The sequence below is a fragment of the Prionailurus viverrinus genome, chromosome E1 (assembly GCF_022837055.1).
Source record: "Prionailurus viverrinus isolate Anna chromosome E1, UM_Priviv_1.0, whole genome shotgun sequence".
Taxonomy (NCBI): Eukaryota; Metazoa; Chordata; class Mammalia; order Carnivora; family Felidae; genus Prionailurus; species Prionailurus viverrinus.
Genome location: NC_062574.1, coordinates 2884846 through 3123825, shown reverse-complemented (window position 1 = coordinate 3123825; position 238980 = coordinate 2884846). Strand labels below are relative to the sequence as shown.

General features: G+C 55.1%; 14 protein-coding genes, 1 long non-coding RNA gene, 19 other non-coding genes and 1 pseudogene across 77 annotated transcripts; 22 read left to right on the top strand and 13 right to left on the bottom strand.

The window, feature by feature from the left end:
• Positions 1–14242: 14242 nt before the first annotated feature.
• Positions 14243–19857, bottom strand: ODF4 (outer dense fiber of sperm tails 4). 2 transcript variants are annotated; one of them, XM_047832891.1, is made up of 4 exons: positions 19225–19857; positions 16121–16294; positions 15747–15881; positions 14243–14800 (listed from the first exon to the last, which is right to left on the bottom strand). In XM_047832891.1, the coding sequence occupies exons 1-4, from the start codon at positions 19634–19636 to the stop codon at positions 14667–14669; spliced, it is 855 nt and encodes a 284-aa protein (XP_047688847.1). In that variant the 5' UTR covers positions 19637–19857; the 3' UTR covers positions 14243–14666. The 2 variants fall into 2 exon arrangements, with proteins under 2 accessions (XP_047688847.1, XP_047688846.1); XM_047832890.1 differs by lacking the exon at positions 14243–14800 and adding an exon at positions 15339–15547.
• A 7640-nt stretch (positions 19858–27497) lies between these two features.
• On the bottom strand, positions 27498–39514 carry ARHGEF15 (Rho guanine nucleotide exchange factor 15). Of its 10 annotated transcripts, none has more exons than XM_047833739.1 (19): positions 39410–39510; positions 38870–38903; positions 38489–38692; positions 36960–37615; positions 36091–36426; positions 35773–35827; positions 34492–34550; positions 34164–34375; positions 33892–34052; positions 33559–33711; positions 33329–33458; positions 31971–32045; positions 31766–31858; positions 31524–31684; positions 31265–31417; positions 31027–31109; positions 30812–30916; positions 29225–29406; positions 27498–28540 (listed from the first exon to the last, which is right to left on the bottom strand). In XM_047833739.1, the coding sequence occupies exons 4-18, from the start codon at positions 37564–37566 to the stop codon at positions 29255–29257; spliced, it is 2535 nt and encodes an 844-aa protein (XP_047689695.1). In that variant the 5' UTR covers positions 37567–37615; positions 38489–38692; positions 38870–38903; positions 39410–39510; the 3' UTR covers positions 27498–28540; positions 29225–29254. The 10 variants fall into 10 exon arrangements, with proteins under 10 accessions (XP_047689695.1, XP_047689694.1, XP_047689697.1 ...); XM_047833738.1 differs by having other exon boundaries at positions 27498–28537; XM_047833741.1 differs by having other exon boundaries at positions 29254–29406.
• A 116-nt stretch (positions 39515–39630) lies between these two features.
• On the top strand, positions 39631–44355 carry LOC125151719 (uncharacterized). The gene is made up of 5 exons (XR_007146933.1): positions 39631–39689; positions 40102–40205; positions 43088–43231; positions 43466–43637; positions 44074–44355. It is a non-coding gene; the product is annotated as an uncharacterized LOC125151719 (long non-coding RNA).
• A 5467-nt stretch (positions 44356–49822) lies between these two features.
• On the top strand, positions 49823–54950 carry SLC25A35 (solute carrier family 25 member 35). Of its 2 annotated transcripts, none has more exons than XM_047833901.1 (5): positions 49823–51049; positions 51941–52006; positions 52446–52598; positions 52983–53117; positions 54740–54950. In XM_047833901.1, exons 1-5 carry the CDS (start codon positions 50675–50677, stop codon positions 54746–54748), a joined length of 738 nt encoding a protein of 245 aa, XP_047689857.1. In that variant the 5' UTR covers positions 49823–50674; the 3' UTR covers positions 54749–54950. The 2 variants fall into 2 exon arrangements, with proteins under 2 accessions (XP_047689857.1, XP_047689856.1); XM_047833900.1 differs by lacking the exon at positions 54740–54950 and adding an exon at positions 53291–53885 and having other exon boundaries at positions 49830–51049.
• Positions 53875–55300, bottom strand: RANGRF (RAN guanine nucleotide release factor). Of its 3 annotated transcripts, none has more exons than XM_047833902.1 (5): positions 55100–55300; positions 54895–55011; positions 54521–54677; positions 54328–54413; positions 53875–54154 (listed from the first exon to the last, which is right to left on the bottom strand). In XM_047833902.1, exons 1-5 carry the CDS (start codon positions 55174–55176, stop codon positions 54031–54033), a joined length of 561 nt encoding a protein of 186 aa, XP_047689858.1. In that variant the 5' UTR covers positions 55177–55300; the 3' UTR covers positions 53875–54030. The 3 variants fall into 3 exon arrangements, with proteins under 3 accessions (XP_047689858.1, XP_047689859.1, XP_047689860.1); XM_047833903.1 differs by having other exon boundaries at positions 53875–54130; XM_047833904.1 differs by having other exon boundaries at positions 53875–54454; positions 54489–54677.
• An 11575-nt stretch (positions 55301–66875) lies between these two features.
• On the bottom strand, positions 66876–85772 carry PFAS (phosphoribosylformylglycinamidine synthase). Of its 4 annotated transcripts, none has more exons than XM_047833386.1 (28): positions 85702–85772; positions 82823–83003; positions 82601–82736; positions 82265–82370; positions 81745–81934; positions 81527–81632; positions 81019–81159; positions 80776–80900; positions 80478–80606; positions 79372–79503; positions 79106–79234; positions 73586–73659; positions 73319–73475; positions 72943–73004; positions 72655–72816; positions 72286–72405; positions 72021–72152; positions 71582–71812; positions 71230–71410; positions 71061–71144; positions 70760–70915; positions 70444–70563; positions 69954–70099; positions 69640–69847; positions 69397–69488; positions 69197–69311; positions 67860–68183; positions 66876–67750 (listed from the first exon to the last, which is right to left on the bottom strand). In XM_047833386.1, exons 2-28 carry the CDS (start codon positions 82962–82964, stop codon positions 67440–67442), a joined length of 4011 nt encoding a protein of 1336 aa, XP_047689342.1. In that variant the 5' UTR covers positions 82965–83003; positions 85702–85772; the 3' UTR covers positions 66876–67439. The 4 variants fall into 4 exon arrangements, with proteins under 4 accessions (XP_047689342.1, XP_047689343.1, XP_047689344.1 ...); XM_047833387.1 differs by having other exon boundaries at positions 85635–85759; XM_047833388.1 differs by having other exon boundaries at positions 82823–82982; positions 85635–85756.
• A 3755-nt stretch (positions 85773–89527) lies between these two features.
• On the top strand, positions 89528–109543 carry CTC1 (CST telomere replication complex component 1). 9 transcript variants are annotated; one of them, XM_047832770.1, is made up of 23 exons: positions 89528–89621; positions 93960–94123; positions 98430–98667; positions 98817–99028; positions 99359–99503; positions 102133–102417; positions 102518–102646; positions 103167–103399; positions 103521–103698; positions 103787–103987; positions 104492–104618; positions 105208–105322; positions 105463–105790; positions 105888–105977; positions 106222–106415; positions 106791–106879; positions 106972–107146; positions 107416–107493; positions 107915–108059; positions 108150–108214; positions 108470–108635; positions 108782–108908; positions 109064–109543. In XM_047832770.1, the coding sequence occupies exons 1-23, from the start codon at positions 89589–89591 to the stop codon at positions 109201–109203; spliced, it is 3657 nt and encodes a 1218-aa protein (XP_047688726.1). In that variant the 5' UTR covers positions 89528–89588; the 3' UTR covers positions 109204–109543. The 9 variants fall into 9 exon arrangements, with proteins under 9 accessions (XP_047688726.1, XP_047688727.1, XP_047688728.1 ...); XM_047832771.1 differs by lacking the exon at positions 107416–107493; XM_047832772.1 differs by lacking the exons at positions 108782–108908; positions 109064–109543 and having other exon boundaries at positions 108150–108227; positions 108470–108608.
• Positions 109544–110267: 724 nt separating this feature from the next.
• Positions 110268–110341, top strand: TRNAI-AAU (transfer RNA isoleucine (anticodon AAU)). The gene has a single exon. It is a non-coding gene; the product is annotated as a tRNA-Ile (tRNA).
• Positions 110342–110740: 399 nt separating this feature from the next.
• TRNAS-AGA (transfer RNA serine (anticodon AGA)) lies at positions 110741–110822 on the top strand. The gene has a single exon. It is a non-coding gene; the product is annotated as a tRNA-Ser (tRNA).
• Positions 110823–111126: 304 nt separating this feature from the next.
• Positions 111127–111200, top strand: TRNAT-AGU (transfer RNA threonine (anticodon AGU)). Its single transcript has one exon. It is a non-coding gene; the product is annotated as a tRNA-Thr (tRNA).
• Positions 111201–114402: 3202 nt separating this feature from the next.
• Positions 114403–114474, top strand: TRNAP-CGG (transfer RNA proline (anticodon CGG)). Its single transcript has one exon. It is a non-coding gene; the product is annotated as a tRNA-Pro (tRNA).
• A 462-nt stretch (positions 114475–114936) lies between these two features.
• On the top strand, positions 114937–115008 carry TRNAD-GUC (transfer RNA aspartic acid (anticodon GUC)). Its single transcript has one exon. It is a non-coding gene; the product is annotated as a tRNA-Asp (tRNA).
• Positions 115009–115267: 259 nt separating this feature from the next.
• TRNAG-UCC (transfer RNA glycine (anticodon UCC)) lies at positions 115268–115339 on the bottom strand. The gene has a single exon. It is a non-coding gene; the product is annotated as a tRNA-Gly (tRNA).
• A 527-nt stretch (positions 115340–115866) lies between these two features.
• On the top strand, positions 115867–115938 carry TRNAW-CCA (transfer RNA tryptophan (anticodon CCA)). The gene has a single exon. It is a non-coding gene; the product is annotated as a tRNA-Trp (tRNA).
• Positions 115939–123742: 7804 nt separating this feature from the next.
• AURKB (aurora kinase B) lies at positions 123743–129029 on the top strand. Of its 6 annotated transcripts, none has more exons than XM_047833541.1 (9): positions 123743–123826; positions 124151–124224; positions 126340–126442; positions 126551–126605; positions 126801–126995; positions 127231–127369; positions 127489–127637; positions 128397–128571; positions 128714–129029. In XM_047833541.1, the coding sequence occupies exons 2-9, from the start codon at positions 124177–124179 to the stop codon at positions 128885–128887; spliced, it is 1038 nt and encodes a 345-aa protein (XP_047689497.1). In that variant the 5' UTR covers positions 123743–123826; positions 124151–124176; the 3' UTR covers positions 128888–129029. The 6 variants fall into 6 exon arrangements, with proteins under 6 accessions (XP_047689497.1, XP_047689500.1, XP_047689499.1 ...); XM_047833544.1 differs by having other exon boundaries at positions 123745–123826; positions 126804–126995; XM_047833543.1 differs by having other exon boundaries at positions 123766–123826; positions 124176–124224.
• A 3631-nt stretch (positions 129030–132660) lies between these two features.
• Positions 132661–132838, top strand: LOC125151961 (DNA-directed RNA polymerases I, II, and III subunit RPABC4-like; annotated as a pseudogene).
• Positions 132839–136439: 3601 nt separating this feature from the next.
• On the top strand, positions 136440–138270 carry BORCS6 (BLOC-1 related complex subunit 6). The gene has a single exon (XM_047833540.1). It carries the CDS (start codon positions 136526–136528, stop codon positions 137588–137590), a length of 1065 nt encoding a protein of 354 aa, XP_047689496.1. The 5' UTR covers positions 136440–136525; the 3' UTR covers positions 137591–138270.
• Positions 138271–138998: 728 nt separating this feature from the next.
• On the bottom strand, positions 138999–139072 carry TRNAI-AAU (transfer RNA isoleucine (anticodon AAU)). Its single transcript has one exon. It is a non-coding gene; the product is annotated as a tRNA-Ile (tRNA).
• Positions 139073–139491: 419 nt separating this feature from the next.
• On the bottom strand, positions 139492–139565 carry TRNAT-AGU (transfer RNA threonine (anticodon AGU)). Its single transcript has one exon. It is a non-coding gene; the product is annotated as a tRNA-Thr (tRNA).
• Positions 139566–139829: 264 nt separating this feature from the next.
• Positions 139830–139911, bottom strand: TRNAS-GCU (transfer RNA serine (anticodon GCU)). Its single transcript has one exon. It is a non-coding gene; the product is annotated as a tRNA-Ser (tRNA).
• A 423-nt stretch (positions 139912–140334) lies between these two features.
• On the bottom strand, positions 140335–140406 carry TRNAW-CCA (transfer RNA tryptophan (anticodon CCA)). Its single transcript has one exon. It is a non-coding gene; the product is annotated as a tRNA-Trp (tRNA).
• A 7338-nt stretch (positions 140407–147744) lies between these two features.
• TMEM107 (transmembrane protein 107) lies at positions 147745–158566 on the top strand. Of its 6 annotated transcripts, none has more exons than XR_007147044.1 (8): positions 147745–147991; positions 148174–148241; positions 148344–148444; positions 149626–149722; positions 149954–150146; positions 156742–157017; positions 157390–157519; positions 157720–158566. XR_007147044.1 is itself a non-coding variant. In XM_047833883.1 (5 exons), the coding sequence occupies exons 1-5, from the start codon at positions 147905–147907 to the stop codon at positions 150021–150023; spliced, it is 423 nt and encodes a 140-aa protein (XP_047689839.1). In that variant the 5' UTR covers positions 147745–147904; the 3' UTR covers positions 150024–150787. The 6 variants fall into 6 exon arrangements, 1 of the variants encoding a protein (XP_047689839.1); XR_007147045.1 differs by having other exon boundaries at positions 157368–157519; XR_007147046.1 differs by having other exon boundaries at positions 156844–157017; positions 157720–158565.
• Positions 150626–150761, top strand: LOC125152230 (U8 small nucleolar RNA). The gene has a single exon (XR_007147088.1). It is a non-coding gene; the product is annotated as a U8 small nucleolar RNA (small nucleolar RNA).
• A 4165-nt stretch (positions 158567–162731) lies between the features above and the next one.
• Positions 162732–166798, top strand: VAMP2 (vesicle associated membrane protein 2; the record flags this gene model as incomplete). The annotated part of the gene is made up of 5 exons (XM_047833301.1): positions 162732–163119; positions 163630–163750; positions 164070–164370; positions 164470–164521; positions 165104–166798. Coding segments are annotated over 5 exons (879 nt in total), but the record flags the coding sequence as incomplete, so codon positions are not given.
• A 1798-nt stretch (positions 166799–168596) lies between these two features.
• Positions 168597–183509, top strand: PER1 (period circadian regulator 1). 4 transcript variants are annotated; one of them, XM_047833316.1, is made up of 23 exons: positions 168597–168671; positions 173997–174418; positions 174541–174639; positions 174735–174889; positions 175016–175137; positions 175230–175431; positions 175545–175596; positions 175736–175878; positions 176265–176343; positions 176422–176528; positions 176706–176859; positions 176943–177051; positions 177146–177277; positions 177449–177554; positions 177658–177829; positions 177923–178050; positions 178266–178442; positions 179048–179290; positions 180182–180789; positions 181212–181395; positions 181567–181756; positions 182092–182242; positions 182642–183509. In XM_047833316.1, the coding sequence occupies exons 2-23, from the start codon at positions 174144–174146 to the stop codon at positions 182921–182923; spliced, it is 3870 nt and encodes a 1289-aa protein (XP_047689272.1). In that variant the 5' UTR covers positions 168597–168671; positions 173997–174143; the 3' UTR covers positions 182924–183509. The 4 variants fall into 4 exon arrangements, with proteins under 4 accessions (XP_047689272.1, XP_047689273.1, XP_047689270.1 ...); XM_047833317.1 differs by lacking the exon at positions 168597–168671 and adding an exon at positions 168788–168896; XM_047833314.1 differs by lacking the exon at positions 168597–168671 and adding an exon at positions 172315–172445.
• A 496-nt stretch (positions 183510–184005) lies between these two features.
• TRNAT-AGU (transfer RNA threonine (anticodon AGU)) lies at positions 184006–184079 on the top strand. The gene has a single exon. It is a non-coding gene; the product is annotated as a tRNA-Thr (tRNA).
• A 466-nt stretch (positions 184080–184545) lies between these two features.
• TRNAS-CGA (transfer RNA serine (anticodon CGA)) lies at positions 184546–184627 on the top strand. The gene has a single exon. It is a non-coding gene; the product is annotated as a tRNA-Ser (tRNA).
• Positions 184628–191803: 7176 nt separating this feature from the next.
• On the top strand, positions 191804–196269 carry HES7 (hes family bHLH transcription factor 7). 2 transcript variants are annotated; one of them, XM_047833161.1, is made up of 5 exons: positions 191804–192264; positions 192682–192748; positions 194719–194814; positions 195408–195495; positions 195812–196269. In XM_047833161.1, the coding sequence occupies exons 3-5, from the start codon at positions 194719–194721 to the stop codon at positions 196267–196269; spliced, it is 642 nt and encodes a 213-aa protein (XP_047689117.1). In that variant the 5' UTR covers positions 191804–192264; positions 192682–192748. The 2 variants fall into 2 exon arrangements, with proteins under 2 accessions (XP_047689117.1, XP_047689116.1); XM_047833160.1 differs by lacking the exons at positions 191804–192264; positions 192682–192748 and adding an exon at positions 193691–193788.
• On the bottom strand, positions 191948–192018 carry TRNAG-GCC (transfer RNA glycine (anticodon GCC)). Its single transcript has one exon. It is a non-coding gene; the product is annotated as a tRNA-Gly (tRNA).
• Positions 196270–196851: 582 nt separating the features above from the next.
• TRNAR-UCU (transfer RNA arginine (anticodon UCU)) lies at positions 196852–196938 on the bottom strand. The gene is given in 2 exon segments: positions 196852–196887; positions 196902–196938. It is a non-coding gene; the product is annotated as a tRNA-Arg (tRNA).
• Positions 196939–197448: 510 nt separating this feature from the next.
• On the top strand, positions 197449–197530 carry TRNAL-UAG (transfer RNA leucine (anticodon UAG)). The gene has a single exon. It is a non-coding gene; the product is annotated as a tRNA-Leu (tRNA).
• A 448-nt stretch (positions 197531–197978) lies between these two features.
• TRNAQ-CUG (transfer RNA glutamine (anticodon CUG)) lies at positions 197979–198050 on the bottom strand. The gene has a single exon. It is a non-coding gene; the product is annotated as a tRNA-Gln (tRNA).
• A 579-nt stretch (positions 198051–198629) lies between these two features.
• Positions 198630–198702, bottom strand: TRNAK-UUU (transfer RNA lysine (anticodon UUU)). The gene has a single exon. It is a non-coding gene; the product is annotated as a tRNA-Lys (tRNA).
• A 348-nt stretch (positions 198703–199050) lies between these two features.
• On the top strand, positions 199051–226468 carry ALOXE3 (arachidonate lipoxygenase 3). 6 transcript variants are annotated; one of them, XM_047833961.1, is made up of 16 exons: positions 199051–199343; positions 199722–200013; positions 200635–200839; positions 202074–202155; positions 202668–202787; positions 203076–203201; positions 206834–206937; positions 207493–207665; positions 208395–208538; positions 208626–208829; positions 208922–209008; positions 209626–209795; positions 210347–210468; positions 214469–214569; positions 215110–215280; positions 226401–226468. In XM_047833961.1, exons 1-16 carry the CDS (start codon positions 199333–199335, stop codon positions 226437–226439), a joined length of 2151 nt encoding a protein of 716 aa, XP_047689917.1. In that variant the 5' UTR covers positions 199051–199332; the 3' UTR covers positions 226440–226468. The 6 variants fall into 6 exon arrangements, with proteins under 6 accessions (XP_047689917.1, XP_047689915.1, XP_047689914.1 ...); XM_047833959.1 differs by lacking the exon at positions 226401–226468 and adding an exon at positions 219636–220606 and having other exon boundaries at positions 200725–200839; XM_047833958.1 differs by lacking the exon at positions 226401–226468 and adding an exon at positions 219636–220606 and having other exon boundaries at positions 203079–203201.
• Positions 226469–227921: 1453 nt separating this feature from the next.
• ALOX12B (arachidonate 12-lipoxygenase, 12R type) lies at positions 227922–238168 on the top strand. Its single transcript, XM_047833230.1, has 15 exons — positions 227922–228068; positions 229122–229326; positions 231745–231826; positions 231966–232052; positions 232170–232292; positions 232558–232661; positions 232969–233141; positions 233364–233507; positions 234623–234826; positions 235041–235127; positions 235394–235563; positions 235788–235909; positions 237366–237466; positions 237639–237809; positions 237967–238168. Exons 1-15 carry the CDS (start codon positions 227922–227924, stop codon positions 238144–238146), a joined length of 2100 nt encoding a protein of 699 aa, XP_047689186.1. The 3' UTR covers positions 238147–238168.
• Positions 238169–238980: the final 812 nt, after the last annotated feature.

The following is a 238980-nucleotide window of genomic DNA, read 5'->3' as shown; positions in this document are numbered from 1 at the left end:
TTGTATGTGTCTGTCTCCCTCCGAGTCCAAGAGCCCCCGTCTTACGAGGACCCTGTTGTGTAGGATGAGGGCCCACCCTAGTGATGTCCTTTTAACTCCATCTTCTGCCTCCTTATTTGGAAATAAGGTCACATTCAAAAGTACTGGGAGGTATGACTGCAGCCTTTTTGGGAGGGGTGAGGGGGACAGAGTTCAGCCCGTAGCAGCAACCAATCAGAAGGACTGTCGATTTCAGAGGTAATTTTTAGGAGATGTAGCAACAATTTCTTAAGTCTCGGAAGGCTTACAAAGTCCCTGTGTTCAAATAACACTTGCAAGAGCAGATTATTTTAGCAGAAGACAGAAAAAAGTTGACAACCAGTTACCAACATTCACGCAAGTCTTGGTTTTGCACAGGAGAAGCCGATGGAGACTCTTAGGGAAGATACCTTGTCCAACTGGATTATTTGGCTCAGTTTTACGATGCAACACGGCACCTACCTCCACACCTAGCGGAGGGAGGGAATGTTGCCGTATCTTTCGGAGACTCTTCGTTACGTTACTTACGAAGACTTGCATTTTTCAGCCTCATCTCTAGAATTCTGTTAAGAGGCCTGTGAAATTCCATTTTACTAGAAAATACAATGGACAGTGGGCTAAAAAAAAAATTCACTTAACCGCCTCTTGAACTCCAAGCTTAACTGTGAAACGGAGCAGGTAATAATCCCAACCTCAGGTGCTCACTGCCCCTGGTACCACCATGGCGAGCACTGAGTCCCATACAGAATTGCTGAATCCGTATGTCATACCCCTGAAACGAGTGTCACATTGTCAGTTGATGATGCTTCAATTAAAAAAGTATTTGTGGGGGTGCCTGGGTGGCTTAGTTAAGCGTCCGACTTCAGCTCAGGTCATGATCTCACAGTCCGTGAGTTCGAGCCCCACATCGAGCTCTGTGCTGACAGTTCAGAGCCCGGACCCTACCGTCTCCCTCTGTCTCTGCCCCTCCCCCGCTCACTTTCTGTGTCTCAAAAATAAACATTGGAAAAAAATTTTTTAAGTATTTGTTGAACGATAATCCGCACCTCACAGAGCTGTGATGAGGTTTATGAGGGCATTATGGGTATTTGTCGGCACAGGGCTCAGTGCCCAGCCCTTGGCCACTGTCCCTCTGCCTGTTAGCATGTGTGGCCACATTCTCAAGCCACAGTTGGCCCTGGAACACTGGCTCGGGATCTCCTTCACCCTTCGAGGTCGAGTGCACCCCCGCAGCTCGCCTACCCTCGCGTTCAGAAGTGCAGTGGCAAAAGCTATTCTGCTCAAGTACACTTCTGCCTTTTTGTGGGTTTTTAGGGTTTTTTTTTTTTTGGCAAGCTTTTTTGGTTTGTTTTTGGCAGCAAGAACATTTAACGAGATCTACCCTCTTGACAAAATTTGTAAGTGCGCAATATGCTATTGTTAACTAGAGGCAAGATATACAGATCTCTAGAATGTAATCATCTTGCATAACTGAAACTTTATCCCCCCCACTGAATAGCAGCCCCCACCCCCCCTCCCCCCAACCCCTGGCGACCACCGTGCTGCCCTCTGCATCTCTGTGCGTGACCATTTCGGGTACCTCACGTGAGCAGAATCATGCAGTATTTGCCTTTGTGCGACTGGCTTATTTAAACCTAATGCCCTCAAGGTTCATCCGCATTGTCAACTATGGCAGGATCCTTCTTTTTGAGGCAGAATAAACCACCGCGGGTATATAGTACGTTTCTCTTTATCATTCATCCATCGGTGGACATTTGAGTTGTCTCCACATCTTGGCTGTTGTGAATAATACTGCAGTGAACTTGGGCGTGCAGATCTCTTTTCCAGATCGTGATTTCAACTCTTGGATAAATTTGTAGGAGTGGGGGCGCCTGGGTGGACCAGCCTGTGCTGACAGCTCAGAGCCTGGAGCCTGCTTCAGATCCTGTGTCCTCTCTCTCCGCCCCTCCCCTGCTTCTCTGTTATGCTATATCTGTATTTAATTTTTTTAGGAACCTGCATGCTGTCTTCCACGGTGGCTACACCGTCCTACATTTCTGCCAGCAGCGTGCCAGAGTTCCAGCTTCTCTGCAGGCTCACCAACACTTGTTACCTTTTGGGCTTTATCGATAATAACATTCCTGACAGGGGTGTGGTGATACCTGCTTGTGGCCTTCAGTTGCGTTTCCCTGGTGACCAGTGATGTTGGGCATCGTCTCATATACCTGTTGACCATTTGTATGTCTTTCTGGAGAAATGCCTATTCAAGTCCTTGGCCTGTTTTTTCAATTGGGCTATTAGGGAGGTTTTTTTTGCTTCGAGTTGAAGGCGCTGCTTACATTGTTTGGATATTAACCCTTTATCAGATATTTTCTTCCATTCCGTAGTTTGCCTTTTTTCTCCGTCCTCCGCTCTGCAGACACTTACGAGTTTGATGTAGTCTCCCTTGTCTATTTTTTGCTTTCGTTATCTGTGCTTTTGGTGTCATACCCAAGAAATCACTGCCAAGTCCAATGTCATGAAGCGCTCCTTCTGTGTGTTCTTCTGGGAGCTTTCTAGTCCCGGGTCTGAACATTTACGTATTTAATCCATTCGTTTCTGCTATATATGTATTTTTTTGAGAGAGAGAGAGAGTAAGCAGGAGAGAGGGGCAGAGGGAGAGAAAGAATTATTAAGCAGGCTCCACACTCAGCACAGAGCCCAACCCTGGGATCATGACTTGGACCCAAATCAGGAGTCAGACACTCAAATGACTGAGCCACCGAGGGGCCCCGCTCACTTCTGCTCTTAACAGAGAAAACAAACAAACAAACAAACAAAAGCTTATTTTCCAGCAAGGCATTCCTCCCACGTGTGGAAATGCTTTAAACATTAGAAAGGGTTTCTAGAAAGCATCACAGCTGCTAAATGGTATGTGCTATATTTTACCCTCCCAAAGGTCACCGGGGTACCCCCATTTCCTAGCCTGTGTCTCCTTCGCAGTCCAAACCATCTTGACTTCTTTGGGACGTTAAATACCCCTCAGCTCTCATCCCACCTTCTTTTTGGTTTCCATGAAGTGGAACTCTAGCGGGTTTTGTCCTACTTGGGGTCACTCATTCATTCCTCCCTCGCTGCTACGCTCCTGTCCCCACTGAGATCCTGTGCTCCAAAATGCTGTTAAAGATACACTGGGAAGAGCTTGTTGGCACAAACGTGGATTTCAGTGGAGCAGTGCCAACGCCAAAGTGCTCACCTGACAGGAGCTGGGGCAAGGTTTTTACAGGGAAGTCACCAAAGCAAAGGGAAACAGTTATTTCATTGGTCAGGGCTTAAGCAGTTGCCTTATTTGGGCTCCGTGTGATGGGTTGCTCTTAAGTTTCACTTTCCTGGATTTGAGCGCTTTGGCTCTGGCTTAAGTTTGGTTTGCTTATGTGGGCTACCAAGGTGTTAGAGCCATCCCCAGTCTAATGGCCTCCTTGTTTGGACACTTTTAGCAATACCCTCTGCGTTCCTGAATTCTATTAATGGCGCCATGGGGTCACCTAAGGTAGAAACTTCAGTCTCCCCAGGAACTCCTTATTCCTCCCACTGCCCATCGTCAATCGTTGGCAGGTCATGTTTTCCAGACATGGATGCAACCTAGATCTATAATGCTTGCCCTTCTAGACCCCCGTCAAGAGATAGATTTTGTCGGGGCGCCTGGGTGGCCCAGTTGGTTGAGTCTTCGGCTCAGGTCATGATCTCACGGTTCGTGAACTCGAGCCCCACGTCGGGTCCTGTGCTGACAGCTTGGAGCCCGGAGCCTGCTTGGGATTCTGTGTCTCCCTCTCTCTCTGCTGCTCCCCTGCTTGCTCGCGCTCGCTCTCTCTCGCTCTCTCTCTCTCTCTCTCTCAAAACTGTATAAACATGTAAAAGAGAGAGAGAGCCTAGATAGACTTGCCTTCCTGCCTTGACCAAGAGAATAGAGAAGGAGTAGTGATATTTGTCTTCTGAGATGAAGTCACAAAAATACCACCTCATTGTTTTGGAATGCTCATTCTTGGAACCCACTCACTATGCCGTAAGGAAGCCCAAGCTCTTCCTGTGGAAAGGCTCACTTGGAAAGGAACCAACGTCCCCAGCCTTCAGCCCCGGCTAAGCTTAGTCAATAGCCAGAACGAACTTTCCAACCGTGTGAGTAAGCCATCTTGGAAAGAGGACCCTCCAGCCCCTCACTGATCTTCCTCCAGATGACGCCGTAGGGAACAGAGACAAGCCCTGGCCAAATTGCGGATTCATACGAAAAATATGAATTTTAAAGCTACCAAATTTGCAGGTGGCTTGTTACGTACTAGTGGATAGCTGATGTACTAACCCTGAAATGTCTCTTAATTCCGTTACCGCCTCTCCATTCCCACAGGTCAGGCCCCCATCACCTCCTTAATTAAGAGACAATCTGCCTAACGAATCTGTGGAAGTAAAGGCCTGCTCACAATAATAGTAAGCACGACTGAATGCCAATTTAGCAGCAATGCTAAGCGCTTTGAATATATTATGTTATTTAATCCTTACAATTCTACCAAGTGCTTTGAAGCTGAAGGAATAAGTTTAAGTAGCAAAGTAACTTAAGGACCTAATCCCTTTCTTTTTCAGAGGAGGAAATGATGCTCAGAAAGGTTAAGAACTAGCCCCAAATTCAAGCCCAAGTCTTTCCAAGTCCAAGGTCAGGTCTTAAATCCACCTTCCTTGCTCACAACTGGCTAGCGGCACCCGTGGCTTCTGGGAAAATGACTTAAACCTGACTCTAAACTTGGTGTGCAAGTTGGGAAAGGGTGTGGTCCTAACTTGTACACAACGTGTAGCTTTGGTGCTGTGGCCTGTGAATTTTCCCGTTGCACTTGTCGTATGCGGGGTGGTGGGAAGAAAGGCTGGCGGCCAGTCTAGGCACTGGCCCTAGTCACTTACACTTGCCAGGACTTGGCTTCCTCAACCAGAGAGAGACCAGGGGCACCTGGGTGGCTCAGTTGGTTAAGTGTCCGACTCTTGATTTCACCTCGGGTTACGATCTGACGGTTCGTGAGTTCGAGCCGCGTGTCTGTCTCTGTGCTGACGGCGTGGAGCCTACTTGGGATTCTCTCTCTCTTCCCCTCCCCTGCACACACACACACACACACACACACACACACACTCGCGCTCGCTCTCTCAAATAAATAAACATTAAAAAAACATAAAACAGACAATTGAACTAGCTCATGTTAGAGTTCTCTTCCAGCTCTGACTCTGTGTAATGTGGAAACTGGCCTCTTGTACATTTGTGCTTCCTGCCTCTCCGAGAAGCGCAACCCCTGAGCTCCCCGTCGGGGCTCATGTCCCCACTTCTGGGAAGATGCCAGACTCAGAGACATGCTTTAGCGAATGTTCTCCATGTACCACTTTACCGGAACTAGCTTTAGGTCGGAGAATAAAATCTTTTCTGCAGCTCTCAGAGAAGGCACTGTTCCCAGTGGTTTTGTGAAGCTAAGCTTTGGAGGAGGAAGGGAAGGAGCCTGAGAACCTGACTCACACACTTGCTTCCCAGCTCTTCTGCATGGTTTTTGGACATCAGTGCAACAAACCCTGAAAGCAGGGTTTGCCAAAGCCAAGTTCGGTCACTGTGTCGGCTATTACCTCTGCACGGTTACCTTAACCTTTTCCTGTTCCGTGGCTTCGGGTTGCAGAATTTTAAGGGGGAGGTTTCGAAGGGTTTGTTTTTAAATGTTATTTACACACCTTTCCGCTCGATTTGTGAACATTTTACAGAAGTCCGTTTAAAACCTGAGATGCTTTTAGATATGAAGGGGCAAGAATCCTGAGAAGAGTCTTGTTCAGAACGTTAACCGATGGCAGAATCCCGGGAATCGTCTTCTGAATTTTGTCCGGAATTCTGCCCCTTTGAATTTATTGAAATGTGGTTTCTCTTTTAGTTCCTGGTTCCTTTTATTGTTTTTATCTTGGCGCTAATCTTTGTTTACCCAGGTTCTGACATTTTTACTCCAGAATTAATTACCCCAGATGGTCCACTCTCCCGTGTTTTCCAAGCAAACAAAGTGGGCAGGAAGTATGAGTTTCCTGAGCAAATTGGCTTTCTGTTTTAGTCGGAGGCTTGGTCTTTTAGAAACTTGTTTGTTTTGTGTCTACTTTTGTTATTTCTAGTTGATAAAAAAAAAATTTTTTTTAATTTGGATCTAGTTAGATTTTACCTTTTTCCATTTAAAATTTAGTCTTAATATTTTGCCCTTTGCTTCCCTGAGTCTCCTTCGTAGAATCCACCGTTGTGTTGAATTTGAACCGCGACACCGGCTCTGTTGACGAGCTCCTTGCTCAAAATAGCTTCTCCACACCTAGAACTTTGGCCTCAGATTTCTGGTCACTTTGAGCCACTTCCCTTGACGTGACAACATAAGCGATCAGCAGGTGAGCTCCTGTGAGCCTTGCCTCTTGGGGTTTCGCACAGATGGGTCACCCCTAGCTTTGGTGAGTCATTCAGTGGCCCCCTCTCCCCTCCCCTCCCCTCCCCTCCCTTCCACCTCAGCACTGAGTACAGCAGTACCCAATTCTCTGAAGGACATCACCTCTCTTTCCGCCTTCCTCCTGATGCGACGGCAGGAACCCCGGAAATGGCTGCCTTAAATGTAGGGACCCTAGGATCTGGCCTCCACGCGCAACCCAGATCACCAGGAATAACCCAGTCCTGAAACACTGCCCCTCTGCCCCAACCGGGATTGGGCCGGGCCGGACGCCGGGAAGCTTCTCCAGATGCAGCCACTTTCTATGGCAGGAAGAGGGCCTCCCCGAAATCTGTCGTCAGGCTCGGCTTGTCCTCTTCCATCCCTCCTCACACCCTCTACTTCCCTGGCCTGTCGCTTTCATCCATCCCTCCAGTGTCTAGAGACACAACTGTGTGCCGGGCTCATGCTCCTCTTCGGAGGCACCGTCCCGTAAGCCGTCGTGGTAATGCGCCCGGTGCCGAAATGGAGACCCGGCCAAGAAATCTGGGTCTGTGAAGGGTTGCGCAGTGCACGCCCCGCACAGAGGCCATGTAAGCGGAGTGTGGAAAAGATGGTTTGCAGCTCGCTCACCAATGTTCTCCGTTCCGCCCACTTTGGATCAGAGGACTTCTTACAGGAGAAATACGATTGGCCGGACGCCACCTTCACCCAGTGATCAAGTTAACTCCCCCGCCCCCGTATTCGTACAGCACCACACCATTTCCATGCTGTTTCTACCCAAAATACAGTACCTGAATCTCATTATGAAGAAACAAGAGAGAAGCCCAGATTGAGGGCTTACAAAACAGCTGGTCTGTACTCTTCAAAAATTCAAAAAGGCCAAAGTTACAAAAGACAAAGACTAAAGGGGGGAAAAGAAAGAAAGGGAGGGAGGAAGGAAGGAAGGAAGGAAGACCAAGGAACTGTCCCAGTTCCAGGACTTTCTTTTGTTATCATGGACATCACTGGGACAACTGGCCAGATCTGGCCATTGTCTGAAGGTTATAGTGTTTTATCAGGGTTAATCTCCTGATCTTGAGAATTGTACTATGGTTACGTAAGAGTCTCTAGGAAATACACACTAGAGTATCTGAGGGTAAAGGGGCATCGTGTCTGTAATTTATTCTCAAATGGTAGAGAAAAAGTTGTGTGTGTGTGGAGAGGAGGCTGGGGGAGATAAAGACAATGTAATAATGTTAACGTGCAGGGAAATCTAGTTGAAGAGTATATAGGAATTCCTTGTACTGTTCTTGCAACTTTCCTGTAAGTCTGAAATGATGTCTAAAAAAGAATTTCCAGGGTGGTCCCTGGGGGGTTCACTTGGTGAAACATCCAGCTCTCGGTTTCGGCTCAGGTCATAATCTCACGGTTTCGTGAGTTCGAGCCCCGTGCCGGGCCCTTGTGCTGACAGCTCGGAGCCTGGAGCCTGCTTCAGATTCTGTGTGTGTGTCTCTCTCTGCCCCTCTCTTGCTCCCACTCTGTCTGTCTGTCTGTCTCTCTCTCAAAAATAAACACTAAAAAAATTTTTAATGAAATAAAATTGTGAAAATAAAGTTTCTCTAGTGATTCTGACATCAGACATTTATTGTTATCTCTTGTGCAAAACCAGCAGCTTCTCCAAGCCTTGCCATCTGGTCGTCATTGGAGCCAAGGTCCGCAAATCCCAGCTCTATGGGAAATGCAGTTGTCTTTGTGGGATGGAGTGACTTTAGCTTCGCCGCAGCTCTCTCTCTTTCCCTTTTAGCCAAGAGGGTTGTGTCAGCCAGAAGAGCCTCAGTTATGCTGAGGGAATAAAGAACCCTAAAATCTTTTTTTTTTAACTTTTTAAATATTTGTTTTTGGGAGAGAGCACGAGCTGGGAGGGGCAGAGAGAGAGGGAGGCACAGAATCGGAAGCAGGCTCCAGGCTCTGAGCCGTCAGCACAGAGCCGGACGTGGGGCTCGAACCCACGGACCGGCGAGATCGTGACCTGAGCCGAAGCCGGACGCTTCACCGACGGAGCCCCGCAGGCGCCCCAGAGAACCCCAAAATCTTCAAGTCGCACAATCTCGTAGCAACCAAGCTGCACCCCCATTCACTCTGCATATCTTTGGCCTCACGGGCCGCCATAAGGAATTTCCACAGACCGGGCGGCTTAAACAACAGAAACTCATTTTCTCACAGTGCTGGAGGCCGGAAGTCTAAGACCAAGGTGCCGGCCAATCGGGTCTGTGGCGAGAGCTGTCTTCCTGGCCTGCGGGCAGCTGCCATCTGGCCATGTCCTCACGTGGCCCTTCCTTACTGCACGTGCACGGACATGAAGAGAGCCAGTGGCTCTCTGGCGTCTGTTCTTGTAAAACCACTCACCCTATCCGATCAGGGCCCCCACTCTTATGACCGCGTGTAAACTGATTGCCTCCCCAAAGCCCATCTCTAGATACAGCCACACTGGGGTCAGGGCTTCAACGTGAATTGGGGGGAGGGTGGCAGGGGGACACAATTCAGTCGGATGAGGTTTTTGGGGTGATAGTGGGGCTCAGGGGGTCCAGAGACGACGGCCAAGAACGAATTCTTAAAGCTGTCTCTGGTGCAAAAAGGTGATTGTATTAAAGCACGGGGACGCGACCCGTGGGCAGAAAGAGCTGCCCGGACCACGAGGAGAGACTAGTTATATACTATGGAAGTAAAATCAGGAGGAAGTTTCCAGTGAGATCTTCATATGCTAAAGAACACTCCCAAGATGGTGGAGGCCTGGCTATTGCCGAGCTAAGGGTTTTTTTCCCCCCGCTCTAGCAAAATATTAACATTAAGACGTAGGGAGTTCCTAGAGAAGTGTTTGGCTCTTGCCGGCCTCAAGTATTCATCAATGGGCTGCAGGTTAAACGGAAATTGAGTTCTATCTGCCATTTCCTTCTGCCTCTGTTTCCCACATCACTATGGAGGGGAGGCTGATGTTGGGGCTCCAGGAAACTGAGTCTACAAACTTCTGGAGATGAGGCTATTGATAAGACTGCCTTTTTCTTGTGATTGACTAAGATCTTTGTAAATAGATGGAGACTCGGGTCCTGCACGACTGTGAGCTCTATCGGTTAACCCTTCGTCTCCCCCCTTTCCTTTGTTCTTGGGCAGCCGGGAGTGCCCGAGGAATAGCACACACATCCCACCTGGGGCCTGTCAGCTTGCCTTCTCCTCCCTCAAGGGAGGGAGAAGCCCTTGGTGAGGTCCCTCAAGGGCTGGCTATGGACTCTCCGCCAGGCGTCCTCATTCCAGCACTCAGGGTGACAGATCAGCCACCATCTTGAATGCGCAGAGGCAATGCGATCTCCAGGGGGGCTCACGCTGGTAAGTAAATGCTCTGGTCCAGAGGTAGGAGCCTGTTGCACAATTTGTTGGCCAGAACTAGTCACGTGACTCCGTCCGGAGCCAGAAGGTGCAATCTTAGCATATCCCCAGAAGGCGAAACCTAGAAATACTTGGTGAACAGCACGAATGACCACCACAGGAAGATCAACGGCTCCTACTGAATCCAGCAGACTCTTTGGTTTGAAATTACACCTACGAGGGACGCCTGGGTGGCTCAGTCGGTGGAATGTCCAACTTCGGCTCAGGTCACCATCTTGCAGTTCATGAATTCAAGCCCCGCGTCGGGCTCTGTGCCTACAGCTCAGAGCCTGAAGCCTGCTTCGGATTCTGCGTCTCCCTCTCTCTCCGCCCCTCCCCTGCTCACTCTCTGTCTCTCTCTCTCAAAATAAATAAACATTAAAAGAACAAATACAAGAAAATTGTGAAAGGTGGAGTCAAGAAGTTCTGGCTAGACATCTTGGATGCTTAGAACAACACCACGGTGAGTGGTGCAATACTGTTTGCCTCACAGTATCGCAGACTGGGTGCTGGACAAGCCAGTAACTTGGAAATGCCAGTGGAAGCAGACCAAAAGCACACACACACACACACACACAGAAAAGATCTGCTCTCTCTAGCCAAAAGACCAGGAGAGAGGCAACCTGACAAGACCGAAAACTTATAGAAAATACTTCATTAATCCAGCCAACACCGTGGAGAACACCGTGGCCCTTCTGCCATGTTGGTCAGCAGAGGCTGAGTGGGGGAGCCTGGGCCTCCACCCTCAGCAGACTATAACAAGACACCTCTCCTAGCACCCCCGCCACCCCCACCTCCTGCCAGGGTGGTAGCAGACAAGACCCGGGGGGCAACCAAGACTTATATTCCAACCAAGAGGTAACACCCCCCCCACACACACACATACACACAGGAAGAACGGGGACCACACGGGAATCCTGGACTTCACCAGCCGCCCGCCTCTGTCAGAGGAGGCTGAGTGGGAAGCTGGAACTTTCACTATCATCCAGTGAGCAAAAAAGGCCTCCAGCCCACATCACAGAGAGGCCACATGGGTAGGAGTATCAGGGCGCCCTTCCCCCTCCCACCTAGGAAGCCTAGTGGGGAACCTGAAATCCTGCCTTGGACCAGCAGTAATGATGAATGCCTTCCCCTGCCCAGGGTGTCCAAGGACGCTGAGTGGGGAGCCAGGACCTTTACCCCCACCTGGCTGTAGCAAGGAAACACTCCCTTCCTCCATGGCACGATGTCAGAGAGGGCCTGCTGGAACGGGAGATTTCAGTAATACCCACAGTCTTATGATGTAATACCAGAATGTCCAGGATACAATACAAAATCATGCATCATACCAAGAACCCAGAGAAGCTCAACTTGAATGAGTTAAAGATACCCAGCAGATGCCAACCCTGGGATGACCTAGACATTGGGATTTTCCAACAAGGATTTTAAGGAGCGGCGTAAAAATGCTTCGACGAGCAATTACAAATGGGCTTAAAACAAATGAAACCATAGAAAGTCTCCACGAAGAAATAGAAGATACATAGAATGACTAAATGGGAACTCTAGCACTGAAAAAAAACACAATGAAATTTTAAAACTCAGAGGATGGGCTGAATAGCAGGCCCAGATGGCGTTACTGGCCTATCGGTCAAGGTTCAACCAAAGAAACAGAACCACTAAGGGATTTATTTTTTGCAGGTGGGGAACCAGTTAAATAGTCTATGTAAGGCTGTCGCTTCCATGCCTAATTCTGGAACCTGAAGTTAATCAGTGTAGGCAGTCAGGAAGGGAAGACGTGAAAACAAGAGAGCAAAAAATACAGTAGAACCTACAAGGCTGAGCCAGAACTCAATACCGATAGACCGATACCCATGTTGGTCTCTTACTGCCTCCAAGCCTCCACCTTTAACAGCTGGGAGGGCTCTGCCTCTCATCACGGAGTTGAACAACATGAACGACCCTTGCAAACATTATGCTAAGCAAAGGAAACTGGACACAAGAGGCTGGGTATTGTATGATTCCATTTATATGAAATGTCCAGAATAAGCAAATGCAGAGAAACAGAACGTAGACTAGTTCCAAGGGATGGAGGGAAGGGGGAGTAATTAGAGCAGTAGAGTGTTCTGGAATGGGATAGTGGTGATGGTTGCACATTGTGAATATACTAAAACCACTGAATTGCGTACTTTAAAATGGTAAATTTTATGGCATGTGTGTTACATCTAAAAAAAAAAAAAACCCATGGAGACTTGCAGCTGGGGAGAAATAGGACTGAATCTTTTTTTTTTTTTCAGATGTTTATTTATTTTTGAGAGAGAGACAGAGCGAAAGCAGGGAGAGGCAGAGAGGGAGTGAGTCACAGGATCTCTGTTCTGTGAGCACAGAGCCCGACGTGGGGCTCGAACCCATGAACCATGAGACCATGACCTGAACCAAAGTCAGCCGCTCAACCGACTGAGCCACCTGGACGCTCCAGGACTGAGTCTCAATCAAGGACATTTCAACATTTTCCCAGCTGGATTTCAGAAGTGCTATGAACCAATGACTCCCCGTTGTGTCTCTCATTCATATTCCCCTCCCCGCTTTTTTTTTTTTTTGGAGTATGATGAACATACAGTGTTACATCAGTTTCAAGTGTACAACATAACGATTCAATAATTCTATACATTACTCAGTGTTCATTATATGTCATTATCCCCCTTTTTAAACAGTAGCGTCTGTCAGGGTTACCCCTTGACCGCCCTGCCATGGTTTCTGGCTGTGTGGGGGTGGTCACATGTCTCTCTAGTTCACAGGTATTCAGATTGAGAGGAACTGCCCTTGACTCCCTGTATTTAAGGCATTGCATCTAAAGAGCCTCACCTCCACCTGGACCTAATTTAGGCGGCGCATTTGTTTGCTAGGGCAGCCGTAACAAAGCGCCACAGACTATGTCCTTTAAACAACAGAAACTTATTTTCTCCCAATTCTAGAGGCTGGAAGTCCAAGGTCAAGTGTAATAGGTTCGGTCTCTTTCTGAGACCTCTCTCACGCGGCTTGCAGATGCGCACCTTCCCGCCTGGTCTTTCCTGTGCACCTCGTAAGACCCTATCTCCAGCTAGTTACATTCTGAGGTACTGGGGGTTAGGGCTCCAACGTATGAATTCTGGGGGAGACACAACTCAGCCCATAACAGACGGCCAGTGTGTCACGAATGCTTAAAACTTCATCTCTGCCGGATGCCTCAACAGCTCCACGATGAGACTGTGAGCACCTTACCAGGTGACAGGTGCACCAAGTGTGACAAGGCTGGCTCCTGCCACAAGTTCCTCTTCTGGCCCTCCCCTGACTATAACCTAGTGACATCCAAATGCACCAATGAAAATCCCTCAGACGTTTGCTTGACCCCAGTAAAGGCACTTGGCCACGGGTCCTCACTCTCTCAGCTCCCCATCTGCGTGGTTGAGCCTGCTCTCTGGGTTTTCCTTCCATGTGGCCTCCATGTGGAATGTGGACCTCTTCTAGGACCTGTGGATATAATGAATCCTCCAATTTCAAATGCCTCTCTGAGTGCAATTTCCACAGCTTTGTTGGAATAATCCTTAAAGGCCCCATGAGGAGGACTTAGTTCCTCCCTTGCAACACAGTGCAATTCTGAAATTTCAGCTGATTTATGTGGTGAAAGTAACAGTGTATTTCTTCCAAGACTAAGTCATAAAGGGCACGGACACTTCCTCCTCTTCCTCCTTCCTCGTTCTCTCTTAGATCACTCACTCTGGGGGACACGAGCTCTCGACAACCTAGCAGCCCATGAAAGAGGCCCCTGTGGCAAGGAACCGTCGACAGTCATACGAGTGAACCACACTGGAAGTAGATCCTCCAGCCCCAGTCAAGCCTTCAGATGACTGCAGCCCCAGCTGACATCTTGACTATGACCCCGTGAGAGACCCTGAGCAAGAACCATTCAGCTAAGCTGCTCCCAGATTCCTGATCCCGGAAACTACGTGAGATAATGTTTATTATTTTAAGCCACCAAGTTTGGGGTAATTTGTTATCCAGCAAAAGATTATATTAGGTCTTTATCAAAAGAGGAAAATTATAGACTGGAAGCATAGCCCCCTTTATTTATGTAGGAGGCAGATAGCCTCATCCCTGTAGGCATTTGAGTTTATGACTTCTTTCAAATTACCAAATCCCTTTCTCCGATCATGACCTACATTTGCTTGTTGTTTCTTCCCCAAGGATGACCAAATCAATAAATCCTGGCTACCGGGGGAAGAAGCACAAGAGAGACGATGAGTCTGGATTTGTGGGGTGCTGCTCGGCCCAGATTTCAAGCCCACATACTCTTTGCTCAGACTGTTTGCCTGGAGCCAAGAAGCTGCACACCGCTCGTCAGGTATGGTTAGGGACAAGAATCTCAAAAGAGCCAAAAAAAATCAAATAGAAACCAGTCAGACGTATTAGGTTGAACCTTATGAAATTGGCAGCATTTAACTGCGGAAACAGCAGTATCGGACGGCTTGGCCCGCTAAGACATACAGCTTTCATCTACCTACCCCACTCGGATTTTGTGCCTTCTCTCCTCTAGCTGGCTGGCGTGGCGGCTCCATCTGGAAGGATTCGACAGATCGGCCACAGCGGCTCTCCTGGGAGACCAGCCTCTCCGTGCGGGATGTCTGAATCCCAGCGGTCATTGCCGGTGCTGCCCCAGGCAGGTGCCGCACGTGTTCGTGAGGCTCGACGAAGTTCGTAATCCAAAAGGGCAATCTGTGTCTCGGTCGTAGGGCCTGACTCTCACGGTTTTATTCCTGCCGTTACACAGAAAGCTTGGTCGGAGAGCAGGAGCAGCCCAGAGGGGTGTCAGAACTGGTGGAGTTGAGAGCGGTGGTGATGGAGTGGCAGAGGAGAAGGTGTGGACGGAGGTCGGGGTGGAATTGGAGTTGGAGTTGGTGCCGGTGGTACCCTGGCCCAGGGCGCTGGGACCTCTTGGTCACCTGAGGACACAGGAGGTGGGATGGCTGCCCAGCACACAGGGTACAGCCACAGCCCAGGTAACCTGCCTCTCACCTTGTGGCCAGTTTGCTCTTGAGTCGTTCACTCCCTATAAACCAACTGGTCATAAGTGATCTCTCCTCCTCACGCCCCCCGCCTCCTAGCAAATGTTGGGATGCGGGTGACGAAGTGTAGAAAGGCGTGGCTCTCGAGACGCCTTTCACCGGGGCACAAGTGTGCTGTGGGAGAAACGGGACGAGCCCAAAGGCTCCTAGGCAGGAAGAGTCGGGAAACGAAGTTGTTCTCTCTCCCTTCCTCGCCTTCTTCAAGCTGTTGTCTTGTCTCAACCACTCCCAGACACGGTAAGCAAGAGACAATTTATTCCCCATCGGCCCCGCTGTCAGCCGGCAGGAACAAGGGGGGCGAGTGCGAGGCTGACCTAAAATCCTCCCTCTCTAAGTCCTCGAGGTGAGGAGAGCCAACCTACCCAGGGCTTCGAGAAAGGATGAGGAGAGGGATTCGGACGAGAGGCGGCCGAAGTTGGCGCCAGGATTTCGGAAAAGGTTACGGAGATGCCTTCTTTCCCTCCGGACCCAGGGCTTCCTCCTGCTTGACCGAGGCGTGTGAGACCCCCGGCTCACTCGGAAAGTTCTGTACTGAGCTGGAACCATTGCTGCAGGACGCGGCCCGGCTGGGACAGTTCATAATCACGCTCCAGAAGTGTTTGTGGTTGAAGTGGCAGAGGGCCGCTGGCAAAGGACAAAGGGATGGGGGACAGGAAATGTGGAGAACGGAGGAAAGCAAGCGGCAGGCCAGGCGAGGTGAGGCCCAAGGGGACGTGAATCCTAAGAACCTACCTCCCTACCTCCGGGCCTTACCAGCCCCTCCCTCCCTCCACACTCCCTCGGCCCTGAGCCACCTCCTTCCCAGGGCCCCCAGGCCACTCACCGCAGGTGACATACAGGACAAACACCAGCCAGCCTATGAAATAGCTCCAGCCGATGGGGACAGATAAATTCCTCTTCAACTCAAAGATCCAGAGGTTAATAGGGAACAGCAGGAGGGTGGAGAAGATAAAGGTAACTGGGAGACAGGAAGCCAAGAGATCTTCTCACCTAAGAATCCCCCAAGGATGCTCCCTTCTGTGCTGAGTTAGCGCAGCCCCACCCAACTCCACCTCTCCAGGGAAGGGGGAAATGGGGGGACTCCATTCTCAGCGCCCACCCCCCCGCCCCACCCCCACCAAAGGAAGGAAGAGGGAGGAGTGCCCGGGAAGATGTGGCTTGTGAGAAACTGAGCTCCATTCCCAGAGCTAGGGGTACCTTCAAAGAAGCTCAGGATGGTCCCGATCCAGCTAAAGAAGGGCGGTCTCTTCAGACCAGGTAGATACGGCAGGTGCAACCAGACGGTGAAGACAAAGCCCAGCCCCAGGGTCAGGCAGAAGGTTATCCGGGCCACCCCGAAGACCGGGTGATTTTCCCACAGCTTAAAACTATCTGGAGAAAATGAGAATACAGGACGAACTCAGGATTCACAAGAGAAAAAAATATATAATCAAATGAGTAATTACGAGAAAAAGTTAATAATCGAAGAAATGCACATTTGAGGTAACAATGAAATGTGACTTTCACTTATTAAATAGGCAAGGGTTCTTTTTTTTTTTAATGTTTATTTATTTTTTTTTTTTTAAGATGATTTTTTATTTTATTTTTTTTTAATTTTTTTTTTTCAACGTTTATTTACTTTTGGGACAGAGAGAGACAGAGCATGAACGGGGGAGGGGCAGAGAGAGAGGGAGACACAGAATCGGAAACAGGCTCCAGGCTCTGAGCCATCAGCCCAGAGCCTGACGCGGGGCTCGAACTCATGGACCGCGAGATCGTGACCTGGCTGAAGTCGGACGCTCAACCGACTGCGCCACCCAGGCGCCCCTTAATGTTTATTTATTTTTGAGAGAGAGAGAGACAGACAGTATGAGCGGGGGAGGGGCGGAGAGAGAGAGGGAGACACAGAATCCGAAGCAGGCTCCGGGCTCCGAGCTGTCAGCACAGAGCCCGATGCGGGGCTCGAACCCACGAACCGTGAGATCATGACCTGAGCCGAAGTCGGACGCTCAACCGACTGAGCCACCCAGGCGCCCCGGCAAGGAGTCTTAACATGGAGATTGTTTGAAAATCCCAACCATACGAAAATGAATAACTCAATAGAAAAGTGGGTTGGGGAGGAGGGCCTGGGTGGCTCAGTCGGTTAGGTGTCCAACTTCGGCTCAGGTCATGATCTCCCAGTACGTGAGTTCAAGCCCCACAGGAGGCTCCACACTGACAGCACGGAACGTGCTTGGGACTCCCTGTCTCCCCCCTCTCTCTACCCCTTCCCCACAAGCTCTCTCTCTCTCCCTCTCACTCAAAATAAATAAGCAAATAAATAAATAAACCCCCCCTCCAAAACTTAAAATATTTCATTCTTTCATCCAGCCAAGCCACTTTGGGAAATCTATACCAAAGAATTCATACTAAACACAGGGGGGAAAAAAAACTTTATGATTAACAAATTTGTTGCTTCTTTTTTCACAAATATGACATTGGAAATAAACTTTGCCAAGAATGGAAGAATAAAAGTCAAGTAAAAAGGTGACAATCCATTTACTTGATATATATCTATTAATTCATATATATTTTTTTAATGTTTACTTGTGAGGGAGAGAGCACGGGTGGGAGAGGGGCAGAGAAAGGGAGACAGAGAATCCGAAGCAGGCTCCAAGCCGTCAGCACAGAGCCTTATGTGAGGCCTGAACCCATGAACCGTGAGATCATGACCAGACCCGAAGTCGGACACTCAACTGACTGACCCAATGTCCCATCTATTACAATATGGAAACGTTTACTGTATCTTTATAGACATATTTAAAACACTATAAATTAAATTAAATTAATCTAGAAGATATAAAATTGTTTATGAAGACTGAGTACAGCTGCGTAAAAACTATTCAAAATTTGTTCAGTTGTTTTTTTTTTTTTTAACGGCTGGCTCAGTCGGTGGAGTGTGCAACTCTTGATCCCGGGGTTGTGAGTTCGGGCCCCACACTGGACATGGAGATTACTTAAAAATAAACTCTTTAACACATAATAATAAATAGGGGCGCCTGGGTGGCTCAGTGGGTTAGGCAGCGGACTGTTGATTTCAGGTCAGGTCATGACCTCACGGTGCGCGAGATCGAGCCCCGGGTCCGGCTCTGTGCTGACGTTGCAGAGCCTGCTTGGGATTCTCTCTGCCCCTCCCCTCCGTTCACGCTCTTTCTCTCTCACTCTCTCTCTCTCTCTCTCTCTCTAAATAAATAAATAAATAAATAATTTAACGGGTGCCTGGTGGCTCAGTAGGTCGAGCATCTGACTCTTGACTTTAGCTCAGGTCATGATCGTAGTTTGCGGGATCAGGCCCCACGTCAGGCTCTGCGCTAACAGGGTAGAGCCTGCTTGGGATTCTGCGTCTCCCTCTCTCTCTGCCCCTCCCCTGCATGTTCACGCTCTCTCAAAAGTAAATAAATGAACATTAAAAAAAAACAAAACAGGGGCGCCTGGGTGGCTCGGTCGGTTAAGCGTCCGACTTCAGCCAGGTCACGATCTCGCGGTCGGTGAGTTCACGATCTCGCGAGATCTCGAGTGATCTCGCGTGAGTTCGAGCCCCGTGTCAGGCTCTGGGCTGCCGGCTCAGAGCCTGGAGCCTGTTTCGGATTCTGTGTCTCCCTCTCTCTCTGCCCCTCCCCTGTTCGTGCTCTGTCTCTCTCTGTCTCAAAAATAAATAAACGTTAAAACAAAACAAAACGCTCTGGTTTTGCGCGAGAGCTGAGAAAGGAGGCCCAGCGCCGGGAGAGGAGGTCAGACGAACAAGAACTAGAAGAGAAAGGCTGCAAGGACACCGGGAAGGAAGGAGCAGGGAAACCAGACACGGAAACCCAGAGCTGGCCCAGAAAAGCAGGGCCTGAGGGAGAAGGGAAGAAAAGAGGCTGGGGCCCGGGCCTGGGAGAGAGCATTCTGGGGACTCCCCTGAAGCTCGGGGTTTGCAAGCCTAGAGGAAGGAAATCCCCACCTCCAAGGAGGCTCTTCTCCCAATACAACGGGTGTGTTGTGTGATTGAATGATTGACATTCCCTGAGAGTCGTGCCCCCGGCAACATTGTCACAGGCGCAGACTGGGCTCTGAGCTCCTCCAGAGCAATGGTACCTTCCCTTGGGTCAGGCAGAGGCCTCCGGCCGGGACGGACGGGAGAATGAAAACCGATCCTCGGCGGTCTCTGCCGGTGAGGCCATCTTGCAGGGAAACAGCACTGGGGACGACCAGAAGGAGGGGACGAGGCCACAGGGCGCAGACGGCGCGACCGAGGCGGGCCGGTTCCCCCGGGGCGGCGACAGGGGCGCGGAGGGTCTCACCTTTCCCGTTTTCGGAGCTGGAGCAGCTCTTGGATTTGCAGATGTACAGGAGCCCCATGGACATGAGACGAGCCGACGTGTAGATTCTCGCGCTGACGTTGGTGGGCCAGCGCTGGTAGACGCGGCTCCCGGAGAGGCACAGCCACTTCTTGGAGAACACCATGGCCAGCAGCAGGATGAAGGCGACGAGGCTGAGCTCCGAGGCCAGCACCCGCGCTACCCAGCGGGAGCTGTGCGTCATCCTCCACCACAGGGGCAGCACGGAGAGTCTCCGGGGCTCTGAGGGGTGCTCCCCGGGCACCTGCCTGTCACCGCTGGGGTCAGCCGGCCAGCTCTCTTCTTGCGCCAGGCTCCCCTCCGCCCCGTCCTGCTTCCCAGCCCCCCCTTCCCTCGCCGGGGTTTGGATGCTCATCCTTTTTTCCTACCGGCCCGGGAAATCCAGCCCTAAAGGCCCCTGCCCCCATCTTGAGCACTCCCTGTCTCTCCTCCTAACCTCCACCCCATCTCCACCTTCCCTTGCTGGGCTCAGTGGCCCCTCATCCTTTAAATATTTGTAGCAGGCAGAGTCCTTGCCACCACAGGGCCTGGGGTCTGGGAAAGAAACAACCTATTCAGTAGGACCGGGCCCCTAACTGCCATGGAACTTTCCAATATTCCGGGGGCGGGACAGTCAAGTGGGGGAGGGGCCCAAGGTCACGGGCCCCACCCCCCCAAGAGCTGCGGTTTCTGAGGGTCCCCTCTTCTCTTCCCACGTCCTCGGCCCTGACCCCACCCCAAAATGCTGACAGAGGGAGCAGGGAGAAGGCGAGGGAGTCGGTCCTCAGAAAAGCAGCCTCCCTAAGTTCTTTGGAAATGTCTTCCAAACGTGTGACCGGCCATCTCACTACTCCCCCCAACCCCTCACCTCCCTCCCGCCTCCACTCTGCATCTTCTTCCCTTCCTTATTTCCCCCCAGCACCAGAAGGGGAGGACATAGGATAAGGAGGGGGTAAAGGAGTGTCACACGAGCTGAAATTTTTCTTTTCTTTTCTTTTTTTATGGTTTTATTTTTATTTTTTTAAAAAGAATCTCTACACCCCACGTGGGGCTCGAACCCACAACACCAAGATCAAGAGCCTCACGCCCCACCCACCCACTGAGCCAGTCAGGAGCCCCACAGTCTGAGATTTTTCTCAGCTAGGAGAAAATAAATCTGAATCACCTGGGGCAGCCTGATCATAGCAGCTTCTAGACCTCAGACCCCCAGGAGCTCTGGCAAGGAAAAAGCCTTTCAGATTTGGGATGCGAGTTTGAATCCCATCAGAGTTGGTTCACTCTGAGGAGGCAGTAGTGATCCACGTGGTTAAGAACACAGGCTTTAAGGCAGAGAGAGGAACGTGGGCCAGCGAACCTGCATGCATCCAACAGCTTCTTTGTGCCTCAGTTTACTCACCTGTAACACAGGAACAGTAACCCTCCTCGCAGACTCCGTTTCAGTATCAAATGGGATAATAAACAATGAGCACTAATTGCTGCATAGTCAGTTTCCAGAAAGTGATAGTTGTTACAGTTACATTATCATTTTCATCCTTCGTGCTCTCTCGCTAGGATACGGAGAAGGAAAAAAAAAACACACAGGTTTTTGGAAGGCATCCTTGCGCCTGTGAGTGGCTACAAATGATGGAAGGAACCCAAAGAGGCCTAAGCAAAAGGGGAGTTCATGGTGAATCCCAAGGTCACGTGCTCAGCAGGACCGGAAGTACAGCCAGAATCAGGAACTCAGATCCCGTGAGGGCTCTTCCTCCGTTTCTTAGTTTGTCCGGCTGCCGTAACAAAATGCCACAGACAGGGGAGCTTATAAACAACAGAAATGTGTCCCTCGCGTTTTCAGAGGCTGGAAGTCCAAGTTCGTGGCAGTCCAGCATGGTCCGGTGAGGGCCCGCTTCGAGGTCTCGGGCTTTTTGCTGTATCTTCAGGCGGGGCCAGGGAGCCCTGTGGGGTCTCTTGCCTAAGACTCCAATCCCACTGGCGAGGACAGAGCTCGGGCCCTGGTGGGGACAAGCGCCATGCTCAGAACCGTCGGCCGCGGTCGGGAGGCACCCGGGTCCAGGAGGCTGAGCAGAACTAGTGATTTCAGGATTCTGTTTCCTTCCTTGGGTCTCATTTAGTTCTCCTGGAGTTTCTAAGAGCTTCTCATCCTAATGGCCACACAAAACAACATGGAAGAATCTTGGAAATATGTTTCCTGAAAAACGTAACTCCCAGAAGTCTATGCTATAAATACGATCCCAGTTCTAGAGAGTTCCTAAACAAGCCCAACTAAACTCAACGTTGTTTAAGTATACACACTACTATGATGGCATGGTACGTTGTAAAAATCAGGGGCGCCTGGGTGGCTCAGTCAGTTGAGCGTCAGACTCTTGATTTCGGCTCAGGTCATGATCTCATGGTTCACGGGATCGAGCCCGGCCTGTCAGCGTGGAGCCTGCTTGGGATCCTGTCTCCATCTCTCTCTGGCCCTCCTCTGCTTGTGCTCTTTCTCAAAAATAAATAAATATAAATAAATATCAGCAGAGGGATGCCTGGCTGACTCAATCAGAGGAGCGTGCCACGCTTGATCTCAGGGTCGTGAGTTCAAGCCCCACGTTGGGTACAGAGGTTACTTAAAATAAATAAATAAAATTTGGAAAAAAAATGAAAATCAGTAGAATGATAAACACAATTTCCCAGGAAAGGCAGGAAAATGGGGCAGAGAGGATTACACCAGGCACACAGGTTATTAGTAATAGGTTATTCATTCCAGTGCTCGGTGCACAGGCATTTATTATATTATAATAATTTATAACCAACAGATATGTCATATAATCCTGTGAATGTATCAGATGCTGTTTTTCAAAAGGTAATTAAAAATAGCTGGGGCGCCTGGGTGGCTCAGTCGGTTAAGCGGCCGACTTCAGCTCAGGTCACGATCTCGAGGTCCATGAGTTCAAGCCCCGCATCGGGCTCTGGGCTGATGGCTCAGAGCCTGGAGCCTGCTTCCGATTCTGTGTCTCCCTCTCTCTCTGCCCCTCCCCCGTTCATGCTCTGTCTCTGTCTCAAAAATAAATAAAACGTTAAAAAAAAATTAAAAAAAAAATAGCTTAACAGTGGGGAGCCTGGATGGCTCAGTCAGTTAGGCTTGATTAGACTCGTGATTTCGGCTCAGGTCATGGACTGGGGGTTCATGGGATCGAGCCCCGGATCCGGCTCAGCACTGATAGCTTGGAGCCTGCTTGGGATTCTGTCTCTCTGCCCCTCTACCACTCATGCTCTCTCTCTCTCTCTCTCTCTCAAAATAAATACATAAACTTAAAAAATAGTTTAAGAAAGGAAATTCAATCCTAGTGATTATAGGCCTGCAGGGAAATCTATGTATAAAGTCACAATATATAAGGTAAACACTATTAGTTAGAGTTTCAACTTTCAGACTCAACAGACAGACAAAGCACGGAAGACTTAACTATGGCTACAGAAGTAAACATAGCCGTTATCAGCCTCGATGTGGTCCAAGTAAAAACTCAGAAGAGGTAAACTGGAAGGGGGCGAGGAGAAGAGAGCTGAAGGGAAGAGTGGGGGACCTGACAGCAGGGTCTCCGCAGAAAGTTGGGGAGGGTGAGCACTGCACAAGAGCGCACAGCGGAAGGGGTGGGTGAGAACTGAGGTCCAGTCTGCATTCTGCTCAATGAGCGATGCCCCTCCAAGGGGGCTGCATTGAGCAGGAGGAAGAGGTACTTTGTTCTCTGTCTCCTAAAGGGGCTCCTCCCCCCAAGACAACCGCCCCAGCATCTGTTCAGAGGGGCTGCCTTTTGACCACAAGGTTCGAGGCACAAAGGTGCCTGGCAGAATCGCAGTCCTGGCCAACCAGCTGCTGGTGTATCAGCGAGAGCTCTCCGGTTGCGAGCACGAACCCAGACTGGCTGAGCTGGGCAAGAAGGAATGCCTCGGGGCAATACTGGGTGAACACAGACGCAGAGAGGAAGCTGAACGTCCAGGCGAGTCTCAACGGGAGCCAGGGAACGTGGCCCCTCTGCTCACTGCTTCCCCTCAGGTGACCCCACTCACCCCCACCCTTGCCCGTTCCTGATCGGGATTCCGAATCTCAGAGTCTGACTGGCCTCGACTGGGGCACGTCTCCACCTCTGGAGGTGGGAAGGCGGATGCCCGGACCGACAGCCCACCAGAGCCACACGGACTTGGGGAGCGACAGCCCCCCAAAAGAAAGGAAGCCGAGCAGTCAAAAAAATAATGGTAACATGGTGCTGCCCGGCACCCCCAGTTTGCCAGCTGTTTCTTTGTTTGTTTTAATGCTTGTTTATTTTTGAGAGCGAGAATCCGAAGCAGGCTCCAAGATAATCAGCGCAGAGCCCAATGCGGGGCTCGAACATGAGATCATGACCTGAGCCAAAGTCAGACACTTAAGCGACTGAGCCACCCCGGCGCCCCCAGTTCTATTTTGTTTTGTTTTGTTTGTTTTCAGTAGGGTCAGCACCCAACGTGGGGCTTGAACTCATGACCCCAAGCCAAGACCCAAGAGTTGCATTGTCTACCGACTGGGCCAGCCAGGCGCCCCTGCCAGTTTTTAAAACAGTTAAAACGTGCACTTACCGTGTGACCCGGCACGGCCAATCCTACATGTACACCCAAGTAGAATGATAGTTATCACACAAAACCCCGTACAAGAATATTTATAATGGCTTTATCTGTAATCACTTAAAACTAGAAACAAGCCAAACGTCCCTTCACTAGGGAATGGACAAAGTCTGATGTATCTGTGCACTGAAATATTAGTCCACAACGAAAAGTAGTGAAGTACATAGATGAAGCTCAAATACACTAAGTTTAGCATAAGAAGCCAGACTTGAAGGCTACATACTGTATGGTCCCATTATATGACGTTATAGAAAAGGCAACATTCCAGGGGACAGAAAACAGATCCGGGGTTGCCAGAGGCTGGAATTGGGAAGGGGTTCACCACAAAGGGGCACAGAGAATCTGAGGAAGGAGGGGCGATGCAAGTCCTTTGTTTCTCAATCATGGTGGTAGTCACGTGACTATAGATGTTTGCCAAAAACCTCAGAACGTTACACTAAAAAGGGTAAATTTTCCTGTATGTAAATTGTGCCTTTAAAATACACCCTCATGGGGCACCTGGGTGGCTCAGTCCGTGAAGCCTTTGACTTCTGCTCAGGTCATGATCTCAGGGTTCCTGAGTTCAAGCCCTGCATCGGGCTCTGTGCTGACAGCTTAGAGCCTGGAACCTGCTCCCGATTCTGTGTCTCCCTGTCTCTCTGCCCCTCCCCTGCTCACGCTCTGTCTCTGTCTCTGTCTCTCTCTCAAAAATAAGCATTAAAAAAAATTTAATAACAAAATAAAACATTGTTGAATCAGTATATTGTACACGTGAAATTAATATAACACTGTATGTTAACTATAATGGAATCAAAATTGAAATAAATAAAATTTAAAAATGGGAAATATATATATATATATATATATATATATATATATATATATATACCTTAAAAATTATACCTAAAAAAGAGGGGGGGGGAGACCATATTTTACAAATAGCAAAAAAGTGACTTCTGTGTTCTCGGGAGGGAGGGTGGCATAATTCCCACCAACAAGATTTATGTTAGGGGCACCTGGCTGGCTCAGTCAGTGGAGCAGACCACCCTTGATCTTGGGGTTGTGGGTTCGAGCCCCACCTTGGATGCAGAGATTACTTAAAAATCTTAGAAGAAAAACAAGATTGAAGAGTGGGGGCAGACATTCATGCCCAAGAACTCAATCGTGATGAAGGAAGAGCTGAAATGCCAAGCTTCTGCCAGGGCCCAGAACCACCGCGGGAGACGGAGAGACGGTAGGGGCGCGAGCGTGGGGAGGGCCCGGGGGCCCGGGGAGCGGGTGCCCCGCACGTGCCCTCTGCCTGCTCCTCAACTCCTCAGGGGCTCCTCGGCGGGAGGGGGGTGTGTGAGAGCGCCACCCCCATCCTGTCTCCCGCAACAGGCGAGCACAGCGAACCCGGAGCCGGAGCACCAGCCGCAGGACGCGTCACGGACCGAAGGCAGGAAGCCCTCCTCGCGCGGCAGGTGTCGGTGCCGGCACGGAGGGGCGGAGCGTGGAGCCGAGAGGGGGCGGGGCCCGGCGCGGAGGGGCGGGGCCAGGACTGGGGACGGGGCCAATCCCTGAGCGCAGAGCCCAGGGAGAACCCGGCCACGCCCCCGAGGGTGCCAGCCGTCCCGGCGCGGGCGCAGGGCGAGTTCTGCCCCTCTGCACCCCTCTACCCCTGGCCCGTGGCTCTCTGGGGCCGCTGGGTGGCGAGTCCGCAGTTCGGACTGGGCGTGCTGCGGAGCAAGGTCTGGGGTTCGCCAGGCAGGCGGAGGAGCGGATACCCTACTCCTGCACCGGATGGGGTGCCCGTCTGGTGAACTGGCCAACCCAGAGAGCAGGAACCAGCACTTATCCCTGTCCCTGAAGAGAGGAGGCGAGCCCAGCGAGCAAGGAAGGAGGGGAAAGAGACTAGCTCTCAAGGATGGACAGAGAGCCCGGCTGAAGGGCTCTGGAAAGGATCTCAGGTAGAAGTGGGCTGGAGGGCTCAGTGGGGCCAGGAGAGGGGAGAGAGCCAGTGAGCAGCATGTGAGGAGAAGGGGCCAGCTCCTCTCGTCCACCTCTTGCTTGTGGTCACGATTGCATCCCCCTCCACCACGACGATGTTGACCCAGAGGCCATAAAAGGGCCAGCCCAAAGAGAGGCAGGTGCCCTGTCCTATCTTCATTGGCATCGACTCCCCAAACGTGGAGACCACGAACACGAGGAGCAAGGTTGGTGGTGGAGAAAGGACTTACTGACTCAGAGAGATTCCCGGGGCGGCCCAGCTCCCCCACCTGCACCTTTCCGGAGCCTCTGACAACATCTGTTTCCTAAATCCCCCCAGCATGACAGAATGCGAAGGAATGGGGGTAATGGCAGCCCCAGGACTCCCCACGTGGGTCGGCGAGCCTATCATCACCTGGGACATTCGTACCTGCTACCCACACCACCATGACTGGAATGGCAACCCTGGCAGCCCTGAGAGCCTCCTTCTCCCCTGGAGCCTCCTATTGCACCTACAAGGAAGTTGCAGGACGCAACCAGAGAGAGAGACACGGAGTGTGCACGGGGGAGGGGCAGAGAGAGGGAGACACAGAATCCAAAGCAGGCTCAAGGCTCCCAGCTGTCAGCACAGAGCCCGACACGGGGCTGGAACCCACAAACCGTGAGATCATGACCTGAGCCAAAGTTGGACACTCAACCGACTGAGCCCCCCAGGCGCCCCTCCCATCCATTTTCTCCAAGTTTACCGCGGTCCTCACTCCCCGCATCCACCAACCGCTCCCATTACGGCCGGGCGTCGTGGCCCTCTGCCCTCTCCCACAGGCCCGCAGAGGGCAGACCCCTCAGGACTGCACAGACACACTGGGGTCACCCCAGAATGGAAAGGGGCCCCTAAGGTAACAGAAGGGTAACAGCCCTCTTGCCTGTCTTTTCAGTCTCCTTTGGAACGTGTGGTTGCATTTTGTGTGTCTGCATGTCTCCAGAACAACACTTGTCTGCTCTCCGTTTCCCCGTTATCCCAGCATCAGAACTTCTGAACTGGTGAAGGGAGGCTTCCTTAGAGCAGGAATGGGGCGGGGGGCGGTGAGGAGCCTGGAGGGAATGTACACAGAGTGCGTGTGTGGCTGTTTGCCTCTGCGTGTCTATCTCAGTATCTCAGAGGAAGAGGGGAGCGTAGTGGGGAGGGGCTCCCCCACCAGGAAACTTCAAGGAGCGTGTGCACCGGCCCCCTCCCATGACCACTAACCTCCTCTTCCTGGAACCTCAGTCCCCCTATCGCAACCCCAGAATGCTCTTTGCCCAGATCTTACCAGAGTTGCTTTCTTCTTGTCATTTGGACCTCAGCTCAAACATCACCTCCTCTAGGCTCTTCCCCAAAGCCACACACACATACACACACACACACACACACACACACAATCATTCTGAACTCCAGCCCCTTCCTGTATTTTCTTCACAGCACTCACTGCTCCCTTACTTATTAATTTGTTTACTTGGCATTCGTTCTCCCTCAACCCAGAATGTAGGCTCCTTGAGGAGCCTTAGTCTTTTTCCTCTCTGTACCCCTGTGTCCTAGAACAGTGCCTGATGCAGAGAAGGCGCTCCACAAATAGGTACTGTATTGAACGGAATTGAATTGAATTGAACAGAGATGCTTGGCTGGTCAGTAAAGGACATTTATTGCTGACTGGCTGCCCTTTTGGCCTTTCTCCCTATGTCTTCATCCCCTGCTGGAGTCCCAGCCATACCTGGCCCGCCCTGTCCTCTTCCCCAACCCGCAACAGCGCTCTGCTCCAGCTGTAGACCCTTCCCCGCCACTGCCTAGATCCCCCGGGGAACTACGAGTGGGGGCCAACACCCTCAGGCCATGCTCCTGGTCTCCAAGCCCCGGGCCCAGCAGAACCGACCCCGGCTCTCAAAGGATCTCTTTCCAAGCAGCCCTACCCCCTTACAAAGCCACGTTTGGGAAACTTTAGGCACACGGTCCCCTCCATGCAGGTCCACCAACGTTTACTGAGGGTTTCTCATTCGCCGGGCACTGTGCAAACCCAGACGGCCAAATGCAGTCCCTTTCTCCCTCCGAGTCTCCCAGAGTCCTTCCACCTCCTGTGGCTGGCGTGGCGGTTGCTGTCCTGGGCCGGTTGCCACGCATGAGCAGAAGGGACAGAGTGATGGTCTAGTTCAGGGGAGGCCTGATGCCAGGCCTGGGAACCCCACCCCCACCCCCCACCCTCACCAGCAACTGTCTGCTCTGCCCTGGCCCCATCCCTCACGTCCTTGTGGCATCCTGCAGGGCCGTTTCTCCTCTGGAAGGAGATGCTCCGGAGGGGGTTACACTGGCTCTTTGTCCTCTCCCCACTGGTTGGCCCAGTGTTTCTGTGACAGGGCCAGGACGACGGCGGGAAAGGCCAGGAGGCCCACGGGAGGGCCCGCGATCCACAGCTCCAGTCTCTTCACCCAAACCCAGAGCCGGTCTGAAGCCCGAAGCCGGGGCTGCGTGACTGGATACGGTTGGGTTGGAGGCCAAGTTTGGGGCAAGGAAGCTTCAGGGGGCTTCAGGCCGCAGCCACTGGCCATCTTCGTCTGCTACCAGGCTGCCATGGACCCTGGCCCAGCGCCCAGGCCTCTCACCCCCAACTCTGGCTTCTGGCTGCCAAGCCACACCCAGCACATCTCATCTGGAGCTCAGACCTCCTGTCTTCTTGGAGAGAATAATAGGAAAAACAGGGGGTGAGGGAAGGCATGGGGCACTTGGTCGGGGGGGGGGGGGGGGGGCAAGACCGCACACACACACACACACCATGATGTTCAGCAGAATCACCTTCCCTGATACATCCAGAGACATGCACGGACGCGCACACACACACATTTTCTGAGTCACACACTCTGGATTCTTCTAGAAGAGAGGAAGTGGCTTGAGAGGGCACAGGAGGCACCCCAGGAGTGGAATCCAAAGCTTCCCAGACTCAAAGGGCAGGACAGTCGTGGCTGGAGAACGAGGCAGGGTCACTACCGGTCTCTTGGGCCCAGACCGCCATCTTGCGTGACCGGATGGCTCCCTGCTTATCGCCACTGGCTATTTTATTCTAAGACTTTATCTCCAGCGCAGCCCTTTTTAAAGCTTTATTGACCTAGCTTAGTCTTCCTGGGCTGTGAGCGTAGCAGGGATACTCATTGGCCAGGGGCTCAGCCAGCTCAGCACCCATTGGCTGCTCTGCACTAAGCCTTTTTCTCCATTGGCCGCTCACTCGAGCGTGTTCGTTGGCTGCTCTCTCCTGAAGCTCGGTCCCTACTGGTTGCCAATAGAGGTAGCGTTCCCACTGACAGCGAATCCAATGGATGGGTGGGCTTTGCCCTCCCCGTGCCAAGCGCCAGCTGTCCCAACCTGTGCACCACCGCTGCCGCCCTGCCTGCCTTAGGGTGGGGGAGCGCTGGGGGGGCCTGAAGAGGGCCCAACGGCCTCGAGGAGTCTCTGGTGCTGGCGAAGGTGCTTCCTCCTTTCGTGTTCCCCTGTGACTTCACACACCAGCTGGGCAGGGAAGGCCCCAGGAAAGCCCTTTAGCCAGCCTGGGAAAAGAGAGACAGGGGCCCAAGTGGAGCCAGGGCAGTGGACGGGACAGGAAGGAAAAGGAGGTCCGACGGGGTCTGATGCCTGAGGGTCACGGTGAATGTGGGGATGAGTGGAGAAGCCTGGAGCGACAGTAGAAAGGCCATTTCATTAGAGGTGGAGACAGCAGCAGCAACAGAAGATGTGTGTCATTCCTGTCCAGCCCTGCTCATCTCTCATCAGTGCTGCTCATCTCAAGCAAGGGAGAGCTGGAGTTCTTACCGGACCCGTGCGGTCTGGTCCCCCTTACTTCCGTGACCTCATCTGTTTCTCTGGCCTTTTTTCACTCCGTCTACCACGCTGGCTGGCCTCCTTACGATTCTTCAAACACTCTGGCCACAGGGCCTTTGCACCGACTCCTGCCTTGGTCTGGGACACTCTTTTCCCAGACACCATGCGCCCAACTAAGTTCTTCACCTCTGTCAAGTCACTGCTCACACGGTGCCTCCTTGTGGAGGGGCACCTCGACCTCCTATTTATTTTTAAATTTTTTAAATGTTCATTTATTTTTGAGAGAGACAGAGAGGCAGAGCACGAGCAGGGGAGGGGCAGAGACAGAGGGAGACATAGAATCCCAAGCAAGCTCCAGGCTCCGAGCTATCAGCACAGAGCCAGACCCGGGGCTTGAACTCATGAACTGTGAGATCGTGACCTGAGCCAAAGTCGGACGCTCAACCGACTGAGCCACCCAGGCTCTCCTATTTTTATTTTTTTAAGCTTATTTATTTATTTTGAGAGAGAGAGAGAGAGAGAGAGAGAGAGCGCCAGCACCCCGTTGACCTATGTTAAATTGTAATCCTGGGGCACCTGGGTGTCTCAGTTGGTTAAGCATCCAACTTTGGCTCAGGTCACGATCTCACACATGGTTCATGAGTTCGAGCCCCGCATTGGGCTCTGTGTGGTCAGCTCAGAGCCTGGAGCCTGCTTCAGATTCTGTGTCTCCCTCTCTTTTTGCCCCTCCCCCACTCGCTATTTTTCTCTTTTTCTCTCTCACTCTCTCTCTCAAAAATAAACATAATAAATAAATAAACATTAAAAAAAATTGTAATCCTATCCAACCCTGGGACCGCCTGACCCTGACTCTGTTCTACATGTGTTTTCCCACAACACTTATAACCCTCAGACACTGTATCATCTACTTTATTTTTTTAAAGTAATTCCTACAGGGGGCGCCTGGGTGGCTCAGTGGGTTAAGTGTCCAACTCTTGACCTCAGCTGGAGTCATGATCTATCAGTTTGTGGGTTTGAGCCCCACATCAGGATTCTCTCTCTTTCTGCCCTTCCTTCTCCCCTTTCTCTCTAAATAAATCAATAAACTTTTTTTTTTTTTAATTCACCGAATGAATAAATAAAAGAATCTCTCACCTTCAGGGCTCTTGTGCAGGTGCCTGGGCAGAGCCCTGGACTCCAGACTCCGTGCCTCAGTCCTGGCCGGTGCAGAAGACTCTGAACACAGTTCCTGGGAACAGTCTGCTTGGGGGTGGGTGACACACAGTGGGATCAAGGCCCTTTGTAGCTTTTCCCCCATCCTCCCCTCTTAGCCTCACTTTTGCTTCCCTCGTCTCCCAGAGGACACTCACCACAGTCCTCATAGACGGTGTCCGGGGAACAGGGAAGGGGGCCGGGGGTAGGAAAGGCTCCCAGCCAGCGCTGCATGTCTGATCTGGTGGGGACATAGGGAGGGGTCACGTTTGAACCAGGAGGTCCTTCTGAGGGACAGACAAGGGCCGTGGAGGAGAGAGACTGAGGAAGAGGGTGGCGGGGCCTGAGAATCCAAGTGAGGGTCCCAGGGTGTTTTCTGAAGGCGACACGACTCACAGGGAGGAGGCTTGGAGTAGCCGGTGGGTGGGGCGGCCCTGGTGGTTGCTGAGAAGGGAGAGGCGGAACGTAGGGGGTCCAGATGGGTCCGGAACCTGCTGGGCCTGGACCAGGGAGCGGTGGGCATAGTCCAGAACCTGCAGCCGCTGCCCACTGCCCAGGGAAGAGGCAGTTCAGAGGGAGAATGGGGGATCTGGCTGGACCCCCAGCTCCCCGCCTCCCTACCCCAGCCTGGGCTCCCTCCCTCCCTGGGACCCACCTCTTGGGCTGAGTGATGAGCAGCAGGTCGCTGAAGAGTAGCAGGCAGAGGGGGGTGAAGCGGGGGCGCGAGGTAAAGAGCACACCCCCCCTCCGGCACCCTAACTCGGTCAGCTCCCCTTGCAACTCCAGGCGCCTGGACCAGGACACCAGGGGCAGGGCCTGTGGGGGAGCAGGGGGAGGTTCTGGCTTGTTGCCGCACTGCAGGGGGGCGGGGGTGGGGGGGCCTGGGCAGGGGCTCACCTTGACTTTGTGAAAGCGCAGCCTCTGGGTGAGCCGGATCAGCTCCTCTGTCTGCTTCATGCGCCCCACCTCTGCACTGCACCGCTCAATGATCTGGGGTCGGGGGAGCCATGTCACCCACCCCTCCTTCCTTCCGCCCCAACCACCTGGTCGCCTGCCTCCCGACCCCCTATTCCCACCCCCCCACAGCATCCCTCCTGCCCACCTTGCTGACGGCACCCAGGGCTTTCTGGGCATTCTCCTGGCGGCTGGACCCCTCCTCTGTCTGGCGCAGGATATTCTGGGGACAAGGAGGTAAGAGGGACTGGGCGCCCCGCTCTGCCGCCCTGGGATTCAGAGGGGCTGCTGTTCAGAGGACCCTACGTAGCTTGACAAACTGTTCTGGGTTCACCGGGCTGGGGAACCAACCTCAGGGAGGCAGACAGACCTCACCACTCCCCATCTGCATTACCCTGAGCCCGTCATGTTACCTCTCTGGGCCTCAGTCTCCCCATCTGTCAAATGGGGACAACAATACCCACCCAGCAGACCAGAAGCACTGCTGTAATGATTCAACAAAGTAAATCTACGAAAAGTACTCCTTGGCCCGCAGTAAACACAAAAGAAGACAGCTACTATTTTCATCGTTAGCTCTTAGCGCAAACAATGCAGCCAAGTGGTTAAGAGCGCCCGGGCGTCCATTTTGCCGCTCTCAGTTATTCTCTGTATGACCTGGGGCAAGTTATGTCACCTCGCGGTGCCTCAGTTTCCTCGTCCATAAAGTGGGGTCAGTAACACTTCCCACCTACAGTGGCCGGTAATGTGAAATAGGTGGACAACACTTAAAACCATGCCTAGGACAGAGCGCTCGACAGCCGTCTAGCTATTGCGATTAGTATTATGATTATGGCACTGTCTACACCGGGGATATAGAAAGCTGAATACGATAGGAAGAGGCTGATACCCTAGATGGGGCCTCTCACCGGGTCACCCACAGCAGGTGACCTGGTTTAGGGAGAAGTTTCTGCTTTGCAACAGAAGAGCGTTTCTGTGTCTCAACCTAACCCCCATCCCCGGTATCGCTCCTCCAAGGCGCCTTTTTAGACACGTTTTCCCCGCAGCGTCCTGCCCGCGTGGAATGTTAATGCCACAGATACGCTGCGCGTCTACCGATGTGCCCGCGCAAACATCGGACCAGCTAAGGTTGTTTTCACCCCCAAAGAGCTCATCCTCGCTGGGAGTGCTATCACCCCCACTGGGGAGGCACGCGGCGGGAGTCCTCAAAGGCCACTCCTCACGTTCCCCCCAGACCCCGGGACAGGAGGGGACCTGCCCAAGACCACTGGGCCAGCTAGTGGCCGAGCTAAGTGGCGAACCCGCGCGTCCAGCCAGGGGCTCCTTCGCGGCACCCAGACTGCTCCCGGGACGGCTGGTGGGCCCCAGCCAGGCTGGGTGGGTCCTGAGTTGAGAAGCCGGGCAGGAGGCAGGAGGGCACCCCCCCACCGCTGGGGGGGGGGAGGGGGAGAGTGCTCCCGCGAGGGCCCCCCCCCCCGCCCCCACCCCCGGGGGGGGGGGCACAGGTACCTGCAGCAGCATGCGGAGCCTGGTGATTCGCTGAAAGGGCAGCAGCAGGAAGGACGGCAGCGGCAGCCGCTCGCACTTGGGGAGGCTTTGCAGGCGCCGCAGCTCGGCCGAGAAGCGCACGTTCGTGTCCCTGCGAAAGCGGTCCCCGCGGATGGCGGGCGTCCACCTGGAGGCCCCGCCCCCGCCCCTGCTCCCCTGCCGTCCTCCCCTCCCCCGCCACGTGCACTCACATAAGGCGGCTGTAGGTCTCCTCCTGGTATTGCTGGTTCCGCACGTAATCCACGTACACCGAGAAGGGGCCCACGGCGTGGTCGTGCACCACGTCACACAGGTCGCTGATGTGGGGGGAAGAGCGCACACGGGACAGCAGCGTCCCTAGAAACCTGAGGGAGTCAGGGGAACACGCAATGGAGGTGGGGCACACAGCCAGGTCTCCCAGGAGTCCGAGCAAGAGCTGGGCGCTATCTGGGCCCCTGGAAGGGAGGACCTGGGACAAGCAGAAAGCTAAGGGAGTGCTCAGCGGCCAGAGGCCCCGCTTGCTGTTCCGACAGGACCCCACTGACCGCTCGCTGACTCCCTGGACTCGCTGCACGTTGGAGAAGAGGGTGTGGTGGTCCCGGGGGGTGAGCGTGTCCCGGAGAGCCTGGCTCAGCACGAAGGTGTCCGTTAGCAGCCGCAGGGAGCGCAGGTAGGAGGCCTCGGAGGTCACCACCTCGAACAGGCTCTGAGGAGGAAGGGCAGGGCAGTGGGCGGAAAGCCCGGCTCCCCGCCAGTCCCGGACCCAGGTTCCACCCTCCCCCCCCCGCCAGCCCTGCCGGACCCCAGGCGTGCCCACCTCCTGCATGCGCCTCTCCTGGGGGCTGAGGGTGTCCAGGAGGCCGCTGGCCCGCACAGCCGGCAGCTCCTGCCACAGCGTGTTGCGAGGTCCAGGGGGCCGTGCGAAGGTGGGAGCTTCGCCGGGGTTTGTTGGAGAGGGACACCCGTCCTCGCCGACCCCCCAGAGCTCCTCTGACAGAACAGCCGCTCGATAGTTCTGGTACAGGGGCTCTGGAGTACAGACCCAGCACATCAGGGAAGCCCAGTGCCCCAGAACCCTTCCCCACTGCTTGATGGGGGGGGTGATGGGGGGGGACAGAGGGGACCCCGGGCCCAGAGGCCCTCACCGTCCTGCAGGGGCAGCTCCCAGTTCTGTTCCTTCAGCAATTCCAGCCCCTCCTTGTCCCTATGGAGAGAAACGGAGGGACTGCCCCAGAGCCACCACGATCACACCCCCCCCAGGGGGCGCTATTCACATGCTAGTGTAAGGGAGTGTGCGATCTGCACACAGGTAGTGTGCAGGGACCCCGATGGAACCACAGACACAAAATTATTTATGCGGGGCTCCTGGGTGGCCCATTCGGGGGACCATCTGACTTTGGCTCAGGTCCTGATCTCCCGGTTTGTGGGTTCAAGCCCCGCATCGGGCTCTGCGCTGACAGCTCAGGGCCTGCTTGGGATCCTCTCTCTCTGCCCCTCCCCTGCTCTCTCTCTCTCTCGAAAAATAAACAAACATTTTGTAAAAATTATTTATGTGCCTGTTGTATACGAGGCCCTGTACTGGGCAGGCCCCATCCATTCCTGCTATCTCAACTACTGGGTACCACACACTTCCAAGCCTCTCTCTCCAGAGCGCTCCAGATCGCTCAGCTGCGGATGGTTGTCTGGCGTGTCCTATTTGTGCCTCAGTGAAATTCAGCACGATCAAACCCAGAATCGCACCTCCCTGCTCTGCCGCATTCAACCAAGTTAAACACCTAGGAGAATTCCTACCAGCAAGGGCTGAATAAGTGAGTGGGAACTCACTAGCTCTGATAGGGGTGGTGAATCTAAAATGATTAATAGGGGTGCCTGGGTGGCTCAGCCGGTTAAGTATCTGACTCTTGATTTCAGCTCAGGTCATGATTTCATGGTTCGTGGGTTTGAGCCCTGTATCGGGCTCTGTGCTGACAGCGCGGAGCCTGCTTGGGATTCTCTATCTCCTTCTCTTTCTCTGCCTCTGTCTCTCTCTCAAAATAAAATAAGTGAATATTAAGACGATCAACAAACCCACATAACACAGGAGAGGCGTCCCTGGTGCTAAACAGATTTATAGACCATTGCAATATTGCAATAGAGGCTCAAGGTCCCGGAAGTAAACCAGAGCAATTGCTATGGGCGGGGCTCTTTACCAATATCGCACTCAACAACTCTGTGAAGTAGCTGGTGTCTTATCCCCACCTACAGATGAGGACCCTGAGACCAGAAAGGTTAAGTGACTTGTCTGAGGCCACACAGCTGGTAAGGGACAGAACCGCTTGTCTCCAGAGCCCTAGACGTCCTTCCCCCACATGTGCAAAGGTGAGATTTCGCTGGGCCTGAAGCTTAGCCTGCGCTGGGGTAGGGGTAAGGGTGCGGGTATTTGGTACCTGCCCTCCATAGATGCTGGAGGAGTGTCCTGACGGGCTTCATCAGGATTGTCCCCTGGAGAGAGAGCCCAGAGTCAAGAGAACAAATCTCCAGGATCCCCAGCCCCGGACTCCTGACTCCAGCCCCCACGGCACTCCCACCCGCCAGCGGGAGACGCTCACTATAAAAACTACAACTCCAGTCAGCCCCAGAGCAGCAGCTGGTGGAGAACAAAGAGTCCAGGGCGGATTGTGGGTGGTAGTTTTTTGGCTTTTACAAAGATCCACCTCCAGCCCTTCCCTTCCCCGCCCAGAGACCCGCTCACCCGGACTCTGTACCTGTCGGGATTCCTCCGTCTTCCGAGGGCAAATGGAGATCTGGCTGCGGGGGGTCCCCAGAAGCAGTGATGTCTGGCCTGACCCACGCTGGTTTGGGGGCTTTCAGGGGTGGCAAGAGTTTGCGTTCGGCAGTGGAGCGGTAGGACGTAAGGACCACTGGGGGGAGACTGAGGCTTGGAGGGCTGGGGCGGGAGCGGGAGGTCCTCAGTGGGGAGGCCCGGCAGAAAGCCCTGGGGCCATCCTCATAGCCCCCCACAGGTACCCATCGGAGCTCCAGGCCAGGCCGGCCTATGTGGCAGACACAGGGGCAACAGGGAGGGCAGGCCAGGACAGCATCTGGGGGAGACAGGAGTGCCCTAAGGAGAAGGCCCTTGGGGCCTGGCCCCACCTTGCCTGGGCCTCCTCCCTCCCCCTAACCTACCAAGCAGTAGGACAAGGTGGTCCAGCCCCAGGCATCTTTATCTTCCCCACCCTGACTCTCTTCAACCCCCCCCAAAAAACATGGAAATCAGATTTTTCCCAACATGAAATCCATTTTTAAAAATGTAGCCCCTGGGGGTGCCTGAGTGACTCAGTCAGTTAAGAGTCTGACCGACTTCAGCTCACGTCATGATCTTGCAGTTTGTGAGTTCAAGCCCCGTGTCAGGCTCTGTGCTGACAGCTCGGAGCCTGGAGCCTGCTTAGGATTCTGTGTGTCCCTCCCTCTCTCTCTGTCCCACCCCCACCCGCCCTGGGCTCTCTCTGTCTCTCAAAAATAAATATATCTTTAAAAAATGTGAAAAAATATATATATATATAGCCCCTGAAAGGACCCAGTCTTAAAGCACTAAAAACAAAGAAGCCCACACAGGGCTCCACGATGCACTTACCCGGAGCCCCATTCTCCTGTGACCCGCTCCCAGCAAGGTTGCCCTGTGGAACCTCTCTCTCGCCATTCACATCCACTGCCCCATGGGCACCCGGCTCCAGGGCATCCCCAGCCTGGACCTTGCCTTCAGCCCCCCATTCAAACCTGCCAGCCAATCTCCGCACAGTGCCTGGGGCCGAGGCAGAGCCACCCTGGGCCAGGACCTCAGCCCTGGGGAGCAGGGGCAGAGTGTGGGGGGACCCGGAAGGCTTGGGTGGGGGAACTGGAGACCGGGGAGCGGGCTCTGGGGTGACGGAGCGCCTGGACACTGGACTGGGGGTGCTGGAAGGCGAGTCTGGGGAAGTCTGGGAGTCGAGGCTGGCTTTAGAAGCCGAGGGGGGCAGAAGGGCAGGGGGCTTGAGGGCCGAGGCTGGGGGCTCCCAGGGGATGGGGGTGCACATCGGGGTTGGCGCATCATTGGAGGTGAGGGGAGCTTCTCGTGGAGAAGAGCCGTTGTGGTGGGGCCCTGGGGACTGGGCAGCCCTGGGGCGAGAAGGAGGACGGGGGCGGATGATCCGAGGGGGCTTCTGGGTAGGGGGTGTTGCTGCAGGAAGAGACTGGGCTGACATCTTCCTCTGGGCTCTTCAAAGGAGTGGGATACTCTTCTGGAGTCATCCCCTGAGGAAGAGGGAGGAAGAGACCCTTAATGCCCACCCCACCCCACCACCCCCTTCCCCCGCCATGGGTAGACGGAGGCCTCCCAGCAGAAACTGTTTGCAAGCAAATGGGGACATGATTTCAGGGTGGGGGGGGCGCGGGAGGGGGAAAGGCTAGTGCCCTCCCTCTGCTTCTTTCTCATCTCCACTGTCTTCCTCTCCTCACCTCTCACCCCTCCCAGCCTCCCAGCCTCCATTTCTCTCTGTCTTTTGGCTTCTGCTGCCACAGTCGGGCCACAGGGGGCAGTGAGGCCGGCGCGGGGGCGGCCAGCTGGAGACCCAGCTTGGGGACCCCGGTACATCGCGCTTTTCCTATGGCCAGACGTGTCCCGCTGCAGAGCTGTGCGTGCGTGCGTGCGTGCGTGCGTACGCCAGCGCGCGAGAGGTGTTGAGAACGCACGCTCCGTGCGGCCAGGCGGGGGGCGAGCGCAGGCCGCGGCGCGATGCAGGCGGAGAGGCGGGGTGGGAGCGGACGCGTGTGCGCAGGCGCGCCGCCCGGGCCCGGGGAAGCGAGGGATGCATCACTATTTCCCTGCTCCAGCGGGCCCTCCGCCCCCCATTTCCCAGTTCCTCTCTCCGGACTCTCCCTTTCCGGATTATTTTTAGTCTCCTTTTCCTGCCCTCAAGATTCCTGGAGCCTCTGACCCCAAGAGACCAGGGGGCCCCGGGCACGGTCTCTCCTGCCCCGTCCTCATCCCTGCCCGCCCCCGCCCCGCATCTGGTCAGAGAGGCCCCAGTGGGAGCCTGGGTCCTGCCAGGATGCCTGGTGGGTGGTCGGGAGACCGGACTGAAGGTGAGGACCAGTGGGGCCAGGACGCCGAAACCTGGGCTTCACCTCCTCCTGCGGGCAGGCGGCTGCAATCCTGAGAAGGCGGCAGGGTCAGGGCGGTGGCCCCAAACTCCGCACAGGAGGCGGCCGGAGAGTCAGACCCCTCCAGGCCCCGGATTAGGTTCTGGAGAAAGGATGCCGGGTGGGGGCTGGGGGCCGGAGGCTGTGAATCTTGCAGCTCAATGGCCTCTGTGTTCTGGCAGGAAGCTCCTTAGGTGACCCAGGCAGTGGCCTCACCAGCTGGCGGGCTCCTCCCCAGCCTTGCCCCCCTTCAGGGATCCCTCCCCCCCCCACTCCCCGCCAAAGGTACCTGCGTTTACTTCCTTTCCCGCCCCCCCACTCAGGCCTCTCTCACAGGGACCCAGGTACCAGGCCCCACGCACTCACCCTTCAGTCCTCTCCACTCTGTCACCTCCCAGGGCTGAGTGAGTAGGGGCAGGAAACAGGAATCGGATCCTCCTCCCAACCGGACACCCCCCCTCCCCAAACCACACCGCACTCCACATGCGCACACTAGGGTTCTGGAAGATGTGATGGACCCAGGATCCCAAGGGTCCCGGAAAAAGGCTGAAACGCCGGCGTGGGAGAGCGGGCTGTTCTGTATGCACAGGGTCTGGTTGTGGCTGCGTGGCTGCGTGGACTGGGGGCTGACGGGGCCCTGGGGTGAGGATGAAGGATGGGCTGGCATTGGCACAGGGCCGGGCCGGTGGGAGGGCACCGGGCACGGGCATCTGGACACCTCTGTATCAGCTGAGGGATGGTGTGTGTGTCCCTCCAGGACGTGTCTATCTCTCCCACACCACACACGAGAGCCTGTCCCTTAAGCTTCTAACCCGTCCCTCTGGGTGTGAGCCAGTCTTTATGCCACACCACGGGACCCCCACCCAGGCTTCCCGCTCCCTGTAGTGCCCCCCTCCCTGAACTTACCTTTATCTTTCTGGAAGCTGTTTCTATTTTCAGCCTGTCCTGCCTACCCCTTGGAGCGAGGAGTGTGGGGCCAGGTCTCCGAATGCCTGTTCCTGTGTTTCTGGGGCGGGAACTGAGGGCCCAGATTGAGATCTCCACAGAGGAAGCCAGTTCCTTGGCCCCACCCGGCCATTGTGTCAGGCGTGTGTGCATGTGTGCATGGGGGCGGGGGGAGGGAGGCAGGGGGAGAGGGCCTCCAGTGGGAAGGAGGTCGGAGACCTGAGACCCCGGTCTCCTCCAGGTGGGTGTGACATTTGCTGGGACCCCTGCCTGTTCACCCTTCTCTGCCCACCTCTCTCTGGGTCCCAGCCCCTGACTCTCCCTTTCCCACTGGGAGGCTTTGATGTGGACTGGCCTGTGCAGTCAGCACCCCCTGAGGCTGGGTGGGCGGGGGACCCTCTCCCCTCTAATTTGCTCTGTGCTTGAGGGGCTGGGGGTGTGCCATAAAAACAGGGTGAAGCGAACCCCCGCCTAGCCTGGATCCAGGCTGGTGGGAGGAAGATACAAGGGCGGTTATGAAATCCGGGGGCCTCTGCCCACGCCCAGTGCCGCTCTTTCTAGATCTTCGCGCCCACACCCAAACAAGATACTGGAAAGAAAAGCCGGAAAACTGGTATAAAAGTGTTTGACCCCTTTTCTCCTCCACGTGAAAGGCAAAATTCTCGCAGCGACCTGCCAGGCGCTACCCGACCTACCCTCCGCCCATCCCTGTCCGGGCCTGCAGCCTGGAAACCTGCCTCCGGAGACATCCCCATGGGTGAGTCCCTCCCTTCTTCAAGTCACTGCTCAGAGACCACCGTCTCACGAGGCCTGCCCCACCACTCTGAAACTGCCAGCCGCCGCCTCCTGCCCCATTCCCGACCTGCCTTCTTTCCCCGCTGGCAACCATTGCTTGTGACGCACCAAAATCTGTGCTCTCAAATTGACAAATTCTGTTTATAGTTAATTACCTTTCCGTGTTAAAAAGTAAGCTTCCTGGTGGCAGGATCTTTATGTTCTGCTCACTGATGTATCTATCCCCAAGTTCTGGAACAGGGTCAGGCATATAATAATAGGTGCTTAGGGGCGCCTGGGTGGCTCAGTCGGTTGGGCGGCCGACTTCACCTCAGGTCATGATCTTGCGGTCTGTGAGTTCGAGCCCCGCGTGGGGCTCCTTGCTGACTGCTTGGAGCCTGGAGCCTGCTTCAAATTCTGTGTCTCCTTCTCTCTCTGCCCCTTCCCCATTCTCATTCTGTCTTTCAAAAATGAATAAATATTTAAAAAAATAATAATAGGTGCTTAATGTTTTGGGAATTGACACAAATTGAATCCTCCCCATAGGTCTACTAGTCTCTGACTCTCCTTCCCTACAGACCGTTTCCACGATTCTGTTGATCCCACCTGTTTCCCAACACACACACACACACACACACACACACACACACACACACCAGGACCAGGAATCTAACCTCCCAGCCCTCATCTCTAGATCCTTTTGGACTTTCAGGGAGAGGAAATCTTTCCAAGAGTATCTCACAGACCCAATCAAGAAAGCTGAATACACGTAAGTAGCCAAAAGAATCCTGTCATGTGTGTGTGTGTGTGTGTTTTAACCAAAACGGGAATATCTTATTCATTTTGCTACTTACAAAAATAACATTAAAAAAAGATAACCCAAGGGGCACCTGGCAGGCCCGGTCGGTAGAACGTGCAACTCGTGATCTCAGGGTTGTGAGTTCAAGCCCCACATTAGATGTAGAGCTTACTTTAAAAAATAAAAATAAGGACAGCACCTCGGTGGCTCAGTGGGTTGAGCCAGGGTTGTGGGATCAAGCCCAGTGTCGGGCTCTGAGTTGACCATGGAGCCTGCTTAAGATTCTCTCTCTCTCTCCCTCTGCCACTCTCCTCCCCCACTCACACACACACACTCCCTCCCTCTCTCTCTCTCAAATAAAAATAAATAAATAATAGTGGCACCTTGGTGGCTCAGTCGGTGAAGTGTCCGACTCTTGGTTTCGGCTCAGGTCATGATCTTGTGGTTGGTGGGTTTGAGCCCTACGTCAGGCTCCATGCTGCTGACAGGGCAGAGTCTGCTTGGGATTCTCCCTCTCTCTGCTCCCACCCTGCTCTCTCTCTCTCTCTCTCTTTCTCAAAATAAATAAACTTTTAAAATAAACAAATAAATAAACAGCGTAACCCCAAATTGCTGGTTATTAGCTGCAAACATGAATGGCACTTGAGACTTTCTAAAACCCAGGGGCGGGGCGCCTGGGTGGCGCAGTCGGTTAAGCCTCCGACTTCAGCCAGGTCACGATCTCGCGGTCCGGGAGTTCGAGCCCCGCGTCAGGCTCTGGGTTGATGGCTCAGAGCCTGGAGCCTGTTTCCGATTCTGTGTCTCCCTCTCTCTCTGCCCCTCCCCCGTTAATGCTCTGTCTCTCTCTGTCCCAAAAATAAATAAACGTTGAAAAAAAAAAAAAATTTAAAAAAAAAAAAAAAAAACAAAAAAAAAACCCAGGGGTGAGTGGGGATGCCGGCAGAAGAGGAATGGAGTGGACTGGACCCCCCTGGGCCCTTCGCTGTCCTCCCTCACTTTCCCGCTGCCTCTCTCTGTCCTGACTGACCCATCCGGAGGCCTCCTATCTGCCTAGCTGTTGGTGAGAGATGTCCCCTCCTCCCCCAAACTGAAGCTCCCTGGGACTGCACTCGGAATGTTCTAACATTCCTGACCAAGAGGCTCTACTGGGCCCCACTGCTCAAAGCAACCACAAGGACGAAAAAAAAAAAACACACGACTTTTCAGAGCTATAAAATCACCGTCTGTTTATTTATATGTGTGCGCCGTCTCATTCGAAAAGAAACTGAGCTCTGAAAGTCATACCGTGCGACACCCACCAGATTATTTTTGTACGGACACGTATTTGTTGTGCAAATACTTTTGCAAAGGTAGTGAGGGTTTTTTCATGTAGTAATACAGCGTCCCACCCCCACCAAGGCAAAAGCTTTCTATTTTTCCATATTCCAGGGACACCATCATCGTTTCGAGTCTGTATTCTGCCTTCTCTTTAGCATTGCTTTATGACCCTTTGTCATGTTGCTACACGGTCTTCGTAACTACAGCTTTTCCTGGAATATAATATTGCATCAACTAGGTTTTACCACCTTGGTAAGAACAGTAAAAGTCTTCTAGGAAATGCTTCACGCCTCCACCCCCACCCCACTCCATATGGTTCCAGTGGGACAGCCAACCACAGCAGTCTCCTCCAGGCCATCTGACCCAGGTTTGGTCAATCCTCTGGCCACAGAGAATGGCCCAGGAATGCAGGAGTCACCCAAGCAGGGACAGCCTCCCTGGGAAAGAGCCGCTTTCTCTTTCCTCCAAGGGCACAAAGCAGGAACAAGGTTAAGTCTAGCGCCATCAGACTTGGCCTTTCCCCCACCCCACCCGCCATCCCCACCCTAGTCAATTCAATGGGGAGAAAATGAGCCCCATACCCCAGGGAAGCAGAGACAAGAGAATGGAGGGGGCCTGACAACTCATTTTTGTCCACTGGACCACCCCATTTCCGGAGCCACTAAATTCTTTCATGCTTAAGCTAGTTTCAGCTGGGTTTCTGTCACTTATTGCTGAAAGAATCTTGACTATTGTAATTCATTCCCTAGGGCCGGACGTGTGGGTCGCTTTCAGGTTTTGTCATTACAATCAAGGCTGCAACGCACATCCTTTTCTGTGCAAAACGCTTGCAGTTTGAAATGTGATTCACGGAGGAACCCTAGGAGACACTTAGACTGTTCCTTGAAAATCAGGTAGGGCTTGGCCAGGCCAAGAGGCAAGGCATGGGTGCCCATCTGGGGGGACCACAGAGAGTGGGCCCATCTGGAGAACTGTGGGGAGAGAGTCTTGGCTGAAATGGAAAGAAGGTTAGGAGGCTGGAGGAACAGGCACAGAAGGTTTCTGAGTGGGGGTGGCGGGGGCGGACAGAAATGGTTTGGACCATTTCCTCACCCACGCCCACCTTCTGGTACCTGGTTCTCCTTCAGGGAGCCACCATCATTCTAGTCCACATGGCCCAGAAGCAGCCAGCCAACACGCGCTCTCTTCCCTAGCCACCGAGATTGATTCAGGGGTGAGCCTGTGACACACGCAGGGCCAAAGCATAATCCACGCAGGACGTAGGCGCCAATCATTGAAAAAGACATTCTACGCTCTCTGGTAGGTTATTTTCCAAAGATGGTTGCAACAGTCCCTCCCATCCCAAATTCCCTTTTGCAATGGGACTCTGACACTCTTCTCATTAAGAGGAAGAATTTAGGGTGACTCAGTCGGCCAAGCAACTGACTCTTGATCTCGGCTCAGGTCACAATCTTGCAGTCTGTGAGTTCGAGCCCCATGTCAGGATCCATGCCGACTGTGTGCAGTCGGCTTGGGATCCTGTCTCCCTCTCTCTCTGCCCATCCACAGCTTGTGTGCTCTCGCTCTCCAAATAAATAAACGTAAAGACAAGAGAGAGGAAGAATTTATTTTCCCTCCAATTCAACCTGGGCTGGCCCCGTGACCTGCTTTGATCAAGAGAACGTGAAGAATGACACTGTGCCTGTTCGGGGCCTGGGCCTGAAGAGGACTGACAGCTTCATCTTTGTTTTCTTAGGAGCCAGCCGTCGTGCACAGAAATGTCGGTGAGACTACTGAATGGTGACCGGCCATGTGGAGGGAGAAGCCACTTGGAGAACCAGGATGCCCCAGCCATCAGCTAGGATGGAGATCTTAGGACACGTGAGAAGGCCATGTTGGATTCTCCAGCCCCACCCAACTAATACCACACAGGGCATCCACACTGAGCCCTGCCCAAATCCTTTTTTTTCCTCCCAAATTCTTCTTCTTAACGTTTATTTATTTTTGAGAGAGAGAGACAGAGCATGAATGGGTAAGGGGCAGAGAGAGGGAGACACAGAATCAGAAGCAGGATCTAGACTCTGGGCTGTCAGCACAGAGCCCGTCGCGAGGCTTGAACCCACAAACCGTGAGATCATGACCTGAGCCGAAGCCGGACGCTTAACCGCCTGGGTGCCCCAGCCCAAATTCTTGATCCACAGACTCCTGAGCAAAGAAATGGTTTGTGTGTCAGGCCACTAAGTCTTGGGTTGATTCGTTATGCAGCGATAGACAACCAAAGCGCTGTCTCTCCTCTGGGGATGCTAAGGTGATGAGGCACAGGCCTAGGGCTACTCCGTGGGGTACCTGAGAATAAAACCAACACAAGGGAGAGGCTGAGACACAGAGGTGAGTCCCTGATCCCGCTGGCCTGAAATCCTATCTGTGTTTGTGCTTTTCTGTGATGTGAGTCAACAAATTCCTGTTCTGTAAGCTGGTTTGAGTAGGGTTTCCGTCACTTATAACCAAAAAAAAAAAAAAAAAAAATCCTTATGAGGGGAGAGGAGCTCTCGGTGAAAGAAATATTGAGTCCCACTGGTGTCTGGTAGGGCCGGGACCTTGAACTCCAATAGAATCCTTCCGGGAGTGGGGCGCCTGGGTGGCTCAATTGGTTAACTTCAGCTCAGGTCAAGATCTCACACGGTCTGTGGGTTCAAGGCCCCGTCGAGCTCTGTGCTGACAGCTGGGGCCTGGTTCAGATTGTGTCTCCCTCTCCCTCTCTGCCCTTCCACTGCTCATGCTCTGTCTGTCTGTCTGTCTCTCTCAAAAATAAGTAATTAAAAAAAAATGAAGAAACCTTCTGGAAGCACACAATCCCCGGGCCTCCTTTTCTGTATGGAATGCTTAACCGACTGAGCCATCCAGGCGCCCCATAGAGATAGGTTCTGATGTTGGTAAGGATAAAGGATTCGGTCCAACTGCCACCAGGTGGAGGAGTCTGAGCACTTCAGGTGTGGGACCTGGCTGCCAAAGGAACCCATCGGTGTCCAGGCCACCCCAGCACAGGTGGAGACGAGGCACAACCCAGTGTTCTCCACACGCTGCATCATGCTCCCTACCCCTCTCTGTGGTCCCACCCTTTCCCCCGGGCACCTGGGGTCCACCTTTGGGTCCCCCCTCCGCTCCTCTCGAATTGGTCTCAGGACATTCACACCCAGCAAAAAATGGTGACAGTTTATAGTCATCAAGACGACACGGTGTTAGCAAAAGAAATGATGCAAGGATCAACGGGAGAGAATACGGAGCCCAGAAATAGGCCCACACGGATATATTCAACTGATGTTAACCAAAAGAGCAAAGGCAGTTGGGTGGAGAAAGGATACTCTTCTCAATAAAAGTTCCTGGCACAGTCTGACATCCATGTTTAAAAAAGGGGGCGCCTGGGTGGCTCAGTCAGTTGAGCGTCCGGCTTCGGCTCAGGTCATGATCTCACAGTCTGTGAGTTCGAACCCCGGTGAGTTTGGAGTCCCACGTCGGGCTCTGTGCTGACAACTGGGAGCCTGGAGCCTGCTTCGGATTCTGTGTGTGTCTCTCTCTCTCCGCCCCTCCCCCACTCATGCTCTTTCTGTCTCACTCTCTGAAAAATAAATACACATAAAAAAATTTTTAAAAATGAATCTAGACACAGGCCTTACATCATCCAGGCTCAAAAAAAGACTATAGACCTATGACGTAAAATGTAAAACTCTGAGATTTCAAGAAGAAAAATACAGGAGCTAATCCAGGTGACCTTGGGTTTGGCGATATGTTTTTGGATACAACACGGAAAGCATGGTCCATGAAAGAAAGAGCTCCCAAGGCTAAAGCTAGAACACTTTGAGCGACAAAATAAAGTATATGGGATTATAACCCAAAGTATAAAATAAATATCCGTGGGTCCATACTGATAGAAATCAATAGTTGAATAAATGAATATATAAATGAGGGAGACAACTCTTCCGTGCATTAATTCCAAATAAATTGCGCAGATATTTCTCCCTCGAGGAGGCGGAGTCTAACTCTCCATCCCTTAAGTGTGGGCTGTGCATAGTGACTTCCCTCCAAACAGTACAGTTTGCAGAGGAGGACAAAATCATAGCTTTGCAACGGAGACCCCTGACAAAGGGTACCTGATCCAGGTGATCAAGATCGACAGCAACAGGGGCGCCTGGGTGGCTCAGTCAGTTAAGCATCCGACTTCGGCTCAAGTCATGATCTCACAGTCCATGAGTTCGAGCTCCACATCGGGCTCTCTGCTGACGGCTCAGAGCCTGGAGTCTGTGTCTCCCTCTCTCTCTAGCCCTCCCTGACTAGTGCTCTGTCTCTGTCTTTCAAAAATAAATAAATGTAAAAAAAAAGAAAAGATCAACACCCACAGTGAGAAGCCACTTTGACAGTATGCATCCAGCGGCACCCTTGATATGATGTGATAAACGACATTTACCTCTGTGGTCTTCCTCCCAAAAACCCATGACCTCAGTTCAATCATGAGGGGGGAAAAAGAAAAAAGAAAGAAAGAAAATCATGAGACAAAAAGCCCTCAATCAATCCTGAGAATGCAGAGAACATGCTACAAAATCCTTAACGCAGGACTCCTCAAAACTGTCAAGGTCATCAAATAACTGTCAAGGTCATCAAAAAACTGTCAAGGTCATCAAAAACAAGGAGAATCTGATAAATTGTCACAGCTAAGACAGATTTCCAGCCTAAGAAAATATGACAATTAAGTATAATGTGGTACGTGCCCTGCATGGGATCCTGGAACAGGAAAAGAAGTTGAAGCAAAAATGAAGAAAATCCGAGTAAAATATGGACTCTAATGAATAATAATGTGTCAATATCAGTCCGTTATTATAACAATATATCATATTAACACAAGATGTTAATAACAAGGGAAACTGGATGGGGGTAATATGGGAACTCTCATAGTATCTTTACAACTTTTACAACTTTTCTGTAAATTTGTTTTTAAAAAATTTTTTTAATGTTTATTTTTTTGAGAGAGAGACAGTGTGAGCCAGGGAGAGGCAGAGAGAGATAGAGGGAGACACAGAATTCAAAGCAGGCTCCAGGCTCTGAGCTGTCAGCACAGAGCCTGATGCAGGGCTCGAACTCACAAACTGTGAGATCGTGACCTGAGCTGAAGTTGGACACTTAACCAACTGAGCCCCTCCAGGCGCCCCATGACTTTTCTGTAAATTTAAGACTTCTAAAATTTATGCTATTAAAAAAACCCTTTTTAAAAAATGTTTATTCATTTTTGAGAGAGAGAGACACAGAGAATGAGAGGGGGAGGGGCAGAGAGAGAGGGAGACACAGAATCTGAAGCGGGCTCCAGGCTCCAAGCTGTCAGCACAGAGCCCAACGCAGGGCTTGAACCCACGAATTGTGAGATCATGACCTGAGCCAAAACCAAGAGTCGGACGCTTAACTGACTGAGCCACCCAGGCACCCCAAAATTAAGGTATTTTTAAAAATAATACTATAAAAGTAGTCTATCTCTAGGGTATCTAGATATTAAAGACAAAAGGCCTAAACTAATGATTCTTTTTTTTTTTATTTTTTTTTCAACGTTTATTTATTTTTGGGACAGAGAGAGACAGAGCATGAACGGGGGAGGGGCAGAGAGAGAGGGAGACACAGAATCGGAAGCAGGCTCCAGGCTCTGAGCCATCAGCCCAGAGCCCGACGCAGGGCTCGAACTCACGGACCGCGAGATCGTGACCTGGCTGAAGTCGGACGCTTAACCGACTGCGCCACCCAGGCGCCCCTAAGCTAATGATTCTAAAACTTCAGCACACATCAGGATAACCTACAGGGCTTGTTGAACGGAGTAGTCAGTCAGTCTTCACCTCCTGAGTTCCTGGTGCCGGAAGTCTAAGGCAAGACTAGAGAATTTGCATTTCTAGGGAATTCCCAGGTGCTGCTGCTGCTCCAGGGACCACACTTTGAGAACCACTGGTGTAAACTCCAGGATTAAAATAATAATTAATTCTCAGAGCTCCTGGGTGTCTCAGTCGGTTAAGTGTCCGACTTCAGCCCAGGTCATGATCTTACACTCTGTGAGTTCAAGCCCCGCGTTGGGCTCTGTGCTTACAGCTCAGAGCCTGAGCCTGGAGCCTGCTTCTGTGTCTCCCCCTCTCTCTGCCCCTCCCCTGCTCATGCTCTGCCTCTCTCTCTCTCTCTCTCTCTCTCTCAAAAATAAATAAAAACATTAAAAAAAAATTCTCATCCCGTCCACCGGGTGGAGAACTCTAAGAGCATTCTTTGGAAATTTCCAGAAGACTCAGAGCCCCTCCTGAGAAGCCCCATTATCTGTGCTACTTTACCCTCCACCCCTCCTGCCTCATCTGAACTGCTCAATGAGGTAGCAGTACAATGGTGAGATAGATATGACTCAGGGTCTAGGGGTGGGCTGGGGCATCCAAGAACTCCCAGGGAGGTGAAGGAGTCCGGGAGTAAACAATTGCTAATTAAAATGAAAAATGTGGGTAAATGCTTGAGGAGCAAAGCCAGATGGAAATGGCTGAAAGTAGTGAACTTGAAAAAGCTTCAAGTGTCAGGAGAAGTAAAGGTCAAGGTGAAGAATGGTTTGGGAATCGCCAAAAGAAGGAAGGGACATTCCGGGCAGTGGGAACAAGACACTGGAGGGCACAGGGCACAGGAGTCTGACAGCTCCCGGCTTTTCTGGAAACCTGGTAACTGAGCACTTAGTACAGGTCCAACACTTGCACTCAGGTCGGTGCAATAGATAATTATCATTCCTGTTTAGAAAGGAAGGTCTGAAATGTTAAGTAACTTGCCTAAGGTCACTGAACCCGTGCACAACAGGACCCAAACTGGAACTCCAGAGGCGATGAGTCTAAATCTGGTGGCTGCCTCACTCACACACAGGCAGGCAGCCTCTGCCTCCTCCTCCTCCTCCCTCCCTCCCTCCCAAAGATGACACCCCCCATCCTGCTTTCTTTCTCCCAAGCCTTCTTTCTCCTTCCACCCCTTCCCAGGGTTGCTAGCTAACCCAACCTCTTTCCTCAGTTCTCTCGTGATTAACTGTCAGCGGACTCGTGAGCAAAGACAGGGGTCCAGGATCCCAGGCTCCCCACCCCCCCACCCCCAAGCTGACAGTGTAAACCTAAGCCCGGGGAACTAACCCCCTGCCTTGCCCTGTCCGCCCTTCGCCTCTGGATTGCCGCGAGGATCAAGAGCTCAGGGTTGACTGCGCTCCCACGCCAACCTTCGGGGCCCGCAGCCACCACACCCCGGCGCTGGAGCCTACGAATACTCTCCACAGCCTCAAGAGACCCATCCGGTCCAGCAGGTGTGTCCCCCATCTGCACCTGCGGGCGTAGCCGCAGCCTCCGGGTTCACCTGGCGCCGGAACCCAGGAGGGAGCGGATCCACAGTTTGACGCAGACCCGGACAGAAGGCGAAGGGAGGGGCGCCCTCGGCCCGCGAGAGGAGCAGCCCCAAACCCCAGCCCAGGAGCCCTGGGTCCAGCCTCTCCTCCCCGCGGGAGATACAAGCTCTGCTCCCCCAACGCCCCTCCCGGAGCTTCCCGTCCGCCGCGCCGGCGCCGGCGCCGGCGTGGGGAGAGTTAATTTCAACAGCCTCTCCCAGGATTCCGGGGGCCGGGTCGTCCAGAGCACCTCCCATTGGCTGCGGAGCCGGCTCGGCGCTGATTGGCTGGCGCTCCCGGCTGCCGCTCTCCCCGGCTCCCGATTGGGCGCCGCGCTCCAGTGACTGGAGTGTGGCGGCCCGGCCTCCGCTGGCTACCCCTGGCCGGAGCTGCAGCGGGCTTCGGCAGCTGCCCGGGGACGCTTATCCCGGGCTGGAGTCCCGACTTGCTTCCCCGATACAGATCGATCCCGTTGCCTTCCCCGGGACGCCACCGATCTTCTCCAGGATCCTTTTCCTCCGTAACCTGCTGTTTTTCTTTTTCCTTCCTTCCGGCTCCCATCTCCCGAATCCGCATTTCCCTCCCCTGCTCCTGGGCCCCCGTAGCCGACCATCCTCATCATTCCACCTGCCATCCTCCTGACTTCCGCCCTTCCTTGGCCTCAAATCCTTGACCGACAGAGCCCTGCCATAACCTTCTCACCAGGCTCTCCTAAACTCCTTTTTCTTCTCTCTTTGCCAGCTCCTGACTCCCAAATTCCAGCTAACCCTTGACCTCTTGACATTTGACCCTAACAGTCTCCGCTCCAGACCTCTCAATTCCTATCTCCTGCAGCCCGGACTGCTAAGACTGAGGCCCTCCCCCTGATTTCTCACCCTCCCGTTTCTGAAGCTCAGTTTTACTTTTTTACTCCTGGGCCACTTCCTGTTACTGCTACCCCACCATGGACTTCTTGATGAGCGGCCTGGCAGCCTGCGGGGCCTGTCTGTTCACCAACCCCCTGGAAGTGGTAAAGACCAGGATGCAGCTGCAGGGAGAATTGCAGGCCCCGGGCACCTACCAGCGGCACTACCGAAACGTCTTCCACGCCTTCATCACCATCGGCAGGGTGGACGGCCTGGCTGCCTTGCAGAAGGGACTGGCCCCCGCCCTCTTATACCAGTTCCTGATGAATGGCATCCGCTTGGGCACCTACGGGCTGGCTGAGGCTGGAGGCTACCTGCACACTGCCGAAGGCACCCTCAGCCCTCCCCGAAGCGCAGCAGCTGGGGCCCTGGCTGGGGTCATGGGAGCCTACTTGGGGAGCCCCATCTACATGGTGAGAAGAAGGATCTTGCCTGGGGCCTTCAGGCAGACACTTGGTGTCGGGTGGGCCCGGGCCTGCACAAGCTGATACTGAGCTTGGAAGTGGGTTCGTGCAGGGGATGATGGGGAATTTGAGCACCATACATCAGCGGGTGTAGGGGATCAAGGAAAGTTCCGGGCATCACAGAATTAGAATCCCGCAGTGTTCTCCTTTGAGTTTTCTGGAATGGATGAAGGGTCAATAGCCTGAGGCCCAGAGAGGGGAAGTGACCAGCTCAAGGTCACACGGCTGCTTATTGCTAGGATTAGGCCTTGCTTAGGGTTCCTCTTGGAAGATCCTGGGAGGCAGTCAGTTCTGTAAGAGAGGCAGTCTGTCTGGTCTCGCTCTCAGGGTATGAGATTCAGGGACAGTGACCCCTTCAAAAATCAGCCTCCACATGCCCCCGTGGGGTTTGGGGGCCAGAGAGCAAGTTTTACAGATGACCCCTCACAACCTGCCCCAGTTTGATGGGCAGGCTGGTTCACAGTGGTGTCTGGAGATCCAGTCTGAGAATAAGAGCTGGCATGAGAGGCCGAACACCAGAGTGTTGCCATACGGGAACAGTCTTAGGAAATGTTGCCTTTCCCCAGCCTCCCCATCCCCCACCCTACCACCCCAAGGGAAGGAGGATGTAGAGGGGGTGGGGTGTCTTCTCCGTGCTAAGGGATCCATCCCCTGGGACTGGAGCCAAGGGACACAGAGTCTCATGACCAATTTGTTAAGTGGGAACAACAATAATTATCAGATTAAAAGGATATACCTTGCCGAACACCCCAGAGGAAGTGTGAGGGGGTCAGGCGTTCGGGTCTTTGGGGTGGGAGGGTGGCCCCCGGGCTGGAGGCTGTGATACTCTCTCGTCCCCAGGTGAAGACACACCTACAGGCACAAGCAGCCTCGGAAATTGCAGTAGGGCACCAGTATAAGCATCAGGTGAGGGTTTTCCAGCCCCACTGGCTCCTTGCCCCCCGCACCCCTTGCCCCCCAGCTCTCTGCCTGCCCCCAACAACTGCAACCCAGCCCTGGCTCTGCCTGGTCCACCAGCTCAGCCCCACTGCGTCCCTGGAGTCGGCCCAGACCCTCTTTCCCCCATGGTCCCCACTTCCTCCACGTCTCTGCACCTGTTTCTCCCATCCCATTCTCCTGAGCTGCTCATGTCCTCCCTTGCTTCCTGCCCCTATTCTGGGGTGATGAAGAAAGGAACTACGGGGGGTGGCAGATCCCTGAAGGGGCCACATGCCGACTTAAGTCCACACGGAACTGGTTGTCCAGACACCGGGTGCCTGTTAAGGACCCCTCCCTGGCAGTGTTAGGTGGCAGCCCCTGATGCTGGGGGGACTGAAGCCCGCCCCCGTGGTCTTCCCCCTGCCAGGGCATGTTTCAGGCGCTAAGCGAGATTGGCCAGAAACATGGTCTGGTGGGGTTGTGGCGTGGGGCCCTGGGCGGCCTGCCCCGAGTTATCATCGGTTCCTCCACCCAGCTGTGCACCTTCTCATCCACCAAGGACCTCATCACGCAGTGGGAGGTACTGCCTGGGAAAGGGGTGGGGCCACCCCGGGAACGTGGGCAGGGGGGAAGGGCAAGCTGAAGGGCCCCCCCCCCCAGAGGGGACAGTGCTGACATTCAGTGTGAGGGAACAAGGGAACAGCAGGAGGGCTTGGGGCTCACTGACTCTTGACACCCTTCCCACAGTCCTCTTGTCGCTTACCTCGCTTACCTCGCAGAAGTCGTCTCTGAGTCCCCAAGCAGCCTGCCCTTCCTCCTTCCAAGTGTCATCACGCTGTATTACAACTGGTGGCATGGGAGCTTCCCGAGTTACCAGCTCTCTCCTGTGGCCCCAGGACGGGGCCCATCCTTCCCTAGGCCTCGAATGATTGGCTGACAAAACTCTTCCTCCCTCCACTCTTAGATACTTCCTCCCCAGAGCTGGAAAGTGGCTCTGGCAGCTGCCATGGTGAGTGGCATGGCGGTGGTCCTGGCCATGACGCCGTTTGATGTGGTCAGCACGAGGCTCTACAACCAGCCCACGGACTCTCAGGGCAAGGTAAGGGAGTGCTCTGGAGTGTCGGCAGGCAGGGAGAGCCAGGGGGTGGGAGAAGGCAGATTGTGGGGGCAGGTGGGACAGCCAGAAAGGCAGCCTGCCGAGAAGAGGCCCCCTGGTGGGCTCTGACAGATTCCCTTCCCTGTGCTCTCCCTCCCTCTCCAACCTGCTCTCAGGGCCTCATGTACCGGGGGATGCTGGATGCTCTGCGGCAGACCGCTCGGACAGAGGGCATTTTTGGCATGTACAAGGGTATAGGTGCCTCCTACTTCCGCCTTGGCCCCCACACCATCCTTTCCCTCTTCTTCTGGGACCAGTTACGCACCCTCTACCACACGTACACCAAATAACAGCCAGTCCCTCCCACACCACCACATCAGCACTCCTTAGACACTTCTGCCTCCACTATTGTGTTCTCGTGACTTCTGGCCAGCGGATCTTTTCGTCCATCCAAAGGGAACCCCTTACGCCACCCCCTAACTGTCTTCTCAGGGTTGAATCACTACAAGGGATAGTTTCCCTCCCTTTCTTGGGTGTCACTTTCTTTAAACCTTCCCTACCCGTCCCCCTGGACACTTTATACCCCTCTCTCAGGGCTGAACCGGTCACTCCAAAGTATTTCCTCCTTTTATTTGGGCAGCCTTGGGTCCCTTCTGCTCTGATGCACAAACTTTACACTGCCCACTCCAAGACCAAAGGGAACCCGGCGGGGGGGGGGGGGGGGGGTCCAGGTGTCTTGTTAGATGCAATGGCACAGAGATTATCTTGGGTATAAAGCAAGTTTATTTCTGCAGACAGGAGGTGTCTTATGTTTATGCACAGGGAAGGAATTAGGGGAGTATCTCCAAACCCTCGCTCCCCTTGCAGAACGGGGCCCCCATGTGCTTCAGCAGCGTCACGCGGTACTTCAGGATCTTTACTGGGGACCAAAGATGCCGGGATCATGAAGGGTCAGACTGGTCACCAGCTGTTCAAAGTCACCCAGGCTCCAGGGCAGAAGTGACAGATTTTCAGGGCTAAGAAATGACCTGTTGTCAGGGCTTGAGGGTGGGGGGAACAGATGGAGAGAGAACATCATCCAGGCCTGGGGTTTGGAAGTTCCCACCTCCTGTTTCCAGGAGAACCCCACCAGCCAGTCTCCCTGCGCCTCCCCTCCCAGCAGATCCTCTTGGGGACCGAGCCATGAGCCATGTGTCCTATCTGTCCTCCTTACGGGGGCTGACTGAAGGTGAGCAGGACATCAGTCTGGTGCTGGGGCAGCCGCAGCAAGGCCTGGTGCACCGTCACGTCCTTTGCTACCTAAAGGGATCAGTGTCAGGATGCTTACCCGACCCCACCCCCTCACCCCTCCCCCGCCGGGGCCACTCCCTTCACCCCTCCAGGAATCTCACATTCCCTGCCCTCACCTGCTGGTTTTCCTTAGCCACCTGCTGCTTGCCAGAGAGGACCCAGGCTTCTTGACAGCAGCCCCTCAGGGCCAGGTTCTCCAAAAAGAGGGGCTGCACAGTTTCCACTTGCACAGCCCTAGCCTCCTGCGCCCCGCAAACGTCCTCAAAGTGGTATCTTGAGTAGGGGGAGCAGGGTCAGGCAGGGGCATCTCTCACCGCTCCTCCCCTCCCCCCCAGCATCTTTGAGTCCTTTGAGCTTCGCTCGCTTCCGGTGATAAAGTGTTGCCCTTGGAGTTCTCATTGCCCCGATTAAACGTCCAGCCGCAGGCCCCGCCCACTCCTCCAGCTCCGGCCCTCCCATTGGCCAGCCGCGCGGGCGCCGCCTCCCTCACCGCGCAGCCTCCTCTCCCTGCACGTGGGCCTGCTGCTCCAGAAGTTCCACGATCAGGCTCTGGTCCGTCACGCGGTGGCAGAAGACTTCCTGATTGTTCGGGACCGGCCGGAGATCGCTGGAGAGAGGCGAGGCAGACCCCCGGGGTGACCCCCGCCGCTCCCCGCATCCCACCCCGTCGGCCAGCGGTGCCCGCGCCTTCTCACCTCACGTCGATGGCCCCGGGGGGGAGAGTGGCGGAGAAGGCCCCCCCAAACAGCGGATAGTCTCGCGTGGGCTCCATGCACCTGGGACTAGGTTCGGGCACTACAGAGATGCACGAAAAACCCACGTCCGGCCCCGCCGCTTCCCCTCCGGCGTTTCGCCGCCGCCCCGGCCGTCTCCGGACCACCCTAGTCCCGCCCCTTTAGCGTTTGGTCCCGCCCCGCGGTCGCGTTGGCCAATCGGCGCCTGCGTCTTTGGGGCGTTGCCCGGCGGGGCGGATCCCGGAAGCCACGCTCTCCCGGGGGCCCCCCACCCCCGACCCCGGCGTCTGCTGAGAGCTCTGATCTCGGTTTGGGAATAATGATGCCCGCCTGCTCCCGAGCTCGCGCCCACCCGTCTCCTCTTTTAAAAAGGGTTGCACCTCCTAAAGATTGTCGCCTGAGACCCTCGTTAGGGGTCCTTGCTCGTGCCAGGGACCGGCGTCTAGATGGGGTCTCCTGAGTCCGGGGAGAATAGTTTGAGGGTCTCTCAACTCCCTCTTTGGGGCCCCTTGATGGCAGCGAGCTGCAAACCAGACCGCTAATTCCCGGATGCGGGGAATTAGGGATACAGTGGGGCCAGGTGTGGGGCCTGGTTAGGATTCAGGCCTCATGCTTTCCTGGACGCGAGACCCAACCCGGGGATTATAATGCTTAATCCCTCTCAAATCTCGCCTTGAGAACGCGGTGGGGAGTGGGGAGGGTGGCCGCCCCAACACGCACCTGGAGGAAAAAACGTATTAAACCCTCTGTTGTTTCTCTTTTATAGATTTTTAGAATGTTCTTAAAGTGTCTGCTCAGTGATATCCTGCCAGCTAATGTCTCCATTCACGTTTGATCCCCAGCACCGGGCAGAGTGTTTAGAACATAATAGACCCATTATGTATTGTTAAATGATTCAATAAACCCCACCCACGGGGTTCCAAGTGGGACTATACTATGGACCCTAATAATTTAGTGGCACTGGGGTCAGGGGACACCTCATTTTTGGCCCCTTACCAAAGCTGGAGGTATAGAGGCAATTCGGACCCGATCCCTGCCTCACCAGGGAACCGTGGAGTACACTTTGACCCAAAATTCACTAGGCCATCCTAGGGGTATTTTAGCCAGGGCATCATCAGGAGCCAAGACTTGGAGATGAAACGGCATGTTTTGGGAGAGGCTAGCATATCAGTTTGGCAAGGGTGCAGTGAGGAACAGGTAGCAGGCAGCTGTGAACAGTGACGCTGGAGAGGCTGCCTTGTGCAGGGTCTTTATAGAGCATCCGAAGGAGCTTGGCCTGTTCTCTTCTGACTGCTAGCATCAGACTTCTCTCAGCCTCACGTCCTCGTCTCTAAAATGTCAGGATTAAAAGAGCTATGGACGTGGCAGCATCTCTGGATCTGTTTCTGGGCAAGGAGAGTGGACTAGGTTTGATCCATGAGGAATTCTAGAGAGGAGGGGAGTGTTACAGACCCCAGAGGGAGAGAAGGAGCTTGGGCAAGGGAAACCAAGGGGGCCAGATCCCAGAGGTCTACTCCATGTGGTCTCTGTCAGGTGGGGAGTGGCAGACCTCTTGGTCCCTCCCTCCCCATCTCTGCCTGCCACCTCCCCCCACCCCCAGCCCAACCCCACCTGTGCAGTACCAGCTCTAACTGCTTTGTGAGCAGTCAAGCAGATAGGGAACCCTTGGAAAGGGGATTTCAAGGACAAAGAGGTTAACGGGGCCCTGGCACTGGGCACAGGGGGTGGGGGCCTATTGAGGCAGGATTAGGGAGACTGAGGAGAAAGCCCTCCACTTCATCGATTTGGGTCTCTGGCATGCCAGGAGTCATGCTGTGCTGTGAGCCTTGTGTGAGACTGGGGATTCCTGGCCCACCACAATTCTCTGGGGGCGCGGGTTAGGTCCGCTCTTGCAAGTGGTGAGAGGCAGACCTTCATGAAGTGACACAGGCACAGGGCCAGACCCCCACCCTCACTTGGCAAGCTCCACCTTGGACTTTGTTCCCCTTCTCTCACCGTTTACCTCTGTCTTTGTGTCGATCACTTCCTCTGGCCCTCCCGACTGCTGACCCCTTGCATGTTCAAGTGCAGTCTCCCAAGAGCCAGAAACTAACTGGGTCATCCAACTGGAAAGTACCTGTTTGGCAAGCCCTCGTGCTTGGCCACCTCCCAGGCCACTAGCCAGACACGAGTGAAATCCCTGGTCCAGCTGGCCGTCGCTAGGATGAAGGGTATCATGGGACGAGTCACAGTAGACCCAGGTGGCCCAAGGGAGGGTGTGTGTGAGGGTTTGTCCGGCTCTCAGCTCACTGGTTGAAAGAGATCTGCAGCTGATGGATTCCATACCCCTAGGATGTTCCCTTAGGTGATGCCCTGCATGCACTTGATACAGCTGTTTTCTCTGGGGACAGGTGTCCCAGAGCACCTTTGAGGGCACCAGGGATTGGAAGTGATGGACTTGGACCAGAGAGATGACCTCAGTATCCAAAGTCAAACATCAGTTTTAGGAAGAATGAGGGTGACATATATACTTCTATTAAGCACAGGTTTTTTACCTTTTTTTTTTCTACCGTGTGTCCCCTTGGCCGTTTGGTGAGGCCCATGGACCCCTACTCAGGAAAATGTTTTCAAATTCATAAAGTAAAATATGTATGACTACAAAGGAAATGAAACTATGTAAATATAGTAATCAAAATGAAAACCCCAGATTTGTTTTAAAGTTTATTTATTTTGAGAGAGAGAGAGAGAGAGAGAGAGAGAGAGAGAGTGTGTGCTTGCAAGCAGAGGAGAGGCAGAGAGAGTGGGAAAGAGAATCCCAAGCAGGCCCCACGCTGTCAGCGCAGAGCCCAACGCGGGTCTCCATCCCACGAACCGTGAGATGATGACCTGAGCTGAGATCAAGAGTCAGATGCTTAACCAACTGAGCCAGCCAGGCGCCCCCGAGCCCCCAGATTCTTGTTAGAGTCAAGATGTGCTTCTCTGATATCACGTTCACAAGATCTAACAGCAGGGCTGGAAAGTGTGACGTCAAACTGGCAATGTACATAAATCGTACCTCAAGAGATCAGCAACCCCTGTAATGTGACAGTATCTGCGGCCGCCATTGTGACAGAGCCTCTGGTACTGTTCCTGCTACTGTGGTATCTACAGTCACAACTGTAGGAGCTGCTGAATTTCAATTGGAAATAAGCATAAATGCATAACAAGCGTTTCCGATTGGTCATTGGAAATAAGCATACTTTTTTCCCCATCCAAGTTGATTGATCGGAGCGTAAGGAACCCAGCTGTGGGGGCGCCTGGCTAGCTCTCCTGCAACTCTCCATCTCAGGGTTGTGAATTCCAGCCCCAGGGTGGGTGGAGACATTACTTAAATAAAACTTAAAAAAAAATTTTTTTTTTTAATAAAAAGAGGAAAAGACAAACCCGGCTATGAAGTACGTGCCATGGCCGTGGACTAGGCTCTGAGAAAAAAAATCCAAAAATGTGTGAAACACGGTGTCACTTTCTGAGCCCCCAACGGAGCGAGAGAGCTGGGGTGAACAGTCTCCATCCCGTAACGTTATAGACATTAGTGCCCTCACTTCCCGGTTGAAGCTGCCTCGGAGAGGTGCCCACGGTCCTGGGGCAGCCAGTGGTAGCCCTGGGAGATTTCTAACCAAAGACCTGGCATCGTGAAGGCAGTGTTTGAGGAAGACCATGTACCCTTGTATTGGGGATGATTCTATAGCTGTCACCCAGAACCCCCACCCCCACCCCCCACGGACCTTTCCAGCCCTGTATCTCCCCCTTCTCCCCTCATGCTCTATATGCAAGGTACTCTGAACTTCCTTTAGCCCTTTGGCTGAGTCATTCTCTTTCATGCCTTAGTGCTTTTACACATGTGCCTTCTGCCTAGAACTTTCTCCCTCTCTTCCCTGGCTAACTCATTGTCAGGGTTCACTGATCCTTCAGAGGGCTCCTATGATGCTTGACTTCCTTGTCCCCACTGTAGATACTCACTGTGCTGTAATGCTCTAATCCTCAGTAGATTCTAAGCACCAGGAGGTTTCTGTTGTTTTGCTTTGTTTTGTTTTGTTTTGTTTTGTTTTGTTTTGTTTTGTTTTGTTTTAAGAGAGAGAGAGATTGAGAGACCACAAGCAGGGGAGAGGAGTAGAGGCAGAGAAAGAATCCCCAGCCATGTGGGGCCCCACATGGGGCTCAAACCCACAAACTGTGAGATCATGACCTGAGCCAAAGCCAAGAGTCAGACACTTAACCGACTGAGCCACCCAGACGCCCCAACCATACCCATCTTTTACCTTTAGCTTCCCACTGAGTTGTACGGGGCCTGGTCCATAAATATTTATCGAATGGATATTGCTTAAGAGACAAGCAGTTATTTACCAGTTAAAACCAGTCAAGAGATGTCATAAGATAAAGAACTCGACTGGCCTTCCTTCTTAATTCCCGAGAGGGAAACTAAATCCTTGGGATCTTCCAAGTGACGGGGCTTCCTGGTTACTCATGGCGGGCCCTGCTAGCTTGCACCAATGGGACGACTACATGGTTTATGCAAGGGAAGAGTCAGGATGAGCGTAGGCCACACCGTAGAGACCAACCATGTTCGCGCCACTTGATATCAGCCCAATCAGACCCCAAGCCCCAGTAAAAACTCTGGACACTGAGGCTCAGGGAGACGTTCTTGGATGGTAAACACACCGATGTGCCAGGAGGGCGATACCCCTTGTCTCCTGGGGGAATGGGCTTAGAAGGTCTGCTTCTAGGACCCTTCCAGACCCTTGCAGTGAAACAGCAGTCCTAAGTAGAGCACTTCCCTGAGTTCTGTGAGTCATTCCAGTGAAATATCGAACCTGTGGGCATGGCAGGAAGCCTGGAATTTATAACCACTTGGCCAGAAATGTGGGTGACTTGGGGACCCAGGAGATGTATAGTTGGCATCTGAAGTGAAGGTGGTCTTGTGGAAAATAGTCTATAACATGTATCACCTGATGCCACCTTCCAGTTGGTGTTGGACCAGTTAGGGTGACATAGAATAAGAGGTCAGTGTGATATCCCAAGTTCAGGGTGATGAGGGTCTGTGCTGCGCTGGTAGAGAAGGGAGAGGAAGAGACGGCACCAGAAAAGCCATGAGCAAGGGAAGCCATGACCTGGGTGATCCCAGGTGGAAGGAAACATGGAGATCAGTGTCCAAGATGGAGGCCTGGCCGAGAAGAATGGCTACACCGATGACAGAAATAGGGCATGGGCACCGAAGGGTTTGGCTGTGGGGCCAGGAGGAGACAGCATCCTTTCCTCCAGCTCCCAACGGTGGAGTGCAGGTGCCTATGATTCTGCCATTCCTCCTTGTCACCGTGGGTTGTCCGTAGCCAGTCACACGGAGGCGACAGTACCATGTGCCAGGGCTCAGTGACGTTTCTTCCTGAGGACCCTCTGCCCGGAGCTAGCGGACGGCACACAGCCTCAGAGTGAGTCATGGGTCCTTCTGGATAACCTTTTCCGTAAGTACATCAGGGCCTCCCAGATCCTCACCTCCATCCCAGATGTGTCCTGGCTGCCCGCTGGATACCTCCGTCGGTGCGTCCTGAGCACAGCACAGCCTCTTGACCCAAGCGTGCCCCCTCCCCAGTGTTCCTATCACGGTTAATGAGATTATCATGGAGCCGGTCCAAGCAAGAAGTCTGGGCTCCACCATTGGCCCCCCCACGCTCTCCTCCTCCCCTCACATCCAGTTCCTGGTGAGTTCTGCCTCCTGCTGTCCCTGGAACCCTTCCATTTCTCTCCATCTCCAGTCTGGGCCAGCATTTCCTGCCTGGAGAGTGCCACGCCTTCTTCCTGAACCCCCCCCACCACACACACCCTCCTCTGTCTTCCTCCCCTGCAGCCCTAGTGGTAGTCCCATCTCTACCCCGAAACAGACCCCTTCTAGAGATTCCCTGTTGCTCTCTGGAGAAATTCCAGGTTCCCTAATATGCTTGTTAGATCTTTCCCCAGGCCTGTCCTCTCTCCCACTTAATACTCCAGACACCCCTTCGTTCAAGTCCTTACATCACCATCTTTGCGAGTCAAGTCTCCACCCCCACCCCCCACCCCCACCCCGCCCCGAGCTTTCCTGTAACAAGGTTAGTCCTCCCTCAGGCCTCAGCCACTCAGGGGAATCCCTCCCTGAGCCTGAAAGCTTGGGCCGAATTTTGTAGCCACAGGACAGGCGAAGCCGCACACACCCACCCCTTCTGGGGGGTGGGGGACTGACTCACAGTGGCCGGCACTCCCAGTGGGCTGCTCACACAGGAAGGTCCTTCCTGAAGCCAGAGACGGGACTCCAACCCAAGCCCCACCCCAGCAGTACCTGGGCCTCCACCATCTGGCTGTGTGCTGCCCCCACATATCCAATGACAGGCTGAAATTGATTTGATTTCTGCCCCAGCGTCTCGAACACCGCAGGTGGTAGGGAAACAGGTTTGCCCGCCCCCTGGATCCTGTTGGCTGCCAGGCAGGTATTAAACTGGGAAACCAGATGGGGCGCCTGTGGGGCTCAGTTGGTTAAGCTTCTGACTTCAGCTCAGGTCATGATCATGCGGTCCGTGGGTTCGAGCCCTGCGTCTGGCTCTGTGCTGATAGCTTGGAGCCTGGAGCCTGCTTTGGATTCTGTGTCTCCCTCTCTCTCTACCTCTCCCCTGCTTGCACTCTGTCTCTCTGTCTCTCTCTCTCTCTCTCTCAAAAATAAATAAACATTAAGAAATGTTTTTAAAAATTGGGAAAACAGTAAGACTTAAGGGTTCTCATGTCTTCCACCCCACCTGAACACACACACACACACACACACACACACACACACAGTGTCCCTCATTTAATGTGATGACAAGAAGTTGCCACTCTGAATGACTGGAGAGATGAAGTAAAAAAGGGAAATCCTTGAGAGGACCTGAAAAGCCAAGCCAGATTCACTAAATTTGCTCTTCTCTTAAAAAAAAAAAAAAAAAAAAAAAAAAAGGGTATCAACCTTTCCTAATTTTAACATTCACATTTATTAATTCATTCCGCATATAGCGATTTGAGCACCTAGTAGGCGGTAGGTACGTTTCCAGGTGGTCGGATCCAGGGGAGAGCAAAGACGGAGTTCTCATTCTCGTGGAGCTTACACTCCACGGTGGAGACAGATTTTTGATCGAAGGAGCACACAGAAAAATAGATTACAACAGTGACTTGGGTGTGTGGAGCTTCCGTTGTCTAACAGAGGGTTTCATCAGAGAGTTGTTGACTGACGGAACCCCAAAAAAGGACAGGACTTGATTATTAGCTTTAGATGTTGCTATAGATTTTTTAAAAAGATCTTTAAGTAATCTCTGCCCCCAACGTGGGGCTTGAACCCACAACCTGGAGGTCAAGAGTCACACGCTCTACCAACAGAGCCAGCCAGGAACCCTTATAGGTGGCTTTTTTGTAGACCTCAGGTGTGGAGAGCTGTCATCATCCCCTTCGGTTCATGGTATATTATCATTGCCCGACTGGAGGGCCTCCTCTTACTGCCTTTGATCTCTAATTCCCATTTTGTTCCCCCCATAAGGGGATAATGATAAATTTATGAGATAGCTGATGGTTGGGATTTTGTCACATGGGAATGACGAAAAAAGATACTCGGTCAAGTTAAAGGACACTGGACAGGTTATGCCTGGAGGTTGGATGAGAGGGGAAGAAGGAAGTGGCTTGGGGGGACGTTTATTGAGGTGGAGGTCCTGATGATTTCAAGATCTCAGAGTACCGAAGATGAAGAAACAAGAGAGCTGAGGGGCACCTGGGTGGCTCAGTCAGCTAAGCGTCCGACTTCGGCTCAGGTCATGATCTCACAGTTCGTGGGTTCGAGCCCCAAGTTGGGCTCTGTGCTGACAGCTCCGAGCCTGCTTGGGGATTCTCTCTCCCTCTCTCTCTCTGCCCCTCCCCAGCTCGCTCTCTCTCTCTCTCTCTCTCTCTCAAAATAAATAAACATTAAAAAAATTAAAAACAAAGAAACAAGATGCGAGGAAGGGAGGCTGTGGTCAGAGGCAGGGAGCTTGAATAAGCAAGAGTGGAACCAGTGTGGCAGATCTGGGTGATGATGAAACCCAAGGTTGGCCAAGGCGGAATGGACGAAGTCATTGGAGAAAGGTCCGGAGTGTTAAATGGTCATCGACATGAATCCAGAATAACCGAAGGGATTGGGGTGGACGGCAAGATGTGAACCAGGAACCAATGCCCTTGAAGGATGAGGGGGAATTAGGAAGGGTTGCATAGGATAAGGTTTGGCTACAAGTGTTAGAAAACAACCAAATATGGCTAAACAAGACAGAAGCATGACATCTAGGGCTTGAAGCACCCCAGTGGCTCAGTCGGTCAAGCATCTGACTCTTGGTTTCAGCTCACAATTCGTGAGTTCAAGCCCTGCATCTGGCTCTCTGCTGTCAGCCCAGAGCTTACTTCGGATCATTTGTCTCTCTCTCTCTCTCTCTGCCCCTCCCCTGCTCTCTCTCTCAAATAAATAAACTTGAAAAAAAAAAAAAAAAAAAAAGAAAGACATCCAGGGCTCATATGTAGTCTTCAGTGTCGAGACCCAGTCTCCTATCTTGTTATTCTGCTCCACGTGATGCCAATTCCAAAAGCTACCTCATGGCCCAATGTGGTGCTGGGTGCTGGAGTTCCGGCCATCACACCTTTGACCTAGACATCAGGAAGCAAGGATAGCTGAAGAGAAGCATATACCCTTCCTTTAAGAACACTTGGAAGTCGTATACACGGTTTTCTCTCTCATTGGTCAGATGCTGTTAAGGGCAGCTGGGAGAGGTCATCTTTATTTTAAGCAGACACAACCCCTGCTAAAATACTCAGGGGTTCTATTTCTAGAAGGGGAACCAGACATTGGGGAACAAGTGACTGTCTCTTCCAGAGTGATGGGGAAGCCAGAAGAACACAAAGTAGGGAGTGAAGGTGATATAAAAGGATGGCATGAGCCTAAAATGGGGCAAGGTGTTCTTCAAAGGGGGTGGAGAACAATCCAGAAGGGGTACAGGGAGGACCCAGCTCCAACTCCCTGGGAAGCGTGTGAAGTCTGAGAATGGAAGCCACCACTTGGAAGGGGTGTGGAGTGGATTTTGGAGTAGCTCATTTCCCGTGGAGAGAACGAGGGGCAGAGAACAGGTAGTCTGCTGGAGTTTGATAGAAGATCTTTGCAAAGGGGATGGGCAGAGTCAGGAGCTGGGTCAAGGACCAGCAAAGACCGGGCTGAGAAGCCGCAGGGACTCAGTCTCAGCAGTGGCCAAGGGTGGGTCTTGCTTGGCCAGGGTGATCCAAACCGAAACCTATCTACAGATGCACAAATTTCTCTACCACAGTCAGTCACAAGCCACCCTTCTTTTGCATCAAGTGCTAAGTTAACTTGACATCTAAGTTTTGGTATCGGCTCCCAAATGGTGCATTTGAGATCATCTATAAATGTAAAAAACATTGGTGGAAAAAAATCTCTCTCAAAAATAAATAAACTTAAAAAAAAAAATCAACCAAATTACATTTGAAGATCTAATCGGCCTTATGAGATGATTCATGAATCCAGGAGCAGCCCATCTAGCGAGTAGAGGGGGCCCCCCCAGGAGCCATACAAATGGAAGGAGGGTGGGGGGCAAGAAAGTGATTAGTGAAAGAAATGGACTGTTCCTGGCAAGGGCAAGGATACTTTCCCTTACAGGGAAGAACAGGGGCCTTATCACGCAGACAACGGCTTCCTTTGAATATGGAGGCCCATGTGGCCAACTCACTGGCACCCACCAGAAATTACTGACCGGCTAAGACTACATTTTGCGGGAGGTCCACAATGCAATGAGATTAAGTTTTGAGCCCCCTTTTGTTTTTGTTTTTGTTTTTGTTTTTTAAATTTTTTTTTTCAACGTTTATTTATTTTTGGGACAGAGAGAGACAGAGCATGAACGGGGGAGGGGCAGAGAGAGGGAGACACAGAATCGGAAACAGGCTCCAGGCTCCGAGCCATCAGCCCAGAGCCTGACGTGGGGCTCGAACTCACGGACCGCGAGATCGTGACCTGGCTGAAGTCGGACGCTTAACCGACTGCGCTACCCAGGCGCCCCCTTGAACCCCCTTTTGGGGACTAGGTCTAAGCAATGTCATTTGGGGCCTACTGTTTCCATGTGTATGCATATGTATACGTATATGTATACATATACATACATGTATATAGGTATGTGTATATGTGTATGTGTACGTGTATATGCATATCTATGGTTCTTATAGTTTCCCACGATCAGGGAGACATGAGCAAAAGCCAAAAATGACTCTTACTAGCCCCACCCCCTCCCGCTGCTCAGGGTAGGTCAGTTTGCAAAGCAATAAGAAAAAGACCTGAAATGCTTATTGTCTTCAGAGCCGTAATTTAAAATTGTTTCATTAGTCAGTCTCTTCTTTTTATTATTTTTTTGACGTTTTGCTTTTTAGTTTTGAGAGGGAGAGACAGCGTGAGAGGGGGAGGGGCAGAGAGAGGGAGGGAGACACAGAATCCAAAGGAGGCTCCAGGCTCTGAGCTGTCAGCACAGAGCCCGACAGGGGGCTCAAACCCATGAACCTCAAGATCAGGACCTGAGCCGAAGTTCCACGCTTAACTGAGCCACCCAGGTGCCCCGTCTCTTCTTTTATTCTGAAAGAAAGAGGACAAATGGAGAAGGGGCAGAGAGAGAGAGGGGGGTGGGGAAGAATCCCAAGCAGGCGCCACACTGTCAGCATGGAGCCCGATTCGGGGGCTTGAACGCAGGAACCGTGAGATCACGATCTGAGTTGAAATCAAGATCTGAGTTGAAATCAACCGCCCAGGCGCCCCTTGGTGAATGAAATTTCCTGAATAAAGATGTTGAACTCTCCAGGGGGCAAACGCATTCCAGTTGCACAAGTCCTGGGGAAGTGACCTCTGCACACAGTCACAGTCTTGTAAGCAAAGGAGGCTATGGACGGCGGTCAGCATTACTCTGGGTCCCGCCGCCTCTGGCGAAGGCTGCAGCAGCTGTAGGCCGAGCCCTGCCTCCCGGCTCGCCCCGTAGATGTGTGTCCCTAGGCTATTTATTTAACCTTAATTCTACCTTTGAGGAAAAAAAAAAAACCAAAAACAAAAGAACAAAGAGGGTAGCCTCTCAAGTATCTTGATGAATTCTTGTGAGACATCATTTAGATACATTTAAAATGCCAAACACACGCTTAGTTCCTGGTATACTCTTTATTTTTGAGAGGCTCTGGGCTGCCAGTAGAGCCCGACTAGGGACTCCAACTCACAAACTGTGAGATCCTGACCTGAGGCAAAACCAAGCCGACTGAGCCACCCGAGTGCCCCTATAGCTGTGATTTTAAATTCTATTCACACCAGAAGACCCCTGGGAGCAGTGACCGTGTTCGGCCCTGTAGCTAATCACCAAACGTTAATGGAATGAATGACCGAATGACTGGATACTGAAGGCGCAATCCTAGGGAAGCAGGTGCTGCCCATTTCTGCCAGGAAGGGATCTGCTAAATCTAGAAGCAAATGCTGAGTTCAGAGGCCCGCACTGGGGCAGCCCTACCCCACAGCCGGATACCGGTTTTGCAGAAACGTCTGCAATTGCTTGCACCACACAGCACTACATTTTGTTTTAAGGTTTTATTTATTTTTGAAAGAGAACCAGGGTGAGTGGGGGAGGGGCAGAGAGCGAGGGAGACACAGAATCCGAAGCAGCTCCAGGCTCTGAGCTGTCAGCACAGAGCCCAACGCAGCGACACGGGGCTTGAACCCACGAGCTGTGAGATCCCGACCTGAGCTGAAGTCCTACATTTAACCGACTGAGCCCCCCAAGGCGCCCAGCACTACATTTTGAAAAGAGAAATCTCGAAAGCTTCCTTCTGCAGTTTTTCTGATGAGAACACTCAGGCCCCGACTTGCGTGCTCTCGCACACCCCCAGCCCCACAATCCCACGTATGGGGAAGGGGCACGTAAAACATGCCCCTGAGCCCGGAGGAAGACAGGAGGCACTGGGCCGAGTGGCCTGGGGCGATCGGACCCTCCCCCTGCTGCAGGCAGGCTTCTGCCTCAGAACTACACGCGGCTTCCCGGGTCCAGAAAGAACAAACTATGGCAGAGAGGAACACATCCAACAACGTGAGGCAAAAGCGGGCTGATTAGTAACATTAGCTTAGGTTTTTTTTGGCACTTTGGTCCTTGTCTGTCCCAGACGTCTGTGGAGATGACGCGGGGGTGCTTCTGAAGATGGGGATGGGGCGGGCTGAGACCGTTGGGCCCGGGTGCCCCCCACGACGCCCCCCTGCTCAGCAGCCCCCCTCCCGGGTCCAGTTTCGGGCGTTGATGAAGAGCTGGAGCCAGGGGGAGGTAGTCAGAGTGTCAAAGGGAGGAGGCTGCCACGCCCACTGCCAAAGCCGCACAGCCCGCTCAGGGTGAGGCATGAGGGCCAGGTGGCGGCCATCGAGGGAGCAGACGCCAGCCACGCCCCCTGGGGACCCGTTGGGGTTCAGGGGATACTGTTCCGTGGGGTTCCCGTCGTCGTCGGCCCAGTGCAGCGGAGCCAAGCCCCTGGCCTCAATCTGGGCTTGGAGTTCCAGAGAAGAAAAAGCCATGTAACCTGGGGAGGGGGGGTGGGGAGAGGAGGAGGGAAGTGAGATCACAGCTTCCCCTCTGCCCCCCCCCCCCCCCCACCCGGCCAGACCCTCCCCTGCCTTTGGGAGGCTGACCTTCGCCATGAGCGCTCCACACGGGTAGCACAGCTCCTTCCATCCCTCGAAGCATCAGGGCCGGCCCAGGACCCACCCGCACGCTGGCCCAGCGGGACTCAAAGCGCCCAGACAGGTTGTGGCGAAGCAGGAGGCCCGGCCGGGTCGGCCAGGAGTCCTGGCCCGTCCCCTCTGCCTCCTCGCTGGGGCTACCTCCCACCCAGCCCAGCAGAGCCAGCAACTGACAGCCATTACACACGCCCAGGCTGAAGGTGTCGGGCCGCTTCCGGAAACGTCTCAGTTCAGCCCCGGCTAGCGGGTGGAAGGTCACAGCAGCGGCCCACCCTAGCAGGGAACACAGAAGTCAGGGAGGGACCCGGAACGAAGGCGGATGGCTGCTTTCCGGTTCCAGCCCTGCCATGACCGCCACCCCGGCCCCTCCCCAGCACCCAAAATACACACACGTGCACGCAACTCAGGGCAAATCCAAGGGGAAGAAATAGGTTTATCTGCTTAAATCAGATGTTGCCAAGTCCTGGACCAGAGATGGCCCATAAGTTTCTTGCCTGGCCAGCGGGGCATGTGCAACACCTTATTTCACTGCCTAACATTTAAAAATAAGATTTTTGTGGGGCGCCTGGGTGGCTCAGTTGGCTAAGTGTCCGACTTTGGCTCAGGTCACGATCTCGTGGTTCACAGGTTCGAGCCCAGCGTCAGGCTCTGTGCTGCCAGCACAGAGCCTGCAGCCTGCTTCGGATTCTGTGTCTCCCTCCCTCTCTGCCCCTCCCCTGCCCCCTAAAATAAAACATTTAAAAACAATTTTTTTAACTAAAATTTCATATAGGGGCGCCTGAGTGGCTCAGTCAGTTAAGCTGCCGACTCTTGACTTTGGCTCAGGTCATGACCTCATGGTTTGTGAGTTCAAGCCCTGAGTTGGGCTCTGTGCTGACAGCGTGGGGCCTGCTTGGGATTCTCTTTGTCTCTGTGCCTCCCCGCCACTCACATTCTGTCTCTCTCAAAAATAAACAAACGTTTTTAAAAATAACAAGATTCTGTGCAAAAAAAATCTGGATTTTTGGCTTCTCTCGAAAACAAAGACCTGGCCGTGCCGAGCCGGCTTTCTAACAGCACAATCTGCTGGCGTTGAGTGGTGCCCTTTGGTTGAGTCATGTGCCACCCAGCGCTCCCACACCTCATGTCGGTTAGCCACAGGCCTTGTGCTGGCAGCCGGCCCAGAGTCAATGTGCTCTCTCTCCCCGGACTTGGGAGGAGAGAGGCCAATTCTCGGTCAAGAAGGGAGCTAAGGCACCTCCCCGGGAATGGGCGGGGGAGGCCGTGGGCGGAAGCCTGACGCCCACCTTTGGCAGAACCCAGGACATCCGCGTAGCTGAAGCCGCCCACGAAGGCCACGCCGCGGAACGTGTCCAGCCCGATCGCCCCAGAGCAGAGGTCCTGCATGGTCACATCCCACACCTGCCAGGACGGGGAGGGGAAGCTCAGGAGGACAAAGAGCCCGAGGCCCAGCCCCGGCCCCGCGGACGACGACGACGACGCTCACCTCGAACCCGGCCAAGTGGAAGCCGTCTGCCATCTCGCGGTCTCCGTTACTGCCCTCCTCTCGCAAGATGGCAACCCGGGGAATGGGACCACCTGGAGGGTGAAGGAGGGGCTCTGGGCCGGAGGGCTCCTTCCCCACCGCCATCCCCCTAGACGCGGCTCCAGGGCAGGCCCTGGCATCGGGCCGTGGGTTCCACCCCGGCCCAGTGTCCGGGAAGCCATGACTGTGCACACATTGCCTCACCAGGCTCTCGGGGCACGGAAGCTGTGGGGAAGCCTGGGGGCAGGCAGTAAGTGGGCCCCGTCCGCTCCCTGAGCCCCTGCTCTTCCTCCGCCACACAGCGCGGCTCGGCCTGCAGCCGGTCCAGCTGGAAACTCGTCTCCTCCCAGAGGGCTCGCAGCTGCCTCACAGACTCTTCCAGAACCACAGCCCCGTTCACAGACACTCGCACCTACGGGGAGAGGCCAGAGCGAGGACGTCCAACCCGGCCCCCCTCCCCCGGGCCGGCACAGGTGGATCGCGGCCGGCCCCCCGCGAGGCGCTGCCCGCTCCCTCACCAGGGCATGGGGCCCAGCGTCGCCCGTGGCGCCCAGCTCCAGGCAGTGCAGGCCGGCGTCCCGGTAGCGCTTCAGCACCTGGGCCAGGTCGGGCCCCTGCACCTCCAGCACCAGGCCCGGCTCCTCGGCGAACAATGCAGGCAGCGCTGGGGGAACAGAGGGGGCGGGAGGGTGACAAGGGTGCCACCGGGGATGCGGAGGTACAACCGAGGCGGGGGGGGGGGGGGGGCGGGTGGCTAAGGGCTGAGTGAGCGCAGGCAAGGACCAGGGGTGGGGTGAGGCCCGGGAGACCACGACCAAGGATGTGGCCTCAGGGTCTCGGGAGATCTCAGATGGCGGGGCGGGGAACTCACCTGGCTCAGTGGTCAGGGAGATGGCAAAGGACTCAGGGAATGGAGGTGGGGATGCTCCATCTTCTCACAGGACATGGGGTCTACGGGGCCCACCCTGCAGGCCACCCAGGCCCGAGTCCAGACCCCCGGCTCCTCACCATCGACCCCGGGGGCAGGCACGTCCACCTCTATCCCACAATTCCCAGCAAAGGCCATCTCTAGCAGGCAGGTGACGAGACCCCCGTCACTGACATCGTGGCCTGAGCAGAGGAGACGGTCTGGAGGGAGGAGAAAAACGATCAGCAAGCTCAGGGCCCAAACCTGACGGCCCCGCGCCCTCACCCAGCAGGCCACGTGTGGGAACCAGGGAGACGGGACGCCGCATCCCTCTTGCCCCAGCCTCGCCAGCTCAGCCGGGGAACGCCCGCCACGCATCCGCCACACGCACACCGTCTCCGCCAGGGCCCCGCTCACCTCGCAGCAGCCCCTGTGTGATGCGGAAGGCACGCACCAGGTTCTCGGGAAGGTCCAGGTTCGGGGGCTGCTCGCCCAGCTGCGAGAAGCACTGGGCCAGGGCTGTGCCCCCCAGCCGGTGCTGCCCGGGGCTCAGAGGCACGAACAGCAGCCGGCCTGGGGAGACGGGGAAGGGGTGAGGGAGGTGAGCGGCTCAGGACTCCCCACCACGCTCACGAGTGCCAAAGCGGCCGGCACGCGGACAGACCCACAGACCCCCGAACACATGACGCGGCGAGGACGGGGAAGCATCCACGTTTACCTCTGCCCCCAGGACGCTTGAGGTCCGGGGTCACGGTGGCTGTGATGTCCGGACAGACAGCATAGGCCGAGATGACCAGCGACCCTGCAGGGCAAGGAGTGAGACAGTGAGGTGCCAGCCGCGCTCCGCAGGCCCTGCCCCGCTCTCCCCGGGACCCCCCAGGCCATACCGGGGGCCCGCACGGTCTCAGAGCCGACCCGGGCGGCCATGCTGAGGGAGTCCTTGCCACCGTCCACCGCCACACCCAAGGCCGCCATCACCGCCACCATTGCCGCGCAGGCGTCGGCCAGAGCCGCGCCCTCCCCCGGGAGCTTGGCCGCCCACATCCAGTTCCCGCTGCACTTCACGTCCTGGGGAGCGGTGGACACCGGGCATTAGAGAGGGAGAGCCGCGTGGAGACCGGGCCGGGGCACAGGGACCGGGAGGTCCCGGGCACGAAGGGCAAGAGGAAAAGGTGAGCGGTGGACGGAGGTGCATCGCAGAGGCCTGCAGCCCCAGGGCAGAAGCCGCAGGGGACTCACCCGGAGGTCGGTGACCAGAGCAAACACCAGGTTGGTGAGGGCTTCGGCCACAGCCAGTCGGGCGGCAACCTTGGGGTCCAGCAGGCTTTTGATCGGCTGCTCTCCTAGAGCCGTGGCAGCCCCTACGAGCTCCTGGTGACTCAATGCCACAACCGCCACGTCGGCCAGAGGGGTCTGCAGGGGCCCAACGCACTGCTGCTGCGCCACCAGGCCGCCCACGGAGCGGTCCACCTGCGGGACCAGGCAGGGTCGGCAAGAGGCCAAGGGACAGGGGCGCCGGGGCGCGGGGGCACCAGGTCATCAGGGTGGCCGCCGGGCCCCGTCACCCCTCCCTTGGGCCTGTTGAGCCCCCTCGGCAATCCCAAAGAGTGGGAGGCCAGGGCAGTGAGCAGAGGGAAGGGCACGGGGGACGAGGGGCAGAGCAGGGGTGCAGGGAAACCTTGTTGGTGAGGTATCGCTTGCTGGCCACAGCAGGCAGCCTCAGGACGCGCTCCAGAGCCTGGTGCACACTCAGTCCCGGGGGCAAGGCCAGAGGCCGCAGCACGGGGAGACTCCGCTGCAGGAAGAACTCCTAGGATACAGAAGGCAGCAGGGGTGTGAGCACCCGGGCACACGGGTGAGAAGGTGCACGTCGGCAAAGGGGGAGTCTGAAGAGCCGGGGTGGGGAAGGGAGACCAGCCTCCCTCCCACCCACCCACAGGCACCTTCCGAGGCATCTTGCCCAGCACCCAATCCAGCTCCAGGTCCACAGGGGTCGGGGGCGAGGGGGCGTCCCCTTCGCCATTTCTTCCGACGGGACAGTCCCGATCGTCCACCAGCACGATCTAGAGACCATGGGAACATGGCCCAGAGGGCACAAAACCGTGAGGCCCAGCAGGGGCCACTGCTAGAAAGCAGCGAGGTGCGCTTCCCACCCTCTGCTTGGGCTTCCCCTCGAGGGCCCGCCCTTCCACCCCCCTCCCCCCCATTTCCCAGTCTGTGAGCCACCGACTCCCGCCCTCCCACTCCCCGCACCTACCCCCTGCTCTAGCCCACCCCCCGCAGCTCCGCGCCCACCCATGTGGCCAACTCACCCTCCTGTCTCCCGTAATGGTGCCCACAAAGCAAGCTGGGCAGCGCTCCCGGGCGCTGACACGACTGAGGAAGTCTCGGTCCACGGGCCTCAGCAAAAGAGCATTCGACTCCTGGTACTCGGCCCCCCAGATTTCCAGGGCGTTCAGGGTCGGGTCCCCGAGCTGCATCCACGGGGGAGGAGGAAAGGAAGAGGTCGGTGGGCACTCTCCAGGCTCACGTTTCTGCTAGAAGATGGCAGGGGCCGGCGGGGCCGGGGAGGCAGCCAGGCCCGGGGGGACAAGGCCCACCTGGAAGCGGCTGGTGTAAATGACAGCTCCAGCCGGGTCACTCAGCTCCTTCAGGACGTTGCCTGGTGAGAGGGTGCGTGGGAAGGTGGTGACCTGGCCACGGTCGGGACCCGGCGAACAGAGGACAGTGCCCAGCCTCCCAGGGAGCCCCTGATGCTGTGTGTCCCGCACGGATCACTTCCACACCCTCACCACCAACCACCCCAGGGCAGCGGGCTCCCAACGCCCCAAAGCGGAGCCTCTCCAGAAGGTACAGGGGGTGGAGGATGGGACCCGGGGCCGGGCGGCCAGTCGCAGATCCTCAATGCCCCTCTCTGAGCCGAATCTCGCAAGAGCCCGGGGCGGCCGGGACCCTTGTCCGAACCCCTTCTCTCACCATTGCCACCGGCACCCTGGTCGTGGAGGCTGCAGATGGGGTTCCCCCTGGCGGCCTCCACGCAAGCCCGGATCACACGGTTCATCTTCTGCTCCATCTCCGGGTCTCCCCGCTGCACAGCCCCAAAGTCCAGGTCACTGGAATTGTCTCCCTGCACCTGGGGGAACGCATGGCATAGCTCAGGCGAGGGGGTCCGGGAGCTCACGCCCCACCCGTGCACAGGGCCCCACAACGTCCCGGAGGCTGCATCTGAGCCACTCTCCTCACCTGCACAGACGAGGCGGCTCCACCCCCGACTCCGATCCTGTAGACGGGACCCCCAACCTTTACAACGTCCATGCCTGAGAGGAAGGAAGACAAGAGTCCGAACACCGGCTGTCAAGATCCCACACAAGTGTCAGCACGAGTAAGTTAAGGATACAGGGAAGCAGACAGACCGGGACAGCAATCAGTATTACAAACGCAAGTATTCTTTGGATAAATACACTGTGAGAAATTCACGCTCCGGATTTATTCACGTAGGCGCAAAGTCACCTACGTACAAAATTGAACACTGCAGTATTATTTGTATTACTACCAGAGAGGAAATACTGTTGACCTTTCTTTAAAAAAATTTTTTTAGGGGCGCCTGGGTGGCGCAGTCGGTTAAGCGACCGACTTCAGCCAGGTCACGATCTCGCGGTCCATGAGTTTGAGCCCCGCGTCAGGCTCTGGGCTGATGGCTCAGAGCCTGGAGCCTGTTTCCGATTCTGTGTCTCCCTCTCTCTCTGACCCTCCCCCGTTCAAGCTCTGTCTCTCTCTGTCCCAAAAATAAATAAACGTTGAAAAAAAAAATTAAAAAAAAAAAAAATTTTTTTAATGTTTGTTTACTTTTGAAAGAGAGAGAGACAGAGTGTGAGCGGGGGAGGTGCAGAGAGGGAGACACAGAATCTGAAGCAGGCTCCCGGCTCTGAGCTGTCAGCACAGAGCCCAACGTGGAGCTCGAACTCACGGACCGCGAGATCATGACCTGAGCCGAAGTCGGGCGCTTAATCGACTGAGCCACCCAGGCACCCCCTGGCCAACTGATTTTTGACAAGAGTCCCAGGACAATTCAAGAAGGTACGAATAGTCTTTTCAAAACATGGTGTTAGGACAACTGGATATCCACATATAAAAGGGAGAAGTTAGACTCCTACCTCACACCATATACAAAAATTCATTCAAAACCTATCAGAAACCTAAATGTAAGAGCTAAAAACTATAAAAATAATTTACAAAAAACACAGCTGTAAATCTTTAGGACTTCCTAAATATAAGGGTTAAAAGCTATAAAAAATATTACAAGAAAACACCGCTGTAAATCTTAAGGACTTTGGCTTAGGCGATGATTTCTTAGTCGTGACATCAAAACCATAAGCAGCAAAAGAACAAATAGATAAACCAGGCTTTACCAAAATTAAAAACATTGGGGTTTCATAAGACACCACGAAGAAAGTAAAAAAGACAACCCACAGAATAGGACATATTTGCAAATCACGTATCTACCCGATAAAAGTCTAGCATCTAGAATATATAAAACTCTTATAACTACACAAAAAAGACAACCCCATTTAAAAATGGACAAAGAGGGGCGCCTGGGTGGCGCAGTCGGTTAAGCGTCCGACTTCAGCCAGGTCACGATCTCGCGGTCCGTGAGTTCGAGCCCCGTGTCAGGCTCTGGGCTGATGGCTCGGAGCCTGGAGCCTGTTTCCGATTCTGTGTCTCCCTCTCTCTCTGCCCCTCCCCCGTTCATGCTCTGTCTCTCTCTGTCCCAAAAATAAAATAAATGTTGAAAAAAAAAAATTTTAAATGGACAAAGAAACTGGTGTAGCCACTCTGGAAAACAGTATGGAGGTTCCTCAGAAAATGAAAAATAAAACTACCCTACGACCCAACAATTGCACTACTGGGTATTTATCCAAAGGATAACAAGTGTGCTGTTTCGAAGGGACACATGCACCCCCATGTTTATAGCGGCACTATCGACGATAACCAAAGTATGGAAAGAACCCAAATGTCCAACGACAGACAAATGGATAAAGAACATGTGGTATATATAGGCAATGGAGCATTATTTGGCAGTAAAAAAGAATGAAAACTTGCCATTTGCCGTAACATGGACGGAACTAGAGGGTACTATGCTCAGCAAAATTAGTCAGAGAAAGACAAGTATCATGACTTCACTCATATGTGGAATTTAAGATACAAAACAGAAGAACATAGGGGAAGGGAAGCAAAAATAATATAAAAACAGGGAGGGGGACAAAACATAAGGGACTCTTAAATATAAAGAGTAAACTGGGGTGCCTGCGTGGCTCAGTCAGTTAAGCGTCTGACTTCGGCTCAGGTCATGGTCTCACCTTGTGGGTTCGAGCCCCACGTCGGGCTCTGTGCTGACAGCTTGGAGCCTGGAACCTGCTTGGGATTCTGTGACTCCCTCTCTCTCTGCCTCTCCCCCACTAATGCTCTCTCACTCTCAAAAATAAATTAAAGAAAAACCATTTAAAAATAATCAAAGAAAAAGAATAAACTGAGGGCTGCTGGAGGGGTTACAGGTGGAGGATGGGCTAAATGGGCAAATGGCATTAAGGAGAATACTTGTTGGGACAAGCAATGGGTGTTATACGTAGGGGATGAATCACTGGAATCTACTCCTGAAATCATTAGTGCACTATATGGTAACTAACTTGGATGTAAATTTAAAAAATTAATAAAAATAAATAAAATAAAAATGGACAAAGAGGGGTGCCTGGATGGCTCAGTAGGTTAAGTGTCTGCCTCTAGGTTTCGGCTTAGGTCACGATCTCAGTTGTGAGATCAAGCCCCACATTGGGTTCTGCGCTGGGCATAGAGCCTGCTTAGAATTCTCTCTCTTCCTCTCTGCCTCTCCCTCATTCACACTCTGTCTCTCACAAATAAATTAATTTAAAAAAGAATGGACAAAGAATCCAGACAGACATTTCACCATGGAAGACATATAAACGCATATGAGGAGTGTCAACGTCATCAGTCATTAGGGAAATGCAAATCAAAACCACAACGAGACACGACTTTATGGCATGGGATGGCTAGAATCAAAAAAGATCAACAAGACGTGGTGAGGATGTGGAGAAATCAGAACCCTCTTACATTGCTGGGGGGAGTGTGAAAGGGTCCAGCTGCTTTGGAAAACAGTCTGGCCATTTTTCAAAAAGTTACACGTAGGGGCGCCTGGGTGGCTCAGTCGGTTGAGTGGCCGACTTCGGCTCAGGTCATGATTTCGCGGTCCATGAGTTCGAGCCCCGCGTCGGGCTCTGGGCTGACGGCTCAGAGCCTGGAGCCTGTTTCAGATTCTGTGTCTCCCTCTCTCTGACCCTCCCCTGTTCGTGCTCTGTCTCTCCCTGTCCCAAAAATGAAAATAAAAAAACGTTAAATTGTTAAAAAAAAAAAAAAAAAAAAGTTACACATAGTGACTAAGTGACCCAGCAATTCCACACCTAGTTACACAGGCTAGAGATACGAGAACCTGTGGACACAAAAATGTGTACACATATATTTGGGGCACCTGGGTGGCTCCGTCAGTTGAGTGTCCGACTTCAGCTCAGGTCATGGTTTCATGGTTTGTGAGTTCGAGCCCCACATCAGGCTTCCTGCTGTCAGCGCAGAGCCCGCTTCAGATCCTCTGTTCCCCGTTCTCTGCCCCTACCCCACCTGTGCTCTCTCTCTCTCTCAAAAATAAACATTAAAAAAAAAAGAAAAGGAAAGAAAGAAAAACGTGTACACGTATATTTATAGCAGCACTATCCACACCAGCTGAAAAGTAGAAGAAACTCAAATGTCTACGGACTGAGGAATAGATAAACACGATAGGTCTACACAACGGAGTATCATCTGACTGTTAAAAAAAAAAAAAAAAAGAGGGGCGCCTGGGTGGCTCACTCGGTTGAGCGTCCGACTTCAGCTCAGGTCACGATCTCACGGTCCGTAAGTTCGAGCCCCGCGTCAGGCTCTGGGCTGATGGCTCAGAGTCTGGAGCCTGCTTCGGATTCTGTGTCTCCCTCTCTCTCTGCCCCTCCCCCGTTCATGCTCTGTCTCTGTCTCAAAAATAAATAAATGTTAAAAAAAAAAAAAAAGAAATATTAATACATGCTCTGGTGCAGATGAGTCTTGAAAATATGCTAAGTGAACGACGCCAGACACAAAAGGTCACAGACCGTTTGATCCCATTTACATGAAGTATCTGGAACTGGCAAATCCACAGGGACAGACAGTAGATTAGCAGCCGCCAGGGGCTGAGGGGGGGAAGGTGCTAAGGGGTATGGCGGTGACGACAATGTTCTGGAATTGGTAGGAATCGATGCACGGCTTTGTGAATACACTAAAAAAAACCCCACTGATGTGGGTTTAAAAGGGTGACCTTTATGATACACAAATTACGTCTCTATTTTATTAAAAAATAGAAGTGTAGGCATATGTTCTTTACCTAAAAAAAAGGGACAAATATACATATAGGCCTGTTCTTTCCCCTTTTTTTTTTCTTTTTTTAATGTTTATTTATTTCTGAGAGAGAGAGACAGAGCGGGAACAGACAAGGGGCGGAGAGAGAGGGAGACAGAATCGGAAGCAGGCTCCAGGCTCTGGGCTGTCAGCACAGAGCCCGATGAGGGGCTCGAACTCATAAAGCATGAGATCATGACCTGAGCCGAAGTCGGACGCTTAACCCGACTGAGCATATCAGGTGCCCCCATATAGGTCTGTTTTCTTAAACAAGTTTTTTCCTTTTAGCACGCATGAGTGGAGGGGCAGAGAGAGAGGGAGAGAGGGAATCCCAAGCAGGCTCCACGCTCGGCATCGAGCCCGACGTGGGGCTCCGTCTCATGAACTGTGAAAACATAACCTGAGCCGAAATCAAAAGTCGGGTGCTTAACCGACTGAGTCACCCGGGCGCCCCAGGTCTGTTTATATATGCTGGAAATATCTCCAGTAAGGTACGCAAGTTAACTGGTTAACAGTGATTATCTCTAGGGAGAGAAACATGGTGGCTGGAGGTCAAGGGAAGGACAGGTTTTGCTGTATAACCTTTTTTGCCTTTTAAATTCTGAACCGTGTGACGGGGTCACCTATTCAATACACGGGACCTGGTTCGTATCTTGATCGTACCCCACGATCCGGCACAGGGTGGGGCCTGACAAATGGTGGCCCACCTGAACTGAGCGAGCAGATAAAAGCCCCTGGAGGACAGCGCTGGTTGCCTCGACCTAGCAGGGCAGGCCTGCGGGTAGGAGGAAACAGGTGCACACAGAGGCAACACAGACGGAGACAGCCCCATGGGCATAAAGCGCCGTCCTGCCTTGAAAACCTATACTGGGGAGCAGACACAGGAGCTGGGAGATTAAAAACAAACCCCTTGATCGTAAGGGGAAGGGAAGGAAAAATATAAACAGAGAGGGAGGCAAACCGTAAGAGACTCTTAAATGCAGAGAACAAACGGAGGGTTGATGGGTGTGGGGAAAATGGGGGATGGGCACGGAGGAGGGCACTTGTTGGGATGAGCATTGGGTGCTGTATGTAAGCGATGAATCACTGGGTTCTACTCCTGAAGCCAAGACTATATAGTGTATGTTACAAACTTGAGAATAAGAAAAAAAAAAATATGTGCGTGTGTGTAGAAATAAATAATAAACACATCAAAACGAACCCTAGCGTAGCCTCTAAATTCCCCTCCAGCAGCTGCTGGGTGCTGTGGACAAAGCCGGCTGGATATGGAGAAGGGGGGTGGGCTTTTACCTGGCTCTGGGGGCTCCTTGCTCACATGCTCAGCCTCCATGGACCCAATGCCCCCACTAAACATGATGGGTTTGATCCACTCACGCCGCTGGCCGTCCGGGAGCTGGAGGCCCAAGGAGCGGGCGAAGCCTGGAGCGTGGACACCACAGACAGTGGGGACAGAGGCCAGTCAGTACCGCCCCCCACAACCCAGCGCTCACTCAGTCATCCACCCCACCCCACCTCTAGTACTAGGTGTCCGTTAACCCCCACACCCCCAACCTCACCGGCCAGCACTGGCTCCCCGAACTTGTTGCCGTAATCAGAAGCCCCGTTACTGGCCTCAATGGCGACCTCCAGGGGTCGGGCAAAGTTCTCAGGATACTGGAAGCTTGGGTCCTCCCAGGGCAAATTGTAACCTGGAAGGAAAGGGGAAGGTTGGCTGTAAAGACAGAAGACAGGGGCGCCTGGGTGGCTCAGTCGGTTAAGCGGCCGACTTCGGCTCAGGTCATGATCTTGCAGTCCGTGAGTTCGAGCCCCGCGTCGGGCTCTGTGCTGACAGCTCAGAGCCTGGAGCCTGCTTCAGATTCTGTGTCTCCCTCTCTCTGACCCTCCCCTGTTCATGCTCTGTCTCTCCCTGTCTCAAAAATAAATAAACGTTAAAAAAAAAAAAAAAAAAAAAAGACAGAGGCGCCAGGGTCCTTTGGGAAGAGTCTAATCCACCAAGGACCACCATGTGGGTGGAATGTCCCGCTTCTGGAAGTTCTATTTCAAGGAGGTGTAGAGCCTGTGATTAAGTGCCGATCTTGTTCCCCACCTCCCACACCAGCCTTTCTTGAGTCTTGGGATCAGAGTTCTTAGGGCTCTCTGAGAAATTAGACTTTGGGGGCAGGTGGTGATCATTAAGACTGACCCAACACCATGTTTCGTTGCTGAGCAGATGCTATTTTATAAAGAAAATTGCAGGAGGCGCCTGGGTGGCTCAGTCGGTTAAGCATCAGACCCCTTGGTTTTGGCTCAGGCCGTGATTCCATGAGCTGTGAGTTGGGCTCTGTGCCGAGAGGGCGGGACCTGCTTGGGATTCTCTCTCTCTCTCTCTCTCTCTCTCTCTCTCTCTCCCCGTCTCTCTCTGCCCTCCCCCACTCATGCTTGCGGTCTCTCTCAAAACATAAATAAACTTAAAAAAAAGAAAGAACATTGCAGTTCTGCAAAGCCTATCTGGGCACCTGGGTCTCCCCTGGGTTTAAGAGTCCTCACGGCCACAGTCGGTGAAAGGCCAGCTACACTGGAGCCCTGCCTCCCAAGAAAAGGCACCCAGAATGACCTTAAGAAACAGAGGTGCTCCAGGCCTGCCGGGACAGGGAAGGGACGGCAGGGAGCAAAGAGGCAGGACCTGGGATGTGCAGGTTTCCAAAGCAGTAGCCAGCAGTCCCAGCCACCACGTGGGCGCCACGGCCCGTGCACTGGACATCTCGGATCCGGCCCCCGGTGCCTGTGGTCGCCCCACTGAAGGGGGCTACTCCTGTAAAGAGACGGGGGAGAGCTATGGGTACCACAGAGAGCGACCCCAGCCCTGCCCATCCCATTAAAACTCAGGACAACCAGCCTGTCTGTTTTCCCAGACCCAGCCGAGGACCTTCACTCTACCCTACACTCTGAGCTCCCTCACCTGTCCCCAGGACCCAGCTCACCTGTGGGGAAGTTGTGGGTCTCCGCCGTGAAGACGACATGTCTCAGCGCCCGCTGCTGCCGGAAGCAGCTTGGTCGCGTGGGGTCCTCGGGCTGTAGGAATCGGACCTCCTTCCCTTGGATTGCGCTGTGGACACATTGGTTCTGGACCTTGCTTCCTTCCTGGGGTCTGCGCTTACCCCGTGAAGGCTTGGGGCCTCCCCTCTCCTGGACCCGAGGCCACCCCAGCCTAGGACCCAGCCCACCTGCTGTTGTCACAGAACTTGAGGACGTTGTTGGGGTTCGAGGACGCCTGAGTGCTCATGATGGCCTCAAACAGGGAGTGCGTCATCTCCTGCCCATCCACGTGGAGCTGGCCCTTGAAGAACCAGTGTCGGCTGTGCTCGCTGCAGGGGTGACGGGGGAGCCGGGGGAGGGCCGGCAGAAACACGGGTCACTTCGCACACCGTGCCGGCTCTCCCCACCAGCATCAGCAACTGTTACGGTACAGCCAGCTCTCACTCGGATAACAGGTCACACCAGATTCCCAAGCCCACAAGCCTCAAACGTTCTTTCACTGTGGACCGCTCAGACTCAAAGTGAATAGGGTGTCAAGACGTGAATGGGACGACTGCATGGACATGGAGCCCGGGGCCCCCAGACAGACTCGGGGACGCCCCCGTGCCAAAAGACCGCCGTGAAGGCGGGTCCCTGCGCCCTCCCCTTCCAACCTCCACGGGCTCAGACATCAGGATGGCCCCCATTCCTTCCCACCTATTGGACTGAGCCAGGTCGAAGGCCTCCACGGTGCTGGGGTTCCGCTTTAGCTCCCGGAAGCGTTTGGTGTAGAAATCCAGGTCCCAGGAGTCTAGGGCCAGGCCTAGGAGACAACCACGGGAAGAGCGGACGGTGGGGTGCAGGCCCCCACTGTCACGGGTCCCGGCATCCCGACTGGCCTCGCCTGGGCCTGCCTCCCGGGCACCCCTGCTCACCTAGCTCCCGGTTGGCTTTTTCCAGGGCACGCCGGCCCTCTGCCAGGATGTCGATCTGGTCGTTGAGAGGCGCAGACATGCTCCGAAGGGAGAAGCTCTGGATGGGCCGCGGGAAGTGCTGCTCCGTCATCCGGTCATGCAGGGTGGCCAGAGCCAGGGTCTTCATCTCAGAGGAAGGGGGCTTGGCAAACTAGGGGCGGAGACACACGCAGAGGGCAGGGGGCGGAGAGCTGAAGAGTGGACAAAATGGCGCACCCCGGTCCTCTAAGTCACGCAGGGCCGGCCCACTGCTGTCTCCGTGGTGCCCGTGTTCTGATTAGAACAACACGCCCCTGCCAGGCACGAGTCCGCGTAAGGGGCGCACAGGCTGGACTTCCGTCCCCGTTCAGCCCTCGACCAGGTAGCCTCAGGCAGTGAACAACTTGCAAACAGGACAGGCCTAAAGCCAAGAGCTCCTCCCCGTTTCTCCTTTACTATCTCTGTAAAGCTCAGGACCTCATCTCTTTATCTCGGGCCTCACCGAGAGCAGGTAGCGCCGGGTAGTCTCCACGCGATCCACGGCCCCCAGCCCCGCAGCCCAGCACACGGACACGACGTTGGTAGAGGCCGGGGTGGAGAAGTTCAGCCTGAGGAGTGGGCCGGATGGTTAGGACCCCAGAGCCCCCGGTTTCAGTGGCTTTCCGGGCGGGGTGTGGCGTTCCGGGCAGGGAGTAGGACGGAACCAAGGAAGTACAGATCCGCCAAGGACCGAGATGGGAGGAAGGAGAGGAATGGAAGCAGAAGGGGTGGGCAGTGTGCCTGCAAGGGAGGAATGCCCGAGAACATGGAATGGATCGCCCTGGGCTGAGACACTTGCCTGGGCCCAACCTCCAGCAGTAGGTCGCTGGAGTCAGAACGGAGCCAGGACTCCTGGGCAACATCACCCGGTAACAAGGGGCAGCCAAAGAGCCACGTGAGCTTCTTCATCTCCTCGGCGCTTGGGAGGGAGTCCGCTGCACGGAGGGACAGGGCAAGGATACCTGGAGACACGGCCCCTGGCCCGGCAGACCTCCCCCAAGAATCCGATACTTGGCCCAACCTGTCCAGTTCACGTTGTAGCACAGCTCGGTCTTGACAGCCTGCAGCTCTGGCAATTTCCCTTGCAGCTTCCTCCGAGTGTGTCCAGAGGCCGCCCTCTCATGGCCAGAGGGATGGACATAGAAGTGAAGGACTGAGGGCATCTCTGCAGGTGTCCCGTACTGGAGAGAGGAGTTAGGTTCCTAAAAAGTAACACCCACTATAACCTGTCACACTGATTTCACATTCCAAAGACAGATGAGGCTTTGGAGGCATTAGGGATGGGGTGGGGGAGAGAGGGGCATTTTCAGAGGTACTCTGAAAAACGGAAGCTTGGGGGTCTTAATTAATCCTGCAAAATGTAGGAACAGGTACATTCTCGACACATGCTCCTTGCCGGGCCCCCACGCACGGTCTTAGGAACGTAACTAGGAGTAACACAGAAACCATTTCCGCCCTCGTAGAGATTACATTTTATTGAGGGAGACAGGCAAGGACTCAAACGTTTCCAGGCCACTGTGGTTAGGGCCAAGAGACTGTGGGTACCAACCTAGCACTTTAGGAATTAAGAAAGACTTGCAGGGAAAAATAGCATCTAAGTGTAAATCTATAGGATGAGCCGGACTGGGCCCAGCTGCTGAAGTCAGATGACACCATTCTTCTGACACTCTTCTGCCTTCTGAGGCACCTGCTGGGAACCTGTCCTTCATTCTCTTCCCTCTACGTGCTCTTCCTAAGTGACTCTGTGCAGACTCGTGGCTTTCAATACCGTCTGGTAGACTGAGCAACTGAAAATGCCAGCATTCAACCATTTCTTTTAACCAAAAATGGCAAATTCGTATTATTGAGTTGCCATCTGCCAACAGATTCCCTAACGTAACTCAATCTCGACTCTCCCTGAAACGCCAAAGCAGTACGTTAAAATGCTCACATGACTGGGGTGCTCAGCTGGCTGAGTCAGTGGAGCGTGCAACTCTTTACCGCAAGTTGTGAGTTCGAGTTCCACGTGGGGGGGAGAGATTACGTCAAGATAAAATCTTTGAAATATAATAATAAAATGCGGGGCAGCTGGGTGGCTCAGACGGTTGAGCGTCTGACTTCGGCTTAGGTCACGATCTCACGGTCCGTGGGTTCGAGCCCCGTGTCGGGCTCTGTGCTGACAGCTCAGAGCCTGGAGCCTGCTTCCGATTCTGGGTCTCCCTCTCTCTCTCTCTCTGCCCTCTCCCGCTCATGCTGTCTCTGTCTCCCAAAAATAAACATTAAAAATTTTTAAAAAATAAAAATAAAATAAAATAAAATAATAAAATGAAATGCTTATGTGACATCTCCACATAGATGTCCCATAAACACAGATGATTGTCCGTTTTGGCCAAAACACAAATTTTGATTCCTCACTCCTCCAGACCTGCTATTCTCCCAGTTTTCTCCCTCCGGTCAACACTAACAAACCAGCTGCTCAAGCCAAAAACACAGTCTACCTTAATTCTTCTTTCTCTGAGCCCTCTCTGTATACCCAATCTGCCAGCAAAGCCATTTCCAAACATATCCCCGGATCTGTCCACACCCTTCCATCCCTGTTACCGTCTGTCACTACGATCAGTCACTTGGGACCTCCTGAATAGCACCCCAATCCCACTCCCACCCTAGCCACCAGCCACTTGGCATATTTCAACATAAATGAGATCATGGCTTCTCATCACACGTGGTGAAACCTTCCAACCCAGTACCTGGCTTTCCTAGTCTGGCCACTGCCCACTACTCCAACCCTATCTTATGCCACACTCTTTTTCATCCACAAGGCCCCACCACACTGGCTTCTTTTCTGTTTCTCTTAACTTGTCAATCTCAGTTCTGGAAGGTATTTTTCTCACGTGGATATTTGCACAGCTAGCACTTTTGTGACTTAGATTCCTGGTGAAATCACCTTCTTGGAAGGGACTTCCTTGATCCACCCTTCTGAACTAGCCCCTCTCAGACAGCCCTGTTTTATTTAATTAACTTAGGTTGTTTTTCAAGTCTATTTATTTTGAGAGAGAGAGAGAGAGAGAGAGGGAGGGCAAGAATCCCAAGCAGGCTCTGGTGGTGTCAGCACAGAGCTGGATGTGGGGCTCAAACTCACGAACCTTGAGATCATGACCTGAGCTGAAATCAAGAGTTGGACACTTCACCCACGGAGCCACCCAGGAAAGCCTAATTTAATGTTTAATATTTGCATATAATGTAACTAGTCATAATTAAAGTTAATTACAACTAATGTAAATTAATTATAAAATATAAGCTTTAGAATTATATATGATTAACTTAAATGATTATTAAACCAGTGCTTATCACTACCTGACATTTTAATTCATTTTAAGCTCTACCTGCCCCACTAGCCCAAAATCTCCATTCGGGCCAGGCCTCATTTCCGTGAACGATGATGCTCCTGACCGATCAGTCTCGATCCCCGCCTTTCTCAGCGCTCCCCACCCGCTTCTGATCACCCTTTTCTGAAGCTGGGCCCCCTCCCAGTTGTCCTTTATACCGTCCTTCCTATAGGAATTATCACACGTGAGCCATCTGACTTTCGTCTATCACTCCGTAAACAGAAGCCCCAAGAGTTCAGGGACAGGCTTGCCCACGGCAGGGCTGCATCCCCAACGGCTAGCATGACATAATCGAGGAGGTCCCAGGCTTTGCGTTGGCCGAGCGCTCGGGGCGAGAGGGGCTGAGGGTACGCGGGGAGTCTGCCCTGCCGCGCGGCTCGGGAAGGCGCGCAAGGTCGCACGAATGCGCCGCCGCTGGACACAGCTGGGCCGGGCCCGCTAGGGACACGGACGCGGCCTGAGTCAGACCTGGAGAGGGTGGCGAAAGGGTGTGGCAAACAAGGTGTCAGGACTGACGCGTGATAGCCATACGCACGTGGAATCCACGATCCCGGGTCCAGAGGTTCTCGAAAGCAAGCCCGCCCGTGGAGCCCGGAAGAGGCGGGGCTCACTCCCGTGGGCGGGGCCGCCGAGCAACTTCCGGTACCTCCCCCCCCCCCCCCCCCGCACCCCTCCAGCTTGTGTAGCTCAGTAATGGGCTGAGTTCTTGGTTTTGGGGGTTTTGTTTTTGTTTTTTTGGAAATACGGTAGGTCCCATGGCCTGCCCTCCCCGGTGTCCTTATAAACTGTGACGGAGACAGGAACTTTGAATGCAGGAAACGGAACGAGAAGCATCGTCCTTGTCCAGGACTCAGTTTCCCTCTCCCTCCTACTTTGGCTTTCTTTCACTTTTTTCTTTAATCAATGAATAGATTTATTTAATTCTTAGCAGAGTGGGAGCCCTACATTTTTAATTTCCACACTCTCGCCAGTGACAGTAACAATGACAACGACAGGAAGACATTCACTAAACGCCCGTTAAGGCACTTGACAGGATGTCGTTTGATCTTCACAAAAACCCTTGGTGTACAGATGTGGGAGCTGAGGTTCCTCGCAACGACTTGTTACCTGGTTTTGTCACTTGGCACTTTCTACCTATGTACACGTTTTTTTTGGTGCATTTTTTTTAAACCCTCGTAATACATAGATACATGGTTTGTATCAGTGAGGATCCTATCAGAATATGGATGGCACACTCGAAAAGGTCTAACAACAGGAATTCAATAGAGTGTATTTTACAGAGATACGGGCAGGATTAAGGGAACTAACAAAGTACAGTGGGGGGTGGGGGCATCCAGAGCCTGGCAACGGCAGAAAGTGCTTACCACCTGTAGGCTTAAAGGGACAAAGGAGAGAAGAGTGCCATCAGCTGAGAGGTGCAGCCATGAAAGGGCATCCGAGGGCACAATTACAGTGTTGAAAGAGAAAGGAAATAAACATTGGGTTCTCTCTCGGGCCAAGTTCCCACACAGACTGTTTCTGCCTCTCATTAGCTAAATCTTGCCTGAAGCCTGACGGCAAGTAAGCTGGAGAGCTGTGCCAGGGCCAATGGCCCAAAGGTCTTTTTAATGAATCTTTAACAGAGAAATGTTCCGAGTAAAAGGTGAAAGTCTTGATCCTCATCTGTTTCCTTATTTATTCCCCTCTGCTATGCAGGGGCCAAGAGGAAGGTAAGGCAAGTGAGTACCTGGGTGCAAAACTTATGGAGATACTTCAAATGTTCATTCACCCTAATTCCAGCCGTGCCCCAGATATAATAGTTGCTACCTGTTTGATGTGTAAAGTTCCAGGTTATTGAAATGAGTTTTCTCAGGGCTCACTTCTGACAGAGGTCATGCATTAATCTTTTGACATCTGAGCACCTCTTGGTTTCTTTCCCTTTAGGCGCTCCTTGGCTCCACCCAGTACGTACCTTCCAGAGCCTTCCAGGAGCCTTAGTTTGCTCAGCTCTCTCTCTGATCCTATTTACTTCACATTTTCGTGTGTGTGTGTGTGTGTGTGTGTGTGTGTGTGTGTGTGTGTTTAAGTGGGCTTCTTGCCCAATGTGGAGCTTGAACTGACAACCCTGGGATGAAGAGTCACCTCTCTACCAACTGAGCTAGCCAGGCACCTCTCCCCAACATTTTGGTATTCCCGGTGTATCCTATTTCGGCTTTCACCTCCATATAGTGACTTCCAGACTTATCCTTAGGGCCCTAATCCCTCTCCTGACTTTGGTCTCATATATCCAGCTGCCCCTTGGACAAGAACAGCCTGTTCAAAATCACCAGGTCTAGAGGACAGCACCACACCTCCTTCCCTGTGTGACAGACCAACCACTCTTCTCCATGCTTCCCTAACATCTTCCCCTCTCCCATCCTTTTCCTTTAAGATGCTTATTAAATCAAGCATGATCTATTTCAGTGTCCTGTTATTCTCTTGTGCCCTTCTCATTTGGTTTTTGCATGCTGCCGCCAGATTAGCCTGACATTTAAATGACACCAGTGAAGGGAGGGTGGTGAGGGTGAGAAGTACAACTTTCTCTGATCACTGTCACTGATACTCAACGCTCCCTCCTGTGAACCATCAAAAGTAAATCCCAGGATGTAGGGCATATCTTCATGGATTTGGTAACTACAGGGAGTCTTCCAGAGTCCAGAAAACATTGAAAGCAAAAGGAATGATGAGGTTTGGGACTTCAGGCTTTGACAGGCGTTTTAACAAGGGTGTTTTGGGGGGAATTTGTTGTTTCGGTGAAAAGGCAAGAAACATACCTAATGTAATCATGGGGAGTGACTGCAAAGATTCACTTTCTACACAATTTGTCACTGCAATGCACTGCAGGAATAGAGAGCTCGCGTCGAATGTGCAATTGAATTAGGGGATACCATAAGTTGTAGAATTAAAGCCTATGTTCTCCTGTTAAATGATGACTAGAGCATTCTTATTGTCTACAGTGTTTTTGTATGTTTATTTATTTTTGAGTGGGAGGGGGCAGAGCATGAACGGGGAAGGGGCAGAGAGAGAGGGAGATACAGAATCTGAAGCAGGCTCCAGGCTTTGAGTTGTCAGCACAGAGCCCAACACGGGGCTCCAACTCCAAACCGCGAGGTCATGATCTGAGCAGAAGTCAACGCTTTACAGAGCCACCCAGGAGCCCCTACAATGTTCATACTTAGAATATTCTACTATCTTGTTCCAAAAACAACTGGAAGCTGCTACAAGTTTACAACTTTAAATGCCCCTCTTTCGCTGTACTTTATTTTATTTTTTCTTAAAGTTTGAATTTTTAGTTGGAGTAGAGTTGGCATGCAATGCTATTATTAGTTTCAATCAAACAACAGAGTGATTCAGAAATCATATACGTTACGAAATGCTCACCACGGTAAGTCAGCACAAAGCTATTACCGTATTGTTGACTATATTCTCTATGCTGTGACTCATCCCTGTGACTTATAACTGGAAGTTTGTACCCCTTAACTTCTCTCGCATATTCCCCCAACCTCCTCACTTTACCTTTCTAATCTCCTGTCTTCCCCTCCCAGTGCCTGGTGCATAGTTGCCTGAATTCTGTTCACTCACTGCCTCCTAAGCCAGGGAATGCTTGGTTGGTTGACTGCGGTAGAAAGAGCAAAACGCTTTCATTAGTTGAGCCACAAATATTTACCCAGTTCATATGCATATATATTTCAAAGAAAGACATGGTTTAAAGTTTTATGTAAGTAATCTCTGCCCAGGGAGTGCCTGGATGGCTCCGTGGGTTAAGCCGCTGACTCTTGGTTTCAGCTCAGGTCATGATCTCAGTTTGAATTTGAGCTCTGTGCTGACAGCTCGGAGCCTGCTTGGCACTCTCCCTCTCTCCCCTCCTGTCTCTCTCAATCTGTCTCAAAAATAAACTTAAAAAATAAAAGAGTCGTATGCTTTTCCGACTGAGCCAGCCAGACGCCCCCAGCTCTTATTAGCAACGATCACTGTTCTAGGCACCAGGATACACGGAAAAACAGAATAAGTAGGATAAAGCTTCTAGGTACAGCATAGCGGAGAAACAATTACAACAGTGAGCCAAGGCCGTCACGTAAGTATGAATGATGTGCTCAGGCTGCACTAAAGAGACAGCTCTCTCTGGTTGGTATGATCAGGGAGATCGAAAGATGCTTACGAGCGACCAACCAGGCGGGCTGCGTTAGAGCACCTGCGCTAGAGCCCGTTCCGGGGGAGGCCAGACAGGAAGTCACGGGCGAGCACTTGGGGGGGCACCAGAGTCACCGCGGCTGCGCAGGGACACCCGGAGCCGGAGGCGGAGCCGCGGCCGCGCCCACCGATGACGTCACGGAGCGGCCTTCCCGAGAGCCCTCGCGCGACGGCCGTTCGCGGGCTCTCCCTGGGCGTAGCCTCGGGCGCATCATGGAGGCCGCCACGGCTCCGGCTCCCGACTCCGTGAGTGCCGTTCTCCGTCCCTCGTCCCTTTTTCCTCGTGTGCCCGGATTCTCCCCTTTCTCCTGCTGCCTCCACCATGTTTCTTTGCCTCCGTGCCTGCCCCGGCCGCGCCCGGGCGAGGGGGGCCTGGGAGGCTGTCCTTCCTCCCACCGTCGCTGGTTTCTGCGAATGTGTTTGTTTGTTCCCGGGGCGCCAGCTGGGAGCCTCGGACACGTCTCCGCCCACTCTGCAGGCTTCCAGCCGGTGGCGAAGCCGGGAGCGGACTCGTGGAGCCCGGTGGGGCTGAGGGTTCCGGGGGGGGGGGGGGGAGGCCCCTGACGCAGCTGCAGGGTGAAGGAATAACGACGATCGAGAAAAAACGTCTGAGACCCGAAGCGCACGTAGGGGTTAGCCAGGCAAAAAAAAAAAAGCTCTGAAAGAGGTTTCAAGGCGGAGGCAAAGACATGTTCAGAAGCAAGAGATAGAAACAGGTATCTCTGAAAAACTCAAGTTCAGTTGGGTGGTGATGGAGGAGTGAGAGCTGACCGGCTTAGAAGTCTTGCTAAATAGCGACCCTAAACTGAGGATAATCGGGAGTTAGTGGAGGGTTTTAAGCAGAAGAGCGATTGGAGTTTTCCTTTCCTGAGATAGCGGTGCAGAGTACCAGTTAGAAGGCTGCGGTTGAAAAGCAGTGAGAGAGGATGGTGACCCCGACCAAGGCAGCAATGTTGAGGTTCCAGAAGTGAAGACAGTTTAAAAAAAAAGGAGGTAGAGTCTATCTAAAGGACTTGGGTCTTGTGTAGGGAAAGGAAGGCATTAAAGGAGGACTTGGGGTTTCAGGGTAGAATTATTTGGTTGAGGGTGCAACCTGCCAATTAGTGAACGTTGGAAGAGGAGTGGTTTTTGTTTTTTTTGAACAGCACAGTGCTGGGATGTGTGGTGCCTGTACGTTGGCGAGGTGGAGAATCGGGTAGGCAGATGGATGTTATTACAGCTTGAGATAGAGCTCAGCTAAATTCGCATCTATGGATGGCTAGTAAAGACATCCAGTGGCTGAGGTCGTTGAGGGAAAAATGTATAGTGTTCTCAGACTTCAGCCTTTATCAGTACTGATCTGGGGAAGCGTATTTAAAAGAGAGATTTCTGTGTCCCCCGCTCCTGCCAGGATTCTGATTCAGCATGTGAGATCCATGAATTCACATTTTTAATAAAACTTAGGTGATTCTGGGGCACCTGGTTAGTTCAGTTGGTTAAGCGTCCCACTTCGGCTCAGGTCATGATGTCGCGGTTCCATGAGTTCGAGCCCCGCGTCGGGCTCTGTGCTGATAGCTCAGAACATTAAAAAACAAAAAGAAACTTGGGTGATTCCGAGGCAGTGGCGCCACTTTGAAAAACAGTAGTATATGCAATGCCAAGTAGTATATTCAGTGCCAAGTAGTGGACAGGCCCTCAGGAGCTAGAAAAGAAGACAGAAAATATGAGAGCCTGGGTGAGGCTCTCCTTACGTTGGTGAGGCAGTGCTGAATGATGGCATGGGCCAATTAAAAAAATTTTTTTTCAGTGTTTATTTTTGAGAGAAAGAGACACAGAGCATGAGTGGGTGAGGGGCAGAGAGAGGGAGACACAGAATCCGAAGCAGGCTCCAGGCTCCAGGCTCTGAGCTGTCAGCATAGAGCTCGACACGGGGCTGGAACCCACTGACCATGACCTGAGTGAAGTCGGGTGCTTAACTGAGCCATCCAGGTGCCCCTCCAATTTTTTTTAAAGACCTTATTTAGGGGCGCCTGGGTGGCTCAGTTGGTTAAGCGTCCGACTTCGGCTCAGGTCATGATCTCGCGGTCTGTGGGTTCGAGCCCCGCGTCAGGCTCTGTGCTGACTGCTCAGAGCCTGGAGCCTGTTTCAGATTCTGTGTCTCCCTCTCTCTCTGACTCTCCCCCGTTCATCCTCTGTCTCTCTCTGTCTCAAAAATAAATAAACGTTAAAAAAAAATTAAAAAAAAAAGACCTTATTTATTTTGAAATTTTTAAAATGCTTATTTATTCTTGAGAGAGATAGAGACCGCGTGAGTGGGGGAGGGGCAGAGAGAGAGGGAGACACAGAATCGGAAACAGGCTCCAGGCTCTGAGCCATCAGCCCAGAGCCCGATGTGGGGCTCGAACCCACAGACCGCGAGATCGTGACCTGAGCTGATGTCGGATGCTTAACCGACTGAGCCACCCAGGTGCCCCCTTACATTTTATTTTAAAGAGAGAGAATCCCAAGCATGCTCCGTACTGTCAGCGCGGAGCCTGACGCTGGACTCAATCCCACAATCCTGGGATCATGACTTGAGCCAAAATGAAGAGTCAGACGCTCAACCAGCTGAGTCACCCAGGCGCCCCTAGGTGCCCCAATTTTGATATCCGTGGCCATGAGTGACAGTGTTTAGCGAAGGTGGAGTGAAGGTGAGGTTTAGTGGTAGGGCTGTTTACAAGAACACTGAAGTCACTAGAACGTGAAGACTGGTTTCTCAGGCTGCTAAAGATTGACTGAATGTGGAGGATTGACCAGAAGGTTAATAGAAGAGCGCTGGAGGAACAAGGGATCGACCTGTGATGGTTTAGAATTATCACTGGGGATTGGAATAAAGGTCCTGCCCCTCAGTACTGTTGAACTCTGTCAGAATTTTTTTTTTTAATTTAAAAAAAAAATTTTTTTTTTCAACGTTTTTATTTATTTTTGGGACAGAGAGAGACAGAGCATGAACGGGGGAGGGGCAGAGAGAGAGGGAGACACAGAATCGGAAACAGGCTCCAAGCCATCAGCCCAGAGCCCGACGCGGGACTCGAACTCACGGACCGCGAGATCGTGACCTGGCCGACGTCGGACGCTTAACCGACTGTGCCACCCAGGCGCCCCTCTGTCAGAGTTTTAAAACGAAGGAAACCAGCGTTGGAAGTAGGCCAAACTGGTCCCCTTTTCTCGAGCTTTCTATAGACAGACAACTGTGTGTCCAGAATGTGTGGTAGGTATATAAAGTGGTTCATGTGCTCCTTAGGAAGCCTACATCTGAGCTGAAAAGACAGAGCAGAAAACAAATCCAGTGGGATTATATCTTAACGTTGATTTAGCTTATGGGAACTCTCGTGTATATACTTGACTGAAAAAAAATAAATGATTAAAAATTAGGAGCGCTTGATGGCTCAGTTGGTTTAGCATCCGACTTTGGCTCAGGTCATGATCTCACAGTTTGTGAGTTTGAGCCCCACGTCAGGCTCTGTGCTGACAGCTCAAAGACTGGAGCCTCCTTCTGATTCTGTGTCTCCCTCGCTCTCTGCCCCTCCCCTGCTCATGCTCTGTCTCTGTCTCTCTCCCTGAAAAATAAATATTAAAAAATTTTTTTAAATTATATTGTGTCCTGGGGCGCCTGGGTGGCTCAGTCGGTTGAGCGTCTGATTTCGGCTCAGGTCACGATCTCGCGGTCCATGAGTTCAAGCCCCGCGTCGGGCTCTGTGCTGACAGCTCAGAGCCTGGAGCCTGTTTCGGATTCTGTGTCTCCCTCTCTCTCTGACCCTCCCCCGTTCATGCTCTGTCTTTCTCTGTCTCAAAAATAGATAAACATTAAAAAAAAAAAATTACAAAAAATAAATAAATTATATTGTGTCCTTTTTATATACTGCTTATAATGCGGTATGTTTAAATATACTTGTTTCCGTATGATACCGTGTCATTTTTTTTTTTTTAATGTTTACCCTTGAGAGAGAGACACAGAGACAGAGTGGGGAGGGGCAGAGAGAGAGGGAGACAGAATCTGAAGCAGGCTCCAGGCTCCAAGCTGTCAGCACAGAGCCCGACTCGGAGCTTGAACTCCCGAATCTCGAGATCATGACCTGAGCCGAGGTGGGACGCTTAACTGACTGAGCCACCCAGGCGCCCTGCCCCGCCTTGTCATATTCTTTATGAGCAACAGAAAGGATTTTTTTCAAGGGTGATTTTGAGTATTTCTCAGCTTGCTGGCTTTAGAACCAGACCCCACGTAAGATGGGATACCACTATATTGTACCTGGTGATCATGGATCTTAGACGTATGTCCAAGGTGTTGGGGGAGACCCACGGGGGTGTCACAGAGCAGTGTAAGGCCACCTGCATAGCTCCAGCGGGGCAATTGGTTATTACACGGCACCTACAGGAGAAGGAGGTCAGACCTGAGGTGTGACTGAATTACGTCACGCCTAAGGTTTCTTCTAATGGCTCAACTCTGTGGCTTGTCTTCTTTATTTACGTGCCCTCTTAATTTCTCTTTTTATTGCTTTATTCCCCAAATTTCATTGGTGGGCAGGTTGCTTAGGAAGATGTTTTAACTAGATTCACTTTCCTCAGGAGCAGGCCTGGCTTGAGGCTGCCCGGACCTTCATCCAAGAGACCCTGTGTCCAGCTGGCACGGAGCCCGATGTCCAGTTGACTCAGTTGGTAATTGACTGTGTGAAGACCATCTGGTTGTCCCAGGGAAAGAACCAGGGTTTTCCCCTGCCCCTCAGCTACAGGTAAGGAGAGGCGGGCTCTCTAAGAGAGGAAGTTAACTTTGGGACTGAAACGGAATGACCTGTAGTTAAGGGGAAAATGACAAGCCTGAGGGGAAGCGGTGCCACGGGGAGGAAAAGGTCTATCGAGCCCCTTCTGCTGGGTTCCTCCAGCCTCCATTACGCTGCTTTCCTTACCTGTGGTTCTCCTTAATTGACTGATGTCAGGGGACATCAGTCTTGTTAGGGACAAGGAGAAGAGGGAGGAAGACGGAAAGACAGAAAATTTGGAAAAAGGACCCCCAAGGTGGAGAGGCTGATACTCTTTTGTGTATTAGGAAACTAAGGTATGGAGCATTAAGACGTCAGCAAGTGCAGATTAGTTGTGTTTGAAACTGTGGAGTTTAAAGTCTTCTGAAGGTATTTAGTTTTTGGGTTTTTTTTTTTACAACGCTTGTGTTTCTTAAACTGTTCAAGGCAGTGTTAATAAGTTACCACAAGAAAAGGGTTCGTTCCATGGCTAAATGAGTTTAAGAGACACTGAACATGTGATAACCTTCTCTGGGAAAGTCACAAGGCTCATTAACGTTTTAAAGGCTCTGAAAGGCCTGTGAAAAGAAATTCAATTACTTCCTCACGGAAGGAACCACTATCTCAAATATGGGGTGTGTTAATTCCTGTGTTTTTATTTCTATATAAACATATACACGTTCTACATATACGTACGTCTATATATTTTCTCAGGTCTATTTTAGAGACAGCGTGTGCGTGCACACTCATGTGCAGGGTAGGGGCAGAGAGGGAGAGGGAGACAGAGGATCTGAAGCTGGCTCCATGCTGCCAGCACAGAGCCCGTTGTGGGGCTTGAACCTACGAACCGTGAGCTCATGACCTGAGCTGAAGTCAGACGCTCAATCTACCGAGCCACCCAGTATGTTTTTATTGCACATGTGTCTGTCCCTAAGCAGTATACTGTAGAGTTTTGCATACTTCTTGCTTTTATATAAATGGCACCATACCTTATATATCCTCTGCAGTTTGCTTTTTGTGCCTCGTGCTCGTGAGACTCACTCCTAATGATGGCTCTAGCTCATCTCTTTTACTGCTGCATGGTATTCTGTTATGATGTGAATATACGTATCACTCTTTGTCCTCTAAAAAATAAAAAAAGGTGCAGATCTGTTTAGCTTTGTTTAATTAGGCATCTCCCAAACTTACTCGAGCGGAGGATACTTTTTCCCTGGGCTGACCCTGCTTATGGCCGTTTGACGTCGCTCGGCCCTGTGCTCCGTCTCCGCAAAGGCGAGGGATCTTTGGTGAGAAGACAGCTTAACTGTACTCTGTTATCCGAAACGTCATTTTCAGAATTCTGAATTGTTTTCTCAGCCGTGGATTTGTTATAAGCCGATGGTAGCTACGCGTGCTGGCCCGCCAGAATGTAAATCAACGCACTGCTTCCTTCGTTGAGAAGGTGCTGCGTGTGGAAGGCCTCCGAGGAAGCAGTGCGCTTGCTGCATCGTACAGTCGGTACTCCTGCTCACCTTTTGAAAACCTTCACGTTTGCCGTGTTGGCTCCAGTTCTTTGTTATTTTTATTTTTTCAAGTTTGTTTATTCTGAGAGCGTGAGAGACAATGAGCAGGAGAGGGGCGGAGAGAGACGGAGAGAGAGAATCTCAAGCAGGCTCCACGCTGTCGTTGCAGAGCGTGATCCGGGGCTCGAACTCACGAACCCCGAGATCATGATCTGAGCCACCCGGGCGCCCCTCAGTTCTTCTTTACGAGCAGTGAAGCGTGATAGGTTCGGTGGAATCTCCTGAGCGCTCTACCCTGATCCGGCTCCCTGCCCTTCTCCGGCAGCACCCGCTGTCCTGAAGGGGAGTGCAGGCTCCGCGGGTGTGCACACAGCGGCCTTGCTAGCCGTTTGCACGTTGCTTTCCCGTGAGTGGAGTCGTACCAGCGGATACACGCAGCGGTATACGTCTACATCCGGAACCTTTTCCAAACCTGGGGTTTGTTTAAAAAAATGGGGTTTTTTTGCCTCTTTGATGGGTATGAAATGATGTCTTATTTGAATCCCAAAGTAATTTCTCAGGACACGCTTGCCTGGGGGCACTTTTCTTCCCGTGTAACTCTTCTCATCCTAATCCACGGGCCTCCGGTTTCCCATCTTTTCCTACAGTCCTCGTCCACGTCCGTAACTATTAAGGTTAAATACGTTGTTGATGTAAACACAGGATGAAGTCTCAGGAGAAAACTGTCCTGCTAACATGGGAAGGGCCCTGGGACAGAGAACTACTTACCGATTAGTCCTAGTAGAGGAGGTTGTGCAGCCTCTGGCAGTGGCGTAGAGTCTCCCGCAGGTGAGCCGAGTATGCGCCTCGTGGCCTCTGTGATCAGTCTAAGACGAAAGAGATCCGAATCTCTCCAGATTCTGGCGTTGCTAGAACAACGGAGAAGCGGGAAGCCAGGAATTGTTAGGAAAGTTGGAAGCTTTTTGAAGTTTCTTGTTGTTTTCAAGATAAACGGAAAATCGATGGCAGGTTACGTAGAAGTGAGTCTGTAAAGAACGGTGGGTGGGGATCAAACAGGAATTGTTTGACAGGTTCAAAGATTTTAATCATCTGTTTCCTTTCTCCTTGGTCACGTGCCTGCAGTGTGCCAGGCAGTATGTTAAGCAGTGAAAGTTGGAGAGCAGTGACAGATGCAAGGATTTGAGGTTCTCACCTTCAGTTTCCTGACCTAGACCCTGAAGAGTCTGGGGAGAGTGACCCCTGTCCTTACTGTTTTCTGTCCTGAAGGTGTCTCCACTTGCTTTGTCCCGGGCCGTTAGAGCAGTAGAGAAACAGGAAAAGAACATGGGCTTTTGAGCGAGGCACCACCCTTGGCTTTGCCACCTACACCCCTGGGTTCCTGACTTCTCAAAGTCTCCTCGCTGGTAGTGTTTACGTGATTTGGGGTGAAGCTTCAGTGAATCACTGAGCGGGAACGGGCCCAGTATCGTGTGTACGTAACAGGGACTCGACACATACTGGTTACCATCTTTGCCTTTTATGCTGTGCACATCCGTGTGGGAGAGAAGGAAGCAGGTGTGGAAGGGGAGTGGGCCGTCTAGGACAGCGTTCCCCGCTGTTGGTACCCACACGGGGGTCATGTTCGTGATACAGAGGAGGGTGAGTTACGACGTTCTGTATCTTTATCCTTTCTCTTCTTTCTGCTCAGAAGATGGTGAGCATGCCAGTGTGTGCAGTCACGGGATTACAGGTGTGAATCTGTCCCGACCGTGATAAGTTCGCCTGTTACCACGTTATCCACGCTCCGCCTCGTCATGGATAGTGGTGGGCGGTGTTGCAGCACTTGCCTTGGGAACGGCTGATCCTAAGCATCTTCTGAGATCGGGGAGCTCTTGAAAGCGACTCCCGTCTCAGCCTCTGCTTCCCCGCCAGTCGAGAGTTCTGTGATCTCCCAGACCAGGAAGGAAGCCTGGCCGGGGCCGCTGAGGTCGAGCCGTCAGGCACAGGCCGTGGCGGCTGCACTGGAGTTCTCTGTGGAGCTAAGAGCCCAGACGCCACCAGGGGAGCTGAGTGTGGCCATTGTTATCCCCACACTCCTGCCCTCGGGCTGTTCTTTTACTCCTTTGTGTTTCTGGGTCCCCTGTAGCTCCGTCTTGTTCAAAATGTCACTCAGCACCGACTTTGTTCCTGCCTGCCTTACTACCTAGTCTTTGGGCCTAGACCCCATCCTCATGTCCTTAGGCTTTTAGCCCTAAGGCTTTTTTGTTGTTTGTTTTTAATGTTTATTTTTGAGACAGAGAAAGACAGAGCCTGAGCAGGGGTGGGGCGAGAGAGAGAGGGAGACACAGAATCCGAAGCAGGCTCCAGGCTCTGTCTGAGCTGTCTGCACAGGGCCCGACATGGGGCTCAAACTCATGAACTGTGAGATCATGACCTGAACTGAAATCAGATGCTTAATGGACTGAGCCGCCCAAGTGCCCCTTGGTTGTTTTTAATTTTAGAGAGAGAGTGAGTGAGCTGAGGAGAGGAGTAGAGGGAGGGAGAGAGAATCCTAAGCAGACTCCATGCTCAACACGGAGCCTGACTCAGGGCTCGATCCCACAACCCCAGGATCACGACCTGAGCCGAAATCAAAAATCCGATGCTCAACCGACTGAGCGTCCCCGCCCTTGGGGCCTTTGCCCTTGAGTCAAACTCCTCTCTTCGTCCATGTTTTCTGTTGACTTTTCTTTGGGAACTTGGGGGATTTGTTGGGGTTAAGGATAATTTTCTAGGCTTGGATATGGCTTTGCAGGACCTCTGCTCCCTTCCCTCTGCAGCTTTGTCTCAGTACAGGACCTCAAGACCCACCAAAACCTCCCATGCTGCAGCCACCTGTCCTGGAGCAGTAATGCATACCAGGCTTGGGCCCAAGAGGCTGGACCAAGTGGGACTCCCCTACCCCGGGAGCGGCTGTTACTCTTAGGGACACTAACAGACCTGTCAGGGGACTTGGAACAAGAGTGCAGGAAAGGAGACCTCTATGTGAAAGATAACACTGGTGTCCTGGGCTGTGAGGTGAGTAGGAAGGTGAAGGTCGGATGCTCAGATCCTAACAAGAATGGTATCTAGGGAGCGAGGAAATTAAGTCTCTGAGGGAAGAAAGGTGGAGAAGGGTGGATGGGACGCTAGGATCCTGGCTAATCCTTGCTCTTGGTTTTTTCTAGCTCATAGATCTGGACCTCTCTTGGTTGGGCCATCTCTTTCTGTTCCCCAGTTGGAGCTACCTCCCTCCTCCCAGGTGGAGTTCTTCAGGGGAAGGACACTTGGAGCTCTTGAGTGCTCCGGTGCCAGTGCTCCCCCTGACCAGCAGTCCGAGCTCCCTCAGCCCTCTCTCTGTTCTCTATCCAGAGACCGCTTCCCGCCTGCTCAGGCACAGGTAGTCCTTCCCTGTCGGGGGGAGGACAGAGCGCCATGCAGCCGGGAGGAGGGGGTGGGCTGGTGGGAGGAGGGGAGAAAGGTTCTGGGAGCAGGACGGGTGGAGTGTTCCAGATGCGGGGGGCGATGGGGCCTCTCTGGGTATCAGGAGTGGGTGTCTTCAAGTGAAGTTTGCCTCATCTAAGGTCAGGAAGAGTTTGAAGGGAGTCTTGGGAATGATCGCTTTGGCAATTTTAAATCACCACTAGGTTATTTATGGCGGAAGGGAAGGCATCTACAGGGAAAAAGAAATGGAAAGGACTTCTCCCTCTCCTCTTTCTTCCTTCTTTAGAGGCAAGCTCAGAGGCGTGCAGCCAAACCTGGCCGGGAAGCTGGTTCGCGTGAGCGCTCTGGTGAGGAGTCAGAAGAAAGCTCACTTTGTCCTGTCTCTTGGTGGATCCTCGCCAGCTGGCAGCCTCGTGTCCGTCGTCGTGCAGGTGAGGACTGGGGTCCGTCCGGGCTGTGGAGTCGCGGAGGGGCCGTCAGGGCTCTTTGCAGGAGAGAGAGCAGTAGGAGAGGAAGGCAACTCGGGGAGCAGTTTTCTGGGACAGCGTTGTTGAAGGAGGAGTCCAGGGAACATCATTCCGACGCACAGGAAGCAGGGGGCAGACTTTTCTGCTGTGTAGTTCGTCTGAGTGGATGACTTGTGTACCGTGGGTGACTCTTTCAGACCTGCCAGAATCGCTTGTTTTTCCTCTGCGTTAGAAAACGATACGTTTTAGCACCGTTAAGACATCAAATATGTGCGTTTTTTTTTTTTTTTTTCTTTTTTTTTAAGAGAGACCGAGCACGAGTGGGGAAGAGGGGCAGGGGAGAGGGAGAAAAGAGTCTTAAGCAGGTTCCATACTCAGCACAGAGCCCAGCCTGGGGCTTGATCCCACGATCCTGGGATCACGACCTGAGCTGAAATCAAGAGCCAGACACTCGACCGACCGAGCCATCCAGGCGCTCCAAGTATGTGTGCTTTCTGAAATTTTTTTGCAGTGTGCACTTTTTTGAAAACTTGGTACTTAATTTCTTATGACTCACATGATTATCTGAATAATGTTTCAAAAGCATTCGAAACGATTAAAGGCTAAAAAGACTCTCTTCTGTGCATGTCAGGAAAGGCAGTTCTGAAACGGGGTAGCGCGGTCAGAATTCTCGTGTCCGTATGTGTCATGAGCTTAAGTGGCAGTTATTAGTGTGTTCGAGGAACCTGCAACGACTAAAACTAAAACCGCTTAGAGGCCGCCTAAATTTCTGGTCTGGTCTTTCCTCCTGGGTTATGGAGGAGCCTCTGTATTTTCTTTACATTAGACTGTTTCCCGTCCCCTAGAGACCACAGGAAATGCCGTTCAGGGCAGAGTTGGCCTGAACAGGGGAGGAGTGATCTTGCTATATTTATAGGCTGAGGAGGAGACATATTGGAGACGTACTGTCACCCTAGATGGCCCCAGGGAATCTCTTCTGTGATGGAGGGGCTGAGATCATCTCTTGAAAATGAAGGACTGGACTCTGAAAAGAGAAGAAAAGGTTCAGGGTCCCCGCTGTTGCTAGGTATCTGGGGACACGAGGCTGCCGAACAGCGGCCCCGCCGGAGAGTGTTTGGCACTGGGGTAACGGGGGCCCGACTTCCTCAAGTGGGGCTTTTGCCTTAGAAGAGGAGTTGAGGAAACAGAGCAGTGCTGGTGTGCTGCTGGTAGGCTCGGGGCGAAGGGAGGCCGACAGGGCAGGGCTCAGGGTCCGCGTTCGGATCCTGGCACTCACACAGAGGAAAGAAATGCTCGGCGTCTTGAGTGAAGGCGGAGGGGCTTCGGATTGGCTGTCCTAGTGAGAGGTGGAAGGAAGTCTGTGGAGCAGAGGGCAGTGGGGGAGGAGCAGAGGCACCCGTCTGTGCAGTCAAACCGCTCTTAACTACTCGTCCTGCACAAGCCGTAAGCTTAGGTGAGGTCTTAGCAATACCTCGCAACGAGGCGTCAATACCTCGCGTCCACGGTCTGGTCGGTGGCCTCTGGTCGGTGGTCTCACCCAGTTGCAGAGTAGAGATGGAGGTCTGTGAGCTGGGGCACAGGAGACCGGGGGGTTCAGGTGTCCCGAGTAGGCAGAGGGTTTCAAAGCTCCTGCGAATGGCTGTGTGTTCTCTCGGCCCTAGAAGGTTGTTGCATTTGAGAACCGTCTGTCTTCCCCTGGTGCGTGAGTTTCAACAACCACACTGCTCCAGTCCATAGGATACCCTGCTCTCCGAGGCTTATTTTCTTTTTGTACTTCTGATGTCTCTCATTTTCCTATAAAATGAAGTTTTCAGCTTGTCATTTCTGGGTTTTTTCTCTCCTCTTGGCTCTCCCATCTTGTGTCCTGAGACTCCCAGGAGCGATCCTTCTCCATCTTGGCCCATGTTCTCACTGCCTTGCTTGTCCTGAGTTTCGGACGTCTTTATGTTGCTTCCTGCGCGAATCCCCCTTCTCTCTCCTCTCCGCTTTGACAAAGCAGAGACATCCTTCGGGACCCTGGGCAGGGGCCAGCTTCTTTCACTGAGTCTTCCTGATCATTCCAACCCATGGTCACCTCTCTCTTTCCCCAGAACCTTGCGGAATGTGTGTGGTTTTTGACACTTGATCGCATATGGCCCCGTATCATTACTTGCGTTTGTGTCTGCGTTCCCCAGTGGTTTAAAGTATGTGGGGAAAGAGGGTCCAATCTATTGTATTTCCCTTAACATCTTTTCCAACACTGAATACGTATGTGCTCCGTACGTGTGGGTTAAGTAAATGAGAGTCATCTGTACGTTACAAGGTGGGATGGGGAAAGGCAAAAGCTGTAATTTTGGGATGGGATGTTTCCCTGTTTGGGTGGGATGGTTTGTATCTTCAGGGAGGGATTGGGAAACATGTGGCATCTTCTGTGAGAGGGAAGAGATCCAGAAGGTTAAGAGTTAACTGGCAGACAGGGCCGCTGAAGACGCAGAGCAGAATTCACGAGGAGCAGGTCTTGGAAGTCAAGTCATGATGGAAAGAGACTCTGGCAGAGGGGCAGTGTCGTGGGAAGCGTCTCATGTACCGTGTTGCCTGCCCCTGCACGAGCCAGATCCCTGCCCAGCTGGTGTGGCACCGAGCCCTCTGGCCTGGTAGGTCCTATGTGCTGACAGCCTTGCGAGTGGTCAGGATCCGCGGCCACTGTTACCGCGTTTGGACGACCAGTCCCTCCTCCCATCTGCTGCCCCTGCGACCGGAGTGCGTGCGGGAGCTGGAGCTGGAGCTGGATGGACCCCTCTTGGAGGCTGACCCCCCGCCACTCCCCGCGCCCAGCAGCTCCCAGGACGGGGACAGGGAAGCAGCTCTTGTCCGGAACTCTACGCTCTTGTCATACACGGTGAGCGCGAAGGAGAGATCCGAGAGTTCGGGGGGCGGGAAAGGCGGGTCTCCAAGGAGGGAGGAAATCGCGACCGACGGGACCTTTGGCGTGTTGGCAGGGAAAGGTCACTGGCGTGCTGAGTCAGCCGGCCGGCCTCTACGAGATGGACGGGCAGCTGGCGCTCTGCCTCGCCTACCAGCAGTTCCACAGCCTCCGGAAGGTGGTGCGGCCGGGAGTCTCCCTGGAGGTAGGTGAGGGGTCGGCTCAGAGGTCCTCTCGGCAACTCCCCCTGCCTTTACGGACTGGCCTTTTTGTTTTGTTTTGTTTTTTGCACTAGCAGCAGGGTATAGGAACGTCTACAGCAAAAATATAGAAAGAGACTGTGTGTTGGAGGGTGGGGTTGGCAGACTTGTGCCAAGAACAGTTTGGGCTCAGGTCAGGAAGGGCCTTCGAATAGAGGAGGTGATGCTGGGACCGAACGACACGCGTGGGGCCAGGACGGTCTCAGGCAGCTGCTGAGTGGTGGCCCAGCACCCGCCAGGGGCCTCCCGGCCGCCGAAAAGCAGAGTAGAGCTCGTGGGAGGTGAGGGCTCTCCGCAGGGGAGGGTTTGTGACCGGGCGAGGCGCAGGGGGCCTGGAAGGAGGTGCCGGTGCGGGAGAAGTCACGTTTCCCCCGGAGGACGGGCTGGGTGACCGCGGTGACTCTGCCGGGCTCGTTCAGTTGAGGGCTTCCCCTCTGCTTCTTCACGTGTCCTGCTTTCCTCCAGCTCCAGGACGTTCACCTGCTGCAGTCCGTGGGCGGAGGGACGAGAAGGCCAGTGCTGGCCCCCTGCCTCCACGGCGCCATCCTGCTCCGGGGCTTCTCTTGCCAGAAGCCTGAGACTCAGTCGTTCCACCAGGCCCAGGGGGCCTCCCTGTATGAGCAGCTGGTGTGGGAACGTCAGCTAGGACTGCCCCTGTACCTGTGGGCCACCAAGGCACTGGAGGAGCTGGCCTGCAAGTGAGGACGGGGTCTGGGCTGGGGGCCTGGGGGGTAGGACGCCTCCTGGGAAAGGGGAGCAGGGGCGTGGAAGAGGCGCCTCTGCCTTTGGGGGACACGACCGCCTCTCCTCCTGGCCAAGGCTGTGTCCCCACGTGCTGAGACACCACCAGCTCCTGCAGCACTCCTGTCCTGGGAACCCCAGCCCGGGGCTGCAGCTTCTGGCCCCCGTCCTGGACGTTCTAGCTCCGCCGGGCAGCAGCCGTCGCAATGCCCACAAGGAGATCCTCGAAGATCCACATCACTGTCCCCTACAGAAGGTACGAGCGTGTGCGGGGAAGGCGAGGTGGGTGGCAGGGCCAGCGTACCGCGGGGCGCGCGGTGTGACTGCTCTGCTCTCCCTGACAGTACACGCGGCTGCAGACCCCTTGCTCTTTCCCTACTCTGGCCACCCTGAAAGACCAAGGCCGGTGCAGGGCCTGGGCCGCCTTTGACGCTAAGACCCTCCTGCCCCTCCCGGAGGCCTCTCATCTGACCAGCGGCCAGCTCAACCAGCGTCTGTCGTGGTCCTGGCTCTCTCTGCTGCCCTCCACCTTCCACCCGCCCCAGGTAGGTGGGGCGCCAGCAGGGCTCAGGGACCCCTGTTTTTGCCGCCCTCCCTGCCGCTGTCGTCGCCCTTTCTCGTCATTGTGGCCGCACTAGCCTTCTACTTAACCGCCCGTCTCTTGTCGGCCCGATCCGTTCGTTCTCTCTGCGGCAGACGGGAGAGTGGGCTAAAACCTCCCTGGGCTCACAAAGCTCTCTTGCTCTCAATCCTTTTTTGTTTCTGCCAGTGCTCGTGAGATAAACCCGCCCTCCTTCCTGTGTCCCGTGAGGCCCCGTACGGTCTCCTACTTCCAACCTTGATTCGTACGCTTTCTGCCCCGCTCCTGAACGCGTGAACGTGCGTGTGTGTTTTTTTATATCTGTCTTCCCCACCCGATACGAGTTCTTTGAGGTCAGAAACTGCGTCTTTTCTGTTCACTTTGTAGCTAACATTTGGCGGCGTCTGGAGCATAGTAGATGCTGAGTGTTTGCTAAATACTTGATACCTTGTCTTTCGTCCCCCTGCAGATTTTAATTGGGCTTCTGGCGGCTTCATCTCACAAAGGCTGCCTGCAGCTTCGGGACAGAAGCGGTTCCCTCCCCTGTCTAATCCTGGCCAAGCACTCTCAGCCCATCAGCGACTCCCGGCTCATAGGTTTGGAGTTCAGAAGTGGCGAGAAGATGGTGGACGGGGAGGGTCTCAGAACAGCAGGGTTGGGGAGGGGGCATCTCCTGGGATTTTCTCGAGATGCTAAGTGGCATATGTTGAACCACAAGTTCGGGGACAAGTCCGGGACACCAGTACTGGCAGAGGACCGGAGCCAAGGTTTTTCTAGCAAGGACTCCAATTCCCAGTGTTCATCTCTCCTACCGTAGCTCCTGATGTGCACGGCAGATGACGCTTCTTAGTTTGGGAGAGTGATGGTCTTCTTTGGACTTGCTGAGATTTATAGACCGGGAAAGTTCCTGTAAAGGGAAGTTTCTTAGACCAAGGGACAGGCCCTGTAGGGATTTGTGAGAAAGTGGAATTGAGGCCGAGGAGGCCGGGGGCAGGCCTGGACACGTGGCCAGGACAGTTTCTCCCTTGGAGATGGCATCTCAGGAGGGGGGCAGGCCTGGGCCCTCACGTTGTATTAGGGGAGCAACTCGGGCCTAGACTGGGCTGTGAGGCCTGCCGGGTAGTCCCCTCCACTTCCCAGCCCATCACTCTCTCCCCTCGCCAAAAGAGAAAACTTTCTCTCTAGGCTGCTTGGTGCGGACAGAGAAGTTCCAGTTGATCATAGAGAGGAACGTCAGGAGCACCTTCCCTTCTTGTAAGGAGCTGAGCATGGCGGGCTTCATCCAGAAGCAGCAGGCCAGGTCGGCCCTTCCGGGCGGCGGCGATCCCCTGAGCCTCCAAGGGGAAGGGAAGGGCCTGGTGCGGGTGGCGGGCGTCTGGGGCCCACGACACCCAGCGCCTGCACCGATGAGAAACCTCTCCTCCTTGTCTCTCCCAACAGGGTCTATATCCAGTTCTTCCTGGCTGACGCCCTGATCCTGCCTGTGCCGAGACCCTTGCTTCTCTCAGCCGCCTCCCTCGCACCTTCTCAGACAGAGCCCGCCCTGCCAGAGGGCCCTCCCACAGAACAGAGCCGACTGTTCTTGCTGTCCCACAAGGAGGCACTGATGAAGAGGAACTTCGGTGTCCCCCCAGGAGCTAGTCCAGAGGTGCCCAAGCCCATTCTCAGCTTCTACGTATCAGGGCGCTGGCTTGGGGGCACCCAGAGGAAGGAGGGGACTGCATGGGGCCCACCTGAGCCCGAGGGAGATGAGAGCAAGGATCAGAAGGTAACCTGGACTGTGGGGATCTGGGGCCTGGCATCCCGTGCCCCTAGCTCCTGCCAGAGGCCCCAGTACCTCCCTCCCTCCCTCCCTCCCCCCCCAGGTTCTCTTAGTCTTCCGTGGCTCCTCCATCCGCTGGTTCGAGTTCTTGCACCCGGGTCGAGTGTACCGACTGGTGGCTCCTGGCCCTCCCGTGAGTGCCCCGCCTTGTCCTTCCTTCACCCTTCCCCGGACGGCTTTTTTGGCTTGGGGTCTGGAGAGCAAGCGGCAGTGCCCGGCTAGTGTCGAGGTCTCCCGGAGGAAAGGCGGAAAGCCTGTCTGAATCTGGACGGCTTCTCTCACCAGGCTCCAGAAGGAAAACAAAATCGCCCCGGTATTTTGTGAGCCTCCCTCTGGAGCAGGACACACTCACCGAGTTGTCTTCCTGTCCCCGGCAGACGCCACTGTTGTTCGCGGAGGGCGGGCCGTCCTGCGTCCCGCAGCGTCCTCTGGAGCTGGCCGGCTGCACGTCCTGCCTCACTGTGCGGGACGAGTGGACCGTGGAACTTGAGAGCAGCCGGGACCTCCCCGCCGCGCCTGACGCCAACAAGCCCCTGCCCGAGACCTCGCTGGCCGACCTGCTCAGTGGCGAGTAAATGTCCGCCAGCTTCGCCGGCCGCTCTGGCCGCTCGCTCTCCTCCCCCCGCGGCTGGGTTGGGTGGACAGCGTTCTCCGCCGTAGCGTGCGTCTCTTGGGAGCGCTTTAGCTCCTAGAGGAATGGCGTCCTCGGAGGTGGAAGTGGTGATTCAGGCCTGGCTTCCCCCCTGGCAAGTTCTTGTTCTGAAAAGATCGTGAGCAGACTTTCTCACAACTAAGGAAAAGCTGTAGCAGTAAAAGGAAATATTAAAAAAAAATGAAGAAATTGACAAGGAAGGGCCTTTTTAGTGCAAGCAGTGGCTTGTTCTCAAATCTCTTCCCGTTCTCTGCTTTCTTACTCTGCCGTTCCTGTATTTCTGTGACCCGACAGCCACACCAATTCCCTGGTGTCCTTCTCAGCTGAGGTTTTGTCACGCACACTGTGTGAACCGTTTCCGGCCCCTTTCTGGACAAAGCCTGGTAATGATGCCTCCTTTGGGGGGTGAGAAATAGGTTAGCGGGGACTTTGTGGTCCTCGCAGGTGCCACCGACCCTCCCCTCTCCTTCCGTAGGCACCGCTCGGACCTCGAGGGGGTGCGTGAAGCTGACCGTAGCTGTGCGGGTTGCCGACTGTCCGTTCCCCCCTCACCTGGACATCTACATCAAAGACCCACACTTGCCTCCCCCGCTGGGACTCCTTCCAGGAGCCCGAGTCTACTTTGGCCAGCTGGAGAAAAAGATTTCCAGGTGCGGATCTGTGGGGCTGGCTCTGCCTCCCCTCCCTGCTGACGCGGTTCTCCCGCCGTCCCTTTGACGTGCTGTCCGTGCTGTCCGCGTGCCGTGCGTGCCCTCTCCCCTCGAGGGACGCTCCGGGCCGGTCCTTGCCTCCTTCCTCCCTCTGCTTTGGCGGGGCCGGGGCCAGAGCGCGTCCCTCAGGGGTCTGAGCCTGTGACCCGGTGTCTGTTCTGGTCTCGCTTGGCTTCTTTCCCTCATCGCTCTTCCTCCTCCGCTTGCAGATCCCATAATGTTTACTGTTGCTTCCGGCCATCCACTTACCTGCAGGTCCTGAGCTTCCCCCCGGAGACCAGCATCAGGTCGGTGCCCCAGGCCCCGATCCCCAGACCTCGTGGCCTTGCGTCCGCTTCCTCCATGTGGTCCTGGCTCTGGGAGTTTTGTCCTAACTAGTCTCCAGTGCTAGTGGGGCATGTTGAGTCAGAAGGGTTTGATCTGCCCTGAATAAAAATGCTGAGAATTACTGTTTTACCCAGAAAGATTCAGTGTTCTAAGCCCTTCCAGGCTTTTCAGCCTAAAATGTAGCTGTCTTCCTTGGCTGACACCTTGGGTCAAGCCTGTGCAATGATCAGTGGTCAGAGGTCAGGATGCAAAATGGGTCAGGAGGCTTCCCGGAGACTACAGAAGCCACCGCTGTCCCCGTCTGTGCCTGCTCGGTCCTTCCAGACCTCGCTCGCTTTCACCCCTGTGGGCTGTTCTTGACCTCTCTCTCCCTGTCTTCAGTGCTCCCCTGCCCCGCATCTTCCTGGCTGAACTACTGCAGGGGAGCCGGGCCCCGTTCCAGGCCACCGCCTCTTGCCATATCGTTTCTGTCTTCAGCCTTCAGCTCCTGTGGGTTTGTGCTCACTGTACCAGCCTCTGCCCCCAGGTACGGGCGGGGCCAGGCGAGCCGGGCACAGGGTGGCAGGGAGTTGTGATGGGCCCAGGTGGGTTTGTCCAACCTCTGTCCTCACTGCAGGGAAGGTGTGCTCGTCAGGGCTCGACGTGCCCCACACAGACGTCCATAATCCAGGCCAGCGTCAGGTGAGCGCACAAGGTGGGCACCCATTGCTCCATTGATTTCTTTTCTACGTGGCTTCGTCTGTCTGCTCTCCTGTTGTTAGCACAGTTTCTGGCTTGTGGGAATTGCTTCATAAGTATTTGGGGATGGATGAACTAAAGAAAAATGAGTTAAGACGGGGCGGGGGGGGGGCGGGCAGAGAGGTGTGTCGGGTCCCCCCAGGGCACCGGGGTTTGCCGTGGGAGTTCTTGCTTCTCCCCGGCCCCTCCTTCCCCCAGGCTCCTGGTAGAGGACGGCACTGCCGAGGCTTTGGTCACCTGTAAGAATCATCACGTGGCAACGGCTCTAGGGCTCTGTCCCAGTGAGTGGACGTCCCTCCTGGAGTGTGTCCGTGGGCCGGGGAAGGTGGCCTTGCAATTTACAGGTCCTGGAGCCCAAGTGGAGGTGAGACGTGGCCGGGAGGTGGGGGGGCTAGATACCCAGATTCCCAAGGGTTTGGTAGAAAGTTCAAGAATTTGAAAAAAAATTTTTTTCTGGGGAAAAAAAAGTAAAAAATTGAATTCTACTTAATCCTGAGTCTGCCTTTCTAGTCTTCAGCCAAGATTGATGAGCCTTTGGTCCTCTTCCTCCGGACGCTTTGTACCAGCTTTTCTGTCCTCCGTCCTGTTGTGCTTTCCTTTGAGCTTGAGAGGAAATCCTCCATGGTCACCGTGTTGGGTAAGGGAGGAGGGGTGTGTAGACAGATGGGTCCCAGGAGGAAGGGGGAAGAGCGAGCGATTGCTGGGGGCATTTCCAGAACTGGGGAGGAAGACATGGACGGGGATGACAGACCACACGCAGAGGACATACACTTTCCTCTCTTCCCGTTGCAGAACCTCCTCGGCTACAGCGGTTCCAGTGTGGGGAGCTGACTCTCCTGACTCGTGTGAATCCCAGGATCCAGCTGTCCTGCCTTTCCATCCAGGAGCCCAAGCACCCCAGCTCCCTGGGAGCCTTTTCCTTGTCCTGCTAACGGGGACTTCAAGGGTGGCCTGAAAGTCCTTCCTGCGGTGTTGGAGGCCCTGAGGCCCCTGCCCATCTCCTCCCCTCGTCGTCCCCTTACCTGTTCTGTGATCGCACCGGGACCCCAGGTCCCCGAATTCACAAACTGGCTGTCCTCCTACAGTTTTCTGTTCTGGTGCCGGTCTGCCTTGAAATTGTTGAAATGGGCAAATCCTGGCACTCTTGATACTTCTTTTCTGGTAGGGGTCAAGGCATTGGCCCTGACAGGTGGCCCTGAGCACCTGGGTTCTGCCTTGGTGGGGGGTATTTGTGATAGGCCCCTTGGCCTGCAATAAAGCTCTGGTGATGTATCTCACTCTTGCTTTTCTCAGGGTCCCAGGCCTCCTGACCTCCAGGCGGCCAGCCCATCATTTCGGTTCTTGTTTGTTGCTAGTGGCAAAATCGGTTTAGAGAAGAGCTTCTGGTCCAACAAAGATAACCAAAAGTCATGCCTTAAAGGGAAGAAATTGGGGAGTGGAGGGCAGGGTAGACGAGGTGGCTATGATGGTCTCAGCCAGCAAGGTTGGGCCCAGGGAGAAGTCAAGTGCACCAGCCTAGAGGGCTGGGGAGAACACAATGGGTACGGGGGAAGGGGGGTGCCAAGCACTAGCAGGACACATGAGGAAGCTGGGGTGCCTGTGTTGGGGACACCCCCTCCCCCCCCCCCCCCACCGCCCCACTATCAGGGCTGAGGGTTTCTTATAGGCCAGGCAGATCATTGGTCAAAACCCTGAGACCGGCAGGAATTCTGAAGTCAGAGCCCATCGATTCAGGAGTTGGCAGGAGCAGTAAATTTGAGGGTGATGATGCATCTGGCTGGTGGTCTGGTTCTTTCGTGGGAGCTGCTCCCTACTTGGAGAGCTACAGCCACGTCGCCTCTTAGAGGCGTTCAGAGGCGTCCTTAACTGGCCGTTAGGGGTCGCTTCCAGTTCGCATCTGGGAAACTCCGGTCGTGACGTCGTGGGTCTTCTGGTGGCATTGCCTATATTTGAGTGATGCATATGTAGAGACTTGAGGCACCCTTTTGGCGCAGCTGGCCGGTTAGCTCAGTTGGTTAGAGCGTGGTGCTAATAACGCCAAGGTCGCGGGTTCGATCCCCGTACGGGCCACAGCGGTCTTTTATCTTTTTTTTTTTTTTTTTTTTCCTCCCCCCTTACCCATCCCTCCTCCCCTCCGCACACTTGCTGTTTACAACCCACAAGTTTCTGCGCGGAACCGATGAGTTTTGATCGCAGACGGCATGGCACCCACCGCCTCTCAAATCGCTAGCACAATGCCAGGCTTGGAAGGGAGGTCCCCGGGCGGAGGGAGCCTTCCCCGGGGAGGCGGTGGGGGACAGGGTCAGGTCCCGGCGGAGGAGCCCAGGGAGGCGGGGCGCGGCGGCTCCAAGTTCCCTGCTGGTGCTGTATCCGCACTCTCTCGGCTCCCGAACCCCAACGTTGCTCTGGGCCGTGTCTGCAGGGTTTGTGAACTGAGAAAGGCTAGCACGAGGACTTCCCTCAGACGGTGTAGTCGTGGCCGAGTGGTTAAGGCGATGGACTAGAAATCCATTGGGGTCTCCCCGCGCAGGTTCGAATCCTGCCGACTACGCATGCTTTTGCTTCTCTCCGACGTTCTGGCCGCGTCCCTCTGTGTCCAAGGTCAGAGACCGATCCCGCAGAATCTGGATGTCAGGGATCCTACACTCCCGGGGGTTCCCCGAGCCAGCACTTCTGCCTAGGGTTCATATGTTTGTTTTATTCCTTTCGACCCTGTGGGCATCCCACGGCGAGAGGGCGATGCCGAATCCCGCCGCTCTGCGGAAACTAGTTTTAGAAAAGTCTGAAGGTGCCGCGGCCGCGCTCCGAGCGCTCTATTCCTGTAGTGCAGCTTCGGAAGGAAGCCGGGTGTCTTTGGCGCCGTGGCTTAGTTGGTTAAAGCGCCTGTCTAGTAAACAGGAGATCCTGGGTTCGAATCCCAGCGGTGCCTTTATTTCAGCCCTAGTGGAGGTTTTTAACGTTTTGTCGGTAAATCCATATTCTTTAATGGGTGTATCGGGTGCTTTCTACACCAGGGGAGCAAGGGCTCCAGTTCCGCCCTCGGAGCACCCAGATTTCCCGCTGAAAGGACTTGCCACTCCCGGGACACCACCGCTCCAAAAGCTCGCCCCTCCGACCCGGCCTACGTCTTCCTTTGAGCAGCTGCTGTGGCACCGGCTGTGCGGGTGGGCTAGCCTCGAACCCCGCGAGAGGAGCCCCCACCCCCACCCCCGCCCAGTCTCTACCCCAGGACGCCCCGGGGCGCCTGAGCCGCCTTGTTTGGTGTGGTTCTTCGTTGTATTTTGGGGGGTTGGGGCCTCAAAATTACACATGTACATATGTATTTTTAATACTTTTTTTCATTAGAAAGAATTTGGGGAGGGTGCATATTGTATATGCTGCTCTTTCACGCACAGTTACCTTCATTGGTCTATACTAGCGGAAAGTCAGGGTTAGGAGTTAGCAGAGAAACCGTGCCATCCGCTTTCCTCCAAGAGGGTGCTGACGGGCTGGCACCACGAATGCGGGCAGGGTGAGAGCCGAAGAGCGGTCTTTGCGGGGGGGGGGGGGGGGGGGGGGGAAGTGACTCCACAAGGTCAAGCGCGGAAGCCCTGGGGGCGCACTTCTGGAACCCTGAAGCCGATCTCGAAAGGCTGTGGATGGATGAGGCAGGGAGTAGGCGGTTGGCAGGGCCTAAACCTTCCTGGAAGACAGGCAGAAAGATCTCGATACATCGATACAAGCCTTTGGCTCCCGAACCATTCTAAAATGTCTGAGCAGAAGTATGGTCTAGAAGGAATTGCTCTCTGGAGATGACAGGTCTCGATGCCGCACCCCCCAAAGTTCGTGCTAAAACGTGGACCGCATTATGTGCGTCAAGGCACACCCCGTTTTCTCCAAGGGCTCGTGAGAAGGAAGAGGAAATCACAACCCAATGCGCTCAGGGCAGGGACAGGATGCTGTGACAACACGGAGAGAAGGAGCATCTCATGGGGACTAAGAGTAGAGAGTGATCAGGGGAGGCTTTCCGGAGGAGGTGAGCTAAGTCTCGAAGACCAGTGGAAATTTGCCACACGTTCTCTTAAACGACGAGTACTGTATATCAGCCAGTGTTCCAGGTGCTGGAAATACAGCAGGGAACAATAAACACAACGAAAGTGTTTTAAATATTAAATTAGACAATACACTAGATAGATGCTACATAAAAGAATAACACAAGGGATCAGAGTGTGTGTGTGTGTGTGTGTGTGTGTGTGTGTGTGTGTGTGTGTTGGGAGGGCGGAGACGGTTGGTGATAGAAATGTCAAAGGCTTGCACCAGGGCAGTTGTAGAAGACATGGAAAGGAGGGGTTAAATGCAAGGCATGTTTATGGTCGGTAAATGGTCGGATGTAGAGTCTGAAAAGAGGCAGATATTCAGGATAGAGCCGCAGATCTTTAGCACTTTAGCGAAGTGCTGGGGGCAGAGGTGCAAACAACTCCAATTCACCAAGAATATTTTTCCGCTCTTTCCCACCCAGTCTTTTTCAAGCAACTGTGACTACCCGAAGCCGCAGCTTAGAACTCCATTTCTCCGGGCAAAGCTTTGGCTCCTGTTAAAATCTAAAACACAGCAAATTCAACAGTAATCAGTTTACATCTCAGTTCTTGGATCCTAAAAGTGGGGTCCATGGGTGGGGCTTCAGGGAGTGGGTGAACTCTCTGATGTTGAATGCGTTTTTCTAGGGAAAAGGACCATGTTCTTTGAGGAATGTAGGGCTCGGCCTCTGCGTAGATTAGGTGCCCTGAGACCAGGTGAGAGAGTGGTAACTAGAGACCTGGGGGAAAGCTGGCGCCCAAGGGGAGGAGACAGAAATGACGAAAGCGTAAAGGGGAGGCAGATGCCAGAACACCAGCCCCGAGCGCTTCATCCACTTGAAAAGGCCTGGGACGCTGACGGGACAGGATGGGCTGCTCTCTGCTCCCCTTCCCCGCCGCCTGGCCAGGGACACGGGGAAAAGAAAAAAGCCAAGCAGTGAACTGAGGTCTCCTCACCAAAGTGCCTGTGGGCGGGGCATGAGGAAGGGCCCCACAAATCACAGGACTGGGCGATGGAGCAAAATGTTTCAGCCCAGAGATGCTCCCAGATCCCGGCTGGAAGAGCAGGGAAGGCAGAGCAGGTGGCGGGCAGCGGACCCCACCAGCTCCTGCGGGGACTCCAGGCAGCCCCCAGGTGAGAGCGTGGTGAGTGTAGTTAGAGCTTAGAGACCCTGAGAGGGGATAGCAGCCGGGGAGACCCTGCGAGGCCCCAAGGCCGGGTGTGCTGGCCTTAGACCACACTCCTGCCGGCGTTTGCCTCCGAGCACCTTTCTGGGGGGTCTTAGACGGCAGGTAGAAGGGTCACCTTCCCGGCCATCCTAGGAGGTAAGCGGACAGCGGAGGGTAGAGGGGAGGGGAGGGGGAGCCTGACTGTGCAGGCGGGAAATCCTGGAGGCAGTGCTGGTGGGGCTGTTGGACGGCAGGGACGGCCCTGGTCGTCAGACCTGGCACCTCGCCCCCAATCACGCAGGTTGGAAAGCCTGTCCCCTACCCGGCCCCGCCAGCCATTCATCTCAATGACTCCTCCTCCGTGGGTCTTCTTGGCCCCGGGAATTATTCGCTTGCCTGGGCACCTGCCCTGCTCGTCGCTTCAGGAGGATGGACAGGTGCAGGGACAGATAGAGGAGCAGATGTCCACCTAGGAATCTCAGGGCTCATTCATTGTCCCCAACCAGGCATCTCCACCGCCTATCTTTAAAGCTCTGCGCCAGAGGACTGGGTCCGAGGACGCCGGGAGCAGGCGGCAAGAGTTGAGCCCCCAGGTTATGGAGTGGCACCGAGACAATGACCACAGGGAAGCGGAAACTCGGGTGCTCAGGGTAGTCCCGGAGAGCCGCGCGGCGGTGGGGGGAGGCCGAGACCACTCCCTCCTACTTCCCCGACGTTATTTCCTGGGAGGAGTCGGCGTTCGCTGGCGGGAGCGGTGATTCCCGGACCCGGCTCGCGAGTCCGCGGTACCGGGCGGGTGGTCCCTGCGGGCGCGCCGGGGCCGCTCCCCCGCCGCGAGCCGTGGCCCTCGGACCGCGGCGAGCCTGGTACGACCTCTAAAGGCGTCCGCGAGCGCACTTGCACGTCGGCTCGTTGGTCTAGGGGTATGATTCTCGCTTCGGGTGCGAGAGGTCCCGGGTTCAAATCCCGGACGAGCCCGGCTTCGGTTTTGGCGCGAAAAGCGAGTGCCGCCGGGGCCTGGCGAGCGGGAACGGCGCCCGGCGTGCAGGCGGATCTGCGACCCCGCCAAGCGAGCGGAGAGCCTGGAACAGGTGCGCTGGGAGCTCTTTTGTTCCGTTCGCACACCCGGCGGCCGTAGGGAGCTCGCGGGGCACAGCCGGTCCAGGCCGGGGTGCGCAGGGCCGCGTGCGGACCTGGGCCAGCCCCGCTCATTCTGGCGCGGCGGCTGGGGTTGTGCGTGACGTGGGGTGGACCCGAGTGGGAGCGGAAGCTGTCGGAAGTCGGGTCTCCGCGGCCTCGCAGGCGGTCTGCTTCCCGAGTCGCTCAGTCGCCGTCAGGAGCTCTCGCAGGTTTGTCCCAGCGGCCGGAGGGAGCAAAGCCCCGGCCCAGGGCACGCTGGGCACCAGATCCTCGAGTCGCAGAGCGTGCTCTCCAGCTCCTTCCTCGTTAGTATAGTGGTGAGTATCCCCGCCTGTCACGCGGGAGACCGGGGTTCGATTCCCCGACGGGGAGAAGCGTGTCGCCTTTTGCCCTTTTCTCTTCTTCCTATAACAAATCCCACTTGCAACCAAGCAACCGTCCTGGGCTGTGGGGTGGAGATTTTTTTTTTTTTTTTTTTTAATAAGAGGAAGGAAAGGGAAGGAAGAAGGTAAAAGATAGTGGGTCCTCACTCGTTCTAAAAGCTCGGCGCGGAGCCCTCTGGTGGCCAGAGGATCCCGGCAGACCCCTGATCCCGGAGAGGGCGGCGAAAAGTTCTAAAAGTGAAGGCTACTGCGTTGGCCGGGAATCGAACCCGGGTCAACTGCTTGGAAGGCAGCTATGCTCACCACTATACCACCAACGCTCGCTGGCGAGCCTTGCTCCCGAGGCTAGAACTTCTGAACATGCGCAGGCGCGGGGCCTGCGAGAAGCCCCCTCCGAGCTCGAGCGCAGGACGCACGTCAATGAAGCCGCGACCGAGGCGGCAGGTGACACGCAGCCTACAGATGAGAAACCGAAGTTCAGAGGACCTATGTGAAGGGGCTTTCGGAGTTACTGGGAGAGCCTCGGTTATATCTAAGATTTGTCTGGGGGGCCAGGAGTGCCGCGACACCGCGTGGGCTTTGTCACCCCCAGAAACAAGTCCCAAACGCACAGGTCGCTTCTCTGTTGGGCGAACCCCATGTGTCGCAAGGTTGAAGAACTGAGCCTTGCGCCAAGCGCGCCTGAGCACATCTACCCACAGTAGGAGCTTTGATTCCTAGGTGTTCACTCCCGGCTCTCGAAAGGACTCGGACAGAACCTTCGGGGCCGGCCCTGAGGCTGTGGCTCCGCCCCTTATCGCTGACGATCGATCTGTTCACGAGATCCGTGCAGCCCCGGGCTCGGGGAGGCCTCGTGGCGCAACGGTAGCGCGTCTGACTCCAGATCAGAAGGTTGCGTGTTCAAATCACGTCGGGGTCACGAAAGCTTGCAATTTTAGATGTATGTTGATATTTTTCGGAGAAAGAAAGGGGGGAAAAAAAGATTTGTTTCTACCTATGAAAATAATACAAACCTCAGCGTTCCTGTGACTTTGCTTTTCCCAAAGTGTATGGATTTTCTCCAAAAATACAAATGTTGGAACGTCTATTGCAGCTTTCCAGTAGTGATCCTTTTAATCTCAGGTATCTTAGGTATCCCAACACAAACTGTTCACGGGGAGCTGCGAGTTCTTGTTCAGAAAATGTACTTGGAACAATAAAGATTCTTTATTGGAAGGGATGTAGCAAGAATTGATAATTATTATAAGTAACAATTAATGAATTAAAGAGATGTTCTCCAGGGGCGCCTGGGTGGCTTAGTCGGTTGGGCCTGCGACTTGAGCTCAGGTCATGATCTCATGGTTTGTGAGTTGGAGCCCCGCTAGGGAATCTGTGCTGACAGCTCAGAGCCTGAATCCTGCTTCAGATTCTGTCTGCCCCTCCCCTGCTCATGCTCTGTCTCTCAATAATAAACATTAAAAAAAAGAGAGAGATGTTCTCCAGACTTCTCAATGGTGACTAGAAGCCACCTGCATTTTTGCTGCTTCTGGTCTATTGGGGGACCAAAGAAATACAGGCCAGCCACTCTATAAGCCTTGTCTTTCCCAGCAGGCAATTCTTCCCGGACATCTCTTTCCTTAACAGTGTGTTTGTTTGAAAGTACCATACCTGGGCTGGGCCAGCTCTGCACCCGGCACAGGGCAGACACCTGCACGATGTTTGGCCCTCCCCGTCTGCTCCGCTCCCTGTCTGCTCTCCCGGTTCAGTGAACTGCATTTAATTCGTAAAGAACCTCTTGCTCTCATCCACTGGGGCCAGGTGATGCCTTGGTCATTATGATAGCTGACACTGAGGGCTTGCTGTGGGCCAGCCACGGAGCCAAGCGCTTCAGAGACCTTTCCTCAATTAATCCTGATAGCCAGCTTGCAAGGCTGTATAACCATGCCCATCTTAGAGCTGACACTCAGCAGGATTGATCCGTTTGCCAAGCAACACAGATTGCAAGTGGTGGGCTCAGAGGCAAACGCGTAATGCCCAAGCCCACAGGCTTTCTCCTGGATGGTGTTCCCTAAGAGCCCACCTGAGGAGTGACCAGGTAAGGTTAGTGGCCCCAGGGGAAGGGAGGATGACCTCGGAGTGTGGTTTATGGTCCAGAAGAGCCCTGGGATTAGGGATGGGATGTTTGTAGTCTAGAGACCAAATCCAGTCCACAGACATGTTTGGTGACTGATTTGCCAACATTGACAGCTCAGTCAATTTCACACGTAAATCTAGATTCCTAGCTTCTCTTGAAAATTCAAAAGATCCGTCCACACCTGGGGGCTACGCTTTCACATAGTAACAATCCACTAGAGCGGAGTCTTGCCTCTGTCTTTCAGACATGCCTTCCCCCTTTGACACACTCCCCATCACGGAAGCTGAGGTCCATCATACACCAACCTAGGGACGATCCAAAAAACCTGGGGTTCGGAAAAAGCCTGGATTTTTGGCAGAAACAGGACAGTGAGTTCCCACCCTGACCCCTTTTGCTTCAGATACGTAGCACTGATAGATAAAATATAAAATATAGAGAACTAAAAGGCCATAGAAAGGCTTACAAAAGAACAATTCAGTAGTCCAAATGCAAAACCTTGAACTGGGCTGATGAAGGAAACGGGATCCTGACTGGGGACACAGAGGGAAGCCAGAGCCTCAGCGCTATCCTTGTATCAGAAAAGGAGGCTGTAAAACAAACCACCAACTCCCTGCCTGGAACCACAGGCCCAAAAGGGCAGGAGGACTCAGATGTGGCTCAAGACCAGAAACACGTCCAACTTTCCCTCTTCCCCCATGATTGCATTTGAGATACCCTCAATATCACAGTGAGGCAGGAGCCCCCAAATTCCATGATAAGAACTGATTTTTTGACTGGGAGCGAGGAGGTAACAGCTATGGCCAGATTGTAGGTCAGGGAGCAATGTGTGACATGAAGAGAGAGAGAGAAAAAACAACAAAATGAAACACTCTTCTGGCTCAGACGACATTACAAACCCAAATCCCAAAACGTATGAAGAAGCATAAGGAACAGAGACAATAATTGGAAGATATGAAAATAAGTCTACGGGGCAGTCCGGCAGAGAATTTAAAGTAAGTGTGACTGGGATATGTAAAAAGATAAATAACAAAATCAAATCATGAGACAAAAAGACAAAGATTCAATAGAGTCATATGGATAGGCAACTGACCAATTAGAAATCTCACACATGGATGACAGATGTAATAAAAGAAGTCTAGGTAGGGGTGCCTGACTGGCTCAGTCGGTTAAGCCTCTGACTCTAGGTTTCGGCTCAGGTCATGATCTTGTGGTTTCCTGAGTTCAAGGTCCACATTGGGCTCTGTGCTGACAGTGCAGAGTCTGCTTGGAATTCTCTCTCTCTCTCCCTCTCTCTCTCTGCCCCTCCCCTACTCACACTGTCTCTGTCTCTCTTAAAATAAATAAACTTAAAAAAAAAAGTCTATCTTACATCTTAAACTGGGAACAGTCTGAAAGAGATTTAGCTATCAAAAAAAAAAAAATAGAACTCAAGAATTTACCCAAAACACAGCACAGAACAGAGGGACGAGAAATTTCAAAAGCATGAAAAAACAAGCTAACTGATGTGGAAGATAGATTTAGAAGCTCTGATTACCTCCAGAGGAGTTTCAGAAAAAAGACAACAGAAAATAGTAAAGAAACAGTATACATAGACTTAATTATTACATTTTTGCACTGAAGCTTCACCTGGATGCCTTTTATTTCACACACACACACACACACACACACACACACACACACATCAGAAGCAAACAGGGAAAAATTGGTTAAGATTGAAATAATTGAATAGTAGTTATGCAATTGCTTTAAAAAGTATTCCTGTGGGAATGCAAGCTGGTGCAGCCACTCTGGAAAACAGTATGGAGTTTCCTCAAAAAACTAAAAACAGAACTACCCTATGACCCAGCAATTGCACCACTAGGCATTTATCCAAGGGATACAGTTGTGCTGTTTCGAAGGGACACATGCACCCCCATGTTTATAGCAGCCCTATCGACAATAGCCAAAGTATGGAAAGAGCCCAAATGTCCATCGATGGATGAATGGATAAAGAAGATGTGGCATATATATACAATGGAGTATTATTCGGCAATCAAAAAGAAGGAAATCTTGCCATTTGCAACTACGTGGATGGAACTGGAGGGTATTACGCTACGTGAAATTAGTCAGAGAAAGACAAAAATCATATGACTTCATTCATATGAGAACTTTAAGAGACAAAACAGATGAACATAAGGGAAGGGAAACAAAAATAATATAAAAACAGGGAGGGGAACAAAACAGAAGAGACTCATAAATATGGAGAACAAACTGAGGGTTACTGGAGGGTGTGGGAGGGAGGATGCGCTAAATGGGGGAGGGGCATTAAGGAATCTACTCCTGAAATCATTGTTGCACCATATGCTAATTAATTTGGATGTAAATTTTAAAAAATAAAAAATTAAATTAAAAAAATAAAATAAAATAAAACCATAGCAGATAGCATGCAAAATAAAAGCTCATTTAAAGATCAGTTTTAGGGTTATCTGGGTGGCTCAGTTGGTTGGGCGTCCAACTTTGGGTCTGGTCATGGTCTCACAGTTTGTGCATTCAAGCCCTGCATCCAGCTTTGCGCTGACTCTGTGGAGACAGCTTAGGATTTGCTCTCTCCCTCTGTCTCTGCCTTTCCCCTTCTCTCTCTCTCTCTCTCTCTCTCTCTCTCTCCCCCTCAAAAATAAACATTAAAAAATAATAATAAAGATCAATTTTACTTCTTGGTGTGAAAAAAAAAACATTCCTGGTATTTGAAATATTTTGTAATCTTTTTTTTTCCATATTTTTTTTGGTGGTAAAATACACTTACCATAAAATTTACCATCTTAACCATTTTAATGTGTACAACTCAGGGGGCTGTAGTATGGTTACACAGTTGTTCACCAATCACCACGATGTGATTACGGAATGTTTTCTTTTTTTATTATTTTTCATTTTTTAAAGTCTATTTGAGAGAAAGAAAGCACAAGTTGGGGAGGGGCAGAGAGAGAGGGTAGTGGAGAGAGAGAATCCCAAGCAGGCTCTGCATGGTTGGTGGAGAGCCCGATGTGGGGCTCGAACTCTTGAACTGTGAGATCTTGAGCCTAAGTCCCCCAGTTAACTGACTGAGCCACCCAGGCACCCCCAGAACATTTTCATCACTCTGAAAAGAAACCCCTGTAGCCATTGGCCATCCCTCCCCATTTCCCCCGCCCCCTTGGGAGTATTGGCCAGCCCCCCTTCCCCAAACCAGCCCCTTCCAGATCCTTCTGAGTCTACTCCTCATTCCTGAAAGAGGCTTATTGGTTGATACTGAGAATTCGTGTCTTGACATTTCTTTGAGGGAGATTCCATTATGAGAAATACAAGGGACTAACATCTATGCATCCCGAGCGTTATAGTATTCCAGCCATCCTGCCCTGAACACATCCTGTCCCTTTGGAACACGATCCAATCCTGCCCCTTCCCAGTCTTGGGAAAATACGCCCCAGCAAGGAGGTCACTGACAACTCCCCCTCACTGACCTCTCCAGAAGCTCTGGGGTAAACAACAGGGATTTTGTTCACTAACTTGAACAGGCAGCTGATGGTTGCCTAGCCGATAGAACAGATAGTTTTTGTTTTGTTTTGTGGTTTATGAATAATGCAAATCCCGGTCCTGTGCTGGCCCCGTCAAATATTCCTGAAAGGCCAAATATCTTCTGGCAAAATGTGCGAGTGGGAATTTAAAGACGGTGGAGGGACGGGGACACTGTATGGGATCGATCAGGCATATCCCACCCTTGCACTGCGTCTCCTGACACATTCCAGAAACATCTCCCTTCGCTAGGTCATGAGGAATAAAGGAGGCTGCAGGGGATAGAATTTTCACAAAGCTTTTCATTAGTTAGTCTCTCTAGGCCAAGTACGTTGATGAAGTCACTACAGTTGAGGTGGGCTCTCTCCCTGATCTCGGGAAGCGGGGTTAAAGCTGACCCTAAGTAAAAACAATCCACCTCCAGAAGCAAAATTATTTTTTCACAAATGGCAGAGGGGTGCCCTTGGTTGCCAAATCTCTGGAGATACCTCATCACACACAGATCTCTGAACTTTTGTATTAACCATGGGCTCCCCAGAATGAAATTGCAAGCCACACAGCTTGTGGCACACAGCTATTTCTACCCCCCACCCCTTGGTGTTTTCACTGCAGTGGCTACGAGAGATACTCACTTTACCAGGATCCTTTGCAGTAGTCATGTGACACAGTTGGGGCCAAGGAGAAATCTATTGGGTACTTCTGGAAAGGCTTCTGCTTATCCTGATAAAAGGGGCACAGACCGTTGGCCGCCATCTTGCACTCATAAGGAACATGTGAAGAGAATCACAGAAAGGCAATCCAGATCTCTAACAAAACAGCTACGTACTTGCTGACTTCTTGCTACGCAGGAGAAAATAGATCCCTATTGTTTGTGCCATTGTTAACTGGGCCTTCTGCATCTTGCAACCAAAAGCATTAGGAAATGATCGAGAAACCCATAAGCACTTCTTGGATTTACATTTGGCTGAATTATATGAAACTGGTGTTTTTGTAGGTCAAATGATTGACTCTCAACAGTTTCACGTCATTTATTCAAACTCTATGACTAAGAACCCTTGAGGCTGGGTCTGTAGATGTGTGTCCGTGAGTATTCTTTTGACCCCAAATAACCAAACCCTCAAGTCAATGCATTAGGGAAAGTGCAGAATAGGCGTCCAGAGGCTCAACAACATCATCAAAGACTTGGGTTCTTCCCAGGCCTCTCTTCTGCCTTCTACGAGGTCAAGCTTCATTCTCAGGCTGCTTCCTTCAGGAGTACCACCAGCAGCAGGGTGTGCTTTGTGGAGAAAAGGAGTTCTGCCCAGCATTCTGGACAAGAATCCTAAAAGTCCCACTAACTGGGTCACTTGGGTCACACGCTTATCCCCCGAACCATGACCATGATTCTGGTTGTGGTGTAAATCGATCAGCATCCAATCCTGGGTTTGCGATGGTGTCAGCTTCCCTCTCAGATCCACAACATTTTGGGTGCTTTCTGGAAGTGGGAATGGCTAGGAGAATGGACACTGGCTAGGTAACCACGTTGTCCACAAGAGGTCTCCACCAAGTTGGAGATTAGGAGTTGGCAGAAACAGAAACCACTAGAGTGGAATCCGTAGACACTTGGTTGTTTCCATACCTGGGCTATTATAAATAATGCTCAGTGAACATGGGAATACAGATATTTTTTTGAATTTTGCCTTCCTTTTCTTTGGATAAATACCCAGAGGTAGAATTGCCAAACCCTATGGTAGTCCTATCTTTAAGTTTTTGATGACTCCGTGCTGTTTTCCACAGTGGCTGCACCAATTTACATTCCTGCCAACCGTGCACAAGGGCTCCCTTTTCTCACATCCTCACCAGTGCTTGTCACTTCCCATCTTTTGGATGATAACCACTCGAACAGGTGTGAAGCTATGTCTCATTGTGGTTTTGATTTGCATTTCCTTGATGATTAATGATGTCAAGCATCTTTCTCGTCTTTCTTGGCCGTCCGTATGTCTTCTTTGGAGAAACGTCTATTCCGATCTTCAGCCCGTTTTTAAATCAGCTTGTTTTTTGCTGTTAAAAAGTTGCGTGAGTTCATTAGGTATTGGGGGTATCCGCCCCTTACCAGGTATACGCTTTGCAAATATTTTTTCCCATTCACCACCTTGCCTTTTCGTTTGTTGACGGTTTCCTTTGCAGAGGCCTTCAGTTTGCTGAAGTCACGCTTGTTTGTTTTTGCTCTTGCTTTTGACTGTGTTGTCAGAGTTAAAAAAGAAAAAAAATTATTGCGAAGACCTATGTCAAGAAACCTACAGCCTGCGTTTTCTTATAGGAGTCTTATGGTTTCAGGTCTTACGTCCCAGTCTTTAATTAATCACTTTTCAGTTCATTTTTGGGTCTAGTGTAAGAATGTGATCCCAGTTTCGTTCTTTTGCTTGTGTACCTGTCCAGTTTCCCCAGCACCATTTATTGAGGAGACCGCCCTTTCCCCATTGTGTATTCTTGGCAACTTTTTCATAAATTAATTAACCATATACGTGTGACTGGGCTCTCTGCTCAGTCCCATCGATCTATGTGGCGGTGTTTATGCCAATACCTCGCTGTATGAATTACTGTAGCTTTGTAATACAGCCTGAAATCTGGGAGCGTGATGTCTGTCACTAGCTTTGTTCTTTCTCCATTGCTTTGGCCAGTTGGATTCTTCGGCAGTTCCATACAAATTTGATACTGGTTGGTTTTTGTTTTTTTTTTTCTACTTCTGTAGAATATGTAACTGGAATTTTGATGGAGGTTGCATGGAATCTGTAGATTGTAGAGGGGGGAACAAGGGAGTTTGCTTCACAAACGGCGCTGGCATAATGAACTCCCCGTGTGTCCGAAACAAAGACCCTGGTCCCTACATACAGAAGGATACATCCCAGATACGTTAACATTTTAAATTAAAGGAAAAAGATACGAGATCTTCTGACTCCCGGACAAGGCAAACTTTGCTCAGCCAGAACCCCAGCGATATTCCGCCTCTAACTTTGGGCCCCACCCGCTGCGTCACGGGGTGTCCAGCCAATGAGAATTGGGCATGGACAGCGCGCTCAGCCAATGGGGTCACGGCGGGAGATTTGAAAGGGCCTCAGCGGGGGGAGGGCCTGGCAGGTTCAGTCGTTTGCCCGGGGCCCGGAAGGTGGCCGTGCTCGGGCTCCAGGTGAGCCGGCTCCCTTTCTCGGGTCTTGCGCTGGGAGAGGCCAGGCGATCGGGCAGGTCGGGGGTCCGTTGGGCGGGCCCGCGCGCACCCGTGGGGCTGCTGGGAGCTCCAGGGTAGAGGGAGGGTCCCGAACTGGCGGTGCGCAGGGAGAGGGCGGGGGCGGCGAGACCAGCACCCCAGTGCGCCCCGATGAGCCAGCGAGCTGACCTGCTCCGTTTCACCGGCCCCAGGCCTGCGCTTCCGGCTAGATCGGTCCGATCCCTCCCTCTCTCGCTCCCTCTTTTTTTGCTGCTTCCTACAGCCCTGTTTCCCTTGTCTGCCCAGCTCTCCTCCCCCCTTTCCCTCCCAGGATGGCCCAGAAGGAGAACGCCTACCCCTGGCCCTACGGCCGGCAGACGGTAAGGGCTGTCCCACTTCCCCTCCCCCCACCCGCATGGAGAGTTCCTGCCTGGGGATTTGAGGTCCCGCGGGGGCCGGGGGCGGGGCGGGGGAGGGGCTCGGAATCCTCCAAATCGCCCTCGGTTTTGCTCCGACGTCTGGGTCCCAAGAGTTTGCTGGCTGGAACCCGGTCCGGTCATTTGCAACTACATCCTATCAGGCGCTGCCAACTTGAATCTGACCCGCCTGCGAGGACCCTCTACAGGGTTGAGCCTCCTTGTCACGTATACATGCTATCTCGGCCGAGCAGACAGGTTCCGTGGTTCCCAACCCTTATCCCGAAATAATAGGCTAAGTAGGAAATAGAAATAGACTCTGAACGGGTTTATGTAAGTTTAAAAGATTAATAATTTGGAGTCTGTTTTAACAACTGGTGTGAAGGAAAGATCTAAAGAGATTTATTTTCCAGTTGTCCTAAGACCTTTTCAGTGGCGAGTCTACTCTCTGATTTGAAATGCCACCTTTATTGTATGAAATGCCCCCCTGTATGTGGGTCTGTTTCTGGACCCTGTTTTGTTCAGCTTGCTCATCTGTAACTTCTGTGCTCGTATCATTGCTCGGGAATGGGTTTAGGGCACCAGGTTTTCTTCTTTTCTTGGCTAAGAACAAGGAAGGGGCTCTCGTGGGCTTTGCTCCCTCGTCGGTGGGGCTTGGGTATCCTGCAGCGTCCATCTATCCCCGTGCCCACCAGCTCGCATCCTCGTGGAGCACTTATCGAGGCTCTCAAGAATGGAGGCTGAGGGGCGCCTGGGTGGCCCAGTGGGTTAAGCGACCGATTCTTGGTTTCGGCTCAGGTCCTGATCTCACGGTTTCATGAAATCCAGTGCCACATCGGGCTCTGCGGTGACAGCGTGGAGCCTGCTTGGGATTCTCCCTCTCCTTCTCTCTCTACCCCTCCCCTGCTCACGCTGTCTCTGTCTCTCCCAAAATAAATAAACTTAAAAGAAAAAAAAAGAACGGAGACTGAAATAGAAACCATTGTCACGTCTACAGTGACACAAAACAGTTGTACATATTACTCTGAGAAATAGCAAGTGAGAAGTGGTCCGGGGGCATCAGAGTAGCCCTCGCTGCCTCCAGAGCCTCTTGTTGCAAAGGGGTAAATACTGGAATTTGTTGCAACATTCAAGACCTCCAGGACCTCATCTAAGCCTTATGAGACTGAGCTTTTTAGGGAGAGTGAGGGTGCCTCTGCCGATCCTTGAATTGGGGGCATTTGTTAACCTGCCCTCTACTGGCCGCTGGGATGGGAGCTGGTGTGAATGAGTGTGGGGTTGCATGCAGATGGACCGGACTGTAGAGGTTGGGCAGTTTCGTGCCTGAGAATGTGGTGTGGGCCAGGGCCGAAGAGGTGAAATGTCCGGTGTTGGGGTGACTGAGTCCTTTTTAAAAAAAAATTTTTTTTAATGTTTATTTTTGAGGAAGAGAGAGAGAGAGAGAGTGCGTGAGCGGGGGAGGGGGCAGAGAGAGAAAGAGAAAGAGAGACACACACAGAATCCGAAGCAGGCTTGAGGCTCGGAGCTGTCAGCACCGAGCCCAATGCGGGGCTCGAACTCAGGAACCGTGAGATCATGACCTGACCTGAAGTCGGATGCTTAACCGACAGAGCCATGGCGCCCCAAGTCCTTTGCTTCTAATCTCAGGCCACCTTAGGTTGCTTATTAAGAACCCATTTTATGGGCTCCCGGGTGGCTCAGTCGGTGGACCATCTGACTCTTCATTTCCGTTCAGGTCATGCTGTCACGGTTCGTGGGATCGAGCCCCGCTTTGGGCTCTGCGCTGACAATGGAGAGCCTGATTGGGATTCTCTCTCTCCCTATGTCTCTGCCCCTCCCCTGCTCTCTCTCTCAAAATAAATAAGCATTAAAAAAAAAAAAAAAAAAAAGAACCTATTTTAATACAGAGCGATGAGCGGAGCTTTGGGAGTTTTGAGCAAAACTGTGGTCTCAGTGTTCCTCTTTGAACAGGTGGGTGGCTGGGTGACCCTCAGCAAGTACTGAAATGCTGCTGGTAGCACATTCCAAGCGGGTCCCTGGAACAAAGGCACCCTCAGAGCTCCCCCTGCTCCTTCTCAGACTCAGCCTGGCCTGAACACCCTGCCCCAGAGGGTCCTCCGGAAGGAGCCTGCCACCCCATCCGCGCTTGTCCTCATGAGCCGCTCCAACACCCAGCCCACAGGTAACCGGGACCCGGGAGAGGATTGAGCTGGGCGGACCAGCGTCTAGGGGGTGGGTGCAGGGATGAAGATATCAAAGGAGGGCCTCAACTCTCCTGTCGTTTGCTTAGCCGCCCCTGGCCAGAAGGTGGTAGAGAACAGCAGTGGGACCCCCAACTTCTCCATGTGAGTACCCAAGCCTTGGGGCGGCGGGGGAGGAGACAGGACAGCGAATAGGTAGGAAACGAGAGAGAGCTAGCCGCTCGGGGCAGGAGCGCCTGGTCCCTCCTCGACTCCCTCCGGAGGGAAACAGGGCTCAGGGAGTCCCCACCTCGGGGGACTGCCCGGCCGTCACTCGGCTGCCTTCCTCCCACTTCCAAGCAGGCGATCCTTCACCATCGATGACTTTGAGATTGGGCGTCCTCTGGGCAAAGGCAAGTTTGGCAACGTGTACCTGGCTCGGGAGAAGAAAAGCCATTTCATCGTGGCGCTCAAGGTCCTGTTCAAGTCTCAGATAGAAAAGGAGGGTGTGGAGCACCAGCTTCGCAGGGAGATCGAAATCCAGGCCCATCTGCAGTACGAGCCCCTGTGCGCCGACCCAAGCCCCTCCCTGCTCCTCCCTCCCCTCCCCTTTCACACCCCCCCCCCACCTCCCCCGGCTCCGCGCCATTCAGACTGCCTCTTCCGCTGCCACTTAGCGCCCCGGAGCTCCCACTCCGGAATGGGACCCCGGTTTGCCCCACGTGGCACTGTTGTCTTTCCCATTTCCTTCTGCCAGGGTGCAACCTGAGTCCTCCCTTCCCTCCTCCAGGCATCCCAACATCTTGCGTCTCTACAACTATTTCTACGACCGCCGAAGGATCTACTTGATTCTGGAGTATGCCCCCCGGGGCGAGCTCTACAAGGAGCTGCAGAAGAGCCGCACTTTTGACGAGCAGCGAACCGCCACGGTCCGGGCGGGTGGGCGCCTGGGGCACCGGCAGGGGCCCGAGGCTGGGGGCCCGCTGCTTGTAGCTTGAGGTCCAGCCTTGTCTGACATCCTGTCATTGCCCCCACCCCCACCCCCCAGATCATGGAGGAGCTGGCAGACGCTCTCTTGTACTGCCACGGGAAGAAGGTGATTCACAGAGACATAAAGCCAGAGAATCTGCTCTTGGGGCTCCAGGGAGAGCTGAAGATCGCCGACTTTGGCTGGTCTGTGCATGCCCCCTCCTTGAGGTATGGTGGGCCAGGAGCCCTGCCCTAGGGGTGAATGGCTGGGGCGGTCAAAATAATACCACTCCAGAACCTTACTTAGACACATGTGGGTTTGTCCTCCTGTCCGTAGAGACACAGCAATATCTTTCCAAGAATCGGAGACCCGCAATTTTGTTGCCCAGATTTCCTGCTGAATATGTTGGGACCCTCTTGCCATGTTGCTGAGGATGGTCCCACATCATCTGTAATGGCTCCATAGTATTGCACGATAGACATGGAACCTGATTTATTTCAGCAGGGCCATGCTTCCTGGACTTTTGACATGTCCCCAGTTTTTCCTTTACTTCTAAGATGAGCGTTGCCCTTAGATCTGATTATTTCCAGGTACATCCCCCTGTGTGCCATTCTACCTCTATTTTTTTCGTAATGTTTATTTATTTATTTTTGAGGTGTGGGGGGAGGGAGAGGCGGAGAGAGAGAGGGAGACACAGAGTCCGAAGCAGGCTCCAGGCTCCGAGCTGTCCGCACAGAACCTGACGCGGGGCTCGAACTCACGAACCGTGAGATCATGACCTGAGCCGAAGTCGGACGCTCAACCGACTGAGCCACCCAGGCGCCCCACTTTGGGTTGTACCTAGTCCTGCCCCCGGGACCCTGTCAGAGTCTGGTTGAGACACCCCGCTGGCGCATGCTGGGGGTCGCTTGGCTGTCTGTCGAATGGCGGGGGAAAGAGAGGCCATCTTTATCTGGGGTCTCTTCCCCCCTCCCCCATCCACCCAGGAGGAAGACGATGTGCGGCACCTTGGACTACCTGCCTCCAGAAATGATTGAAGGGCGCACGCACAATGAGAAGGTGGATCTGTGGTGCATCGGGGTCCTTTGCTATGAGCTGCTGGTGGGAAACCCGCCCTTCGAGAGCGCATCACACAATGAGACCTATCGGCGCATCGTCAAGGTAGGAGGGTGGGCCCCAGTGCCTGGCGGGGGCTTCGCGCAGAGGCCAGGGGCCGGCAGGGCCTGGGCCCTAGGTCATTGTCCGAGTGAACTGGGTGGTCAGGGATAAACCTACGGGGACCCTTCTTCCTCTCCTTCTGCAGGTAGACCTGAAGTTCCCCCCATCCGTGCCCACGGGAGCCCAGGACCTCATCTCCAAGCTGCTCAAGCATAACCCCTCCGAACGGCTGCCCTTGGCCCAGGTCTCAGCCCACCCTTGGGTCCGGGCCCACTCTCGGAGGGTGCTGCCTCCCTCCGCCCTTCAGTCTGTCCCGTGACTTGTCCCTGCCATTCATTCGGTTGTGTCTGTCTGTATGCCTGTATCTGTGTATTTGGAAGGAGGGGTACCCGGCCTGTTCCTCTGTCTGTCTTCTACCTCCTTTTTATTTAATAAAGGCTGAAGCTTTTTATACAGAAGCATTTATATGGAAGCTTTTTATAGGGACGAGTTTAGACTTTCACAGGTAGAGACTGCTGTGGGGGGAGTTTCCCCCAGAGGGAGGGGATGGGGGCCAGGCAGGCACTGCATCGACGTCCCCAGCCAGCAGCCACCCTCGTTCTGTTCCCAGCCACCCCCGTCATTTCTTCCTCTGCTCTGGCCCCCAGGGCCTGGCCGCTGGGGCCTCAGATCCCCTCTGCTGCCCCTGAACATCACTTGCCTCTCCCCTCCTCCTCTTCCCTCAAATGCTGCCCCTCTAAGCCTTTCCTTCTGGTTCAGTCTCCACCAACCTAGGAGCAACTGAACGTTGCTGTCCCTTAGAAGTTGTCTTTGTTTCGCCGCTCAAATCTGGTTACCTGGTCCACCGGAGGTTACCTGGTCCACCGGAAGTCACAAGGGTCGTGATGGGAGAGCCCGCTTTTAACGTCCGTATTCGTGAACGCCATGCTACAATGGTGTACTGATCCCTTTCCACAGCACACACATTTATTTTCTGTGCATCTATAGATGCACAGAACTGGACCATGAACTCAGTGCTTACTGCTACCATGTAGTCTAGGGGGAAAAAAGGTTCTTCATCAGATTAAGGAAGGGTTTGGTTTTTTGGTCTCCCGAACAGGTGTTGACTTTCATCAAATGCTTTTTCTGCCTCTGTTGGTTATTTGCTCTTTTGGTCAAGGCCAAGTATGTGAATAAATTTCCTTTTTTATACTTCCTGTAGTTAAAAAACTTGTTTTTTAAAATCAGTGTTCTTATTTCGGGGGCACCTGGGTGGCTCAGTCGGGTGAGTGGCCGACAATGGCTCAGGTCATGATCTCATGGTTTGTGAGTTCGAGCCCCACGTCAGGCTCTTGGCTGTCAGTGCAGAACCTGCTTTGGATCCTCTGTCTCTCTCTTGCTCTCTGCCCCTCCCCTGCTCTCTCTCTCTCTCTCTCTCTCTCTCAAAATTAAACATTTTGAAAAATAAATAAAATGATCGAATGATGTATAAGGCCTTTTTTTTTAATTTCTAGTTTCTCTCCCTTTAATTTTTTTTTTTAATTTTTTTTTTCAACGTTTATTTATTTTTGGGACAGAGAGAGACAGAGCATGAAGGGGGGAAGGGCAGAGAGAGAGGGAGATGCAGAATCGGAAACAGGCTCCAGGCTCTGAGCCATCAGCCCAGAGCCTGACGCGGGGCTCGAACTCACGGACCGCGAGATCGTGACCTGAGCTGAAGTCAGACGCTTAACTGAGCCACCCAGGCGCCCCTCTCCCTTTTCTTCTCTGCCAACCCCACTCTTCCTACCGCCGTCGAAACCTGCCAGGTCCCAGCCCACCTTCCTGACAAACTCGGCTCCTTTCACGCTAGTTCATCCCACCTCCTAGCTGTTCTGCCTGTTTCTATTCCCGGCGCATTCTCCACATGGGAAGTTAGCGTACTTGGAATACAATCCAAATTCGTTCCTCAACACGGTCATCTACCAATTTTCAACCCCGCCTACATGTCTTAGGATCACCTGGAGGGGGGCGCCTGGGTGGCGCAGTCGGTTAAGCGTCCGACTTCAGCCAGGTCACGATCTCGCGGTCTGTGAGTTCGAGCCCCGCGTCAGGCTCTGGGCTGATGGCTCGGAGCCTGGAGCTTGTTTCCGATTCTGTGTCTCCCTCTCTCTCTGCCCCTCCCCCGTTCATGCTCTGTCTCTCTCTGTCCCAAAAATAAATAAACGTTGAAGGATCACCTGGAGGGGCTTACAAAGAAAACAAAAACGCTCACACATCAGCCTAGCAAATTCAGGTTGAAGTGCCCTGGGTGGAGACCCAGACATCCATCTGTTTTACGAGTCTGAGTTGAGGGGTGCCTGAGTGGCTCAGTCGGTTAAGCATCCAACTCTCAATTTCGGTGCAGGGGATGACCTCACGTTTTCATGGGTTCCAGCCCCATGTTGGGCTCTGCACTGACCCTGCGTGGAGACTGCTTGGGATTCTCTCTCTCTCTCTCTCTCTCTCTCTCTCTCTCTCTCTCTTCCCCTGCCCCAGCTCCCGCTCTCACTGCCTCTTTCAGAATAAATAAACTTTAAAAAATTACCAAAAGCCCGAGTTGAAAACGACTCCAAGCTCATCTCCCAACTGCCCTCCCCCTTCCATCAGTCATTAATTGATTGATGGCCTCCTGGCTGTTCCTTGGGCATTGCCAAGTTTGTTTCCACCTCCAGGCCTTTGCCCTTGCTCTTGCCTCTGTCTAGAATGCCACCCCGCAGCCTCCTTTGAGTAACGGGAACAATCTGTGTCACGACCTTTGGTCAGTGACGTTTGCTTTTCCAAGAGGCACCCTCTCCTTATTCATGAAAATTCCACCTGTTCCCGCGAGAGCCACCCCCTTATCCAAATGATGGGAGAATAGGGCAAGTCTGTATCCCGCATAACGCTACATTCCACCCCTCAGCCCACTCGACGAACACCCTACTTGACCAACCCTACAAAGAACACAAGGGCCTGTGTCCGGGGGTGTCCTGGGGGGGCGACAGCTGTCCTAGTTGATGTTGTTTTAAGTAAAGCTATCCTTACGCCGACTCCAGCTGATCTTGGAACGTTTGTTCTCTTTGGGCACTTGCTGATCGATCACCTTACCTTTCCACTGAACAGACGACGACAGAAAAATGACAAGCCACCCCCCTCTTCTTTTGGCGGGGGAGGATCTGGTGTCTTCCTGGTCTGCATTTCTGTGGGTGGTGCGGGCACTGGCAAGACCAATAAGAAGTGATCCGCTCCCTTCACCGTGGGGGGAGCTCTATGGAGGAACGAGCTTTCGCTTTGGCCAGCACCCCTGAGTTCTAGTTCTTTCTCCACTGTTTTTTAGTCATGTGACCTTGGCCGTGTTGTTCAATCTTTATGAGCATTTAAGATGGAAATAACAATCCTACCTTGCTGATAACAGTCTGTTCTCAAGTGCAGTCGTAACTAGATTTAAAAATCTGGTCTCGAGCGCATGGGTGGCTCAGTCAGTTAAGCATCGGGCTCTTGGTTTCGGTTGGGGTCACGATCTCGTGGTTTGTGGGTTCGAGCCCTGCATGGGGCTCTGTGCTGACCGTGTGGAGCCTGCTTGGGATTCTCTCTCTATCTCTCCCTCTCTGCCTCTCCCCTGCTGGCTCTCTCAAATTCCCACACACTGGCTGCATCCCAAGGAAGTGGCTTTCTACGTCTGGAATAGGTTGAAGAGAAAGGCCACGTTTCCTCAGGGTCCCTGTACCTTAGCGAGCTCTGCAGAGTTCCAAACCCTGCCTGGTCTTATCTGTGGCGTCACGCTTTCTACCCAGATTTATATATTGTGCGCCTCAGCTGATCACGTGAATGGATGAGACTAGTAGTTGGGAAAGCTGTATGAGTGTCACACGCTGTCTCCTAATGATGTGGCTTGAAACAGATCTGGGTGGTATTGATCCGACTGACCAACTGACCTCTAATACCACGAAACTAGTTCCTGAGATAACCGGATGTGTGGCAGACATTCTGTGCCCACGGGGACAGCTGAGGTCGACACAGATTGGCAGTAACCTGTCCCGAAGCACAGAGTGAGAAGTTTCTTGGGGCTACGTGGGTAGGGAATCGGTTGGTTGGGATCTGGAGGGACTATCAATGGACACCCAGAAAGACTGTCAACCCCCAAAGCAGCAGCCGGTGATACATACCCGCAGAGAACGTCACAGAGAAAACTGAGGTAAAATCCGGGGATCCGATCAGATGCAGAGAATGTGGATACAGAATAATGTACAAGAAAAGGACTAAAAGATTGGTTATTTTTGAGGCTCGATGAAATATAAAATTCAGAGGATTATCTTGGTTTGTATTTGGATCTGCTGTTAATGTTGCATAACTTTCGATTAGTGTGTTTATCTTTACGAATACGACTACATACACGTGATTTCATTTTATTTTACTTTTTACATGGTTTCATTTTAAAATGAAAAAAAAAAAAAAAAGATTGACAGAGGGGTGCCTGGGTGGCTCAGTCAGTTAACCATCCGACTTCGGCTCAGGTCATGATCAAACAGTTCATAAGTTCAAGCCCCGCGAGGCTCTGTGCTGATGCCTGGAGCTTGCCTTGGATTCTGTGTCCCCCTCTCTCTCTGTTCCTCCCTCTCTCACACTCTGTTTCTCTCTCTCTCAAAAATAAACATTACAAAATTAAAAAAATAAAAATCTTTTAAAAAAGATTAACAGAGAACGATAGAACATAAAGACGGAAAGAACCAGGGTCCTCGGTGGTTTTGTGGAGTTACTGAATTTACCGACCCTGGAGTCCTCGGCCACCTTCCTGTTTATGTGTCTTTGGCTGATTTGCTTGTAAGATCAAGAGCTATTAACAATTTGTCATACACTTGGCCGATATTTTTTTCCCTCTCTGCAATTCGTCTTTTAATGTAGCTTATTGGGTGGTTTTCTATCTTGGAATTTTCTAGTATTATATTGTCAAGTCTTGTCATCTGTTTCCTTTATGGTATCTGACTTTTGGTCTTACTTTAAAAAGCCTTCACTGGGGGTGCCTGGGAGGTGCACTCGGTTGAGCATCAGATTCTTGATCTTGGCTGGGGTCATGATCTTATAGTTCATGAGTTCAAGCCCTGCTTGAACTCAGTGCTGATGGTGTGGAGCCTGCTTGGGATTCTCTCTCTCTCCCTCTCTCTCTGCCCCTCCCCTGCTCGTTTTCTCACTCTCTATCAAAATAAATGAATAAACTGAAAAAAAAAAATGGACGTGAGCTGGATTTGGCCCATGGGCCATACCTCGCTGGCCCCTAATGTACATCCTGTGGGTGATCCCCCACGGCCCCTGCCCTCTCCCGCATTGTGTTAGCAGCCAGGTTTGGAGGCAACTGACCTGCCCTCCTAGCTCTAGGTGGAGCATAACTGTTTTAACCTAAAAAGTTGATTCTTGTCATCTTGTTAGAGTGATTGCTTCTGGATACTCAGCCCTAAGTCAATCACACCCCAGCCAGTGTGACTAAATTGATACCTGAACCAGTTCAGGCCAATGAGTTGCAAAGGGAGACTAACTGGGGCTTTGGGGAAAGATGCATCCTTCTTCTTGTGGGAGGCCTACTGGACGCTGTTCCTTTCTCCCCTTCTGGGAGATGTGGGAGCCTATCATTCAGGGTTCCTGGTTGCATGAAACAAAAAATAATTCGGTGCAATTGAAGCACAAATGGACTTTATTATGAGGGTCCTGGGTAGTTCACAAACTCTATAGAAGCAGTAGGAATCTCTAGAAGGAAGAGGCTTGGAGTCTGAACAGCCAGGGAAAATTCCACTGCTGTAGACCACAGTGGAGCCGGAGCTGTGTGCCAGGAAAGCAGAGACACTTGACATCTCAAGCGGGTGGCTTGACATCTCAGCCTCTGTAGCAGGAGGAGGACTCTGCCTGATGAGGTGGGAGAGTCCTTAAACACTGAGATTCAGATCTTGGGAGACCAAAAAGGTTGACAAATGACCCCTGTTATGGACTGAAGGTTTTTGTCCATCCAAAATTCATGTGTTGAGGTGCCATCCCCCAATGTGATGGTATTTGGAGGCGGGGCCTTTGGAGGTAATTAGGGTCTCGATGAGGTCATAAGGGCGGAGTCCTTATGATAGGATTAGTGCCTTATAAGAAGTTGAGAACTAGCTCTCTTGGCGGTGTGAGATGCCTGGAGAAGACAGGAAGAGGGAACCAAATCAGCTGGCATCCTGGACTTCCCAGACTCTAGAAGTGTCAGAGATAATGTTTGTTGTATAAGACACCTGGTTTATGGCATTTTGTTATAGGAGCCCAAAGAGACTAGGACAACCTCTGAAGAATGACAAACAACATAGCCATGTTGCCACCATGAGGAAGCGAACTGGGAATAAAGCTGCCCCCAGAGACTGAAACCAGGTCCTTTGTGACATCTTTAGCCCATTGGATTCAGGCTTCTCTGATGCACACTCTGTCTTGAGACCATTATTGCACGACGCAGCACAGTCCCCTTCTTTTAATGCTGTTGTTGGTTCAATTTGCATTTTTTTCTATCACTTGCTGAATAAAGAACCCCTGCCTGATGAGGGGTAAAGGGAAGACGGGGGGGTGGGGGGTGGGGGGGGGGGGTGGGGGGGTGGCTGTAACAGTCCCAGAGAGGGGGAAGAAGCTTCGAGTAGACCATTGGGCTGATGGTTTATTAATCAGGCCTCTGGGTGCAATTGACAGAAACACATCTTGAATGTGTTCAAGTCACAAAGGGGAAATTAATGGTTTGGGGTCATTTACTGAATACATCTTTATGAAGCACCTACCATATGCTGGGCACCGTGCTAAGCACTGAGGATACAGATCAAAACAGACAAAATAACCTTACCCTCACGGAGCTTACATGAGCAAATAAACACAGAGTATGTTAGATGGCAATAAGGGCTATACACAAAAAGAAGGGAAGGGAAATAGGGAGTTGCTGGGGAAAGTGACTGCAGTTTTAAACAGGTGGTCAGGGAGTTATTTGAATAAGGGTGGTATTTGAATAAGGAAGGAGGTTGAAATTTTCCAAGAAAGGAAGGAAGGAAGGAAGGAAGGAAGAGAAAAAAGAAAAGGAAAGGAAAGGAAAGGAAAGGAAAGGAAACAAAAGGAAAGAAAAAGCAAGACCAAGTATAAATCCCCGAGGCAGTGTCAGAGCAACAGTGAGGAAGTCAGCATTTTGGCTCCGGCAAGACCAGCGGAGGGAAGAGAAGGAAGAGTTGGGATCAGAATGGTATCAGGGCTCCGATCTTCATGCTGAGCCATTCATTTATTAAATATTTTACCTCGTGGCAAAATCACACACACCATCCTCCAAGCAGAGAGATGCTCATACGTGGAGGGAGCCGGAGACAGCTAACAGTGTCAGAAGCACAGGAAAGCCCGTAAGCCTGCTTCGTTGTCCATCGGGAGTCGCTCTGGCCAGTTCCTGTGCCAGGTCTGTGAGCCGAGGATGATGCAACGGACCATCCGAGTTCTGCTGAGGATTCTGGTTTCATCCCTCCTGATGGACCAAGCGTGATTCAATCCCGATGGTCCAAGCAGGACAGACTCTTTTCGTCCCCCACAAACTCTCTAAGGGGTCGCATCTCTGGTGCCCACTCGGTGGGTCAGCTAAGCAACAAATGTGGGCGTGACAGTTGTGGGTGGAAAGAGTCTGAGCCGGGCCCCGTAGGACTCGCGTATTTTGGAACCTTGATCTTTAAGATTTGCCCCGCCTCCTCTCGAAGGGGCGGAGCGACGAGGGCAGCTGTCACCGCCTTCGCACCACCCGGCCGGCTCTCACGTGGGTTGGGCCGCTCAGTAACAGCTCTTCTTCCGGGACTTCCTGGTCGTCGCGACCAATCAGAGTGCTCTTCCTGTCCTGACCATTGTCAGTCGGCTGCCAATCGCGCGCCTCTACCAACGCCCCTTAAAGGCGCCGCCGACGCCGCCTGAGCCGGGGCTGATCAGTTTCTCGGTTCCTGCCCCCAACTGCGGCATGGAGTCGTCCCAGGGGCGGCCTGGGCCCGAGGCGGACCTCCCGGCTGTAGGGGAGCAGCAAGCCGTGATCTTAGGCGGCGGGCCGGGCCGAACCCCCTCTGAGCCGCCCTCAGGCCTCCCGGCGTCTGGGCAGGAAGAGGCCGAGAACGTTGAGGGCGCGAGCCGCCACCCCGGGGCGTCCCCGAAGACTTCCAGCCGCGGCGCCGTCCACCGGGCCGAGCGGGAGGCTCGGGACGACGAGCCCGGCCGCGGAGGGACGCGATCCGGGCCGGGTAGCCTCCGGGGGGCGCCGGGCCCTGAGCCCGACCCCCACGGGTCCTCCCGGCTGAAGGACCCGGAGCCACCGGAGGACGAGCTTGCATCCGAGAGCGGCTGCCGTCGAGGGAGCCCGGGAGGCAGCGGGATGGAGGTGGAGCCGCAGGAGGAAGACGAGGAGGCGGCGGCGGCGGCTGGCAGGGCTGGCCGCTCGTTCTCCAGCCGCCTTCAGGACAGCCGCAGCCTGGACGGGCTGAGCGGGGCGTGCGGCGGTACCGGGTCCGCAGGGGGTGCCGAGCCCGGCGCGGGCGGCGGGCGCCGCGCCACCATCTCCAGCCCCCTGGAGCTCGAAGGCACCGTGAGCCGCCATGGCGACCTCACCCACTTCGTCGCCAACAACCTGCAGCTCAAGATTCGTCTGAGCGGCGCCCCTCAGCCCCCGCCCCCTGCCCCTGCGCGGCCCTGCGCGGCGCCCGCACCGACTCCCGCCATTCCTCCCATCGACCCCGACGTGCTGCGGGACCTGGAGCGGCTGAGTCGGGAGCTGGGCGGCAGGGTGGACCGTCTGCTGCGCGGGCTGGGTGGCGCGGTGCAGGAGCTGACAGCGCTGAGCGTGGGCTGCATCCAGACCTACCGCGACGCCGTGGACTCCCTAGGCGAAGCCGTGGACATGAGCATCAAGGGCATGTACACCCTGCTGGCCCGCTGTGAGGAGCTGGAGCGGGCGCTGCAGCCAGTTCAGGGGCTGGCGCGCCAAGTCCGGGATATCCGACGCACCCTGGAGGTGTTGGAGGCCCTGTGCAAGTGACCGGGAGGGCAGGACAGGGCTGGCCAAGCCGGGGCCCAGCAGGATCCTAAGGACTCAAGGAGCCCTGGTGGAAACTGCCCGCCGAGGGGAGGCCTATATACTGGAGGCTCTTCCAGATGCATTTAGCAGGCCTGCGACCACTCGCTGGGCCTTATTCAGGTGTATGTGGGGAAGTTCTGAAGCCTTCCCCGGTGGGAGGGGATGATGCTCTGCTTCTATTAAGTTGGCCATCTGTAGCTACCTTGTTCTCAACTCTCTTCTCCAGCTAGAGCACCGTCTCTGGGAACCCAGGGCTTTAGGTCTCGGCTTGGGAGACGTGACTGCCATATGTGGTCCAGAAAGGAGAACAGAGGAGGCCCCAGCCCCCACTGTGGCCACCCTGATTCCCGTGGTCACATCTCAGGTGCCAGGGGCTGTGGGAGATTGAGTGGTCCTTGGCCACACACCATGGAGACAAGGATGCACACCCCCTGCTTCTGCCCTCTGGCCCCCTACCATCCCACCTCCCCAGCCAGACCCGGGGTGGAGCTAGACGGAATGCATTGCATGGTAGAGGAGGGTGAGGTGGGAGGGGTCTCGCTGCTCTCAGGGTTCAGGCAGAATTGTTGCTGGTTTTGAAGCCCACCTATTGTGGAGTGTTCTAATCAGCTTTGGCTTTCTGAGTTTTTGTGGAATTAAAGTCCTGCTGCTAAGGCTCAGGTGTGTTTGTGTGGGCTCACAGGGGTGATAAGCTGAAGGAACGGGGATGAGGGTCGGTCTTTTTCACGGAGCTCTCCTGGCAGATGCTGGGAGAGGGGCGGGGGTCCCAGGCTACCTGGGCAAGGGTATGGCTCCTGCTCTTAGGCAGCCCTGCCATCTGAGGAGATGTGCAAGACACAGATGTGGGCTCAGAGATCCATTAAAGCAAAAACACAAGCAGGGTGCCCCACTATCTGTCAGGGTCCTCTTAAGTCTTGAAGCGGGATCTTAGGTCTGTAGGGAAGGGGTCCTCTTAGATCTTGAAGCGGACAGGCAAGGACTGGGTGACCTCTTGGCTGGGAAGACTGGAAACACCTGTTACCTCCATTCCTGACCCCGTTTCCCACATGCTGCTGCTCAGTGTCCTATTTGCCCCAACCTCTCCAAGCCTTCTGTTCACAGTTCATATAGTAAGATCCCGGAGCCCCCAGGTTATGGGCAGGAGAGTTACAAATAGAGATATAAGAAAAAACTCCAGTTTTATGAAACTTTCCTCCTCCCCCGCCCCCAAGGCAATAGCATCTTGGATTGAATCTCCATACGTTTCTATTTTGGGTGTGAAAAGTTCTGGGATTCAAAACGTTGCTCTGCAAACCTTCCCCGGTAACGAGAAATTACCAGTACGAAGTTTTACGGAGAGGGGAGAAAAGGAAAAAAAAGGAACCGCTTCTGGCCCGTACGGGGATCGAACCCGCGACCTTGGCGTTATTAGCACCACGCTCTAACCAACTGAGCTAACCGGCCAGCTGGTGCTGGCGCCTCAAACTGGAACCATGTAGAATTCATATTGTTGGTCCGTCCTGTCTGTAGGAAAATTTGAAAATGGGTAGGATCATTTGGGGGGACGTGAAAACGATATTAACAGAATCACCACCAGGCACTTCGGGAAGCGACAGCAAGGCGCAGTACGGGTGACGGGTAAATACAGATGCCACTCCCTGCTCGGCTGCAGGTCGGGATGTGCGTAGGGAGCCCGCGATGGACAGCGCGCACCTAGTGGTGTCCGCGATCCCAACCAGAAACGTCAGAAGCGGAAAGCGCCGCCCGAAGCCTTCCGGTGGATTCCCGGGCAGACGGTGGTGGACCTGGGAGGGTGGGGAGTGGGGGGTGGAATTGCACAGGCAGGATGTCCTGAGACACCTTGCAAAAGCAGTAGGCTATGGAGGCACCGCTGGGATTCGAACCCAGGATCTCCTGTTTACTAGACAGGCGCTTTAACCAACTAAGCCACGGCGCCCACCGCCCGGTATCTGGCACCTTCTTTCCTTGGCCAGGTCAGCTCCACGGCAGGTGCGCGACAGGTTCGTGGCAGGTGCCTAGACGCCCCTTGGCACCAACCTCTGGCTGTCCTGTTAAACGGAGTAGAAGGGACGAAAACCAAGGCTGAGGACAAACGAACAAGTCGCAGGGGTGACGTGGAAATTGAGTCGGGGCGGGTAGGAGGTAACAAGAGAAATTCTTGAGATTACAAAACTGAACCCTGGCTGCGCCAGCCGCACGCCGACGAGGATGGGATTCGAACCCACGCGTGCAGAGCACAATGGATTAGCAGTCCATCGCCTTAACCACTCGGCCACCTCGTCTGCGAAGTAGCGGCTTCCGCTCTTCTCTCTGGGGCCTGAACTCGTCCTCCCGCGCGCGGGGCCCACCCACGTGGCCGAGGGAGCGCGCGCCCGGGGAACCCGCGCAGCCCCGCGAGCACGACTCACAGGGCGACCGCCAGCCGAACGACCTTCTCTCCCGCGCGCCGAACCGAGAGCCCCGCCGCGCGCGCCCGTCCGCCGGAGCCCGGCCACGCGCCCAGGCTCTGGGTCCCCGGATCTGCGCGCACGAGCCCTTGAGATCTGGGCTCCCCCGACGGGGCGGCTCGGGACTGGGCGCCAGGAGCCCTCCTCTCCCGGCCCCCACGAGGTGCCGCTTCAGCCTGGGCGCTGGGGCTCCGGGGTAGTGAGTCACGACGGGGAGGCGAATAAATAAAAGTGATGGAAGCCTCGGCGAAAAGGAGCTGACCCCGACGTGATTTGAACACGCAACCTTCTGATCTGGAGTCAGACGCGCTACCGTTGCGCCACGAGGTCGGCCGGCCAAGGAGGTGGACAGGTCTCCCCATGGCCACTTGGCGGCTGGCCGGGGACCCGGCGATTGGGGACTGAGAGCGGGGACACCCCCCCCCCCCCCCCCCCCCCCCGGCCCAGAGCTTCTAAACTCCGGTGGCGTTGATGCCTGCCCCGTCCCGGCGCCAGCTTCGTGCGACCTGCGGGGACCCGGCGCGCCCGGCAGGGCAGCGGTCGTCCTGCGGGCGAGCAGGTGGCCGCGAGCTGTCACCGGGGACCCCCCCCCTTCCCCCGCCCGCCCACAGCCCAGCGGAGACGGACGTGCGAAGAATCCCGTAGAAAGGCAGACGCCTGGTCTGATCAGAAGTGTGTGTTCTGATCAGTTTTAGTAAATTCAACCCACAAACCATTTAAGATGTAGGATGTAGGGCATTTCCTCCACCCCCAGAAAGTTCTTCCCCGGTCCCTTCCCAGGGGCAACCACTGTTCTGATTTCCATCACCATAAACATCAGTATGTTTTAGAGCTCTCCAGGTGAGAAAGAGCCGGGAACTTCTAGAGAGGGGTATCGGAAGCTAGCAGAGCCCCCCCCCCCCCCGTTTGCTTCTTGACGGAGGAGAGGGGTTCAACAGGCCAACATGGCGAAAGAGGCCATGCTGTGTCTCACTCTCTCCTCTCCAAGTCAAATGTCTGCACATTGGGCACAGTGGCTCTTCTGAAAGTCACAGGGACGACAGTGATGTCAAAGCCCATGGACGTTTCTAGGGCCTGGCTTTGACTCAAGGCAACATCTTCTTTTAAGAGCCTTCTTCTCCTTTGGTTGTCATGACACTCCTCTCCTGCCTTTCCCCATCCCCACCCCCAGTCTCTTTTTCTGTCCTTTTAATTCCGAGTTCTGTCTCCTCTCCTCACACTACACGCTTTCTCTAAAGTCAGCCATCTGTGTGCTGAGGGTTCCTGGAGCCTGCTCCCACCTCTGGGTTCAGACGGCCAGCCCCTGCCGGGCACCTTCACTGGACCCTGTCATCCCTCCTTCCCAGTCCTTCAGGGCTCACCGCCCGTGTCTTATCCTGTCTCTTCCCTCTCCCTCCTTCTCATTTCCAGTCACCAAGTCCTGTCCATTACTTTTCCTCCAGAACTCTCCTGCCAGCCCTCACTCTTCCACTTCCACTGCCCCCCCCCCTTCCTCTTTTGCCGGATTATTGTAACAGACTCCTTTCTGATGTCTCTGCCTCCAGAATAGCCAAAGAGTTTTTGCAAAACTTGATTTGCATTTCTAAAATGCAAACTTGATCCCATCACACTGTGGCTTACAGTCAGTGCCCCAGCACCTTTGAGATTAAGTCCTAACTTATGGGCTGGGCCCCCAAGGCTGCACACTTCTTAAGGCCCTGGGAGGATGTTGCCAGTGTTTCACGTATAGGCTTTGCCACTTCCTAGTTGTGTAATTTGGGCTGGTTATTGAACCTCCTTGAGCCTCAATGTCTCCATATGGAAAATAGTAAAGATTGTAATGGATCATTATTAGTTCATTTGCTAAGATAAAGTGCTCAGGGCCTGACTGGTCATGATCGCTCAGTTACTACGACTGCTATTATTAATGTCTGGTCTTTGCGTGATTCCTCAGCCACTGCCTCCTCACCTCCCATGTGACAACCATGCTGACTCATTTACAGATGCTTACATGCACTTCGGTCCCAACTCTCTCTGCTGACCCTTCTTTACCTGGTTGACCCTTACATACCCCCCCCCGCCCCCCGCCAACACTCAATTCAGAAGCTCCCTCCTCCCTACTCCCCCACTCCAATCTGGAGGAAGAGGCCTTTGATGTGTCTCCTCCAAGATAACTTAAAACACTACTTTAAAAAAAATGTTTATTTATTTTGAGAGAGAGAGGAGGTGTGAGTGTGTGTGTGTGTGTGTGTGTGTGATCAGGCGAGGAGCAGAGAGAGAAGGAGAGAGAGAATCCCACGCAAGCTCCACACTCAGCATGGAGCCTGATGCAGGGCTTTAGCCGGGGATCATGGCCTGAGCGAAAATCGAGTTGGACACCTGACCAACTGAGCCACCCAGGCGCCCTAAAACACTATTTGTAATTGTTTCCTTGGTTGTTTCCCTCACCACATCCTAAGTTACTCAAGAGAAGGAGGTATGTATTCCTGGCACCCCATACAATTCCCGGAGTAGAGTGTGTATTCAATAAGCATTGGTGAAATTAATGAGGAATCGCTTTGGCAGAAGCACCAGAGTAGGGGAGAGCCTGCTTTGTAGAGGAAGGAGACGTGTCTGAGTAGCTGAAGGACATGGGGTGAAGTGGAAATTTTTGCTAGAAAGGGAAGTAGGGTCAGTGAATATGGTCCTGGGGAACGTGGACTTGATCTCTAGGTTCAGAAAGGTCCTGCAGCAGGTGTGAGGTATTATCAGTCCAGAGTCACCATCCAGAGTACTCTCTGACATTTAAGTCTCCATGTATCCCACCAGTTTCCAAACTTTAGAAATCAACAGATGATTCTGTCCGGATCTGCCTTGTTCAAGATGGTAGCCACCAGAGTGGCTGTTCAATATGGGGCCATTCAAATTAAGTTGAGGGACACCTGGGTGGCTCAGTCGCTTAAGCATCTGACTCTTGATTTCAGCTCAGGTCATGATCTCATGGTTCGTGGGTTCAAGCCCGGAGATGGGCTCCATGCTGACTGCAGGGAGCCTGCTTGGGATTCTCTCTCTCCCTCTCTCTGCCCCTCCCCTGCTCATGCTAGAGCATTCTCTCTCTCTCTCTCTCTCTCTCTCTCTCTCTCTCAAGATAAATAAATAAATAAACATTTAAAAAAAGAAATTAAGTAGAAATTTAAAAATTCAGTTCCGTAGCCCCACTAGCCAAGTGTTCAGTAGCCGGCTACCACGTTGGACAGAGACAATACGAAATATTTCCATTATCATAGAAAGTTCTGCTGGACAGCACTGATCCAGAGGCTGAAAGCTGGTGGCTTGAGGCTTGTGTACTCTTGTCATTTCTTTTCCCCCTTCTCATTTTTTTTTTTTTCACTTTTAAGTTGGATACTCACATTTATAACTGGAGTAAGAAATTGGATTTCTGGCCTCTCTTAAAACAACAACAAAACCCCCAGGAATCTGGCAACACTGGACTTTTATTTCCTTCCTCAAAACAATTGAGCAAAGCCGAGTAGCTGCTGCCTCACAAAAGCCACAATAGATGTTAAATCTGTCCGTTCGCGATGATCCTAAAAGCAATGAATTGGTCACTCTTGGCAGGTATGCTCGATCTAACGACCAGTTTACAGGAAACGCAGGACACAGAGGAACACGCTAAATGAGAAGACCAGAACACTGCCCACACATGGCCCAGTGCCTTCGGCAGAGAAATTGCAAGAAAAGGAAACAAGGAGGGGTGGGGAGGGAGGAGGAAGAATCTAAGATTAAAAAAAAAAAAAAAGACGAAAGAGACACATTAACCAAGTGCAGCGTGTGGGCTTCATCATCTATACATGGATATTGCCAGTGGATATTGGGCAATGTCAGCTATTCGGTGATGTCTGGGATTTGCTTCGAAATAACCTAGTGGGGCTGAGAGGGAGAGAGAAGTCCAGCTGAAACAAGTTTGGCCACGTGGTGGCATTTTTGAAGCAGAATGGTAGGCTTCAAACGGGGTTCGTCACACTATTTTATTTGTACATACGTTTGAGTCTTTCCATGATAACCACCATCCCCCCGCCGCCCCGGCCCCCAAGCTCTTTTCTGACCAGATCAAATCAAATGTTAGGATGTGTGGGTTCCAGCCCTGGAGCCAGTGGACCGCCACCAGTGAAGGACACGCCATGTCACCAGCAGTACCTCCTACGGCCACAGGGTGGTTCTAAAACTCACTTTTGTGTGACCTCTGCAGAGTAAGCTTCTGGGAACCAAGGTCATGGAAAAGTGACAGGACAGACCTAAACGCCTGCTCACTGTTTATTAATTCTTAATGTGAAACGTGACTACCAGTTCTTACTATCTAGTAGGTTCCCCTAGGCAGGAAGCCTATAATAAACAGAATGCCCCAAACTTCCATCTGCAGGAACCCAAACTCTAAGAGACATGCTTGACCCCTTCCTTTTTTCTCACCTACCCATAGTCTCATGTTTAGACCTTTTTTATTTTTTTATTTTTTTTTAATTTTTTTTTCAACGTTTATTTATTTTTGGGGGGACAGAGAGAGACAGAGCATGAACGGGGGAGGGGCAGAGAGAGAGGGAGACACAGAATCGGAAACAGGCTCCAGGCTCTGAGCCATCAGCCCAGAGCCCGACGCGGGACTCGAACTCACGGACCGCGAGATCGTGACCTGGCTGAAGTCGGACGCTTAACCGACTGCGCCACCCAGGCGCCCCTAGACCTTATTTTTTAATGCTCTCTTGATTCCTTACACTTTGCTCCACTTTCTTATTCCACTCTGGTCCAATATCATTCCATCCGTCCTGGATAACTATACCGATTCTTCACAAGCCTTCCACTTAACAGCTTAAAATCGATTCTCCATATTGCAACCAAAGTCATCTTCTAGAATGCTAACCTGACCAGGTCCATCCCCATGGCTGCAAGGCCACACGTCTTGTCCACCCATCCCCCATCCCCCTGATCTCTTCTTCCCCTTCCAATACTAGGCTTCAGACACACTAGCTTCCTTTGTGTCCCGCGAACACACTGGCCTTGTTCCCACCTAAGGACCTTTGCACTTGCCTCTGCCTGGAAAGTTCTTTCCCCGGCTGACTCCTTCTCTTCATTCTATTTGCTCCGGGAACTTGGAAAATCTTGCAAAGGCATGTGTTGGGTTTTGCTTCCTTTCATTGGATGACAGTGCTACCTTCTTCTGCGAGCGGTCAGACTTGATCAACTGTCACTGGGGGAGTTTGGCTCTGCAGGCCGGGGCTTCCTCATCCCAGGAGAAAGGTCATGTGATCTGCAGGCACCGGAAGGAGCCCTTCAGTGCTGTGCGTCTTGTCCGTGTGCTCAGAAGGTTTCCAGGCTTGCAACGCTGTAATTACGCGCATTATACTTTACATGTCTTTGTTGTACTTGTTTTGAGGGTCTCCTAACGAGTGTCACCTCAAAGGAGAGAAGCAGATGGGGTCACTGTATTTTGCCTGTCCCTCCTGAGGTGGCGGAGGTTTGAAAATATTTTCAGAATTTTGAAATGGCGCAATGATTAAAGAGAGAGTCTCCCCTACACATCCGAGAGCTGAGAAACCAGTGTGGGTCATATTCGATCAGCAGCCGATATTTTTGGAGTAAAAAAAAAAAATCAAGAGACTTTGCTGAATCTCAGTCTTTATACAGATAATTCCTCTGAAAAATCTAAATGATGGCATTTTATTGTTTTATGAGTTTTGGTGGCCACATTGTCTCCATTAGGAGGATAAGGCTGTACTACCCTCGAAAGAAGTGGTTTTGTATGAAAATATCATTACATAGTTTCAATATATAGGAAGTGAACATTTAGGAACATCAATCTGAAAAATATTTCTTCGTTTTATAAAGCAATTTAATGTCTCAATAATAATACTATATAAGACCCAGAAGGAAAACTTAGAAAGGGTTACCATTTAAAACTTTTTATTTTAAAATAATTTGATTTACTGAAAAGTTGCAAAAACAATACAGACAGGGGTGGATGGCTGGCTTAGTCGGTAGAGCATGTGACTCTTGATCTCGGAGCTGTGAATTCAAGCCCCAGGTTAGGTGTAGAGCTTACTTAAAAAAAAAATAAAATAAAAGATAAAAAAAAATACATATATAATAAGAGAATTCTCATGTGCCTTCAAGACCAGGCTTTATCATTACCTCTCTATCTCTACAGACACACGTATATATTTTTTTTAATCATTTGACGGTAAATTGCAGACATAATTCTCCTTTACCACTGAAACTGCATGTATTTGCTAACCAGGGCATTCTCTTCCATAAAGGCAGTAGAATTTATCAAAAACCAGGAAATTAACACCGATAATACTGATATCTAAACTGGAAGCCTTATTCAAATTTGCCAATGGTTCCACTAATGTCCTTCACCATAAAAGAAAATGGTTGTTTTTTGTTTTCCGGTCCAAGATCCATTAGGATCACACATTTTATTTCTCATGTCAAATGTGTCACATCTCTTTAGTCTCCCTAAATCTGGAAGAGCTCTTCAGTCTTTGTCTTTCGTGACTTGGAAGAAACACCTTTTCACCCTCTCTTTGAGTTCTGATTTTACCTATTGGTTTAGAAAAAGGAAATCTATTTATTTTAGTGGGGTCCTCAAATAGATGTGTTTCCTCTCAATTTTGAGCACATTTCCTAAAACAAAGTTTAAGGATAAAGGACTTTTTTTTCAAAGAGTTTTTGCTTGCTCTATTATTCTAGAGTTTCCTTTTTAAAAATGTTATTTACAGTATTGGATTACCGTGGGGGGCTTGTTTGCTGTCCCTCTGGATCTCTCTGATTAGAATAGAAACTCCAGGAAGGTAGAGACTTGGGTCTTGTTTGTCCAGAACAAGAGCCCAGCACATGCTAGCTGGTCAATGAGTATTTGTCGAATGAATGAAGAAAACTGAAATGTCCCTTGGGCTTGGGTGTTTAGCTTAGACCGGCCTAAAAACACTCAGATGGAGAGTAGGGAGAGAGATAATCTGGTCATCGGCCCAGGGGGAGGTCCCGGGGATGCTGTGACCTGAGGGTGAGCAGCGAGCGGGCTAGAACTTTCTGTTCTGCAAGGATCCCAGTTGAGGGCCCAAGGTCAGTGAGGTCGGTGATAGCAAGAGGTAGCTGGGAATGTAGCTGGGCAAAGGCCGGTGCCCATATCTCACAGAGATCAGAAAATCCGCCCGCTCCTCGCTTCCATGCCCTTCCCCAAAAGCGCCCCTCGTCCACGTAAAGAGAACGGGCCACTTTCCGCTCTCTGCGATGCTCTCACTAAACTGGGGCTGGGCGGGGAGGGGAGAAGAGCATCAGGGAAGGTTCCGATCCGGGGTCCTCGAACAACCAGGGGCTCGGCGGCCATCTAATAAGTGACGGCGGGACAACGCGGGGACATCCGCGTCTGCACGTTTCTTTCCCACGTGCCCAAGGCAGCGGGGACTAAAGGGATGCGGAGGAGGGAGAAAGAGACCCTGCCTTAGGCCTGACGGGGACAGCGGGCTGCAGCGAGCACCTAGGTCGGAGGGACCTGCCGGGCTCGCCGCAGAGACCTAGTCGGGGAACTCGGAACCGCACCGCACCCCCGGCGGCAGAGCTCCGCCTCGCGTTTTCTGCGGCGGTGGCTGCCGCTCGAGACTTTACAGCCCTCGCGAGATTTTCCGAGATCCCGCCGCAGCACCGGCTTACGCGGTTGCTAAGGCAACCGGGCGGCGCCGGCGCGAGCGGGAAGGAGGCGCCCGTCGAGTTTTTACGTGCTAGCCTGCGAGACTTGAGGAGACTTCAGGCGTGGTCATTCCTGAGCCCCACAGACCACGGCCTCTGCTCCAGTCGGTACTCCTGCCCCAGGGGGGCCATGGGCCGGATCTCGGGGCTCGTGCCCTCTCGCTTCCTGACGCTCCTGGCGCATCTGGTGGTCGTCATCACCTTGTTCTGGTCGCGGGTAAGACCCACGACCACCCTCCTCCCGTTCCCACCCCGTTCCCACCTTGGGGTGGTCCCAGCCCCACTACGCCCCTTCCCCAGGGCCTTACGCGGGCGTGTCTTCCCATCCCCCCTCGGACCCCAGGGCTGCCCCGCTGCGCTCCCTTCTTTCATTTTCTTCCTCTCCGCCCCGCTCCCCAGGACAGCAACATCCACGCCTGCCTGCCTCTCACGTTCACCCCCGAGGAGTACGAGAAGCAGGACATTCAGTGAGCACTTGGGGCAGGGTGGTCAGAGTTCAGCACTGGTGGGGGTGGAAGGGTCTTTGAAGAAGTCCCCGAGGCCTGAGCCAACCCCCTTCGTGTCTGCAGGCTCGTGGCAGCGCTGTCCGTCACTCTGGGCCTCTTTGCAGTGGAGCTGGCCGGTTTCTTCTCAGGGGTTTCCATGTTCAACAGCACCCAGAGCCTCATCTGTATCCTTTTTGCCTGCGCGCCTTTTCCACACGGCCCATTTCCATCTGGACTCCCTTTCAGCCACCTAACCAGGCCTTTCTGGCACAATAGTGTGTGCTCTAGCGGGCAAACAGCACCTCCGGCTGATAGATCTTCTTAGGCAACGTGGAAAGTTTAAGACGCCCTTCGATCCTCTGTTAAGTTCCCGCTGTGCACCGGGCGCTGGAGATCCCATCTGGGAGTAAAACTCTGTTTTCTAACTTGCGGAAGAGGCAGGTATGCGGACAGGACATCTGTAATTCAGTGTGATAAGCATTGTGCTACAGGAGTGTGTGAAGATATGACGCTCTATGGAAACTCAGAAGAGACGGAGAAATAAGGAAGATGCAGATCAGGGAAGCTTCTTGACCCTTGAATTGTAGACTGAGAGGGCCAGGGCGCCGGACAGTGATTCCAGCAGAGTGAATTAAGTCACTGCGAACATTCTTTTCTTTTCTTTTCTTTTTTTAAAATGTATTTATTTGAGGGGCGCCTGGGTGGCTCAGTCAGTTAAGCATCCGACTTCGGCTCCGGTCATGACCTCGCGGTCCATGGGTTCCAGCCCCATGTCGGGCTCTGTGCTGACAGCTCAGAGCCTGGAGCCTGTTTCAGATTCTGTGTCTCCCTCTCTCTCTGCCCCTCCCCTGTTCGTGCTCTGTCTCAAAAATAAATAAACGTTAAAAAAAAAAATTTTTTTTAATGTATTTATTTGAGAGAGTGCAAGAGAGGGAGAGAGAATCCCAAGCAGGCTCCGCACTGCCAGAGTGGAGCCCGATGCGGGGCTCGATCTCAAGAACAGTGAGATCATGACCTGAGCAGAAATAAAAAAAACTGCAAGTTTAACCTACCGAGCTGCCCAGGCACCTTGACGGTGTGCAATGGGGAACTTGCTTCTACCTGAAGGGGCCAGGCTGGCCCCCTAGATATGGGGTTGGGTAGCCTGGGGTCCCAGCTGTGCAGGCTCAGTTCTGGTCTCGACTCACATGGCTGTCCTAAAATTCAGAAGTCAGGGCTGCCGAAAACGCAGAAGTGTGGCCTTGGGAATGTGGTAAGGGAGCAAGAGGTGAACCTGAGAGCAGATGCCTGCCCCACCAATGGCCTTTTCTGGCGCATCGCTAACTACTGAACCAAAGGCTTTCCTTGACTCTGGTGCATTCCCAAGCCATTGGGGCTCACTGTAGTGCATCTGTGGCCCTGTCCTTTTTCATATTCGAGCGTTGGGAGTGTACCACGTACTGGTACATTTTCGTCTTCTGCAGGTACGGTACCACCAATGTTTGGGAGTAGGGGAGGAAGGTTTACTCAATCTGAAGGTTTCCCCCACTCAGTCCTTTACTTCATGTATGAGATACCAGATCCACTCAACATCCTGTAGTCTTTTGAATTCCCCTTCTCCTACACTTTGGGGGCGGCGTCTCCCAGTTTGGGGATTTGGGGATTTTTATTGGAAGGGGCCTTGAACCACCCACCCACTGCTCTGCTGTCCACAGTGCCCTCCCAGCTGTCACTGAAATGGCATTGTTCATCAGCGTCTTTGGACTGAAAAAGAAACCTTTCTGAGACCTTCGTGACGGGAACACAGGGATGACGGTTCGAGGAACACGGGACCACTCACCATTCCAGGACCGAGGAAGGCAGTCTTCAGCCCTCAAATTGCATTTGATGGAGGATGTCGGTGTTAGGGTAATTATCACTCGAGTCTGGGATTATCAGCGTTTTCTTTAGTGCTTGTAATAAAATATATCTGAGAGTAAGATCAAGACTTACGACAATTCTAGGGGAGAATTGGGGCGGCCAAACTGCTAGAGAAACGGAAGGCTGTTTTCCAGCCTTGCAGACTGTAAGATAATACGTGTCGCTTTTATTTTGGTTATTACGGTAGACGTCTGACGGAAGGGGGCCGGTGGGCGGAGATATGTAAATAAAGTCCCCGCGATTTGGGGGCCAAGCTCGTGAGTGGAGCATTCTGGGAGGAATTAGGTTGTCTCTTTTTGGCAGTCAAATCGGGAAAGAAATATTGTTTAAGTCTGCAAATAAACGAGCAACGGTAACGGAAGACCCTGAATAACATCGGGTTGCTCGGGCTAGCCCGTTAACTACTCACCCTAGCTGGAAGCGGGACCTTTTTCCCTGAGTAAGGAACGCACGTATATTTCCGTTTATCGTCAGGTAGGATAATCCTTACCTGTTCCTCCTTCGGGAGGGCAGATTGGAACATGATGATTGGAGATCGCATGACTCGTGATTAACGTCTCTGCGTAATCAGGACTTGCAACACCCTGATTGCTCCTATCTGATTCTGCCTGACGATCCTCACCTTTGTTTTTGTGGGAAGCGATAGATCTTTTTGTTCCTCGGGTGTGAAGTGGTGCAACCACCAAGGTTGTGCTACGTATTGCGGCTGGGGAGGGACGGTGACTGCTTGAAATGTTCCTGACAGTATCTCGTGTTTTGGGATTTGTATTCTCCTGCTGTGGGTTCCTGGTTTTCCGGAAACTTCCATCATCCGATGACTGATCTTGGCGTGTTTTTGAACGACACAATCTTAGTGGGGCGGCTCCTTAAGGGAGGAGCCGATTAGTGTTCCACGAGGTTAGTTAATTGTTACAAGGGAAGAACTGGTTGGTTTCCAGGTTTCCGTGAAGTCGCTGTTAGTATTTTATCAAACTTGGTGTCGCCAGTGGTTTATTATCAGACCGTCTATCCCACCGAGGCCAGATGGGCCACCTGGGCGTAGCTTCCGCTGTTCCTCAGTGGTCTGATGAGTACCCCCCACCTCTGCCTGCCAGCACATGGCAAGAACACGTCCAAAAGGAGATTATTTGAACACGCTATTAGGCATTGGACAAACACTGCCAGAGTCTGAGGTGCCACCTTGTTTCAGATCAAGGGTCGTGTTTACTAGGGAAGGTTCAGTGTATGTTGGGAAGGTCCTCTGTGCATTTTTTCAGTCCCAAATGGGGGAGCCCTGGCCATTCGAAATAAGCAGACGGCATCCAAGGAGATGCTTTCTGGTGAGGCCCCTCAGGTGATGCCCCCCCCCCCCCCTTTTCCCTTCTGGAGGATCGTCCCTTCTGGCAGCCCTTCATCCCGAGCACTCCTTCAATAAATACTTCTTGAGCATTTCCTATATGCAAAGCTCTGTAGGAAGTACTGACTGAGGGAAGAGTGTGAATATGGTCCGTGCTCAGCCTCACGATGGAGCCATCGTGGCGCATGGAGACCGACCAGAAACAAGTTCCCCTCCTCGCAGAGTACTTGCAGAGCAAATTGTGGTAAGAGCCGCAAAGGAGAATTACAGAGGCTACGGAGCAGGGCTTCATTTGCCCAAGGTGGCAGGAGTATTGCTCCTATAGGAGCAGTTGGAGTTGAGGTCCTGGAGTGTGGCTGGGGAAAGTCACATCCCACTGCGGTCTGTGTGCTTCACCGATTTGTGAAAGCCGACCTTTTGTGTTTCAGAAACATTGTGGGCGAGTTGTGAAACAGCTCTTATCAGAAATGATACAAACAGTTAAATTGTATTTAAAAACAGAGGTCATAAATACTGAAAACTCATTACTTCCTGATTATGTTTTTTCTTCTCTCTCTCTCTCTCTCTCTCTTTTTACGTTGTAGGAGTTTATTTTATTCATTTTTTTCCAGTGTGGTTTACACACAATGTTACACTAGTTTCAGGTTCCTGATTATTTTCTACATGTTACTATTATGTGCTGTTGAGGTTATTTACATTTACTGTATCTGTATCGTGGGAGTGCTATATAATGATGTGCTCCTACTGTGTATCTCTTCCCAGCTCATGTGGAGACATCAAGTTGGTATTTTGAAACTGGCTCTGGCAGGAGTATTTACTCCACAGAGATTGGCAACTGCAGCATATGGGGCTTTGTTGATTACCTAGATTTAAGAAAATGTTGGGGGCGCCTGGGTGGCTCAGTCGGTTAAGCGTGGAACTTCAGCTCAGGTCATGATCTCTCGCTTCGTGGGTTGGAGACCCGCTTTGGGCTCTGTGCTGACAGCTCGGAGCTCGGAGCCTGCTTTGGATTCTGTGTCTCCCCCTCTCTCTACTCCTCCCCCGTTCCTGCTCTGTCTCTCAAAAATAAATAAACGTTAAATTTTTAAAAAATTTTTAAAAAAGATGACGGAGGCAATGTTAATAATGCAGGTTACACATAAAACTGCCATGTCTGTAACTGTTACATTGCAAATAGCACCGAAAATAGAGGAAATATTCTCCCAGAATTTGAAAACTGTTAACAGATTCAGTGAAGAAGTCAGTCCAGTCCCTGAGGAACCAGTGAAAGTACAACATATCTTCACTGCTTCATTTTGTGTCATTCCAAAATGTAAATACAAATATCAACCAACATTCATTTTGGAATTACACTGGTAGGGTATAATTCCACTTAGGAAGTCATGGATACAAGAGTGGAATTTACAGTAAAGAATATTGTATATTTCATTATTATTTGTAAATTCTGTTACACATCCTTTGTGTCAGTAAGATTGATAATAAACTTATGTACGTGTATAAATACGTACTGCTTTTGGAGAGTTGGCTGTTAAATATTTATCAGCGATTCCCGCCCCTCTCATCCCAAGAAACTGCCCATCGCGGATCCTTGTTTCTAAATCCCGAGGGCACTCCTCAGCCTTCGGCCTGGCCTCTTTTCGCCACATAATATGTTGACCACTACTCTTTTGAAAGGTTTTCTTTCTTGGCCTCTGAAAAATAGTTCCCTTGGTTTACCTCCCACTATTCTGGCTGCTTCTTCTCAGGCTCATCTAATTTTTTTTTTTTTTTTTTAATTTACTTTTGAGAGAGAGACAGACAGTGCGAGCAGGGGAGGGGCAGAGAGAGAGGGAGACAGAATCGGAAGCAGGTTCCAGGCTCTGAGATGTCAGCGCAGAGCCCGCCGTGGGGCTCGAACTCACAGACTGTGAGATCGTGACCTGAGCTGAAGTCCGACGCTTAACGGACTGAGCCCCCCCCCCTCCCCCGCCGAGGCGCCCCTCAGGCTCATCTAATATTGATTGTGTGCCTACAACGGGTCAGTCACTGGGGAGATGCCACTGAGTCACTTCCCCCAGTTGCCCTTATGTGTTGCTGATCGTTGCTCCTTGGATACCTGTAGCTGCCTCTTGTCTTCAGACACCATGTAGATGCTGCTGTTTTCCAAGTGTTGGCTCTCTTATGTGAGCCCCAGTCCAGGGCAAAGACTGTGGGAACGAGCTGTGGGGTCAGCCCGGGTTCAAAGTGCACCCGGCCTCCTTCGTGGCTGTGTGATTGGCAACGGGTCACTTAACCTCTCTGTGCCTCAGTTCCTTCACCCACACTCCAGAAACAGGTACTACAAGCACTTTAGCCATCTGTCTCTTAGTCAACACCAGAGGCTTTGCCAATCAGCATCAGCAATAGGTTTTTCATTTTATTGTGTAATCAGTGGCTTGTCAATCAGGATAAGCCAGTCCCACAAGACGAATACTGCTTGATTCTGCTTACACGAGGTACCAAGGGTAGTCAGACACATAGAGACTTAAAGTAGAACGGGGGGTTCCAGGGGCTGAACAAAAGGGGGTGAGCTGTTCGGCGGTAGAGAGTTTGTTTTGCAAGATGAAAAATTGGAGTTCCGGAGATTGGTTGTAGAACAATATAAATGTACTAACACTACTGAATTGTGCACTTTGAAAATGAGCAGAGGCGGAAGGGTGCCTGGGGTGCTCAGTGGGTTACGCCTCCGACTCCTGCTTTCGGCTCCGGTCGTGGTCTCACAGATTGGTTCGTGGGATCGAGCCCTGCATAGGGGTCTGGGCTGACGGTGTGGAGCCTGCTTGGGATTCTCTCCGCTGCTCTCCTGCTCGCTTGCACACACACTGTCTCTCTCTAAATAAGTTAATTAATCAAACCTTCAAAAATGTTTACCAAAACAAAACTTGACATTTTAAACCTTTTTTCTTGACTAATTTTAGACCTACAGAAAAGGTGCAAAATAATACAGATTTCCTGTATGCCCTTCACCCAGGTCCTCCAAATGTTAGCATCTTGCAAAGTCAGGTCACGATCATGGAAGCCAGAAGGTTAGTGCTGATGCCGAACTATTACCTGGCCTACAGATCTTACTTGAATTTTACTAGCTTTCTCCCTAATGCCCTTTTTCCAATTCAGGCTGTAATCCAGGATTTCACATCGCATTTAGTTGTCATTCTCAGGCTTTTCCAACCACTTTTTTTTTTTTCTCCTTCCTTTCACTATTTTGACACATTTGGAAAGTCCTGGTGAGTGGTTGTGTAGAATGTCCCTCCATTTGGATTTGTCTGGTGTTTCTCATAATTAGATGGGGGGTATGCATTGGAGTGAGGGAGAGGCCTGGGTGGCTCAGTCGGCTAAGTGTCTGATTCTTTTTATTTAAAAAAAATTTTTTTTTATATTTATTTTTAAATTTTTTTTAACGTTTATTTATTTTTGAGACAGAGAGAGACAGAGCATGAACGGGGGAGGGTCAGAGAGAGAGGGAGACACAGAATCGGAAACAGGCTCCAGGCTCTGAGCGGTCAGCACAGAGCCTGACACGGGGCTCGAACTCACGGACCGCAGGACCGCAAGATCATGACCTGAGCCGAAGTCAGCCGCTTAACCGACTGAGCCACTCAGGCGCCCCTATATTTATTTATTTTTGAGAGACAAAGTAAGACTGGGGGAGGGGCAGAGAGAGAGGGAGACACAGGATTGGAAACAGGCGCCGGGCTCTGAGCTGTCAGCACAGAGCCCGACGCGGGGCTCAAACCCACAGACTGTGAGATCATGACCTGAGCCGAAGTCGGACGCTCAACCGACTGAGCCACCCAGGCGCCCCTCTTTTTATTTTTGAGAGAGACAGAGAGATAGAGCGTGAGCTGGTTAGGGGCAGAGACAGAGGGAGACACAGAATCTGAGGCAGGCTCCAGGCTCTTGAGCCATCAGCACAGAGCCGCAGTTCGATATGGGCCTCGAACTCACAAAATGTGAGATCGTGACCTGAGCTGAAGTTGGACACTTAACCGACTGAGCCACCCAGGCGCCCCAAGTGTCTGGTTCTTGATTTCGGCTCAGGTCATGATCTTATGGTTCGTGAGATTGCGACCCCCGAGATCTTGGGATTCTCTCTCTCTGCCCCACCTCTGCACCTACTCTCTCTCTCTCAAAAATAAATCAACTTAAAAAAAAATAGTTTGGAGTGAGGAGGACATTTCTGAGTATGAAAACAAAACACAGAAGTCCTAAAAGAAAACCCATAACTAACTAGAATTTAAATAACATTTTGAAAAAAAGGAAAAGAAAAGAAAACCCCGATACATTTTATGTATTAAAAATGTAAAAAGTATGCATGGTAAAAAACCATAAGCAAAAGATAAATGACAATCTAAGGAAAAGTAATTCACATTGCAGAGAAAGGGCTCATTTTGATACATAAAAATCTACAAGTCTATAAGCAATACACCAACAACCCAATAAAAAAAGGCACAGTAAGGGGCACCTGGGTGGCTCAGTTGGTTAAGTGTCCAACTTTGGCCCAGGTCATGATCTCGCCGTTTGTGGGTTCAAGCCCCGTGTCAGGCTCTGTGCTGACAGCTTGCTCAGAGCCTGGAGCCTGCTCCAGATTCTGTCTCCCTTTCTCTCTGGCCCTTCCCTGCTCATACTCTGTCTCTGTCTCTCTCAAAAATAAACATTAAGAGGGGCGCCTGGGTGGCTCAGTCGGTTAAGCGGCCGACTTCAGCTCAGGTCATGATCTCTCGGTCCCTGAGTTCGAGCCCCGCGTCGGGCTCTGTGCTGACAGCTCAGAGCCTGGAGCCTGTTTCAGATTCTGCGTCTCCCTCTCTCTGACCCCCACCCCCCCACCCCGTTCATGCTGTGTCTCTCCCTGTCTCAAAAATAAAACGTTAAAAAAAAATTTAAGAACAAAATTAAAAAAGAAAAAGGCACAGTAAAATTGTATGGACATTTCACAGGAAAGGAAATCTAAAGAACTCTCAAATATATGAAAAGATGCCTAAGCTCATTGACCATAAGAGAAATAAATGCAGATGGTGTTTGACTTGTACTGGTAACACCGGAAAAGTCTCATTGAGAGTTGGAGAGGGTATGGGTGGAAGTAAACAGGCCTCACCTGCTCGTGGGTGGGAGGAACCCACCCACAGAGCGCAATTTGGCAATATCCACGCAATTTGGCAATATCCACGCAATTTGGCAATATCCACGCAAATCAAAAGCAATCAAAACAAATGCTCCTCCTCTCTGACCCAGGATTTTCACTGCTGGGAGGTAGTCCTGCATGTGGGTGAGATGGGAACGTGCCAGTTATCCCTTACGGCTTTGCTGGAGTCGCAAACGTGTGACCGTCAACAGGAGACCGGTCGAGTCGCGTTAACAGCGTAACCCTGGGCAGCCGGGAAAGAAACAATCTCCAAGATTGTGACAAAAGGACTTTGTGGAATGGCTCCTGTCGTTTGCTCCCATTTGTGTAAAAAGTGGGAAAGCACAGACCGGCCCGTGGGAAAACCATCTCTGGAAGGAGCCAAGGTACCTGGGAAGACTGGTGCTGAGGGCAGAAGCCGGGTGCCTGGGGGACTGGGCGGGAGGGGGACTTTCTCCGTGTGCTCTTTTGAACTCTGGGAATTCTGAAGCACGTGCCTTTAAAAAGACAAACCGTGGGGCGCCTGGGTGGCGCAGTCGGTTGAGCGTCCGACTTCAGCCAGGTCACGATCTCGCGGTCCGTGAGTTCGAGCCCCGCGTCGGGCTCTGGGCTGATGGCTCAGAGCCTGGAGCCTGTTTCGGATTCTGTGTCTCCCTCTCTCTCTGCCCCTCCCCCGTTCGTGCTCTGTCTCTCTCTGTCCCAAAAATAAATAAACGTTGAAAAAAAAATTAAAAAGACAAACCCTAACATTCCTGAAGGATGTGAGCCTGCGGTTGCCGGTGCCCCCCATCTGGAAATGAAGCCAAGTCGGAGTCCCGCAAAGCTAGAAACAGAGACAGCAGATTCCCCGATGATGTCACGGGAGTGCCTGGGTCCTGCTATTTCCAGGTGGGTTTCAGTACGTGAGCCCTCAGATTCTCCTTTTTGGTTTAAGTCGGTTTGAGCTGTGTTGGCGTGTGTCTCGATGGTTACGTGCATCAAAGACCGCGATGGGTTTTGGGTTTTGTTTCGTTTCGTTTTCCTGCTTTATTGAGGTATAACCGACAAACACACTGTGTTTTAATGGTCTTTCTTGTGCCTTATCGTAGCTCCTGGTGTCAGCACAGTGCCCGGCATCGGAGAACGAAGGAGCCCTCGTTTCACGGATGAGGAACACGGGGCCCCAGGAGAAAGCCATTTGCCTCACGCAAATATGGAGAGCTGGGGCTAGATAGGTCCCAAGTTTCCTGGCTGTCAGGCCAAATCAGTCGCTCGATTCAACAAGTCTTCATTGAATATCTCCCACCTGCCAGGCTCCGGACATGGCATGTGAGACCGAAGGAAATAAGGATGATGTGGCCCCTTGCCAACCACACATACAGTCGGGACCCCCCTTCCCCCCAACAGAGGAACTTATTAACCCCGGTGAGCCTCTAAGGAATTGAGGGTTGCAGAGTCCGGATGTGCGACCAGGAGGCCTCCCAGGCTCCCAGTCCCAGAAGACTGGGATCTGCCTGTGTCTCGTCTTCCCCACACCAGGCTCTGGCGTATGGCCTCCCCACCACCCAAGCCCACGCTGCTCTGTTTCCCAGAGGCAGGAGGCCCGGGCCTGTCCTGCTGCGGTGACAGGAGCCAGCTCCCTGGCCACACTGGTCACAGATGATCGGAGCTTCATCAGCTCAAACAGGGCTGTCCTCACAGGAACGGTGGGCACACAGGCCCTGCCCGAACCCATTCTTCCCAAACAGGAGCCTGGCGTTCACCATTAGCGGTCCATTTGCCTGCTGTGCTGTTTGTCTTTTAAAACACTCCTCACTGAAACTATAGTTCACCATCATTCATTCATTATTCATTGGCCTGCCTTGTTTCTGGCACTGTGCTTGGGACTCATGCAGGGAGAATAGATTAAAAAGGTACCGCTTTGTGTATATATATTGTTTTATACACACACACAAAAACTTTTTAAAACAGATATCATTCTGTATGTGCGGGGGGGGGGGGAGTTGATTCATTAATTTAAAAAGACTCCATCGAGGCATTTCTCTGAGCCTAGTTTTCCCCTAATGTAAAATCAAGACAATACCAACCTCATAGGGTTGTCGTGAGAGTCAGTTCATCATGACAAGTATATAGAACAGCATTCCTAAGAGCACTGTTATAATAGAAAAAAAAAAGAAAGAAAAGAAAAAAAGAACCTAAAAACCTGGTCCTTGAAGGATTAAAGTGTGGTAAGTTTTCTGGATAATCTGGGAGATTGGCCATGAACATTTGTCTTCCCTCCCTTCCAAATCTGAATTAAGTAACGAGAGAAGTCAAAGGTGGATAAATCTACAAGGACCAAGAGACCCGAGACAGCTGTGGACATGAGGTTTCAACAAGGCGCTCAAGGCTACATAGTGGCTGAAGGGTGATGGCAGACCACGCAAGGACAAGGGCAGAGGGAGTCAGGGCATGGCGTCTGAAGGTCCTGGAGGTCACCAGATCCCCTGGTCAAGGCCTGGCTGAACATGGGGGGGGCGGGGGTGTGTGTGGCCGAGGGCCTGTTTTCAGAATGTTGGGACTCTTGGTGCTCTGTCACCTGTCAGAAGACCCGAGTCGCACACATCACCCCTCCGCATCCTGATTTTCAGGGAGGCTTTGGACGTGGGGACAACAGGTGCAGCAGACAGGAGGCTTGAGACTACAAACAGGAGCCCCCAGCCGTTCCAGATCCTGCTCCCTCCAGACACAGCGAGGGCAGGGATGGAACATCCAGGGTATGCTTCTCCCAAAAAACTGAACAGCCCCAGAGAAATCCTGCCATCTATCAACCCTGGGGAGCCCCTTTGAAAAGTTTTCCACTGTCCTGCAGGAAAGCCAGTGGTCAGCGAATGCCCGCCCTACACACACACACACACACACACACACACACACACACACACACACAGCTTCCAATCAGCTTCTTGGTGCCTCCCTATAAAGGCAGGAACCAGCAGACATTTGAGATAGGCCTGCGAAATGAGAAAGACAATCCTCCCATTTTTTAAAAAAACAAAAGAAACTGGAAGAGACAGATAACAAGGAGGTTGCACAAGAGAAAAAAATAGCCTATAATTAGAAAGCTAAAAAAAAGGAAGGGGCAACTTCATGCATATAGTCTGAGCATTTGTGTTTTTCGAAAGAAAAACGAAGCATCTATGTCTGTGTGTCTGCACCAACCATTCTGGAGGATTTACAAGACTGCACACAGCAGCAGTGTTGCAGAGGGTGGTGGGGGCGGAGCTCAGAGTGAGGGTTTGCTGTGCATTCTTTTGTACTTGTGATTTGTAGGGGCGCCTGGGTGGCCTGGTCCGTTAAGCGTCTGACATCAGCCCGGGTCATGATCTCTCAGTCTGTGGGTTCGAGCCCCGCATCAGGCTCTGTGCTGACAGCCTGCTCAGAGCTTGGAGCCTGCTTCAGATTCTGTGTCTCCCTCTCTCTCTCTGCCCCTCTCCTGCTTGCGCACGTGCGCCCGCACACTCACTCTCTCTCTCTCTCAAAAATAAATATTTAACAACAACAAAAAACAACCATGCCTGTAGCAATCCACCGGAAGCTCCTGGCACAGTGGGCTCCTGGTAGACTCCTGGTGGTTTCCTTTCTCTCCAGGAGCCCAGGGCTTGGCAGGCAGCCCCCGAGGCTTCAGGACTTGAGGGCTCAGCCAGAGGTCACAGCGGTCACAGGTTTTGCCAGCTGATTGTGACAGAGGTGGGGCTGGCCCCTGGGGCTCTACTCCAGGTGGCATTTGCTCCTACTCTTAATTAGAAGGCCTTTTCTTTACTAGCATCGAGGGGCAAGGTTTCTGAAATTAATTACTGTTTGGTCAGGTTTGACTCACGGATGGAACAGTTCATGAGTCGGTGTGGGAATGACCCGGCCCACCCCATTCCATCCCAACTTCTAAATCAGTTGTTGTTAGCAGAGGAAACCGCAATAAAAGAAAGCCTTTATTAAAGTTTTTCTCTGTGCCGCCTTCATCAGAATCACCATAGGTGCTTGTTAGAAATGAACTTGCCCCCCCCCCCCAACCTCTTTTGAATGAGCCTTGGGAGTGGGGCCCAGAGATCTGGCTATCAAACGCAGGTGAATCGAGAAACCTCCATCGTCTCAGTCTGTAAATAGATTATTTTCCTTTAGTTCAACTTCTATTTTGGGTCTCCCTTCTATTGCTCGCAGAAAACATTCCCTTATCCATTTCCGGGTGAACTCAGTTATCCCACGCCACCCCTTCTCCTGCCTCCACCATTGATCTAAATTTGGGTGGGCTGCTCAGTGAGACTCCTCTGAGATGAATCCTCGTAGGTCCCCACCTCCGTGGATCACACGGGCCCTCATTTCCGCTCCTGTGCTCCTGCCCCCAGGACGCAATAGCAATGTGCCAGCTTTCCAAGCCACACTTCACGGCCTTGGCTCCCCGGGTTTATTCTGGGTTCTGTCCCTTCCATGTCCTCTGGATCTGGCCATTGGGGAAAATGAGGACCACTCCTAAAGCAGTGTCTAACATCTGGCCTGGTCCTCCAACAGCTTCTCCCCAGCCGGTGCAGGGGCTCCGGGCCGGTGGGGGAGGGGCCTATTTCCTTCCAACCTTCCCTGTCTTAGACCCGGACACTGCAGCTCTTGAACTTAAAAGGCTGGAATTTGGCATCTTTGTTCTCTGGCTAGAAAATAGAGTAGTCTCGAGGCCAAAAAGCAAAAGCTAGCACCCCACAGTGCCATCTGAGTCTTCAGAGAAGCTGCTCTTTTCTTCCTTTGCGCAGAGGCTGAGCCGCCCAGACGTCCTGGGCGTCCTGTGCCGCTGCGCAAGGGCCAGGCAAGTGGCTGCTCCGGGAAGGGGAAGCAGCCGAGAGGATCTTATCTTAGATCTGCTGAGTCCCCACACCCACCACGAGCTCCCAGTTCACTCACCTTCCCCAGACAGCTGGGAAATGACACCTCTGGTGACACAGCCAGTCCCCAGGCTTCGACTGGCTGGGAGGGGGTGGGGGCGCTGCATTAGGGAGGTTCTCACACCGGGAGGCCAGGGTGGGGGAGGGAAGAAGCTGGCTCCCGTCTGTCTCTGAGACCAAGGCCAGCAGCCTCCCTCTGCTCCCCTTCCAGGGATTCAATGAGCAACCCGCCCCCCCCCCCCCGGGCTATTCCTCCCCTAAGACATATCTTTCTTCACTTTTGGGGCTTGCCTTGACCCACCCCACAAGACGGTTAGCTCATCTGGTCCCATCTTCTCTCCGAAGGGCCAGGCCTGCTGGGGATGAGGGGACTGGGTGCAGCTGCTGTTTAGAGGGACCTAAAGAGACCAGTCAGGGATGGAAGGGGATGTGAATAATCTCTCACCATGTTCCAGATCAAGGCATTTTAACAACTATATGTGTAGTGCCTACAGATGTTATGTATTTGGGGTCTAGGGACAGGACAGGAACTGGCCAAGGTCACACCTATGAGGCTGATCCGCGTGTAAAGTAGTATGTACCTGGGCACTGCAGGGCAGTTCATGCCAACTGTCTTTCCCCCTAAAGAAAAACAAACCAAACAAACAGAAAACCCCCAAAGCCCCCTCCTGTCGCAGCCTGGGACCAGAGGCTGAGTCCTCCTGTCGCCCGGGGAGCTGACCCAACTCTGGGACAGAGCTGGGTTTTGGCCGGTCTGCGGGTCTGTGGCCACCACGTGAAGCAGCCCCGCGGGGAAGCCTCGTGCCCTCTTCCCTGGCCTTAACCTTGGCCTACCTCAGCCGGGCCGGCCTGCCAAGCACCCCTGGTCTGAGCCCCACACCCTGCAGTGACTTGGTGGGGGTGGGGGTGGGGGTGTGGGGGGGGAGAGCCTGCCTCTTCTCCCTTTCTTTACATCCCTTTACTCAGCGGCCAGGGGCTCCAGGCCTCCCCGGAGCCCTCCACCTGCGGGGCGGACCGAGGGGACCAACTCCCTCCGCCCCATCCACCTCCGCGGCGTGGTCTGGCGACCTGCGCTTGCCCCTTCTAACCTCCCACCCCAGCCCCCCTGCGAACGCTGAGGCTGGTCGCTGGCGTCGGGACCCGGGCGCAGGCCGAGGCCTCGCGGGGGAGGGGGCGGTGTGTGTGTGGAGTGCTGACTGGTTTACGGGTTTCGCGGGTGGGGGAGGACGTGGCCCGGGGCTCAGGGGCGCCATCAGCAGCAGAGGGCAGTGGCGAGGGGCGGCCGGGAGGGCTGCGGCGCGACGGGGCGGCCTGGCGGCGGGCGCGGGGAGCCGCAGCACCCGGGTTCGGGGCTCACGGTGCAGCCGCAGGTGCGGGAGCGGCGGTGGAGGGCGGGGGGCTCGCTGCCCCGCCGGCCCCGCCCCCACCGCCCAGGCTCCCGACGCGTCGCCTGCCGGCCCCGCCCCCGCCCGCAGTGCCCGGATGTGGGTGACGTGCGGCCGCCATCTTCCCGTCCCGGGCAGCCAGCGCCAGTCGGAGCCAGCGCGAGCCGCCGCCGCCGCCGCCGCCGCCGCCGCCGAGTCGTCCTCCCGCCGCCCCCGCCATGTGAGTCGGCCGCCCGCGCCCGCACCGGGCCTGTCTGCCTGCGCCGGCCGCCGCCCTTGGGAGCCGGTGCGGGGGTCGCCCGGGGTTCGGCCCGCGCCCCGAGGCTAGGCCGGCGCCCGTGACTGCGCGCGGGTAGCTGGAGAGCGCCGCTCCCGGGCTGGCCGCGCGGGCGATGGCCCCGGGATGGAGCGGCCCCGGCGTCCGCCCGCCCCTGTCATGCTGCCGCCAGTCATTTCGGGGCGATCCCGGACCTTGTCTTTGAGGTCGCCCTTATTTGACAGGCGGGGAAACTGAGGCCCGGAGGCGGGGGGGAGGGGAGGGGGCCCGACTCAAGGTCACGCGGCTTGGCGGCGGCGGCGGGGCCGGACGAAATCCAGGGTTCCCATCGGCGGCCTTCCTCCCGGGAAGGAGAAAGGGAGGGACGGATGGATGGACAGGAGGATGGGCGGAGCCCTGGCCGCGGGGCTTGTGGCTGGAGGCCCTGGGTCGTAATCCGCCCCTGCCCCTCAGGTCGGCTACCGCTGCCACCGCCCCCCCCGCCGCCCCAGCTGGGGAGGGAGGCCCCCCTGCGCCTCCTCCAAACCTCACCAGTAACAGGAGACTGCAGCAGACCCAGGCCCAGGTGGATGAGGTGAGTGCGAGGGGTGTCAACGGCAACGGGAAGGACCCTGAGGGTTGGCATAGCGGTGTGGGGGCCCATCTTGGTTGGAGGTGGTGAGTCTGTGAGTCTGGGGACAAAGACACGCCATGCCCCTTCCCTGTTGAGCATGCACTTGCAACGGCCCTGGGGCGTTAGTCAGCCTTGCTGTCCTGGGGTGTTTCGGCCCCGGCAGGTGTGGCCCGGTGATGGACAGGCTGCTCGAGGCTCAGTGCATAGAGGGTGCTGCTGTGACATCTGAGATGTCTGGCCCTCAGCATGCCCCTGATGTGTGCTCCTTGCATGTCCCCAGGTTGCTAGGCATGTTCTCTGTGTGTCCTTGGCATGTTAGCCTGGCACCATCGGGGTGCATGTTCTCTGTGGGTGCACGGTTGAGGAGTGCCCTCATTGAGGCGGCCTTGGCACACCCCCTGCCTCGCGGGCCCCTCCCCCAGGTGGTGGACATCATGAGGGTGAACGTGGACAAGGTCCTGGAGCGGGACCAGAAGCTGTCAGAGCTGGACGACCGTGCAGATGCCCTCCAGGCAGGGGCCTCCCAGTTTGAAACAAGTGCAGCCAAGCTCAAGCGCAAATACTGGTGGAAAAACCTCAAGGTGAGGCTGGAGGCACGCAGGAGGGGGCTGGTAAGAGAACTGGTGGGTGAATGGGGGTGTCACGGTCTGTGTTGCTGACCCCCCCCCTCTCGCCCCCAGATGATGATCATCTTGGGAGTGATTTGCGCCATCATCCTCATCATCATCATCGGTGAGTAGGGCAGCAGTGGCTAGGGCCCTTTCTCTGGAGAGGTTTCCCCTTCTAGGTTTTGAAGGTCATTAACCTAGATTTTACTATTCAGCAGAAAGCACGTATAGCTGCCAACCGCAGCTCTGATCCACGTAGAGCCCAAAACCTCGATGCTGTTTAGTCTTCACTTTGCCTGGTTCTGGGCAACTTTTGTTAAGATTTTTGGAAACAGGAACGCTGGTGAATCCCCACTGCTTCCTGAGGATAGATTTTGGGCCTAAGAGCCCAGTCTGGGGACCTTGGAATTGGGAAGTGGGAGAGCAGGCAAAGCCCAGGGGCTTGAGACACGGCTAGGAAGCCAGACATCCTACTGTTTGAGTGCTTGTGGGCCCAGAGGCCCAGAGGATTAAGAGCCTGTGGCCCCAGGGCCATACCATGGACTTGAAGAGACCTTGGAACCTACCAGTCCAGCCCCTTGACCCTAAGGCTGAGAGGGCTGGGCCGTGGGGGGCGGGGATGGGAGCAGGGCCAGGCCTGACACACTGCTTTCTCTCTCTTTCTTTCTCCCCTTCTCTCTTCTTCCTTCTCTTTCCTTCTCTACAGTTTACTTCAGCTCTTAAACCCCCGAGGAGCCCGCCCTGCCCAGAGAAGGGCCTCTCCCCCCCCCCCCCCCATCCCCAGCCACTCCTCCACCTCTCAGCCATATCTTCCAGCCCCCCCTCCCCTGGATCCGCGTGTGTGTGTCCCTGTGTGTGTGCCCCCCCTGTAAATAGCCAGCTGTTATTTATACATATATAATATTATATATATTTGGTCTGTTTGTAGTTTTATTACTAGAAGATTTTTCCGGTTGTCCTTAACACCCCTTCCTGAAGTTCCCATCTCTTTTCTCTTTTCCTCCCGCCCCTTCCCTCTCTTCCTGACCAGCCCCTAGTCCTTTCATTTGCATCTGCTATGCAATAGTCCCTCTTCCTCTCCTCTTTCCCTTGGATTTAGCTGATCCTTCCTCCCACCCTGGCCTTCCCTGCACCCCCACCCCCAACAAAAAACAAAAAACAAAAAGCAACTGTCCAGGCCTCCCTAGGTGCATCTTTGCATTGTCGGGAGGCCCTGAGACTGGCCCCACTTGGTCCTAAGAATCCCAAGGTCTTCTGGGAGCTTCCAGCATGTTAATTAGCCTCATTTACATACTGACATCCCTTTTGGTTTCCTTCTCTTTTGTTCCATCATCCTTCGTTCTTTCAACCCGTGTTGCTTTTTTACTGAGGCGCTAGTCCCCATGGTCCTTGTATCACTTTCATTTGCATGACGTTCCTTGCAGGTGGTGGGAGCCTGGGCTTTTGGGGAGCCAGAACCTTCTGGCCCCCAGAATCACCCCTCCTAGCCCCCTCTAGTCCAGTTTGCCTCCCCTACCCCCATTTTCCAAACCTCTTGTCCCCTCCCCTCCCTCCCCCCTCCCCCCCAGCTGGTGTGGAAGTGTCTCGGAGTTCAGTGTGTCATGAAGGACCAATAGTTTTGCCACTTGGAGTCTCTCCCCACATTCGTGCTCCCCAGTTTTCATGTGGGGCACTCAACCGACATTCCCATGGGGTCTCCCTCCCTCCCATCCGCCTGATCTGCCTCCTCCTCCTCCTGCCGGGAGAGTTTGGGGGTTGGCCGCAATCTGACTCTTTTGGGAGAGATGGCTACCAGTGTGTGGGGGGTCATCACTGCCTTGGGGAGGAGTGGGGCAGGGCAGAGAATCCCCCCAATTCCTGCCTGAGCTCTGGCCCCACCCTTGCTGGGGGTTGGACTGAAAACTCCCCTCCCTAATTTGGGGGAGTTGTGGCTCCCATCACTGCCCAGCTCCTCTGACTGCCCCCCTGAAGTCAGGGCGGGGGTACTAGTCACTGCCAATGAGTGTATGGGACTTGCTGGAAGATGGGGATTCTCGCCCCTTTCCAGGGCAGTCGAGCCCAGAGCGTTGTCTCCTCCTTAGGTGAAGTGATAGAGGAAGGGTCTAATGTCTTTTTAAATGGCACAATTTTAGGGGTCTGAGGGTACAGTCCCTTAATCTGCTGGAGGGGACCCCCCCAAACTCTTTCTTCCCCCCACACTCAAGGTTTCTGTGTGGACGGGGGAGCAGGGAGATCTGAGCTGTGGTGTGAAAGGGTAGGGAGAGATGCTGGGGTGGGGGTGTTGTGTTCTAGACCCCCCCATATTATCCCAGTGTCCCCTGCCCCCCTTCCCTCCCCCATGCCCCCAATTCTGTGACGCATCCAGATTGTGAAAATGTACAATAAATGTGTAATGAGTACAGCTGGTGTGTGTTCGAAGACCTTTTCTTAACCAGTGGGGGCGGGGTGGGGTGGGGATTGGATCCGCAGGTTTAACAGGAAAGTTGAGAAGATCCATTTGGAACCGGACTGAGCTTTGCTGGAGGGCCTGACCTTGGGCACAGCAAAGTGTGATTCCCACAGTGGCCACGGGTGGGCACCAGGCGCTGATAAGGGGAAGCCGTCTTGATCCCTGTGTCAGCCTGGTGAACCTGGAGGCTTGGGCTCTTCCCAGCTTGCCCCATTTCTCTTCCCTGGAGGCCTTCTCCTGCTCCTGGACCCCTTTCTACCCCTTGATTTAATTCCCGGATGCTCTGCATTTGCTCCCATGGTCATTTACTCCTAGGCCTGAAGTAGACGGCCGTCTTCTTCGAAACATCCCTTCCCCTTGGTGCCTAGCGCAGTGCCAGCATCCAGAAGGGGTTCATAAACATGGAACAAATTGGCTCAGAGAGACCCAGCGGAGTGTGGTATGGAGCAGGCCACAGACTGGCCTGCCACCCCTGCACCTTGTTGTAGGATTGGTGACTCTAGACCCCACGCTGAGCCCCCGTAGTCTCCAGGTCCTTGACGTCCCTGATGTGACACCCTAGCATCCCCGACCCCAGCTGCTTCAACAGTGAGTGGAGGGTGCCGGACCAGCTCTGGAGGGCCGACTTCTCTGGGATGCAGCGGGAGGATTCAGCAGTACGGGAAATCAAGAGAGTGTTTCCCAAACTTGTCTGCCAAGGACGCTTTTACAAATAGATGTTCTAAGAGGCCCAGGTGATTCTTAGAACTAGGTAGGCAGTCATTATAGTAATGTCCACCATTTATTTCGGGCTTACTATGTTCCATAAGGTGCTCAGGGCGTTTTTCCGTTCATCTACTGAATCCTTTCCAGGTTTAAGGTTCTCATTCGCCCTAGGGACCCACCTTCTTTATAAGTGTCAAGGACCTGGATCTAAATCATGGCCCCGTTATGGGCTGGAGTGTTAATCCAGACGGATTATGTAACCTCCCTGGAGCTCAGTCTCATTTGTAGGGCGGAGTAGTAGTAAGTGAGACGGCCTCCGGATTTGTGAGAAGCGCCTGGCTCGGTCCACAGGAAACCATCGGGAGCCAACCATCATCTTCATCAACACACTGCGACGAGATAGGAAGACCCTTTTAGGCCAGCACCTTCCAGCTTCCCGGGGCCGCAGGGACCCAGGGCCGGAGTCCCAGCGCTGGGGGCGCTCTTGTCACGCCGGGGACAGCTAGCCCGAGTCTTGGCACAAAGCTCCCCCAACCATCGCCACCGCCGCTCACATCTGCGCCTGCGTGCAGGTCACCCTCGCTGCGCCTGCGCAGAGCCGCAGTCTCCGGTACTAGTGTCGTCAAGGAAAATCCCCAGCTTCCAGGTAAACAAGCTGCCGCGTGAGAGCGCCGGCACGTGTCCTCTACAGCTCCGAGACCTCTCAGCCTATGAGGAAGTTCGGAGGGCTGGACTAGCGTTCGCGTTCCCGAACTAGGCGGGTCTGAGGATGGCGGCACAGCCAATACGAACTCGCGAAGTGGATGGGGGCGTGACTTCCCGGCGGACTCCCAATCAGCGCGCCGGGGCGGCCCCTCTCGCACGTGGAGCTGTCACTGCGGGTTGGCAAGCTGACCAATGAGGAGATGACGGCGGCGGGTGGCGCCAATGGTGGCTATGCGAGGGCCGGGCGGACGCACGCGGCGCGGGGCATGGGTCGGCACCCTTAGGCCAATGAGCTCGAGGGGCGTGGCCGCGCGGCCGGGGGGGGGGGGGGGGGGGGGGCGGGCCAGCAGGAGCTGGTCCCAGGCGCTGGCGCCCGGGCAGGGAAGCCAGTGTAGCCTCTTTGCGCTTGCGGAGGGTGAGTGCTCGCGGGTGGGGGGAGGTGGGCGGCGGTCAGCGCGCGCCTCTCCGGGGTGCTGTGTTCTTTCAGGGACGCTGTCAACAGAGTTGGGGGAGGGTCATGCGAATCCAGGATCACCGCTGTGGGGAGCTCTGATGGATGTGGGGAGTAGGACGGCGAACTCAGCCCTCGAGGGACGAGGGAGGGAGGTTCGGACACCGGGTACATTCCTCACCTCCTTAGGTACCTGGACCCCGACTGATCCAGGGGATCCTGGGAGGGTGGGCCTCGGCGAGGGAGGTATGGGGACAGGATCCCTGAGGGTGGGTGGGGGACGTCCCAGTGCTTGGCTACTGTTTGAATAGGCGCCTTAAGCATTTGAAAGAGCGGGGTTCTGAGGCTTCAGGGAGGCCCCGGTAGGGCAGGTGCCAGAGGGTTGACATAGTGATTTGAGACAGGATGGCGAGGTGGCGAGGGGAGATGTGACCCAGAGCCAGTCACATCGAGGCTCTGGATGTCTTTCTTGTGTCTAAAGAGGAGGGGTTGGGCCTTGGAGCCGCCCCCGGGAGGAAAGGTGGAGTAGCAGCTGTTGGGTCCTGAGAGGGAGGACAGGGTTGTGCCGACTGTCTCTGCACGTGTCTTCTGGAGCCCCTGGCGGTGAGCAGGCACAAACAGGGTACTCTACTATCTGTGCAAACAGGCCTGCGGTAAAGTGACCTGGGCTAAGGTGGAAGAGTGACAAGGTGGGGTTCCTAGGAGATCCCTGGGGCTGGTGGCCACCAAGGTGACCTCAAGGACTTTGGGAGCATGTGTAAACCGGGGCTGAGGTGATTGGGAGCATGTGGGGAGTGCATACGGAATGTCTGAGACCAGGCCCAGGGAGCAGAGGAACTGGATGGAGACTGTGTCCCAGGCACCAAAGTTAGAATCGACTGGATATTTGAGAGGCCCAGATTCCCAGGTTCCCGAAGGATGAGATGCCAGAATGACAAATCATTATCAGAGCTCAGATTTGACCCCTGGGTTTTGTTTGTTAAGAGCCTGAGAACATATTAGGAGGCAAGTTTAGTAACTTCTGGCTCTGTGGAAATGGGGATAATAATACCCATCTCACGGGCTTGTTCTGGGGATTAAATAAGAGAATATACGTTTAGTGCTTAGCAAGGTGCTTCATGTTTTGGGGTGTGTGTGTGTGTGTGTGTGTGTGTGTGTGTGTGTGTTTAGCTAAACAAAAAATGACTGTAGGATATCAAAACAACAGTGACAGGAATGCTGGTGGTTGGGAACTATAATCTCACGTTCTCAAGTTTTTCGGCCAAGTTTTGGTGACTCCCTCTCCATTTCCCTCTTCCTGGTTCTTCTGATCGTCAGGCACCAGCCCAAACCGTCGTTCCACCCTATGTCCGTCTTCCAGGATCCAGGCCCCAGGCCGGGCCACTTGCTCTGTCCTAGTTCGATTTCCTCATCCTAGACCCATTCTTCTCCCTGCCCCTCCTCCCTCTCTCTGCTGCCATAGTAACAAGAGATTCCGGCGCTGAGGGGGCCTCCGGGAGGGAGCAAAGGTGCGTGTGCTCTCGCAGAACCTGGCCTCCAACTTCCCCGCCCTAGCTCTTTGGGACTGGGCCAGCAGATGTGTACAGTTTGGGAGGGGAGGGCGGAGCCCGTGCCAGCAGCGGGGCGAACGAGCCGAGGGAAGGGCGGATGTGAGTCTCGGGGAGAGAGCCAGGCGTAGGGGCGGGGGCGGGGGACCCCTTCCTCCTAATCCTCTCTCCAGGAATCCCTGGCTTTGGGACAGGACGGCTGTCTTTGGCTGGGGGAGGCGCCCGGGCCGGGTGCATGTCCTGGGCCTCCGGCCAAGAGAACATGATGTTCCCAAGTGCGCGGGCCGCCGCCCTCTCGAGCTGGCCGCCTCCCAAACCACTGCCTCTCCCAGCCTCCCTGTCCCACATTCCCCGGCTGCCTCGCTCCGCCCTCTTCCTCCGCTTTGACGTCACCGCTCTCTCCCGCCCCCTCTCCTCCATTGACGGCAGCGGGGCCCGGTTACTGTGGGGACTGTGAGGCTGGACGACCAGGGCCTTGCGAGCAGGTGGGGGCTGCTGGGGCGCTGGACCCCTTTCTCGATGCAAAGTGTAGATATGCAGGTGGGGGGTGGCAGAGCCGGCAGGGCCTCTGTCAGCGGGGATCACATCCAGATCCCAGGGGGAGAACTGGGGAGGAAGAAAAACCATGTTTCCAGAGGAGAGGAGTCTGAAAATGCGCCGGGGGACTGGGCCACAGTATACGAGTTGGGAGGACGTCTTCCAGGAGACGAGACCTGAATCCTTTGTTTTCTATGTTTTCCGGCTTTGGTTTTTGTGGGTTATTTTATGACATCCCTGTGTCCCAGCTTTTCCACGGAGCCCTCCTCCCGGCCCCTCCACGGGGAACACCATTGTTAAGGAAGGCTTAGGCCACGTGACAGGGAGGAAGGGCACCGACAGCTGATTGTGTCAGCATCGACTTGGGGGTCTCTTCACTTGCTGCCCACGTTAACAGGGAGCCCTGAGAGGATCTACCCACCGTCTTGGATGGAGGGGTCTGTCACTGCAGTTTTCCCCAGCCCAGCCTGGCACTTCCAGTGGTCTGCTCTGCCCCCTCCTTGAAAAAACATAATTTCCAGCACCTTTTCCATTGCTGGGGCCCCTTCCCCTCCCCCATCTATCCTTGTTAACAACAACAAAATCACCGTGTTTATTGATCATCTACCATGTGTCAGGTCCAGTCCTGGGGTTCTGGGGAATACAGAGAGGTGGCAGATGAGGTCTTTGGCTTTCTCTTGTCCTAGTGGTGGGGATCTGAAGCCCTTGCCACTTCACCTGTGTCTCTGTAGGGTCCCCCCTTGATCTCTTAGCCACCGGCTTTGTTCCCTATAGTCCTGGCTTCCTGGCCCCCACTTTTGGGGCAGCCCTAACTGTGGGTGGCTGCAGCCTGAGGAGAGAAGAAGCACTAGTCACCACGTAGGCTGCCCGGAGACCTTTTCTCTGATTGGGTACAGAAGCACCTGCCATTGTTTCCTTACAGCCCTTATTGGCTCTGGCTGCCCCTTCTGTTGTTTGCATCCTGCCCTGCACTCCGCCCCCTATCACAGGGGACCCTCAATTGCCATGCTCCCAGCTGTCCGCAGGATTTGAAGTGTCGGAGGAAGGGGCTGGGTAAAATGGCTGTATTGTGATGACAAGGCTGGGGAGAGGAACCCAGGAAAAGCCAAGCCGAGTTTCTGTGTGGCCTGCTCCTCCCGGGGACCAGCCATCTCATCCAGCTTGCCCCCCCCCCCCGGCCCCCGAGTACGCATTCCTTTTTCCCACCTCTGGCAAGGCCAAGGTGTCCTGCTGTGCCGGGTTGGACAGTTCAGGAAGCAGACATCTTTAAGCACCTACCGCGGCCCAGGCATTTTCCCTGAAGAGGGGAGCTTACGTCCCCTCCCCACCCTTCCATTATTCACTGTGCAAGGCGTCCTGCGCCCATTGGCTGGGTGGTGGTGTCTGGGGCCCTTCAGCCCAGCGCCAGCACCCAGGTCCACGTGCGCCCGTGTGTGTGACACAGCCCTGACCTCAGTAGGGGCCAGTAACCAATCAGGCGCCGGGACGAGATCCCCAGCCAATCGGGGGCGGGGCCTGCGGCTCAGCCGGCAGGAGGCCAATGAGGGGCAGTGCCTGGCATTATGCAACCCGCCTCCTGGCCCCGCGAAGCTTCCACTCGGCTGAGGGCTGCAACGGCGGCGGGCAGGCGGCCGGAGGGCGCTCGCGCGGCCAGGTAGGCATCTCCAGGGCCATCCGGGGACCGGTCTCCCGCCCGAAGTCGGGCCGCCGCCACTTCCAGCCTGATGCGCCGCTTTCGGCCCGGGCGCTCGGACGGCTCACCCGCAGTCCGCCCTCCTTGCCGCTGTCCACCCCCTCTCTCTCTGCCTTCGGGTGTAACATGGGTGTTCCTCGCAACCATGTGCCGGCTGTCCGCACTCCTGATCCTCTTACCCTACCTCCAGCCTTGACCTCTCCTTCCAGCTACCCCGGCCCCACGTCCGACCCTCGGCAGGCCTGCCGCCGCCGCCTTTCTTGTCACTCGGGGGTCTTCGGTTTTGCCCCGGCACCGGGACCCCTTCAGGCTTTCCGCGCTGCCCGCGCTCCCCCCCTCCAGGCCCTGGCCCCGCGCCGGCCGTGATGTAAGCCTGGTTCGGGCTGGAACATCCCGTTCCCGGCGCTAGTTCCTGCTGTTGGCCACAGCCTTCCTTTTTCTCCTGGCGCTCAGAAAATGCTCGGGGGTTGGGGGTGTGGTTGGACGAGGAGTAGGGGAAGAACTATCCGCTGGCGTTTGTGCGTCCCTTGCTCAGGGCTGAGTGTGTCTGCTTCGGATGGGGGCGGAGTGTGTGTGTGTGTGTGTGTGTGTGTGTGTGTGTGTGTGTGTTTGGAGGGGTAATCTAGAAAAGTAGAGGACCGAAGAGAGAGGATTCCTGAGTCCCTGACAATGGCAGGTGCCGGCTTCAGTCCTGTGGGTCGGGAGAGGGTGCGGGGGCCGGAGGAGGACAGGCTGGGTCGTCTTGACCACAATGACCGAGATCCAGGCGAAGGCCAGGCTGGGGAGCTTTTGCGCGGAGGGCGGTGGCGGTTGTGTTTTGCCCTGGGGAGCAAGGCCAGCCTCTGGAAACCCCATGGGCAGCCCTTCTTCTTACGGCCACCAAGCCCTGCAGGGCCTGGGGGTGTAGTAGAGGTGGGCGACCCCGGGCCGCGCCCGCCAGCGTGGGAGTGGGTCGATCCCTGGCTCCGCCGGGAAATGGGGGAGGGGTCGCCCCTCCCGCCCTCCCGTGGTCCCTCCAGCAACCGCTGAGCTCAGCTGCTGACGTCGGTTTCCCTGGCGACCGCGGCGGCGGCGGAATCGCGTGGTGGGTCCGCGCATGTCTGTGCGCATGTGCAGCGGGGGTGGCGCCGCCCCCGGATAAAATTAGCCTGGAGGCCTAAATATAGGAGACGACAGGCATACCCCCTGCTCCGAGGCCTTGGGAGTCCGGCGCGGAGTGGGGGCCTGAAGGGAATTTGAGGATGGGAAGTGTCCAGGCTTTGGTTCACGGTCATAGTTCTCGTCGAATACTCAGGCTCTTACTTTCCCAGGCCACGCTGGCGGGGGAAGTGGGGGAAGGCTGGAGAGAGGCCCCTTCCCATCTGCAGACGCCTATGGGAATAGGAAACAGAACTTACCCGGGCCCCCAAGCCTGGGGCCTAGGGGCCTGGGGGCCGACAGAGCAGGGTCTGAATGAAACCGGCAGGATTGTAAAGTTAACAGCTTGCCCTTCTTCTTGGTCTCCCTGTCCAGGTACTGCCTGGGATCAAACTTCTCAGTTCTCAGAGGCTTGCGTCTCCCACCTCACTCCCCCAGCCAGGCCGCCCGGCCCCCTCGTGCGCTCTCGTGGTGGCCTCTCTGCCTGCTCTGTTTCCCCCTTGCCCTCCCCATGGCGCAGACATGAATGGCCCCCTGGAAGGGGCTGATGGGGGAGGGGACTCCGGACCGGGGGAGTCCTTTTGCCCTGGAGGGGCCCCATCCCCTGGGCCGCCACAGCACCGGTCTTGCCCTGGCCCCAGCCTGGCTGATGACACAGATGCCAACAGCAATGGCTCCAGCGGCAATGAGTCCAACGGGCCCGAGTCCAGGGGCGCATCCCAGCGGAGCTCACACAGCTCCTCCTCTGGCAACGGCAAGGACTCCGCCCTGCTGGAGACCACTGAGAGCAGCAAGAGGTGTGTGGGCAAGTGCCTCAGGGTCTGGGGGTGGTCCAGCCCGCAGGCTGAGCCAGGGCGGGTGGGGGTGGGGGCCCTGCTCCTGGGTGCCTTCTCATTGTGGGCCTGCTGCTTCTCCCCAGCACGAACTCTCAGAGTCCCTCCCCACCCAGCAGCTCCATTGCCTACAGCCTCCTGAGCGCCAGCTCTGAGCAGGACAACCCGTCTACCAGTGGCTGCAGGTTCGTGGGGGTGAGGGCCAAAGAAGAAGGCTGGGGGCCTGGGCCACGGTCTGGGCCTAAGAGCTATACCCCTTACCTCCCTGTGGGCCCTGCAGCAGTGAACAGTCCGCCCGGGCCAGGACCCAGAAGGAACTCATGACGGCTCTGCGGGAGCTCAAGCTTCGGCTGCCGCCAGAGCGTCGGGGCAAGGGCCGCTCCGGGACCCTGGCCACGCTTCAGTATGCTCTGGCCTGTGTCAAGCAGGTGCAGGGTGAGTGGTGCTTCCTGGGAGGGCCGTGGCTGGGCGCTGGGCCACCGTGGTGGCGGCGGGGGGGGGGGGGGGGGGGGGGCGCGCGGCAGTCTTCTCAGTAGATACCTCACCACCTTTGCCCTACAGCCAACCAAGAATACTACCAGCAGTGGAGCCTGGAGGAGGGCGAACCTTGTGCCATGGACATGTCCACCTATACCCTGGAGGAGCTGGAGCACATCACGTCTGAGTATACGCTCCGCAACCAGGTCAGCTGCGGCCCGGCCTCTCCATCCCGCCGCGCCACCGTCCTCCGTCGCGAGGCTCCTGAGTCTGCTTTCGCCCTCTCTTTCCTGCCCAGGATACCTTCTCCGTGGCGGTCTCCTTCCTGACGGGCCGCATCGTCTACATCTCAGAGCAGGCGGGTACCCTGCTGCGCTGCAAGCGGGACGTGTTCCGGGGCGCCCGCTTCTCTGAGCTCCTGGCCCCCCAGGACGTGGGCGTCTTCTACGGTTCCACTGCCCCATCTCGCCTGCCCACCTGGGGCGCCGGGGCCTCAGCAGGTGAGGTCCCCAAGTGCTCGGGGCCAGGGACCAGCAGTCCCAGGGAGTCCCTGTTCTGAGGGGCCAGGGAGGAAGTGGGGGGCTGTCCTCAGCACCCTCCTGGTCTGTTCCAGGTTCAGGCCTCAAGGACTTCACCCAGGAGAAGTCTGTCTTCTGCCGTATCAGGTAGGTGGGGGATGTGGGGAGCAGACCCCCTCCCACCATCCACACCCCCGCTGTTTTGCGGCATGGTCCATGACCTTGAGGTGAAGGGTGCGTGGTCCTCCACTAAGAGTCACTAGTGCCTCTCTGTCTCCTTTGCTAGAGGGGGTCCTGACCGGGATTCAGGGCCTCGGTACCAGCCATTCCGCCTAACGCCGTATGTGACCAAGATCCGGGTCTCAGATGGGGCCCCCGCGCAGCCATGCTGCCTGCTCATTGCAGAGCGCATCCACTCGGGTTACGAAGGTGTGTGGGCAATGGGCCTGGCCTGGTGGGGCGTAGGAAGAAGGGTGACTTCCCTACAGTAGTGGGGAGGTAGGACGTGAGTCTGAGAGGCAGGTCCCAGCCCCTCAAAATCTTGGGACAGAGAAGGAACCATAAGGATGAAGGTTTGAGTCCATTTTTAGTGGGGGGAGAGTTGAATAAGCATCCTGAGCTAGGAGCAGGGAAGGTTGAATGCTTTGGTTCTCCGTTTCACTCTTGGCGTGGGGTGAAAGAATGGTCCAGACCGTCTGTGCAGGCTAGAGGGCTCCCACAGCTGTGGGGAGGCCTGCCAGCCAGCTTGAGGCTTGGGGCTGAGAAGTTGGACCATTCTGGAGAAAAACTCAGTGGCCTCGCTCTCTGTGCCCCAGCTCCCCGGATCCCTCCTGACAAGAGGATCTTCACTACTCGGCACACTCCCAGCTGCCTCTTCCAGGATGTGGACGAAAGGTTTGCTCAGGACCTGGAGGGAAGGGGGTGGGGAGGGCTGAGGCCATGGCTACTCTCTGATGCCTCCTCCCCTCGCAGGGCCGCCCCCCTGCTGGGCTACCTTCCCCAGGACCTCCTGGGGGCCCCAGTCCTCCTGTTCCTGCACCCTGAGGACCGGCCCCTCATGTTGGCCATCCACAAGAAGAGTGAGTTAGTTCTCTATGCTGCTCTCCTTCCTCCGCTGTCTGCGGGGCCTCTCAGTGGCTGTGCTTGTGGTTGTCCCTTGGGGCCTCGGTGTCCTGGATCTCCAGTGGGCGGCCCTCTGCTTTGCCCGGCTCTGCCTCCTGCCCACCCTCCCCTCCCCTCACTTCTCACTCCTTCAGTCCTGCAGTTGGCTGGCCAGCCCTTCGATCACTCCCCCATCCGCTTCTGCGCCAGGAATGGGGAGTACGTCACCATGGACACCAGCTGGGCCGGCTTCGTGCACCCCTGGAGCCGCAAGGTGGCCTTTGTGTTGGGACGCCACAAAGTGCGCACGTAAGTGGGCCCCAGAGCTGGCCCTGTGGGCTGGGACCACGCAGGAGGGGGCAGGGCCCGACTTAGTCTTCTCCACCCTGCAGGGCACCCCTGAACGAGGACGTGTTCACTCCTCCGGCCCCCAGCCCAGCTTTGTCTCTGGACTCTGATATCCAGGAGCTGTCCGAACAGATCCACAGGCTGCTGTTACAGGTGACTGTCAAGGGGCGGGGCTCGGAGATGAGGCAGGGGTAGGGGCGCAGGGAGGAGGGCTGAGACCTCTAACCAGGTTCTCTCTCTGCCTCAGCCGGTACACAGCCCCAGTCCCACCGGGCTCTGTGGGGTCGGCCCCGCCGCTTCCCCGGGCCCTCTCCTCAGCCCTGGCTCCTCCAGTGATAGCAACGGGGGTGATGCCGAGGGGCCCGGGCCTCCCGCCCCGGTGAGTGTCCCTCCCCTGCTTCGCCCTCTAGTGTCACGTTCCCCTGTCCAGGCCCAGTTCCTGTGCCTTTCCTTCCTGTCCTGCGTTCGCCGTGGTCCCTGTGCCTCCCCTCTAGTACCCCTCGTTGCGTTGTGCCCTGGACCAGTGACACTGCCCTGCCCTGTCCTGCAGGTGACCTTCCAGCAGATCTGTAAAGATGTGCACCTGGTGAAACATCAGGGACAGCAGCTTTTCATCGAGTCCCGCGCTTGGCCTCCGCCCCGGCCCCGCCTCCCTGGTGAGTTGGTGAGGGTGTGGCTGAGCAGTGAGACCCCGGGGCCCCCTGACCTTCACCCCAACCCAGAGGAGCTTGTCTCTCCTTTTTTCTCTCCTTGGCGCAGCCGCAGGCACCTTCAAGGCCAAGACCCTTTCCTGCCAATCCCCAGACCCGGAGCTGGAGATGGTCCCTGCTCCAGTCCAGGCTCCACTCACCTTGACCCCTGAGGAGGTGGAGAGAAAAGAAGCCAATGGTTGTTCCTACCAGCAGATCAACTGCTTGGACAGCATCCTCAGGTCAGGCTACCCCGGAACCTTCTCCCACCTGGGCCCTGGCCTCGGCCCACCTCAAGCCCTGCCTTCATGCCCTCTGGCGCCCCTGCCCCGCAGGTACCTGGAAAGCTGTAACATTCCCAGCACCACCAAGCGTAAATGTGCCTCCTCCTCCTGTACCACCTCGTCAGCCTCCGACGATGACAAGCAGAGGACAGGTCCGCTCCCTCTGGGGGCCAAGAAAGGTAAGGACCCCGTGCACGCCCTGTCCCCGCTGCCCCGTCCTGGCCCCCTGGCCCAGTGTTTCTGCATTTCTGCCTTTGGGGCCCCCACCTTGCTCCACCCTGTTCCCCTCCCCGCCTTCAGATTTGCGGAGTTCTCTGTCCCGTCTGTCCTTCCACGTCTTCTCTGGGATTTCCCCTCCGACCTCCCGGGGGTGACGTGCCATCTCTCCGCACAGATGCATCGGCAGTGCTGTCCGGGGAGGGGGCCGTCCCACAGAAGGAGCCGGTGGTGGGAGGCGCCCTGAGCCCGCTCGCGCTGGCCAATAAGGCAGAGAGCGTGGTGTCCGTCACCAGTCAGTGTAGCTTCAGCTCCACCATCGTCCATGTGGGAGACAAGAAGCCCCCGGAGTCGGGTATGGGCGCGGAGTGAGGGGGTTGCACTCGGCCCCCTAGCCAGATCTCCCTCCTGCCCACCTTTCCCTTCCCTGTCTGGCCCCTAACGGAGAGGAGGAGGTCTCCGTCTTGGCTTGGGGCTGCTGCCTGCTGTTCACCCCCGCCGGCCTTCACTGCTTTGTTTTTCCGTGTTCTCGCTGTCGGTTCGCACACAAGGTCTAGGGTGGGGGGCCCGACCCCGTGGTGCTGTCCGCAGAGGGTCCGAGGATAGGGACTGTTGGGAACCCCTAAAGGGTCGCCGGGTGCTGTCCTGGAGGACGTGTGAGGGGAGGGCAAGGAGCGAGCTTCCCTTCCAAGGAGAGTCTTGGAGGTGTTTCTTATCCTAGGGGACTGTCACCGGAGGGGACTAAGTGTTCTCTCTCACCCTGGGACCGCTTTGCATGGAGAAGAGGGCCCAGAACCAGTCCTCAGCAGGGAGGAGGCCAAGGGGTGCACGTGGGGCACAGTCTTGGCTGTGGGGCAGAGGCCAGGGGTTGGCTGGGTTGTTGGATGGGGAGGGTGTGGTATGGATGTACTAACCCCTGAGGTGACTCCAGTGACCTTTCCTCCGTCTCGCCTTCCTCAGACATCATCATGATGGAGGACCTGCCTGGCCTGGCTCCAGGCCCAGCCCCCAGCCCAGCCCCCAGCCCCACAGTAGCCCCTGACCCAGCCCCAGATGCCTACCGCCCGGTGGGCCTGACCAAGGCCGTGCTGTCCCTGCACACACAGAAGGAGGAGCAGGCCTTCCTCAGCCGCTTCCGAGATCTCGGCCGACTGCGTGGACTTGACGGCTCCTCCCCGGCCCCCTTGGCCCCTGGCGAGCGAGGTAGCCACCCAGGACAGCCCTGAGCCTCGTCCTCTGCCCAGTCTGGGACCAGACTGTCGGGGGTCGGGGGCAGGGGGTTCTCGAGGGAGACATTCCTGCTCCAGGGCCCCCGGGCCCTGCTTAGGGACAGGCCCCTCGCTAGCGTCTCCCTACTAGGCGGGGGTTCCGGGCTGCAGCCAGAGGAGGGCAGCCTGGGGGGCTGGCACTGAGACAGGCAGGCGGAGTGCTCTGCTCCAGGTAAGCTCTTTCAAGCCCATCTTGGGGGCAGGGGCTGAAGCGTGCCCACTTGTGACCCAGTTGTCGCTGCTTAAGAAGCCCCTATAGACCGCAGGCCAGACACAGGCCAGGCGGGCCGGGACAGCTGCTGTGGGGTCGGGGCTTCAAGGGCAGGATGTCAGCCCTCCAGGTGCCTGAGAGAGGCTCCCTGCAGGCGGACGCGGGACTCGGGACTGGGCTTTCCCGGCCATCTCATCACTCCACCTCAAGCTAGGCCGAGCGTGGCCTCGACCGGCCGGAGGAGCGCCCAGGCTGGCGTTACTGTGGGAGTTTGGGGGATGGACCGGAGCTGCCTGCCCGTTCGCCCACGGACGCGTCCTGCTTCCTCCCATCTGCCAGCGCGCCTCTGTCTTCTGTGTACCCTCTGCTCCACCCCACTTGTAACCTTTCCTTCCCTGGCTCCTTTTGCAATAAATCCCCCTCGTCCTGCCTCCTGTGATTCTTCCCTGAAGGTTCCCTCTCCTCCCTGGCGTCCCCTCTGTGCTGCGTGGCCGGAAGCCAGGTTCTCTTCGGGGCCTTCTGCCCTCTCCCTGGTCGGAGTGGCAGGGCGGTGTGGGTGGCAGGGATGCCGACCCCGGGGCTGAGGCCCTCGCTAACCCTGGTCTCTCCCCACAGGCTGCCACCACGGCCCCGCACCCCCCGGTCGCCGACACCACTGCCGATCCAAAGCCAAGCGCTCACGCCACCACCAGACCCCCCGGGCTGAAGCCCCTTGCTTCACCTCCCACCCGTCCCCCGTGCCACCCTCTGCCCCCTGGCCTCCCCCACCGGCCACTGCTCCCTTCCCAGCCGTGGTCCAGCCCTACCCTCTCCCGGTGTTCCCACGGGGAGGCCCCCACCCTCCTCCCTCCGCCCCTGCTTCCGGGCCCCCTGCAGCTTTCCCCGCCCCCCTAGTGACCCCAATGGTAGCCTTGGTGCTCCCTAACTACCTGTTCCCGACCCCGTCCGGCTATCCCTATGGGGTACCCCAGACTCCCGCTGAAGGGCCTCCAACCCCGGCCTCCCACTCCCCCTCTCCGCCCCTGCCCCCACCGCCCCCCAGCCCTCCCCACCGGCCCGACTCTCCCCTGTTCAACTCGAGATGCAGCTCCCCACTCCAGCTAAATCTGCTGCAGCTTGAGGAGCCCCCCCGTGTTGAAGGGGGTGCTGTTGCAGGGGGCACTGGGAGCAGTGCTGGGCCCCCGCCTCCCAGTGAGGAGGCTGCTGAGCCAGAGGCCAGACTGGTGAGCACTGACCCCCCTGCAGCCTTTTACCAGCACTCCCCTCCAGCCCCCTTCCCTTCACTCCTTTTCCACCTCACGCTTCGCCCCCTCTGCCTGCCGGGCTTCGGTCTCCAGGAGACGGTGTCCGTGGGGTGGGAGACCCCAGCTGAATTTCTGAATGAGGGCGAAATCGGCCACCTGGTCTGTGGAGTAGGGACGATCCTGTCCGACTTCTGAGAGCGCACGTGCCTCCTGGAAAGGGTCCAGCGTCACGCCCCTACTCTCTGGGCCAGCTCTCTTCTCTTTCATCCCGGCCCCACTGTCCCAGAGGGGAGGCAGAGGCCACTGGGGTTGGGTGTGTCCCCCATCCAGTGGAAGCACTTGAAAGGAAGCCTGGGTGTTGGCCCCTTAATCCCACCCTGCTCCCCCTCACCCCCGCCCAGGTGGAGGTAACGGAGTCCTCCAATCAGGACGCGCTGTCCGGCTCCAGTGACCTGCTGGAGTTGCTGCTGCAAGAAGATTCTCGATCTGGCACGGGCTCCGCCTCCTCGGGCTCCGGCTTGGGCTCCGGGTCCGGGTCCGGGGCAGGCTCCCACGAGGGAGGCAGCACCTCAGCCAGCATCACACGTGCGTGCCCCGCCCCCCCCCCCCCCCCACGTCCCCTCTGACCCCGGGGAGGCCGGCGACTGGGGGAGTTGGGAGGCCAGGCCCTGCTTCCTCAGGCCAGTGGGTTACAGGTGTGGCCTGGAGGGCGGGCCCTGGAGGCCTGACGGCGGCGGCGGTCCCTCCGCTTCGCAGGCAGCAGTCAGAGCAGCCACACGAGCAAGTACTTTGGCAGCGTTGACTCCTCTGAGGCCGAAGCCGGGGCCGCCCCGGCCAGGGCTGAGCCTGGGGAGCAGGTCATTAAGTACGTGCTCCAGGATCCCATCTGGCTGCTCATGGCCAACGCCGACCAGCGCGTCATGATGACCTACCAGGTGCCCTCCAGGTGAGGAGTTTCAGGGGCTGCCTCTGCCTCCCCTTTCAGAGGTGTGGGGAGGCTCGCCTACGCTCCCCTTCCCACCGAGCTTGGGATTTTCTTTTCCGGGGCTGGCTCTGGCCTGGGACTTCCTGCCCTGTCCCTGGGCCCCGGGAACTCCACCCCGCACTCGTTCTTGCCATGCTGAGGACAGCTTCTCTCTCTTGGAAGCCCTGAACTCCTAACGCGGGGTTGAGAGGGGCGTGAGGCCGTGGGTGCGCACCTGCCATAGAGGAAGAAGGGCCGCCTCGCAGGCTCTGGCCCTGGCTTCCAGCCTCTGCCTTCTGCACCCCTTCCCCGGGCAGGGACATGGCCTCCGTGCTGAAGCAGGACCGGGAGCGGCTCCGGGCCATGCAGAAGCAACAGCCTCGCTTCTCAGAGGACCAGCGCAGGGAACTGGGTGCTGTGCACTCCTGGGTCCGGAAGGGTCAGCTGCCTCGGGCCCTCGATGTGATGGTGAGAGATGTTAGGGCCGGGGGGGAGGAGGAGGGGGATTGAGCTTGGGTTGAAAGGTTAGAGGCTGAGGGGCTGATCCCCCCCGCCCCCCATTGTCTGTCCTGGGGTGTTTAATCCTGAAGGATGTTAATTCCACTAAGTTTTCTGCTGGGTCAGATAGTGTCTCATTACATGAGTCTTTACGGACCTTTTCGGGCCAATTCTATGCTAACGGACGTTGTGACTGTCTTATAGTGGGGTCCAGACAACAGGGAGCGGTACATTTTCAGTCTCCCTGGCCCACGCTTGTCTGTGTGGACTGGTACTTCTTTGGGAGCACGTTTGGGGGGGAGTCCTCCTGGGCTGGGGTGGCAGCTTAGCAGGGAGCACCTCGTCTGACTTCTCCCCTTTCCCTCCGAGGCCTGTGTGGATTGCGGCAGTAGCACCCGAGACCCCGGCCACCCTGATGACCCGCTCTTCTCGGAACTGGACGGACTGGGACTGGAGCCCATGGAGGAGGGCGGAGGCGAGGGTGGTGGTGGTGGTGGTGGCGGCAGTGGCGAGGGTGAGGGCGGAGAGGAGGCCGGCGCTCAAGCTGGGGCCAGGGCCTCAAGCTCCCAAGACCTGGCCATGGAGGAGGAGGAACAAGGTGGGAGCCCATCCAGTCCAGCCTTACCTGCCACGGAAAATGGCACCAGCTAGACCACATTTTGAGGCCACCTCTGGGAGTGCATGAGAAGCTTCCTTCTCCCTTCTTCCACCTCTCAGAACCAGCCGTGGCTGGACCAACCGATAGGAAACTGCCCCAGCTTCTCCCGCTTAGGGGGCCGGACCCCCATCAGCAGCCCAGGATCCAGGGGCAGCTTCTGGCTTCTTAGGGTACAGAGGGTGGGACTCTTCAGCCAGCCCAGCCCAGCGAAGCCTCCTCTCCCACCGCTGGTGAGGAGACCTTCCTTCCCCTGGACAAGGCTGCTGACGAGCTGCTGAAGTGGTCTCTCCAAGCCCTGGCTGAGCCCAAGTCCAGGTCCCTGAGGGTTGGGGCTACACTTATTTATTGGGGGAGACAGCTCGCTCTCCCACCTCCTTCCTAGAAGGGAGGAGGAGGGCCCGAGGCCCAAGCAGGACCCAGCGGTCCAAACCCCTAGCTGCTCCAGGGTGGGGGACGTTGGTGGACCATGGAGTCCCTGGTGCTGCCCCTCAGGTGGGACCCAGGTGTTCTCAGCTGTACCCTCTACCGATGGCATTTGTGTTTTTGATATTGTGTCTGTTATTATTTTTTAATACAAAAAGAAAAAAAAAAAGACTTTGTGCAATGAAGTTTGGGGACTGGGTGAAGGGAGCTCTTGGTGGAGGGGTGTGGCCCCGCTTCCAGGCAGGTGGTGGTGAGGGTGAGCGACCTCCTCCACACCCTTTCCAGCTGGGTTTGTCCTGGGCGGGAGATGAGGGGCAACTTGAGTCTAGGGTTTGAGCGAGTTCCAGCGCGGACAGGTGCCCCACGGGGAGGGAGGCCCACCCAGCCGGCCAACACACGGAGACAAGACGGCCGGCTCTCGGTGGCCGAGGGACGGGAAGTCACGTGCCCATCCATGGTCGAACTGGTCCCCCAGGGTGTGGGAGAAAGGAGGGGCGGGGAGTTAACCCTTCGGCTCAGGAGCCGGGGGGGAGGGAGAAATCTTGGAACGGGGGTCACAGGGGACCCGCGGCAACATTCGGCCTGTGAGATTTCTCACTCACTGACTCCCGCGAGAAGCTGATCTATCTCCAGGCGCACGGCGCCTTCCGCCGGCGCCGTGGCTTAGCTGGTTAAAGCGCCTGTCTAGTAAACAGGAGATCCTGGGTTCGAATCCCAGCGGTGCCTGGGTGCGCAGAAAGCGGTATATTATTGCTCCGAGGGCAACGCGTCTCTCCAATCTTCCCGAAGGGTCTTTCTGTGGCGCCTTTCCAGAGATTCTTATTCTTACCAAGCCGTTTCCACCTTGAGCTTCCGCTCCCGCGCACTTTTAGCGTGAATCGGCAGGCCGACCCCCACTTCGCTTTCAGGAACCAGGGTGGCGCGGGCATCCCATGCGTTCAAGGGCACGGCGCCCTGGGCTTGGGTTCGGGTTCTGCCTCATTTTGTTGGGGCCGTCCTGAGACTTGGGGCAGGGAGCGAGAACGCGAGAACCGCCCCTTCCGCAGGCCTCCGGCGGCTGGCGAGGAGGTGAGGCCCGCACTGCCGCGGGGAGGCGCACGCGCACAGACGTCTCGAGGCGGAGAGGCGGGGCCGGCGGGAGGCGGGCCCGTTGATAGGCAGCTATAGTGGCGCAGGCCCCAAGCCGCACGCGGCTGTGATGGCCGAGTGGTTAAGGCGTTGGACTCGAAATCCAATGGGGTCTCCCCGCGCAGGTTCGAATCCTGCTCACAGCGTGCGTACTTTTGGGAGTGGCTATCCTTGCCTTCGGAGGAGAAAGGCCTTTGTTTTTCTAGCGCCTCCTTCCCCGGGAAGGATCCGGCCTTTATTCTTCGGGATTCAGCCACCCGCTACCAGCCCGCGAGCGCCCCCTCGCGGGCCTTACGGTCTGGCGACCGTGTCCGTGAACCGCGTCTCCGAGTTCCTCCCCGTCACCGAGCCCAGCACGCTGCCCAGTGCTATACCGCCGGCGTATTCCGCTTCCCTGACCCACGCCCCTGCCCGTCTCCTCCGAGATTGTTTCTGTCTCTCTCCTCTCAACCCCACTCCACGAGGCCCTTCATCTACCACTCCACGTCTGTTCCCCTCTCCCGCAAAGCATGTTACCATACACCCACTCTCCCCCATGCCGTCTCCCCATTCTCTCTGGAATCCCCTCTAATCAAGTGCCTCCCCCCACCCCATTCCTCCAAGATGCTCCTGTTAAGTTTACCAAGTGACCGTCGCATTGCTAAACCCATTGATCGCTATTTGGCACCAGCTGACACGGATGCTTACTCTCCCCCTTAGAAACGCTCTCTTCACTGCCTTCTAGGACACCTTAACTCTTCTGATACTCCTACATCATGAACAGCTCCTACACAGACTCCTTTGGTGGGTCAACACCTTCGGGATCCTTGAATGTCGGAGTGTTCCCACTGGCTCGCTTTTCCAACCTCTTCTCTATCTGTACTCACTCTTATAAATATCAACGAATAATACATTAGTACATCCAAAATGTTCATCTCCGGCTCCAGAACTCTTCCCCGAATTACAGATGCATATATATTATTACCTACTTACCATTTCCACTTGGATATCTAATAGGGAATCACAAATAAATTGGCCAAATTCTTGGCCTCCCCAAAATGAACGTCACCTGCACTTTCTAGTTCAGTAATGGAAAATTCCATTTCTTCAGTTGGTCAGAGTAAAAGCCTTAGGATCACCCCCAATTCTCTCTCTTTGTCACACACCCACTCCACATCAAATCAGTCACGATTTCTTATTAAAACGGGTTTAAAAAAACGTGACTGCTTGTCAAAACATCACCACTACACCCTGGTCTGAGCCCCCACATCTTGCATCCAGATTGTTACAATAGCCCCTAAATTATTTCCTTGCTTCTTCTCTTCTTCCTCTGAACACATTGGGCTTAGTGATCCTTTTAAAACCTACATCAGATTCTGTCCTTCCTCTCTTTGAAGCCTTCCAATGGGATATCAAAATGAATTCATGGCTTTTAATGTGTGTAGATACAGAAAGAAATGTGTGTGCATACACCACATATAGATATACATATATCTCCTAGCTTGCTCCACTGAGAGAGCCTAGAAGGAAAGATACACAAGAACCAACGAGCACACCAAGTGCCCAGATCTTGGTTACTAAATACCGCGTTCCGCTCGAATGAATCAGGGCTTCTAGGAAAAAAGGCTGGTTCCAGGTTAGGGAATTATAAGACAATCTTGGAACATCTTGTTGCCCAGGAAAGGAAAGAAATGCTCAAAGAATCTCGCGTATCTATTTTAAAAAGAGACCCAACGGCTCAAGGTTACAGTTAAAGGAGGTCCCATTGGCTAAATCTGGGACAATCTGAGCATTAAAATATGATTGTGGTGGACCATGATTCACTGAATCGAGACTCCAAAGCTCATAACAGGAAAAAGAAATAAAATGGGAAGGAAGGGGATAGCTCTTTTTATATTTTATAGTCAACTGCCCAACTAATAAACGTAGAAACAGTGCTGGAGTTAGAAGTCATCAATGGATACTGGAGTAGTGGTTGAACTTTAATGGGCTGTATGCAGCGAAGAGTCTCAAAGTGTCTTCCCACAAAGCACATATTAATTACTATTCGGGGTGGAGGGGTTAATAACTTTACAGTGGACAGATGTGGCCAATACCATCCAACTGAGTGATCAAAGTCAGCCTCTCGGTATTGAGACAAATTGACACATGTCTTCTGACGTGATTCAGAAGGACACGCTGTCGCTTCTGGGATGTTCCTGCCCCAAATACATAATCTGAACAACTTGATTCTAACCGTGAAGAGCCATCGGACAAACTAAACGGAAGGGCCAGCTCCAAAATCACGCTGGTCTCTTCAAAACTGTGAAGATTTAACGATAGATTCTTCTAGATTAAATGAGACCACAGAGATGCAGTAACTAAATGCAACCATGCGATCCTGGACCGCATCTTGGATCAGGACAAAAAAAAGCTATTAAGGACATCACTGGAACACTTGAGGAAATTTGAATATGGACTGGGGATTAAATAATGGTATTATATTAACTTTAATATTCTGATACTGATAACTGTACTGTTATGTTACGAATGTCCTTGTTCTTGGGAAAGACACACCCAGTAACTGGAGGCAAGAGGGCCTAATGTCTCCAGTGTACTTCCAAATGGTTCAGAAAGCAAATATTTTCTTTCTTTTTTTTTTTTTTTAGGTTTATTTGTTTAAAGAGAGGGACAGCAGGAGTGCAGGAGGGGCAGAAAGAGAGAGGGAGAGAAAGAATCCCAAGCAGGCTCCACGTTGCTAGCCACAGAGCCCCACCCGGGGCTCGATCCCGGCGACCATGAGATCATGACCTGAGCCAAAACCAGGAGCTGGACCCTCAACCGACTGAGCCACCCAAGGAACCCTGGAAAGTGAGTATTTTCTATGCATGCTGTCTTTGGAGAGAAATGACAAAGCAAATGAGACAAACGGAAACAGTGGGCTTTTGCGGAGGTTTGACATTATATAGCAATTAAAAATGCTAGAAATAGAACAAAACAAAAAAGCGGGGGGGTGGGCAGGAAGAAGCCCTCCAAAGCCTTCTCATCTCTTTAGGAGTGGGAGAGTCCTGCCCAAGTCCTTCCCGGGGAAACCGGGAAACGGCCTAGAAGGTCCTAGCCGATCAGTGCCCCCGCCCCGTTTCTCTCTCTGATCTCAACCCCCACACTACCGTCGGCCAGAGGCTGCCCTCTGCTCCTTGGACCAGTTAGGCGTGTTTTCCCTCAAAGCTTTCCTGCCGGCTGGTCTCTGCCTGGAGCGCCCTTCCCAGAGGCGTCCCAGTAGCTTTTACTCTCACCTCTTAAATTCCGCCTTCTCAATGAGTCTTTCTCTGAAAGTACAATTTCCACTCTCTACCCCCTTGCTTCACTTCTCTCCCCCGCACTTACCGCCGTTGGACACATCGGTTTTACACAACGTTCATCGGCCCGGTTCCCCTACAAGAACGGTTGGCCCCCTAAAGGAACAAAAGGATGAGCCTGTCTTGTTTTGGATTACTTGGGGTCTTCTGTCCTGATTCTTCCTTTGGCCCAGGGGCCTGGTCCTCCTGCTTCCCAACCCCCAACCCCCAACCTCCCACCCCCCCACCCAGGACCCAACCCTCCAGGAACTCCCCCTACCCAGGACCCAGGGGGGGTCCCAGGAAGCCAGCCTCCCCTTTGAAGAACAAAGAGGGAGGAGCTGAGTCTTGGAGCCCTGGCCTGGGGAGACGTCTCAGCGGGGGAGGGGAAGCCCGGACACTTCACCAGCTGTGCTGTCTCAGTTCCCGGCCCGCCTCCCTAGGGGCCCAGCGCGTGTGGGACACGAGCTCCCCTCCCCCAAGCCCAGAGGAGGCCCGCTGTTGAGAGGGAGGCCAGGAAGAGGCTGGAGGCCCAGATACCCAGACGCACACCAGGTGCAAGGACACGCACCCAGGCCCGCGGGGGCGCACGTACCCCCCTACCCCCCACCCCCCCGAAACACTGGGCATCCGGCTGGAGGGTGGCCTCACAGCCACGTGATCCTTATCGGCACAGGAGCCACGGCCGGAGAAAATCAGAAAATGGTGCAGCCCCATGCCAACTGGGCCCCAGTCTGGGGAGCCTGAAGACTCCCACGGTTTGGAGAGAGGCTTTTAAGGAAAAGAATACAAAGGTGGGTACACAAGTCATTACTTAGAGCGAAACGAGATCCCGGCAACTTACAAGTTGAAAACGCTGGCAGAGGTCACCAAGTCCAGAAACCCCGCTTTCTATGTGCGTTCCCGACCTGCTGGCCCATCCCTACCACACCTCCACAGACCAGCTGCTGGTTCCTTTTCAAATTTTGCTTCTCGCCTACCGTCCATGCGCTCAGAGTGACGCGAGCCACTGGACACATTCCCATCGCACGTGTCTCGTGGCTTTGGGCCTTCGTGGCACGAAGCCCCGTGACGGACACAGGTGATGATGGCAGCTTCCCGGAAACCCTTCCGACACCCGGGGTAGCCAGGCTGACTGATCCCATACCTGGATCCCCAAACGGGCCGCAGCCACTCCAACGCGCCGGAGGCAGGCAGAGTGGGAAGAGACAGAGAGGTCTGTACCATTTACGGTTAAAACGTCTCACTTTCGCAGGTGTCCCAGAAGCATACGGCCCGGTGAATGCATCGCTAGGGCCCTTCCAGGAGCCTGCGGGGGGAAGTGAGGGGGCTTCTGAAGCATGCACTTAATTCTCCTCGTGGTGAAATTGGCCTCTGAACTTGAGACTTTTGATCCCACATCTGCAACGGACTGTCCACCTGCCTAGAAATCCTACTATTCTGGCCCCCGAGGTTTGGCCGCCTCTCCAAAATGACCCCGTCACACCCTCAAACTGCCTGAGCCCTCTCCCTTCCAGCAGCGAGCCTGACTCGTGTTTCTCGGAGGAAAGGAGAGGAACCAGGAGAACCCGTGTCACCCTTCCTGCACCCCAACTGACGCACGCCCTTAGTCCCCCCCCCCCATCTCCCTGTGGGTGAGGAGTCTCCCCTACCACCTGAGGCTGAGTTTCCTACCTGGTCCTGGAGTCTCCCGGTCCCCCCCCCCCCGCCCCTGCCCTCCTGCACCCCTCCACCTCCCAAGAGCAGCCCGGGGCACCTGTGCCCCTACGGGCCACACCGAGTTCCGATCACCGTTCACAGCAGAACTGGATGGAGAGGTCTGCTTGATGGAAGGCCGCGGTCTGCGTGCCTTCAGTCCCATTCTTCCATCAACCCACCCGAGCTGACCCAGGGGCCTGGGATTGTGTACAGTCACACCCCCCCCAGGTCACCTGTGACATCCAAGATGCTAAACGGATGCTTACTTCGCTCTCTTCTCCTTATTTGACCTCCCGGCAGCTTAGCTAGGGCCCGGGTTCCCTTCTTCATACGCCCACTGCTCCTCCTTTCCCAAATTCGGTCCCAGGGACACTGGCCCCCCTCTCGTCGCTACCAACCCCCTAGGCGCTTTGCCAATTCTTCCTCCTCAGCCTGGACTGCAATTGTTGGGGTGCCCCAGGGCTCCTTGCTCCAGCCCCTCTCAAAGCCGCCTCTCTCCCTGGGACTCCCCCATATTTACCTTCCATCTCTGACCCCCAACTTTCCACATCCCTGGCCTACCTGTGATTTCCGCTCGGACGTCTAAGGGGATCTCAACCGACCGAACTTTCCCCACGGCCCCACTGCCCTGGTGCCTCTCACCTCCATAAAAGGCACCACCAACCGCCCAGTGACTGAAGCCCAAACCCCAGAGGGAGCCCATTCACGTGTCTCGCCCCGGCCACCACCTCACGCAAGCCGCCATCACATCACGTCAGGCCTAGGAGGCCGCTCCTGCAACCCAAATGTCGTCCCTGCTCCCAATTCCACACGGCAGCCGAAGCGGTCATTTTAAAACAGAAGTCGGCGAACATGGCTTTCCTGATGAAAACCCTTCCTCGCCTCCCATTGACCTCAAGAATAAAATCCAAAGTCATTTCTGAGCTTGCAAAGCCCTGTGTGGTGCGCCATGCCTGCCTCCCCATTTTTGCCTCTGATGTACTCCAAATCCTCCCGCCCAGGAACCCTGGCGCTCTTTCTCTAGGGCCCACCCGCAAATTCCATTCCTGCCTCAGGGCCTTTGCACCTGCTGTTTCCTTTCGCCTGTTTCTTCCTTGGCCTTAAATACAATCTCTTCCTCCAGTTGGTTTCTGACCACCCAGAGGAAAGCAGCACTTTACTCTCAAGCCATTGCCATGTCCGGTTGTCCCCCCACCCCCGCTCCCCTCCCCCCCATGACCATCTGATGTTTCATTTTCTACGCTCCCTTCCCCACAAGATGTAGGGCTTCGGGAGAGCCCTAACCATACTTGGCACACAGAGGCACTCCATAAATATCGACTGAATGAGTAACAGAGAGGCTGTGCACACAGATGTACAGATGCCCAGATTGTCGCACAGTTTCCTTCTGGGAGTCCCTATCGCGCCTGAGCAGAGAAGAGAGCATCCCTGGTCACTGACACAATCCAGAGACGCGAGACCCGCAGCCGAAACAGGTTGAGAGAGACAGGAGGCAGAAGCCGGAGGCGGAGACACAGACGCAGGGCGAGCTCCAGACAGAGACCCAGACTCCGCGAACCAGGGACCCGGGCCCGCGGGAGCCCGGGTAGCGGCGCGGAGGGAGGCCAGCGGGCAGCAGCGCGGCAGGCCGGGGGCCCAGGGTCGCCCTCTCCCGCCTCCCCTCTGCTCACAAGTGGCCGCCGGCAGCTGGCGGGGGACACCCGGCCGCCCGCCGGCCCGACGCGTGCGGGATCAAAGCGGCCGGGAAGGGGCGGGGCGGGAGGTGGCGGGGTCGGGGCGGGGAGGGACGGAGGTGTGAGCGAGCTTCCCAGGGGCTGGCAGGAGCGTGGGAGCGCAGAGTGCCGGGAGGCGACAGAGACCCGGAGAGACGAGAGAGATGAGAGACCCGGGCGCGCCGGAGAGCCCCGGAGCTAGAGACGCACGGAGACAGCTGGAGACCGAGAGAGGGCGCACGGCCGTCGCTAAGACAGCTGGCAGGAACGCGAGAGATGCCGAGATAGAGACGCCGGGGCGGCCGCGGGGGCGCAGAAAGACCGCGATAACAGGAAGACCAGGACCCACGGACTTAGAAAAAGAAAGCGCAGTTCAGGGAGGACAGAAAATGGAGAGGGCGAGGAAGAGAAATGGCCGGAAGGGCCGGGGACTTAGGGCGCGTAGGGCGGGAAGGCCCCGCCCCTCCCCCGCGGAGGGTGGGAGGACCCCCGGGGCAGGGATCCGAGCGGCGTGTCCTTTCTCAGGGTGACGCCTGCGGAGATGCGGGGCCGGGGGCGGAGGGAGGGGTGTGGAAGGCCGCAGGACTCGCGGGCTGGGAGGACGGCAGTGGGAGGACTTTCGGCCTCCGGATCTCCATCCAGAGCGTCAAGCTCTACCTTATGGTAAAAAAGATGAGTTAAATAGACAAACTTCTCAGGCAGATTTCTTCCTCATTTGGGGCCAACGGGAAGGAAAAAAAAAAAAAAAGGAGTCAGCGTGTGCATTGGCCGGGAATCGAACCCGGGCCTCCCGCGTGGCAGGCGAGAATTCTACCACTGAACCACCAATGCAAGCGACAGCCAGCCCTTGGTGGCCCTACCTGAACTTGTAAGAGGTTGAGGCCACCGCGGCCCGGGAGAAGGTGTGGGCCAGGGGCTCAGCGAAGGAGCGGCCCGAATAGCTGACGTGGGTGGAGCGCCAGGCCATCCTTCCTCCCGCCCGGATCCGGCCGCCGGGCCATAAAGTGGCCCCATATGGCCGGGGGGCGGCCCCACACCCGGGTGCGAACAGCCCGGGGCCCCGAGCCTCGCGTGCAGGTGAGAAAAACTCCGCCCGAGCGCAGGTTCCCAAGGAGGGGGGCGACGGGGGCTGCCGGGAGCCACACATCTGCGCTCCCATTTGGCCCAGGTAGGGGGGAGGTGGGATGTGCTGGCGGCCCTGACCCCAAATGGGAGCAGTCTCCCCAAGGTCTGTGTCTCTCCGGGCTCGGGCTTTGGCAGGGCAGGCTGCGGGGCGGGGAGGGGGGTGGGGAGAAAGAAAGAAAGCGGGGGCTTGGGGGGGGGGGGAGAAACCCAACAACACAACGTGTGGAGAGGCCCTGGGACGGCTCGGAAGGCCTCATCCGCCTCTGACTGTGCAGCTTATCTTCCAACCGGTCTGCAGTCTTGTCTTTCCGTGTCCTTGTCCGGGGCCGTCTGGTTGTCCCGTTAAATCTCTGATTTTTTTCTTCTCAGACACTTTATCCTGAAGCCTCCGACTGTTCACGCATCATTCTGCAGAGGGTCATGTTCTTGGTTTGAGGTGGGTATTGATCCCTTTTTGTATCTCTTTCTGGTCCCTAAAAAAACCCAAAACAAAACCTGTCGGCTCCCTGGTCCCCTATCCTCACCGGGGTCCCCGGGGAGCGAGCACTCCTTGTGTCCCGTGTCCCGGCGGACAAAGGCCTGGATCTCCTATAATTAGTTTTGAGTCAAATACTTCTAAGTGGATAGGTCTCTCCACCTCCTACTCCAAGCCTTGCTTCCTTTTTACCTTCGAGGGTCCCCTTCCTCCCCAGACCAGCCATCCATCTGTAGGACCCTTTCCCCGGCTCCTACTTCGCTCTGCCTTTGTAATTGCTGCTTGGTAACACATCCTCTTTTCCACTGGATCCGCTGGGTCTCTAGTAGTATCTCAGTATGGATCCCCTAAGCCTAGACCGGTGCGCGCAGTGGGGGGGGGGGGGGGGGATGGAATTAAGATTCGCTTAGATCGAACTGCGCGTCTCTTTGGCCTCCAGGCAGAGCCCCAGTTGAATTGGACAGAGCCACCCAGCGGGAGGCGAATTTGGGGTGAAGGTGTATAAGATCCAGCCTGGAGGGTTGAGGGGTGCCAACTTTTATTTGAGGGTCGGTGGGGGAACAGTGAGCTCCCAAGAAAGCCTCGTTTGGTGGCGGAGGAGGGGAACTCCGAACTTCATTCCAGAGTCCTGTCCCCAAAGCTCTTCAACTCCCTCTCTCCCTAATAACCTCTGCCTTCAGCGGAGCCCCGCCTCATTATACAGCCTTAGGGTCCTTAAATCAGCCAATGCTGCCTTGGCCCCTCATTTCCCACACTCCTAGGTCAGTTTCATTTCTTCCCCTCCCCCCTTGCGCTCCTCCCCTTTCCGGGAGCCTGGTGCTCCTGGCCTAGCGGAGGGGGATCCGGGGGCCGAAGGGGGCGGGCCCGGCTCCAACCCCCACCCCACCCAACTCAGGAGCTGCGGGATATAAGGTGCAAGGCCGGCTTGGGCTCGGTCCACACCAGGGTCCGGAGGAGCGATGGTCACTCGGGATCGAGCGGAGAATAGGGACGGCCCCAAGGTGAGAGGTGAGGGGAGGGAGCAGAGGTCCCTGGTCCGGCCAGGGGACCGCGTCCCTGAGACCCTGGGTGAGGGAAGAGGCTGGAGACGCAGGGTTGGAAAGGGGAGAGGTGTGCGTGCGGGGGACCCAAGGAACCAGGAGCTGGGAAGGAAGCGGGGAAGATGAGGATGGGGATGGGGTCAGAGCAGGGGCTGCGTGGGCGGCAGTACTGGTCTTGGGTTTGGGCAATGGGATTTGGCACCTTGCGGCTTGCAAGGCGTGGGAGGGGGCCGGAATTCGAGTGGAATAAATAAGGGGGGCTCAAGCTAAGGGAGGTGGGTGGAAACGAAAAGCGGGGAGGATAGGCACTTGCTCCGCGCGTGCTGCGCGAGCCAGAGCTGACCCAGTGCAGCCTTATAGAGAAGGCCGGGAAGGCATTGGCCCCAGAGGCCTGACCTCGGGAGGAAGATTTTAGAACCAGTGGAGAAAGACGACTGCATAGACGGGCTAGCCGGAGAAGAGGCGCGGTAGCCCCGAGTATCTCCCTTTTTACATTCAGGGCCACCGACTCAGAGGCCGGCACCTTGCGGCCACGTGTCCACGTGTCTGGGCGCAAAGAGGCCCCCCCCCAAAGTTCTCCACTGAGACAGAGACACTGCACGAGACGGAGATGTAGAGAGAGGAGAGACACAGACAGGGGAGGAGGGAGGACAAGACAGAGAGGAGAATGCAGAAGACCCGGGAGAGAGAGGAGGCGAGCTACAGAAATTGACCCTAGGGGCTTTGGGAGGGGGAGCGGAGAGGGACCCGATGGGCCTGGCCCTAGGCACTCGTTGGGGTCTTGGGGAAGGGGTGGGCGCGGGACCGACCCGGCGGCGGGACCCAAACGCCGGCGCGGCCGCGCTGAGTCTCGGTCCGGTGGGCCAGCTCTCCCTTTCCTGCCGGTCGCAGATGCTGAAGCCGCTTGTGGAGAAGCGGCGCCGGGACCGCATCAACCGCAGCCTGGAAGAGCTGAGGCTCCTGCTGCTGGAGCAGACCCGGGACCAGGTCAGTCCTTCCGCCGTCCCCAGACCCCCAGGCATCCGGTCTTCGCGTCCCAGGGCTTCCTACCGGGGTGGGGACACGTGCTGCACTGGCGACCCTGGCCCCAAGGCATCCCGACCCGAGCCCCGCCTTTGGAGTCCCATCCCAGACCCCCTCTCGCTCTCAGAACGTGCTCTTCCTGGCCACCCCTGGGGTCTGTAAGTTTCACACCCGGCTCTGTAAATTTCACTCCCAGGGTGGGTCAGCCTTCCACCTCTGGGGTCTGTAAATGCTCCCTCCTCTTTCCCCGCACCCGCTCCAACAGCCTGCAGGGTGGTTAATTTCAGTCCCTGGGGTTTGCTGTTTACAATCCGCTCCTCAACTCTGGGTGGGCTTCGCCCCCTCGGGTTGGACGCTCCAGGCTCGAGGTTTCCCAGGGCCGTTCCTCCTCATCTCCACTCCGCCGCATTCGGTCGGTCGCGCGCTCCGTGAGCGGCGCGCAAACGCGATCGGGGGCACCCCCAGCTCCCGCATTCCCCCCTCCCTTCTTCCCCCTGCCACTTCCCCCTCTCTCCCCACCCCTTTCTGTCTTTGCGCCCTCCCCCTCCCGTCTGTAGAACCTCCGCAACCCGAAGCTGGAGAAAGCAGAGATACTGGAGTTCGCCGTGGGCTACTTGAGGGAGCGGAGCCGGGTGGAGCCCCCGGGTACAGCGCGGGGGGGTGGGGCAGCGGAGGGCGGGAGGGGGGATTCACGGAGGCCCGGGGCCGGGGTAGCTGGGGCGGACCCTGCGATGGACGGTGGGCTTGGGGAGCGGTAGGCTCTGCTCCGAGGCGAGGTTAATAACACCCGCGCGTGTCTGTCTCTGTGTCTCCCTCATTTTCTCCCTCTGTCCGTCCTTCTGGGTCTCTGTCTCTGTGCGTCTGTCGGGCTTCGGTTATCTCTGCGCCCCGCCCCTTCCCTCGCCCTTGCTGGGTCCCTGCCCTGCCCGCCCGTCCATCCTCCCGCCGGCCGCGGCTCCAGGGGTTCCCCGGTCCCCAGCCCAGGACGCCGAGGCGCTCGCCAGCTGCTACCTGTCCGGCTTCCGCGAGTGCCTGCTCCGTCTGGCGGCCTTCGCGCACGACGCCAGCCCGGCCGCCCGCGCCCAGCTCTTCTCCGCGCTGCACGTCTACCTGCGCCCCAAGCCGCCCCGACTGGAGCCGGTAGATCCGAGGCCCCAGGCGCCGCGCCCACCGCTGGACCCCGCCGCCCCGGTGCCCGGCCCCGCGCTGCACCAGCGCCCCCCAGTGCACCAGGGCCCCCTTAGCCCGCGCTGCGCCTGGTCCCCGTCCCCCTGTTCCCCCCGCGCCGGGGATCCCGGCGCGCCGGCGCCCCTCACCGGACTGCTGCCGCCGCCGCCGCCGCCGCCGCCGCACAGACAAGACGGGGCGCCCAAGGCCCCGCCGCCCCCGCCGCCCGCCTTCTGGAGACCTTGGCCCTGAGCTTTGCGGGGGGTGGGGGTGGGGGCTGGGGGTGAGGTAGAGACTCCAGCCCGAGGGCAGCAGAGGGACCCGGGCGTCGGGGCGAGCAGGTGTTGGGGAGGGCGGCGGGGCGCGCGGGCGCAGCGCGCGGGTGAGATGTGGTCTATATTAGAGTATCTATATAAATATATATTTCCCCGGTTTCTGTCCCTTTTCCCTGCCCCCTTTGCGACTAGGATTGTACCCTCTCTGCCCCCGGCCCAGACCCAGCCCCTTCCCGAGTCCTTAGTGCATGGAATAAAGTGGTTATTCAATCCCCGTGTGTCCCCGAGCCAGGGGCCTGCCTTTATCTCGGCGTCCACGCCCACTTCTGTCTCCCTTTCCTTCTGTTTCCCGCCCCTCCCCCCAGTCTTGCTCTCCATGGCCCAAGCCCCGGGGCAGACAGGTAAGTAAAGAAGAGAGCAGAGCGGAGACTGAGGTTGGAGCTTGAAACCAGGTGGAAAACACTGAAATAGGGTAGGGGGAGAAGGGGATGGGATCCTTTAAGAAAAAGTCGGAGAGAGAGGGGAGGGGGGGGAAAAAAAAAAAACCCTGAAATAAAATCGACTCTGGTGGGATTCGAACCCACAACCTTTGAATCGCTCTTTCGTCACTAGAAGTCCAATGCGCTATCCATTGCGCCACAGAGCCACCTGGCGGGCGGCGGCGTCTGACGGCTTACGGGTACTAGCATGGGGGTGGGGGGGTGGGGGGGGGGCGGGGAGGGAGAGGGGGTGTGAGGGCTCTGGGCGGGGCATGCCAGGAGCGCCCCGTTGCGACCTCGCAGGCCTGCCTGGGAGAAGTAGCGGGACAAAAGCACGTGAGCCAGGTGGGAGTGCGGACGCGCACGGGTGGAAGAAACGGGGACAGAGAGCAACCGAATGTGAGCGAGCACAGAGCTGCGGCTGCCCGCTTGGGGGATGCTCCCGGCCCAGGCGCACCCCACTCCCAGATGCGGCCCCATCCAGGAAAATAAACTTGTGTCGTTGTAAAACATCGGTGTGTCTCTTGTTTCCTCCGGCCGGGCCGTTTCGCCGTCCACTGCTTCTCGGTCCGCGATCTCCCAAGAGGGCCGGCCGGCCGATCTAATACGATCATCCCGAGCCCGGGGTCTCCTTCTAGTCTCTTAGGAGGACTACAGGGAGGACTATCCTCCACGCAGGTAGCGTGGCCGAGCGGTCTAAGGCGCTGGATTTAGGCTCCAGTCTCTCCGGAGGCGTGGGTTCGAATCCCACCGCTGCCAACGTGGAGTTTTTCTGGTGGCCTGTGTACCCCCATATAGAAGTCCTGACCGCCCCCCGCCGCCGCCCCGGTGGGACGCCCCCCTTGTTTTTACGAGGACTCCTTGCAGCCAAGCCACCACCGCCTTCCACGATCTGGTATTCCAGACCACCTCGGGTTGTGTCAGCCAAGACCTGATGGGACCTGCGGAAGCAACCTCAAGTTCCTCATAGCTGATCTGTGCCTAAACGTGTCCTCAAATATCAGTAGCTCCCAAGACTAGTGCAACTTGCTATACATTTAAGCGACGGTTTTATGTTCTGATGGTGTGCTGGAGGCTCCAACTACCTGGTCTGTTTTTAAAAACAAAGGACAGCATCCTCGCTGGCTTTTCAGACCCTGTCAGGTGACGAATGACGCTCCTGCCCCAAGCTCATAAATATAACAGCACTCCGGTGGTACAAAACCTAAGGTTCCACCGAGATTTGAACTCGGATCGCTGGATTCAGAGTCCAGAGTGCTAACCATTACACCATGGAACCCACTCGCGATGGGCCTTCTTTGAGAGGGTACATATTACTGATATTCTCATTTTGCGTGTCTGCCATTCACAGAAAACGGAAACACAAATACCTGCTGGAGGCGGTGGACCCCCGCCTTGGAGCACCTGAACTGTGAATGGAGACGTGCTGTGAAGGAAAAAATACACACCGTAGTTACAAGACATAGTACGTACTGAAAAGAACATCGTTAAAATTTCATTAACAATTTTAAAATATCGAGTACGTGTTAAAATGATAAGATTTCATTGGGTTAAATAAAATGTGTTGTTAAAATTAATTTCGCCTGGTTCTTTTTACTTTCCAATGTGGCTGAGTGGAAAACTTAAATTCACATAAAACATGTCTGCTTTCCCTCCACTGTCTATCTATCGTTCGTTCTACTTTCTGAAAAGTAAAATCCCGACGGGGTTACTCTCATTTCATTTTTAAAGTCATGTCACAGCATTTTCGTTACCCTTTTTTTCCCTTCGTTTTGTTTTAAAGGAATACAGAGATTAGTTGTATTCAAAAAGAGCTGTAGGTTCGTAGGGGGGGAAGGAAAAGAAAGAAAAAGTGAGACGCCCGAACAGGGACTTGAACCCTGGACCCTCAGATTAAAAGTCTGATGCTCTACCGACTGAGCTATCCGGGCTCTTTCCACAGAGCTGCTCTGCTACTTATATGAGCTGTGCGTCTACGGAAGTCCAGGCTCCCAGAGGCGGTAGGTAGTTGCACGCACGTGCGCAGCGGCTCTGGCGCCCACCGGGAGGGAGCAGAAGGGGCCCGGCGGCTGCTGCCAGCGCTTTCCCGTCCTTCGTCTGGCACAGCACCGGCCGGTGTCTGGCCGCTGCGGGGGAAGGGCCGCGGAGGCGGGGCCGATGCAGTACCGGCTCTGGCCGCGCGGGGCCGCTGCCGGCTGCGGCCTCCTAGGCGGATCGCTCTCCCAGAAGGCGGGGTGACCCAGATGCCGCCGCCCTGACTGCCGCGGGCGGGCCCGGAGCGGAACGGATGCCACAGGGGACCTCCCGACGCCGTGAGCCCTGAGTCCGCTTTGGCCCCCTGATCCGCCCCATTTCAAGGGAGGGACCGAGATCGGACGTGCGGCGAACCGGCGACACAGAGGGCCGGGCGTAGGGACCGCGGCGCGCAGGGGAAGCGACAGGAAAGTTGTGCTCGGCTGACTCCGGTGCGGTGGGCACTCGGGGCGACTCACCTGCGTGAGTCGACAGTCATGTGTGGCTGATGCCGAGTACGGCTCACCTGTGCACAGTGATTCACGTGGATGATTCACAAGTAGGCAATGCGGGTGCCCTGGGCCCAGTCCCGGCTGAGAGAGAGGGAGAGGGTCTCGGGGCAAGTTGGGGAGTGGGCGGGCCGGGGCCCCAGGGTATCAGTCGGCGGGACAGTGTCCCAACCACACAGGTGTCACCTGCTCCTCGTCTCCCTGTTGGCGTCTGGTCCCTCCCTTCCCAGTGGGACTCTGGCTCTTGATATTCATCTGGGTGAGCCCGGTCCTGCCAGCCAGAGAGACCGGCTGTGCCAGAGGTCAGCAAACAAGACTAAGGGGAGGAGAGAGAGCCCGCGGTGAGCAAGGACGGAGACCGGGAGCTCCGGGGAGGAGAGCGAGCCCGAGAGCACCCCACGGAGAGAACCCTGGGCCTTTCCTTCCAGGTGCACCTGCCCCTGCCCCCAGACTCCGCGGCCCTGCAGCGCAACAGCTCGGCTCAGCCCCGCCCGCCGCTCCCCTCCTCCGAGGCGCTGCTTGCTGGAGTCATCGTTGCCGGGGACATCCCTCCCTCCCTCCCTCCCTCCCACCATGGCCGTGTACAGCGTGTGTGTGACCACCGGTCCCTACCTGATGGCGGGGACCCTGGACAACATCTCTGTCACCCTGCTGGGCACTTGCGGGGAGAGCCCCAAGCAGCGGCTGGATCGCTTGGGCAGGGACTTCGCCACTGGATCGGTGAGTACAGAGGGCAGGGGAGGGAGGGGCGACCTCTGAGGGTCGCGGCCAGCAGGGGACCCTGAAGGAGGGGAGGGGTCATTCCCCCAGGTCATTCGTCCAGCCTTGGGGGGGACTCCGGACTCCAACTCTGACCTCCTCACCATCCTGTCTTTCCTGGGGTGTGATAAACCCTACTCAGGCCGGGCTGTGAAGAAGGGGCCCTGGGCTGGGGGGAGGGTCAGGAGAATTTCACCTGCTCCCTGGCTCCTCCCATAACTGAAGGTGGGCTTTGGGCAAGTGGCTTGCCCTCTCTGAGTCCGGGTTTCCTCTTCTCCGGAGGGGATCTGCCTGCCTCCACCAGGACCCCAGGATTTTTGCTGGTGGCCTACACGAGGGTGGGGGAGCCAAGGAGGCTGGTGAGATCCAGAACCCTCTCTGCCCGCACCCGGTGTCTCTGTGGCTGCCACTGCTTGGACGAAGGGGGTGCCTTTTCCCAACTGGTACAAAGGCACTGCGTGGCTTAATTATATGCCAGGACAGGTGGGGGCGTAGATGCCCCTTGGAAGGTGGAAGGATGCCCCCCCCCACGGTTCCTGGCCTCTCACCTGCTTGCTTTTTGGTCCCCCCCCGCCCCCGCAGGTGCAGAAATACAAGGTGCGCTGCCCAGCCGAGCTGGGGGAGCTCTTGCTGCTGCGTCTGTACAAGGAACGCTATGCTTTCTTCCCCAAGGATTCTTGGTACTGCAGCTTCATTTGTGTCACGGCCCCCGATGGCACCTGCACCCAGTTCCCCTGCTATCAGTGGATTGAGGGCTATTGCACCGTAGAGCTGCGACCAGGAACAGGTGGGCCAGAGGCAGGGGCTGGCCGCTGTCTGTTGGGATTAGGGGTGGGCATGGGGCGCCTGGGTAGCTCAGACCCCACGGTGTGTGGGTTCAAGCCCCACGTCGGGCTCTGTGCCGACAGCTCGGAGCTTGGAGCCTGCTTCGGATTCTGCGTCTGCCTCTCTCTCTGTCCCTCCCCTGATCCTGCTCTGTCTCTCTCTCCAAAGTAAATAAACATAAAAAAAAAAAAAATGGAATGACGGGTGGGGTCTCACAAAACCCAGGTTGTAGGGAACAGGGGTGGGGTTAGGGTACCTAGAACTCAGAACTCCCCAGTAAATGCTTTCTGAAAAAAGTGAGCCTTTAGAACCCTGAATTTCTGGGCAATATTCACACACAGTCTCCACACTCATACTTGTCCTAGACACACACACACACACACACACACACACACACACACACACACACACAGAGTCCCTCTGTGCTTCCCCAGAGTGAATCCCTCTGGCGCCCACCGTGGGGTCAGACCACAGTCAACTGAGTCAACAGGTGTGGAAGGCCTGAATAATGAGCTGGAAAGGCCCTGGCAACTACTACTGGCTTTTCTGGCGTGGACGAAGTCCCTGTGGGTGCTGTTAGGATTCTTTCTTGCCTTTGGGGGGGGGAGGGCTTCCAAGGATGCCCAGCTCGAGCTCCTTCAGGTTCTGGACCCCCAGATCTCCTGAGCTGTCTGAGATCACTGAGAGGCAAGACCAGGGCTGGTCCGGGTGTTAACGTGTTAGAGATGAGAGGTGATGTTCCAGGTCAAGATAAAGCGAGGGGTCTTTACTTACCCCCCTCCGCCCCCTAGTGGGTTCTTCACAGACGTCTAAATGCCCATCTGTCATCATAATACATCCATCTGCCCATCGCTTCCCCAAATATATCCGTTTATCAGTCATTTGTCAAGTGCATGTTACATGCACGGCGTGGGGGCACACGCTAGATGCTGGGAACACAAAACACGACTGCAACATAATTTCTGCCCCCAAAGACTCTTGGGAAAGAGATAAACATACAGGCGATTAGGTTGATTGTTACAATTTCGGGGTGAGGTTGTCCTCAGTCTCTTCTGCTGATGAACACACAAGAACGTGGGTGATCCATGTTGCTGAGAGGGATTGGGTTCAAGGGTTAGGGGGTTCAGGCAAGCTTCGCTGGAGGAGGTGTTGTTTGAAAAGAGGCTCATAGGACGAGGGATTTTCATTCCCCACAGCCACAACTATTTGTCAGGACTCCCTGCCCCTCCTTCTGGATCACAGGAGACGGGAACTCCAGAGTCGACAGGAATGCTACCGGTGAGCCTGCCTAATTCGACTTCTTTCCCCCATCTTTACTGTCCCCTCTCAGCCTTAGTCAGACTACTACTCACTCTGACCTCAGATCCAATCAGGACCTTCATCTGAACCTCACATCAGTCTGAGGTTGACTCACACCAGTACCAACAATTCTCAGCGAATCCACACTCAACCCACAGATACCCTGGATGTCACCCAGATGTCAGACACGACCCTGGTATTGGCCGGTCTCAGCCCAGCTTCAGCCTCCTGCCCCCCTTCTCCCCCACCCCAAAGCGGCCACGATCTCCAATGCAAACCCAGCTCCAAACCAGTCTGGACGTTCACGTTGTCCCCAAACGCCTCTCTGACCCGCAGCCCAGTGACTTCAGGGAGGAAATTCCAATTCTTTGTCACCTACCCAGAAAGTGGGTGGTTTCTGGGAGTTTTAATTTAAAGTCACGTCTTTAAAATCTAAAGAAGGTTATGTTTATTCTCAGTCGGACCTCTGACCTCTTTCTTTCCCTTGGAAGCTGGAAGGTCTATGCCCCTGGCTTCCCTGGCATCATAGACGTCAGCAACTTCGAGGAGATGGAAACAGACAAGAAATTTGCCCTGACCAAGACGGCACCTTGCACAGACCAAGGGGACAGGTGACAGGGGAGCCCAGGCTTGGGAGGAAGGTGGAGGGCGTGACCTGAAGGTTGGGACGATGGGGCCCGGGCAGCCAGGAGAGAAGACAACTAGGGTTTAATCCAGGAGTCAGGACAGAAGGGGCAGAGGTGACCCCAAGGGTCTGGCGGGGAGGTGGCTTCAGGCCAGAGCGGAGGGGGCTGGGCAGGGGTCCAGAGCAAGGCAAGGACAGAGGGAGGGAATTAAGGGGAGTGGGCTGCAGGTCCGTCTGACTGGTGTCTGTCTTTCTGCGCCCCCCCCCCCCCCAGCAGCGGGAATCAGTACCTGCCTGGCTTCCCCATGAAAATTGACTTCCCGTCCCTGCTGCACATGGACCCCAATATTCGCTACTCGGCCACCAAGACGGTCTCCCTGCTCTTCAACGCCATCCCTGCGTGAGGCCACTGCCCTCCCTGCACTCCTGCTCAGTCTGCCTTCTGCCTCCGCTCTTCCCGTGTCCTCCTGCCCGTGTCCCCCTCTGCACATCTCTGTCCCCATGTCTCCTCCCTATCCTCATCTCCCCCTCTGTCCCCATGTCCCCCTCTCTGTCCCTGTGTCCCTATCTGTGTCCCTATGTCCCCTCTCTGTCCCTGTGTCCCTATCTGTGTCCCTATGTCCCCTCTCTGTCCCTGTGTCCCTATCTGTGTCCCTATGTCCCCTCTCTGTCCCTGTGTCCCTGTCTGTGTCCCTATGTCCCCTCTCTGTCCCTGTGTCCCTGTCTGTGTCCCTATGTCCCCTCTCTGTCCCTGTGTCCCCCTTTCTATCCTCATCTCCTCCCTCTGTCCCCATATCCCCCTCCCTGTCCCTGTGTCTCTGTCTCTGTCCCATCTGCCCCCATGTGCCCCTGTCTTTGTGTCCCTCTCTCTGTCGCCATGTCCCCCTCTCTGTCCCTGTCTCCCTGTCTCTGTCCCATCTCCTCCCTCTCTGCCCCATGTCCCCCTCTCTGCCCCATGTCCCCCTCCCTGTCCCTGTCTCTGTCCTCATGTCCCCTCTCTGTTCCCATGTCTCCCTCTCTGTGCCCATCTCCCCCTTTCTGTCCCCATGTCCCCTCTCTGTTCCCATGTCCCCCTCTCTGTCCCCATCTCCTCCTCTCTGTTCCCATGTCCCCCTCTCTATCCGCGTGTCCCCCTCTCTGTCACCATGCCCCCCTCCCTGTCCCTGTCTCATGTCGCCTCTCTGTCCCCATGTTCCCTCTCTGTCCTCATGTCCCCTTTCTGTGCCCATGCCCCCTCTCTGTCCCCATGTCCCCCTCTGTCCCCATCTCCCCCCTTTCTGTCCCCATGTCCCACTCTCTGTCCCGTCTCCTCCTCTCTGTCCCCATGTCCCCTCTCTGTTCCCATGTCTCCCTCTCTGTGCCCGTCTCCCCCTTTCTGTCCCCATGTCCCCTCTCTGTTCCCATGTCCCCCTCTCTGTCCCCATCTCCTCCTCTCTGTTCCCATGTCCCCCTCTCTATCCGCGTGTCCCCCTCTCTGTCACCATGCCCCCCTCCCTGTCCCTGTCTCATGTCGCCTCTCTGTCCCCATGTTCCCTCTCTGTCCCCGTGTCCCCTTTCTGTGCCCATGCCCCCTCTCTGTCCCCATGTCCCCCTCTGTCCCCATCTCCCCCCTTTCTGTCCCCATGTCCCACTCTCTGTCCCGTCTCCTCCTCTCTGTCCCCATGTCCCCTCTCTGTTCCCATGTCCCCCTCTCTGTCCCCATCTCCTCCTCTCTGTTACCATGTCCCCCTCTCTGTCCTCGTGCCCCCCTCTCTGTCACCATGCCCCCCTCCCTGTCCCTGTCTCATGTCCCCTTTCTGTCCCCATGTTCCCTCTCTGTCCTCGTGTCCCCTTTCTGTGCCCATGCCCCCTCTCTGTCCCCATGTCCCACTCTCTGTCCCCATCTCCCCCCTTTCTGTCCCCATGTCCCACTCTCTGTCCCCATGTCCCACTCTCTGTCCCCATCTCCCCCTTTCTGTCCCCATGTCCCCTCTCTGTTCCCATGTCCCCCTCTCTGTCCCCACCTCCTTCTCTCTGTTCCCATGTCCCCCTCTCTGTCCCCGTGTTCCCCCCCATTCTCTTTCTCCCCATCACTTCCTGTTTTTCCTTTGTCATCACCCCTTTCTCCATTCCTCAAATCTAGGAAATTAACTGAGCACCTCCTCAGTGCAGAGCTCAGTCCCAGGCCCTGTTGGTGGGACCGTGTTGAGTGGGGCAGGGAGGCCAGGCCCTGAAGTTTCAAGGAAGTGAAGTCAGACCATGTCATGTTCAGACCCCGGAACCAACACTTTCTAGCTGTGTAACCTTGATCTTCACTTAGCCTCTTAACACTTTCCTCATCTGTCAGATGACAGGAATACGCATCCCTGCCTCACAGGTTGGGGGGAGAGTAATCAGGAGAACACCCGGTACGAAACAGTCTCGGTGGATGTGACCGAGCAGTAGTATTAGGATGTGCTCTACGGCCACGAGGGGCTCAGTGTCCCCCGGGGGACATGTGGCACAGTTCATTAGGGATCGGAGGGGCCATTGGCAGCTCAAGTCAGCTTGAGGCTCTGACTGTGACGTGGTGGAGGGGGTAGAGTGGACACTCCGGGCCAGAGGCGGCAGGGCTGAGTAGAGGCCGACAGGTGCCTCCCGAGAAGGCGAGTGGGACTGAAGCCGACTTTGGGCCACGGAGAGTGGAGCTGAGCGGGGAGTGGGGGGGCGGTTCTGGGCAAAGCCAGGCTGGCCTGGAGGGAGGACGGACAGGTTCGGCTGGACATCTGTGCAGTGGAAGGTCCAGAGGAGTCCAGGGCAAGAGGCTGGATCCTCATCCTCGGGGCTCCTATGCTGACCGATTCTCTGGGAGCAGGACTAGTGGGAGGGGAGCAGAGGTGAGGTGAGAGTGAGCTCGGGAACGTCTGGAGACAGCTGCAGGTGGCTCAGGCCTCAGGGCAAGGATGTGGCAGGGTTGCTGGACGAGAGTCACCTGAGCTGGTCCCCGGATGGACGTGTGGGTCTGGACGAGGCGAGGGAAGGCCCCGGAGATCTAGGACAGCCTGCGTGGGACTCAGAGACGGCCGTGGGCGGAGGGAGCTGGTGTTTGACAGCCGTGGGGGATTCATGGAGACGAGGGGCTGTGTCCGGGCTCCAGTGCGGGCAATGGCAGGACGCTCTGGAGGAGGGGTGCGCCAGGCCCTCGGAAAAGGAAGACCTTTTCTTTCTCCTTCATTGCCTCCTCACTCTCTGCTTTAACACCGAGCTCTCGCCTGCTTCCTCCCCTCTTCCAGGCCTTCCTGGGCAGGTGCTCAGCAAATGCTGTGGCCTGAGGGGCGGGCAGCTCAGCAGATACTCAGGAAGTTGTCCCTGGGGACGTCACAGATGCGCCTTTGCCCGCATCCTTCATGGCATCTGAGCAGACTCACACAGCCGCCTTCCCCACCGCGCACGGCAAACCCACCTGTTGGGTGTCGCATTCCCTCCCGTTGGCCTTGACTCCGTTAGGGAGTGATTAAAATGAACCGATATGTCCACTGACGGAACCACCCAGGCGCCCCAAGCATTTTTTTCCGGATTATAAAATAACACATGCTTGCTGTAAAAAAATTCAAGCAGTGTGGGCGCCCACAAAGTGAAAAGTGCACGGCCCCCCAGGCTGCCAACCCCTCGTTTACCAGTCTGGTGTAGAAAGCAAAGTTTCGCGAGAAGGCCGTGGTGGGGAGGGACCGGGGGATGGCAGGCTTCCGAGCCAGCCCTAGCAGCTGGGGCTTTGTCCTGTAGGCAGTCAGGGGTCAGTGAAGGTCTGCGACAAGATGGGAACTTGGAGAAAAGCCAAAACGCCAATGAAGACAACTCGTCTGCAACACGTAGCCCCGTGCACCCCTGTGCGTATCCATGTGGAGTCACCCCTACGAAGCCCCAACTGGCCACTAGACTTCTCTCGCGCTCACACTGTTAGGCTCCTCTGCTCCGGGAATTGACCTTGTCTGGTCCCTCCAGGACTCTAGGCTGGGGGCACAGTGCCCCTGGCAGCCCCAGGCCCCACCTCGCTTCTCCCCCCCCCCCCCCCAGGTCCTTGGGCATGAAGCTTCGAGGACTGCTGGACCGCAAGGGCTCCTGGAAGAAGCTGGATGACATCCGGAATATCTTCTGGTGTCACAAGACTGTCACTTCAGGTGTGCAGAGCCGGGCAGATGTCTGTCCCCCGCCCCTACCCCGTGCTCAGAACCCTCAGCCCCATTCTGGGAAGGGGCCCTCCTCCAGCCGTCCCAGGGAGACTGTGGGGTCCTAGGGCGTGGGGCTCCTGGTTTCGTGAGTGGCAACCATCACAGAGGCCCCTTAGGAGCTCACGCCGTCTCCCCTTTCCCTGGGAGGGGACAGGAATAGGGGAGTGAGGACAGAGAGACACTCCACCTGCCTGGGAGAGGGTCAAGGGTCATTTAGGGAGTCCTAATCCTGACCAGGGGCACTGGCCTCTCTTCCGCTACTGTGACCATCGCGAGTTCTGTCACTGGGGCCAGGCTGGGATTCGGGTCTCTGCACCCACCACTCGGCTGGGCCAAGTCACTCCGTCTCTTTGACTCTCAGGGTCCTGCGTGAAATTGATTAATTTCACCTGCCTCGCAGGGCTGCTGGGAGGGGAGCCTAAACCAAGGGAGCAAAGGACTGGGCACGGGGAGGATCTAGGGATGTGGCTTCCAGACCCAGTGGTCCCCTCTCTTGCCCCCTAGAGTATGTCACGGAGCACTGGTGTGAGGACCCGTTCTTTGGGTACCAGTATTTGAATGGTGTCAATCCCGTCATGCTCCACTGCCTCTCCAGCCTGCCCAGCAAGCTGCCTGTCACCCATGACATGGTGGCCCCCTCGCTGGGTCCGGACACCTGCCTGCAGACAGAACTAGAGGTGGGTGATTTGTCGTCATGGATACAGGATGGGCGTGGACGGTAAGGGCCGGACGGCTGGGGCCACCTCCAGTCTGCAGGCCTCATCCGCTGGGCAGCACCGGCTTCGAATTGGTGCAAACGGAGGTGGGGGCCAGAAGGCGCTCAGCCATGCTTGGAAGCCTGAGATGGGGCCTGGTGAAGAGCGAGCAGGACAGCCTGGAGGAGAAGGCCCTGCCCGTGTTCTGGGGCTTCCAAGATCCCCAGAGCTGAGGCCCAAAGAAAGCTATGTTAGGACAGGGGGAAGGCAGCGCAAGGAGACACAGGAGGAGCAATCACGGGGCAGGAGGAGCTCTGAGGGTCTGGGAGAAAATGATGGGCCAGTCTCTCTGCGGCAGCCAAGCCCTCGGGCATCCTCCAGGAGGCTGGAAACGTCGCAGTCAATTCTGTGTGTGTTTATCTTGCTGTTGTTGGATACACTGACAGGGTCACTGAGTGGAGAGAGCAGGAGGGACCAGGCAGGGGCGTGGGGAGAGGATGCCAGCTTACACAGGTGGGAGGTTGTGCAACGCGGGACTCAGCTGGACCTCATTCCGGACATGCTGGGAAGGGTTGGGTATCTAACTCTGGACGTGAGCGCAAGCGCCAAGTATTACTGAGGCCCGAATCGGGGTGGGAGTGGGCGGAGAACAGAGAAGGCAGTGGAGCGCGGGTCGGGGGCCACTTGTGAGCCTCTGTGCGCCTTCCCCAGAGGGGGAATGTCTTCCTAGCGGACTACTGGATCCTGGAGGAGGCCCCCGTCCACTGCCTCAACGGCCACCAGCAGTACGTGGCCGCCCCGCTCTGCCTGCTGTGGCTCAACCCGCAGGGGGCGCTGGTGCCCTTGGCCATCCAGGTGAGACCTGGGGCGGGCTTCGGGGGCGGGCTCCGGCGGCACGCCGGCAGCCTCGAGCCTCAACCCCCTTATTATTCTTGGACGCAGCTCAGCCAGAACCCCGGGCCCCAAAGCCCCATCTTTCTGCCCACTGACTCCTACTGGGACTGGCTGCTGGCCAAGACGTGGGTGCGCAACTCGGAGTTCCTGGTGCACGAGCACAACACGCACTTTTTGTGCACGCATTTGCTGTGCGAGGCCTTCTCCATGGCCACACTGCGCCAACTGCCGCTGTGCCATCCTGTCTACAAGGTCGGTGAGACCCCCGGGCCGGGCTAGAGGGGGCGGGCCAGCTCGGCCGGCTCCCCTGACCTTCGGCTCCTGCGCCCTCATCCCGCTCGCAGCTCCTGCTTCCCCACACTCGCTACACGCTGCAGGTGAACACCATCGCTCGAGCCACGCTGCTCAACCCCGACGGCCTGGTGGACCACGTGAGCCCTCCGGCCCCCTTCCGCCCCGTCTCTGAAGCCCCGCCCCGGGGGCGCTTTGCCCCGCCCACAAGCCTCTACGGCCTGCAATCCCATTCCACGGTCCCTGCCAGACCCTTCCCACAAGCCCCGCCTGCCTCCCCCCATTGGTTCCCTACTTGCCCCGCCCATAAGCCTCTACGACCTCCAATCCCATTCCACGGTCCCTGCCAGATCCTTCCCACAAGCCACGCCCCGGCCCCTATTTGCCCCGCCTGCAAGCCCTGTCCCCGCCCCCTCTGTCCGACCCATGGGCTCCGCACCTGCAGGCCCCTGGCTTCTTAGTTTCTGGAGGTGGGGGTGGCCGGCTCCCCTTTGACCACATCCTCCGCTGACCCTGCGCCGAGCTGGCCCTCTCGTCCCCGCCTCCCCGGCGTTAGTTACCAAATACCTAAGGATTACTTCCCACGCACGTAGGAGGCCCGCCACCTCCGCAGCCCGCGCAGGCCCCTCGATGGAGGACCAAGGGCTCCTTGGTTGACTGAATAATTCCCCCCTGCTGAGTCACTAGCCTCCTCTTGCCCCCAGGCACTGGGGTGGGGTCTGGGCCGTCCCCAAGCCCAGCTGTCTTGTGTTGTCAGGTGACGTCCGGCGGGAGGCAAGGCCTCCTCTACCTCATAAGCACAGGTCTGGCCCACTTCACCTACACCGATTTCTGCCTTCCGGACAGCCTGCGGGCCCGCGGCGTCCTGACCATCCCCAACTACCATTACCGAGACGACGGCCTGAAGATCTGGGCGGCCATTCAGAGGTGCGGGTTGGGGGCCTGGGACCTTGCAGCCAGTCTGGCCTCACCAGGGCCTCCTGGCTCAGGGACAGGGTGGACGCCTGTACTCATGCGGGCTGGGGCGCTTGGGGCTGGAGGTGGTGGCTGTGTTTCAGGCCCCAGCACGGAGCACCCCAAGGGTGAGAGTTGGGGTTGGGGTCCTCAGTGAAATGACAGGTAGCTGTGGCCTGGGCAGAGCCTGGGCTGTGTATGAATGTGGGGGAGAAAGGAAAGGCAGGGTGTCCAGAGGAATCAGGGCAGGTGAAGTGTAGGCTGGGACCCCAGGCTCTCTCGTCAGTGCACTGTCCCCCCAGACGCCTGTGTGGAAAGGAGGCCCCGAGTACCCATGACTCGGGAGTGCCCAAACTTGGGCCCTTGGGTTCCATCCGGATCTGAGGGTCCCCGCTGGACCCTGGTAGGCTCCCAGTGGGTGCTGGCTGTCTGGCTCTCCCCAGCCTCAGGGCACTGGGCCTTGGATTTCTGGCCAGCCTTGAGCCCAAGGTCAGGCCCTTAGCATTTGCATGTCTTTTCTGCAGCTTTGTCTCAGAAATCGTGGGCTACTATTATCCTAGCGACGCATCTGTGCAGCGGGACACGGAGCTGCAGGCCTGGGTCGGCGAGATTTTTGCTCAGGCCTTCTTGGGCCGGGAAAGCTCAGGTATCTCCTCTCCATCCCCCAACCACAAGCTCCCAAGGACTCGGTGCCCTCCCTGGCCTCACCTGTTACTTAGTTCTTACTTATGGACCAGCCTTTGAAGTACATCCTATGCTTTTTTTCCTGAGGCTTTTCCCCTCCTCTTTAAACAACAAATTTTATTTTTTTTAATGTTTATGTATTTTTGAGAGAGAGAGAGAGAGAGCGGGAGCGGGAGAGGGGCAGAGAGAGAGGGAGACAGAATCCGAAGCAGGCTCCTGGCTCTGAGCTGTCAGCACAGAGCCTGACGCGGGGCTCGAACCCACGGACCGTGAGATCATGACCCGAGTTGAAGTCGGGCGCTCAACCCCCTGAGCCCCCCCCCCCCCCGGACGCCCCACTTTAAATCACGTGACATCTGCCGTGGCTGGATTGAAAACGCGGGACTAGCTGTTCTGCGGAATGTGTCGCCTTCCGAGTTAATCCAGTGGCTTCCTCGCGAGGTCATTCGGCTTGCTACTCTACTCGCTGTGTGTTCCGTCGATGGGAAGTAACATCTAAAGGTTAAATGTTGGGGCAAGAATATTTCTCAAGTGATGCTATGTTCCCCGTGTTGCGTCACACGGGGAGGCAAGTAGGGTCAGGTTGTCTCACTGTTAGCGATGCCGAGTGATTTCTGGGTTAAGGTGGTGACAAGGTCTCTTTGGGATATTTCAAGGATGACCCATCCCCTGCTTTGCAAGCCCACTGTTAATCCTGGGCTGGCCTGGTCCTGAATGCTCCTCCCCCAAAGGCGGTTTTTGTTTTGTTTTTCCTATTTGGGGCTGTTTCCTATTTGAGCCCTGGGATGGGGGGAATCTAATTACTGTTGGTTGACTCCCCTATCTTACTTTATTATTATTTTTTAATTTTTTAATGTTTATTTTATTTTTGAGAGAGAGAGAGAGACAGAGACAGAGACAGACAGATAGGGTGCGAGCAGGGGAGAGGCAGAGAGAGAGGGAGACACAGAACCAGAAGCAGGCTCCAGGCTCTGAGCGGTCAGCACAGAGCCTGATGCGGGGCTCGAACTCATGAACTGTGAGATCATGACCTGAGCCGAAGTCGGATGCTTAACCGACTGAGCCACCCAGGCACCCCAATTATTATTATTATGTTTTAATGTTTATTTATTTCGAGAGAGAGAGAGCACAAGCTGGGAGGGGGGCAGAGAGAGAGGGAGAAAGAGAGGGAGAGCAAGAATCCGAAGCAGGTTCCTCGCTCTCAGCGCAGAGCCCAACACGGGGCTCAAACTCACAAACCGTGAGATCCTAACCTGAGCTGAAATCAAGAGTCGGAGGCCTGACCGACTGAGCCGCCCAGGCGCCCCTCTCCTAGCTTCCATTATTAAACCTGTCTCTTGGGACGCCTGGGTGGCGCAGTCGGTTAAGCGTCCGACTTCAGCCAGGTCACGATCTCGCGGTCCGTGAGTTCGAGCCCCACGTCAGGCTCTGGGTTGATGGCTCAGAGCCTGGAGCCTGTTTCCGATTCTGTGTCTCCCTCTCTCTCTGCCCCTCCCCCGTTCATGCTCTGTCTCTCTCTGTCCCAAAAATAAATAAACGTTGAAAAAAAATTAAAAAAAAAACCAAAAAACAAAAAAAACCTGTCTCTGACTTAATACATCAGAGCATTCTTCAGCTTGACAAACACCTCTTCCGACAGTGCGAGCTAATCCCAGATTCCTGGTTTAAGGCAAGACGCACTGATCAATCAGCTTCGGTCAGTGTGACTTTTGCTTCCATATTTCAAGGGGAACAAATAAACACTAGGAGCTACAGAAAACTTCCCACAGCTCGTCTGACCTCCTTGCTGTTGAATCTCAGCCCTCAAGGTTAGAATATCCACCACCAAGAGAACCTTCAGAAAATTCCCACACGCCCCCCATCAGGTGCCCGGTCCTTCCCCCAAGCCTCGCCAGTTCGGCTGTACCAGCCTCTCTCTCTCCTGACTGTAAGCCTTGAAGTCATCCTTGGCTCATGTCCTCTCTGTCTTCCTGTCTCCCTAAACCCAGTTGGGTGTCCAATTCTTACTGTTCCCATCAATTCGTACTGTCACCACCCAGTCCCTGCATTATAGCAGCTGTCTCTTTGCAGGCCTCACCTTTCTCAGCCCCTTGCTGCTTGCCCGCCAGGCCTGAGGGGCCACCGCCCTGGTAATCCTCTGAAATTGTGCCCAGAAACCGCCTGGCCTGGCACATTCCTTCCCACCCTGCCTTCTTACCTTCTCAGGCATTCACTACACTCAACCGATAATTACTGGGCTCTTCATATTAAGTATTGTTCTAGGTGCTGGGGTTTGGCGGTGAGCACGACAGACAGAAATCCTGGCCTTCACGGAGCTTAACATTCTAGTGGGGAGACTCTGATAATAAATAAATATGTTCGGTGGTTGGTTATAAGCCCCTGGAAACATGAAAACGCGTGTTGAGGAAGGGGGTGGTTTCGGATAGGTGGTCAGGGAAGATCTCTCTGAGGAGGTGATGTTTGACTAGGGAAGTGAGGGAGATAGTTCGGTGAATAACCGGCCTAAGACTATACAGGCAGAGGTATAGCAAGTGCAAAGGCCCTGAGGCAGATGCGTGACAGCAGGTTTGCAGAATATCAGGAAGGCCTGCGTGGCTGAGTAGAGAAGGTGAGAGAGAAAACAGGAGGGAAGGAAATAAAGCCCGAGAAGGAGCGAGGGCCAGATCAAGCAGGGCAGTGGTAAGGTGAGTGGGGTGGGAGGCCCATAGCGGGTTTTAGCAAGGGGAGACATGATCAGATTTCCGGTTCTAAAAGAGCAGATTGGGCTCTGGGAGTATTTGCTGATCCGAGGTAAAAAGAGGAAGGAGTGGACAGATTTCGGCCTGAGCAGCTGTATAAAGATACCAGAATGACGGGGCGCCAGGGTGGCTCAGTCCGTTAAGCGTCCGACTTCAGCTCAGGTCACGATCTCGTGGTCCGTGAGTTCGAGCCCTGCGTCCGGCTCTGGGCTGATGGCTTGGAACCTGCTTCCAATTCTGTGTCTCCCTCTCTCTCCGCCCCTCCCCCGTTCATGCTCTGCCTCTCTCTCTCTCTCTCAAAAATAAATAAATAAATGTTAAAAAAAGAATAAATAAAGATACCAGAATGAGACCCCTGGGGGAGGGCCAGGCTTGGGGAGTCTGTGGGGTAGGGGCGTCAAGCGTCAGGTTTTGCGGATGTTGTTGGAGAGGCCTCGTAGACACCCAAGTCAGAGCGTCAGGTGGCGGCTGGCGATTTATGCCCACGGCTACGCCAAGCTCGGGGTCCAGGCGGAGCCGGAGGCGTGAATTTGGAGGTCACCGGCCAGTGGGAAGAGGTTAAAGCCATTGATTTGCGCGAGATCAGTGAGCAGTGACGTACAGGGAGAAGAGGTCTCATCATGCCCTCCTCTGTCATCTTTTTTTCTGTTCAAAGCTCATCCACTCTTCCAACTCAAGGGGGCCCCTTCCCTTGCCTCTTTCTCCCTGCCTTCGCTTTCCCCAAAGAGCCAAGCCCGGGCCCCCCACGCCCCCCACCTCTGCTTCTATCACTGCGAGCTTCTGAGTGACACTCTGGTCATCTCTGTCACTAAGCCCCACAGTGGATGATCCCTTACTGGGTGCTTGGACAAATCTTGGTGAATTGGGGAGAATTTGAACATTAAGTGCTATGAGGGGCTGTGGATAGAAGTGCCTTGGCAGTCACGGAGCAGAGGCACCTTGACTGTCCGCTTGAACTTGGCTCCTCCAGTGTGAGCTGTGCTGGCTGGGCGTTTTCTGGTCTGATCCCAACACCCAGCTCCTATCCTGACCCCCTTTAGAGACCACAAGCCTTGGTGATGACCATCCCTAACCTCAGCCCAACCCTAATCTTAGAAGACAACAGTGGCCAAATGTTCAGCTCTCGTGTCCTCACTCGCCCCTTGGGGTGAGCCCCGGCCCCGAGCTGCCCCTGGGAAGCCCATGCCCTCCCTCTACACCCTCTCCCCTTCCTCCTGCACCCAGGCTTCCCGCAAAGGCTGTGCACTCCAGGAGAGCTGGTGAAGTTCCTTACTGCCATCATCTTCAACTGCTCGGCCCAGCATGCCGCGGTCAACAGTGGGCAGGTGAGGCTGCAGGGGGCAGGCCTGGGTGGGGCGGGGACGGGGCTATGCAAGGTTGGGCTCAACGATGGACGTGAGGCCAGAGTTGGGGTTGAGAGTGTGGGTGTGTCAGGGTTGGGGTGGGTTTACGATCGGGGCTGAGGCTGGTGGTGAGCGGGTGGAGTGGGTCCAAAGTTGTGGCGGTGACTCCAGTTGGTGTTGTGTAGGAAGTGGAACTTATGGGGCCCCATCATGGCGGGGACGCAGCCGGGTGGAGTATCAGGTCACTCTGGGTGGCATGCCAGCCCAAGGCCCTTTGCTGGGGTTACCTCCTCTCTGGGTCCTGCTCCTTCCTTGGTGATTCACTCTACCCAGTCGTGGAACATTGGATGGGGAGTGACAAGGGGTGAGCCTCCTACCCCACTTCTGGAACTTTCTACCCTATACTCCTCCCTGTCTTCCCTTTCCACCATCCTCTCATTTCCCAACTGTGGGAACTGGGATGATGAAGGAGCTGGTTCCCTGCTCTGCCCAGCTGACTCAACTGGGGCGGGGTCCCTACAGCATGACTTTGGGGCCTGGATGCCCAATACCCCATCATCGATGAGGCAGCCCCCACCCCGGACCAAGGGGACCGCCACCCTGAAGAGTTATCTAGACACCCTCCCAGAAGTGAACGTCACCTGTAACAACCTTCTCCTCTTCTGGTTGGTCAGCCAGGAGCCCAAGGACCAGGTGTGTATGGAGGATGGGGTGGAGTGGGGGTGGGGTAGAAGTGGGGGGCTTACAGGGCCTGGGCAGTGGCAATGGTTTCCAGGGGGGATTGGGGACTGAGTGCTGCCATTTATGTCCACTGCTGAGCTGTCTTGGGTTCCTCAGTTTCTTTAGGAAGTGATAGTTGATCCCCAAAGACATACATTGAAGCAAATACCAGTTTAGTGGCTAGGGCATAACGTCCATTGAATTCACCAGTTTACCAATCCATCCACCCATCTGTTCATCCATCCATCCATCTATCCATCCATCCATCCACCCACTCACTCATCCATCCATCCATCCATCCATCCACCCACTCACTCATCCATCCATCCATCCATCCATCCATCCATCCATCCACTCAGACAACCATCCATCCATCCATCCATCCATCCATCCATCCATCCACCATTCATCCATTAACCCCTCATCCATTCATCCAAACATTGAACACACGTTATTTTGGATACCTCCCACATGTCAACATGACACTGGGGACCAGGCATAAGAAGCTGAGTGAGACTTCCCTGCCTTCAAGAATCCTGTGGCCTAGTTGAGGAGACACACAGGGAAGCGGACAAGGACAGTGTCGTCAGAATCATTTATGCATGAACATGTACTTCTTGAGTATTTGTTATGTGTCAGATTTTGGTGGGCATATACAAACCCTATCCTCATGAGCTTAGTCTCGTGATAGAGGTGAGAGTGGGGACTTGTGGAACCTGACCGAGTGTGGGCGAACCCCGGAAGGCTTCTTGGAGGAAGTGACATCTAAGCTAAAACCTGCAGGACAAGTAGGAGCTTGACAGGCAAAGGAAGGGCAGGGTTAGCTGGCAGGCAGGAGGAAAGGCACAACCAAGTGAAAAGAAGTGAAGGTCGGTCCGTTGGGGTGTTGGTGTGACTGCAAACGGTTCGGTGCGGGCACAGCGTTCATTCAGAGCAGGATGGGGAAGCCACTGAAGAACGTTAAGCCAGGGGTGACATGGCTAAACTTGCGTTTCAGCAAGAGCGCCTTCCTGGCAGTGTGGATGGCTGGGAGGGGCAGCTTTGGAGGCAGGAACCTGGCTTGGCCAGGGGAACAGCCCTTTGATCACCAGTTAGCATCATTTTCGTTCACATGTTGGGGCACTTCGCCTGCCTCTGCCCCCCTGGTCTTGTTCACAAGCCCTCTGACGTCTGGGGAATATTCTTATTTCTCGTGCTTGGCTCCGTTTGGTGCAGAGGTGCTATCAGAGCTTGAGGACGCCAGGGACGAGTACCTGGGTCCTGCTCCTTCCTGGTTCCGTTTGCCCGGGACTCGGAGACATTCGTTTTTGTTGTTAGAAAGGAAAAACTCTGGGGGTTTTGGTTCTATTCACACAATACTCTGTTCCCATTCTCAGTACTCTCACTCAGTACTTCTGGCCACTAAATGTGTGTGTGTGGGTGGGGGGGGGGTGTTCCCACATCACATGATTCTCCGACACCAGCTGGGTGTCAGGTAATTTAAACGTTTATTTATTTTTGAGAGAGAGAGGGAGGTGGGGGAGGGGCAGAGAGAGAGAGGGAGACGCAGAACCCGAAGCGGGCTCCAGAGCTCCGAGCTGTGAGCACAGAGCCCACTTCGGGGTTCGAACCCACGAACTGCGAGATCATGACCTGAGCCGAAGTCTGACGCTCAACTGACCGGGCCACCCAAGCGCCCCTCTGTGTTCTGCTTTTTTGGACAGCTCCACTATAGTTCCAGAACTTAGATGTCAATCTGATAGATAAGACATAAAACGGACTCTTGGAAGAGACTAGTAAGATAAACCAGGGACAATCCGAATCATGAGAAATAAGAGGGGACATAGACGTACAGCATTAGGAACGGAAAGGCATCCAGCCACCAGTTAAGGAAATGGGACCAATGCCAAGAAAGCACTGCCTCCGGTTTTATGCAGACACATTTGAAAGAGATGATTTTCTAGGAAAACAATAACGAGAACGCCAGAAGAGGTGAAAACCATGAGCATACATGGAGAAGGTGTAAAAGGTCGGATCCCCCTCCTTTCAAAGGGAGATTCTGGTAAACTTGCAAGGAGCAAGTAATTCCTAAATCATTCAAGCTGCTTGAAGGTACAGGAAAGAAAGCGGAAGCTTCCCAAATCTTTTTGCTGGGAAGCTGGATGCCGGCACCCGGCAGAGGTGGTGACTTTAAGAAGGGAAGTGGGGGGCGCCTGGGGGGCTCAGTCGGTTAAGCGTCCGACTTCGGCTCAGGTCATGATCTCGCGGTCCGTGAGTTCGAGCCCCGCGTCGGGCTCTGTGCTGACAGCTCGGAGCCTGGAGCCTGCTTCCGATTCTGTGTCTCCCTCTCTCTCTGACCCTCTCCCGTTCATGGTCTGTCTCTCTCTGTCTCAAAAATAAATAAATGTTAAAAAAAAAATAAAAAAAAAAAAAAGAAGGGAAGTGGGTCTCAAGGGGGAAAGTTCCAGCCTCAGATCCTCGCTTCCCACCTATGTGACCCTGGGTGTGTAATTGGGCCTCTCTAAGCCTCAATTTCTTCATCTGTAAGGTGGGAATGACAAGAGTGCCTGTCTTACAGGATTGTTGTGCCGTCCTGACATATCAAGTGCTTGCAACACGTTAACTGTAATTAAGAAAATAAAATGATAAACTTGCTCTACTCAGCTGCAACCATCTTGGAAATATATCATTAGCCCGGTGAAGGCCACTACTAAATAGTAAAATAAATCATACACCATGAGGAAGTCTAGTTTATTCTAGAAATGAAAGGCCGATTCAACCTTATGCAATTTGACGGTGTGATTTATTACATTCGTAAAGAAACACCCCGTCTAATCATCTGGATATATGAAAGAAGCCTTTGATAAGCGTGAATAGTCATTGCTGATAAAAACTCAGTGTAAGGTGAAACTCCCAAGCTGAGTTTTGAGAAAAAGTGTCTTTCGGAGGGGCGCCTGGGGGCCTCAGTCGGTGAAACGTCCGACTCTTGGTTTCAGCTCAGGTCATGATCTCACGGTTCGTGAGTCTGAGCCCCGCATCAGGCTCTGCGCTGATGGCTCGGAGCCTGCTTGGGATCCTCTCTCTCTCCCTGTCTCTCTGCCCCACCCCTCTGCTTGCACTCGATCTCTCTCTCTCTCTCTCAAAATAAATATTAAAAAAAAGTATATTTCAGAAAACACTGCATTTATGGTGAGGCAGCAGAGATCTCCTTAGAAAGTCAGGCATGACAAAGTTAAATGCGCCGTGACCACTGTCCTGGGAGGCCCGGTTGGAGGTCCCCGTCAGGGCAGTCAAACCAGACCGAGGATTTGTAAACATCAGGATTATTGGCAATAGTTGTATTGTATGAAGGTTCTATTGGACGGGAGGCGCACGCTGGTTAGAAGGCCGGGCCCCCCCCCGGGAACTGCGGAGGTGAGCCGGCCGTGTGGTCTGGTCACAGAGACAGGGGCCATCCCCTGCTGCCACAGGCTGGCGCTCGCTGTAGTTCACCGCGATATTTCCCGATTGGGGTTGGCCACCCTGTAAAGCGTGACGGCGTGTGGCAATGGCGTGGGAATGACTGGCAAGGTGCCTCAGAATGGGGGTGTCTTCAGAAGCTGCATTTTGAATTGAATCGGGGAGGCGACAGGTGTATTCTTGGCCGTGGCTGCCGGAGCGTGCTTATGTGGATTTCATAACATGTTAACACGTTATGTTGATTTGTGTTAAGGATGTGGTTGTGCTCTTTTAGTTCACAGAACAGTGGACCAGGCGTTGGAAGGAGCCTTTATTATTTAAAAAAATTTTTAATCTGTATTTATTTTTGAGAGAGACAGAGACAGAGTGCGAGTGGGGGAAGGGCAGACAGAGAGGGAGACGCAGAATCCGAAGCAGGTTCCCCACTCTGAGCTGCCAGCATCGAGCCCAAGGCAGGGCTCAAACCCACGGACTGTGAGATCGTGACCTGAGCCGAAGTCGGACGCTTAACTGACTGAGCCACCCAGGCACCCCTGGAAGGGACCTTTAAAAAGATATTCTAGAACAATCCATCCCCCCCTTGCAGGTGCAGAAACAGTCTCCGAGTGACAGGCAGAGGGTTACCAGCAGAGGGAGCGCTAACCTTAGGCTCCCAGCACTCCCAGGTCCCACACTCCCTGGGTGTTGCAGGTGTTGTGGGGGTGTTGGGGGTGGGGGTGGGGGAGGCTGCTCCAAGCAGGTTGTCTGGAGGGGTGGTCTGCGGGTTTGCTTTGCAGTAGCCAGGGCTGGGTCATGCCCTTAGAAGCCACCTTAGCTATATATATTGGCAAACCCTCCATTCTTCGTCCCATCCTGAACATCATCCTGACCGCCACCCGATTTTCTCCCAGCGGCCCCTGGGCACCTATCCGGATCAGCACTTCACCGAGGAGGCCCCTCGGCGGAGCATCGCGGCCTTCCAGAACCGCCTGGCCCAGATTTCGCAGGAGATCCGGGAGCGGAACCAAGGCCTGGTGCTGCCCTATGCCTACCTGGACCCTCCCGTCATCGAGAACAGCGTCTCCATTTAAGCCCTCCTCCTTTCCTCCCTACAAGAAAGGCTCAAACATGAGGACGTGAGGAGGGCGTCCAGGGCCAGAAGCCGCTGGCTAACGTCAAACGCACAATAGGCCCTTCACGAGGGGGAACCCCGTCACCCTTTGCTCTACTTGGGACAGCCTCTTACTTCCCTCTCCTGTGAAAACCTACCTCCTCCCACCAGGAACCCCATAGGGACACTGAGCTCTCTTTCCAGTCCTGCCCCCTCCCCAAACTCCCCCTCTTACCTTGGCTCTTTGTTTCCACTCTCCTCCGGACCTAGGGCCCACCAATCTAACTTCCCTCTCTGGAAAAGCCTGGAAACTGGGCAAGAAAGGATATGTGTCCTGAGTCTGCCATGTGGTCCCCTTTGATGGAGCATCTTTAAGGGGAGGGTTAGAATTAGACCCAACTTGGGGCGCCTGGGTGGTTCAATCAGTTAAGCTTCAGACTCTTGATTTTGGCTCCAGTCATGATATGGTTCGTGAGTTCAAGCCCCGCATTGGGCTCTGTGCTGACAGCACGGAGCCTGCTTGGGGTTCTCTCTCTCCCTCTCTCTCTGCCCCTCCCTCTCTCTCTCTCCTTCTCAAAATAAATAAACATTGAAAAAAAAAAAAAAAGAATTAGACCTAACCTCTAGCTCTTCTCCGGGCTAGCTCCCTGGCCTGGATATGTGTGTGTGTGTGGGGGGGGGGTCCCTCCCAGCTCTTGTCCTCACCCCACAATCCTATTCTACCCTCCTTCCTTTTTTCTCTGTCCTTGAGCCCAGTGAATTCAATAAAACCCAACAGATTTGGTTCCCATTTCATTGTTGTTTTTGGCACATGCATGTGCGTGCGTGTGTGCGTGTGTGCGGCTGGGGTAGCAGGGTATGGGAGGAGGAAGGGGCTGCGGTGAGTCCCTGGGTCATCTGTTCTGGAGACAGGGAGCCTCCCGGCTCAAGTCAGCCCCTAGCCAGGCCCCACGTGCCTGCTGCCACCTCCCAGAGAGTGTCACCCATCCGGAGGTGAAGGAACTTCCATTCAAAGGGCTGATAGGAAAAAAGTCGGTATTTTGCAAAGCCTAGGAAGCCAGCTGCTGGGTGTGCCCCTGGGAGCGGTCACCCGTCTGGACACAGGGAAGACTGGGTCTCCAGCCCTCTGCGGGTGGGTGGGGTCACGATGAGCTCCGCGGGGAGGCGGCTCACCTCTGGCCCGGAGCATTTAGTCCTTGCCCTGCCCCTCCAAGGCTGGCGCCTCTCTGCCTCTGCTGTTCTAGACGCCCATCCCGCCAGCTCCGGTCTCGGCGGGAGCGGGACGGAGGCTCCTGCGGGCCAGGGCTGGACGCGGAGCAGAGCAAGAGAGAACTTTGCACTGGGTCCCGCCGCGGAGATTTCGGGATTGGCTGTCACTGCAGCATAATCAAACCCATCCCGACATAGGTGGTCATCTGGGAAGGCTGATGTTCTCCCATCCAGCCCTGAAGCTCCTAAAATTAGATCTGTGTTGGGGTGCGGTTAAGCGTCCGATCCTTGGTTTCGGTTCAGGGCATGATCTCCCCGTTCGTGGGTTCGAGCCCCGCGTCGGGCTCTGTGCTGACAGCTCGGAGCCTGGAGCCTGCTTGGGATTCTCTGTCTCTCCCTGTCTCTCTGTCCCTCCCCTGCTCTCTCTCTCTCTCTCTCTCTCTCAAAGTAAATAAATAAACTTAAAAAAATTAGGGATCTCCCTCAGGTCAGTCATCCATATCTTCTCTCTCCACGGCCCCCGACGCCTTCCCTGTACCCCGTGTCCCTTGACTTCAGATCCAGCCCCCTTACCCGCTCTGCCTCTAGAGGCAAATTCTGTGTCTGACCAAACCCTGGTCACAGCCTCTCTGTGGCCAGAGTCCCAGTGTCTTCGGACAGGGTAACTGTTCCTCCAACCCTATAGTGCCGGTGGTAGAGGAATCAATCCCACGGCTTTACTGTCACAGTAACTGGGGACCCATCGGGAGAGTCGCCTGGGCGAGGGCTTTGCTAGGCCGCTGAGTCTCCCAGGCCCCACTGCAGACCAATGCCAGTGTTCGTTCCCCCGCTGAGTGGCCGCCTTGGCCTTGGCGGCCAGAAAGAGCTTGCTGTACAGACGTAGCTCCGTGAGAAGCTCAGGACCGAACGCGTCTCCTGAACTGCCATCCCTGGGCCCCCGGGGGGAAGAAAGCACACCAGCCTCTTCTCCCAGCCTCATTCCTCCGCTGTGTGGAAATTCTAGAGCAGCCACTGTCCCACAGACCCAGAGAAAAACACTGCCCGTCCTTTTCCTTGTCAGGCCTGAGCAATCTTCTCCCTGTTCAACCAAACGCCTTCTCCCTTCGTGAACGGGGCGGGTGAGAGGGGACGAGGGTTGGGGGCAGGAAGGGGGTCGGGTTTTCCCTTCCTGTGCCCGTGATCCTCAGAGGAGAGGGTCCCCGTGTGCCATCGTGCATGGGGAGGTGTGTTCGGGGATATCTCGCTGGTGGGTTCCAACCGAAGAATTTAGCCCAAATCCCCAGATTTTGTTCACCTTCGAACAAGGTCGGAGGACTAAGAACTACCCGGAGGCAGCCCTTTGTGGCCGGGACTGTGGCAGAGGCTGGACGGTCAGGCCCCTTAAACCTGGGCTTTGACTTCGGACCACAGGAAGCCTGCCACGGTGTGAGACCACACGCAGGCTCTTGCTTTCGGCTCAGGTCACGATCTCACGGTTTGTGAGTTCGAGCCCCACCGCGGGCTGTGCGCTGACAGAGCGGTGGGGCTCTCTCTCCACCCCCCCCACCTCTCTCTGCTCCTCCCCTGCTCACGCTGCCTCTGTTTCTCTTAAAATAAATAAATAAACTTAAAAAAAAAAAACCACTCAGGCAGCCTGTCCCTCCAGAAAGCCAGACAATCCTTGGCGGGCACCAAGTTAGCATTGGAAGGCATGCCGTGCTAAAAATGCCCCCAAGCCGGAGAGGGAGGGACAGAGGCGGATCACTGGAATCTGGTTTCCCAGAAAGCCAGCTTGGAGGAAAATTTATTGGGGAGACAAACCCGGCGGCACATAGGATTCTGCTCAGGCTCTGGGAAACTCGGGGGACAGGCTGCGGGAGAGAGGCTAGAGCCTATCAGATAGGGGGCTTCTCCAGCCTGCATGCTGAACCCCTATTTTGGTCTGGAAGGAGACTGGTGTTGTGGGACGCACACCAGCCTCTCTTCCCAGTTGGCCTTGAGCCAGTGCCTCAACCTCAGTGGCCCAAATGTCTCAGATAAACGGGAGGGACAAGAAGACCTGGAAAGTCCCTTCCAGGGTTGACATTCCAGGATCTGCTTGCCTCACGGCTCCTGTGTCCCTAGACACTGTTCGGGATCTCCAGGAAGCAGCACACAATCCTTCCAGAGGGTTTCAGGGGGCGGGGCGGAGATGGAGATGACTCCCCGCCCCGCCCCTGCCGGTTGTGGTGTATTAGCCCAACCTTGGGGGGGGGGCGACATGGTGGGGGAGGATGGGTCTGGGGGAGAAGGTGTTACAGACCAGGATGGGCAGGCGCCAGACCCCTTCGGGGCATGTGTTTGAGGACCGGAGAGAAAGTCAAAGTGGCTGCGATAAGGTGACCCGGGGGTGGGCACCAGATGGTCACGCCCCGTCCCCAAGTCCATAGTAAACTCTTGGATTTGACCTAAGGGCAATACCGTTTTATGCTCTGGTGAGTTTTAAGCATGAGAGTGGCCCCATTTGCCTTTTTTTCCTTCTGTGTCCTGGGAGGGGGTGGGGCCCCAGGGTTCGCTCCCTGCCTTGCAGGGCTGGGGTGGGGCAAGCGGTGGAGGGCCCCCCAGCAGCAAGGGCCTCAGCTTCCTGTGTGGGTGGCCATTGTGAGTGAGCCAAGCCAGCGAGCTCGCATCCTTCCCAGGTGCCTCCCCTGCTCTCTGGTCCACCCCTGGCCCAGGAGAACCAGTTCTTCAGCCCCGTGAGCATCTACTCGGTGCCACGTTTTGGCCCAGCCACATTCTCGTGCCTGTCCCATCCGTGTCCGCGGCCACGCTCCCATCCCCACCACCCTCGTCTCCGTCTGTTTCCCCCAGGGGATCTAATTCCCACTCGAGACTCTTGCCCCGATCAAACCCAGAGCCGCCGCCGCTCCGGCGTTTTTGGGGGGGGGGGGGTGGGGAACAAAGGGATCGGCCGCGGGGGGGGGGGGGGGTGGAGATCTGTGGAGGATGGGTTCCGATTTGAGGAGGCAGCTTTCGCGGATGGAGGCAGATCCCCACCGTTTGTGGTGACACCCAGGGTCAGCTCCCGGCCCGGCCCCTCCTCTGTCTTTACCACTGTTATAGAAGGTCAAGGCGGGGCCTCTCACCCCTACTGCCCTGGACTCTGTCCCAGAGGGGCCTGGAAGGGCCGCTCAGGAAACCCCTGAGTCTCGATTCCCATGCCGCCCCCGCCCTGCTCCTCACCCAGATAAGCAGCCCCCTGGGGCACAGTCTCGAGGAAAGGGGCGTGGCTTCAAAGTAGGGGGCTGGGAGAGCTCGCGCGGCATTTGCATCTTGAGATGCAAATTTGCACCATCAGTCTCCTAGCATCCCCCAAGAGTCATCTGGGTGGCTGAGCAGAGCCCAGGAGGGCAGGCCTGACCTGCCTGACAGCTCCTGTCCTTGGCCCAAGGGCAGCACTGTGCCCAGGCGGATGAGACAGCCCTGCCAGTCACCCAGCACAGGCATGACTACCCTCAGCCTTCTCCCAGTCCTGCCCCCATCCCCGTACCCCATTCCTGTCCCCGCCGTCACCACGCCAACCCCCCCCCCCCTCCCTGCCTCAGGCCTCACGCTAACCCCAACCCAGCCTTCCTCTCTGAGTCCTACCCCTGATTCCAGTCCCACCACTGATCCACTTCCCAGCCTTGACCTTGTCCTCATCACCAGCCCCTCCAACCATTAAGAATCATGTTTTCGGGGCACCTGGGTGGCTCCGCGGGTGAAGCATCTGACTCCTGGTTTCAGCTCAGGTCATGATCTCATGGTTTGTTGAGTCTGAGCCCCACAGCAGGCTCTGTGTTGACAGCACAGAGCCTGCTTGGGATTCTCCTCCTCTCTCTGTCCCTCCCCTGCTCTCTCCCTCTCTCTGTCTCTCTCAAAAATAAATAAATAAACATTAAAAAATGAGAAAAAAAAAAAGAATCATGTTTCAAGAGTCTCCCAGGTGCCAGGAGATGGGGAGAAAGCCCATCCAAACAACAGTCTAATCTAGGGGAAGATGGGTGTCAGTCAAAGATATTAGCTGCAGTACGGTGAGAGCCATAAATAGTTCACTTTAGCCTTCCGCGATGAAGCAATTATCAAGTTAAGATCAGAAGGGAGAGGAAACTTAATCAGCTCCAAGATGTAGAGTGGGACAGCATGTGCAAAGGCCCTGTGGTTGGAAGGGGGATTGGCCTCACTCCCTTCATGTCTTTACTCAAAAGTCCCCTTGTCAAAGAGTGCCTCCCTGGCCCCTCTGTACCTAAAGTTTGCCTCTTATCCGTTTTTTAAAAAATATATATATTTTTTAATTTTTTAAATGTTTATTTTATTATTTTTGAGAGAGAGAGAGAGCGGGCGAGCAGGGGAGAGGCAGAGAGCAAGAGGGAGACACAGAATCCGAAGCAGGCTCCAGGCTCTGAGCTGTCAGCACAGAGCCCGACGCGGGGCCTGAACCCACAAACCGTGAGATGGTGACCTGAGCCACCCAGGCGCCCCTGCTCCCTCATACTTTATAATTTCCTTCCCTGCTTTGTTTTTTCTCGTCAACGCTTATCGCCATTGGACATAATATTGTATTTGCTTCATCCGTACACAGTATTATCTGTTTCCTCCGCTAGAACTAGAACGTAAGCTCCAGGGGGAAGGGCAGCAATTTGCTTTGTTTACAGAACGCGCCTAGGGCCTGACTAGTGCCTCTGGGCACACAGTAGGGGCTCCGTTAGCATCTGTTGGTGGCGCCGGAGGGGAGGCTCGTTGTCCAGGCAGAAGAGAGCACAGGGGAACTTGGGGGAATGAAGTCTATAAGACAGGCCGTGGGAGCTACGTCATTACCCGTCATTACCCGGAAGGTCAGAGGGGGCCACTGCCAGGCTTGAGCTGGGGTGGGACGGGGTGCCGGTGACTTGAGCACATTTGGGTCTTAAGAAGGTCATTTCACTCCCTAACCCCAACCACATCCCTGTCTCTAAGCTCAGCCTGAATCGCACCCTCACCCAATCCAGAACCTACTGGAATCTTCTCTCCATCTCAGAATCCCAGCCCGCTGTGGCCCTAACTTGGCCCCGGGGCGCTGTGTGAACTTCCCTCAACAGTGAGGAAGGGTGACTCCCCAGAGGGCATCGGAGAGGGTGCTTCCTGGTTGGCCCCAGCTGTGTCTAAGGGCGGAAGGCTAGAAGGCAGGTCCAGGCAGGGTGGATGGGAGTGTGACCCTCCCCTCACTCTCCCACTCTCTCCCATCATCTAACTGCGGTCCCCCGCACCTCCCTACACTCAGCTCTGTCCTGGGGCCCCGGACCACCCCAGTCCTCATGCCTCCTGCGTCTGCGATTCTATGGGACACTAGCCCCCAATCCCACCTCTCTTCCCGCCCCAGATTTTCCCCAGAGCGCTTCCTGTCCAAACAGACGAATGATTGTTTCCTTCTCTTCCGGCTTCAGGAAGCTCTGTGAGTATTTCACTTGTTCTGTGCATCTGCAGTGCCTAGAAGGGTGCCTGGAACCCTGTGTGCTCCAGAAACATCTCCCGAATGCATGAAGGCAGGAAGGAATGATTTGGTTCCAGACGAGCCCAAGTCTCTTGGAGCCCAACCTTTATTCCAATCCTCTGTTTAGCTTCATCAGTTTTTTTTGGGGGTGGGGTGGGGTGGGGTGGGGGAGGTGAGGATGAGTACTTTATAAAATGAAAGAGGAGTATCTGGGGGGCTCAGTTGGTTAAGTGTCCAATCTTGATCTTGGCTCAGGTCATGATCTCATGGTCCGTGGGTTCAAGCCCCGCATCGGGCCCTGTGCTGACAGCTCGGAGCCTGGAGCCTGCTTCCGATTCTGTGTCCCCCTCGCTCTCTGCCCCTCCCCTGCTCGTGCTCTGTCTCTCTCTCTCGCAAGAATAAATAAAACATAAAAAAACTGAAAAACAAAAGGGTTGCATAGTTTCGTCTGTTCTCAAATTTGGTGTCGATGGAATGATACAGCGTGTACCCTTTTGTGTTATGCCTGGCATCTTTCACTCAATATAATCTTTGCGAGATTCATCACCGTGGTTTGTTCTTCTTCTTTTTTTTAATTGCGGCGTAGAATCCCGTAATGATTAAACTACAGATTACATGCCCACCCCTTAGTGTATTTCTTGTGCCCCCAGTTTTGCTCTGTCAACTATCTATGTTTGTATGCCCCCCCTCCTCCCCAGCGGATCCTGGCCCTGCAAAGAGCGACAGACACCCTCTCTCCCTCCCTGATCACCTCTCTCTGGAGCTTCTCTGTGCCCTAGCGGCCCGAGGTCAAGGTCGGCACCTGTCACCCTTTCTCTCAAGGGCGCTGGGGCAGGAGGATCAGTTAGCCTTCCCCTCTGTGGCCACAGCCTGCCCTGTGGCCCGAAGAGGAACGGCCAGGCAGCAGGCCCGTTGGACGGCGAGTTTGTGCCGGGCCCCGTCCCCTCGCTTCCCCCCGCTGGGGGCCCCGGAACCAAGGCTGGTAACCCCGTTGCCCATGGGTCTGCTTGGCAGGGGTGTCTTGTGCCGTGGCCCATGGGGGCGGGCAGAAGGAAGGCGCTTATTAGGCTGATACAGATCTGGGGGCCCCGCCCAGCCCTGTCCCCTAACTTCCCTGGGGCCCTGGCGCAGGCTGGACTGGCTCCCCCGCCCCGAAGCCTCCTTCATCCAGGGCGTCTTGGGTCCGCCCTCTCAGAAGCAGGCCCAGCGCCCTGCCGGCCCGGCTCCCAGCGCGCAGATCTGGGCTCCGAGCTGCCCTGGGGGCCAGACGTCCTTGCCTCACCTCTCCCTCTCGGGAGGCTGGCCCCGTCCACGTCTCCCCGTCTGGCTTCCCCTGCCTGGTCTGGGCCCCCGTGCGGCCCCCGAGGAGTCTGGACTCAAGCCCTCCCTCCTGCCTCCTGAGGAGTAGCCATGGCCACCTACAAAGTCAAGGTGGCCACGGGTACCGACCTCTTGTCGGGCACGATGGATTCCATCTCGCTGACCATTGTGGGGACCCAAGGAGAGAGCCACAAGCAGCTGCTGAACCATTTTGGGAGAGACTTTGCAACTGGGGCGGTGAGTATGGGCATGTGTGTGTGTGCATGGGTGTGATTTGTGAGTCTGTGTGTGGTGTGTGTATGTAAGTGTGTGTGATGTGTGTGAGTGTGTATGTGTGTGGCATAGGAGTGTGTTTGGGGGTGAATGTGTGTGTACGTGTGGTGGGGGGGGGCTCTGAAAGTTCCCAAGGGCAACTCCAGATGCCTTCCCCCCTCCGCCCTCCCCCCAGACCTGGCTCCCAGGGGTCTCTGCTCTCTGGGCCATCCTGCCTCATCCCCGGTCTGTCACCTCCCGCCCCTGTGTGGCCATTTCTCCTCTCTCCCTGCCTTTTCTCACCTCTTCTCGCTTCCTCTCTATCACTCATCCACACCCCTCGTCTCGGCCTCCCCCCCATGCCTCTCCCTCCCACCCTTACTCTTCCTAAGGTAAGTTCCATCATAACTGGCTTAAATGCACATTGGATTCTCTGTGGCTTAAAATGGCATCAGACCAGCCTGTCCAGCGGGGCCCGCCTGCTCCATGATGGGAGACACCCTTTGCTGGTCCCTCAGCCCTGATTCCGAGTCAGGTCCAGCCACCTGCCTCTACATCCTCTTAATTGGGCACTCTGTCTATGTGGCCGCTTCTGTCTCTCCACATCTTCATTGACAAGTAGGAGCAAAGGGGGCTGGCGGGACCACCTCTGCCTCGCTCTAAGCCTGTAGGAGGTCTGGGGGCCCTGGACCCCACCTGGACCCCTTTGGGGTCCACCCCCTGGGGGGCCGCATGGCCTCCTGCAGCCTCAAGTGGCTGAGGAGGGCGGGAGGGTGGGACCTGGGGAGGGTGGCTGTGGATGGAGGGGGGGGTATCCTTCCTGCTCAGCCCTGGGTAGAAGGGCCCAGCAGGTGACGGGCCGACTAGGACTGGGGGGAGGAGAAACCAGATCCCGATCGAGTCGTCCCAGCCCAGCGCGGTGAGCGCGGCACCCCCTCAGCAGAGCGGAGCCTGGGTGAGGGCCCAGATCGGTGGGCGGGAGGCCCGAGGGGCCGGGGGCCAGTCCTGCCCGCTCACCCGGCCCTGTGCCCTGGCCAGGTGGATGAATACACCGTCCGGTGCCAGCAGGACCTGGGGGAGCTCATCATCATCCGCCTGCACAAGGAACGTCACTCCTTCTTACCCAAAAACTCCTGGTACTGTAACTACGTGCAGATCTGTGCGCCCGGCGGCCGTGTGTACCACTTCCCCGCCTACCAGTGGATGGATGGCTACGAGACCCTGGCGCTCAGGGAGGCCACAGGCAAGCCCTCGGCACCCCTCCCGGTGCCGCCGGGCCCCTCGCTCCCACCTGTCACCCGCCGGGCCCCCACAGGGACTCCCGGGAACACCTGACGCTCTCGCGCATCACCCTGGGTCATGGCCGCCGCGGGGCCCAGCGCCGGGCTGCAGCCTGCAGGGACAGACAGGAAGGAGGTTGGGCCCACCCTCAGGGTCTCAGGACCCCAGGTCCGGGCTGAGACAAGCGTGCTCCCCATTAGCTCCCCCGCAGTCCTACCCCTGACTCCCGCCACTGCGGAGACCTGTGGCTGCGCTGAGTACGGGCCTCGGGTGCCCTGTCCGTGCCACGTGCCGTGTCTGCCGCTCCAGAAAGACCCCCCCGTGACTCCAGCGAGGTCCGTCCCTGCAGCAGGAGGCCTCGTCACTCTGATGGGGAGGCCCCATCGCCCCAGCTGCTGCACGTTCTGTCAGGAAGCCGTGTTCGCTCAACACGTCTCCACAGGACAGAGCGTGAGGGTCTGAACCTTGTCATAGGAGCCCTGGGCGTCTAACTGCGCATTTTGTGGACTTGAGGGGATGTCCTATGGCCCCAAAGGCCTCCCTACCACCCCATTAGGACACCTTATATCTCTAGCAGGGCTCAGTGCTGCTCCAGAAGCCCCCCCCCCCCTTCCATCAAGGCTCCATCGTGGCCCAGCACGAGGCTGGGTTTTCCCTGGTGCCTGGTCAAGGCCGCCGGGCTATTCTCCCAGTCACTCGGTTACTGCCCTGGAAGAGGGACAGGGAGTGTCTAAGCTCCTTGCGTCCACCCCCTGCCACCGCCCTTGTCTGGTGGCCTTGGCTCTGTTTCCTGATACGCGGCTGCTACATGGGGACTACAGGCTTGTCCTCTTCTGTCATCTTGGCCCCACCGTCCCAGCTTCTGTCTAGCCTCCCTCAAAGTGGACAGGAGGGCAGGGCACAGACATGGGGGGCGGGCGGGGGCTTGGGTCTCTCCTCCCCCCCCCCCCCCCCCAGGCAGCTGATCACCTTCCTCCATTTCTCGTGTCCCCGGCAGCAGGGGCACTGAGCGAGCTGGGGAAAGAGGCAGGGGTGGGGGGGGGGGGGAAGGCAGGCCTGGGGGAGGGTGGGGAGGGCCAAGGGGAGAGCCTCACAGGGGGGCGGGAGCATCTTCCCGCAGCCATAGGTCTGAGTGCATGGAAGCAGGGGAAGGCCAGGAATGGGGCCGGGCGGGGCAGCCTCGGGGAGAGCAGGGCGGGGAGGCCTGAGTCACTGGCTGGGCCCCTCACCGGGGGGATAAAGCCGAGCTGGGTCTCCGGGTTGGACACTGTCCACCCAGAACACGGCATAAGCTGAGGGACGTGGAGGAAGGGGAGGGTGGCGAGGAGGGCCTCACGGGAAAATGATGGGGCTGCTGTGTAGAAACGTGCCAGCCTGGGACTACCCGCCGGGACGTCCGACAAAGTTCGGAGCCCAGCTGACCGTTTCCTCCTTGTAAAATGAACACGCCGATCTGGTCCCTTGGCTGAAACTTTTGGGGCCAGGGGTGTTTTGAAATTCAGATTTCATTTAGAGCATGTGCGCACATATGCATCTATACCGATATATACCATTCACACGCTCCATACGTTATGCCTTACATCCATAGGCGCATCCCCTAGTCAAACATATGAATATTTCTGCAGCCAAAACTATGGATAGTTACACCAAGTGAGTTCAGTTAAAGACTGTGTAGAGCCTCGGGTTCTGCCCACCAAGGTATTTGTGCCTAACTTGTGGAAAAGACGAAGCTGATTTCTACGGTCTTTTGGACTTTGGAATTGTGGAAACTGGCTCTCCGGCCTATACAAAGAGTCACCTGCCTTGCAAGGTTGTCCCTGTGTGGATTAAATTATGATTGCTTTTTAAGTTTATTTATTTTGAGAGAGAGTGATAGAGAGCAAGTGGGGGAGGGGCAGACAGCGAGGGAGAGACAGAATCTCAAGCAGGCCCTGTGCTGTCAGTGCGGAGCCCGGGGGGGGGGGGGGGGGGGGGGGGGCGGGTCTTGAACTCACAAACCGTGAGATCATGACCTGAGCCCGGATTAGGAGCGGTCGCTTAAGCGACTGAGCCACCCAGGTGCCCCTGGATTACATTATTAACAGAAGTAAAGTGTTTACAAAGTGCCGGGTACGTAGTAAGCCCTAAATAACTGTTCTTCAATAGCGTTTTAGTCGGTCCAGAAAACGGACCACCCAGCTTCCTAGAGCGAGGGGGCGGAGGGTGGTCCTTGATCCTCTCCTCTGAGTTTTTGGGAGGAGACACGCGCCCCCTCTTCCTGGGTAAACCTTCCCATTCCTGGTCTGGGGCCCCAGGGCCAGTCTAGAGGGCTGGAGCTGAATTCGGATCCTTGAAATGGGCGGGGGTCAGACCCTGAGCCTCCTCTTTGGTCTCCCGGCAGGAAAGACGACAGCGGACGACACGCTGCCGATCCTCCTGGAGCACCGCCGGGAAGAGATCAGAGCCAAACAGGACTTCTACCAGTGAGGAGAGGGCGACCGGGGCTGCGGGAGGTCAGGGGGTGGTGGCGGTGAGGAGGGCGCGGGGCGATGGCTTGGCCTTCGGCCCGGCTTGGTGCATGCGCATCAGGGCCCACAGTCTCGGCTTCTCTCCGCACCGCAGCTGGAGGGTCTTCGTTCCCGGCCTACCCAACTACGTGCACATCCCCAGTTACCGCCCGCCTGCGCGGAGAAACCCCAACCGGCCTGAGTGAGGACCCGAGGCTGCCCTGGGGCCCCTTCCGTGGCTGACCCCTGGGCTCTGCCCCCTCCACCTCCCCCGGGGCTCCGCAGGTGCCAGGCCCCAGCCCTGCACTCTCTCCCACAGGTGGAATGGTTATATCCCCGGTTTCCCGATTCTCATCAACATCAAGGCCACCAAGTTCCTGAACTCAAACCTCCGCTACTCCTTCATCAAGACGGCCTCGTTCTTCTTCCGCCTGGGGCCCATGTGAGTGTGAGCGAGTGAGGGGTCCCCGTCCCGGCTCCGCGCCCGCCTCCACCGCAGCCCTCCCCCCCCCCCAGGAGCTCGCGACAGATCGCCATCCGGGAGGGCAGAGAGCTGAGAAGCCAGGCCCGGGGAGCCCGGGAGGTGGCGCCAGACCCCCGGCCGCAGAAGGACCTGGTGCTCTGGGCCCGGAGGCCAGGCGGCCAGGGGCCTCGGCGGGGCTGGCGGCTGCCTCTCTGAGCGTCTCCCCCTCGAACCCCGTCCCTAGGGCGCTGGGCTTCAAACTCCGCGGCCTGGTGGACTGCAAGCAGTCGTGGAAGAGGCTGAAGGACATCAAGAAAATTTTCCCTGCCAACAAGTCCATCATCTCCGGTACGAGGGGCATCGCGCACCGAACCCGGGGAGCGCCGCGGCGGGAGGAGCGGCGGGCGCGCGCTGGAGGCGGGACGCCCGTCGGGGCCGCGGGAGGCGGGCCGCGGGGGTGAAGCCGAGGCCGAGGGGACCAGAAGGGCGGGCGCGCCCCCTGGCGGCCTCAGGGAAAATGCCGCCCTGGGCGCCTCCAGCCGCTCAAGCGGAGGCTGGGGGCTTCTCTGGGGTCCCCGATCTTCCTCTGTCCAGGGCCTCAGCCCCACGCTTCTCTGTCCCTGAGGATGACTTGGTACCGTCTCCCCCTCCCCAGAGTACGTGGCCGAGCACTGGACAGAAGACAGCTTCTTTGGGTATCAGTACCTCAACGGCATCAACCCAGGCCTGCTCCGCCGCTGCACGCGGATCCCAGACAAGTTCCCCGTCACGGACGACATGGTGGCCCCGTTCTTGGGCGAGGGAACGTGCCTGCAAGCGGAGCTGGAGGTGAGGCCCCATCCGGAGGGGATCCCTGGCCTCCCCGTCTCTCCCCACCCACCTTTGCTGCCCCCAGAGTGCCCTCCGCTCCTGCATTCTCCGCTCCTGCATTCAGTTGGTCTCTGGCCAACCCCTGCCCCCTGGGGGCGCGGGGCACTCCGCACCCAAGGCGTGAGTCCCAGGTCCGGCGCGTTGGCGCTCACCTGCCCTCCCCTTTCGGCCCCCTTCCAGAAGGGGAACATTTACCTGGCCGACTACCGCATCTTGGAAGGCATCCCCAGCATCGAGCTCAACGGAAGGAAGCAGCATCACTGTGCCCCGCTCTGCCTGCTGTACTTTGGCCCAGAAGGGAACATGATGCCCATCGCCATCCAGGTGCCTGTGGTGCAGGCGGGGGGCCGCTGTGTGAGCGTGTTGCCAACGCGAGAGCCTGGTGTGTGGCCCTGTGTGTGGGCCTTGGACTGAGGCCCCGGTGGCCCTACAGACCACTGGATGCTTGTATGCCGGTGCACGAACTCGGGTCTCTGGGCGTGCACTTGTGTGCAAGTCCCCGTGCGTAGAATGGGCACACTGGGTGTGTGCGCACAGAGGTGACCAGACGGGGATGTGCTTGGTTGTTCAAGCTTGTCTCTTTGGGTCCAGTCATCCATTTGCTCGATAAGCCAACACCTGCCGTGGGCCAGCCCTCTGCTGGAAACACTGAGCTAATCAGACGTGGCCGCTGCCTTGAGAGAGAGTGGCCTGGCAGGAAAGGGAACTGAGGTACTATGTTTCCAGGGGCCTCCACCAGCATCATGTCCAAATTAGAAAAAGACATCCCTCAGGGGAGGGGGGTTCAGCCAAACTCTGATGTTCCTGGCTCATTAGTGGAACAGCATAGGCTAGATTCCGGGGACTTCCTCTGCCCCAGGGGCTAGGTACCCTTGCGCAGTGCACAACTCCTGCAGCTGAACAGGGCGACTGTGGGGTTGAAATAAGGGAGGCTTCTCAGGCAACTTGTGAGCTGCTTTTTCTTTTTCTTTTCTTAAGTTTATTTATTTTGAGAGAGAGAGAAAGAGCACAGGCAAGGGAGGAACGGGGGGCGGGGAGAGAGTCCCAAGCAGGCTCCGCACAGCCAGCACAGAGCCTGACCCGGGGCTCGAACTCCCGAACCAAGAAATCAGGACTGGAGCTGAAATCAAGAGTCGGATGCCTAACCCACTGAGCCACTCAGGTGCCCCTTGTGCTGCTTCTTAAGAAATGAGTGGGAGCTTCCAGGTGGGGGGGGGGAAGGCATTGCAGGCAGAGGGGACATCAAGAACAAATGGGAGGCAGGAGGAAGGGCCCTGGTGTGCTCAGGGGACCAGAGGGCCTTGAGTGTATGGAGTGGCATTTTTACCTCCTCCGGCTCTTCTCTGCCTCCTTCCTGCAGGGGGGGCCCGTGTGTGTGTGTGTGTGTGTGTGTGTGTGTGTGTGTCCTCACTTAACTCTCCCTCCTTCCCCGTCCCCAGCTCAGCCAGACCCCGGGACCCGAGAGCCCCATCTTCCTGCCGAGTGACTCGGAGTGGGACTGGCTGCTGGCCAAGACGTGGGTGCGCTACGCCGAGTTCTACTGCCACGAGGCCATCTCGCACCTGCTGGAGACGCACCTCATCGCGGAGGCCTTCTGCCTGGCCATGCTGAGACAGCTGCCCATGTGTCACCCTCTCTACAAGGTACGGCTTTGGCCCCGGGGGCCTCAGAAAGGCACCTGGCTCGCCAGCAGGTAGAGGGACTCCACTGAGACTCGGGGAGGCAGCCAGGGACCCCCAAGAGCGGGCTCGGGGTGGGGACTTCCTGAAGTCAGAGGGCATAGCGCTGCACAAGGAAGGGGGTGCCCCGTCCTCTGGGGGGTAACCGTGGTCCTCTCTCCTGGTCTGTCTCCCGTAGCTCCTCGTCCCCCACACCCGCTACACCATCCAGATCAACAGCATCGGGCGCGCCCTCCTCCTCAACGAGGGGGGGCTGTCTGCCAGGGTAAGACGTGTGCCCCGAGCCCAGCAAGGCACCTGCTACCCTGCCGGCCTTCGTGGGGAGACGAAAAGCCGAATTTCCCACTTGAGATTGGGAGGGGGCACGGCCGGAGGGGACCGGTTTACAGGGGTGCAGAGGGGGGTGCTGGCCCGGAGTGTGGGCATGCACGGGGCAGGGGCTGGAGGGGCATCGCTGGGCTGTGTGTGTGACAGGTGTGACCCTCAGCAGGGAGGCCCTGCCAGCCTCAGAGTCTGCCTCCTCCCCGACAGGGCATGTCCCTAGGCCTGGAAGGCTTTGCGGAGGTGATGGTGCGGGCTCTGTCAGAGACCACCTATGAGAGCCTCTACCTCCCCAATGATTTTGTGGAGCGTGGGGTCCAGGACCTGCCGGGATATTATTACCGAGACGACTCCTTGGCAGTGTGGGACGCGCTAGAGAGGTGAGGCCGGGCCCGCAGTGGGTGGCACTCGGGCGGACGCCCTCGCAGGGCGCAGGGAGCTTTTAAGGACTTGACCCGAGCCTGGGTCTGATGCTGTGTTTGCCCCACAGCACGTGCCCGCCCCCAGGCCTGGGGCGGCCAAGGCCAGGGCATCCTGGGGGAGGTAAGAAAAGTGGGGAGGGCAGGAGGAGGATCCAAACTGAGGCCTGCCCCCCCCCCATCAGGTATGTGACCGAGATCATCACCTACTATTACCCGTGTGACGCAGCCGTGGAGGGTGACCCAGAATTGCAGTCCTGGGTGCAGGAGATATTTAAGCAGTGCCTGCTAGGGCGTGAGAGCTCAGGTAGGGGCCCGGGGCCGTGGGATGGGCCCTCCCGGCTGGGCCACAGCAGGTCTTGTTGGGGACCGAGGGAGCCAAGTCTCGGACAGGCTGGGGAAGGAAACGTGGCTGCCCGTGGGTCCATGCGTGAACTCAGGGGCTGGGGGTGGGGGGCAGGGTCATCTCTGTGGACTGAGATACGGGGCATGAGCTCAAACAGGAAAGGCTGGAGCATGCTGGAGGTGGGGAGGCTGGGAGGGCCCAGGAGGGCGGGAAGGAACATCCTGAGGTCATCACTTGGGTACCACTCAACCAATATTCAGTGAGCATCTGTGATGCGACGACGCCGTGCTGGTGGCTAGGAGGCAAAGGGAAGGAGAGATACAGGTGCCTGCCCTCAAGTTCACGGTCTCCAGGGTGGGGTGCCCACTCAAGTACACGGGCAATTATACTACCTCGGGACTGCTGCAGGCGGGGCCGTGTGCGGGAGCCCAGGGGAGGCACCTAATCCAGGTGGAGGAGGGGCGGGGGGTGGAGGGAGAGCAGGGGGAGAGCAGCATGCTGAGATGCAACATCCGGGCTAACATCCGGCCAGGACCTGCAGGACGGGGAGGTTAGCCGGGAGGGGCTGGAGGGGGGGTTGAGGAGCTCTGGGTGGGAAGCCAGAGTGGGCAAGGGGGAGCACCGAGAGCTCAGAGGCCCCAGCTACTGCTCTGAGGGTGGGGGTTGGCCAGGCTCTCTGGGGGGCTGAACTAAGGCTGAAGCCGTGAGCGGGGGGACAGTCGCGGGCCCTGGTTCAGGAGGTTGGAATTACCCTGAACCCTAGAGGGAGCCCTGGAGGCGTCTGCAAGATCAGCTTAGTTTTGTTTTTTTTTTAAGTTTATTTTTATTTTGAGAGAGAGGGAGAGAGAGCGAGCGAGGGGGGGGGGGCGGGTAACAGGTAAGAGAATAAGAGAAGCTGGCAACTACATTGGGTGTGAGACCAAGGGCCAGGCTACTGAGAAATCCATCTGGCGTGAGTGCAAAGGTTCAGAAGAGTGTGTGTGTGTGTGTGTGTGTGTGTGTGTGTGTGTGGTGGGAGGGGACTGTGCTGAGTCAGGGCAGGAAAGCCAGGATTCTCCCAAAGCCTTTCCCCTCCTGAGTCCTGGGACCAGAGAGGCCCCCCTAAGGGAGCTGGAAGAGACAGGAGGGCCCGACCCCGGACAGGTGCCCGGAGCTGCTCCGGAGGACCTCTGGTCAAGGCCACTTGGGGCCGCCTCCCAAGGTGGTCTGGACGGGGGCGGGTGAGTGGGTAGGGGATTGGAGTTATGGTCACAGGAGGGCCAAGCGGGCGGGATGAGCGCCCCAGGGAGGTGGCAGCTTGGAGTGTGGGCCGGTCCCGCGGGAGCCGGGCCTGTTGGCGCCCTCTGCCGGCCATCGGGGACCAGGCGGGACTGACGCCGCCTGGGCGTCCCCGCGGCCCCCCCCCGCCTCCCCCCAGGCTTCCCTCAGTGCTTGCGAACAGTGCCTGAGCTGATCCGATATGTCACTATAGTCATCTACACCTGCTCCGCCAAGCACGCCGCCGTCAACACCGGGCAGGTACCTACGCCCCCCAGCCCCGGCCCCAACCTCAAGCCCAACCTCAGCCGTCATCCCTGGTCGGGCCTCCTCCCCGCCAAGTCCCAGCTTCCGTCCCTAGCTCAGTTGAAAGCCCCAGCGTCCCGGGGTGCTCTCTGACCCCCGCCTCCCCCCGCCGCTGCCCCACCTCCAGCTGGAGTACACCGCCTGGATGCCCAACTTCCCGTCGTCCATGAGGAACCCACCCATGCAGGCCAAGGGGCTGACCACTCGGGACAGCTACATGGACACGTTGCCGGATGTGAAAACCACGTGCATCACCCTGTTGGTGCTCTGGACCCTCAGCCGGGAGCCTGACGACAAGGTGCCCTGGGGCCGGCGGTGGGGTTCCCCCGGGGGGCAGGCGGAGGGAGGGCTGGGGGCTGGGGGAGGGGCGTCAAGGGGGGGAGGGGAGGGGCAGGCTGCGGAAGGCGGGGAGCCGGGGGCCGGTCGGTCGCAGCTGCCCGGTTCCGTGTCCGCAGCGGCCCCTGGGCCACTTCCCTGACATCCACTTCGTGGAGGAGGCCCCGCGGAGGAGCATGGAGGTCCTCCGCCAGCGCCTGGCCCGGATCTCGCACGACATCCGCCAGCGCAACAAGGACCTCCCGGTCCCCTACTACTACCTGGACCCGGTGCTGATAGAGAACAGCATTTCCATCTAGGGCCGCGCTCCCGCCTCGCCTCTCCTCGCCTGCACCCGTTTTCAAAAAAAAAAAAAAAAAAAAAAAAAAAATTGCCACTTCAAACGGCCGTGGGTCAGCCAGTGTGTGTGGCCATTCACGGAGGGTGCGGGGGGGGGGGGTGCCGTGGGGTGCGGGGGTGCAGGCTGCGGTGTCCCGGCGCCCACACTGCCGTGCCCTTCGCCGCGGGGTCCAGGTAGGCTCAGGGCGGCGCCAGGCCCCTCGTCTGCCCCCCACCCCCCACCCCATGTCCAGGCCAGGAGGCTCTGGAAGGGGGTGATGCCTTGCTGTCGGGGCTCCTCGGTGACATCCTGGGAGGTGACAAGGTGCTCTCGGGGACCGCAGCGGGAGAGCAGGCCGGGACCTCTGCACCCCATGAGATACCCCGGCCCTGTCTTGCAACCCAAAGCGATTCTGGTCCACCGTAAGTCCCCCTGCCTGGGGACCCAGACCACTGAGGGCCCCAGTTCCCCAGAATACCTACCCAAGGGCAGAGCACCACCTGCCCCCCCCCCCCCCCCACCTAGGCAGACAGATTCCCCCCCCAGACTAGTCCAACTTGAAACAAATTATGCATCCGCCCAGGCAAGAGACCACCCTGAGCTCAGCCTGCCGCTCAAGCCCGAGGGCCCTAAGCTCCACCTACTGTGAACCCGTGTTATACTAAACCACACTGCCAGCCACCATCTCACCCCAGGCTCTGCCCACCAAGGAGCCCAGCCTGCTCCGTGCGCCCTCCGAGTAACCTGTTGTCTCCAGGATCCCTTCCCCACCCACTCTTCTGGAAGCCGAGAACCGCCCCCCACTTCTTGCCCC

Coding starts and splice junctions, on each gene's coding strand:
- ODF4 (XM_047832890.1), bottom strand. CDS start 19,636: ATGAGCATCCAAACCCCGGCGAGGGAAGGGGGGGCTGGGAAGCAGGAC. Junction 15,882..16,120: donor CATCCTGAGCTTCTTTGAAG/GTACCCCTAGCT, acceptor CCTGTCTCCCAG/TTACCTTTATCTTCTCCACC. Junction 15,548..15,746: donor TGTCCTGTATGTCACCTGCG/GTGAGTGGCCTG, acceptor GTCCTTTGCCAG/CGGCCCTCTGCCACTTCAAC.
- ARHGEF15 (XM_047833734.1), bottom strand. CDS start 37,566: ATGTCAGCCCAGTCTCTTCCTGCAGCAACACCCCCTACCCAGAAGCCC. Junction 33,712..33,891: donor GTCCAGGGAGTCAGCGAGCG/GTCAGTGGGGTC, acceptor TGACTCCCTCAG/GTTTCTAGGGACGCTGCTGT. Junction 29,407..30,811: donor CCTGCACAAGAGCCCTGAAG/GTGAGAGATTCT, acceptor CTCTTTTCCCAG/GCTGGCTAAAGGGCTTTCCT.
- SLC25A35 (XM_047833900.1), top strand. CDS start 50,675: ATGGACTTCTTGATGAGCGGCCTGGCAGCCTGCGGGGCCTGTCTGTTC. Junction 51,050..51,940: donor TGGGGAGCCCCATCTACATG/GTGAGAAGAAGG, acceptor TCTCGTCCCCAG/GTGAAGACACACCTACAGGC. Junction 53,118..53,290: donor CCACGGACTCTCAGGGCAAG/GTAAGGGAGTGC, acceptor ACCTGCTCTCAG/GGCCTCATGTACCGGGGGAT.
- RANGRF (XM_047833902.1), bottom strand. CDS start 55,176: ATGGAGCCCACGCGAGACTATCCGCTGTTTGGGGGGGCCTTCTCCGCC. Junction 55,012..55,099: donor CCCGGGGCCATCGACGTGAG/GTGAGAAGGCGC, acceptor GCCTCTCTCCAG/CGATCTCCGGCCGGTCCCGA. Junction 54,414..54,520: donor TGGCTAAGGAAAACCAGCAG/GTGAGGGCAGGG, acceptor TGATCCCTTTAG/GTAGCAAAGGACGTGACGGT.
- PFAS (XM_047833386.1), bottom strand. CDS start 82,964: ATGCCCTCAGTCCTTCACTTCTATGTCCATCCCTCTGGCCATGAGAGG. Junction 79,504..80,477: donor TGGAAACCTGCACATCCCAG/GTCCTGCCTCTT, acceptor CTTTCCTTCCAG/GTTACAATTTGCCCTGGGAG. Junction 68,184..69,196: donor TGTCCTGGGTTCTGCCAAAG/GTGGGCGTCAGG, acceptor GTTCCCTGCTAG/GGTGGGCCGCTGCTGTGACC.
- CTC1 (XM_047832770.1), top strand. CDS start 89,589: ATGGAGGCCGCCACGGCTCCGGCTCCCGACTCC. Junction 102,647..103,166: donor GGCCGGGAGTCTCCCTGGAG/GTAGGTGAGGGG, acceptor GCTTTCCTCCAG/CTCCAGGACGTTCACCTGCT. Junction 108,636..108,781: donor GTCCTGGAGCCCAAGTGGAG/GTGAGACGTGGC, acceptor CTGCCTTTCTAG/TCTTCAGCCAAGATTGATGA.
- AURKB (XM_047833541.1), top strand. CDS start 124,177: ATGGCCCAGAAGGAGAACGCCTACCCCTGGCCCTACGGCCGGCAGACG. Junction 126,606..126,800: donor GGGACCCCCAACTTCTCCAT/GTGAGTACCCAA, acceptor CCCACTTCCAAG/CAGGCGATCCTTCACCATCG. Junction 127,370..127,488: donor ACGAGCAGCGAACCGCCACG/GTCCGGGCGGGT, acceptor CCCACCCCCCAG/ATCATGGAGGAGCTGGCAGA.
- BORCS6 (XM_047833540.1), top strand. CDS start 136,526: ATGGAGTCGTCCCAGGGGCGGCCTGGGCCCGAGGCGGACCTCCCGGCT.
- TMEM107 (XM_047833883.1), top strand. CDS start 147,905: ATGGGCCGGATCTCGGGGCTCGTGCCCTCTCGCTTCCTGACGCTCCTG. Junction 147,992..148,173: donor TCACCTTGTTCTGGTCGCGG/GTAAGACCCACG, acceptor CCCGCTCCCCAG/GACAGCAACATCCACGCCTG. Junction 148,445..149,625: donor CAGCACCCAGAGCCTCATCT/GTATCCTTTTTG, acceptor TGCATTCCCAAG/CCATTGGGGCTCACTGTAGT.
- PER1 (XM_047833314.1), top strand. CDS start 172,332: ATGAGGGGCAGTGCCTGGCATTATGCAACCCGCCTCCTGGCCCCGCGA. Junction 175,597..175,735: donor TCTGTCTTCTGCCGTATCAG/GTAGGTGGGGGA, acceptor CTCCTTTGCTAG/AGGGGGTCCTGACCGGGATT. Junction 180,790..181,211: donor CTGAGCCAGAGGCCAGACTG/GTGAGCACTGAC, acceptor ACCCCCGCCCAG/GTGGAGGTAACGGAGTCCTC.
- HES7 (XM_047833160.1), top strand. CDS start 193,747: ATGGTCACTCGGGATCGAGCGGAGAATAGGGACGGCCCCAAG. Junction 194,815..195,407: donor TGGAGCAGACCCGGGACCAG/GTCAGTCCTTCC, acceptor TCCCGTCTGTAG/AACCTCCGCAACCCGAAGCT. Junction 195,496..195,811: donor GAGCCGGGTGGAGCCCCCGG/GTACAGCGCGGG, acceptor CCGCGGCTCCAG/GGGTTCCCCGGTCCCCAGCC.
- ALOXE3 (XM_047833956.1), top strand. Junction 214,570..215,109: donor CCGCGGTCAACAGTGGGCAG/GTGAGGCTGCAG, acceptor GGGTCCCTACAG/CATGACTTTGGGGCCTGGAT. Junction 215,281..219,635: donor GCCAGGAGCCCAAGGACCAG/GTGTGTATGGAG, acceptor ATTTTCTCCCAG/CGGCCCCTGGGCACCTATCC.
- ALOX12B (XM_047833230.1), top strand. CDS start 227,922: ATGGCCACCTACAAAGTCAAGGTGGCCACGGGTACCGACCTCTTGTCG. Junction 231,827..231,965: donor GCCAAACAGGACTTCTACCA/GTGAGGAGAGGG, acceptor TCCGCACCGCAG/CTGGAGGGTCTTCGTTCCCG. Junction 232,662..232,968: donor CAACAAGTCCATCATCTCCG/GTACGAGGGGCA, acceptor CCCCCTCCCCAG/AGTACGTGGCCGAGCACTGG.